General features: G+C 37.3%; 8 protein-coding genes and 1 long non-coding RNA gene across 18 annotated transcripts in view; all 9 read left to right on the top strand.

Moving 5' to 3' along the window:
- The first annotated feature begins 2,039 nt into the window (after nucleotides 1–2,039).
- mmp17a (matrix metallopeptidase 17a) lies at nucleotides 2,040–142,310 on the top strand. Of its 3 annotated transcripts, XM_048166209.1 has the most exons (11): nucleotides 2,040–2,234; nucleotides 25,549–25,713; nucleotides 90,076–90,208; nucleotides 90,436–90,571; nucleotides 108,546–108,832; nucleotides 119,096–119,272; nucleotides 126,886–126,988; nucleotides 129,863–129,945; nucleotides 130,674–130,826; nucleotides 135,156–135,413; nucleotides 141,605–142,310. In XM_048166209.1, the coding sequence occupies exons 2-11, from the start codon at nucleotides 25,633–25,635 to the stop codon at nucleotides 141,925–141,927; spliced, it is 1,734 nt and encodes a 577-aa protein (XP_048022166.1). In that variant the 5' UTR covers nucleotides 2,040–2,234; nucleotides 25,549–25,632; the 3' UTR covers nucleotides 141,928–142,310. The 3 variants fall into 3 exon arrangements, with proteins under 3 accessions (XP_048022166.1, XP_048022167.1, XP_048022165.1); XM_048166210.1 differs by lacking the exon at nucleotides 25,549–25,713; XM_048166208.1 differs by lacking the exons at nucleotides 2,040–2,234; nucleotides 25,549–25,713 and adding an exon at nucleotides 38,034–38,640.
- An 8,477-nt stretch (nucleotides 142,311–150,787) lies between these two features.
- On the top strand, nucleotides 150,788–180,985 carry ulk1b (unc-51 like autophagy activating kinase 1). Of its 5 annotated transcripts, XM_048165299.1 has the most exons (29): nucleotides 150,788–151,038; nucleotides 151,152–151,425; nucleotides 151,833–151,925; nucleotides 152,017–152,058; nucleotides 156,992–157,024; nucleotides 157,497–157,533; nucleotides 161,927–162,100; nucleotides 162,229–162,302; nucleotides 162,380–162,481; nucleotides 162,620–162,678; nucleotides 162,794–162,876; nucleotides 163,014–163,064; nucleotides 165,387–165,475; nucleotides 165,928–166,096; nucleotides 166,217–166,277; nucleotides 167,003–167,092; nucleotides 168,715–168,849; nucleotides 169,596–169,738; nucleotides 169,869–169,946; nucleotides 170,155–170,384; nucleotides 170,824–170,966; nucleotides 171,241–171,356; nucleotides 172,133–172,255; nucleotides 172,339–172,526; nucleotides 172,617–172,795; nucleotides 172,997–173,115; nucleotides 174,884–175,041; nucleotides 178,183–178,318; nucleotides 178,414–180,985. In XM_048165299.1, the coding sequence occupies exons 2-29, from the start codon at nucleotides 151,336–151,338 to the stop codon at nucleotides 178,467–178,469; spliced, it is 3,051 nt and encodes a 1,016-aa protein (XP_048021256.1). In that variant the 5' UTR covers nucleotides 150,788–151,038; nucleotides 151,152–151,335; the 3' UTR covers nucleotides 178,470–180,985. The 5 variants fall into 5 exon arrangements, with proteins under 5 accessions (XP_048021256.1, XP_048021260.1, XP_048021257.1 ...); XM_048165303.1 differs by having other exon boundaries at nucleotides 150,788–151,425; nucleotides 168,718–168,849; nucleotides 172,342–172,526; XM_048165300.1 differs by having other exon boundaries at nucleotides 150,788–151,425; nucleotides 168,718–168,849.
- Nucleotides 180,986–184,365: 3,380 nt separating this feature from the next.
- On the top strand, nucleotides 184,366–187,869 carry pus1 (pseudouridine synthase 1). Of its 3 annotated transcripts, none has more exons than XM_048167014.1 (6): nucleotides 184,366–184,651; nucleotides 184,782–184,949; nucleotides 185,021–185,158; nucleotides 186,254–186,356; nucleotides 186,744–187,426; nucleotides 187,737–187,869. In XM_048167014.1, exons 1-6 carry the CDS (start codon nucleotides 184,586–184,588, stop codon nucleotides 187,767–187,769), a joined length of 1,191 nt encoding a protein of 396 aa, XP_048022971.1. In that variant the 5' UTR covers nucleotides 184,366–184,585; the 3' UTR covers nucleotides 187,770–187,869. The 3 variants fall into 3 exon arrangements, with proteins under 3 accessions (XP_048022971.1, XP_048022974.1, XP_048022972.1); XM_048167017.1 differs by having other exon boundaries at nucleotides 184,366–184,655; nucleotides 184,741–184,949; XM_048167015.1 differs by having other exon boundaries at nucleotides 184,368–184,651; nucleotides 184,732–184,949.
- A 563-nt stretch (nucleotides 187,870–188,432) lies between these two features.
- noc4l (nucleolar complex associated 4 homolog) lies at nucleotides 188,433–194,557 on the top strand. Of its 2 annotated transcripts, none has more exons than XM_048165919.1 (15): nucleotides 188,433–188,632; nucleotides 188,746–188,866; nucleotides 189,025–189,131; nucleotides 189,351–189,458; nucleotides 189,546–189,695; nucleotides 189,828–189,930; nucleotides 191,538–191,575; nucleotides 191,665–191,715; nucleotides 191,811–191,922; nucleotides 192,233–192,293; nucleotides 192,386–192,496; nucleotides 192,615–192,778; nucleotides 193,835–193,917; nucleotides 194,072–194,185; nucleotides 194,307–194,557. In XM_048165919.1, exons 1-15 carry the CDS (start codon nucleotides 188,492–188,494, stop codon nucleotides 194,421–194,423), a joined length of 1,581 nt encoding a protein of 526 aa, XP_048021876.1. In that variant the 5' UTR covers nucleotides 188,433–188,491; the 3' UTR covers nucleotides 194,424–194,557. The 2 variants fall into 2 exon arrangements, with proteins under 2 accessions (XP_048021876.1, XP_048021878.1); XM_048165921.1 differs by having other exon boundaries at nucleotides 188,435–188,632; nucleotides 191,541–191,575.
- A 599-nt stretch (nucleotides 194,558–195,156) lies between these two features.
- Nucleotides 195,157–197,406, top strand: phpt1 (phosphohistidine phosphatase 1). The gene is made up of 3 exons (XM_048165922.1): nucleotides 195,157–195,418; nucleotides 196,248–196,375; nucleotides 196,459–197,406. The coding sequence occupies exons 1-3, from the start codon at nucleotides 195,202–195,204 to the stop codon at nucleotides 196,549–196,551; spliced, it is 438 nt and encodes a 145-aa protein (XP_048021879.1). The 5' UTR covers nucleotides 195,157–195,201; the 3' UTR covers nucleotides 196,552–197,406.
- Nucleotides 197,407–197,546: 140 nt separating this feature from the next.
- On the top strand, nucleotides 197,547–214,949 carry mamdc4 (MAM domain containing 4). The gene is made up of 28 exons (XM_048165918.1): nucleotides 197,547–197,879; nucleotides 199,588–199,683; nucleotides 199,772–199,933; nucleotides 201,651–201,776; nucleotides 201,951–202,184; nucleotides 202,860–202,985; nucleotides 203,155–203,310; nucleotides 204,165–204,265; nucleotides 204,434–204,589; nucleotides 204,708–204,798; nucleotides 204,926–205,042; nucleotides 205,130–205,231; nucleotides 205,315–205,452; nucleotides 205,537–205,676; nucleotides 205,777–205,879; nucleotides 206,865–206,969; nucleotides 207,077–207,208; nucleotides 207,352–207,479; nucleotides 207,718–207,931; nucleotides 209,640–209,777; nucleotides 209,855–209,979; nucleotides 210,110–210,200; nucleotides 212,476–212,625; nucleotides 212,745–212,870; nucleotides 213,209–213,333; nucleotides 213,426–213,525; nucleotides 213,675–213,862; nucleotides 214,187–214,949. The coding sequence occupies exons 1-28, from the start codon at nucleotides 197,825–197,827 to the stop codon at nucleotides 214,223–214,225; spliced, it is 3,564 nt and encodes a 1,187-aa protein (XP_048021875.1). The 5' UTR covers nucleotides 197,547–197,824; the 3' UTR covers nucleotides 214,226–214,949.
- A 1,023-nt stretch (nucleotides 214,950–215,972) lies between these two features.
- LOC125252539 lies at nucleotides 215,973–219,090 on the top strand. The gene is made up of 2 exons (XR_007181241.1): nucleotides 215,973–216,668; nucleotides 217,790–219,090. It is a non-coding gene; the product is annotated as an uncharacterized LOC125252539 (long non-coding RNA).
- Nucleotides 219,091–221,793: 2,703 nt separating this feature from the next.
- LOC125253223 (glutamine synthetase-like) lies at nucleotides 221,794–229,028 on the top strand. The gene is made up of 7 exons (XM_048167089.1): nucleotides 221,794–221,907; nucleotides 222,174–222,372; nucleotides 222,472–222,633; nucleotides 223,497–223,643; nucleotides 226,276–226,403; nucleotides 227,954–228,153; nucleotides 228,287–229,028. Exons 2-7 carry the CDS (start codon nucleotides 222,204–222,206, stop codon nucleotides 228,597–228,599), a joined length of 1,119 nt encoding a protein of 372 aa, XP_048023046.1. The 5' UTR covers nucleotides 221,794–221,907; nucleotides 222,174–222,203; the 3' UTR covers nucleotides 228,600–229,028.
- Nucleotides 229,029–239,550: 10,522 nt separating this feature from the next.
- The window catches only part of LOC125253222 (glutamine synthetase-like), a 6,064-nt gene continuing 1,821 nt past the window's right edge, over nucleotides 239,551–243,793 (top strand). The window contains exons 1-4 of the mRNA XM_048167088.1: nucleotides 239,551–241,284; nucleotides 241,366–241,509; nucleotides 241,658–241,804; nucleotides 243,685–243,793. The exon at nucleotides 243,685–243,793 is cut by the window's right edge and continues 19 nt beyond it. Of these exons, the coding sequence (XP_048023045.1) occupies nucleotides 240,990–241,284; nucleotides 241,366–241,509; nucleotides 241,658–241,804; nucleotides 243,685–243,793 (695 nt within the window). The 5' untranslated portion in view covers nucleotides 239,551–240,989. The remainder of the gene's footprint in view (nucleotides 241,285–241,365; nucleotides 241,510–241,657; nucleotides 241,805–243,684) is intronic.

The following is a 243,793-nucleotide window of genomic DNA, read 5'->3' as shown; positions in this document are numbered from 1 at the left end:
CAGCGAACATTTCCTCAGTAATTTCGTTAACAATGAATAATTTGAACATTATATCCAGGGGCGGCGCTAGGGGTGGGCTAAGGGGGCTGGAACCCCAAATGTTTTTCCAAAAGCCCTGAATCTTTCAGGTTTGAGGTTTCTGTGCTGCGTGTTTTAAAGAGAAGTGTGCATCCGAAAATACAATGTAGACTGAGACTCTATATCACAAATAAAAAGATGTTTGAGCCCTCTTTCATGATCAGGTACAAGTCAATGCTGTTTCTTTGTTCCATTTGCACTCTGTACATGGGTTGAAGCTCTCAGTTTTGAGCTTCCAAAGTGCACCAGACTGATGCATTTAACCTTAAAATACACAAAAATTTCTTAAAATGTCATTGGACAAATATAGATTTCGGTTAAGCCCCGAATGTTTACAATGTCTGGCTCCGCCCCTTATTATGTCCATAAATAATTCACATGGCCTACATAGCCAGTACAAATTAGGCTATAGCCTATAATTTGTTAGCCACAAGACGATTCTTGATGAATCAAAAAAACAAAAAGTTAGCTATGAATATTAGCCTAGAAAATGCTGCCCTACCAAAATTTGTGATTGCCCCCCCAGTCAAGCAAGCCTAGTACCGGGCCTGTTAACATGTGTTGCACATCATTGAAAACAACAATAGTACTCATGTATTATTAAGTAAAAAGTGTTTTTCCTGAGCTATTTCATTCATGTGAACGCAGTGCAAAGCTTCCGTGTTCTGAACGCCGACTCTGTATTGGCCTGCTCATATGAACTTCGGCCAATACTGAGATGGCGTAGAAGGCTGACAGGGAAGAAGAAAAATTGTTGAATAAAGCTATTTTTGTTTTGTTTTTGTGCACAAAAAAGTATTCTTATCGCTTTATAACATTATAGTCACTTAAATAGTCAGGCATAGCATTAATTTAGTTATTCAAACGTAAGACAGCTTAGAAAATAAATAAATAAAGACGTACCTCAGTGTTCCTCCTCGGCTAAATTCAATTCGACCATTACTTTTCACACTTTTATGTGAAAAAAAACTTCAAAAAGGAAATATTTATTGTTCACTTTAGTTAGATTAATTGAATAAAATGTGTGTTTTCACAAGTGTGCTGAAATCCGTGATCTTGCGCTGCACTGACTGACATCTGCTGTGATTACAAAGGGAGAGCGCGATTACAGAGGTGCTCGCTTTCTGTGTAATTAATTCACAATAAAAGTTATTGTTTTTCATAAGATTTTGTGAGTATTTCATACTTCACATTGACAAAATGTTTTTTCAAACCTAGTTATTTTATAATGTTTAATATTTAGTCAAAAACGAAGTGAAAAACGTTTAGAGGAAATGGCTGATATGTGCGCAAATAAATGCTACTTTGCCGCCACCTGCTGGTTAAAGTGCTAATTACTGTCTTTTTTATTTTTAAATAAGTGTTTTTTATCAAATGTTAATTTCCCTACATTTTTAAACTTTCGGTTTTACAATGGGGACAATCTCAGAAGGATGAACAAATTATGTTTGTGGTCATCACATTAAAAACATTTAAAGGGGAACATTTAAAAAAAAAACATGCTGGGGGAAAAATGTGTGTGTGTGTGTCTAATTACAGACACGGCATTTTTAAACAGTCCCAATAGCTTCGTCTTTATTGCAATCAATAAAACTGGTTTATTGGCAAATTAGGTAAATGTAATAACTGCATTAAAATATAAATACAACATTAAAAAGTCAACCATAGATGGTTTTGTGTCGATGTACAACGACTACAGAATGAACAGCTAACAGTTCACCGGAAGTGCCCGAGCTGGCTTAACGACAACCAGGAAGTAACCCGTGCATATAGTCCATTGCAGTGATCTATTTGCTTCTTTTTTTTTTGTAGCTGTCGGCAGTCTTGTGTCAAAGCTATTTGTACAGTCAATCACAAAGCTCTTTTCCGTTTTGGATGTGTTTTGTGTGTTTTTCGCGGCATTCACGCTGAAAACCAATCCTGCCACTCAGTCTTTTGCCACTTATAGCGGGCGTGACCGCAGTTGTAACGGTCGACGGTGACGTCACGTGCATACCCTCTCGACGCGTCCGCAAGTTCGTTTGGGTGCGCGCGACAAAAATGATGTCATCGCGGCGTTGGCGGAATTGGCTTGCCATAGGCGAAAGGTCCAGGTAAAGCGGAATGTAGCGCGGCAAAGACTCGCACGCAGAGGAGCTGGATGTCATATGACTGCAGTGAGTACCACTTGGCGAGATTTCGCTGTACAATTTCTGAAATATCAGTTTTGGCATCAGGTGTTTTGAACCAAAACTGACTGGACCACGTAGAATGCCGTAAGGCACAATATATAACTTGTTGGCCCGGTTTCACAGACAGGGCTTAGCCTAAACCAGGATTTGGCCTTAGTTCAATTAGAGCATTTAAGTAGCTTTTATGAATGTTCACTAGAAAAAAGAAAAACTATTACTTGTGTGCATTTTGAGACAAAACAATGACACTGACATATTTTAAGACATGTCAGTGTAAGTTTAAACAGCTCAAACGTGCATTTACTAGCTTAAGCCTTGTCTGTGAAACCGGGGGATTATGTAATATAGTATTTATAATATTATGTAGGCCCTAGGCCTAATGTGTGCATATATGTGGCTCGTTAGGATTCAGCACTGCTGGCTAAAGTGTATGTAGTTCATTGACTGTTCAATTATTAAAAAATAAATATGCCCATCCCTATCTTTCTACATTATGGTGGGTTTTCTGAAAACCTGAGATGCACTGCAGCTGTTAATAATGTCCCTTGAGTATTAACTGGTTTGATACAACAGTCTCTTTGCCTTTAGTACCATCTCAGTTTCTTTCTTGAGACCATCTTAAAGGCTCCCCGTAACTTGCTAAGTCAAGCCAGCTTGTCTTTTGTGGTGTTAAGACAGTGGTTTGTGGGGTCGAGGGAGAATAAAGGGAATATTTTATCAAAGCCATTGACTGAAATGTTTCAGTGGACATTTGCAAGTCAAATAGTCTGTGGGATCAAGGGGCTTGACTAGAGCAGGAATCTTGGGAAATGTTTAACTGCTTTATTCCGATGCTTTATACCTCGACCTCATATTATATCAATGACTTTGGTTTGATGCATCAATTAGAGAATATTTAAAAAAAGAAAAAAAAAAAAAAAGCACAAATGAAGCCTTGATTCTCACCCTTGGCATTGTATTTGAGAAAGTGTGTCCCCAAGGTCCTTCAACTCATAAAAGGTTGATTTAAGTGGGGAGGCTTCACAAATCCTTGTAAATCCATTCCTGGTGCTGAGACTTTCCTCTCATTTTTATAAACACCTGAAACATTGTTATTTTAGCCGATGGATGAAGTAGCTCTCCTCTAAGTGCTCTATTTCCTCTCTCCTCTGTCTTGTTTTTAGAAGTGCTATTCGTCTGTAGCTTGTCCCTGTCCAGAAAGCATAATTTGTTCAGTGCTAATCTTGAAGAGAGAGATTTTGTTGAGAAATTATAGACTTGTATATTAGTCTTATCATACAGCTCAAGGACTCTGGCTGTACAATGTCAACAGACCTGCCCAGCTGGCTGAACTACCTCACATCCATTTAAAGGGACAGTTCACCCAAAAATGAAATTCTGTAATTTATTCACCCCAGGGTCAGAAAATAATGGGGCTTTGTTTGGAGCAAAAATGCCCCTCAAATTCAGGCTAAGGGACAAAAAATGCACCTGCACAATTTTGCTAAATCTATTACGGCTGTCGCTTTTGAAGTAAAATGTGAAAATGAATGAAAGGTTTTACGCATTTGCAGCACTGACCATTATAACCAGTCAAACATGTTTATGTTGAGCTTGTGAATGAATGGCATGAATAAGACGTGCATTTCTCCACAAAAACGTTCTTTGTGTGATCTATCAGTCAACATTAATAATCATTATTGCTATATATATATATATATATACATATATTTTATTTATTTATTTTTTTAAATTATAGGCTATTTGTATTATGCAATTGTACTGTAAATGGGTCAATGACGTGACCAGTCATTTTTTTTTTTGTTTGCCCAAAGGCCTTAACAATAATAAAAAAACAAAGATATGACATCCAAAGTATGTAAGGTAGTACAACGTGATCTCCTTTATTGAATCCAGAAGGTTTTAATTATATTTTTCTACATATAAATGTATTTTAAAGATTCTGAAGTGTCAAAAGGTCATTCGGTTTAACCGTCCAAAGGCCAATACAGCCATTTCATCTGTGATTAAAATATCTTAAAATGTATATATTTTACCTCCCTGAAATGACTTTTTGCAGGTTGGGATGTCTGCAAATCATGGGTGAAATATATATGTATAATAAATCATAAAGCCTTATGATTAATTATGATATATGTTGACCCAAGAGGGAATTATGCACATATATTGTGAATTAATTACAACGGATTATAATCAATTATATATATGATTAGTTCTAGCTTAATAGTTGTTTTAGAAAACTATCCTAGTTTGTCCAGCAAACCATTAGTTTTCTCATAGACTATTATAAAAGGAATGTTATTGGGTGAACTGTCCCTTTAAACATGGACGTCTGCAAAAGTGAAGGTTAATGATGGCTGCTGGCACTGCCCACCTCACTAGATTGAGGACTCAATCAAATGCCCCCCACCAAACTCCATACTCATAAATTCTCCTACCCAGTGTGCCCAGCACGCTGCTAAATGTCATTTTAACTTATGACCTTGCAGCAGTGGACCATGCAACATGAGAGGGGAAAATGTGAGGCTCTAGACACCTGTGGAACAAGCCGTCTGGTCACCCTGCAAAAAAAAAAAAAAAAAAAAAAATCCCAATCAAAACAAATCAGTTTCAGTGTGCGCCTGTCTAATTATCCTCTTATGAATACGAACAGGCACTTGCCTCCACAGGGTGCGCAGATTCACAGCGAGGTGGAATATCTACTCGCTTTTCTTTTGATTTCTTTGTTTGTCATTAACTTCCCACAGCGTCCTGAGAGGATGTTTTCAATCTTGTACTCTTTGTGTTTCTTGTGTAATGAGAGAAAAGAGCATTTAACAGGATTCGATCACATTCTTGAGCTCGAGCTGCTGTGCTCTGATTTCGCTCTCTTCAGCGCTGCATGTTCAAACTGATTGAACTCGGAGAGAGGGAACGAGTGCCTCAAGCTTTGTTGCACCTTCTTTCAAAGCCCTACAGGCAGATACTCACTGGAGAAGGTGACCCATGAGATTTCATTGGCTCTTTTCATTCTCACTGTAATAGGATGACTGGATGAGGAAGACTTTTAAAAAGTAATACCATTTCTTACATGTCTCCCACTTTGGAGTATGCAGTGCAGCGCATGGATGAAGGGATGCCCTGTTCCAAATGGCATACTTAATGTGGGCTTGTTGTCTTGTGGCTTTTGCTAACATTCAGTCCTGAGACCACAGAATGATGTAGAGTCTCAAGTTTTTGAAGTGTTTTGAGACTTGACTTAAAGGGTTAGTTCACCCAAAAATGAAATTTCTCTCTTTTAAGTACTCACCCTCATGTCGTCCCAAACCCGAAAGACCTTCGTTCATCTTCGAAACATAAATTAAGATATTTTTGATGAAATCTGAGTGTTTCTGAACCACACATAGGCAGCAATATCATTGCACCTTTTGAGGACCAGAAAGGTATTAAAGACATTGTTAAAATAGTCCACGTGACTACAGTGGTTTAACCTTAATGTTATGAAGTGACGAGAATACTTTTTGTGCGCAAAAACAAAACAAAAATCATGACTTTATTCAACAAATTTGTCTCTCCCCTTTTCCTACGCAGTTTATGTTGCAGCACTTCCAGGGTCTATTTCCGAATGCCGGCTTAGTATTGGCCGACGCTGTACACGTGAGCAGCATGACACGTGTGTGATGCTGACGCAGGAGCCGGCCAATAATGAGTCGGTGTTCTGACTTAGAACTAGGGATGTGTCACGATTTCCGAATATTCGTTTAGTTGATTAAATGATAGAATATTGAATAGGTTGTGCGATTGTCGTCTTAAAAAAATCCTCATGTTTTCAATGGTGACACGTTCGTGTAACCAGAGGGTGGCGTGCACTGCCAATAACACTCCTAAAAAGCTGTCAATCAACTCTTAGACAACAGTAGAACACAATATGGCTTGAGGTAGGCTTGCTGCGATAGTCGGTGTTGCCGGTGTTCAGGAACAACACCAGTATCAGCACTTGTCACCGCTCCCGAATTGACGCTAATTTGAAAGTGAAAGTAAAATCCCCTTGGTCATTCATGGTGCGTGTCCACTGGCGGAGAGCAAGCGTTTTCAGTTTATTCTAATGGAAGCTCAACGTAGGAAGTAATGGAAAACGCTCGCTCTGTTTCGCACCGTTATGAATGGCTGTGCGGATTTTACTTTCACTTATTAATATGTTTCAGCATAATTAGGATAGTTTGTGTGTGCATGCAGGGAATTTTTGAATAATAATCAAATAATTCCCAGCGATCTTCGAATATTATTTTTGCTTGAAATACTCATCCCTACTTAGAACCTGGAAGCGCTGCAATCTAAATTGTGTAGGATCAACTTGCAGCCTATAGGAATGCAATGCCTATCACAGCATTCATATATAAGTTCTTCAGTATTACCATCAGCTATCACGTTGCTCAGGAGCTAAATACCCTCCTCCATCCCCAGCTCCTCCTCTTGAGCAGTCAGGATTTGGCCTTCTGATTCCCCCTTGAATCAGACTAATTCTCAAATTATGTGTACATTTAAATTATTTAACATTAATGATATCTAAAATACATTTATGTTGGTTCTGTTCGTTTTACCCTTGGAGGGGTTATCGCTGCTCTCCCTGCTCTTATCTATGCTAGGCTGCATGGATGCGCAGGGAGTTCTTGCCCAGATCGGAACCATACCGCCAATCCAAACTGTTTGCTAAGGCCCAGTTTACACTAGTGCGTTTTCATTTTAAAATGCTGATCCTCATCTACACTGGCATTTCCACAGCGTTTCAGAAACGATTTCCGTCTACACTACATGGCCGAAAACGCATGTCACATGACTGTTTATGCACACTGGGCATCCGCATACAAGTGTAAACAGTTGCTTCTTGCGCATGTAGGCAGCTGCTGTCTCAAAAAATGCTGCGTTTAACTGCACAATGGCTGCTAAAAATTACAACAAAGCCAGCAAAGATTGCAGTTCAGTCTCCATGTTATTGTCTACATCAGGGGTCTCCAAACTCGGTCCTGGAGTGCCACTGTCCTGCAGAGTTTAGCTCCAACTTGCCTCAACACACCTGCCTGGAAGTTTCTAGTATGCCTAATTAAACCTTGATAAGCTGGTTCAGGTGAGTTTAATTGGGGTTGGAGCTAAACTCTGCAGGACAATGGCCCTCCAGGACCGAGTTTGGAGACCCCTGGTCTACATGGTCTTCAAGGATACGCAGAGCGAACGTGGGCAGCCACGCCATCATTTTCAAAAGTCTCCATTTTGGTCCATTTATACTGAAACACAACCCCGGCATTTTCAAACTAAAACAGGGTCTGCAGCGTTTTCAAAAGTCTCCATTTTCGAGATTTGAAAATGCCGGAGTAGTGTAAATGACAGGTGTAACCGTAGCAAAACTTGTGAGTGTTTTAAAACAAAAATGCATTAGTATAAACGGGGCACAATTGTCAATCATCTTTGATGATAGTGGTCCTGACAGAAATGTCTTTACTTAAAGTTTTGATCAAGTGAATGTGTCCTTGCTGAATAAAAAAAAATTATTTAAAAAAAAGTTAATGATCCCAAACTTTTGAACGGTAGAGTATCATGCATCCCTAATTTATTTACAGTACATGTTTTCCCCCTCTCTCTAAACCTTGTCAAAGAGTCACAAGTCTTAAACTTTGAGTCCAAATCATATTTAAAATCTGATTTGAAAACTTTTTTTTGAGTGCTGATAATGCAAGAGAAGAGTTTGCATACATTGTGAGGTCTTTACAATATTAATGTGCATAAAACACCATGTGACCATGATGAATATACTACCACTCATTCATTTTGTATGATCAGCTACCTGTACTGTAATTTGTGCAAGTCGTTTCTGTAAGTAAGCATCTGCTTAGAAATGTACGAAGAGAGATCTTGACTGCACAGAGGCAATCAGGTCAAGCTCAAATGGCACAAAACCTTCATGAAATACATATGCTCTTGTTTTATTTCCCAAGGCAATGAGACTGCATTGCCTTTATTGCCTTTGCATTTTATACGAGCTGGTCTGGGTTTTGTATGCGGAGTAAAAATGAAGTAAGAGAGACGTCGTTGCTGAGGTCCCATAGGTGAATCCTTGACATTTTAACCTCAAAGTGTCTAGTTCTGATTTTGCAGTAGAAACCCTCTGTTTTGACACAGTCTGATGAAGATCTCAGACTTGAATAATAGTCCACTTATGTTGACCACTCTTTGCAAAACCTCTGGTGTTAAAAGACACCAAACCTGCTTATAAAACAAAGAAAAACTGAAGTAAACCAGTTGATCACGGGGGCAAAGTGATCCCTCAAGTGAACTGCAGTTTTTGATACGCGACGTGATTGCAACATGATTACAATGCAGCGAGAAGAGTAATTTACCTGCGGAGTGTGCCATTGTGTTTGTCCTGTGGCATACACCCACCCTTTATCAGGGAGAATAATGGCCTCATCAGTTCTCGTCTTTCTTGCCTCTGCACAAGCATGAATGTGCCTTACTCTATGGGGCGGATAGCTGGGGAAGATGTGGTATCATTTCACTCAGAGAGAGCCATTTTGTTAGGGCATGTGATGAGGCATGTTCTACATCTCGAAATCATGCATCTCCCCTATGAGATTGCATTGAGCTCACCTTCGGGCGCTGCCATATCAAAAATAGTTTTCCTTTATCTTCCTAACATAGGGAAGCTGATGTATCCATGTTCCTAATTGGCTTCCACATTTCCGCTGAAGGGCACTTAGATACGTAATCATTTTCGGTGCGAGTAATGTTTTCTGTTATGTTTGCCCTTTCATTTTCTTTTTCTCTTACACCCTGTCAGCTTTCTCTCCCGTTCCCTCTCAGTATCTTTTTCTCACTCATACACAAATGAGCACAAATGCGCGGTCGGATTTCAGATGTTCTCACCGTCCCTCGTGGACATCAGTGTCCATATGGCCGATCCATCATCTCTGTAGACGCCTGAGAGAAGGGGAACTGGAGTGGTCAGTATCCACTTGATTTAATTGCCCATTGTGTTTTGTTTCATAGTATTCAAGTGTTTATATGAGAGGATATTCCCTTTAGGACTCATCTGGACTCATGGCTTTTTGTTTGAAATGTTTTTATTTATTTATTTTTTTTATTTTAAAGCATCGGAAGAGAAGGACCGTAGGGGCTTAGCCTGATTATGTGTTAGGGGCCATATCTGATCATGCCTTTGCAGCTGCTGTAGAGAGAAAAGTGGCTTCAAAAGGCTTCAAAACTTTTCAGTGGGGAATCACATAATGCAGGTTTTGGCCTCCTGTGGCTCTGTAAACAGACACTGCTAAGTGCTTTGATTCTTTATACCCCACTTTTTGTGCTCGTGACCAAGACTTTCACTACTATAAATATGTTAGGCCTCATATGCATAAATGCCGCTTTCTTATTTCAGTCTGGATTCGTGGAAATGAAATGGAGGGATTTGTATGGAAACATAGAGCTACGTGACCTGCAAAGACAGATCAACAGAAACCAGCCACACTTAAGTGGATTACTGTGGGTGAATTTAATTGTGACATTAGTGAAGAGGAGACACTATCTGATCATATTATGGTCTGTCTGAATCTATATGGTTTAATTTTTTTAATTATATTGTAGCGCTTAACTTTATGGGTGTCTGTGGAGTCTGGGATGTCACTATAATATTGCTCCTTTGACCTTATTGCTTTGTAGTTTCCATTAATGTATGAGACAGACTATTGCTTGGTGAGATGAAATGTCATTATTTGCTCATCCTGATGTCATTCCAAACCTGTATGACTGTATGAGGTGAATTTGTAAAGACTGGGGCAGTTAGGCTCAAGATGTGTCTTTTCCTCTCAAAGCTTTTTTTTTTTTTTTAAATGTAATTTAATTTCTATTTTATTTTAGTATTTTAGTGTTGTTAAAGTTAATGCAACTGGTATATTTTTTAAAAATGTTTAACTGCATTAACTTTCTCAGCACAATCTAGTTGTCACAGGCACTCATTCTTAGTTTCTTTTTCATAGTCTTTTAGTTTATTTTCAGTCACATGTGTTCCTTTGTTCAGTTTTGCCGCCACTTATCATTTGTCATGGTAATTCATTAAATCATCACAGGTGTTTATCATTATTTCTTTCATTTGGCTTGTACTTAAGTTGCTGTCTGTTCACTCCTCAGTTGTCCGTTCTCATTAATGCACATGTGTTGAGTTTCCCGTCTATATTTGTTGGATTTACCTTCTGAGTTTTTTATTAAAGCCTTAAAGCCCCCTATGAGGGGCAACAAAATTCTGAGTGGAGCGACAGTGTTTTTGTTCCTGCATTATGTGGAGGAGTTGTGCCATCTAGCCACCTGCGACGACATCTGTTTGATGGAGAGAATTTCGGTGTGGTTTGGATGAAGATCTCCACTTTGCCATGCCCCTCGGTGATCCCTGCCAGTCCCTGAGTAGTTACATCAACTTTGCGCTGTGGACGAACGGATCCGCTTTCATAGTGGGCGAAGCGGAGGATTCCTCATCCAGCCTCGTTCAGAGCAGCCTCGTCCAGCCACACCCCACAGACGTTGTGCAACCAAACCCAGAGCACAGCCCATCGACACCCCTCACCACGCGGACTACAACAGCAGATCCACCCGCAGACGGAGAGCTTCCACCCGTCGCAAGCACAGAGTCTGTAATGTAAATGCCCACAAAGGCCCCGGAGCTGAAGCCACAGTGTGAGTCTTACCAGGGGTTTGAGCCGACAAAATGTAGGCTGGCTAATAAACTGGGACACTGTAATACTGCCTCCCATCCTACCCCACCCGATGTATGTTAATTTTCTTCATCGTCACCGGTTTTAGCCAGCCTAGAGTCTAAATCTTCATCCTGTATACACTGTAATCTGTTAACAGTGGTCCCACCCAACCTCCCTCTCCCACCTCCACTATCTGGCACTGCCAGTTCTCCAGCCCTGCCTTAGCTGTCCTCCTGCTGCCCTTTCTGCTGCCCTGTGTTACCCCTCAGTAAGGTGAAGCCTCAGGACCACTCACCAGCCTCGCCAAAATGAGTGGATCCTTTGGCTCAGCCTCCGGCCTCTGATTCTCTCGTTCCACCTCAGCCCGCTGACCTGTCGGCTTCACCTTGGCTCCTCCCACCCTCGGCGCCACCAGAGACCCTTTGCCTTATGGCTCCACGGATTCCCTCATCCCTCGTGGCTCCACGGATTCCCTCATCCCTCCAACTCCACACTGGTCAGTCGTCACCCCTGTGCCATGGACTTGCGAGCCTCCCGCTGCGCTTCAGATCTCCACCCCTTCGGCTGCAGTGGGATCCTCCTTCCCCCCGGCTTTGCCTTGGTCTTCAGTTGCACCGGCTCTGCCTCAGGCCTCGGGAGCTCTGGTTTCACCTCGGACCCTCGTCACTGTGCCTCCGACTAGGCCTCCAGTGCCAGCGGTGTCGCTCGATTCCATTGGCTCTCCGTCATTGCGTTGGGATCCCCTGAGATCGGCTCTGTCTCTATCGGTCATCCCACGGATGTCGTCGGCCACGCCTCCACCTTCTTTCCTCCCTCCATCGATGCCGCCATGGGCTGTTGTCTTCACTGTGCTTTGGCTCTGCAACATCTGGCCATTCCTCCCGTCATCGCCCTCATTGATGCTCCTACCTTCTGTTCCTCCGTAGAGTCTCTGCCTGTCTGCCTGCCTGTTAGTACTAGCTCTTCGCCTGCTCCTGTTGCACAGTCACCAGATCTAAAGAGATACTTTGGGCTACTTTGGCAGAGCAAGTCAGAAAACGTTTTGCACCACAAACATCACATTGTGTGACCTGGCCACAGTTATAGAAGAGAAATGGCTCAAAATCCCTCTGGCCACTGTGAAGGACTTGTATCTGTCATTCCCAAGACAAATTGATGCTGTATTGGCCACAAAAGGTGGCCCTACACCAAATTATTGTGGTCTAAAACCAAGTGTCAGTTTCATTGTCCAACCCCTCCATGTCATCTGTCATAGGGACTTCTGGGAACTACCTTTTATTGTTTTCACCAAAAATTATATGTTTATTCATAGTTTTTAATTGCAAAATTAAATTTACTTTGTGACCATTTTTATTAGTCATGAAAATGTTTTATAGTTAAGTTTGTTAGTTTTTATTTTAAAGTTAAACTGAAAATTTTCAATTTTTTACTTTTTTAGGTTTCATTGAAACATTTTAATTTTTTTTTACAAAAATAATAATATATATAAATAATATATATATTATAATATACCCCCCCCCCCCCCCCAAAAAAAAAATTATCCTCTTTCACAGAAGAAAGCAAGCCATATGGGTTTGAAATGACATGAGGGTGAGTAAACGATGACAGAATTTCCATTTTTGGTTGAACTAATCCTTTAACATCATTTTATTCCTGTCAGGAGACTACTCCAGCATCCCAAAGCAAACCTCCCCCTGAATACATACATTGACTCTAACCTTCATTTTGTTCTCATATTTCCTCTCAAGCCCGAGCCTTACTTCAAATAAATAAATAAATACTAAGGGTCAGGACTTTGCTCTGACTGGCAGGGCTAATAAGCATCGCTGCCTCTCAACCCTGCCAGTCAACCCTGTATCGACTATCGAGTTTGTAACAGCATAATCCTTTTTGCGTTAATGCGAAGGATAACACAAAAGATAACAGGAGAAATAGAAGTGCTGTGACATTGAAGCCAGAAAGGCTTTTGTTTTCACAGTATTACTGGCATTGAGTCGAAGTTCCATCCATAATGCTTTATTGTGTGACGGCAGTTTTGAAATGTGCCCTCCTAGTGACAGTTACAAACGGATAGGCCAACGAGAGACATTTCAGGAGCTGTTCATAAGTTATGGAGGGGAACCAGTGAAGCAGAGTGAAGCTGAAATTAATGTTCCCTTGCAGAGGGGCCGCCAAGGCCATATCAGCACAGGAAGGGCCTGTCGTTTAACAGGCCTCACGTTTTTAATTAGAATCTGCCCCTCAAACGTAGCTTGTATTTCCGGCTGAACATACATCTGACGGATCTATGCATGAAACTTTGGTCCAGCCAAGACTTTCCTGTGGTGTGTGTGCATTCAGAGAGAAGTTTCTCTGGCATGTGCTGCGGACGTTTTTAGAGGCGTGCATGTAGATGCGTGTGAACGGGGAATTAAGTGCAGCTAAGAATATGCCACGTACAGCAGAGGGGCATGAACCTTGACACCTGTCTCACAGTCTGGACGATCAGAGCCTTTGATGTAGTGATTTGATCGAGTGAACACAAGTGTGATGTAATGGCATATATATATATATATATATATATATATATATATATATATATATATATATATATATATATATATATATATATATATGCGTATCATGCATATTTAGCTTTTTGTATAATTAAAACTAATATTATTAGATGATTATATTTGCATATTTAGCATTTACTATAATTAATACTATTATTAATAAATGGTTATTTGAATGTTTAGTTTTAATTTAATGAATACTAATATTATGAAATGGATATTTTTCTACTATTTTATTTTTTTAAATAAAAAATGTTTTTTTTAAATAAATTTATAATTAAATATTTTTATTTATAAATAATTTTATATTCATTAAAACACTAGTATATATTTTATTAATTTATGTATACGTATTTAAATTAAAGTTATTATATAATTTAAAAATTTTATAGTTAAGTTTGTTAGTTTTTATTTTAAAGTTAAACTGAAAAAATAATAATATATATAAATAATATATATATTATAATATACCCCCCCCAAAAAAAACAAAAAAAAATTATCCTCTTTCACAGAAGAAAGCAAGCCATATATTTTTATTTATAAATAATTTTATATTCATTAAAACACTAGTATATATTTTATTAATTTATGTATACGTATTTAAATTAAAGTTATTATATAATTTAAAAATGTTAGTTTAAAAAAATTATTTTGTACAGTACTTATGAAGTCCTCTTGCAGTTGCTGTCTGGTACACAATAGTTTTTAATTTAGATGGTATTTATCTCATATCAAACTGTTTGTTTATGTTACTTGGAAAAAAGTCAGACTGATTGTTATTATATTAATATTAAATATAATAATATATTGTATTATTAATATTGTGGTATAATTGTTTAGATAAACCCTAAATGACACGTAAATGCAAAATTAATTCTGTTTGGTTCCTTTACATGTCAGTCAGATGGTCTCTTTGGGTCAAGTATAGGTGGTTTTTGTCCTGTGATGTGGATAAAGTATGCAAAAAAAAAAATAAATAAATAACGTTGCTACATTCTGCACTTTCAAGCGCCATTTTAATTGTCTTTCATTTTTGCAGTTACCTCAGTATCTGACTTCCTACTCTGGATGTTTTTTTTTTCTAAAGATGTTTCATGGCATCAGCTCAGCCACTTTTGGTTATTTCTAAAGGTTGGCACATTGGACAGCATGGACTCCAGTAGGCAGAGAAATTGATCTGCTTTTCTTTCCTCACAAAAGCTTTGCGACGCATTGGGACTCTGGGACTGACCATTGTTTAATGCTTTTTACAGAGTAGCTTGTGAGCGGCTTTGCTGCCCTGCCGTTCAGCAAAGGAAACTCTACAGCCATCTCTCTGCGCCCGATGTCCCACAAACCAGCCTCATTGTTCACCGCATTCTAAACCTATACATCTCCCGAAAGGAAATTGCATTTTGCTCTGTGGATGAAGCATGTGTAGCCACTTGTGACTTTTTTAAACCAGGCTTAGATGGATCAGTTCTCTCTATAAAAAGACCAGAAAACAGCATATTACTCTCCAACACACATACTCATCTGAAGAGTCTGAAATGAGCAAAAATGTTTTCAAACTCTCAAACTTGTACTTTTATCTCACAGAAAGTATAATTTCATTAAGCCCAGTTTCATTCAGCCTTCAACTCAAACAACAAAAGCTCCATGTTTTCATAGCTCGATTTTTTTGTTGTTTGCTGTGCCTAATTAACGCAAGAGGGCTACACTTGTTGTTTTGTGAATTATCTTTGGCTTTGAAATCTAACCCTTAGGTTCTAGTTAGATTGAAAACGAGTCGTAGCATAAATGTTTAGCATCAATGTAGCAGAAAAACCACACATTAAATAAAGGTGGTTTCAATCTCCTTTGGTGAAGTTTTTTTTTTTTTTTTGGCTACAATCCCCAGATGCTTAGGAACTCTCTTTAGACCTGACAGCCTTTGAGACAATCACTGTCTTCTGTCTTACACGCCACACTTGAACGCATTTTGGATCATTGCTCCCTTAAGAGGAAAGTTTAAAGGATGCAGTGACTGGGCATAAAGACTTATCCTCAGTGCTCAAAGAATGGCCCAATTTAAGCGCTCTATCATGGGACTGATGCCTTGTGCTCTACTTCCCCAATGATTCAGGTACCTGAAGGCATGAGCAGACTTCAAGGCCTGATAGAGACAGAATGTTTTGCAAAATGTTGCAATTGTTACATCTCATTTAATCATCAATAAGATGCTATTTCAATATTGACATCATTATAAAGCAATTGCTTTTCATTACCGGTAAAAAAAAAAAAAAGTGTTGACGTAAAACTGCATGCATGTGTATCAAAGCTGTAAGACAGTGAATGACATCCTGTACTTGTCTCCAAGGACCTGTCTGCATTATTCTCCTCTTCCCCAACAGTTTAGAAAAGGCACACAAAAAATAGAAAGACATTTAATTTCAAATAGTATCATAAAGAACTTCCTTTGACACTCGCATGCACATATGCACATGCATTTGAAATATGGCATTTGCTGTCATCATCGCCTTTTCCAGTGTTAAGCAATATACTTTTTTGTGTTTTATTTCTATTTCAATTGCTAATGCAATCAAAACATAATGGGCAGACTGTGAGTATCGGCATGAGCTTATTGCCTCTTTCAGTCCTGAGAGAACAGAGGCTATTAAACTGGTTCTGAAAGAGAGCTGATGTGCCAGTAATGCACATCAGTTTTGGTAACGGATAGATGGATATTGGCCACAAAGGGAGAGTAGTGATTATTTGTGGCAGCATTATTGGCAATTCTCAAGTCACTCGATGTATTTCAGCCATGCATTTTATTACATTTTTAAATGATGGCCCAAGTTTTAGATGGAAGTCATTGGTGGTTCTGCAAGAATGCAGTTAGCCATTGTCAGCCACACTGTGGTTGGATTTCGTACTTATTTTCAGGCTCAGGCCAATGTTAGCATGTTTACACAGAGAATAGTCCCATTTTTGTTGTAAGGCAACAAACTCTTTGAATTCTTGGGAGACATTTATGACTGTGACAAGTTATCAATCCTCTCTTGATAGCCCTCAGTCGCATTGGATTTGAGCCAGATCCTCTTCTCTGATCCTATTGATTTACCAGACTGCTTTAATTGTAGAGGTAGTTTTAAATTTAGAGAGCAAATAGCTTTTATATTTCATCTTATATCTTGAATTTGATGGCTAAGCTTTCAGATTCCACAAGCTAAAAAGTCTGTGAAATTAAGAAGACAAATTCATAATTTGAAAATATGCCCTTTTGCTGTGAATCGGATTTTTGTTTACTCTTGTTTTAGTGTTACGTGATGTTGCAGTGAGTTTGTTTTTTTGTGAGTGGTTAAATATGTTCAGTGTTTACTACAGTAGTGATTGTTACACTGAGTGCTCCTCTCTCAAGTTGATGAATGTGAAGAGCAGAAGGGCTTTTCGCTGTCAGTTGAAGAGCACTACACTTTGAGGACCATTAAGCGGCATTATTAAAAATGCACAATTAGAAAATATGATTTCAATTAAGAAAATGTCAGTTGCTTTGCATATCTGTAGTTTAGCAATGTTATTTCCTCTGCCCCACCCAGATGATCTCTTTGAATTTTGACTTTTGATCATGTTTTTGTTCAGCAGGTCACGTCACTATCGTTTTTCTCTACTGTTTCCGCTGCGTCACTGTTCCTTAATTTGATGTATAGCTGCTCTTGACAAAGCTGCCAGGGTAATCCTATTCACTGACCACACAGCCCATTCTCCAAATTGTTCATCATTAATTTGCTGGATATGGCTCAATGGCCCCTTGCCTTTGGGTGCAGATTAAAAGATATCCGTCCAAGAAAATGTCAGTAGATTCCTTTTTGATTAAGGTGGGTGGTTTTCATTCACTTTCAAAAGAATTGCTCCCTGTCCTTTGTGTATGATATTAATGGGTCAATTTGGCCTCCTAGGCCTTTATTACACCACTGAAATATGACATTTTTCATGGATCAGATTTTCTGCTTGTTTTCTCTATTTTTCTTGTTTTCTTCAAGTTTATTTTTATATATATCTATTTTCCACAATTACCCAAATATTCTCTTTTTTAAAGCATCTTATGTAGCCTATTGTTTAAAGAAATACTACATTGAAAAGACTGTACTGTTGTGAACAAGACACAACTGACAAATGCTTTGACTAGAGCTGTCAGACACGGAAAATCCCTTAACTGTTAAAAGGACAAGATAATACATCGGACATTAATACAGATTTTTTATTATGAACATAGGACTGACCTGAAGGAAAATGCTAAATCTGAATGCAGGTAATAAACTCGCTCACTCGATCTCTTTCTCACAATACTCTTCTACATAATACAGTAAGCTTCAATGAACAACATCAATTGAGAACATACAGTTTACGTTGCTAAGAGTGGTTGCTAAGGGTGTTGTGTAGTGATACACAGAACCGTTGTGTGAAGCGGTCATAGCCGTGTTTTATCGTGAATAAAACACAGCTATTGATTATAATATAATATAATATCATATCATATAATTCATTTTGTGAATAAATATATATATATATGAATACATAGATTCTGTTCCATATTAATTCCATTACTATTATCAAAATGGCTTCCATATTGTTGTATTGTGAATTATTCAGCACTGCACATTTATCAATATGATTTTTCAAAGCTTCAGTTTCAGAAAATCAGTGCACATGGCATGCAGTTGGACTTAAGTTGAAATGCTGCTGTTCTTTTAGCTCTGATTCAAAATAAACCTTTTCACATGTTTTAATTATTATTATTTTTTAATCTGTGCAAGAGCAACATCAGAAGTGTGGGCAGAGAAACATTGCTCATTTTCAGTACAGTGACGTTTTATATTGGACAACTTCTCAAGAAGGCTTGTTTATGAAACCTCCATTAAATATGCCACTGAAGCCATCTGTTCGCATCCCATGGCACTCTGATGAAAATGATCAAATTAGAGATCACCGACTAACAATACTGGCATGTGTGACTCTAGCGACTGTGCCAGACACTAACCTTCTCTTTTTCTAAGAATGTCATGGAAGCCTGTTTGAAGAGAATAAATGATAACAGAAATAAAGGCGGCTGGCACCAGAAAACCCGCTGGACAGTGTGTGAAGATGTGATGTCACAATGAGAGTTGGAAAGAGAAAACCGTGTGACTGCTGCAAATGGGAAGCTTGGATATACACGCTGTTACCACCAATCTAGATGATGGATTCACACTAACATTTTGGGTTTTTTCAGACAGATTTCTTGTCATTCTGAAGTTATATGATGACTTCTTTGGGACGGGATTACTTAATATCCCATCTTTGTACTCTTCAAAATAACATATGGGGAGGAACGCCTCATCTAAAACTAGGCGCCTGGCAAGGGAATATCTGTATCTGCTCTCTCTTTTCATGTGGAAAATTACATGGCATCTCAAATGGTACAGTCAGAGTCTGAGGAAAGCGCTTGCCAAGTGTTGACAGATCTTCTGCTTCTCTTCATTTCACATTGGTGTTATCTCACTACACACAAAATCTGGGGCGGAACCAAACACCACATGTGGCATGTTTAATTCAGGGCACCATGTTCCTGTATTTGTGTGCTGGGTTAAAGAAATGTGACACTGGGTCTCATTTACTAACAACTGAATACAAGTTGCATACTTTTAAGAAGTAGCATACTTTTAACTTTAAAATTAGACCCATCAATTAGTTATTCACTTATTTTTTTATTGCTGATTTTATATTATATCAGCATCAGTTCATCTTGGGAATGACAGATATAAGTCCTGCACAGTGGCCAGAGGGAATTTGAGCCATTTCTCATTTCTCATCACACACCGTGTGATGATGGTGGAGGAAAACATTTTCTGACTGATGTTCAACTTCACTTTCATGTTCTGTCACAAGTCTTGTTGTGTATATTGGTGCATTATCATGCTGATACATGGCACCCCCTTCAGGGTTTAATGTTTGAACCATTAGATGCACATGGTCCTCCAGAATGGTTCGGTAGTCCTTGACAGTGAAGCGCCCATCAAGCCCAGTAAGGCATGCTATGATATTACAACCCAAACCATCGCTGATCCACCGTCGTGCTTCATTTTGGGCACGCAACGGTCTGGGTGTTAAGCATCTTTGGGGCTTTTTCACACCGTAACTCCCACGGATGTGGGAAAGACATTGAATGTAGACTCATCAGAGAGCAATACATGTATCACATTATCTGTGGTTTTATGTTTTTTGGATACAATCAAAAAGACATCCCTTTCAAAAAGCTTTCTATTGCGTCCACAGTTACTCGTGTTGGATGTGGTTCGTCCTATGTGGTGGTATGCCGACATTACCCTGTATACCACAGCTCTCCATACACCACAAAGACTTTCTGTCCTGGTCACAGATGAGCCAGCAAGATGCACACCAACAGTTTGTCCTCTTTTGAACTCTGATTTGTCTCCCATTATGTTGTGTGAATTGCAATATTTAATGTACAGCTGTGCTATTGCTCCGCTAATTCAACCTTCACACTTTGCTCTTACTGATGGAATGTAAAATCAGTAAAGGTATATATCATGCAAATATAGATGTGAACCTCCAACACTATATTGGCCAGTGTTTCATATATTTTATTCAACAACTTTCTACTTCCAAGACCAGCAGTAGTGTTTTTTTTCTTAATATATTTTGCTTCGGTTCTCAGTTTTGTCTAAGTTCGAACTTATCATTGAATCATGATTTTTGTGTTTGCACACAGGTTTCATGCACAAACATGAGCACATCGTCATGCCAAAGGAATTGGAGAAAATGGCGGCTCGCTAAAGATAAGACAGACCCAAGACCCATTTCCCTTCTCCTGTTTTTAATCACGAAGGAGACAGTGACTGGGTAATCAAGGGAAAAGCACCAAGCCCCTTTCCTGCAAAGATCCAGTGGCTAATTAATGGAGTACTTTGAAAGGGTTAGCTGTCAGCCCATAGGGATCCATAAATCAGAATTTTCTCCCGCTTGCTTTCCTTATAGATCAAATGTCAGTATGGATGCAAAGAGGCCAGCACACCCTAAACTTGTCACTCATTCACATAGAACTACGCATGAGATGCATCTGAGCCCAAACCCATTAGTAAAATGGATTTAGGGAGAGAATGAAGGACGTCTGGACACAAGGAAAAGAAATCCCAGAGGAGGCAAGAAGAATCCAGAGGGGACAGTTATGCTCTCTAGGGGAAGGTCAGCAAAGTGTTTCCGACACCAAAGGGGGGAGGGGGGAGCGGGGAGCAGGAGCTGAGGAACTAAAAAAATCCAATGTACTGTACAGCGCTGGAGTGGTGGCCTCAGCAAGTCACTGAAGCAAGAAAGATAATCCAGTTAAAATGAGAAATGTGAATGTCAATGCCTCTCCATTTGTCTACATTAATCCATCGGTAGATCCATGTGCACTAATGGTTAAAGTGATTAGGACTGATATTTTTAAAGCTCCAGAAAAGCCACTAGAAGCACTTACGATATTGACAGAATGTTTTGTCACTTTGCCTAAACCAGTAACCCTTTTGAAACCCTTTAAAAATAGGAAAGGTTATGTGCTCATCGCTGGCTAAGTATAGGCACATATTTCATACCTCAGACTGTGCTGTCCACTGGGTGTTGAATGGGAAAGCTCACTGATCAGGCACTGTGACTGGCCTTTGTCGAGTTTCACACAAACTGGGGCATGGCATGTTGAGAGATTCCCACTAAGGGATCTTTCAACCTTTCAACTCTGTATACCACCCACATTGAGACTCTGTTGCCCTTTTTCCACGACAAGAGTACCCGATCTGAAAAAATTGATGCAGAAAGTTTGCAGATGCAGAAAAAAGTGCACAGCAATGAAGGAATGACACTCTAAAATATCAAAAGTGTAAAATAGACACGTACGTATCACTTCTGACAAGGTGTGTGATTAGAAACCTGAGGTTATTTGCAGAAATATCTCTTCTCTTCTGGTGGTTGTGGCTCTAAAAGTGCAGGATGGAGCGTGTCGTAAATCTGCCTCTCTCACTTACACCCTGCCTGGGACATAATCTCCTTTAGATAAATGCACTGCACAACACCTTTCTTACAACAGCTGTAACAGCACCAAATTCGCGTGACTTCCCGTGTTTGACCGGGATGAATTCGAACACTGTATTTTGGAAAGAAATCATCACAAGTGTTCTACTGAATCATATTTTCTCAGTCTGTCTTTTTCTTTCTTTTCAGCTGTATAATACCTAGTGAAATTTAACCGTTAGCATTCTCATTCATCTTTATGGAGGTTGCTCAGCTCTGGGCACACGATTTGAGATTGGCCATCTGCATTTTTTGGGTAGCGTTCAGTTCCGCATCCAGGTTTGTTTTTAAGCCAGTCACCTGAGCTGTAAATGCCATGTAACTAATGAATCTTGAGTTGTAGGAAATGAAAATGCTGATTAAAGGTCCCGTTTTTCATGGTTTTTTGAAGCTTTGATTGTGTTTATAGTGTGCAATATAACATGTGTTCATGTTTCGCGTGTAAAAAAACACAGTATTTTTCACATAATTTACTTATCTGTATACCGCTGTTTCCACTGTCATAAAAACGGGCTGATGACTTCCTTGTTCTATGAAGTCCCTCCTTCAGAAATACGTAACGAGTTCTGATTGTGCCAGCGGTTCCTGTGTTGTGATTCGACAGCAGTTTAGCGCATCTTGCCCGGAAAGGTCACGCCTCTTACCATAACGTGGAGATGCATGCGCTCAGTGTTATTGTAAACATGTCTTTAATTTTACCCTATCAATTTGAGCCGGAATCAGACCCGGTGATTGGACTGCGGGATGAAAATAACAGCGTTATTTTAGTGACGTCATTAAAGAAGGAAGTAGAGGGATGTAGTCCAAACTGGCCGTTCGATGTAGGCGACTTCTGTTAAATAAAATATCCCGCTTGGCATTGAACTTTGAGCTTTAAAATTTTACAGATTTTATTTATACTCTAACAACAACATTACACACTAACTAAAGTTTGAAACATGGGATCACGAAGAACGGGACCTTTAATGGCACAACAAAAATAAACAATCCCTTCTTTGGCAATGAAAAACATTTATAATAATATATTAAAAATATTTGCCATTTGTGTTATTTGCCACTACTTTTTCATTGGGCATGATTTTTGGGTCAAATATGGTGTAGATACAGCATCTGCCTCACAAACCTTGATCCCCTTTTTTTCTTGACTCTTAGGTTTGTAAATGTAAAATATATTATTTTTGTATCTTCTGTATTTTTAATTATTTATTACAAAGATTGAAACAGGTTTTGTCTAATTCTACTTTACCATGGAATTTCAAATTATTGAAGTAATCCACAGTGATCAGTAAGAAAGTAGGTTGTAATTTCTAAATGGTTGTCACACTGAGGAGAGAAAATGTCTTGAATGGGCCATCTCTTAACCATGTGTTGCATTGCCTTTGACATTTAAGCTCAGATACTGACTTATTTCTGTGAACTTCAAATATTGTGGTCTCAATCACTGTCTTTAGAAACACACTCTTATGGTGCCATTTCTTAAAGGTTAAATTTTGTTCGGCGAAAGGTTTTGGGGAGAGGGCAATAGTGTGTAATTGTTAAAAGAAATTGTGTGTCAAAATGTCCAGAAGCCCAATTCTCAACAGTTGAACACCACAATGTTCCATGTTTTGTAAACAATTGGAATGTTTTTAATGGACAGATAGCTGTAATAGGGCATTTTAAACTAGAGCTTATCTGTTCAAAACTCGTCGTCATGCTGTGGTATTCCATTTAGTTGCCAGGGCGTAGCTATGCGGTTGCTAAGGTATTCTAAATAGTTGTTAGTGCATTGTTGTATATTTTGTAGGGTGTTTTGCAAATAGCACAAGTCAAAAGAGCCCACCCTTAAGTCTCTTTTTTTTAACATAATAGTTTTTTTGCTCGTTTAGTTATCCGTCAGATGTTAAAAACCCTAAATCCAATTACTTAGAAAAGTAATAGTACAGCTTTCTTCAATAAACCACATTATTTGAAGTATTATTCATGTCTGTAGCACAAACGGTGCAGGGTGAGTTAAACTTGTAAAAACATTGTTCAATGCATCTATATTGGTGTAATTCATTTTGGAGCAATTTTCCAGATGTGCTGTTGGACGTAATGAGGACACAGAGTCTTAGAGTGGAGCCTAAAAAGGCACTAGTGGCCTCTGGTTGTTTATACACACTCGCCACCAATATGGAGTGTTTGCCAGAAATATGACATCATGATAAACACAGATGACTCCGGACCCAGCTGAGTGACCCACATTTCAAGCAAACGAATTTCACCCTATTACATGAGCCAGAATTTTGTTTTTATAATGAGAATCTCTCCGTTTCTCTGCGCCGCCTGATATCTCTAAGCTCCCTCTCACTGACACTATAATTGTTTTGTTAAACAGCAACAGGAGACTGGCGCAAGTCTCCCTTGAAGAAAGCCGTGAAATTCAGAGTCTGCGACCGGGAGCTTTGATCAACCGGCCATGCTACCATGTCTTCAAAGCCTCAGACTTGCGAAACCTGTCTCTGCAGGAGAGTTTCTGCTATTACAAGTTCATCAGCATATGCAGCCTGGACTAAGACATATCTTAATTTATGCCTATTTGGGATTCTGCAACCATAGTGTTGGTGATTCACTGCTTCTAATGTTTCAAGACTTTGATGGGAAGCTCTTTGGTTCCCAGGAAACATTAGTAGCTAAAGCCTGTTTTGTAGTTCAGACCCTTAGGGAATGAAATCAGACAGTTTATGCATGAAGTCATTCAGTTCAAATGGTACAGGCAAATTAATTTGAAGTTTCAGGTTGTGTTGGTTGTTGGTTTGTGGGGTAAGCTCACTATTACTATTAAGTAATTTATGAATAATTTTTGGCTACATTGGTATAAAACTTTTTATACATCAATCTATCTTGACCACAACTTAGTTGGGAAAGCTGGATTTGGATCATACTAATCTCAAGAACTGCATAGCATGTGATCTGAGATGGATACAGTTTGATACTGTTTTTTTTTTAATTAAGACTCCTGGGGTTGGCATTAATCACTGTATCTATTCAACGTGAAAAAAGTACACACTGCTATTAATATTCGCTTTTTTCAAAAGAAGCGACAGACAACACTGGTCAGGCATCTTAATTTGTGCACTGTTCCTGATGACTTTGACTGGAGAACTTCTACTTAATTAAAACCGTTATACACTGAAGTTTTAATTAGGGTGGCCAGTATGTGGCAGTGATATTAAATGTAGCTCCAGCCGCTGGTTCATTATTGAAAATAATTGTTGCTTCCAGAGAGCTGCGACCAGAGCCAGCCAGCCTGCCTTTCTAAATGTGTAACTCGCAGGAAAAAAAGGACAAAAAGGGGTGTGTTAGGATGGAAACAAACGGTCCCAGGTGCTTTGTCGGCAGAGTGGGACGAGTGCCACACCAGCACGGTATAAGATGGGGGTCGGCACACTGCCAATGATCCTGTCACCCTCACGCTGAACTGGGAATAAAATAATCCGTAAGCAAGTGACAGGGCCAGTGCTGTTTTAACGAGCTTAGAGCAACCTTACAGAAGCAGGTTGATGGCTAGCATATAAAAGAACGGTGAGCAGCAAGGAGGGAGAAGGTAATAATGGTTTGAATTAGTACTGCCCGTCCTCCTTCCAGACTCTATGTCAAAACTGATATAATTAGCCACCTCCTCACCCATTTCCTCCCAGAGCCCACCTCCCTGCTTGCTTTTTCCTCTATTTTTACGCACTTTCTTCTGATTAGTGTCACACTAAGGAGGCTATATAGCAGCAATTAGTCGAGCCGCTAAAATGCTTTTAACCTCACAAGCTTTCTCAAAGCATTGGGCCTAATATTAGATTAGGTTAATTGGTGTGCTATTAATTATTATTAATTAATGCTGTTCGCTTTGTGGCCGCATTCTAACCCCTGGGCTATTATGTTCACTGTAAAAGGAACGAGTGCGAAACGAATCCAGATTTATTTCGTCATGTATTTATGTCTCACTCACAGGCAGCGCCCCGCTGATGAGTTCTGGTAATGATGCGACATCGGAGCCTGAAATTGCGGCATGTGTTTCTGGATGTGGGGTGGTGAATGGCGCGGACTTTACCATCAATTCCCAAGACGCATTTGTTTCCCGCATTCCCTGTGGCGAGCCTGTTTGTTATATGTCAGGTTTGTACCTCTTGCTGCTGTGGAGCCAGAACGCTGTTAAGCACTGTACAACGCACATGCATGCAAATCTCACAGTACTGAAACAATCTGTGCTTATCCCATACAAATCCTATGAGGAATTGTAGCGCGCGCCCAGAATGCGATTACACCTCAGACACATGGATGTCAGTGGAGACAACCGATCCACTTGATGACTCTGGCTGAAGTGGCAGCTAAATAAATTACACTAGACGAGAAATAGTCCTTTTGGTTGCTTTCTTGATGTCCCTGTTTTAAATATTTAAAAGCATCACATATGCAAAATATGGGCATATCTGATTCCAGTTTGCATGTCTGCGATCTCAAATCACTGCAGTCGGCTTATCAGATTTCAGTATGCAAGATTGCCTCCAGGGTTGCAGTTTAATCAGACAACCACCCGTTTCGCTTCAGAAGATGGTACTAGTCAACATTTTATGAGCCATAATTTGCAAAAAAAAAAAAAATAATTATATACATTCAGATCGAAGAGTGACTCTCTCGAATGAACCCTTAGAATAATTTGGAGATGGATAGATTAATACGAGCAAGAGGTTATCCTCTAAAAGTGGAACTGAATCTGGTCACAGCACACTGCCTCTCCATTCATCATACTTAATGTTCACAATTCAACAAATATGCCTGCAGTTTAAAATGATTAATTAGATTATTAATCAACGGCAATCAGTGAAAGCTTCATTTGGTGGATTGAATTAATCTTTCAAACAATTAGCTTTTCACAAAACCAATGCATAGCTTGCTTAATGCAGGTAATATAATTTTTTTAATATCCTATTTTTTTATATTTAAGTTGATTTTTTTCAATAAGAGGTCTGATGTAGATAAAGTCTGCAATATATTGGATTTGTTATTGTGTAAGTCATAATTAAACATTCATAATTATTAGATATCAGTTAAAATGGCTAGCACAATATTAGCTTATGTGTCAAGGAAATTTAAGGATACAATAATTGTAAGTATTTATTCCAATTCTTTCTGTTTCATTATGAAAATGCAACTTATTTTTCAGTTATGCATATTGTTTGGGAGAAAATCACTTATGGCAGAGGAAGACCTGAACAACAGACATCAGCTGCAGTCTTGATGTTGACTTAAAGGGTTAGTTCACCCAAAAATGAAAATAATGTCATTTATTACTCACCCTCACCGTAAGACCTTTGTTCATCTTCGGAACACAAATTAAGATATTTTGAGGCCTCTATTGCCAGCAAGTTAATTTACACTTGCAAACGCCCAGAAAGGTACTAAAAACATAGTTCTTGTGAGTACAGTGGTTCTACCTTAATATTATAAAGCGACGAGAATACTTTTTGTGTGCCAAAAGAACAAAATAACGACTTTTCAACAATATCTAGTGATGAGCGATTTCAAAACACTGCTTCGAATCTTTTGTTTCGAATCGCTTGGATAAAACTTTGATGGGATTCTTTGAATATGTCACGTGCATTTCTGTGGTTGATGCAACAACAATAGCTTTGCTGGCCCTTCGCTACTATCATGATAGGTTTCCTTTCTGCTTTGAACAATTGTTCCAGATGTAATGTACTAGCCGTGAGGCCTGTTATCAGAGGTGAGCTACAGGGTGACATATAGAGGAGAATGGAAGAGGTCTAAGCAACCATAAATCAGGAGACTGTCTGGCACAGTTTAACACCCCCTCCCCCTATCGTCTCTAAGCCCGTATTGCGAAGACAAACGTGTCTGATCGAATCTAGCTTCTAGCTGACATGCTCAAGCCCTTTTAATTTCCTTTCTTTGATTGAAATACACAATCTCATCAAGATAGAAGAAGCTTGAAAAGGGCTCATAAATGACAGCAATTAAGGTAAATCACTCTGTATCCAAAATGACTTAGTTGAACATTGATGTGTGGTCTGTGGTGGGTTTTGTGTATGCGTGTGTTGTTCTTTCTGTAATGTAATGAGATTTATAGTTAATGTTATACTGTAAAAGTATAAAAAAAAGAAATTGCAGTCACTGTTAACATGGTTAACAGAGTATCTTTTGCCATAATCGTCAGATAGCCAAGTTGACAATTTGATTTAATAAATTGTATAGCACTGTCCAGTCATGACGTCAGTTTGGTCTATCTGGATCTTCGAAATCTGAAGTTGTTCCTGCAAGTAAAGGGCAGGTCCATTGTCATGATGTATTTTCTTTCTTTTCTGCCAGTATATCTTTTCTCGCTGCTCAGTGGCATTAGAAGTGTCACCACACCAAAAAAGTTCTTGACAGGTTGATAACAATACTTTCTTTCAAACTGCTGTGTCCCCAAAAAAAAAAAAAAAAAAAAAAAATCGTATTCAAAAGGACAAGAGGGGTTTTAACTAAGATAAGGTGTTTAAAAAATGTGAATGGCACAGATGTACTGAATAAGAGAAGGCAATGGGACCCTCCAAAACAACAGCGGGTGAAAGGATGGCAATCCAACTAGAGCATCCAGGGAGTTTTATTCTCAAACTTTTTAATCTGGGTCAGATGTGAGTTCACAAAGTGGATGAGGCAACATCATCTGTTAAAAAATGTGTTTTAATTCTTCCAAAACAACTGGAATGTTCACAGACTGTTTCACTGCTGTATGTTTCTGAGCTCGAAATTTGGCCCCAACCCAGAGTATTCCCCCCTTATCTCTGGTTAGGGTAGTAACCAGGTGAGTGTGAGGAGACAGGGTGGTGGAGGGATGCAGAAAACTGTCGAAGAACATAGGTGATTTGGGTATGTATATATATATATATATATATATATATATATATATATATATATATATATAGACCTCCTCTCATACTGATTGGATAGGCAATTGAACGTGTTCCTCCCGAACTTTGTTAAAGGTGCCCTAGAACTTTTTTTTAAAAGATGTAATATAAGTCTAAGGTGTCCCCTGAATGTGTTTGTGAAGTTTCAGCTCAAAATACCCCATAGATTTTTTTTTATTCATTTTTTAACTGCCTATTTTGGGGCATAATTAGAAATGAGCCGATTCAGGGTGTGTGGCCCTTTAATTCTCGTGCGCCACGCCCCAAGAGCTCACGCTTGCCTTAAACAACATAAAAAAAGTTCACACAGCTAATATAACCCTCAAAATAGATCTTTACAAAGTGTTCGTCATGCAGCATGTCTAATCGCGCAAGTACAGTGTTTATTTTGATGTTTACATTGATTCTGAATGAGTTTGAGGCTGTGCTCCGTGGCTAATGGCTAATGCTACACTGTTGGAGAGATTTATAAAGAATGAAGTTGTGTTTGTGCATTATACAGACTGCAAGTGTTTAAAAATGAAAATAGCGACGGCTCTTGTCTCTGTGAATACAGTAAGAAACGATGGTAACTTTAACCACATTTAACAGTAGATTAGCAACATGCTAACGAAACATTTAGAAAGACAATTTACAAATATCACTAAAAATATCATGTAATTATGGATCATGTCAGTTATTATTGCTCCATCTGCCATTTTTTGTTATTGTCCTTGCTTGCTTACCTAGTCTGATGATTCAGCTGTGCACATCCAGACGTTCTGCCCTTGTCTAATGCCTTTCATAATGTTGGGAACATGGGCTGGCATATGCAAATATTGGGGACGTACACCCCCGACTGTTACGTAACAGTCGGTGTTATGTTGAGATTCGCCTGTTCTTCGGAGGTCTTTTAAACAAATGAGATTTATATAAGAAGGAGGAAACAATGGAGTTTGAGACTCACTGTATGTAATTTCCATGTACTGAACTCTTGTTATTTAACTATGCTGAGGTAAATTCAATTTTTCAATCTAGGGCACCTTTAATAAAACCTCATTTTGTTTCATGCGAGATTTGACGTTGTGTGAACACGCTTTGGATAATATTATTTTGTAAATAAAGTGGTAAATTATGTTTTTTGTACAAAGCACTCGCGTCGCTTCATAAAATACTGAAGTCACATGGAGTACTTTATCGATGTCTTTCCTACCTTTCTCATCCTTGAAAGTGGTAGTTGCATCGGATCTCTACGGAGGGACAGAAACCTCTCGGACTTCATTTGTGTTCCGAAGATGAACGACGGTTTTACATATGTGGAACAACACAAGGGTGAGTAAATAATGACAGAATTTTCATTTTTGGGTGAACTAACCCTTTAAAACAAAAGGGATTGGTGATCTCATCCAAAATATCAATCCAAAATATCATTTAAATTTAATTTATACTTTAATCATTACAATTGTAATATCTAGATAAAAATATAATCCTATTAATGTAGATATTTATGCTCTTTACTTTAAATGTGTTTAATAGAAGGTGTTTTGACAAGATGGTCTCTAGATGAGGTTAAGCTAAAAACAGAATTCGTGCACTACTTCAAAACCACTTTTCAAAATCACTTTTCTAATCCCTTTACTCTATGGGGCACATGATAAAGTATCTCCCAGTAATATAATAAAGAAGCAATTTCTTTGTATATGATGCTTATCTTCTGAATTATCTAAAATGATGCAGTTTTCTCATTTGTTGACAGTGTTGGAATGGAGTGACCGTGTTATTGATCAGTGAGGGAGGCGTGCTGTCTCTTTAAGTCTGTAGTTTTTATTGTGGTTATTTTTTACTTTCATAGGGCAGTTTCGATTTATTTTCTATGCCACAAAACATCCCTTTGTCCTTGAGCTGTTTGCTTAAGCGCTCAATTCTCTCTCTCTCTCGCTCCATCTCAACACCCATTCGACCACAGGAAGAGATTAATTAATGCCCAGCTGACATTTCTGTCTGTTTGTTTGTATTTTTTTTACATTGTAATCTTAACCTGTCCAACGGGAATGCCCATTAGGCCTCTACTGGAGCTGTGGATTTGGCTCTCTGTGCTTCAGGAAGAAAATGCTGTGCATGGAAAATATGGAGCAAACCAAGATGAGTTTCTGAAAATTTGTGTGATGTGCTGCATTCAAAGCTCAGAATTAGAATTTTATATTAGGATGGATAGATGTATATCTAATATAAGATGGATTCCAGACTGTTTCCCCAGGAGCAACGGCATTTAGATTTAAATGAATTTGGCTGCTTTGTCATTGATTTGTTGCCTGGAATTTCATGCTGAAGCAGAGGAATCCACACGGTTTGATGTCCTCTTTTGCGATTCTTTAACTGTCAGTTTTTATGTGCAACTGTTCAGTTACTGTAAGCTTTTTGTTGTTATCTATGCAACCTTTTTGTCTTACTAGAGAACACAGATTGAACATGCTCTCTCTCTTTCTCTCCTCAGCCAAATCAAACTCCAGCAGTGCATAACATTAAGAAACTTTCAAAAGAGTTTCAGAAAGGTCTCTGACTATGCATCTTGAGTCCTGAGTATTGCTTGTGCCAAGAACTTAATACTGCCTTTGTTTGGAATAGAAAACTATTCTTCGGTATCTTCCACTGAAGATGTCAGATGATTGACAGTCTGTTTAACTTGCATCTGATTTAAATAGGCTATGTAACATGTGGCAATGGCCTGTGATTTATTTGACATTATTAGACTGTTTGTTTATCCAAGCTATTGTTTGCATTAGGACAGCCACCAAGCAGATGGGGCAATTGCTAGTCATCTGTTGCTGTGACATTTCTCCATCACAAGGCCCAGCCCAGCTTGTCATAAACAAATATGAATCCTTCTCATTCACTATCTTATATTTTTCTTCCTGAGAAAGTTTAAAATACTTTTTTGTAGGCTATATCACAGACAAATATGATTTGATATCACTAGTTAAATGCACAGGTTTGATGTCTTGATCATGAACAACCTAAACGAACTGGGCCATCTGTTTTTGAATGAGGATCTGCCGACTGACAGTGACTGAAGGAAAGGGGACATGATGTTCTCTCAGTTTGGCACACAGGTCAATTCCACGAGGATATAGTGTAAAAATGACGGCTGACTATACACTTTCAAAATGATGAATATGCATTTGTTTAAGCTACTGTTGCCTTTTTCTATAGCTTAAGATCATTCTGAGAAGTTGACAAATGGAGGATAGAGATTTGTTTAATTTGTGAATGAATTGAGTGAATGATTCAGTGACTCACTATAAAATACAGTAATTTGATTTGTTCAGTGAATCATTGTTTTGAGTTAAAGGGTCATTAATTACTCACCCTCATGTCGATCCAAAGCCATACTAATTAACATAATTTTGATGAAATCCGAGAGTTTTTTTTTTATGTCCCACAAAATTACCACATTCAAGGTCCTGAAAAGTAGTAAAGTCATTGTTAAAATAGTCAACATCACTGCAGTGGTTGAACCGTAATGTTATGAAGTGACGAGAATATTTTTTGTGCGCAAAAACAAAACAAAAATAGTGATTTTATTCAACAATTTCCTCTCTGCCCTGTCATTTTACTTTGAAGATACATTGCAGAGCTTCCATGTTTACGTCCAAATGCCGACTTATTGGCTGGCTCCTGCGTCAGCATCACACGCATGTGTCATGGTGCTCATGTTAAAAGCGTCAGCCAATACTGAGCCGGCATTCGGACGTAAACACAGAAGCGCTGAACTGCATTTACTGCGTCAACTGCATAGGAGACTGACATAGTAGAGAAGAAATTGTTGAGTAAAGTCATTATTTTGGTTTTGTTTTTGCACACAAAAAGTATTCTCGTCACTTCATAACATTATTGTTGAACCACACGTTGACTATTTTAGCGAGGTCTTTACTACTTCTCTGGACCTTGAATGTGGTAATTTCATTGCTTTCTATGAGAGATAAAGAAAACCTCTCGGATTTCATCAAAAATATCTTAATTTGTGCTCCGAAGATGAACGAAAGTCTTGCAGGTTTGGAATGACATGAGGATGACCTAACCCTTTGGGTGAACTAACCTTTTAATCAGTGTTTTTTGAACAAATCACTTGACTAATTGTTTCGGTGACTCGCTCATAAAGCCAGTCATTTGCTACCACTTAATGGTGTAATGATGTAACCTACAGAAATAGTTGCTTCTAGTTTGTCTGGAATATGCACATATATAAATAGAGACAGAGAGAGACATCGACATGCCATTTTAATAAATGTCATTTCTGATTGTTAATGATTCAGAGTTTTGAACAAATCTGTTGAGTGACTGTTGATCTAATGATTCAATGACTCACTCGTAATGCAGAAAGACATTCACTGTTTGGGTGTAACTACTGAAAATAACATACTCTTTTAGTGAACAGAATTAAAAGGTTCAAGTCATCGGTATGAATGAAAAAAAAAAAAACACCACAAAGCGTACAGGGATCCATTGTTCTCATTATAATGGGGCACATCTCTTGCTCATTCCTCGGCAGATCTGAATGCTACAGCAAAGTAGTTTTTCATTTGCCTTTTTCTCTGTGCAAAGTGTACAGCAATTATACAATATTTAAGGCGTGAGATAGACATGTTGAATTGTACTTTCGATTAGTACAGTTGTGATGATCATGCCTTTGAAACGCTGATGTGCTTGCTAATTATAATGAGCTTGGGAGGAAAAAAAACAGCTTTATATTTTAGAGGTAAAGACATTGCAGTCAAAGGAGTTTGCATCTGACAAAATTATAGTTTGTATGTGTAATAAGCTGCCAATGTGCTCCTTTGAATGAACACTAGTGCAATCTGATCCTGTTGGTCTTTAAAGTAATCAAATGTCTTCCTGCACTGCTCAACAAACGTATTAGTTGATTAGTTCATTGATTGGTTGATTGGCTGATTGATTGATTGAAAGATAATATATCGATTGACTGATTTTGCATGTTTAGTCAGAGTAGCAATAGCATTTTTGCTAGCATCAATTGAGCTTCTGCAGTGTCAACATTCTTGGATATTAAATACTTTGAAGTATGAATTCTGATCTTTGCATTCAACTTGTATCCATCCTCAACTCACATGTATCATGAATGTTGATTAGTTTCTTTTCACATGACAGCAGGCTAAAAGGCTCTTGTAGAATTTTAATGATCCTATTAGGCAGTGAAGACGTGGTTGTGGCCCCTCTTTGAAAAGAGAACCTTATCTAACCCATCCATTCATCATCAGAATCAGAATGAGCCTTATTTTATCATCTGTTTAGCTTCAATATGACCAGAATCTAATTTGTTTTGATGTATTCCTTCCTTTACTCTGACTTGTCATGATGACAAAAGGTGGCATAATATTAAATCAGGGCCATTGCTTAAATTCACAGGGCCCAGGACATCCTTAGGCCCAAAGAGCCCCTCCTTGTCAGTCCCATGCAACCTTGAACAGCAAAATGTAATTTATTACATACCCCAGAAAGACAATTAGGTATTCTAAATTTAAATTGTGCAAAATCAGATACGTCTCTCTCTTTGTAAGCGATATACATGCAGGGAGCCGTTAAGACATTTCATTAAAGCTGATGTTAACAGAATTAAGTACGCTAAGTTAACTTTTTCCCTAAAGTGTAGGCTCAGCAGTCTTTTCAAAACGTCAAGTCTAAAGCCGGTAATCATTGGACACCTGTGTAAAGGGAAGTTATTCATCTGAATTAGAACCCTTGATAATCTTCACACTGACGCATCTGGACTTTTCTTGACAGATGTTTCGTTTGTGGCTCGACCGCGCATTTGATTATCCACATGTGAAGGAGAAGCTGTCATCCGCTTGACACCAGCTCTCTCTTTCGTTCTGTCCTTTTTCTCCACACGATCTCCATTAATCTTTTTCCGCCTTCAAACCACTGTCTCCCTTTATGCATCATGTCCCCGCATGCCAGTCACTGTTACATGGTGTATTTCAGTCAACAGATTTGCTCCACCGCTCCTATCCTTCCTAACCTGAGGCTAGTGCCTAATATTTCATATGTCTTTGCATTACATTTCAGGGTTGTGTCCCTTGAAATGTGCATTAAGCTTAAAGCCGTAACTCTGTAATGTGCAGGCTCGTGATTAAGTGATAAGAGCTCTTACAGTCTGTCAGGTGTGCCTTTCCCTATGATGCATGTTTTACCCTTAGCTCCCCTTAGATTATTCACTCATGGAGAGATTTTTTGGCAGCACTGTTTTTTGTACGCTACAAAAAGTTTTGTACTTTAAACACATATACTGTGATATTTAGAGAAGGCACAAAATGGTTTAATAACTGAAAATAATTAAAGGTCAGGTCACATTATTACTGTATTACTGTGCTGACTGAGTACCGTTGATGTGTAACTAGATTTTGTTTCAGATGTTAGGGTGTTGTAGGAGATGGTTTTAAAAAATTTAAAAAAAATTTTTTTTTTTTCAGAGGGCATTGCTTGTTGGTTGGCACTAGCTACTGCAGGTGCTTACTTGTTAGGTTGTTGCTTATTTGCCCTTAAAGGAAAAGTTCACCCAAAAATGAAAATTATCCCATGATTTACTCACCCTCAAGCCATCCTAGGTGTATATGACTATCTTCTTTCAGACGAACACAATCAGAGATTTAAAAATATCCTTACTCCTCCAAGGTTTATAATGGTTGTGAATGGGGGGGCCGTGTTTTGAACTCAAAAATAATGCATCTATCCATAAAAAAAGTAATCCATACGACTCCAGGGGGTTAATAAAGGCCTTCTGAAGCAAAGCTATGCATTTTTGTAAGAAAAATATCCATATATAAAACCTAGAAATTCAAATAACTCGCTTCCGGCAGACGACCATACGCAGAATGCACAAGATGGTTTGGGGCAGAAGAGCAACCTTTGACCTGACGCACAACGGAGGCGCAGATGAAAACAAATCACCAGTCATGGAATACAAGTCTAAAACGATCATTTTTAAAGAGAAATTTCAGAGGATTTCGATATAAGAGAAGAGGAGCTTAAATTTGTTGCACAGCCCTATTTGTTTTAACCGTGAGAGGCATCTAAGCTTACAATACTCCTACATCCTGCGTCATACATCATGAGGATTCAGAGGATTACTCATTTGGCGCAAGTCGACTTGCGCATTCTGCGTACGGTCGTCCACCGGAAGCTAGTTATTTGAAATTATAAAGTTTTAAATATGAATATTTTTATTTCAAAAACGCATCGCTTCGCTTCAGAAGGCCTTTATTAACCCCCTGTAGTCGTATGGATTACTTCTTTTTTTTTATGGGTGGATGGATATTTTAAGCAAGGATATTTTTAAATCTCTGATTGTGTTCGTCTGAAAGAAGATAATCATATACACCTATAGGATGGCTTGAGGGTGAGTAAATCATGGGATCATTTTCATTTTTGGGTGAACTATACCTTTAAGCATTACAGGATGGACCAGACACTTTTAGACACAGCTAATGTTCTATATAAAATAGCTTGCCGCAGGGAAGTTTTTATTTTGTAAGTGTGTGTTATATTGACAGTTATTTTTAATAATGTGCTCTTTGAGGGTGTTAAAGGGAGAATTCACCCAAAAATTAAAATTCTGTCATGATTTATTCACCCTCATATCATTCCAATCCTGTATGACTTTCTTTTTCTGTGGAACACGAGAAGATATTTTGAATGTTGGTAACCAAACCGTTTTGGTTGTCATTGATTTTTGTTGTATGGACACACACACACACAATGGAATTCTTAAAATATTTTTTCATTTACTTGCTGGTGTATAGTCCATTGTTCACTAGATACAAGTACAATTTGATTTCTTCAGATAAATAGTTCTATCTGACCTCCAAACGGAAAGCAGATGCATAATTTCAATACATCCATACATTCTCCAAACTTGTCCTGTATGGTCGCGGGCACAAGTGAAATTATGTTAAAGCATTAAAAGATAATGCTAAATTATTGGCGCTTAACTTAATGGAGTAAGCGTTCGCATCAAAACAAGAACGTCTGAACCCCTACCTGTCTCTCTCTTACTGTTTTACAGAAAAATGAAGGAAAATTTGTTAATCTAAAATATTACACCACAAACTACTTAAAGGGTTAGTTCACCCAAGATTGATTTTATTATACACACTGATTCATTTATGCTCCGATGCTTCATGAAGAAGTGTTTTGAAATCGGCCATCACTAAATAAGTCGTTATTTTGTTTTTTTGGTGCTCAAAAAATATTCTCGCTTTATAATATTAATATTGAACCACTGTACTCACAGGAACCGACTTAAATATGTTTTTAGTACCTTTATGGATCTTGAGAGAGGAAGTGTCCATTGCTCCCTATGGAGGCCTCACGGAGCTATCAAATTTCAACTAAAATATCTTAATTTCTGAAGATTAACGAAGGTCTTACGGGTGTGGAACGGCATGAGGGTAAGTAATAAATGACAGAATTTTCATTTTTGGGTGAACTAACCCTTTAAGTATGAATGTATAATGAGGAAAAATTTGTACATTACAACTGTGAAAAGGAAAGTTTCTAATCATGTTTATTTTCTATGTACTTTTTTTATTTAAGTGATGAATTTAAATCTGTCTTGTTTTGATGACCATTCTGGAGTCTAACATTTGATATCTTTGTCAAACATTAGCTTTGTTGTTTCTAGCTAGCAGGGTAGCTTGTCACGGGGTGGTACCCCTGACAGCAACATAGTGTCAGCCCAGATCCGGCCCACATCTGATCCGTGTGTAATCCACATGTACCAGATCTGGGCCACACTATGTTGGCTGTCTGGGACAGACGGGGGCAATTGTAACACTGTGTTACAATTGCCCCAGACACCATCAAAATAGCGTCCAGCTTAGTAAAGGCATCACAATAGATTATTTTTTTCCAATAATATAAGAAAAGTGTTTTTCCCTCTCGATCTGGGGATCCATTTTACTGAGTAGGCCCTGTACACTCTCTCACAGCATGCCTAGGTTCAGACCAATGAAAACAGCAAGGGGAGTTAATTAATTGTTCTGGATAATATGGATATTGTGGAGATTAAATTGTTTTAGCTATATCCATATTCTCTGGAGTTTATTGTGGTCACTGGTGAAGGTATTACATGTGTTGTTACAATTGCCCCCATATGTTGTTAGAATCACCCCGCATATGGGTGCAGATGTAACATTTAACTTGTAATGTTTCAATCAATTTTGTGACTCTAACATTGCTTGTAAAAACATTTGGTTACTGTTAACAAGTAGAACACAGATACTAATTTACTGACATAAAAAATTGTATCCAAATATTTCAAAAGGTTATTGAGTAATGACAACATTACCAAAACATGTTACAATTTCCCCCGGTCTCCCCCTACTAAGAAAAAAAAAATGATTTTTTTTTTTAAATTTTATTATTAATTATTAATTATTGACGTGTTATTATCATTTTTTCCAAAAGAAAACTTGCCAAGTAAAAAAAAAAAAAAAAAAAAAAAAAGAAGGCAAAGGTCTTAGCTGGACGATGGTGCCCCCGCAAACCCCCACCCCCCATCCGGGAGGTATACAAGTTCTCCTCGCGCTTACCGCGCATCAGTCCGCTGTGTTCAGCGCTGAGAGCGCACGGCACCTCTTTTCTGACAGAACACGCACAGATCTCACAGCGGCTTCGGATTAGAACTGAACGAAGGCGTTTGACTTTTGGTCTTTTGGGAGTGAATGCTTCCACATCTTTCAGGCAGCTTTGGTAAATTGTGATGAGCACAATGAATGACATTTCGCTTGGAGACAGAGATCCCTGAGGAAACAAACTGTCCTGCACTCTGTTGTATGTGATATGTGTTTCACGTGTTTACGCACCACAGTGAGGTAGTTTGACTGACACGCGTTCCCACGGACCGTTAAATGCCCGGGATCCGGTTTTGGGTGATCTATACGGTGGATGCGGCGGAAAGAAAGACCGTTCTGTGATCACCGGGAGCGGGGACAATATGAAGTCTCTCAGAAAGTGGAATTCCGTCCGGACCATTTGGATTATTTATACAGAGATGATTCTTTTTCCAGTTCTTTGGTTTTTATCTCAAACTCGGGCGGCCCCGTCTATAACAGCCGAGCAGATGGATATGGGGGTGGTAGGTGCTCTTTCAAGCCTGTCTTCCGACTAATAATTATCGTTTAGGGAAAAGGCGTGAAAGAAAAACCTGTGGCCTGTGGGTATAGATAATTACACGTATTAGACACGTCTATGGGATTGAAATTGTATTCGCACTTAGACTCCCACACGTCTGAATGGACACACAGATGGGAGTATGGATTTACTTCATTAATGTCTTCACAGAAGTCAAGTTTCACCCGCGCCGATTCAGCAGAACCAAATCGTGCGTGAGTGTCTAAAAGAAATAGTTCAGGCACAAATGAAAATCCTGTCATCGTTAACTCAACATCATTTTGATCCAGACCTGTATGACTTTCTGTCGCACACAGAAGACTGACGCCCTCGGTCACCATTCGCTTTCATTTAATTTTTCTTTCCATAGCTACAATGAAATTGTATGGTGATTCTGAGACTGTCATTTCCTTTTATGTAACGTTACCGCTGAAGAAAATGTCACATACTGGTTTGGAATAAAACGAGGAATGATGACAGAATAGGTGAACTATCCCTTTAAATATCGAGCCGCTCACTTGTGGGGAACATTCGTTACCTTATTATGTGTGGTCTATCATACATAAACACCGTTTATCTCATTCACACAGTCACGAACGCTAATATTCCTCAATAAGACCGACGAGAAGGGTGCTGGTTGTATTTCTGCAAAACGTAGGCTATTTTATATATCCTGATACAATACTAACTGAAGAATGTCAGTGTGTAAACTTTATCCACCCAGATGGCGGGTTGTAGTTGTCGCGCATGTTAGACACTATTTTTGTGTTCGTCTGTCTTGAGCCATAATCAACCTCTTCCTAGGTAGCCTACTTTTTCCCGCAAACACACTTTGATGCTCCGCGAGGTTTCAGAAATATTGTTGGCGTGACATTTTCACGCGCACTGAGATTTGGAGAGAGCGTGAACTGTGCACATTTGTTCGTTTGAAAGAGAAGTTGACTAAGAAATATATAGAAATGTACTCTTATTGAATACGTTTTGGTGGGTGATCAGGTAATTTGGCCGCTGCTCAAACTACATTGAAGTGTTTGTACTTTGTACTGAGGTAATTCCATCAGAAATGTTAAATCAGGGTAGCAACAATGAGGTAAGGCCATTTCATCCTTTCCTATTCATCTATGAAATGGGCATTTGCCTATTTTTTTGAGGATGCAGCTTGTGTAGAAAACCAAAACATTTTTAACAACTAAGCAGATCTGTGTATGATGGATTATTCTAGTGGTACAGTTTTCATTTTGTATATAGATAAGGTTTTTTTTTTTTTTTTAAATGAACCAAGCAAAATTTCAATTTAGCAGTTTCAAGCATGTTTCGAGCAATTTAATAAAGAATAGTCTGGAGAATGTGCAATTCAGTTTGACTGATGTTATATAGACATGCATAGACAAGAACATTAATAGACATGCTTAAAAATTATAAATGAAATCTTGTTTTTCTTTTTTAGTTTACAATTTATTTTGGTTCAAATATCCCAGGTGGTCTGTGTCCCGTGCCTTTGAATGGGCATGGGATTGTGATCTTATATTTATATTCGCATGCCCATGTTGCGTGGATATACATCAATAGATGCATGTAAATTCATTTAACAAGAGTACTCCAGTACTTGCTTGTTAAGTTGTTCTGTTGTATATTTGATTTTCTTTTCAAAGAAATTGATTTTCCCAGTCAATATCCTTTTATCTTTCATATCCAGTAACTTTCCAAGAAGCTTTCTTGGCATGAACATAAAGATGCTGCTAAAAGTTTCTACTAGAAGAGGTTATTTATTCCCCCCTCCTTTAAATAACCCCTTGTAGTAGAAACTTTTGACCACTGATCAATACCCGTAAATACATGTGGTCAGATCCCTTGATTTAAATAACTTCTTGTAGTACAAAACTTTCAGCAGTGTCTAATAAGTTTTCATTTAAACTTGCAAATGAATGGCAGCGAGTTTAAAGGCTCTGTAAGAACCACCTTTTTTAATAACCCTCACAAATCTGACGCTACTGAGCAGTTGGTCCGTGCATATAATGAGGCTGTTGATGTCTGCCAGCGTGTGACACTGCATGTCATCAAACCTCTGATCATTAAATGTGGCATAGATGCTCTGCAAAGGATCTCTGATGGGTTACAGCTCGCTGTGACAGCAGCTGATAATAACACGACACTTACAGAAAGACACTTCTTTCAAATGACATCTCCCACCCCACCCTTTCTTGCAGTGTCCATGTGACGAAACCACAACCATATCACTGTTGTTATTAACTTGGCACCCCAGACCACTCATGCTTGAATGAAGACTTAGGGTGTCATGTCCACCTCAAGGGAGGCTGGCTGTGGCTCTGTGGTTACTGGCACTTACTGTATGCTTTTAGAGATCTAAAAGCCATGGGTGATGGCACAGATGGCAAAGTATTGTGTTAAGTAAGAGTGTTGTGATGGAGCAGATGGGAGTGTGGCATGATGATTGGTTTTAAGACTGTTGCTCGGTCTGTACAGAATGGGTCAATAATGACTGCAAACCCCATGTGACACAGTGGACCTCTGTCAGCCTCCCTCCTCTTGAATAGTGCATCTCTTAGAACTACATAATTATAAAAATGTAAACTATGTAAATGTCCAAGTCACATTTCATCATTTTGCATGATGAAAATGTAATCTACTATTAGGATTTTTTTAGCATATTTTTGCATGGTAAGGCTATATTTAAGCATGCTTTATCTGTCAGTTCTCATTACTGTAATGTGTTGTCTTTCTGATTTTTTAATGAACGTTCTCATTACAGTAACAGGTATTGTTTTTAAATTACAGATACAGGTTAAAATGCTTTTTTTGCAAAAATTATTAGAATTTAATAGCTTTTTAGAATTAAAATCTAATTTATTTATTTATTTATTTTTTATGAATTAAAGGCACTACAGTGACAGTCATATGTGTGTGTATATTATGCATATATTTTCTGCCAGTTCTCATTACTGGTACTTTTTTGAATGATTATTTTTATATGATTGTTATTTTTCATTTTTCATTAGTAGTCATTTTACTGTATTACAGCCAGGTTACAAATTTTCTGTTTACTTATATGTTAAAACAGTATCAGTAAAGTAAGAGTTTGAATTTTTAGAATTAAACTAAATAATTTTTTAACTAAATTACTTAATTAAAAAGACACTACAACAAATTCTACCATTTATAAACAGCAGGGGTGTGACGATACATTTGGTTCATGAGACACATGATATTGGGTTCACGAGAACAAGACAAGACAATATTTTTAAGAAATACTATATTTAAGAAATCCTCAATAACAAAATATGAGACAGAACATTTTTATTCAACTGAAAGTCAAAAAATTGTACATTTTACTTATCAATGAACTAATCTAGGGCTGTCACTAACAATTATTTTGGTAATTGAGTAATTGGTCAATTATTTTGATAGTTAAAGGATTAGTTCACTTTCAAATAAAATTTTCCTGATAATTTACTCACCCCCATGTCATCCAAGATGTTCATGTCTTTGTTTCTTCAGTCGAAAAGAAATTAAGGTTTTTGATGAAAACATTCCAGGATTTTTCTCCATATAGTGGACTTCAATGGCCTCCAAATGGTTGAAGGTCAAAATTACAGTTTCAGTGCAGCTTCAAAGGGCTTTAAACGATACCAGACGAGGAATAAGGGTCTTATCTAGCGAAACCATCACTCATTTTCTAAAACCAAAAAAAAAAAAAAAAAAAAAAAATTGTACATTTGAACCATAAATGCTCATCTTCAACTAGATCTCTTCTTCTTCTCTATTAGAATTCTGGCAGTGTAGACACTGCTATGTGTATAACTGCCCTCCTCAGGTCATAGTTTGAACTAAATTGTCATATACAATATGCTAGTGCAAGTATATAACAATTAGTTCAAACTTTGACCTGAGGAGGGCAGGCTTTCTTAGCTAAAGTAGATAACTCCAGCAGTCGCGCGCACACGCAAAAGGACAACCAATGTTTCAGTATGTAAGACGTATATAGTGTACAAGGACTTGCAGGAGTTGAAATTATAAATCCTTGATTGCTTTTAGTCAGCTTTGACAAAACTTCCCTCAGCAAGCGCATCTTTTTGAAGTGACTAAGCCTTGTCACCTGACCTGAATACGGCACACTGATTCGCTAAAACTGACTTATCTGTACACAAACAACAATGGCGCTTGTCGGTTTCTGCTGTAAAACATGAACTCATGATGCCTTGACAGTGGACAATACCGGCTTTTCTGACAAAACGGATTTATGGTTCCGAACGTGCTATATGTGGAGAATAACGCACAGCAGTTCATTTTTTTTAAAAGTGGCGTTTATCGGTTTTTGCAAATGAACTCTTCATACATATATATATATATATATATATATATATATATATATATAGTTCGTCATGGCAGTCGAGCAAATCCACCATATTTTTACAAATACTACTGTTGTTATTTCACGAAATGTAGTTTTAAGAGTTTTTTAGACAAGAATGTAGTTATTTAGACCTCAAATATGTGGCTCATATATAAACATAGCGCCTATTTTACAATTTGTTTAGACGCTTTCGGAGATTTGAACTTCTGGCTGTCAGCGGCCATTCGGCACTCATGTACCCACCCAGAACAGCTTCGTCTCGGCCAGTCTTTCTGGATTTTTCTATATCAAATAGGTAATCTTTGGTCTTATTAATCTATTACTTGTTCCAGAGCAAATCGTTAAGGGGAAAATGAAGTTTCATAACTTTATGTGGTTGTATTTAACTTAAATCCTGTACTAGGTGCTGCTTTTGTATGCTTTTGCATTTGTGTGCAATATATAACATATGTATATACAGCACAAAATTTTTAATCGTGATTGTTTTTTTCACCTCTTTTTGAGAATTGGCAAAATAGGTCAAATCAGTAAGATTCTATGAGATGTGTTCCCTTCTTCTTTGTGTAACATGCAGCAAAGGTGTTTTTCTCACCTTTTTCTCGCATTGCAGGTTACATTCTGTTTTGAAAACCTCTGAGTCGAACTAGTTTAATGTCTTTAACGAGAGCACCAGCTGATCCCATCAACAGATGCATATCGCAGCGCATGAGCTCTACTGCCTGCCACCCTCACCCGTGGCATACTCATTATAGTACACATCACATATTAGCTTACAAGCTCTGAGTGGCACATCCTCAACTGAGCCAAAGAGAGTCAGCCACCGCGGCTGTCATGAGCCTGTCTATCATTCACAATGTCAGTGTGACCAATGTGCTCACTCACTGGCTCTCACTTCTAATTACCCAAAAAGACTTCAGCATGAGTGAGGCAGGCCAGCAATTGACATCCAAAGCAAGGAGGCTGAGAGCCAACACAGGCCCACAGAAGAGTAATCAAGAGAAAGGGATGAGTATAAGAGCACAGCCTTGGAGACTGAAAAGGACCACAGCATTTAGAGAACTGGTAAACATTAAATCAATAGCATTTCTCTTTGGCTAAGATAGACCTGTCTCTGGAATAATGTACTGTGGATTGATTTGCAGCTTCAATGGATCAGGTGATTTTTCTGGAAAAAACTCCCATTAATTGTACCTGTCAGCCGAAATCGGCTCCCTTGTGCATGTCCTCAGGGCTAAGACAGAGATATAACAATGCAACAGGATGCAGTAATTGTTCGGGGCCTATAGTTTGGTGCATGTCCTACTTTCGGCTGTTGTTCTGGATTCTCATGACCTTGAGTCCATTGCCAGGCATCTGGAGTTTGGGATTTGGGACGAGGAGATTATTTCAGGAACGAGGTCTGTGGAGAGGTGGCGGAGGTGTTGATGAGAATAGATTTGGCACAGTGAGGCAGGAGAGTATGATGTGTAGAATTAAGCACCTGCTAAAACTGCATTATGAATTTTTTTAGTCATTTTTGAAATGATATTAGGCTGCCTAATTAGATTTTCTCACAACCTGGAAACCAAGGTGCACAATACAGCGGAAATTTTTGGTTGAAGGTTTGGGAGTCGGAGTAGCTGCCCAACAACAACAACACTGATGTATTGTATCTTTGTCCCAAGCTATCACACTGTTTTGATTGTGTCCAGCTCAGAATAGAGAAAAGCACCAGGGAGGAATAGAAAAAGAAAAAGAGGCTCATCACTCTCTTCTCACTCCTATATTGTAGCCCATTCAGAAGAATCCCTGGATGGTGTCTGTAGATATATAGAGTGTCAGATAGACAGACCTTTAAGTAGCCTCAGATGCTGTTTCTCATTGGCACCCAGTGCGGCTCATCTTCCTGAGATGACAAATACCTTGCAGGGCTTGTGCTTCTTCCTGACCCTGTAGCCTATCTAGTTGACATGAGCAGCAATCTGGATGCAGGGTCAGTAACATGGTTAGTGCTCTGTAATGAAATCCATCCCTGGTAGCAAACATGTGCAATCCAAATGGCTTTGGTAAAAGCTTGTATACATTGTCCTTACTGACTCTGGCATTTGAACAGGGGCATAGCAATCATTTAGAAAGCTGCTGTTCATAACTTTTTTTGGTTAAACATTATCCAAAGTCAACTTTTGAGCAAGTGCATAACCAGCAAGTGTTCAAAACCATCTCCTTACCTTAGCCCAATTCACAACGGTAAGCTTGTAATAATGTTTTCTAATCCGAGTGGTACTGGTAGGTTTTCGTGGGAAATTCGAGCATGCCCCCATTTGTATTTGTGTCGTTATGTCATGTCTGTTTACATAAAGGAGTCCCAGCTAGTAGGCTATATAATGTGAGGATGCTGCAGGTTTCTCCCAGCATCTGGAATAATTAAACTTATCATTTTGAAGGCGGATTGCATGGTATGACAAATGGACAATTAGAGATTAGACTGTACAGAAATTTAAATCTACAGGTAACGCTAATACACACCAAATACACGTAGTCACGCAATGCTGATGTTGTTAACATGAACAATTTGAGAACAAAGTATAAGAATAAGAATAATTTGCATGGTTTGATGTAGAGTTGTCAAAACTACTGACTTTGGTACCTAGTCGGTACTGAAATTTAAAAAAAATTTAAAGACGCTTTAAACGCTGTTGAGCGGATTCGTAAAAACCTCTGATTGGCCACTGTGTTCACAGCTCATCGTATATGTCTGCGATTTGCTTCAAAGATGAATGCTGTAAAAACGTTGCAAATAATCATCATAGAAGCTCTTCACCAGTCGCTTACACAGATATACACGGAAGCATTTGAAAGCATGCATCTATTGTGGACCAGTCCGTTGATAGACGCCTGCTTTCAAACGCTCCCGCTTTCAAAACTCTTTCAAACACTTCTGTGTGCTTTCAAACGCTGCCGTGAGTTGATCATTGTAGCCAATCACAGACATATCCGATGAGCGCGTCAACACAATGGCCAATCAGAGGTGTTCACGAATCCGCTCAACAGCGCTCAAACAAAGCGTCACATTTTTTAAATTTCAGTACCGATAGGTACCGAAGTTGGTACTTTTGACAACTCTAGTTTGATGTGATATGAGCTAAGCAATCGTTAGATTTAATCACCATTGGCAGCTTGGTTTATTGTAATGCTTTTTTTTCCTCAGTTGTCAGAACAAAAGTGGCAGATTTGTTACTTAATTGTTCAGATGACATTCTCCAGTGAAAATTCTTATTTTCGTCATAGTTCCAAGACTACAATCTCTGATTCTGAAGTACCTGTATAGTATCCACCAGTGCGGTGACTGACAGCCACATATTCTCCTCAAAACTTTAAATTCATCCGCGCCGAGGAGCCGTGCCAACGCACAACCCATGTAAAGATGATAATTCCGCAAATAACTGCAATTGCAGGTTTCGAACTGAGATGGCGACAAAGAGGCAAAACTTACGAACTAAAGCTTTAACACTTTTTGAAAAGGAAATAAAAGGTGAGAACCCTATATCTAATATATAACAGATTAATAGCATATTTTATGCATTTCTGCCTGATTTAACATATGAATATTGAAATATGTATACTGAAGTGTGCACGCAACTTGTTCAACATGTACACTGGCAAAAAATAGCTAGTCCTCTGTGCACGGTAATGATGTATTTTTGCTATGGGCCCTCTGAACATTACAGGCCAGGGTAGTGATTATACTGAAAGCCTCAATGGATAAACCTCAGGAAACATAGTGGCCTGTAATAAGTTAAATGCATGAGGGAATGAAAAGAGCGGGACCCTACACCAGCAGCTAGCTCTCAGTAGTAACAGATTAAACTGTGTGGTAAAGGAAGTAAGAAGGACATACTTAGCTGCATGCAATATTACGTGCTTTCCATTGGATCACACCGATTGCAGCACTTCAGAACTAATGCTCCAGTCCAAATCTCTAAAGAAAACCCCAAATCATCTCCATCTGCAACACTGGTCTTATTTTAGCCAAAGGGTACCCCTATCTTCCCCTGGCAGGCTGAGATCAAGGGCGTCTATGCTTGTCCAAACAAACGACTGGATCTTATAATTATGTTGGTTTTGTGTTGGGTTGGCGTGCTCCTTTGCAGCTCAAAGTAACCCACAAATCTATCGAGAAACAGGCGACCATAAAGCACCATCCAATAATAGCCCAGCAACAACAGAGCCTGTCTTAAATTGCTTGCAGAATTGTTTAAACAGTTGCTGTGAAGTTTGTAAGAGAGTTGTTTTCTATTTATTTAGCTCAACAGCCATCCCCACCATAAACAAGTCAGCAAAAGGCCAAGTGATTTTAAAAAGCACCATGTAGATTTTGGTGACAACCCCATGATGGCCTCTACTAAGCCTGTTCATTTTCCAGGTCTTCAGAGGCACGCAGCAGGTGCTCCTGTGGTTTTTCTCTCATTTGCATTTTTTTTCCAGTTCCTAACGAGATGACAGAACAAGCTCGGAGTAAGGTGGAAGAAAGGCCTTTTCAGATGCAAGGAGTGCCAGTGAAATCATTTTGCAAGAGTAAAAGCTTTTGATGTGCGAAAAAAAAAAAGATTCAAGACGCTGTAAAGTTTAAATGACACGGCTCTTTCCCTGTCTTGTCCCTGTGAAAATGGCAGAGAGAAAGAAATGTATATTTGAGCCTAGCCAGGCTTTTCTGTTTAGATAGACTTGGACATTAGACTTGAAGATTTAGAGAGAATCAAGATGCATGACCTCGCCATGGTCAAATAGATAAGAAAGGCAGTATAATAAGGTATTCTGTCGGTTTCACCAAAAAATTGATGACTTGCCGCAGTATTTGAATTTTTCCACAGTTAAAAAAATGAAATATCAGCATTGTTAGATTTAATAAATGAAGCTTTCATTGAAATTACCTCATGAATACTCACATTTTCAGGGAAAAACTGAATTAAGGTGCAGGCACAGCATGATTTATTGATTTCAATGGGGATTGTGCATCACAAAAACATAAAAGAAAAATACAAAGGTTTGTGACGCTCTCTCATGCAACCTAAGTTGAGTTTTGCTGCAACACACTCTAGTCTATTGCCATCCCTCAAAGTAATGTACTTTTATTAAATGGAGTTGGTTCTTGTTTATCAATTATATTTTGTCTTTATTTTGACAAGACAATTGAGGGAGAGACAGGAAGCGATTTTTTTTTAGCAGGCCTTTCCTTTGGAGAGATTAGGCTTAGTTAGATTTAGGTAAATAACTATACAGCATTCATTTTATATCAGTACTGTCCATTTTATGTCAGTGCCGGGTTGTGTAGTAAGGAGTGCGGCTTTATCCATCATCATTTGCCCTTGAGCAAGGCTCAAGGAGGAATTAATGAGTGTACTGTACAGTCTTTTTAGGATAAAAGCTAAGTAACCACTTTACTGCTCAACTTTCATTAGGCAGAAGTTGAACATGTGAGTTATATAAAATGATCACCTTCATATGTCATTTATTACAAACCTTTAGTTGAATTTACTTGGATCAAGTGAATGCAATTTAATGAAAGCATGGCCATCGTAGTTGTGGAGAATGTGGCATTTTGATGTAAATCTGACATCTAATATTTTTAAAAGCAGAGTGAAGGATTAAATTGCTAAATAGCACAACAGTGACTGCCCACTTTTTAAGCAGCCTTGGTTCCGGAATGTTTTTTTGTCACGTTTATTTCCATAAACATTTTAAAAAAGAGACATTCAACAATGAGTTCTAAGCCATGAACTGAACAAACCCAGTCCCCGATGAATCACAGCAGTACAGATTTTGTTTTACACAAAAGTATTTGAAGTGTATTGGAAAACATTTAGATATACTCCTATATACAAGTAGTTAGAGAGTGTAGGTAGACTGACGTATCATTCGCAATTCAAACAAACAGACAAACAGCATACAGTATATCATTGCTTAATCTCAGAGCTCATGGTAGGTTTGTCTTGAAAAGTTTATATTATTGTTAAAAATCAATTTTTCTATAAAAAAATTGAGGCTCCTAACATTTGTGTTCTAGTGAGATATTAGGCAAGTTTCACACCATGCATTGTTCTTGATCAAAATTTACCTGATTAACATGAAAAAATAACAAATTTCACCATAAAATCATGTAAGTGAGGTGTTTCACAATCACCATATGACATTCAGCGCTGTGAAAAAATAAATAAAATACACGAAAACACGTCACTGCCAGTTTTTCCCAAACTTCAATAGTCTGTAACTGTCACCCATCTTTTTGACAATAGACGTGAAAATGCACTATCCAAACTTACAGTCAAACCAAAACTTATTCAGACACCTTGAACATTTTATTAATTAATACAGTTTATTCACTATATTTTTAAAAAAATGGTAATAAAATATGAAGATCTCAGAGTTAAACTGTGTCAGAAAAAAAAAATCTTAATTATGTCAGATAACACTGAAGCGAAACATGTTCAGGTCAAAGTGTCTGAATAATTTTTGGTTTTTATCAATTTTATTGGTAGTCCACTGTATGAAGATGAAGAATTTTTGGGTATAATATGTCACAGTTTACTTAATTTTGCTATCCTCACTTATAAATGAACTATAGTGTCCTGCACCCACTAGTAGAATTATATCAAAAATGTCTGAATAATTTTTGGTTTGACTGTAAATAGTTGTAATTCAAGAATGCTTTGCAATATAGACTTTGGTCTGTAAAAGCACGGTAAAAAATAAAAGTGCAAAAGTTAGGAAAGTTTAAATTTACTGAAAATCAAATGTACTATACTAAACATTTTTTATGTTGTATAAAATATATATTTTACAAAATAATGTTTATTGTAAAATTACTATAAAATCAAAGCTATATGTCGAACCAAGTTGTGTTCCAAATTTAAAGTTGATTTTCAAAAATTGAATTATTTTTTATACATTTTCCTGTAACAAAGCAATACATTTCTGTCCAAATATCACATGTCAAGATTAGAAAAGGTTTAGATTATAAAGTAGTTAAAAAAAAAAATTGTAATATGAAACCTGACACTGCCCACTAGGGAAGAGCTCGCTAAAATAAAGTACCGTTTCTATGTGAACGCAATGTCCAATTTCAAAAATGGTTTTCACAGCAATTTTGAGTTGGTAAGCTTTTGATTGGCCTAATTTATGATGATTACTAAAATCTGTGATATTAAAAAAGGTGATAAATTAAATGAGTGGCAAGCATCCCGCTAGCGGGACGTGACAGTTAAAGGGTTAAATGATTAAAACTAGAGGCATATCTTAACTTTAAGATTACTTTTATCATATAAACTACCTATATACAGTACGTTATATGCATATGTGTGTGTGACAGAGGAGAACACGGTTGCATCATTGCAGAGTATGCTGCCCATCATAAATCAAAGCACATGGCAGACAGTGGTCGGAGGAGAACACTGAAAATTGGATGGAAAGTTTGATACTTGTCTTTACTTTAATACCTTTCTGGACCTCAAAATGACCTCAAAGTGAAATGACGTTGCTGCCTATGTTTGGTTCAGAAACCCTCAGATTTCATCAAGAATATCGTAAATTTGGGACGACATGAGGGTGAGTACTTAATGACATAAAGTTCATTTTTGGGTGAACTAACCCATTAAGTACAATAAAAGACACTGGCAGTTTCATGGCAGAAGTGAAACTTTGGTTTAACAGTGCATTTTCATGGCACAGTAACTCCAGAAGAGGTGTTAAGAACTATAAAGCTTTTTGGCCTTTGGTTGACCTTTCCACAGCATCTGATATGGTGAACAGGGGACTGCTGTAGGGGTTTCTGCTGAAACTTTGTTGTCTTAGTTCAGTGATGAGTCACTTCCAGATGAGTCAGGTCTGCATACTGGCATCTTTGTTATTAAGACTGTGTATTGCATAACGTGCCCCAAGGATCCCGAAGACAGTAGGGGAGATTTGAACTTTAGGCTGGATGAGAACATCTTCACCATCATGATGTTTCAAGCAATTTTCAGGTTAATGATCACTATAAAGATCAGCTCAAATGATGTATAGAGTGAATCCAGCATATGTTCAAAATATGGATGATGCCCACATCATCTAGCAACAGATTTGCTATGATGGTATACAGATGGAGGAGATAGACAAAACAGAAACGATTCAGGAGGCACACATCCAAGTCTGTCCCCACTAGCTAAGTCACTTGTATTATTTGTCATGAAATTTGCATGTCTCAAAAGGAATTCTGTAATCCCTGCAGACCCCAACAAAGAGGTAGAATCATTATTGGATATGATTCAGTACCATTAGTAGCCAAGGAAGCAAATTATCACATTCTTCTGTTTGTTTGTTTATCAGGAGCCTCTTGTGGCTCTTATGAACCTTTTTGACTACTTGTTTGTCATTTTAATGCCTCACAGTCGCTAAACAAGGGCCTTTGGGCAATTTTTTCAGAATTTCTTTTCTCATTTGGATTGCTGCGATGAGTAGTTGGGTCAACGGGTCTGTCGGGAGAGAAAAATAGAAGTTTTAAGTGCTTTTATGATAATTTCTGTTCTTAGCATCTCAGGGTGATGAAATACAGAACACATAAAGCACCAAATAAAAATTACAGTTCACAGCAGCCAAGCTAAGGTGAATGTCTTATCTCTTAACAGAGTTGGCGAGTAACTTAGCCAAGTGCACACTAAAAGACTTCTGTGTTGGCTGACGTTTTTTTCTGTTCTTTGAAAATCAGTGAAGATATAACCGCAAAGTTCTTTCTCCAAGTTGTTTTATGGCATTGTCAAGAATAGTCTCCTGTTGCTTTGTGCAACAGTTTGTGTGAGATGTTGTGGTATTGTAGATAGTTAGGAAGATAATTATCTTGTAATTGATGCACCTCGTCGGAGTCTTGCAAACAAGGTTAAAATCTGCTACTAGTGTGCACACTAGAAAATAGTGTTGTCAAAAGAAGCGACTTCAATACCAAGTCAGTACTAAAATTTTAAAAATGTAATGCTGTAACAGAAGGGAGTCCACTGGAGGTGAGCGTAGTGAGAACCCAAGTGCAGTTTATTGGCATAAATCCAAAACGTGAACATGAACTGGAACAAAAACAATGACGTGACTTGACATGGCTTGGTGTGGCATGACTTGACTTGACTTGAAAACAGATACTACACTCACCAAAAGCAGGCTACATTTATAATACATGACAAAGGAACATGGGGAACACAATGACTATAAATACAAGTACTGATAGAACACATGACTAGGACGACCAATGGGGAAGTGACACAAGGAACAAGAGAACCAATAACAGAACAGAACTGAAAACCACATGACCATAAACAAACCAATAAGAACATGACACATGGACTAAGGGAGAACATGAGGATCAAGGGAAACATGACACAAACAAGCAAAATGAAACAAACTACAAAATAAAAGACATGAAAACCAAAACATGAACACCAAACCAAAACACCCGTGACAGATGCTTTGGGCGCTGTTGTGTGGATTTGTAAACACCTCTGATTGGCCATTGTGTTGACGCGTTCATCAGATATGATTACAATGATCAATGTATGGGAGAGTTTGAAAGCACACGGAAGTGTTTGAATTTGAAAGCATTATGAAAGCAGGCATCTATCAGCGGACCGGTCCTTTCTGCTTTCAAACACTTCTGTGTGTATCTGTGTAAGCGCTAGGTGAAGAGCATCATTGATATCTATTTACAACTTGTTTTTGAAGCGTTGATCATTGTAGCCAATCACAAACATATCTGATGAGCGTGTGAACACAGTGGCCAATCGGGTGTTTAAGAATCCTCTCAACAGCACTCAAAGTGTCACGTTTTTAAAATTTCAGTACTGACTTGGTATCAAAGTCGGCACTTTTGACAACACTACTAGAAAAGCTTTGCTAATGATCCATGATCAGGTTATAATAGGGGATGGGATTTTGTCATTCAAGAGAGCATCTGATTGGACAAAAAGCTGTAGTACCACATAAGTCATCAATACTTTTGCTTCATTTTACCTTAAAGAAATGTACATACTGTATCTGCTATAAGTTAGTTTAGAATATAAATTGGCCCAAAGATAACAAAGGAATGAAATGGAAAATAATGTAGGAATGGAAGCTACATACTTTCAGTTGTATGAACCAAATTCCCTTTAAGACAAGTCTTTCACCTGGCGGCCATATTTGAAATGCCTCTATTTCAGTCAAGCAAGTGCAGCTCCTGCCTCTTTGAATTGGGAAACATCAGTGATGGAATGACATTACCACTTGGCGATTGGCTCTTTTATTTAGAAAGCGGGACTTATTCCGCTATATTGCGTGTTGCACTTTCTCCCATTCATAGTAAAATGAGTGCACCGTCTTTGTATATCTAAAGTCTTTGGTAGGAACTGAAGTCTTCTGAGAAATTATTGCCAACGTATTACTCATGCTACAGAAATCTATTGAGTAAACTGTACATTATAAGAGAGAGTGTGTTGTATTGATACTTTGCAAAGGCAATATCAAAGCATGGCAGAAGCTGTACGTATAGTCGATGATTCAGCAGACAATATCTAGTTTCTCCGCCTCTTTTCATTTAGAAGGTCAGAAATCTTCTGCAAGTGATGTGTTTACCGTGCTCACTGACAGTTTTATTGCTCTTTGCGCCCATTCGGTTTCATAGATAAGTACAAAACAAAGCCTTTAGTTTGTTGATATTATCTTTGTAAATATTGGAGGGTAACTCAATGCCACTACAGTACATGAGATATAAACTGAATCTAAAGGCAGAGGATACTACGACACATGGGCCAGTTGTCACAAGGGTGAAACTAGAATTGATTGAGAATGATTTATTGAGAATTGAAATAGAACGATTTCTGTAATGTGTGACTGCATCTCGCAGTTGCCACTTTATTTGCCCAAATTGCAACTTTATTTTATAACTTAATAGAATGTGACTACTTTTTTTTTTTTTTTTTTTTTCATTTTTACATGCAGGAACAGACATCCGTAGGTATGTGCAGAAATTGACTTTCTTACCCTGAGAAATATTCACTGGAGTATGAAGTGTGAAAGCCAGACTAGTAGATACTAAGCCCTGAAAACAATCAAATATAATTTTGCCCTTTCTAATGTTTTGTAGATGTTGATGCATTTGTTGACATTTAAACATCGTAGCGTCGTGAATTGTGAAGTCACAGACTCTTGTTTCGGTTTTCAATTTTTCATTACCCAACTGAACCTTTGGGGGTCTTGGTAATTTTATAAACTGATTTTACTGTAGAGTTGACCTTCTCTGGTCAGAACTCATTTGGTTGACAAAAGCAACATTAGAGAACACATTATTTTCCAGAGAGGCCTTCTCATCAATCACCTGTGTGCTTCTTTTCTGCACATTTATCTGCTTCAAAGTGAGCATCTGTGGGTCTGTGCCCTGCAGCAAGGCCCAATGCTTACCTCACAGGACTCATGAGTCTATCCCCAGAAAAGATAGGAATTATGAGCTAATTAGCAGTTGTTAGTAGCTCAGGGCCCTGGGATGATTTGGAACACAAGGATGGATATGACTCTGCCTTTTTTTGTGGCCTCTCTGATGATATAACGGACCTTCCCTGATCGCACAGGCTCATCCACAAAAAACTCGCCCCCTTCCGCTGCACGATATACAGAAGCAGATGACATCTAATTTCATCTGGTTCAGAGCGTCCTACAAAAATTGATTCACTGATTCTGACAAGGACACAAAAGCTATTTTTACACCTTCCTAACTGAGTCATTCAGCGGTGTATGTTTGTTTGTTTGGGATAAGCTGAAATATCATTACAAGAACGAAAACGCAGTCAATTGTCTACTTTCAGATTGTCTCTCAATTTCCCCAAAACTGATTTAGCAGTGTGGGGATGTTTTCATACAATTCTCCCAAAATTTATTTCTGTGAGTTATTCAAGTAAAAGTAAAAGCTTCCTTGGTTGATGGAGAGTAAACAAGTAAAAAAACATGAAATCTTATTACATTGTGCATTCAGTATTTATCAAACTGTTACATTTGTCAGTCAAAAGCAGCATGCACACAGAAAGTTGAAGTTGACTGCAACTTTTCATATCTTCCTAGGCATTTGTTCATGTCTATGAATACACATATTCTCCTGTCAACACTCAGCCCCAGTTGCCACCATTTCTCAGCTCTGTCTCAGACAGAACGCTTCCAGGCTCTGTGTGTGTGTGCGAGTTAATCTCCATCACAATGATGTGTCTGACCGCGACAGCTGTTCTAGAAGCGCATTGGTGTTCCACCACATACAGAACCCATCAAAAGGCTTTTTCGCAAAGTATCAGTCAAAAGTTTGGATGCATTCTTTATTACTATTTACCACAAAGTTATACAGGGCTCCAGATTGGGCGACCACCACGTTACCCAAATGAGCTGCTATTTCTGTTTTACAAAATGCATATGAGAAACAACATACAGCAAATTAAACGAAAGCGGAGCAAAACCACACTATTTGTTTGAGCTGTGAAGCGTGGAACGTTTATCAACTTGGACAATAATAAACAGCGAGCTCAGAAATGTCATATAATATAAAAGTGGCATCATATAATGCCACTTTTACAAGATGTACAATAAGTCTCTGATGTCCCCAGAGAGAGAGAGTGTGTGTGTGTGTGTGTGTGTGTGTGTGTGAATTTATGTAGCTGATGTGGAGTTAACTATCATATTAGTATCATTGATTAGCATGTTCTGTCATGATCATCTATAAATCGCTTGTGTGGGAATTGTTGTAACATCCTACAGTTCCAGAGAATATATGCTGCATGAAGATAGAACAGGTATAGTTTAGTTTAAATACGGTTAAAACTTGTTGTTATCTTGCTTTTATGACATGCTATTGCATTTGTGTTACATACTGTATTGCAATAACATGGCCTCACCCCCTTTGTTGCATGTTATCAGGGGCAGGATTTATGTAAATTTTAGGGTTAGTGATGTCACCAACGCGCAAAGAAGCTTGTTGTAGTCCCTACCAGCCGTTTTAAAAGAAAATATCTCCCTTTGCTTTGAACTTTGAGCGTCCTGACTTTGCAGATGTTGTTTACACTCTAACAGCAACATTACACACTAACTAAAGGTAAAAAAGTGAAATCATAATAAACCACCCCTTTAAATTAAATTCGGCAAAGTATTGTTTGTTATAAACTACAGCTATCAGATCAAACAGCACTGACGTGGAAATCAGGAGAAATATTAGGCAATGAATGAACAAGTTATATAAGGCTCACCAGTACACAAAAATCAACATTCACCATGGATTTAATGTAGTAATGCTAACTGTAACTATGGTTGCAGAAATGGTTTCACATTATTCATTTCAGGATTCATGCTAATTTTGAGAGTGGAATTCAATAACTTTTCAAGGACTTTTTAAAGTGCTTCACACTTTTTCCAACACTTCAAAGCTTTAATTTTATGTTTTATGTTATTTTTAAAGTGGTGATTTGTCAAGCTAAAAGTTAAAAATTAGGGAAAACTGTTGGCGTCGATGGCCTGGTGGTTAGTGCGCCAACATATGGCACAAATGCGTTCACAGCGACCCGATTCCCGTCTCGAGGTCGTTTGCCAATCCTGCCCCCCTCTCTCTTTGCCTAATGCTTTCCTGTCTGTTCTCTACTGTCCTCTCCAAATAAAGGCACAAAAAGCCCATTAATATAACTTAAAAAAAAAAATGAGGGAAAACTAACGCTTCATGGCCAAACCAGTAGATGGCAGCAGAGGAGCACTTATTGACTTATTAGCCATTTCTACTTCCTAATGGAAAAGTAGGCAGTCATAAAGTCTCATGAAAAACAAAAGCTTTTCTTCTAATTATGATTGAAAGGTGCCCTAGAACTTTTTTTTAAAAGATGTCTAAGATTTAAGTCTAAGGTGTCCCCTGAATGTGTCTGTGAAGTTTCAGCTCAAAATACCCCATAGATTTTTTTTAATTAATTTTTTTAACTGCCTATTTTGGGGCATCATTATAAATGAGCCGATTCAGGGTGTGTGGCCCTTTAATTCTCGTGCTCCACACCCCAAGAGCTTGCGCTTGCCTTAAACAACATAAAAAAAAGTTCAAACAGCTAATATAACCCTCAAAATGGATCTTTACAAAGTGTTCGTCATGCAGCATGTCTAATCGCGTAAGTACAGTGTTTATTTTGATGTTTACATTTGATTCTGAATGAGTTTGAGGCTGTGATCCGTGGCTAACGGCTAATGCTACACTGTTGGAGAGATTTATAAAGAATGAAGTTGTGTTTATGAATTATACAGACTGCAAGTGTTTAAAAATGAAAATAGCGACGGCTCTTGTCTCCGTGAATACAGTAAGAAACGATGGTAACTTTAACCACATTTAACAGTACATTACACAAATATCACTAAAAATATAATGTAATCATGGATCTTGTCAGTTATTATTGCTCCATCTGCCATTTTTTGTTATTGTCCTTGCTTGCTTACCTAGTCTGTTTATTCAGCTGTGCACATCCAGACGTTCTGCCCAATGCCTTTCATAATGTTGGGAACATGGGCCGGCATATGCAAATATTGGGGGCGTACACCCCGACTGTTACGTAACAGTCGGTGTTATGTTGAGATTCACCTGTTCTTCGGAGGTCTTTTAAACAAATGAGATTTATATAAGAAGGAGGAAACAATGGAGTTTGAGACTCAGTGTATGTCATTTCCATGTACTGAACTCTTGTTATTTAACTCTGCCAAGATAAATTCAATTTTTGAATCTAGGGCACCTTGAATTACACAGAAAGCAAGTAAAGAGTGCTCCTTTTATAATCACTGAAGCTGTCGGTCAGTTCAAATTTCCCTATAAAATGTGGTTTTTGCATGATACTGTTTTTAATAAATTAAATAATTTTTAAATAATTTTAGAATTTTTTTTTTTTTTTTATCTGCATCTCAATTCAAACTCAGTGCTTTACTGTGAGATTTCCAATAAAGTTACGTTACCAAATGCTACCAAATCAGGTGCACCACCATCTGTATAACTTAGTGGCACCGGTGCCACTGCTCTCATATGTTATTCTGGAGCCATTATAATAATGATCATATATATGAAATATTTCTACACAAAGTTATTGATATTAAACATAACAAAAAAATCTGGCAATTATGTCCAAACTTTTGACTGAAACTTTATCTGGCAATAATACTCTAAACTCGTGTGTTTGAAAAGCTAGTTTTCCCACTTCAATTCTCTGGAGCTTTATTAAGAGAGTGTTGTAGAGTCTTTCAGAAGACACTGTGTATCTGTATGGCTTTTATGCCCACCGTGCTCTATGTGGAACATGTAATAAATAACACAGCTCTGTTCCAGTCCTATTATTTCCGCCATTTGTGGGTTTTGGCTAACTGCCATTTCTGACTGGTGGCCAAAAGGGATTCAACTTCAAGTGCCTATTTCAGGGCTCACTACGGCACTTAAATTTAACTACTGTAATAGAAAATTGTTCCTGGAGTCAGGGTTTGTTTATTTTGAAACCTATGCCGGCTCTTGTTTACCGTTCTCCGCTTCCCATTGGGAAAAGCCAAAACGTGAGCACATATGAAAACTGACAAGCAGCTTTGATGTGGGATTTCATCATTCCTTTCTGACTAAATATTTGATTGGAAATATGTTGTTTGAAACTCTATATATAAGCAATGGAAATGCCTTCTTGGTAAATTGTGGCAACAGAAGCAGACGGATCAAATGCTGTTAAATTCAGCAGGGATTTTCACACAACAGTCTTGAAATACGTGAGTGAACGTGAGGTGCCCAAGCTTTGTTGAACAACTCACTCACTCTCTCACTTATAAAAGAGGAATAAGAATTACAGAGCATATGTCAAGTGACAGAAGCAGGAAAGCATGACGAGGAATACCAAGGAAAATAGGCCTAGCTTATTTAAATGCACCTAGCTTCTTCCGAATAGCACCCGCACACCATTGAATATGAAATGATTTTGAATATGAAAGTCTTTTAGCAAATATGGTTTCATAATGGCATTGTGCTTGGTGTTGGTCTTTGGGGTAAACATAAAAAAATGTTTTTGCAGTTTAAGGCTAAGGCTTGTGAAACTTGAAGATTAGGGCCCAAAATTAACTTTTTTCCACACCTTATCTTCCATAAATTATTCTTATACTGGCCATGAAACTGTATTTGCATTATTCTAAAAATCTATATTTGTCTCTATGACAGTGTTTGTTTGTTTTTTCATATCACTCAGGGCATATCCAAAATGAGTCACTTGCTGTCTCACAGTGAAACTGCACCTGGCACAAAAACATTGACAAAAAGAGACTATGGCCCGGTTTCACAGAGAGGACTAAGCCAGGATTAGGTCTTAGTTTAATTAGGATTTTAAGTAGCCTTTATAAACATACACTAGAAAACAACGTTATTGGTGTGCATCTTGAGACAAAACAATAGCAGTGACGATGTTTCTGATGTTTCAGACAACAATCGGTATCGGCCGATAAAATCTATTATTATCACTGTCAGCCAATTTTAACGCATTAACAGTTTAAAAATAGTGACGTTAAAGCAGGCTCTTTTTGACCCTATGAATCACCCATAGTTCAAGCCAGGGTTACCAGGTCTGCATTTTTTTTTTTTTTTTTTTTTTTTTTTTTTGCTACATCAGTTATTTGTTGCACCTCCCATCCAATAATCGCAAAAAGCTTTGTGCTTTGTTACTTCTGATAAGAATAAAAGTTTCAGTTTTCAAATTCTGTCCATTTTATCATGAAATTCAAACAATAAATGGCGCTCTTAAATGTGATGTGATCGCTGTAATGCTTCAGTTCAGGCGGAAGCGTGGAGCGTGAGTCTTTTATTCTTCTTCATTACAAGTTATAACATGCATGAACATAAAAGGGTTAGTTCAATGTCATTTATTACTCGCTCTCATGCCGTTCCACACACGTAAGACCTTCATTCATCTTCAGAACACAAATTAAGATATTTTTGATGAAATCCAATGACTCAGTGAGGCCTGCATAGACAGCAATGCCACTTCCTCTCTTAAGATCCATAAAGGTTCTAAAAACTTATATTATAATCAGTTCATGTGAGTACATTGGTTGTACCTTAATATTATAAAGCAATGAGAATATTTTTGTGCACCTAAAAAACAAAATAATTACTTTTTAACAATATCTAATGATGGCCGATTTCAAAACACTGCTTCATGAAGCTTTGGAGCTTTACGAATCGAATCAGTGGTTCGGAACGCCAAAGTCTCGTGATTTCAGCAGTTTGGTGGTTTGATATGTGATTAAGTGCTGATATGTGAATCACTGATTCGACTCAAAAGATTCATAACGCTCCGAAGCTGTGTTTTGAAATTGGCCATCACTAGATATTGTTAAAAGTCGTTATTTTGTTTTGTTTTGCACACAAAAAATATTATTGCCACTTTATAAAAAACAGGGTAACAGTGTCCTCGTTACACGTTACAGGTAGTCACTATAGTAATTAGTACGACAAATTGTGCACATGAACTTTAATGACATCCCATTCTTAATCCGTAGGGTTTAATATGGAGTTGGCCCACCCTTTGCAGCTATAACAGCCTCAACTCTTCTGGGAAGGCTTTCCACAAGGTCTAGGAGTGTGTTTATTGGAATTTTTAACCATTCTTCTAGAAGCGCATTTGTGAGATCAGGCGAGAAGGCCTGGCTCGCAGTCTCCGCTCTAATTCATCCCAAAGGTGTTCTATCGGGTTGAGATCAGGACTCTGTGCAGGCCAGTCAAGTTTCTCCAAACCAAACTCACTCATCCATGTCTTTATGGACCTTGCTTTGTGCACTGGTGCGCAGTCATGTTGGAACAGGAAGGGGCCATCCCCAAACGTTTCCCACAAAGTTGGGTGCATGATATTGTCCAAAATTGGTATGCTGAAGCATTAAGTTCCTTTCACTGGAACTAAGGGGCCAATCCCAACCCCTGAAAAACAACCCACACCATAATCAAACTTTACACTTGGCACAATGCAGTCAGGCAAGTGTCTTTCTCCTGGCAACTGCCAAACCCAGACTCGTCCATCGGATTGCCAAACAGAGAAGCGTGATCCGTCACTCCAGAGAACACGTCTCCACAGCTCTAGAGTCCAGTGGCGGCGTGCTTTACACCACTGCATCTGACGCTTTGCAATTCACTTGGTGATGTAAGGCTTGGATGCAGCTGACCGGCCATGGAAACCCATTCCATGAAGCTCTCTACGCACTGTTCTTGAGCTAATCTGAAGGCCACATGAAGTTTGGAGGTCTGTATCTATTGACCCTGCAGAAAGTTGGAGACTTCTGCGCACTGTGCGCCTCAGCATGCGCTGACCCCGCTTTGTGATTTGTGATTTTTTACCTGCATTTGGCGATTGGCAATTGTTAATTTTGGATATTTCTGCTTCCTCAGTTGTACATCCTCGGCCCTGTAACACGCTTTTGATGTTTTTCTTTTGTTCTGTTTTTTTGTTATGAAGGTTGACCCCTATTGAGCTATAAGGAGATAAAATTAACCTAGACCGTTAGCTTGACACAGAAGGTGGCTGTTTGAAGGATCTGACATATTGATCTCCTCCAAAAGCAGGTTTAATGAATCTGCTTGCATGTGTCCACCAGTAGTTTCTACTCGAATTCAATGGAGTGTGACGTCCATTAGCCTCTGCTCAGTAATGTTTCAGATGGAGACTGATTTGACAAATCCTCTCTCTTTCTCTCTATCTCTTATTGTCTTTTTGTTCTCGCCCCTGTGTAACTCATAATGGTAGTCTCGCTCCAGAAAAATCACAAATGAGATGACTATTACCACAGAAAATCATTTTAAAGTGTACTTTTTTTAAAGCACAAATCATGGTTACAGTTAAGGCACTTAAAACTGAAGTACACATGAATAAACGGTGCATTTTAAATAAATTACACACTTTTTCAAGTCAAGCATTACATGTGTTAGCATGAGACCGTGTCTGTTTAAAGTTATATCCAATCTTTTAAAATTGTCATGACAGTGCAGCTTTGATAAAACCTGGTAACTTTCACACAATATGTGCAAAGACACAAGTGACGCATCTGTAACTGTATCTACCGAAGCATTGTTTACATGGAGAAAACTCCACCCACAGGAATTGCAATGGTAGCAGGTAAACAGAAGCTTATCCACCTAGAAAAGCTGTCCCACATAAAAATGAATGATTTAGACAACTTTACAGCTTAAAGAATAATGGGCTTTGCCTGAATAATTCATGAAAGTGCTTTTACAAAAAAAAAAATACAAGCTTCACATTTGGGCTTTTAAACCTTCCAGAATGCTTCCCTGGTTTACATCTATTGTAAGTGTATTTAATGTAATCATGATTTATGTATGTATTTATGTATTTATTTTTATATTAAACTTTATTTTAATAGTCCACTTTAGACATTCTACTAAGTATCCTTTCAACTACATGTCAATTAACTCTCATTAATTTGCAACTACATGTCAACTAACTCACATTAGAGTAGTAGACTGTTAGGTTAGGTTTAGGGTTAGTAGAATAGTTTGACGTTTTTGCAATGACACTTATAGCCAGTCTGTTTGGGAACCATCAAAATAAAGTGCAAATATTAAAGGATTACTTCCTTTTAAAATTAAAATTACCCCAAGCTTTATTGACCCTCAAGCCATCTTAGGTGTATATGACTTTCATCTTTCTGAAGAACACAACATATCCAAGCATTATAATGGCAGTGAACAGGACCAATGAGTATGAAGCTCAAGAAAGTGCATCCATCCATCATAAAAATACTCCACATGGCTGCAGGGGGTTAATAAAGGCCTCCTGAAGCGATGCATTTGTGTAAGAAAAATATCCATATTTAACAAGTTATGAAGTAAAATATCTAGCTTCAGTCAGACCGCCTTTCACGTTCAACTTACGAAGAAAGTGTATCATTTTTCGCAGTTCAAACGCTTATTTATTACTAACATTATTACTAAAATTTGTTTTTTTATCAATGCTATCAGTTGTGGTTAGCTCTGTGTGCCAACATTTGTCTCATTCGTATCTATTTTTACTAAGACAAATTTAACATTTCAGTGAAACATAACTGAGATATCTACTAGGCCTCCTGAGCTTTGAAAGTGTCACATCTGAGAAATACAGAGGGAGTTGCTTTTTAATTTCAGCGTGGAAGTGGAAGGATAGACAGGTAGCATTCTCTCTACTCAAAGTACAGCCACAAGTGAAGCGTGAGTGTTCGGTTGTGGACAGATACGCCCCAGATCTCTGGATCTTCAAGATAGTCAAACAAAGGGAATTTAATATTGAAGCTACCAGAGTGCCTTTAAATCATGTGCACGTTTGTGGGAGAGATAACTGAAGTCAGAATGGCAGAGATGGAGAAGTTCCTCTCTTATTTTCTAAAAGATATATCTCGTACTCTCACTGCTCTCTGCTGCATGTAAAATATATATGAAGCTAAATAAAAAAGTGCTCATATGGAAAGATATCCACAACAGTTGCACCCCTTTTGAGAAAACACTGTGCTAGATACTAGTGGAGACACACACTCCTTTGCTCTCTATGGGTACCGCAGCAGGTTAAAGCAGTAGTTTTTGATATGTATTATTACCACTCATACCCCACTGATCCAACACCTGTGCAGTATTGATCAGCTTAAACCCCTCAGGCCGCACAGAAATCCTGCACATCTGAGTCTTTAAATGTCAGATTGCCCATTTAATACTGCGTGTGTGTGTGATGCTTTCTCTAGGTTTGTCTGACCCGGGCACTAAACCAGCTGACGGCATGTCTGACATGGACTGTATGTAAATAGATAAGTAATGTGTTAGAGATTGTATAATGATGTCTGCACATGGAGCAAGCTCTCATAAGTAGGACCAGATGGAATTTGCTAACTTTTTTCACTTTTTCTGTGGTAGTTTTGTTAGAAATCTGCGGAATTCAGCAGAATGGAATGTGTTAAATGAGGCTGAGAATACTACACTATTACTGGTTGTGGAAAACATAATCAAATTAGCCAAAGTATCTGACAAACAAATTTGCAAGGATCATTTCAAAGAGATGTATTTTGCTTAAAACATCTGGGGGGTATTCCAGAAAGCAGGTAATGTGACATACCTGGGTATGTTTAAGAGTAAGTGGATAACCTCAACTTTCAGGGTATGTAAGTAGCCATAGCAACTTACTCTCTGAACATAACCTGCTCCAGAGCAGGCTATGTTCCAGGGTTAGTTTGCTTAAGAGGCATTCAGATGCGTGTTATATACAGTGGCATGAAAAAGTATGTGAACCCCTTGCAGAATCTGTGAAAATGAGAATTATTTTAATAAAATAAGAGATAATAAAAAATGCATGTTATTTTTTGTTTAGTACTGTCCTGAGTAAGATATTTTACATAAAAGATGTTTGCATTTAGTTCACAAGACAAAACAATAGCTGAATTTATTAAAATAACCCCATTCATAAGTATGTGAACCATTGATTCTCAATACTGTGTGTGGTTACCTGATGATCCATGACTGTTTTTTTGTTTTGTGATGGTTGTTCATGAGTCTCTTGTTTGTCCTGAGCAGTTAAACCGAGCTCTGTTCTTCAGAAAAATCCTCCAACTCCTACAGATTCATCAGTTTTCAAGCATTTTTGCATATTTGAACCCTTTCCAGCAGTGACTGAATGATTTTGAGATTCATCTTTTCACACTGAGGACAATTGAGGGACTCAAACTCAACTATTAAAAAAGGTTCAAACATTCACTGATGCTCCAGAAGGAAACACGATGCATTAAGAGTTGGGGGGTGAAAACTTTTTAATTCAAATATCAAGGTAAATTGTACTTAATTTTTCTGCCGGGAAACATGCAAGTATCTTCTGTTGCTTCCGAAGGGCAGTACTAAATGAAAAACAATGATATTAAAACAAAATGAGAAAAATTGTGACATCTTCATCCTGTTCAAAAGTTTTCACACCCCGACTCTTAATGCATCGTGCTTCCTTCTGGAGCATCAGTGAATGTTTGTACCTTTTTTAATAGTTGTGTTTGAGTCCCTCAGTTGTCCTCAGTATGAAAACACAGATCTCAAAATCATTCAGTCACTGCTGGAAAGGGTTCAAATATGCAAAAATGCTTGAAAACTGATGAATCTGTAGGAGTTGGAGGATTTTTCTGAAGAACAGAGCTCGGTTTAACTGCTCAGGACAAACAAGAGACTCATGAACAACCATCACAAAACATAAAAACAGTCGTAGATCATCAGGTAACCACACACAGCATTGAGAATCAATGGTTCACATACTTATGAATGGGGTTATTTTAATAAATTCAGCTATTGTTTTGTCTTGTGAACTAAATGCAAACATCTTTTATGTAAAATATCTTACTCAGGACAGTACTAAACAAAAAATAACATGCATTTTTTATTATCTCTTATTTTATTAAAATAATTCTCATTTTCACAGATTCTGCAAGGGGTTCACATACTTTTTCATGCCATTGTATATATACAGGACTTGAAGTTGAAGTTTCACCTGCAGTTGTGGCCTAATGTTTAGAGAGTTGGACTTGTAACCCAAAGGTCATGGGTTCAAGTCTCAGTGCCGGCAGACAATGTAGGTGGGAGGAGTGAAAGAACAGCTCTCTCTTCTATTCTCATTATCCACCACTGAGGTGCTCTAGAGCAAGGCACCTAACCCCCAATCACTCCCCGGGTGCCGCATCAAAAATGACTGCCCACTGCTCTGGGTGTGTGTTCAATACTCACTGCTTTGTGTGGCTACATGGATGGGTGAAATGCAGAGCACAAATTTTGAGTATGGGACACCATACTTGGCCACTTTGACTTTCATATGAATTTATTAATGATTGTTTTGTTTTTTTTATAATAAGCATCATGTCATTTATTGGCCAATATCACCTAACCCTAACCCTTAGTGGCATGTAAGCAAATTGAACTAAAATATAGGAATGAGATCATACAAATTCATACAAATTCCACCAATTTGCTAAAAGATCAAATATTGCCATGAGAGGTTAATTCATACACATACGCTAACATTTATGCCTTGAAATGAGCATGAATAAATAATAGCATAACTTGTTTTATTTCTGGGTGAACTATTCTTCCTAACATTTTAGGAAGCGTTTCCTTGTCGCTGTCGCATTAGCTCGTGTTTTCATGGGGTACACATGCCACTCAATGAAAAATGAATGGAACAAAGTGCAATGCACTACATGGCAGATGTAGAAAAGAAAGACAGACTTTTGATTAAAAGAACTAACCATCTTATTGGTGCTTATTCTAGAACTTGCATGCACATTAACTGGACCAACCTGAAAAAATCATGGGCTGAAGTTTTTTTTCTTGATACTAAAGAAGCTAAATTATGAATTTAGTGGGGTCCAATAGTCATGTCAGCATAACAATTTGAGTGAAAGGTTTAATGGAAAAATTTGCATTAATATCAGAAAGACCTTGCCCCAAATGGGGCATGTGCACTTTATTCATTCATTTGCATTTGCGGACCGCAAGGTGTCCCATTTGTTATTTCGGGTTTCAGAAGGGTGCTTGTGAGCTTCCCCTTTGTGGCCTAAATGCTCCATTGATGCACACTTTTGCCGAGCCCATGAGCTCCGCAGCGGACTTCTACCTGACAGTCAAAGCGGAATGGCTTCATGAAAATGTGGACTCGGAGGAAGATCATGAGAGCTTAGTGCCAAAATCTTGGCATTCGATTTGTCCTACTTTCCTTTAATGGAAGAAGCACTTGAGCTGCATGAACTTCACAAGTTTGTGTAAAACCTGATGAAACCACCATCTTGTGCTTCAGTGGAAACATTTGCACAGTTGAGTTTAACATGATCATTGTTACTAATTTATTGACCATTTAGTGATCAGAATGATGCATAAATATTTCTTATTAATTTCATTTCATAACATTTCTTCAACTTTAAACTATCCTTAAACTTTCCTGTTTATTCCTGGTTTAAATTAGATTTTAAATCCTATATTTTCAAATCTCAGCCTTTTGGCTGCCACTGAAAGCTTGGCAAGCAGTTCAGGAGGTTCGTCCTTTTACCTTATTTCTGGGCCACGGTGGATGGATCGGACTGATTTGCTTAAATGGATTTTGCTATAGTTAAACCAATGTGCTATCATACAGTGCTCAAAAAGTGTCAAAATGTTGCCTCCCTCTCAACTTGAGTTACAGCAAAGTCACAGAACCTTGGGGGAAGCAACAAGCTTGTGTACACAGCCCCAGATGCGGTACAGATGTCTTGTTTTTTCCATGTTATTGATATATTGTGCTGTAGATTATTACACAGAGGAAAAAAAAAACTTTGTTTGACTTTGTAAAGGATGACGTTATTCCATCCTTGCCACACTCAATTAATATATAAGCAACATGGCAGGTTGTTAGACAAAAGACCTGCGTACTGGTGTCGTAGGAGGTCTGTGTCTGAGAGATGATTGATCACCGGTCTCTTGATTGTGTATTAAAGCAGTTCTGTTCTGAATGCTTGAAGTTGTTACTGTATTGATTTAGCTGGCCTGTTTGTTTGTGTTGCCACTGCGCTGCCACTCTGAATATGGATGACCATGCAGGGAACAGCAGACAGCTCAGCTTTATCTCCTGCTTTTTTCATGCACATCTTTCACTCACTTGATCTCCCTCTCCTAGTCTGTCAGCTTCGTCATTGCAGCTCATGAAATTCAGCAAACATTTCTACAGAAAAGTGAATTTCTTACCCCATAAGTCTTTGTGTGGTTTATCCTCTTTGTGTGTTTACGGTTGACTCTTGAATTCTGCAAGTGGATAAAACCTTTTTTGTTCATATGCATTACTTTATTTCCCTTTCCCCCTTCCACTTTAGCTTGTTTACAATCTCCCAATCCTCTCTTGGTAGTTTGGGCTGGGCATTGTGACTGATGGATGGCTGATTTTCCATTCTCTGCTTCAGCTGCGATGATGCCCAAATCCTTCCGGTCCTCTTACTCTCTTGATTATAAACTTTCGTCAGTCACTATGGGGACAAGGTAATATATTATAAAGTTTATCTGGATGGAGAACAGCACCCAAATCTTTCATCATGTACAAGGCCAGTCAAAAGTAAGGACACACTTGACTAAATTTGATGTTTCTTGTAATCTTAAAAATCTTTGTCTAAAAACTTGAAGTGGTTTTGTTGACAAAAATAAATTGTGCCTACAAATGAATTGCAATATAACTGTCACAATCACCAGCTGGAGTGTCCTTGATTGCCTCCAGAGGGCACTCCAACCCAGACCATTGCCACTCTATCATGGACTACATTACCCATAATCCTTTGCCTGGACTCATCAGCACTCATTGTTTTCAGCTGTGTCTCATTAGCCTGTTTAGCTTACCCTATATAAGCCTGGTTCATTTTGTTATTCTCTGCAAAGTCTTGTATGTGTCATCATTGCATTTCTGAGAGCTCCATTGTTTATTAGTTCCCCTGGTTTTGATCCTTTGCCTGTTCTCTGGATTTGCCCTATTTCCCTGTGTCTTGATTTATCAGTTCCTGTCCTGGTATCTGTTTGGCCTGCCTGTATTTATGACCTTTTACCTGTTTTGTGAATTACCCTTCAATAAATACTAGGGCTGGGAAAAAAATCGATTCACTTAACTATCACAATTTTTTTTTTTTTTTTTTACGATTTTAAAATTAGATTTGTTTTATTCCAGAATTGATATTGATTCAAATTAAATTATTTTATTTTAGTCCTTGCTTATAGGTGAGGTGGACAAAAGTTATCCACTTTTGTTCAAACATCAACACTGACCACCACAAATGGATTTAAACTGTTCCGAAAACAGTTCTGGTGGGATGTGTGGGAGAAGCATTGTATCCTTTAATGATGTCTCAATTCATGAATATTATATAGTAATGAATGGATTGTGTCAGACATCAATGCTGAGAGAGATAGAGTATAAGACAGTAGAGCTGCACAATTAACCTTTAAAAGATTATCTCGAATCAAACACCCATGCAATCTTATTTCTAAATGAAAACAATTCGTCTGTCTCTTAAACCTTTGACAAAATCATATCGCAACATTCAAATCTGTGTTGGCACTGCTGCTGATCCAGAGTGAGCAGTCATTATTTCAACTCATAGTATATTTCTGTGACACAATAGTTCAAATTATCATAGAAGTACTGGGATAAATGTTTATAGTTCAAATATAATCACTGATGTCTACTGTAGCTATCAAAATAGTTATGACATTTTGAAAATGGCGCTTCAAAAAACGACTGTATTGTTTATGTTGTTTCTCCACTAGGTGGTTACAAATGACTGTTAAAATGTGCTTGTCATTGAATCATTTATTCAGGAGAATGCAGTACTGTAATGTATGATGCTTCTGAAATCTTATACATCATGTACAGTCTGTTTAAGTGTGATACAACTTTTCCCCATGGTCTAGTGTTAAAAAAACCAAGCAAAATCACAATACATTGCAACATTGAATCGCAATTCTTAAAAAAATCACAATACATATCGCATCGACACCCAAGTATCGTGATAGCATCAAATCGGGAGATAGGTGTATCGTCCCAACCCTAATAAGCCCTAATAAATTCTGCATTTGGATCCTTAATCTTCGTGTCTCTGAGCAGTTAAACTTTTATTAAATTTATTTTACTTTAACTTTTGTTATATTTTATATATTTGATTATTTAAAATACAACTAAACCTAAAATAAATTATTTTTTTATTTATGAAGGATAAGTTAAACTATAGAGTGAAGGAAAAGGTGAACTCCTTCAAAACTGTTTCAATACAGTGTTTCAGTAAGTGTCCCAGGATGCATCTCATGAAGAGAATTGTCCAAATTGTTCAGAATGATCTACAGTAGATAAAGCATGAACTTTTAAGAAATCTATAATAATAGATCAGTTTAACATTCCCATAATTCTATATTGTTACTTCATAATTTTAATGATTTTTCTGTTATTCCACAATGTGGAAAATATTAACAAAGTCCAAACCTTTGACTGGTGTTCTTACTTGTCTTTCAGCAGACACTTTTAATCCAAAGCGAGACTCAATATACTCATTGCAGAGCCAATCACTCCTGGAGTGAAGTGAGGTTAAGTGCCTGAGTCAATTGTGATTTAACAGGAAAGTGGTATCAGAAACTCTCCATTTCTTCAAACACTCGTATGTGGAGTTAAACCTGTAACCTTTATGTTAGCAGACCAATATCATTCACAACAAGGATAGTGTCACCTCATCAAACCCTTATAAAAATGTCCATATTTTTATGGTACCATGAGTAAATGCCAAAATTTTCATCTTGTCTCAACCAGATGGTGGCATCTAGATGTCCTTTTCAGAGGTACAATATGAAGTTTTCTCTTGAGAAATGTTCGATTGGGATGGGGCCTTAGATTTCTGCTCTGTATTTTCAGCAAGTTGGTTCCAGGAGAGGAATGTAGGTGATATTTGGATGGCCTCACCAAGGATGAATTCTCACTCCCTTTTTTGTTTTTTTGTTTTGTAATCCTACATAAATCTAATACAGGATAACAGTGGGCACTTTGGCACTCTGCCTCCTCTGCATTGAAAAACAAATTCAATTCTGTCTAAAATCCTTGTATTTTCATAGATAAACATCATTTGCCTGTATATTTTTTAATTAATTGCACACTTTTTAAGAGGATTTACATATCTCAAAAAGGCCTAAAGGAGGAAGGTTATTTATTTATTTATTTATTTATTTTGGAGGATTAGATGGAGACCTTTCAGTTTGAATATCTTTTTAGAGATAACTTTTACTTCAAAGCTTGATAAGAAACATAATCTTAAGCTCAGGTTTCTATGAAAACTACCTTTTCTAAGATTTTTAGTCATTTTTGAGGGAAAGATTGTGAACTTTAAGCTTTATACATTTAGCTGTATTTGCTTGTGTCTGTATTGTTGTTTATTTTTGAGTATGCAATAATGACGTTATTAAATGTATTCCACCTGTCCTTTGCTGACATAATGTCTGAGTCCGAATCTGAAGACATTTTTAAAAAAGAAATCTGGCTGTAATAGATTTCATTTCAGTTCATATTTAAAACACAAAAGAAGCTGCGTATTTTATATTTTTCTATTATATTTTATTTATACATTCTTGTCAGTAAAATTTTTGGAAGGAAATTTTAATAAAAATAATGCTTTTATTTAGCAAGGATACATCAAATTGATCAGAAGTGACAGTAGACATGTATAATGATACAAAAAAAAATCTATTTCAAATAAATGCTGTTCTTTTAAACTTTCTATTCATCAAAGAGTCCTAAAAAAAAATTGTATCATGGTTTACACAAAAATATTAAGCAGCACAGCTGTTTACAACACTGATGATAATTATAATAAGAAATCAACATTCTGAAGGATCATGTGACACTGAAGACTGGAAAAGATTATGCTGAAAATTCAGTTTTGCAATCACAGGAATAAATTACATTTTAAAATATATTAAATTAGAAATAGGGGTCATGACCCCAAGGTTAAGAAACATAACCTGTGTGTGTGGTGCTGGCAGGTCTGCAGAAGTCACTGTAATGGAAATTTTGTAGATTGAATATATCACTCATCAGCCACTTTCCCTGACATTTAGCTCTGTAAACAAGCTTTATTCACTGCATCCATGAGCAGGCACGATGACAAGCCTGACAGGGATGTCAGTGTCTGGGGAGATCCCGACTAATGACTCACTTCCTCTCAGAAAGAGAGATGAAGGGGCTTTGTCAAATGAGCCTGTTGACTGGACACAGCAGACTGCAATGATCTCTGTGTGTTTAGATGCTGCCTATCAGTCAGAGACAATGGCACTCTTCAGAGGAGAGACGCAGCTGACTGACCACTATGACTCTCTCCACGGAGGCCGCACGGAGGACAAGGGAAGTGTCCTGCCATTTGACTCTTCTGCTTGACCTTTCGGAGCTCCATATAAAAGCGCCCCTGTAATGACAGATCTACCCAAATGTAATTATGGACATCACATGATAATGTGGATATTTTAATTAGATGCTCTTTAATCTGAAGGTGAACGGGCAAAATGGTGGTCAAAAAAAGCTTATTTCAGATTCTCTCTCTCTTTATCTCTCAGTTGGCAAAGCATTGAAATAATGTGAATAGAGACAGAAAAAGCACCAGTAATGGTGGTTAAAAATAAATAAATAAATAAATTTTAAAAAAGATGAGAAAACTTTGAGGCATTTATGAACATTTGCTAAGATGTTTTGGGTGGTATACAGGTGTTGGTCATATAATTAGAATATCGTGAAAAAGTTCATTTTTTTTATTGTAAATTATTTTTAAAAATGAAACTTTCATATATTCTAGATTCCCTACATGTAAAGTAAAACATTTCAAAGGTTTTTTTTTTTTAAATTTTGATGATTAGAGCGTACAGCTCATGAAAGTCCAAAATCCAGTATCTCAAAATATTAGAATATTTCCTAAGATCAATCAAAAAATGGATTTTCAAAACAGAAAAGTTCAAGTTCTTTAAAGTATGTTCATTTGTACACTCAATACTTGGTCGGCAGCACATATTACAGCAAATGACTTGCTCTAGCACAAATTACAGCATCAGTGAAGTGTGGCATGGAAGTGATCAGCCTGTGGCACTGCTGAGGCACTATTGAGCCTTCAGATCATCTGTATATAGTTGGATCGACTGTTTCTCATCTTTCTCTTGAAAATATCCCATAGATTCAGGAGTCAGGCATGTTGGCTGGCCAATAAAGCACAGTAATATCATGGTCAGCAAACCACTTGGAAGTGTTTTTTGCACTGTGGGCAGGTGCTATAGTCCTGCTGGAAAAGGAAATCAGCATCTCCATAAAGCTTGTCAGCAGATGGAACCATAAAGTGCTCCAAAATCTCCTGGAAGATGGCTGAATCGACTTTGCACTTGATAAAACACAATGGACCAACACCAGCAGACGTCACGGCCCCCCAAATCATTACTAACTTCAGAAACTTCCCACTAGACTTCAAGCAGCTTGGATTCTGTGCCTCTCAAGTCTTCCTTCAGACTCTGGGACCATGATTTCAACATGAAATGCAAAATTTACTTTTATCTGAAAAGAGGACTTTCGACCACTGTTCACTGTCCAGTTCTTTTTCTCCTTAGCCCAGGTAAGAATCTTCTGAAGTTGTTTCTGTTTCGGAAGTGGCTTGGTTGTCCTTTTCCTGAAGATGTCTGAGTGTGGTGACTCTTGATGCGCTGACTCCAGCTTCATTCTACTCATTGTGAAGCTCTTCCAAGTGTTTGAATCAGCTTTACTTGACAGTATTCTCAAGCTTGTGGTCATCCCTGTTGCTTGTGCACCTTTGCCTACCCAATTTCTTCCTTCTAGTCAACTTTGCATTTAATATGCTTTGATACATCACTCTGTAAACAGCCACCACATTCAGTAATGACCTTCTGTGACTTACTCTCTTTGTGGAGGGTGTCAATGATTGTCTCCTGGACCATTGCCAAGTCAGCAGTCTTCCCCATTAGTGTGGTTTCAAAGAACAAGAGATACCCGGAATTTATACTGTAGGGATGGTCATCTAATGAAACTCAAATGTAAATATTCTAATATTTTGAGATACTGGATTTTGGACTTTCATGAGCTGTATGCTCTAATCATCAAAATTAAAAAAAAAAAAAAAAAACTTTTGAAATGTTTTACTTTGCATGTAGGGAATCTAGAATATATGAAAGTTTCATTTTTAAAAACTTTTTCACGATATTCTAATTATATGACCAGCACCTGTTTATGTAATGTATATTTTTCATTAAATCATAATAATTATTAGCCTCAGTTATGTAATTATAACAAAGCACTTAAAGTGTTACTCATTTGCATATATAAATGCATGTTATGCAAAATCATACATTTTTTTCATGAACAATGTTGGTTTATTTTAATTACTGGTATATGAGCTTAAACATTTGTACGCATACTATTAAAGGGTTAATTCACCCAAAAATTCTTGTCATTTATTACTCACCCTCATGTCGTTCTACACCCATAAGACCTTTGTTCATCTTCAGAACACAAATTAAGATATTTTTGATGAAATCCGAGAGGTATATGACTCGTCCATAGACAGCCATAACCACCACTCTCAAGGTCCAGAAAGCTACTAAAGACATTGTTAAAACAGTCGACGTGACTGCAGTTGTTCAATCTTAATTTTATGAAGCAACGAGAATACTTTTTGTATGCAAAAACAAAACAAAAATAACAATTTTATTCAATGAGCCGGTGTTCTGACGTAGAACCTGGAAGCACTGAACGTAAACAGCGCACAAGAATGACACAGAAAGGAAGATATTGTTGAATAAAGTCATTATTTTTGTTTTGTTTTTGCGCACAAAAAGTATTCTTGTCGCTTCTTAACATTAAGATTGAACCACTGCAGTCCAGAGACTTTTTTAACAATGTCTTTAGGACCTCTCTGGACCTTGAAAGTGGTGGTTAGATTGCTGTCTATGGACGAGTCAGATACCTCTCGAGTTTCATCAAAAATATCTTAATTTGTGTTCCGAAGATGAATGAAGTCCTTACGGGTGAGAAACGACATGAGGGTGAGTAATAAATTACAGAATTCTCATTTTTGAGTGAACTAACCCTTTAACTCTTCAGTTCAGGCCACATTCACACAGCAGCAGAATACAGTTGTCAGTCCTGTATTTGAGTCCTTAAAGGTGCTAAAGAGGATGTTTTGTTTTATACATTTTTGCAATATTACTTGAAACTGTCTTTACTAACTGATAAAAGACTATTTATTAGGTGCACTGAAAGGAATAATATTAATATACATCATCTGTGCACGAGGTAGGGCCTTAAAAACATCAGCCAATCGTTTATGCGATCATCGCGTAAACGATTGGCCCTCTGGCTTGTCAATCACTGCCATGACGTTCCTTGTGAGAGACGTGTGCGGCTGCGCGCTCCAGTAACTTTCCACACTCCACAGGCGCTGCATGCAATGTTTTTGTCAGGAGACAGGAGTAACAACTGCAGATTATGAGTTACCTGCGGTGAGTCCGACATAATGAATCCACTAACACGACACAGCGAATGCCGGTGGTAAACACTCGTGTTCCAATACTCGTGCATGAGTTTTGGGAGGCGTTCCCTCAAAATGAGCTGTGAAGGAGGGGGGTTGTTCTTACGCATGCGCTCATTTCAAAAACTCAGTAACAGTCTTTGGTTTCTCAGTCGACGAAAAGATCCTCTTTAGCACCTTTAATAAGGTTACGTTCACACACAGTTCAGTTATTTACGGGAGTGACAACTGTATTCTGTATAAAAGCCACTGTCGGTTAATGAAAATTTGATGGACTGGACCTGGACTGGACTTCTGTCATGTCAAAAGTCTTTACAGTTTTATGGACATTTTTAATATTACTTTGGTCACAGTCGCTATGGTTACTGGTTAGAGAATGCAGACTTGATTCCCATTGCAGTTCATATTGCAAGTTGCTGTGTGAATGGGACATTTTGAGACTCACGCCTGTTAGTAACTGCAGCTGTCAAACCCAAAAACCAACATTGTGAATGTAGCCATAGGAATGTCCACGTCGGTTTCTGCTTTTATATATCTTAATTTGTTTGTCACTTTTGATTTAGAATGAAATTCATGAAATTTAAGAACAAATCTGATCATACATGAGTTTTATAAATGAGGCCCCTGGAAAGCTGATTGCTAGGATTTTCTGGGTGGTTGCTAAGGCAGTGCCTTTCAATTGTGGGTGGTTACTAGGGCATTGCAATGATGTTGTTAGGGCAATCATTGATAGGGTGTTACTAAATTGCTTACTAGCCCAAGTCAAAAAATCTCTATGATATTGTGTTCCCTAGAATAGTGTAATGTGTGGATTTTTTTAATCTTTTTTTTTTTTTTTTTTGTCTGCCAGACAAACACTGTGCTGTTGCTGAGGCAGTCTGGGTGGTTCCTAAGGCGTTGTTCGAACATTATTGAATTTATTACTAGCCCAAGTCAAAAATCTTTATGATATTATGATCCCTAGAATAAAAAAAAATCCTCTTTTCATCTACTTGACAAACATCCTAAATCAGAGTTGTGAGCCAACATTTTGAAATGAATATATAGTAGTACATTAGCAAATAATACTGATGCCTGCCTATCATGCACCACTAATAAAATAAGCATTCAACACAACACTGTTTTCTCTCTATCTTAGCTCTATGTGTCTAAGCGTAATGAATGATACTGTTTATTAGAGCATGCTGATTTAAATTAAATGCCTGCTCAAAATGTATAGCTGTGAAGAAGCAAAAGTCAGTGGGTCTCATTCACTAATAATTGCACACAAGTGTTCTCACTTATGTGAGCAGAAAGAAATGTCATGTACAATTCTACATGTCTTTATGCACAGAAATTTAATCTTGGCCTCATTCTTATGTTGATAAATTTGGATTATTGTAGATGAGGTAGCTCATGCTCGCACTAATTAGCATAATACATGCCCAGACTATCTTAATAAGGGTGTCTCCACACAACTTGTCTTCTACGGGTAGAATTGTAATTGTGATACCTCCTAAATTTAGGAAGCATTGCATAAATTCTTCACAGAGATTAATATTTCAGTGAAAAAATAAATCCGAGATGGCAGACGAAGTAAAAGAAATGTTGATTGTACAAACTTATTTCATTCAATACTGATAAGCAACGACAAAAACATTCTTGTTTATCCTAGGCAATTTTATGCTTGTTAGAGTACCGTGTGGTTAGCTTAGCAACATGCTAATGTTAAACGCTATTGAAATCAGTTGTGAGCTGTTCAAAAGTGTCAAAGGACATAATCTTTAGGCCTGTTTCTGTGTGAAATGTGCGCACACAGGTTTTACGCACAGATATGAATGAGAGGGAGGGAGAGAATGAACCTTTTTCTCTGTATTGTTGTTTTCAGTGTATTATGCACAGTTGTATGTTGTCTGACAATATGGATTAGTGCAGCTGGGATTAGGTTTATGAATGAATTAGAGACAGTTTTAGCATCCAAATGAAGCTACTTACACACTGCAGAGGTGAGATTTGGCAGCTCGTGATTTTGTTACTAAAGTGAGAAGAAGAACACCAGCATAGAGATATAGGGATTACAGCGTTTCTCCTCTCTGTTTGCTCTGCCCTATGCTTTTATTCTGATACAAAGTCGGTATAACTTTAGAGGTTAAGTCCCGTGGCAGTTCCACCTGTCCAGCTCTAGATCAGCCCTTGACCTGTGACCTGTGACATTTAGGAGGTTTGATCTGTAGAGCCCCAGTAAGAGGATTGTTTTTTCCCTTTGAACTCATGTTCTCTGCTGTTCTCTGGTGTGAGATGTGAGTGGTGTGCAGGAAGAACTGGTCCTAACTAAAAAAAATAAATAAACTAGATTAAAAATATTTTCTAAATTAGGCTCTAATTGTACACATTATTTTTTATAATTATTTTATATGAATTAAATATGTATGCGCATCCATAATTGTATATTATTATTTGCATGTATTATTTATACACTGAATGAAAAAGACTTTTTATAGATAAAATTGTTTAAATGTTGGTTGTTATAAACTTTTGTTATTGAGAGAGAAGAATTTTATGTATATATAATATGTAAATGTTTATATTGTAAAATGTATTATAATAATTATTTGGCTCTATTTTAATAGATATATTAATATATAATACCTTATATGTAATATTTATATAAACAATAATATAATGTTAATATATAGTAAAACTTTTGCAGCCAACATTTAAATTATGTACTTAGGACCAAAATAATTATATCTTTACAAAGCTGAGACTTTTTCCTTAAGTGCATAAAATAGGATAATGCATATAATAGGAAAATGTACCAGATGTAATGTTTTTTTTTTTTTTTTAATATTTCATAGCACCCTACTTTTCTCACTAATCACATTCAGTAGACTGCAAATTCATAACTAAGCTAATATATATATATATATATATATATATATATATACACATACAAACTATATATATACATACTGCAAATTCATAACTAAGCTAATATATATATATATATATATATATATATATATATATATATATATATATATAAATTTTTGCAGTGCAGTGCAGTGCAGTGCAGTGCAGCTGTAACTTCAGAAATGGCTCAGGAAACACTGGTTTGCTCCATTGAGCAACACTCAGTATGTTTACAGATGATGCTGTTTGCATACCCTCTGAACAAAAATAGCCAAAATCAAGCCTGCAGCTTTTCTGTTTCTCTGCTTCTTTTCTTAAAAAAAGAAAAAAAAAACTTTGAGGCAATTTTATTTCTGAAAAGAAGCAGAAGAAACGGACACGCTGCCGCCTTTCCTGCATCTTTCAGAAATATCCAGCAACGCAGACAGATTTTAGGAGGCAGGCGGATGGCGGACAATGACTGACTGCTCTACAGATAAATGCTAAACCCTGGCTCCGAGGAGAAAGAAGCAGCCTGCTTTAAAGACCATGGAGGAAAAAGAAAGACAGCAGCCTTTTGGCTTTTGGCTTTTTTTTTCTTTCTTTTTTCTTTCTTTTTTCTTTTTCCTCCAGAAGCCAAATTTTTTTGTCACTTATCCTAATGCATTTCTGAAAGATGTCAAGAAAGGAATGAAGCAAAATAATTTTCCCTGTAAATATGAGGTTTTCACATTCATAAAATATGTAATTATTAGGTCCAGCAAGTTGACATATCTTAAAATATGCCAGTGTCATTGATTTGTCTCAAGATGCACACCAGTAATGTCCTAATTGAACCTAGTCCTAAACCTGGCTTAATCTAAGCCTTGTCTGTGAAACCAGGCCAACATTTTGAGGTTTGTTTAGTATTTATGGCTGAAAACCATAGGTGTAATTTGCGGGTGGGACGGGTGGGACATGTCCCCACCACTTTTTGAAATGGTCGATATTGTCCCTATCACTTTTTGAAACATATCGCGGCATCTCGCAGATATCTAATACAAAAGAAACACCTCTAGTTGATTGTCAATTTGTGTTAATAATAGGCGATCTGGTGCTGGGATGTGTTGTTTTTGAAATCATGTGGAGTGCTCGTGGTCGCTGTTATCAGAGGCGCAACAGTGTTCTCAACAGCGCTTCAATCTATCGCTTAACTGTTGCAGAGACTCTCTATTCATTACGTTGAATCACAAAACAAAATACACATAAACGCGTCCCTGCTCTTGATATACAATCACTGACGAACATGTTTGGTTTTAATGAGAAAAAAAAAAAAAAATCATACATGGTTGGATTCGAACCCAGCATCTCTTGCATGCTAAACGAAAATAATGCCTCCAGTCCATCAGGACAATATATTTATAACACCGGATCCACGTATTTATTAACTAATATACATACTCTCGAGACATATTGTATTACAGCAGATGTAAGGAAGAAACTATCATATTAATTTTAATATCATATTATTATTATTGTAATATTACAATTACAATAATACACATTCCTGTCCCACCCACTTTTTAAAACAAAGTTACGCCACTGCTGAAAACCAATATTCACTTGCCATTGCCGTTTACTACAGTTGACCGAGTGGATCAGGTAGTCTGAGCTGGAGTGATTGAGTGGAGGTGGGGACTAATTTGCATATTCATGGTTCCAGGTATAATAAATCATGCAATTTTGTAGAGTTACATTTGAGCTATTTTAAGGTTTGTAATAATTTGAAGGAAAAAAACATTTAAATATGTCATTTTGATTATCAAAGATTAGATTATTTACTGCAGGGGGCCTTTAAACATCCTGTATAGGCATTATTAATAGAAAAATGCATATAAAGAGGATTTACTTTCACCAATAAACTAATAAACAGATGTTCTGTGCCTTTTGTGTGCTTCATTCGGTTCCAGTCATCTCCAAAGTCTCTCTCTGAAAAGTTTTTATATACGATAAGTTTTTTGAATAAACGTGTTAACACCGTTAGCCTAAAAGCTTTAAATATGTCTAATTTATCTCATGCATTAAATTGTTAATTTAAGGTAAAACATAATGCCAAAAACTTGCTCTTCCTGTTCCAAGCTTTTAACCATTCATTGAAATCTTTCCTTGTGAAAAGACCTTTCATTCATATTGCCACTGACTGACGTCCCAGACTATTAGCCTCTCGACGGCACATTAGTCTGTTAACCTTTCTCGGTGTGGCATAATGATCCGTGACACCTCATAGGTTATGAGGAGGAACATAGAGCCAGAATTGACTGTAGGACACTGGGGAGAATTCTCAGAGTTTGACGCGGTAAGGTCAGGGCTATAAATCTATGTAGTAAAAGTCTTCTGTGCAACCAAGAGACTGGCACTGGCTTTGATACACACACCGAGCTGGGACTCACTTGGTGCGTGTACACTCTTCAAAGCATAAACAGATGCGCCGGAGTTTATTTTCAGGTTTTTACAGCATTGTCTGAGTTTATCGATTCTCCACTCGTATTCTATGAAGGTTTAATATCCCTTTGACCATTCTCACCTCCCTATGCTAAACAATTCATGGGAGCTTCTGAATTTCTTGTGAAGAGAAGCCTCACTTTTCCACTAGCTTTCCACTGGTCCATAGTAAGATAGATAGCATGTTTGAGGATTCTAAGCACCACTGAACACTGACCTTCACTGTTAAACTCAATCTCTCATCATCACCTCCGGACCGCCATGGTTGGTCCGTCTGTTCGGGCCCCTCACAGCACACTAATGCACTTGATCAGAGCCAGTAACCCTAGCTGAGTTGATCTTTTGGAAAATCTGCTTCCGTACAGACTGCAAAGACAGTCTCTGACATCTTTTTAGGTCGCCCCTAACCATTAAAGGTTGTGAGATGACAATCCTCTCTAAATTTGAGAGCTCTGTCAGAAAAGTGGCCTGGCTGATAGCATACGTGTGCAGACAAATCTGGCCAGTGTAATTTCCTGAAAACCTTAACCTCCTTCTCTCTATCAGCTCCTGTTATGTATCCAGTAAAAGCAAGAAAAGATTATTTATATATCATGTAGAGAGAGAGATATAGAGAGTTCAAACTTCTAATATCTATTTTGTCTCTTGGTTGTTGGTTGAAGATTAGCATGAATGGCATATACTGTTAGCTATAGCTATAATCCTGGATAGGATTTTGTCTTGGCTGTGACGTGCAATTGTAACATTGTTGTATGAGTAATATCAAAATTGTATGACTGAATTGAGAAGATGAAATGTGATGAACATTATTTCATTAAGCTGAAGCTATTGAAGACATTAAGGTGTCTGTTCTTGACATGGCAATATTGTTAGTTAAGGATTTAGCCCATTTCAGTTAATGATAATGTGGGTTTTACTTTTGCTTTAAACACATATTATACCTGACAGCTTAAAGAATAACTACCACATGAAAGGAAAACCTATTCAGTTATATCAAATGTTAAAGCAATGACATTACATTGAAGTGTTCTCTGTATTAAGATGCAGTGAATTAATCATAATTGCCCCCAACCGCTATTTCTCTTCAACTCCACCAACCCGTATACGGGTTTGAAAACTACATTATAATGTTCACACATAAATTTTAAAGGCTTCCCTATATGGTATCACCCCATATTTGGTATCATTTGAAAGCTTAGAATCTAAGAATACCATATAATTAAGCTTTCATATGCATTGGTCACAGTTACGAATTTTCGCAAAGCGATTGCGAAGAAAATTTTCTTCGCGAATGTATTTTATATATTTTTCAGAAAACAGTCAAGTTATATATCACAAGAAAGCTCTCGTTCTAAGGAATTTGCACATGTGGTTTATTTCATTGTGTGACAATCATAGTTCAAAGAATCACGCAGTGAATTAATGTCACTCATTATGAAAAAAGACAAGCGTCACATTCCAACTCCAATGACTGCTTCAATCAGCCACAAACAGCTACAAATAGACAACATATACTATAATATATATCACTTTCAGCAGTGTTTTATGTCATTTCAAAGGGTTTTCTGTAAAATGAAACTGGGATATTGCATTTATACCAATGTATATGGGTATGGAAAGACTTTACATTTTAGTAGGCGGAAATTACATGAAGCGGAAATTGCATAAAAAAGTAATATTCTTCCCTTCAGGTGCATTTGAATAACTTTTGCATACAACATGATAGAGACAGAATTCTTTTTTCCATTGTTTGCTGACATGTAGAGGAAACAACCAGATATATATACATTAGTGTTGTCACGATACCAAAATTTTGACTTCGATACGATACCCAACTTAAATATCACGATACCGATACTTAAACGATACTATGGCAAAAACCTAAAACAGCAGAAAAAGTAAATAAATAACATATGACAGAACTTCTTTCTTCACCAGTGTGCAGGCTGATAATTCTGGATTTGAGCTTCAATGCCATGAAGTTAGAGTTAGATTTAATATAATTTTTAGTGTTTATTATTTTCATGCTCAATAAAATTGTGAATTATTTGCTGTTCTGCTTTTTTTTATACATTTAGGTGTTTTTGACAGTAATATTATTGTAAAAAATTATATTACTGTAAATAAAAAAGAGCAAAAAATCAAAAAGTGCCTCTTTTTTAGGGGCTTTATTACAGCACAGATAACAAATACTATCATTTTTATCACTTTCAGCAGTGTTTTATCTAACTTCAAAGGGTTTCCTCTAAAATGACACCAAAATTTTGTATTTAGAGCACTTTATGTGGGTATATGAAGCTTTTTAATTTGGGTAGACCAAATCCAGGCGGAAATCCCCAAAATGGTTCTGAAGCTTAAGGTGCAAAGTGTAAAATTTGTGAGGATCTATTGACAGAAATGCAATATAATATACATAATTATGTTTTCAGTGGTACATAAAGACCTTACATAATGAACTGGTATGTTTTTATTACCTTAGAATGAGCCATTTCTATCACATACACTGTGGGTCCCAATCCATGTCAAGTCGCCATGTTTCTACAGCAACCCTAAACGGACAAACACTCCGCGGAGCGTGTTTCGTCACTATGTTGTTCTTCTTCTAAATCGTTTGTGTTTTTAGAGGCAGCTTGCGTCGTCACTAAGTTGAATACGCATAAAGTAGTAGTAGTAATAGTAGTAGTCATCTGGTTTATTAGAAGCAGAGACCATTCTTTGTTAGAAGTAAGAAGAAACCTCATTGCTTCACACAAGCTACTCTCTGCTCTCTCAGGCGACATGACGGCAACCATAGGTTCTCCGAAAGGGATGGTTGCGAGGGGTGTGCGTCGTTAGTTGCAGTTTGCAACCTTACCGCTAGATGCCACTAAAATGTACACACTGCACCTTTAAATCACGCCTTATCAACTAGCCGTTCTTTATGAACATTTTATTTATATTATTTGTAAGGATTGTACTAATATGAACATTCTGGGTGATAAAATTATATAGGCCTATAAAATATGTTGCTTTAATAAACTAAAAATAAAATGATAAAATAAATCATTTTAAAGGTAAATACTAAAAAGAGCTTTTCACACTTGAAATAGTTAACCCTGGGTCATTTTAAACCCCGGGTAAATGAAATCCTGGGTTATCTTGCTTCATGTTTCACACTGCTTATAATTTTCCTGGGGTTAACAATTAATCCTGGGTATTCATAACTAGCTTATGTTTCACACTGTACATTCCTAAACCCTGGGTTAACTTTCTTATTTGCATATTTGCGGTATCAGTGTCATTGATTGGATAAACGCAACCTGTTTACATAGCTCTAGCGTTGCGCATCCTTGTATTGCCGACTGTATCATCAAATTTTATACCAAATGGACATTTCGGACTATAAAGTTAAGAATGAAACTGTCTCTTCTTCACTCAAATCACATTTTCTGTCAGCATTTGACATTTTTCCTTTCAAACACTGAATTTACTGTTTGTATACAATGCGCAGTATTTCTGTGACCATCCAAAACAGGCAAATACGCGATTGGTTGTCTGTTGCTAAGCGTCTAGCTGTAACATTCTAACATCGCATCATTTCACATTGTACAAGTTTGGCACCGCAATGCAGGGTTAACACCGCAAAAGCAGTGCTAACCCCGGGTAAAAAGCTGTGCTAATCTAATTTCTAAATTACAAGTGTGAAAGCGCTCCTTTACCCAGGGTTAAAAGCAGTGTTTAGAACGACGATAACCTGGGGTTAAGCACAGTATGAATAGCCCTAAAGTGAATTTAGTCATTATTATTAAGGTACCGTATGGAAAATGGATATTCATTTTGAGATTTGCTGAATTAAACAGTATTATTAAAGGATTCATTTTCTTTTAAAGATTAACTTTAAGTGAGTGTTAGATGATGGCAGAGGTAATCAAAATGTAAATAAAAAAAATATATATCTTATATTTGCTGATAACAGACATGGTACCGATATTTGTTGTGCAACCCTAATTATTAAATTGGCACATATGACGGCAGGTAGATTTGTAGTAGTTTGTGTGTAACAAATTAATAAAAAATGTTATTGCAACCAGTCTCCCCTACTATCTGATGATTTTAGCATGAAGATAATTATAGTAACACTGCTGATATGTTCTAACACAAGATTAACATTAATACTAGTAATATTTGGATGCCCCCTTAATGATCACACAGCAAGTTGTCCTAATCTGTGTTGGTACTTGACTTGAGTTTGTATATGTTTGTGTGTGTATGCATAGGAGATATATGAGATACTGAGTACACACAGTGGCTCGTCATGCATCAATATTTAGCCAGCGGGAAAAGAGCTCACACAAAGAGAGTTATCCTCTTCTCCACACTTTTACACAGCTGGACAGTGTGTCAACACACAAATTATGTCAGCTGGCAGCGAGGAGGGAAAAGGAGTAGGCAGCAGTCAGCACAGCATAGTGCCATATAGCTGAAGAGGACCATGATTTATCAACTCACATAATGACAATTTGTTAATATAGTCTTGTACAGCACTTTTAAGCTGTGGGTGATATCTTTTGTTTTCTTTTGTGATTTATTAGAAAAAAACATATCATTTACAAAATCACATTCTGTAAAATATGGTTTCATGTCCAAATTTTTTATAATGTTTATATTTGGATAGCAGGATTGGGATTGTCCATCAGTCCCTGTTAGCTCAAATTTTAGGAAACCTACTGTATTGTTGGATATAATTGTGTTATATTTTTATTTAATTGAATCTAATTTTATTTTATTTGATAATTAATATTTAGTCTACACCATTACCTATTTTATTTAATTAAAATATTATTTAGTCTATATGGTCTACCTATTTTATTTAGTTTTATTTTATCTTATTTTATTTTATTAAAATATTTTTGGTCTCCAATGTACTTTTTTATTTATTCAGATATTATTTAGTCTATAGTGTACCTATTTTATTTTATTAAAATATTTTTTGTCAATAGTGTACCTATTTTATTAAAATATTATTGGGTCTAGAGTGTACCTATTGGAATTTAATTAAATTTTTAAAATATTAAAATTACTCTCTTTTGCTGTTCCAAACCTGTATGATTTTCTTTTTTTATTAAACTCAAAAGGAGATATTTGTCAGACTTCACACTGTTTTTTAAATACAATTATTGTATAACTCTCTAGCTCCACTAAACTGTCTAAAATTGACATATGAACCAGTTTTTATGGTGCTTTTTATTTATTTATTTATTTTTGAGCAACATCAAGAACACAATATTCGCAGCAAAAAAAAAAAAAAAGAGCTGTGCAAACATTCTTCAAAACATCTTTTGTGTTCAAGCAAAGACAGTCAGATGGTTTGGAACAAAATGCTTGTGAGTAAATTGAATCTATTGCTTTAAGTCAGATCCTTTGGTTAGTTGACCCACTCATCTGCATGTCCCTTAGACACTTCTTTTATTCTTCTGACTCATACTTTGAAGTGATTCCAAATTCTTAACTTCTCTCTAACCTTGTTACAAGGAAACGTGCTAGAACTCAAGTGTGGAGCTTTGCAAAGTTTAGCTTCAAGAAGTGAACTTTTCAACTCTTCGGTTATTCAGAGTATAAATGCAATATTGATGGTGTTTTACGCTCTTGTACCTGATGTTCTAGTTCTTTTGCTTGTCAGTGTCATCATTTGTTACACTGAGATGGAGTGGTTTGTTTGTGTTCTGAAAGACCTTGGTCTGTCCACTCACAGCACGTCCTCATTCTTTTATTGGCACTTAAAGGAAAAGCCCACGTCATCAATGCCTTAAGTTGGCCAGCTTTGATGTTTTTAATCACTCTCTTTTACTCCTATAATTAATGTAAATCATAATGTTTTTTTTTTCTAAACGATAAAGGTGGCATGATTAATCAAGCGAGAATCCTTTAAGAGATCATACATTTTAATGAACCGTATTACACCGGCGTTGTGTTTTAGCACAATACTATATGAAATTAAATCCATACGCAAACAGTTTGCCCGTAGGCCTGAGCTGATGTGCAGCTGGGACGTCTCCATGCTCTGCTGAGTTTGCTGCGCTGGCACAAAACAACTTTTCTAATGGAATCATTTGAATTATGAGGAGATAGACCCAGTTATTGATCTGACTGACCAAACACCATTAAAATTCAACATAGCCTGGCTTAATGCACAATAATGGAGAAAAAAACAGGCTTGAGTGTGTCAGAATCTTTAATATTACCCTGAATTTTCAACTCAAATCGATGCTTGTTAATAGTCATTCAGCACGATCGCAATAGTCATCAATGTCAAGCAGATGAGCTGCAGAGTTGAGTCAACTAAAAGTGAGTGGGTGCTTGTGAGAGATGGTGATTGTCTCTTTAGAATCTGTGGTAGTGATTTCATGAGGTTTGATCAATCGCTGTTGACATGGAGGGGGCCCTAAATTATTTATTAGTGACTGATCAATATGGCTTTTTACAAATACCTTTTTTTTTTTTTAATAAAACAAAATAAATATGGTTGTGTTTTAAATATTTAATACATTTATATATTTAATAAGATATGTGTAATTTTAGATTATTTATATTTATTAATATTTAGATATTATTATTTAGATTTTGTAATTATTTTTAATTTAGCCAAACTTTTAGAAATAGATTCTGGTCAAGCTCATACACTTTATTAATTACAATCTATTTATTTACACAGTGGTTAAAAAATATATAGGATGGGAATAAAAATAAAAAATTCAGTCATGTGTTTGGCATGGTAATGAATATGACAATGATGATATGTTTGGTCTTATACACAACACGCTGTTGTGAGCAAGATGATAATGCTGCTGATGTGCAATATAGCATACATCAGGGGTCGGCAATTAAAGGATTAGTCCACTTTTAAATACACTTTTCCTGATAAATTTACTCACCCCCATGTCATCCAAGATGTTCATGTCTTTCTTTCGTCAGTCGAAAAGAAATGAAGGTTTTTGAGGAAAACATTCCAGGATTTTTCTCCTTATAGTGGATTTCAATGGCTACCAACAGATTGAAGGTCAAAATTACAGTTTCAGTGCAGCTTCAAGGGCTTTAAACGATACCAGATGAGTAATAAGGGTCTTATCTAGCGAATCGATCTGTCATTTTCGAAAAAAATACAACCGTTTATGCTTTATAAACAGAATATCGCCTTGAACGTACTTTCCGCTTCTGCATTCTTCATAACGCTTATGCTGAATGTTCTATGCCTTCTCTATTCTACTTACGGAATGAACACGGCGGCAGTTTCGTGTTTTTCCATAACTTGAATAGGGAAGGCGTAGGACATTCAGCGTAAGCATTATGAAGAATGCGGAAGCGGAAAGTACATTCAAGGCGATATTTTGTTTATAAAGCATAAACGGTTGTATTTTTTTCGAAAATGACCGATCGATTCGCTAGATAAGACCCTTATTACTCATCTGGTATCGTTTAAAGCCCTTGAAGCTGCACTGAAACTGTAATTTTGACCTTCAACCTGTTGGTAGCCATTGAAATCCACTGTAAGGACAGTAATCCTGGAATGTTTTCATCAAAAACCTTCATTTCTTTTCGACTGAAGAGAGAAAGACATGAACATCTTGGATGGCATGGGGGTGAGTAAATTTATCAGGAAAAGTGTATTTAAAAGTGGACTAATCCTTTAAGTTTTGCATCGGGCCTAAAAAAAATTCGCCACTAGATGGCAGGCCAGAATATAGTCAAAGGATAATTTAAATTAATTGATGAAAAATGCAACTTAGAATTGCCTGTGATAGACTGTTACAGTGTCTTTTGTAACTGGTAGTGAGCTGTTACTCTGTGTTAAATCCTGTAGTAGGACGGTCATTAACAAAAAGCCACATTTGTGTGTCCGGGTTTTACACTGGATAATTTAATAAAGCAGAGTAGTGACACATAACCTAGCAAGTTTCTTCATTCACCAACTTGCAACATAGACCTCCTTGCTAAAACACACATTTGTGGAGATGCGGAATGGATAAAAATAGCAAAAAAATAAAAGAGGACTTGAATAAGCCCATTAATTGCATGTTTAAATCATGCTCATAACGAACTAGGCTATGTTTTATTTCCATATTGTGAATAATAAATGAGTACCGTTTTAATTTGCTTGTTACATAATGAAGCCTATTTATTGTAATAATTATTTGACGTAGCCTACTTTTACACTCAGAATTATTCCTTGGCATCCTCACATACTAAATCCATTTTTTTAATTGTTTGCGTGCTGGAGGTATGCTATTACATCGTGCAGAATGATGTTAACATTTAAGCTAGCTGGTGAGAGAAAATGGCACTATCAAAGAGTCTAAAGAAGAAAGTTGACAGCGAAAATATGGCATACAAAAAAGAATGGAAAGACAACTATGCGTTCATCCTACCTGGTTTTGTGAATGCAAAGCTGGTGTATCTTATCTGCAACAAAGTTGTCTGTGTTTGCAAAGAATATAATATTTGGGGCCGTTCACATGTCGCTTCTAAAAATGCGTAAAAAGCGCAGCTGTGCATCTTTCCTTTCCAAAACGCTTGCACTCCTGTGGCGTCTGTCGTTGCTATGCAACCATGAACTGCGCTCTCCAGACAGATCTATTTCAGAACCAGCCGCTATCAAAATAATCTGGCTGCGGGCGCGGGCCAGATATTATTGCTGGTGGGCCGACCACTGGCATACATGAATTACCTGTAGCTGATCAATACAGGTGGAGCTGGGGAAGGTGGAGGGTTTCTGAAAACTGCTTCAGCAAATGCTGACCAAGTATTTGAAGGTTGAGCAGCGAGCTCATTGGCTACTGATAAAGCAGGACCCTGTGCCATCTAGAGTTTCATGACAGAACTTTGTATTTAGCCATTGCTCAGTTATTGATCGACAGTTAGCTAACATAAGGATATTATCTTTAAGTTTTTGATAATGTCATACCAATTTCTGTAGTTTTATTATTTGTTTTAGTGTGAGACAAACACTAAATACCACAAAACATCACATCACAGAATTCATCACATCCATTCCAACATTTATGTTTGTGCTTTTTCTGAATGATGTAATTAATTAACTGATTTTTGTTAGTTAAGTTAATGAGATTTATAAATGACTGACAGGATGGAAAGTTAAAATGGAGGACATAGGAAAATATATATGATGTGATTATTAATGAAAACACTTTCCTCAAGAAAACTGAAAGTTTTTAATTGGAGTAAAAACTGAAAAGGTACCTATTTCTTAATACATTGCCAGTTTTTCATGTTCGAAGTTGCATCTGAAGACATGACAAAAAGAGCAACATCTGTTATTTGAAATGTCTGCTAACGTAATTATGATATTGTGATAAAAGAAAACAAACTGAAACTGCAAACATTTTAGCCAATTAAACCCAGTACATGTTCATGCCCCCATCACGTCAGAATATACATAATCGATGAGAGATTTGACGAAAAGTGCTTGTTTTCAGAAATATATCATTTTCAAGCATCTGTATCATGTATCAAGCAAATGTATAATGTACCAAGCATCTACAAATTTTTACAAAAATGCGCTTCAACAACACCTGCTTTCTACCACAGGATTGGCTGAGCAAGTTTGGGTATCTCCCACCCTCTGATCCTGTGAATGGACAGCTACAGACCAAGGAAGCTCTGACAAGAGCCATCAAAGCCATGCAAAGATTTGGAGGGCTGGAGGAAACTGGAGTGCTTGGTTAGTACATTCTTTTAGTTTCATAATAAAGCTCTGGTCCATGTTGTCCTTGGTTGTTCTCCTTGCATTTTTGGATGTTTTAAGTTTTTTTGTAGTCTTATGTTCATCTGGCTTATTGCAGCTGGCAGATTTTCTTTTGCAGTCTACGGACCAAAAAAGCATCACCCTATCTGCATGCTGCACATGTGTCTGGGTCTGTATTTATGCATGTATGTGTTTCCCTGCAGACCAAGCAACCTTGGGCTTAATGAAGACCCCTCGCTGCTCGCTGCCAGATGTGTCAGAGCCGGAGATGTCATCAGGCAGACGAAAACGAGCACTAGCTCCTCAGAATAAGTGGAACAAGAGGCATCTTTCCTGGAGGTACATTCACTATGTTTGGGTCTGAAACTGTCTGAGTGATTCCTGTCAGACGGCTGTACATGCCAGAAATGCATTCAATATATTTGAATTTATACATACATGACTTGAAGCCTCAGTGATAGTTAGAGCTGATGGAAAGAGACTTAGTGATGCAATGAAATGAGAGTTCTTGGGCAAGGCTGAAAATTCTGTACACATTGGGTTAGAAAATATTGGGGATTTTATTACTAGACATTATCGAGTTATATTCTGATTTTATAGCTAGAAAATATTGGATTGTATTTTTTATTTTATTTCATTTTTGGGCTAAAAAATATTGGCTTATTTTGATTTCTTAGCTAGAAAATATTAGGTTATTTTCTTATTTTATAGCTAGGAATTATTTGGTTATATTCTGATTTTATGTCTTGAAAATATTGGCTTTTCTCTGATTTATTAATTAAAAAATATTGGGTTGTATTTTGGTTTTATAGCTAGATAATATTGGCCATTCAAATCTTATTGCAAGATAACTTAGGCTTATATTCCCATCTTATAGGTAGAGTATTGCAGAAGAATGTCAGAAATCCCTCAACACAAGCTTTTCCAATTTCAATCACAGAAACTCTCCTCAACACCAGTCGCAAAGCTGTCTATTTTGAAGACAGATTTACAATGTGAATGTGTCTGTTCTTGAAGCGTGTTGTGTGTAGTATTGGGTTTTGTTTACAGACACTTGTCTTGGGTTTCATACCATGTTCTTTCCTGTTTTTCATTACAGAAGCCCACTGTGATCTCACATTCTCCGTGTTGTCAATCACACAGGCTTACACTCAACACATTCTTACCTGTAGGGTATACCTGTTATTTTTTAATTGGTAAAACATCAATATTTAGGCATGTTTGTTACTTGAGTTATTTTATGCCCTGCAAATTAGGTCTCTGTGCACATTCTCTGTGCTGGAAAATATATTGCCTTAGGATCAATATAGCATTTCAATAATAAATGTATCTACTTCTTCATCCTCACACGGATAAGAACATTTAAAGGGATCATGAATTGAGGAATCAACTTTTCCTTGAGCTTTTATTATATAAGAGGTCATCTTACTATAAGAATATTCTGTAAGTTGTAGAACTGAAAACTTCCCTGTTAGTCCAAAAAAAGCTTGTATTGACACCAGACCCAGCGAACAACTTGTCCCATTAGCCCCACCCACTGGCGTGTTAGTGAGATGATGAGGAGAGAAGAGTGATACAGGACTAAAAATAACATATACTTTCAAAGGATCCTAATGCTAGGAATATGGTTATTAATTTTCAACAATGTGAATTTTTTTTAATTTTCAATAATGTTTATTTTTATATTCAGTATTCACTGTGGATTCTTTGGTAAATCAGTCACATTTCGGCGAAAGCTTTGCAAACAGACTTTTATGAAATGGACTCGACAGTAATGCAACAACATGTAAGTAACTGTGTTAATTCTAATACCTGATCTGATATGTAATGTTTCATGTAAAGTCAGATGTTCTTTGTCTATGTGTTAGTAAATCAAACCAGTGACTAAAAGGTCAACTTCATGTTGTTTCTATTAGTAGGATGAAAATCTGTTTAAACAGTGATTAAATTATATATAGAAAGCATGAGCTGTAGCTGTCAATCAAACAGCACGAGATCATCAGTGACTGAGTTCTGGACTCGTGCCAAAACTCCTGTTTTATTCAACGAATCTTATAGTTACATTGCATTTGCACTGTTAATTATGATGAAAGCATTCGTTAGTGTGCAGAAATTCGAGTTGCAATGACAAGATCACTGCTTTCATGCGCTCAATGACATCGGCTACACAGTGTTCATCACTGCAACCTTTCACGCCACAATCTAAATATAATGCCATAGATCTAAATGTAATCAACACTTTTCACGATTAGTTAACCTTGAGAGCTGTAATAGTAAAAACATGCTAAAAGTTTTCAAGAGAGTAATACTTAGCTATTTCACATGCAAAGATAATAGCCAATCACAGCAGTGGGCGTTTACACTGAAGTCTCACAGCAGACACGCCACTTAAAGGGGACGATTTCAGCGGTTTTCACCGCTTCTAAGAGCTTCCGCGGCCCTCGCCGCTCTACAAAGAGCCACCCAACTGCCGTTTTCACGGCACCGGCGTCTCACGATGCCCCGTCACTCATGTGCTACGTGCAGGGCCCCCCTGCACGATAGCGACGGTCACAGCGAGTGTGTCGCCTGCCTGGGCAAGCCCCATGCGGACGGCGCGCTTGCTGGAGACTCATGCCCGCACTGCGAGTGCATGAGTCTCAGTTCCCTGCGCTGAGCCCATTGAGCACGGCCAGGGCATGGATGCCGAGCTTTTCCGCATCCTGTCCAGAGCCGTGGAAGAGCTGGACCTCGAGTGGGCCCCTCCAGAGGAGCCATCTCGCAGCCGCCTGGACGAGTGGTTCCTGCCAGGCCGCCGCCAAGCACCTCGCGCTCAGCGCCCTTTTTTCCTGAGGTCCACGAGGAGCTCACGAAGTCGTGGCGCGCTCCGTATTCCGCCCGCCTTCACACAACGCACCGCTCCGCCCTCACCGCCGTCGACGGCGCCGAAGAGAAGGGATACGAGCACCTGCCACCCCTAGACGAAGCGGTGGCTGCTCACCTCTGCCCTCCCGCGGCTGTGGGATGGAAGACCAAGAGGGCCCTTCCTTCCAAGCCCTGTCGGACCACCTCTACTTTGGCTGGACGGGCTTACACCTCGGCGGGCCAGGCTGCCTCCGCGCTCCACACAATGGCCATATTTCAGGTCTTTCAGGCCAAACTCCTCCGCTCGCTGGACGAGTCTGGAATTGACGCGCCGGCTTTCAAGGACCTTCGCAGCGCCACCGACCTTGCCCTGCGAGCCACGAAGGCTACGGCCCAGGCCATCGGGCGTTCCATGGCCAGCCTGGTAGTGTTGGAGCGCCACCTGTGGCTCAACCTAACGGAGATCAAGGACCTGGATAAGACGGCCTTCTTAGACGCCCCGGTCTCTCCCTCTGGTCTCTTCGGGCCTGCAGTGGACGGCTTCACCGAGCGCCTTACTGCCCGGCCCAAGATTGTGCTGGACCCGGTGCCTCCGAAGTCGTCCTGATTCGTCAGGAAGGAAGAGGATGGGGGATCGTCCCGTTGCGACCGGACAGCCCCCAAAGCTCCCACGAGTAATTTCCCCTCCGCCTCGTTTAATTCCGGGCGTGGGAAACATGCTCCAAGTGATAGCCGGGCCCACACCTGTTGCGCCCACTCCAAACGCCGTTTTCACGGCGAACAATATTTCACCTCATCTAAAAAAGAGCAAATTTCCTCTTCCACCCCTCTCGGTGTACGACCCCCTCAACGGCGGTCTGTCACCCGATATCATTCAACCCCTTGCCACTCGGGCCGAGGCCTGGCAGGCCATCCCCGATGTGTCAGAATGGGTTATGGGGATCGTAACCCAGGGCTACTCGCTCCAGTTTGCACGACGGCCCCCTCGCTTCGGCGGGGTGCTTCAAACCTCGGTCAATCCGGACGACGCTCATGTCCTCCGAGCCGAAGTTATGACGTTGCTAAGAAAGGGAGCTGTGGAAATAGTTTCCTCGACAGAGAGCGAGTCAGGCTTTTACAGACGCTACTTTCTGGTCCCCAAGAAGGATGGTGGTCTCAGACCCATTCTAGACCTCAGACTTTTGAATCACTCCCTCATGAGACGGAAGTTCAAAATGCTGACGCTGAAACAGATCCTCGCGCACATTTGCCCCGAGGACTGGTTCTGCTCGCTGGACCTGAAGGATGCGTATTTTCACATTCAGATAGCCCCCCGTCACAGACGATTCTTGAGATTCGCATACGAGGGAGTGGCGTACCAATATACGGTCATGCCCTTCGGGCTGTCTCTGGCTCCTCGCACTTTCACCAAGTGCATGGACGCGGCGCTTTCCCCTCTGAGGCAAATGGGAATCCGGGTCCTGAATTATCTCGATGACTGGCTCATTCTAGCCCGTTCGTGAGCCGAGCTGGAACACCACAGATCCGTGCTCCTCAGCCATTTACAATGTCTGGGTCTCAGGGTCAACTTAGCCAAGAGCTCGCTGTGCCCCACCCAGCGAATCTCGTTTCTAGGGGCAGTTTTCGACTCAGTCCGCATGACGGCAGTAGTCTCGCCGGAGCGTGCTCTAACGATTCAGCAGCTCACGGCCTCAATCAAGAACAAAGCCTGTCTCCCTCTGAAGTTTTTCCAGAGGCTACTAGGGCTGATGGCTTCCGCCTCCCCGGTGGTGTCATATTTAAACCACCAGGGCGGTCTCTCGTCCAGCCGCTTATGCGCTCTGGCGAAACGTCTTCTGGAATGGGCTCTTCCGAGGCTTCAGTCGCTCAGAGCGACTCATGTTCCTGGCAGGAACAATCTGGGCGCAGACATGTTGTCACGGAGCAACATCCCCTCCGACGAGTGGATGCTCCACCCCCAAGTGGTCCTCAAGATTTGGGAGTTCTTCGGGAGGGCAGAAATAGACCTCTTCGCCTCAGAAGACAACTCTCATTGCCCAACATTTTTCTCGAAGGAAGTCGATGCTCTGGCCCATACATGGCCCAGCACGCTCCTTTACGCCTTCCCTCCGATCGCACTGATCCCTCAGGTCATCAGGCGCATCAGAGAAGACCAACACAGAGTCCTTCTGGTGGCCCCGCTCTGGAGGAACCAAGTTTGGTCCTCGGAGCTGTTCAAGCTCTCCCTGAGAGCCCCGTGAGACGGGACCTCCTCTCTCAGGCAAACAGAACGATCTGGCACCCACAGCCGGAGCTTTGGGCTCTGCACCTCTGGTCCCTCTATGGGAGCTGACCAGCCTCCCCGGGGACGTCCTAAATACCATTTCTCAGGCTAGAGCCCCGTCCACGAGACGCCTCTATGACCAGAAATGGTCTGTCTTTGTTGATTGGTGTTCCTCACGCAACATAGACCCTGTGGAGAGTGACGTATCCTTCATACTGTCTTTCCTCCAAGAACGCTTGGAAATGGGGCGCACCCCTTCTACTCTTAAGGTTTACGTAGCAGCCATTGCGGCGTTCCATGCTCCCATTGCTGGCCAATCAGTGGGACGTAACGGCCTTATAATCCGTTTCCTGAGGGGTGCTAGGCGATTGAATCCTCCTCGCCCCCTCACCGTTCCCACTTGGGACCTCTCGTTGGTCCTCAGGGCCTTAAATTGAGCCCCCTTTGAGCCAATGGGTTCAGCCGATCTCAGGCCCCTAACGCTAAAAACCGCTCTGCTGTTAGCACTGGCATCGGTTAAGCGCGTTGGCGATTTGCAGGCCCTCTCTGTGAGCCCTGCATGCCTTGAATTTGGGCCTGGAGACTCGAAGGTCGTTCTGAAACCTAGGCATGGCTACGTTCCTAAGGTGCTCTCAACCCCGTTTAGAGCTCAGGTCATCTCGCTTTCTGCTCTTCCTCCCTCGGCGGATGAACGAGAGCTAGAGCTACTCTGCCCAGTCAGGGCATTGAGGACCTATGTGGAGCGATCGCAGCCTTTCAGGCAGTCGGATCAGCTCTTTGTTTGTTTTGGTGGCCGCACCAAAGGGTCTCCGGTCTCAAAACAGCGCCTTTCCCGTTGGATAGTGGACGCTATTAACCTGTGCTACTCCTCACTGGGTGCAGACTGCCCCATAGGAGTCAGGGCCCACTCCACTAGAGGAATGGCTTCCTCGTGGGCTTGGTCCAACGGAGTTTCCATTCAAGACATCTGTGAGGCGGCCGGCTGGTCTTCGCCGTCCACTTTTGTCAGATTCTATCATCTCGATGTCCCGACCTTGCAAGCTCGGGTTCTTTCAGTGTGATTAAGCGGCCTCTGGCGAGTTCCGCCTCACACAACCCCAGGAATTATTTCCTTAAGTGTAACTAGGGTTCGATTAAGGCTTTGCCTTCTTGCTTGTCTTTTGGACCCACTCCCATGTGTCCAATATCAGGCTGTATCGTTCCCAGCCGTGGCACGGCGTGGTTGAATTCGTTCCCCATACACAGTACGAGTGAAGTATCGAAAGGGAACGTACTCGGTTACTAACGTAACCTCGGTTCCCTGAGATACGGAACGAGTACTGCGTCACTTGCCGTGCCACGAGGCTGTGGCTTCAGGGTCGTCGCTTCAGTCGATTACACTGAAATCCTATGGCGAAACGCCTGCTTATATAGCCCCTAACCCCGCCCATTTCGGCGGGAATATTCGCGCGCTTTGTCGCCATAGGTCGCGCAGCTATGCCGCACCGTCATTGGTTCAACAACTTGTCTACGAGTGAACCAATGACGATGCAGTTACACTGCGTTATTGAAAAAGGCTTCAGCAGCGGGGAAAAAGGGAGACCTTTCCCCATACGCAGTACTCGTTCCGTATCTCAGGGAACCGAGGTTACGTTAGTAACCGAGTACGTTTTTGCTCAACCCCCAAAAGTGGCAATTTTAACATGCTATAAAAATTATCTGTTGGGTATTTTAAGCTAAAACTTCACACACACTCTGGGGACATCAGAGACTTATTTTACATCTTGTAAAATGGGGCATAATAGGTCCCCTTTAAATCAGAGTGTTCAAATAAGAGGGCTAAAATCAGGATAGGAATAATGCCTTTTATTTCTAAATTATGACAATTTTAAAAATCATACTAACATTATAAGTGCATCCCAGGAAACAATATAAAACAATAAAACAACACAGTTCATGACCCCTTTAAGAATTTTTTCCAGATCATCAGGATGTGTTTTGTGTGTAGATGCTTGGAGATGTCTTCACCTGAATGGCTTCAGTATGGTGGAGGTAATTTCCTGACATTTAAATACCTCATGAAATAGATTGATGAGTGCTGTTTTCTTTCGAGTTCCTATTAAAACAAAGTTGGCAAAAAAATGGCATGCATAAATAAATACATAAATAAATAGACTTTAGAGTGAGTGCAACTCATTCTCTCTCCAAACTCAGGAGTCAGGACCCGTCGGCATCACTTTTTAACGCACAGGGTACCCCTTTAGTGTTATTTTTCTTGATTGCTTTCATTGAATAACCTTTAAAGTCAATACACAGATGCAATAGGCATGGAAATTTTATCATGATGAAATTATATATTGGGGTAAAATTGACATGTTGGATCATGATTTTCAATTTAATCAGCCATCAGCCAATTTAATCAGCCAATTTTCATTTACATACATTTTATTTATTTATTTATTTTTTTACACTATTTGGACATGTTTGAGCACATAACCCAACCCCTACCCACTAACCTACCCATTTGTAATTATTATATAATATAAAACACAGGATACCTTGAATGCAATATATAAGTCATTTTGGATAAAAGCATCTGCCAAATGCATAAATGTAAATTATATACAGTAGTTTAACATCTCCTTCTGTGTTCCACAGAAGAAAGAAAATACAGATTTGGAAGTGAACTATCAAATCCAAAGACATTTCCGATATTCTAGAGCTGATAAACCCATTCAGATGAGTTGCGAGCATCTTCAACACATACATCCAGATGGTCTGGAATAAATTGCACAAGACATCTGACCTCAAAGACATGCAGCTTAATAAATGTTTGGCTTTCTGACTCAGCTGGGTCATTTGAGAGTTTGACCACTGGCGATTACTTTAAGACTACACAGGAAGCGCGGCATCCCCTAAAAATCCTTCAGAAATGCAGCAATGATGTTTATCAATAAATTATAATATATAGCTATTTAGCTAAACAATATTTTAAAAATCACTACATTTCAATGTTTTAGCGAATAAAAGTGCTATATTACACAACACTCTAATGCTGCCCTTTGAGGATAATTGTATGTGATGTGTATGACTCATAGTGCTTGAAACTTCATACACTGAGTGTTCAGAGATACAGATGGAGACAGACATCTGTTGCAACATTCTTAGCATTTATAATCTCATTTTTACCTATTGACATTTGAAAATACTTCCAAGCACTTCTAAGTCATTTTAATGTTTAGTTGTAGTTTAAGAATGAGATGTTTGGAAGCAACATTGTGTCTATTCAAATGTATTTTTCTTTTGGAGTCAAACAGAATTGAATATACCAATACATTTTGCAGTTTGATATCTGTGCTTCCTCAATTTCCTCATTCTGTCTCCCTCAGCAGTTTGGTTATTTTTGTGTGACCTTAATTTTTGCTTTAACCTACCTTCTCGGTGTTGATGAGTTCGGGCTGACCCAGCCAGGTGACCTCCTCAGAGCCGCCCAGTGCTGGCTGGGGTGAAATGACTCCTATAACTGAGCTGGGAGAACTCTATCAGTTCTTGTACAATGCATGTCAGGAGCTTTGCACCCTGGTTCAGTTGTAGCGACAGAGGCGTGCCTATACACCAGCTGAGGAGCCAATCGCTGTAATAAAGCCTGTATAGAAGCACTGATAAAAAGCCTGTCCAGGGCAATTGAAAAGGGCTGTATGGAAAGAGACAGATGGACAGGAATGGAGAAGGGACTATGATGGATTCTGAGTGATTATTGCACTGCACCGTCATACAGGTTTGTGTGAGGAGAGATCTTTTAAAATGGGCTTGGGCAAGGGAAGAATCGATAACACACAAATGTACAGACAGCATAAAACTCCGAGTTTTTGATCAGCGCAGGCTGACAGGTTTTGGCCTCCTTGTACGAATCAAGATTCTTAAGGGAAAAAAACTTCTAAAACAATATTTTTGTCTGTAAAAATATCTAAACATCCTTAAATATTAATTTACTTTATTAATTTACAAAAAGAATAATAAATTGTTAGCACATTCCATTTTTTTTTTCTTGTTTTAAGCATGAACCTCAATTAGAATACATTTTATTACATTTAATGTAAAACAAGAAAAACTCATTTTAAGGCCCTTTCACAATGAACGTGACGCAAAAATGAAACCTTTCACACCGAACGCGAAAACGACTGATCATCTTCTGCTAATTCATGTCTGCACGCTAGGTGGCGCCGAACAGCAATGCATTTGTCCTCGTATATGTGTCTCGTATATGGCTTTAACATCGTCTGCTGCGTAATATACAGTGTTAAATTAAGATAAATAAAGTTTGGTACTTCAGTCTTGTAATGCTTACAAGAATACATCTTAAATATAATTAGAGGTACAATTAGCATCAAGCTACATTTCAAAATTTATATGATTATTACTGTTTTTGCTCAAAACGCTCTTTAAACCATCATCGAGTTATTGTAATAACCTCTGATTATGATCTAAAGTGGGTTTTGATTCGATAATGGGCAGACACATTCTTTGTGTTTTATAATGGACTGAGCACTAAATCTGCTTATCATTTGTCATAAACATCCTTTATTGTTATAAAAATACCATGAGCTGCATAAAAAACACACAGAAAACATATCATCATAATCATAAGACTCACGCACATGGAAAAAAACGAACAGTGATCTCATAATTCAGTGGAAAATGGCAAGATATGATATTCTGTATAAAGAACATGTGAGAATAAATCTGTTCTCAGATACCAATAATAATCTCCTCCTGGATACTCTTCTTTGGTGTTTGTTTACACTAGTTTTTGAAACAGCGCCACCACTCTCGCCATTCTGTGCAACCGCAGCTGCTCCGGGCACGTGATCTAAAGCTCAAATCTAATTGGATGGCCCTTTTTTGTCGCAGAGCGATGGGGGGAAAAATCGACACATGGATCGGAAAAAAAAATCCTCGCTTTTTTGCGCCGCGAATGTTCGCACCCAGTGTGAAATGCTCTATAGGGATCTACTGTTCCGATTCAAGAACGGAATTGCGGTGGAAATTCGCGCCAAATTTCACGTTCAGTGTGAAAGATTATATTCTGACTAACTATTAAATACTTTTTGCTCACTGTCATGTCTGTTGGCAACAAAAGGATATTTAGTGAATTTTCATGTGGCTTTTTCCCAAACAACGACCGAAGCATTGAGTTGAACTTAAGAACTGAATCAATGAATCATTCTTTTGAGCAGAATCAATCAGACTAAATGATTCATTCATGAATCAGACTGGTTTGTATACTTGTATACTGGTTTTTGAATAATGACTAACCTTTGATGCTCTTGAATTGGACTGTATGAATCCTGTGGACTCATTTTATTTTATTCTTTAAAATATCTTTTGTTCCACAAAAGAAAGTCATACACATCATACTTTTTTGGGTGAACTGTCACTTTAAGGCTTAGACAGGCATCAAAACATGTTTAAATAAGTTTCTCTGCACAAAGTATTACTCTTTTTTTCTATTTTTCCGACAGTATACTGGTCCAGACAGTTGGATGGCCTCTCAGTGGACGCTGATGAATAAATGATTGATAAGTAAGAACACAGGTTCAGAGGTCTAGCTGTCTACATATGTATTCAGAGCACATGGACCATCAGTCACAAGTGGAGACGGACCCTCATCACGACTCCATCACTCCACATTAGACCCTCACCGTACTCTAGGGCCACCGTCTGCTCGTTAACACTCTCATTAATTACCCAAATAGATTAGGAGTGATTGCTTTGAAGACAATGTGTTTTCCCCCCAGACTCACGTTGTGTGTCTTTGGGGTTGATTTCCCAAGCTGATTAGTAGGGAGCAGAGTGAAATGGCTTTATGATAAGCATCTCTTTCCTCACCACCCTCCATTACTCCCATCACATTTCTGTCTATCAAACCCCTTGACGCTCCTAATCCTTTCCGTGCCGGCTGAAAATGGGAACATCTCTCACAATTGCTCAGTGCACTCCAGGCGATACCCAATGAGAGTGTGAAGGAGCTGTTGTGTGATTCCAGTATCATGGGCATCTATGTGTTTGCTTGAGCATCTAGCCTAGATGCCAGCACACAATGAGGGCGGAGGATGTAAATCATCATGCTGTAGTTTAGCTAGATAATCCCCCCCATGTCCAAAGGACTCAAATGATGATAATCCGTCAGGGTTGGATTTCTTTTCATCCTTCATGGCGCGTGCCTGTGTGATTGGAGAGAGTAACTAAAAACCATATCACTGAATAGGCTGAGGGGATCTTTAAAGGGATAGTGCACTCAAAAGTCAACATACTGTTATCAGTTATTCACCCTCATGTCGTTCACAACCTGCGTGACTTTCTTTCTTCAATGAAAAACAAAAGGCAAAATTCTTTTTCACCAAAACTTTCAAGCTTCAAAAAGGATGCAAAAGCATCATAAAAATTGTCCAATATGATTCATGCACTTTATCCCAAGTCTTCTCAAGTCATATAATCTTGTTTTCCAGTGAGAGAATTCAAGAACCAAATCAATCTGATTTGTGAAAATATAATTCAGATTCATTTGACTCAAAGGAATGATTCATTCATGAATTGGACATTGCTACTTCTTTCAAAAATTCTCACGAATGCTCCAAGGTGCATATAAAGATTTTCGGTGAATAACAAATTAAATTTCTGTTTGTCTCAGAATTTTACAAAGACTACACTCTTAGAAGAAAAGGTTCTATATAGAACCTTAAAGGTGCTAAAGAGGATCTTTTCGTCGACTGAGAAACCAAAGACTGTTACTGAGTTTTGGAAATGAGCGCATGCGTAAGAACAACCCCCCCTCCTTCACCGTTTATTTCGAGGGAACGCCTCCCAAAACTCGTGCACGAGTATTGGAACACCAGTGTTTACCACCGGCATTCGCTGTGACGTGTTAGTGGATTCATTATGTCGGACTCACCGCAGGTAACTCATAATCTGCAGTTGTTATTCCTGACAAAAACATTGCATGCGGCGCCTGTGGAGTGTGTAAAGTTACTGGAGTGCGCACGTCTCTCACAAGGAACGTCATGGCAGTGATTGACAAGCCAGAGGGCCAATCGTTTACGCGATCATGGCTGATGATTGGCTGATGTTTTTAAGGCCCTACCTCGTGCACAGATGATGTATATTAATATTATTCCTTTCAGTGCACCTAATAAATAGTCTTTTATCAGTTAGTAAAGACAGTTTCAAGTAATATTGCAAAAATGTATAAAACAAAACCTCCTCTTTAGCACCTTTAAAGGGTTCTGTCAGGCACTTCATATATTTTAGGGGTTTCCATCATTGGATAATTTTATGGATTTAGTTTTAATTAATTTACTTTTAATTCATTTTTAATTTTAATAAAATTTTATGAATTATAAAGCTCATAAACATACTTTATCAATAGGTGATAAGGTACACAAAACTGATGGTTCGGTCCCACAGCAGGGAGAAAACTAAACATAAAATTGCTTCTTTTTTTATTAAACAGTGAACTGAACAAATCATGTCTGTCTTTAAATTAATTTGATTTTAATTAAAAGTTAATTAAAAAAAATTTAAGGATAAAAAATGATCTCTGTTTAATGCTGTAAATATAGGGAGCCCTTACTTGCACATTACTATAATATTAAAGGTTAACAACATAGCCCAAAGTATAAGCCTAAATTCAGTTGCTATTTATTTTTAGATATAATAATCAACATTTAAATAACAAATTGTATGTAAACATGTAAACTGCACATAAGGCAGTTTTTGCACTAACTTCTAAATCTAATTACAAAATTATGTTTTTACTGCAATTTGTTGTTGAATTATAATAATTTACACAGTCATTTTCATGACAGATTTATTTAAACATACATTAAATAAAGACATCACTAACAGGTAAAGTAAAATATAATTAATATATAGGCTGATATACTGCATATATTTAGCGAAAGAGTTCATTTCTCTGGCGGACTAACAAGCTGTGGACACAGTGAATATCTTGCCTGAGGTACACCATGAGAACACCGCGGTACATACTGTGGGTGGTATATCACGTTTTTGAATAAACTGAAATATCCTGTTAAACATGAAAGTATTATGCAGACATTTTCCTTATATAGAATTATTTTGGCATAATTGTTTCTTTAAAATTGAGTCAAGAACCCTAGGGTTCTATATAGAACCTTTGAAACTTTATTTTGAAGAGTGAATTTGAGGAGTCATTCCTTTAAAACACCTATCTCTGGCTGTGCTTCACTCAGTCTCAGCGCCTAGTTGTGAGAGTGGAGGATTGATTTGATGTGCGATTATCACCATACAGTAAATGTCCTGTCTGGACCATTCATCTGCAGGGGTCAGACCTGCTGTGAGAATTACGACGGAATAGATGAAATGAGTTCTTTTGAACTTGCTCCCCCTGATTTCTATTTGCCATTTTCTCTCTTTTTATCCCTTACCCCTCTTGTCTGTCTAATCAGTCGTGTATCACATGGAGACAAAGAAGGGAGATTGTGACTGAAAATTAAACTTCAACATTTGAGCGTTTACATGCTGCTGGGATGGCCAATCTTCCCAGAGGCACTTTGTCAGGCTTTCAGGTTAGCTGCCACTGCTAGTGCCTGTATAATAACCAGACGGCATAGAGGAAAAAACAGCCTTGATTATTCTCCAATTTATGCCGGCCGTCTATTGAAACCCTGCTGAGGGCACATTATGGCGAAAATGGATGGAAAATTGAACTTGAAATTCATACTCCCTTCCCTAGCTCCCTAAATTTTTCATGTGACTATATTAGGCCATTGTATACTTACAGAGCAGACTGCACTTATTGAATATAAACCTGAATAGACAAAAACACACAAAACTGTCAAAATGCCCATGTTTGGCAAGTTTCCTCAGAAGCACAGTCTTAAATGAGTTGAAAAGCCTTAAGTAAACATAAAGAGTTCAATGGATGTGTGTCAGATCTTAAAGTGACAGCAGACTAATATACCTGCTGCAGTCTGTGTCTTAAGACAAAGAGAAATTCACTCACTACTCTTGACTTAACCCTCTGGAGTCTGAGGCTGATTTGGGGCCTGGAGAAGTTTTGACATGCCCTGACATTTGTGCTTTTTTCAGTTGTTCATAAACATATAAATGACAAAAGTGTCATTACACTGTATTCAGCACAAACTAGGCTACCATAATATGTGAGGAACATATATGTACATGTTTGTATTTTTGAAGGAATAACGTTTATGCGTGGTTATTGAAAAAACAAAAAACTTAAGTCACTGAAATAAGGCCAAAAAATAATATTTAATCTGTGTTTACAAAACTTCTGGGTATTGGAGGTTGTAGACTAGAGTTTTTGCTTCAAAATTATGTAAAAATTATCCTTCCTACTCCTTCATGTAAAACAATAGAGAGATTTAAATTTTCTAAAACATCTTTTGTCAAGAAACACAGTATGCGTGGAGGCGTGAATCATCATGAATAATGGGTGATTCTCACCTGAGAAGACAAAAGAATCACATAAAGAGTCTAATGAGCTGCATAAATAATGAGCTCTTTCAGTCAGGTAGGCTGTGAAAAAACTCTCTGTGATCATGTCTCAAAGCTCATCAAACATACAGAAAAAACAGCAATACTGTGAAATATTATTATAATTTAAAATAATGGTATTTTTTATATTCTTTAAAATATAATGTATTTGTGTGATGCAAAGTGTCTGAACAATTATGTTACCTCTATGGCATTTCATATAGGCTTTTAGCTTAAAAGCATGCACATTTGGAGAAATATTGATGGATTCTCATATGTTTGTCAATTTTCTATACAGAGGAGTAATATTTATTCAGGATTTATTGCCATTACTATGAGCGCTGGATACTGTGTTTTCAATTCATACTTGCAGCCGGAGGGCGCTCTGTGCACCTTTAGTCCACAAATGCCTGCTAAAGAAGAATAGGCAATCCAGGAACTAACTGAACTGACAGAGGCCAGAGATCACTAACTATGGCTATTCAAAACACTTTTGAAGACAATAAATACATGATTGAGACGATGTCTGCATGTATTGACTGAATTTGCGTCTGAGTTTGCGTGGCCGCATTAGCGGATAATGAGCTGAATCATGGACTTCTGACATGGCTCTCTTTTCATACAGATTACATAAACAGAGAATATTTGTTTTCTGACATTTCAACGTTTTTTTTAGACATAAGTCTATTTTTTTTGTGAGTAGTATTCACTAAGTTGCACTTCATTTTCTGAGAACTAACAGATTGGAGTTCGTTCAGAGTGAGACGAGAGATCATGCATCATGTTAGTTTTCTTTATTTTGCAAAAAGCACAACATTTTGTTGTTACTCTGAGTGTACACAAATAAAAGAAGATATTCCACAGATTAAAATGGTGTATAACTCTTAATTGTATGTGCAACATTGACAGAGTATTTTGAGTCTCTTTCACAATGGTAAGAAAAAAACCGTGGTGGTATCGCCGGCGATACCTCAGACCTCAGAGTGTTAATAACCTTTGTAGCTTTAATAAGGAATAATCTATATTTGATTTATACAAAGAAGACTATGCAGTGCGAACACATAGCTAGACTAAACCCACACAGATCGACATACAAATCACACATACATAGGAAATGAGAAAGTGGAAAGATATTAAACCGTAGCATAACGGAAATGAAGCTATGAAAAGAGTCATTTAACAAGCTGGAAGAACCATCAGTTTCTCACTATAAAGCACCTTTGTTAACAAAGGGGTTAACAACTTAATACTAAATCACCTTCTAATGTTCAAATGTACGATACTTGCAAATGCCTAAGCTTTTGAGGAGCGTCCAGATATGCAGTCTCGAGAGAAATTCTTGATGGCTCAGTCCGATGGTGCTGAATTTGTAATCAGAAGACCAGAAGAGACAGCAGCGTGATCTGCATTGGGGCTTTTTAACCTCTACAGAAGTCATACCTTTGAGCTTTGGCTTGACCAATGAGAAAGGTGCAATTTCCAAGCGGGAAATGTTTCTTTGTTTTAAAGTGAACTCATTTGCATGAGGGGAGTGAGCTGGCAGTTTCTGTCCATTTATACTCTGATAAATATAACAAACATACAATACATTCTATGAGATGGTGATGTCCACTAAAGTGAGTCATTAAACAAGGAGTAATTTGATATGAAATACCACCTAGAAGGGCTACATTATCTAGAAGATCTGTCCTCGGGCATGCATAACACTATACAATATACAAAAGAACAATATACTAACAGAAATAATACACAAAGTGTACTAGGGAAATGCATGTTGATTCATTTAAGGAAATTTGTCAATGAATTAGTGGAAAGGATGCCATTTCAATGGGCTGCATATATGGTTCTTATATTGAGAACAATCTATGTGCCAAATGTCTTTGAAGTGTGTGAATGAAGCAGAAGGGTGATAGCTCTCCATGGGGGGGCCAGACATTACAGAGTCAGCATTGGTGAAGGGTTGGAGGAGTAACTTTTACAGTTATGCATTTGATCGATTCAGATGCTACAACTTTATTAAATTTCTCTAGTATTTCTTAATACTACTGTTAGACATACCTGAAAATCTTAAAGCACTGTTTATATGATTTGCATGTTTGTTCTATTATATTTATTTGTGCTATCGCTGATTACTTGTCTTTAAAAATGTTTTAACTTTATATAAGTTAGATTAATAGTTTTTGTTGTTTTGGTATAAAAAATTCTAATTGAGAATTGTGAAATTTCACTGGTAAGTAAAATTTTGGTGTCATAATAGCCTTATTTATTAAAATACAAGGTTGCATGGGTCAAAAACTTTTTCTTTTCTTTTTTTTTTTTGGCAAGGCCAGTGGGAAAAAAATCCTTGAAAAATGGTTGAACCCTGCACAGCTAAATATGACATTTATTCTAATGGGTTTATGTGAACATTGTTTTAAGTAAACTTAAATTAAAAATGGTTAAATTTTTTTCTATTGAATTTTAAAAATGATACTGTAATGTTTAGTGGCTATAATTATTACTCATTTCGAAATTGAGAAAAAAAAAATCTTGATAAATCATGACTAATTAATACAATTTTTATTAATATTATTGTATTATTTATAATAATTATAATTATTTTTAATTAATTACATATATAATTATGTAATAAATTTAAAAATGAAGAACAAATATGTATATAATTTATGTATGTAATATACAAATACTTATATAGTTTGCTTTACATGCAGTTTTCGATATTATATCTTTTTATGTCATTTCTACATGTCAGTTCTAGGCTACAACATGAACATGAGCACAAATTGTACACAGTTTCACCTTAAATTCCCTCTCAAGCTTTAGATTTGTATTCTTTGCTGCGTGTTTGCTAACTTAGGGTGTTAACTACATATCTGCCACTGGCACAAGTCATGCAGAAGAGCATTGGGGTGTGATAAATTAATGTACACACCGTGTAACATATCACAGAGAGAATGTTAGCACACAAAGAGGTCACTTAGCTCATTGTAAATGCAGCTGGGGGCAGTCATGACCTTGGCACGGCACTATTGTGCATCTCCTGCCTTTCCATTTGAACCAACCTGACTGTAAACTCATTGTAGAACCAGCTGTTAATCTAAACTGCCAAAGAACTTGACTGAATTTACATGCTGACCTTGAGCAACCAGTGCGAATACGCTACCAGCACCTAAAGTGCCCGAATAACTCCACTGGGAGAGTCAATGTTCTGCAAATGTAATAGAATGCCTGAACCCGGTGCTTGCGCAGAAAGGATAAGTGTATTCTGTGCGGAGGGCACACTTCTTAGTGGCCACTTACAGAGCCGGCACTCTGAAATTAATTTCTCATCGATCTGTGTCTGTACTTGGAAAGAGGGCTCAAATTACCCTTGGAAGAAGTGATTACCATGATTGTGGGGTGTTGTGGACTTCCACATCATACTTACTTGTTTCCGAATTACCTTGAGTGAAACAGGAAAGAGGAAGATGGGAAGAACTGTTGTGTATCGTAAATGTATTACTGTGGAACTAACTCTGAGTTAGAAAGAGCCACAAGAGCTGCTTTTGACAGCCTGCTGCATGTCTTGCCCTACTTCAAACGTCAAAGCGGTGTTGAATTTATCTTCTAGCACTGTCGGTGTTCTTACAAAAGGGATTCTTGTCTATTTCAAGCCACGGTTTCAAATATATACTCATGTTTCTACTCTCACAGGGTGAGGACGTTTCCAAAGGAGTCAGTTTTGCTGGGTCGGGACACAGTGCGGGCACTTATGTACTACGCTCTGAAAGTGTGGAGTGACATCGCGCCTCTTAACTTCCATGAGGTGGCGGGGAATGAGGCGGATATTCAGATTGACTTCACCAAAGCGGACCATAATGATGGATACCCTTTCGATGGACCCGGTGGCACTGTAGCCCACGCCTTCTTTCCCGGAGAACGATTCACAGCTGGCGACACGCACTTTGATGATGATGAAGCCTGGACCTTCAGGTCGCCAGGTAAGATGGCAAGAGAATATGTGAATGTGACCCATGCTGGCAAAATGAGTCGGAATGCACTAATTTCGAGGCAAAACAAGTCAAAAATGTAGATTTGGGTCGAATTTGAGGTTTTCATAAAAATAAGTTCATTAAGACCTCGTCTAGTGATTAAAATGCTTCAAATAGCAATTAAACACCTAAAAGGATCCTTATTTGTATGTTTTCTGAGAGGAGTACCTTTCCTTTGTCCATGAGAAATGCCATTTTTCTGCCATTTATTGCCATTTCTGCCATTTAATGCCATTTATTTTAAAAAATTAAATATAAATATTTTCATATAGATATTTGGTTTTGATGAGGTATGTGCCAAATTAGGTGTTATTAACAGGGATTTTAAGGTATGGTTGCTAGGTGATTTTGTTTTGGAATCTTCAGAAAACTTGAACTCTATTTTTCTCAAAATTGACTTTGCTGACTCTATCGACTTAAAACAGGTGTAGCTCAGACATTTGTTCTCTGATTCCAACAAATCTTACATCATTTTGAAGGTTTTTTATATAACACTTTACAGTAAGGTTCACTAGTTAACATTAGATAACTATATTAACATGAACTAATAATGAACTGCAGTTATTCAGCATTTATTAATCTTTGTTAATGTTAATTTCAACATTTACTAATATATTATTAAAATCTTGTTAACATTACTTGATGCACTGTGAACTAACATAAACAATGAACAGCTGTATTTTCATTAACTAATGTTAACGAAGATTAGAAAATACAGTAACAAATGTATTGCTCATGGTTAGTTCATGTTAGTTAATATATTAACTAATGTTTAACTAATGAAAATTATTGTAAAGTGTTACCAAAATAACAATACATCATTTTTGAAAACTTGCTCATTGCCACTCAATTTTAGTACAATTAATTTGTTTGACAGAAACTCCTCTTAATAAGCCTTTATCTGATCAGGTTCTTCTGTGCTCTAAATCACTTACAAATCTTTTGCTAATCTTGATTCAGTTTTCACACAATATGAGTTGTTTTCGTGCCTTTTTCATTGCACCATTTCATGCTTCTCATCTTCAGAAAGATCTTTCTTCCTCCCCATATTGCATGACAACTGTGACTTGCTTAATAATGTGGAAGAACCTCTTTAAGTTGGGTTTCCATTTATCTGAGAAGACCTGGCAAATTATAACAAACCTGTCTGAGATTGATACCCATTTTCTGAAAAGAGTGAGAAATAAAGCAAACAAATACTTTCTTTGAAAAACAAAAATACTGAAATACTGATATGTCACTTGCATAATAATTTAGAACACAATGTATATAACCATTGTTTTTATAAACAACATTTTATGTATTTTTGTGTATACATTTTTTTATTTCATATATATATATATATATATATATATATATATATATATATATATATATATATATATATATATATATATATATATATATATATATATAAAATGTCAAAGATGTGAAATGTACAGATAGAGATTGTCTCTGATTGGGTCTGACAGGCTAAAAAGACTGCTGTCCACTCCCTTGACTCTTTTTCTGTCTGGGACTGTCACAGAAGCACATGTGATTCCTCAGGACACTTTTGTCAGTGATGTCTATCAGGTAATAGAGACATTTTCTGTGCGGTATTCAAAACAGGATCCGGAGCCCAGGAGCCAAAGCATGTCTGAAAGCATCAGATGCTGTTGTCTATCTCAGTTCCTCATTCTTCTCTCTTGGGCCAAAACCTGGCTCGATCATCTCCAAGATGGACCTCCTTGCAAGCCAAAGGTGCACATGTTTGCCGAGAGGCTGCGCTAACCACAAGGCTGCTAATTAGCATGGGGGCAGGTGAGGTTCCCATTACACCTGCCTGCCCAGTGAGTGAACCCTGATAGGATTGGTTCAAACTACCCTTTGCATCCCTACTCCGTTCTCTTGTGGCTATGGGCCATATGCTCATGGACAGCAGTGGAGTCTGCCCCAATTAGACCCCCCCATCAGACGAGCAGCTGTTTACTTAGGCCTTTGGCAGGTTTGGATTTTATATGAGGGACTGACTGAATGAATAAAGAGAGAAAACGAGAGAGAGAGAGAAATATGGAGGGAAAAGTCCTACTTAAAACTCACAAGCCTTTCACCACCCACTTACACCGTCTCGACATACACAGCTGAGCGTCGCACCCCTCCTTCATCTGCTGAAGACAAGCCCTTCACCTCTTCGTGTGTGTTCAACTGACCCTTCACCAGAACACGGCCATTTCCATGTTTTCGCTTCATTAGCTGTCCATCTAATGACCACCTGCACCTGGACCTCCCATATGGTCATCAATTATTCCTGACTCATCATCACCAGCCATTATTCATTATGGGCCGTTGTAACAGGCCCAAGATTTCTACATCAGCCAAATATGTCCTGATTTAGTGTTATTTTTGGCTTTCCTTCTGCTCTCTGAGACTATCTAAGGATAAAAATCCAGAAATGTAATACACCACCACCGTTCAAAAGTTTGGGGTCAGTAAGTTTTTTTTTTTTTAGTCTGTTTTGCTCACCTGCATTTATTTGATCAAAAAATACAGTAACATTTTTCAGAAGTCATTACCCCAGTTTTCAGTGTCACATGATCCTTCAGAAATCATTCTAATATGATTTGGTGCTCAAGAAACTTTTCTTATTATTATCAAAGCCGAAAACAGTTGTGCTGCTTGATATTTCTATGGAAACCACAATACATTTTTGTAAAGATTTTTAATGAATAGAAAGTTCAAAATAACAGCATAATAATAATTGATTTCTTTAATAAAAAAAAAAAAAAAAAATCCTACTGAATCCAACAGTAGTGAATACGTGCACAAAAACAACATTTTTTTAAATCATAAGCTAGCAGGTAAACAGTGTATAGGGCATATTTTTTAGTACCAAGTATGTATTTTACGTGGTTTGATAGCTTGACTAAATCTTCGGCTAGATATAAAGGAATTGCATAATATGCGTCACACTTTTTAATCTCTCATGTGCAGTTGCATTTTTTTTCCATAGACCAACCAGCAAACTTAAAGAAAATGTTCTGCCCCTTTAGAGTGATGAAACATGGAGTAATGCTAAAATAAAGAGCTGGATGTTTTGTTTCAAAGGTGAGAAAGAAAGATGAGGAAGTTATTAAGCAGTAAGCAGAACAGAGTTTGGTAGTTTACAGCAGGGTACCGCCATAGGGTGTAAATAATTTATATGATCCTGATAGAAATGCACCCACAGCTTCGTTTATAGACGACAGGTAAAAACTTGCACTGTGATTTCAGTTTTGTTGTTGAATTCAGTGCTATTCATTAAAAAAATATTTAACCAACAGTACATATTAGACACTTTAATTGAAAATAAATGTGATTTAATTCAAATTAGATCTTAAAGGGTTAGTTCCCCCCAAAATGAAATTACTCAACCCCAAGCCATAAGTGTATATGACTTTCTTCTTTCAGACGAATACAGTTGGAGTTATATTAAATAATGTTCTGGCTCTTCCAAGCTTTATAATGGTAGTAAATAGAGGATGAGATTTTGAAGCCCAAAAAAGTACATCCATCCATCATAAAAGAAAAAATCCAAAAAATCCACACAACACCAGGTGGTTAATAAAGTCATTCTGAAGCGAAGCATTTGTGTAAGAAAAATATCCATATTTAAAACTTTAAAAACTAAAAAAATTAGCTTCCGACAGACGGTCGTATGCATCGATTTACAGTGAACTCTAACCTGACGCATGATGTTTTGATGAATGTTTAAGTGCAGAGGATAGAGCCAAAAAAACAAAAAAAATCAAAAACTGGTCAGAAGAGGAGCTTGAGTTTGTTGCCCAGCCTTATTTGTTTGAACAGCGAGAGGCGTCAAAGTTTACGCTCCTCCTTCATCGCGTCAGGGGTTACACTTTTGCCGCAAGTTGACGTGCGTATGGCCATCTGTTGAAAGCTAGTTATTTTAGTTTTTAAAGTTTTAAATATGGATATTTTTCTTACACAAACGCATCGCTTTAGAACACCTTTATTAACCCCCTGGAACCGTGTGGATATCTTTTATGATTTTTTATGCGCTTCAAAATCTCATCCTCTATTCACTCCATTATAAAGCTTGGAAGAGCCAGGACATTATTTAATATAACTCTGATTGTATTCATCTGAAAGAAAAAAGGATGGCTTGAGGGTGAGTAAATCATTTTTGGGTGAACTATCCCTTTAAAAATTTTCAGATTGAAACTTTAAATTAATTATTTTTAAGATAAAGATCCTCACGTTTTTAAGGAATACAAATCTTTGAGGCTCAGCTGATTGAACTCATTAAAAAAAAAACAAGCGCTATCATGCAAACAGAGGGTGAGTAAACGCACTTCCCTTTTCCCTGTTTCTCTCTCCCTCCAGCTCAGTCTGGTGAACTGTAAGCATATTGTTTTTGACATAACAAGAACTTTCTCTTTGAGGGAACGGCAGAAAGAAACAGGAAAGAGGAAGTTCTGCTATGTGTACAGATTAATTAGCTCTTAATGGAGACTAGACAGAATTCAAAATGCTCCGTTTGAGATTGTAGATATCGTCATGCATGTTGCATTGCAGTGAAGGCGTCCCATGTTCCCATGGGTCAAAAGAGTGGAATCACAGCAGCGTCTCTAGCTGTTGTTATGACAGCAGGCAGATTGCTTTTATTAATTATGCCTTCATTGGTTGCTCACTAATGCAGACTGATTGTTATGGCCCAAACAAAAGGCTCATTAAGCAGGTGGTTTTTTGATAAACTTTTCGCAATTTGGCTGAAGCCTGTGATTCACTATTGAATTTAATGTCTGTGTGCGTGTCCACATCTTTTTGTGTGTATGACAAAATGAGGCAGAAGACCCTGGTCCATTATCGTCCATTTTGCCGAGCCGCCAGTCATTAGCGGCTACTATTGTTGATTTCCTTTCTGCGAACACACTGCGAGAGAAAGAGAGAGAGAGAGAGAGCGCTCTTTACCTTCATGAACAAGGTTATTCTAAGAAATCATCAACTTTCTGCCTATGCTTCATTGACTTTAAAGGATTAGTTCAACCACAAGTGAAAATGCTGTCATTATTTACTTACCCTCTGTCCTTCAAAATCAGTATAATTTTGATTAATTATACTGGCTACTCTTTTACAAATAGTTGCAATGCATGGGAACTGACGCTTCAAACAGGACATAAAAGCACCATAAATTATTATAAAATAGTCTATATAACTCTTCAGCAATAGGCTATTTCAAGTCTTCTGAAACCACATTACCACAATATACATGAACAAATCTTTCAGACCTGTTTTGTGAACTGGATTAACCAATTAATTGAAAAGATTGAAGAATTAATTAAATTGCATTTAGACCTGATTAACCAATTCATATTCATAAGATCTGACTCAAAAGAATGATTAAATCTTACTGATTTGTTGTTCACAATTAAGAGTCAAGAGTGTAATTGAATAATGACTCACATTTTGGTAAGTTTCTGATACAAAGTTGTCATAATGTTTTAGAAGATTTGAAATAGGGGTTGAATTCAGGTTGATTGGGACATTTTTTTTTCCCACTCAATGGCAAAAAGTGTCCTAGTCAATCTGAATTCACCCCCTATTCATATGGACTACTTTTGTGATTCTTTTATTGCGCTTTTGCATCTTTTTGAAGCTTGAAAGCCACCAAAATACATTGCAATTGCATGGAAAAGAGCGACCAGTACAATTCCTCCACAGAAGAAAGAAAATGCAGGTTTAGAAGGACATGAGGGTGAGTAATTGATGACAGATTCGAAATTTTCAGTGATCTATTTCATTAAAGCCATTCTGATCTGATCTGATCCTAAACACATGTATTTGTTTACTGAACAGAAGGTACTTTAATACCATAACCATCACTCAAACAAGCTTTTGAAATCCAGGGCCAGGCTGTTAACATGCACAGGCTAAATTTCTGTCTTAAAATAGTTTACACTCATTTATTTCAGTCATTTGTGACAGACACCTTCAGCTTCCTGCTTTAGGCTGCCATGTACCAGATGTTTCCAGTGCGTAAGGTCTTAATCAGATTGCTTCATAGCCATCTGTCATCTGCCACATCTCCTCCTTTGGACCCTGATCGGCACAAAGTTCATTTGGATGAATCGCTAGCTTGTGCTAAACAAATCAGCCTCTAGCAATTAGATATGGCGGTTGCTAACCAGACTCAGGGCAAAACTTATCAGTCATAATTCTTACTCAGAATGTTTGTTGTCTGAAAGAGACAGTGCACCCAAAAATAAAAAATCTGTCATTTACTTCTCATCCTCATATCCTTCTTCCATGCATATTGGTAACTTCCTGTCCATGATATATGGAAAATAACAGAGCAAAAACAGTAACAGAGTAAAAAAAAAAGTTTCTTCATTTGAGTTACACAAAAGAAAGAAAGTCATATGGGTTTGACTCAACATGAGGGGTGAGTAAACAATAGCTCACAGTAAACAAAGAAAAGAAGCAGTGACAGGATGATGGTTGGTATGTACCAACAGTGGGAAACTGTATATTCATGCAGTGTGCACATGTCAAAAGATCAACTGACCCTTCGCAAAGACCCACCCCCCTTAGTTACTGTTGCTTTGTCCGACAAGCCATGGCGCCGTCACGCCACACAGAGTGAAAAAAAACATTGCGGAGCAAAGAGAACACTGACCACACGTCGACAGACAAGACAGAGCAGGTTACTTATGATATTAAACAAAGTCCCAGCTTTTAAACTGTGTAATTTTTTAAGAAATTTGAACAATAAAAACCATTTTGTGGCTCTTTAATGTGTCGTGACAGATTGCTGTAGCGCCTCAGCTCAAGCAGCTCGTGAACCGATCATCTCTTCTTGCTAGTTAATTTATAGCATCAAATAAACATGAATGAACATCAGAAGGAATGTTGTTTCAAACACGGAAAGAAGTCAGTACACACCATTTTTCAAGTTCAAGTCCACCGAGGTTAACTCCTGACTGCTTTGTCGGACAAAATGGCGGATTCTGTGTTATGATTGGTTAGATTGCTTGTCAATCAAACGGCGAAGGGTCATTTCCGATTTGAAAATTGTGACATAAACCGCACATCAATTACTTTATTTAGTGGTCATGTAAACACTAGGATCCCTATCATACACCTGGTGCAATGTGGCGCCGGCGCAACGCAAGTGTTTTTTGCTAGTTTCAGCCTGACGAGGTTATCATTTTCATGCCCTGCGCCACGTTGTTTAAATAGCAAATGCATTCGCGACCATTTGTGTGCCCATGGGAGTGCTGGTCTATGTTCAGGCACATTGTTGGCATTTTGCTATTTTGAGGCAACTGAAATAGGTTTTTTTTGTTGTTATTTAAAGGGCGCATTAGTAATATGTGCCTATAGGCGGGTGCACAACGCGCGTACACTGCTTATTACACACACAGGGACGTGCAGCAGCACACAAACATTTTTAAATATTAAAAATAAAAGGATTCCTCTCTGGACTGGAGAAGCATTCAGTCTCTCTGCTTGCAAATTCCGCCGTGTAAATAGCGAATCCGCCATGGCGCGAGCGCAACTGGCTTTTAAAGGGAATGGGAGATGAGACTCTGATTGGTTTATTACACGTTATGCCCAAAACACACCCATTACTTATTAGGAGAATAGGGACAACACTTTTAGACGATGCGCCAGGCGCGCTGACCATTTTTCCCATCGTTAAAGGTGCTAAAGAGGATCTTTTCATCGACTGAGAAACCAAAGACTGTTAATGAGTTTTTGAAATGAGCGCATGCGTAAGAACAACCCCCCTCCTTCACAGCTCATTTCGAGGGAACGCCTCCCAAAACTCATGCACGAGTACTGGAACACGAGTGTTTATCACCGGCATTCGCTGTGTCGTGTTAGTGGATTCATTATGTCGGACTCACCGCAGGTAACTCATAATCTGCAGTTGTTACTCCTGTCTCCTGACAAAAACATTGCATGCGGCGCCTGTGGAGTGTGGAAAGTTACTGGAGAGCGCAGCCGCGCACGTCTCGCACAAGGAATGTCATGGCAGTGATTGACAAGCCAGAGGGCCAATCGTTTACACAATGATCGCGTAAACGATTGGCTGATGTTTTTAAAGCCCTACCTCGTGCACAGATGATGTATATTAAAGGTCCCGTTCTTCGTGATCCCATGTTTCAAACTTTAGTTAGTGTGTAATGTTGTTGTTAGAGTAGAAATAAAATCTGTAAAATTTTAAAGCTCAAAGTTCAATGCCAAGCGAGATATTTTATTTAACAGAAGTCGCCTACATCGAACGGCCAGTTTGGACTACATCCCTCTACTTCCTTCTTTAATGACGTCACTAAAATAACGCTGTTATTTTCATCCCGCAGTCCAATCACCGGGTCTGATTCCGGCTCAAATTGATAGGGTAAAATTAAAGACATGTTTACAATAACACTGAGCGCGTGCATCTCCACTTTATGGTAAGAGGCGTGACCTTTCCGGGCACGGTGCGCTCAGAGCTGTCGAATCACAACACAGGAACACAAGAACTCGTTACGTATTTCTGAAGGAGGGACTTCATAGAACAAGGAAGTCATCAGCCCGTTTTTATGACAGTGGAAACTGCGGTATACAGATAAGTAAATTATGTGAAAAATATTGTGGTTTTTTTAGACGCGAAACATGAACACATGTTATATTGCACACTATAAACACAATCAAAGCTTCAAAAACCACGAAAAACGGGACCTTTAATATTATTCCTTTCAGTGCACCTAATAAATAGTTTTTTATCAGTTAGTAAAGACAGTTTCAAGTAATATTGCAAAAATGTATAAAACAAAACATCCTCTTTAGCACCTTTAAACTAGCAAAAGTGGATTCGGACACACGCTAAGTGCACTTGCACCGTGTGCTTTAGACCTTAGATCGTTAAAATAGGGCCCTACATTCAGATTCATCACTCGGAATGATTTTATTCTGGTTGGAAAGAATGAGTCCATGTAAACGTAGCTAATGATAGAATTTTCATTTCAGGTGTACTGTTGGTGTTAAAAGGTACCCACATTTTGAAAAAGACACACTTTAAGATTATGCTTGCATTGTTCTGCTGAAAACTCGGGTGACTTTCCTCACCAAGCAGAAATCCGTCAGGTCCCGGCCTCTTTTGTTTTGCGTAATCTTTGAAGTGCATTATGCTAATGCAAAAAGCAGGTACCCACATGAGGGTTTCGAGCCCCCGTTAGTGATACACGGCTCATTTTGAGTCGTAATCTTAATGAGCAAGTCACTGATTTAATCCTCGGTTTTGCTCAGAGAAGCTTGTCTAGCTGTGTTCTGCTTATACAAACCTGCCGCGTAAGGCAACTGTCACGCGTTTTGGCATTTCCACAGTTTGTAGAGCCCAGGGCCCTGCTCACCTTTCTCTCTGTCTGTCTATCTATAAATCTCTTCCTGTCTATTTGTCTCTCTCTCTCTCTCTCTCTCTCTGTCTCTATTCCAACTAATCCAATGACACTTTCCTGGCTCTGGCTGCATTTTTGTTGCCATCTCTAGAGACCATTTAACAGAAAAGTGTGAATGTTTTTTTATGGCTGGCTGCATCGCGCAGATCTGTATGTGTACTAAAGCGAGATAATGAAAAAGGTGAGTAACGTTTAATGGCACAGTCCTCCCTGTCAATCACAAGCTCATTGTGTTGAAAATGACAATGTGGGTGGACGTCCTGAACTATTCCCAATTTAATCACCGTGATTTCCAGAACATAATTATGCTGGATGTCTTCATCCTTGTGAAACAAGGTATTTTATGTTCAGTAGGACAGAAATATCACAAATGAAATCTGTTTTAGTTTCAGTTCTCTCTCCTAAATCACATGGAGAGGCAAATTTCTGAGGTTTTCTGCCCCTCAGATTGTTCTCCTTGTGTCTGTCTCAATAATGCCTTAAACTATGCTCATATTTGCCAATCTCATCAAATTCTTCAGAGAAAAAATTATGTGAGATTTGCTAACCACATAGTTTTATAAATATATTTATAATGGATAGAATTGTAAATAAATTATATGTACAAGTTATTATTTGTAAAATATTACTTTGTTAAATCGTCTAATTTCTCTGAACTTTTTACCCTCTTGTGGTCCCCTGGTTGTATCCAGAACCCTTAATCTAAGCAATACTGTTGATCTGGTTTGTTATAATGAAGAAAAGACTTTTCTCCCTAACTTTTCCTCTTTATTGTGTCTTTTCTCTTTAGATTCCCACGGCATGGACCTTTTCGCAGTGGCGGTGCATGAGTTTGGCCATGCCATAGGGCTCGCACACACCTCTGCCATTGAGTCCATCATGCGCCCTTACTACCAGGGGCCAGTGGGTGACCCACTCAAGTACAACCTCCCGTACGAAGACAAGGTCCGTGTCTGGCAGCTTTACGGTAAGAACATCCACCCCTGGGTCATGTCTGGTTTCTTTCTTTCCTCCCGTAATTCCTCCCTCTCCATCAGCTAACTGAAAACAGGCACTATGGCAGACTGTGTGAGATCCTCAATCAAACACGGACACCCTGCTATCGCTGTTTGAATCTCAGATGCCTTGGCATCGTTGGAGAAGCAAAAAGTGACAAGTAGCGACAACTCAAAGGCACAGTCTTTCTGCAAGACATACAGACAGATAGATGCTGTAATCTGTCAACAGTAAACACACAAGGATGACACTAAGAATGAGTTGTGCCTGCTGATAGCAGTGTTACATGCGCTGTCTGCGTCTCTTTGGCGCCCTAGTATTCACTAAAAGTACTAGAATCGGGTAATGCCGCAAATAAGCCTGCTAACTCGATTTGCACCATCATTTCTGCTCTTGTGGGTCCATCTGAGTGCTCAAATATAAATGATGCAGCCAGTATTCATTTTTATACAGATTTCTTGTTTTAGTCCTAATTCAAAAATGTAGTCAATATTTCATCGTCATATGTATTGTACACTGTAAACCTGAATAAGTTGGCAAAACTCAAAAAAATTGAGCTACATCAAATTTTTTAAGTTAAGAAATTTAAAGTTTAAGTAAGCAGAACTGGCAGATTTCAATTTTGTTCTCATACATTTTAATTGCTCTTAACTTGAAATTTTGGGGAAAGTTAATTCATACATTTAACTTTAAATTATCATGTAATCTCAACTTATATTTTTAGCAGTGGAAATTTAGCTAGCTATAACTAGTAATTCAGCAAATGCTAATTGGTGACACAACTAGTGATGTGTCGTTCTTGAACGATTCGTTCATTTTGAACGAATCTTTAATGTGACTCGGGAAGAACGAGTCGTCTCGGGGGGTGATTCGTTCAGTCGCGCATGTGCAATATTCTACAGGTTCTGTACTGCTAGAAGTAGTTCACCTGATGATTCAATTGATTAGTTAATTTCATGAGTCTTTTGGGTTTTGAGTCGTTCCTTAATCACGTGACAGACCCATAGGCTACCAATGCATTCTGAGCCGGAAAGAGAATTGATTAGTTCTTTTTATGAGTCTTTCGGGTTTTTGAGTCGTTCCTTAATCACGTGACAGACCCATACACTATGCTGTGTGACCCAAGCACATTATATTTATTAGTAAATAACGTTAACTCTCCAGTTTTGTTTGAGTTTGTGTTACAACTGTTAAAGCTGAAGTTATCATAACCTTGATGTTTTAAACTAACATTAATAATTCAAATTCAAAATGTTATTTGCTTTTAATTTATGTCATTATATGTCCTTTTTGAGCAATCTTCTTATACATATATTAGACCAATATGTCAAGTCTGCCTAGGAAAAGCAATTATTATAACAGCAAACTCAAAATTGGAGTAAAAATGAACAAACTAGGCTATAAATACTTTGTATTGTAGGCTTGGATTATTATATTATTATATAGCCTAGTGTTTATTTACAGATAGACAGTCAAAAAGATAAATTAATCAATATTTTATTTATAACAGGGCCTTATTTATTTATAATAACACACCACAGATCCTCAAGAAACAGTAACAAAAACAGTGACAGAAGTGACAGAAATGTCAGAAATAGCATATTCCGACTCAAAACCCGAAAGACTCATGAAGAGAACTAATCAATTCTCTTTCCGGCTCAGAATGCATTGGCTTAGTGTATGGGTCTGTCACGTGTTTAAGGAACGACTCAAAAACCTGAAAGACTCATGAAGAGAACTAATCAATTCTCTTACCGGCTCAGACTGCATTGGTTTAGCATGGGACTGCCTGTCACGTCATTAAGGAATGACTTAAACCCGAAGACTTGTCAGACAAGAGGTGAGGTGAGCTTAATCAGCTTGTCATAAACTGAAGACCCAGGTAATGAATTAATCATTTCTGAATCTTATAGCATTGTAGTTTTGTATTGTTTGTAGTGGGATCAACGTTTGCATAAGTAGTAGATGTGTTGGGGAAGTAACACGTAACATTTTAATTACATTTTGCTTAAATGAACGAAATGAACGAAATGACTCGAAAAAAGATTCGTTCATTTTGTTGAACGAGACTCAAAAGTCCGAGTCAGTAAAATGATCCGAACTTCCCATCACTAGACACAACGCTTTGATAACATTAGCATAATATAGCAATTGTACAGCAAAAGTACGGCAATATATAGATCTTTTATCATATACCTTTCTCAAACTAAGCTCATGCTCCACTCGTCACCATGATGGTAACCCCTCAAAAAACCCACATGAGATAGATAGCAAAGCATTAAACACTACTAAATCCTCTACTTATCATTAATCTTGCACAAAAAAAACATTATACAACACTTAATTTGAGCATTTATTCTCCCTTTCAAGTGTCATGGCCAAGCATGCTAGGAAATAGAAATCCCTGCCCAGTTTCAGGTACACTGAAGTTTGTCTAAATTAAAAGAAACAAGTTCGTAAAGCTCAAAACAATGAAAAAATTCAGATTACTTAAAATGTGTCAGTTTCGCAAATTAAAAGAAAAAGAAAGTTCTAAATACTCATAAATGTCAATTTGATTTAACTAATTTGTTTAATTTGAGTTTGCCCTACTCAAACCAATTAATTATTTTGAAGGTTTACAGTCAATTTTATTTTGATTAAAAATTATTTATTATAGTAAAAAATAATTTTTTGTGTGTAAAAATAAGAGTGCAAGAAAGTGAAATGAGTGTGCAAAAAATATTATAAAAGCTAAAAAAGCAAAAGCTAAAAGCTGTCTACACTGAACGTGACAAACCGACCGTTGCAAAGCACTTGGACTACGTCAGAAATAGAACGTGGGAATCTGTTTACTGTCAGGAATTTGACGCGTCGCGGCACGCCACATCCACTGTGGACAATATCACTGATTATAATGGGTTCTATTGTCTTTTTGCCATGTGTAGACACGGTGTTATGCTTTAGTTATTTATTATCTGTGTTTTAGTGAGTAATTACGGAAAGAGTGCATTCACAACATTACATTACATACATTTCAACAGTTTACTGCTTTTCCTCCATCCCTCCCCACTCACATTACCTTGTTTTTAGCTGAAGTGCCCACTGTAATTTGCAGTGATTGGCACTGCATGCCCCCTCTGCAGGATGCCCTTTTGTGTGATCTCACCAGGCAAATAACAGGCCCTAAACGAGGGGCGCAGAGAGCAGAAGTGATTTGGTTTGTATAGGGGCACTATTGATTTAATTACATGGCTGTGTTGAGCCAGACTAGGAACACAGGGATTAATTGGTCGTCACCCTGATTTGGACCCTGCTAATCAACATGCAGAATGCCACAGGCAAACAAGTATGGTGGGAAGCAAAGAGATAGAGAAACATTTAGGGATAGGGATGGAAAGATCAAGATTGGCTCAAGCAAATAGTGCCAGGAGCTCTGGAAATGGAGTAGATGAACATGGGCCAAGCATTTAATAAATGCATGTGTAGTTTCTGCAATATAATGAGAGCACACATTCCGAGAGTGAAATAGTGATCCTTTTTCCCAATTAATTAATGGACTTCATGTTGTTGAGATGTACTTTTTACTGTCTTTATTTTTGAGGGCCAGAGACCCCTGTGATGGAGGCTACTAACAAAAATAATAACAGTATTTTGTAATTAACCTCTTATTTTACATTCACATTCTTTTCTCCTGAGAAAAAGAAATAGTAATCTTAGTGTTTCCTTGTGTGTTTCAGAAAAGATCTCAATAATGCCTCAAGCTGTGCTCATACATTTCAATATGAACTGAACTAAACATTCTCCAAAGACCAATTTATCTGAGCTATGCTGTCCACATCGATTTTATAGCTCAATACTTTTACTGCATATCAACAATTATTTTACAAAAAGAGTCTTATTTGTGTCTTCTTTGTAAGATAAATATCTGATACAAATTTAATGAGACATAACTGATAACTAAGAAAATAAGTCTTAATTTCATAATCGTTATTTTATTTTTAAATGATTTCCTTTTTTAATGTAAATGTTCCTCTGATCAAGTCAAAATTATTGAACCCTCTTTTGTACAACTAAGTTAAATGCTTATTTGTGAGGTCAATTTTACCACAGTGCAAAAAAAAAAGAAAAGTACAATGTGAACAAATCCAAATGAAGTTCAAACGCAAAAGCCGCTAAAAATCCAAATGAAGTTCAAACGCAAAAGCCGCTAAACGCCACCTTGTTCAAAAATGAGATGATATTCAGCTAACGCTCTCCGCACATAGTGTACGTTCATCAAATACTTGGTTTGTTTGCAGAAACCACTAAACGCCACTTCCCTTTGTCAGCAAAAGCCTCTAAGTCCACAGAAGAACCAATCGGAAGACGCAAATCCAATCTTATGATTTCAAGATGAATGACGGAGTGCGTACGAGCCGCTTTGAATTACCGAGCTGCACGTTTTTATCATCTTTTGTCCATCGTTACAGTGGCAACGACAGGATTTTGCGTGTAGCAAGTAAACAGTGTTCCTTGTGCTGCTGTAAAACTGACAGAAATGGACGTTTTACATTGTCTAGTTGTCCAAAGAAGTGGAAAAACACACACATGGACTTTTTGGTTGCATGGACTGGTTTTGCAGCAAAAGACAAATTTGTTAAATACCAATTAATTGAATAAAGTGACACTTTTGAAAATAAGGCATTTCAATAACTGACCAACAACCTTTTCATTGCCGTTAAAATGAAATTACTGAACGTAAACATACTGTAGGAGCCTGGTAAAAAAAAAATGCTCATTCAAAAGAAAAGATGTCAGATGGACTTAGAGGTTTTTGCAATGGAACTCTTCAAATAGACGATTGGCAGCTGTGTACTTCTACACTAGAGATATACTAACCAGAAAATATTTATTTATTTTCTTGCAGTTTATCATATTTTGTGCCTGGGGTCACTTGATGGGCCCCCATCATATTGTAACTTTTTTACTGTACATTTTTGATGGAGGACATTTCATGCATGTTTTTAAATGATTAGTTCACTTTTAAATGAACTTTTGCTGATAATTTACTCACCCCCATGTCATCCAAGATGTCCATGTTTTTCTTTCTTCAGTTGAAAAGAAATTAAAGGTGCCCTAGAATTAAATATTGAATTTATATTGGCATAGTTTAATAACAAGAGTTCAGTACATGGAAAAGACATACACTGAGTTTCAAACTCCATTGTTTCCTCCTTCCTATATAAATCTCATTTGTTTAAAAGACCTCCGAAGAACAGGCAAATCTCAACATAACACCGACTGTTACATAACAGTCGGGGTGTACGCCCCCATTATTTGCATATGCCATGATCGAGGCATTACACAAGGGCAGAACGTCTGGATGTGCACAGCTGAATCATCAGACTAGGTAAGCAAGCAAGAACAATAGCGAAAAATGGCAGATGGAGCAATAATAACTGACATGATCCATGATAACATAATATTTTTTGTGATATTTGTGAATTGTCTTTCTAAATGTTTCGTTAGCATGTTGCTAATGTACTGTTAAATGTGGTTAAAGTTACCATCATTTCTTACTGTATTCATGGAGACAAGAGCCGTCGCTATTTTCATTTTTAAACACTTGCAGTCTGTATAATTCATAAACAACTTCATTCTTTATAAATCTCTCCAACAGTGTAGCATTAGCCGTTAGCCACGGAGCATAGCCTCAAACTCATTCAGAACCAAATGTAATACATCCAAATAAATACTATACTCACATGATCCGATCCATGCACGCAGCATGCATGACGAACATCTTGTAAAGATCCATTTTGAGGGTTATATTAGCTGTGTGAACTTTGTGTTTGCTGTTTAAGGCAAGCGCGAGCTCCGGGGGCGGGGGAGCACGAGATTTAAAGGGGCCGCAACCTATATATCAGTGCATAGTTAATGATGCCCCAAAATAGGCAGTTAAAAAAATGAATTTAAAAAAATCTATGGGGTATTTTGAGCTGAAACTTCACAGACACATTCAGGGGACCACCTTTAAGGATTTTGATGAAAACATTCCAGGATTATTCTCCATATAATGGACTTCAATGGGCACCAAACTGTTCAAGGTCCAAATGACAGTATCAGTGCAGCTTCAAAGGGCTTTAAACGATACCAGACGATACCAGACAATACCAGACAATACCAGACGATGAATACGGGTCTTATCTAGCAAAACGGTTGGACATTTTAAAAAAAATATAAAAAAGTTTAAGTTTTATAAGCACAAATGCTGGCCTTGCTCTGTTCTGCGATGCGCGTTCGTGATGTCATGTAATACGCAGTTACGTTGAAAAGGTCACGCTTGACGTAGGCGGAAGTACGAGTTGGTGTTGACAAGTTGAACGTGCAAATACTAAGTCAAACGCCGTTTAAAAAAAAAAGGTAAAACAACAATGTTGGACAATTTTGAACTTCGAGGAGATGAGATGGAGTTTTTCGCCCTGCCCTACCTTTTTGAATCGGAATACACAGAGGAAGAGACTGCCGCGGCGACACACAGCTCTCAAGCATCGGGCAGACGAAGATCTAACGAGGCGTGTTGGTGCACATATGGCAAATGCCAACCATTGCCAACAGAGGAAGAATCTAGATGCTGCCACGACTGGACCATTTCAATCCCGCCATTAGAATCAGTCGGTGAGTCCCTGTTTCCATCTCACTGCATTACCGGACAAAATGGATTTCCACCGTTACTGAGCAACAGCATTTTAAGGGGGTCGCACACCGGACGCGAAGGTCAGCGCCGCGCCACGTCTTTAAAATTTGAATGCATTGTTTTCTATGAGTGTACACACCGGCGGCGACATTCGGTGCCTGTCCACAGCGCCCAGCTATGACTTAGGAAGTTGTTCAAACAAACGCAGTGCCAGTTTCATTTTTTTCCGTAAGTAGAATAGGGAAGGTGTAGGACATACAGCGTAAGCTTTTTGAAGAATACGGAAAGCAGAAGCACGTGCAAGCCGATCATTTGTGTTTATAAAGCATATACAGTTGTATTTTTTTTTTAAAATGACCGATCGTTTCGCTAGATAAGACCCTTATTCCTCGTCTGAAGCCCTTTGAAGCTGCACTGAAACTGTCATTTGGACCTTGAACCATTTGGTGCCCATTGAAGTCCATTATATGGAGAAAAATCCTGGAATGTTTTCATCAAAAACCTTAATTTATTTTTGACTGAAGAAAGAAAGACATGGACATCTTGGATGACATGGGGGGTGAGTAAATTATCAGCAAAAGTTTATTTAAAAGTTAACTAATCCTTTAAGGCAAAATTTGTTAATAAAATGTTATTATAAACCCATTGAGCATCAACCAGACACAAAGTATGTATATTGCATACGTTTTTGAGAGATTAAAAGGGCCTTGGGGTCCCCAAGCAGAACATGAGGGTTAAAAGTTAAAGTGATAGCGTACTTTTGGAAATAAGTACTATTTTTTTTAACAAAGATAGATACCAAGTAATTACTTGGGTGTAACAAGGTTTGTAAAAAAGTCAAGAATGCATTTATAGTGTGTGTTTCTCTCAGGTGTGTGGCATTTTTATGCTTTTGCACAAGTTTATCTCGTTTTGTGTTTTGTCAGGTGTTCGGGACTCCGTATCGCACACGCCACAGACAGATGACCCCTCTCAAACAGCCGAACCTCCTGTCTTGCTTGACCTCCCCATAAACAGATCCACAATGCCGTGAGTCAACATGCACACATCCTCAAAACCCACATTCCTCTGGTCAGCGTGTCTTGAATATTTTGAATTGCAGAGGTAGTGGTCCATTTAGGAGGAGAGTATGTATAGACTTCATAATGCACCCACAACTACACTCAGCCCTGCTGAAGCAAATGCCAGAATGACACAAATTATAGACTCAATTCCTGACTCCAAGTAAGCAAGCATTTAGCTTCTGCGAGAGCAGCCTGCACCTCTCTATTTTCCCCTCTCTCCATCTTCACGGCTGACTCGTGAGACAGGTAGATTTAGTTTGACAAAGGTCAGTAATATATTCCTCTCAGAGAGCTCAGCTAATAAGCTGTGAATGAAGATCTTTGTTAATAAAGTGTCTGGCGAGTTCCCGCTCACAAAAGCAGCTCTGTCACGGTAATTGCTCCATCATTAGCATCCCAGCCACGTCAAAGTGCTAAGTCAGTCATTAGCCGAGGGAATAACGCATTCAGAGATTTTGTTGCAAGCAGGTGATAACATCATCTTTGATTTGCCCAATCGTAAACCAAGCACATAATAAGGACATTCAGGACTGGTTGCACAAAGCCATAGCTAGCCAAAAATATTCCTATACAGACTTACGATAAAATATGTAAGGGCTAGCGCTTTAAAAAAGCACCGGTGGCTTGTGCTGACTCTAAACTGGATATTTAAAGGTGCTCTATGTAAAAAATATTTTGACTGTACTAAAGCATAAAAATACCATAATATGTTTGCAGAGATGTAGCAAGTTTCTTGTTTCTCCAAAAAACAATTATTCTACTTTTAAATGTGCGTTCCATGTCAGAATGTCTATTTTTGTTTTGGTCTGTGTGATCCCAGCCAATGCCAGTTTACCCAATAATATTTCGACACTCTGGGTTGCCAGTTGGCAGAAAACACAGCGATGGAAGCCAGCAAAAGAACGGGGACAGAGATCGCAAATTCTACCTGACCTAAAATGCCTTGGCAATAAAAACAGTGCAAACGTATACATTAGCTGAACTTATACTGTAAGGCTCATCGCTTTCCATTGTCAATTACACTAATTTCTGTTGTATGTCCTCAATCTGGCACCCTGAGTGAGCGTTGAGTCTGAGAGGGAGGGGGCGGGGAAACAACTCTCTCCAATATTTTGAATTTGGACTGCAGTACGCACTTCAACTGCTAGCAGTCAATGTCACATACTGCACCTTTAAATGGTAGCGGAAGTGTTAAGTGTCTTAAGATGAATAAAGGCATAAGTGTTTATTTTGTTTTGACTGAATACACGGCAACTTTTCAATGGCCGTCAATGGAGAAAGATGCAGCCAGATGTTGCAGTTATATCTACCAGTAGGGACTAACTAGCTAAACCTTGATCCCTCAGATACAGTTGTGGTCAGAATGGTAAATATAATCAAAGAAGGCTGTGAAAATAAATCTGCATTGTTTATTCTTTTGATCTTTCATTTAAAAAATCACAAAAATGTAACCTTTTATTGAAGTAAAACTAATTAATGTGGGGGGGAATTCACTTTATGAAATGTTTTTCTCTAATACACATTGGCCACAATTATTGGTACCTCTAGAAATCTGTATGAGTAAAAAATATCTGAAGTATATCCCCTTTCATATTTACAGCTTTTAGCACATCATGGTGACTAGGAACATGAAATTATCCAGACTTCCTGTCTATAACGTCCTGTTTGACAATAGTATAAATATGAGGAAAAACAAAGGCCAAATTTCCTTAATCATCCATCACATTGAGTAAAACCAAAGAATATAGTTCTGATGTGCAGCATTAAGAATAAAGCTAAAGCTTTGAAAATTTCCATTTTCAACATCAGGGCAATTAAGAAGCTCCAATCAACAGGAAATGTTACAAATCTACATAGAAGAGGACGTGTGTCTATATTGTCTTAATGCACGGCAAGGAGGAGAGTTTGAGTGGCCAAAGACTGTTCAAGGATCACAGGTGGAGAATTGCAGAAAATAGTTGAGTTATGGAGTCAGAAAGCCTCAAAAAATATATATCAAAAAGCACCTACATCAACAAGTTGTTTGGGAGGGTTTCAAGAAAAATACTCTGCTCTCATCCAAAAACAAACTCCCAACATATTCAGTTGTCAGACACGACTGGAAGTGGTTCTATGGTCAGATGAAACTAAAAAAAAGAGCTTTTTGGCAGAAAAACCACAAGATGGGTCTGGTGTGCACAGGGATAAAAATGACCCCCTGTCCTCAGTTAAATATATTGCTGGATCTTTAATGTTGTGGGCCTATTTTTCTGCTGGAGGTCCTGGACATCTTGTTCAGCATCATGGATTCTATCAAATACTAACAGATAAAAAATTGAAACCTGACCGCCTCTGCTAGAAATCTGATTATGGGCCGTGGTTGGATCTTCCATCAGGACAGTGATCCAAAACAAACATCAAAACCAACACAAAAATGAGTCACTGAGCACAAAATAAATCTTCTGCCATAGCCATGCCCAGTCCCCTGACCTGAACCCCCTAGAAAACTGAAAAGGAGAGTGTATCATTTGAAAGATTTTTGTGAATTTTTTTTTTTTTTCTTTGTTCATATTTACCAAGGGTGCCAATAATTCTGACCAAGACTGTATAAGCAAAATGTTTGACTCTGAATCATATCATTATTTAAAATTATGCTGCTGTGTAATTATTCCACAATGCACTGAAGCTGCATGACCACCTTAGGATGTGCATAAATTTTAAATAATTCAATTATTCCTTCCATAATCAATGATTCACTCATGCAGAAACATAAATATTTCTACTAGTGAAAGTCTTGTGCTCTACCTTCACACTCCTTGCAAAGTTTATCCATTTCTTTTTTCTTTGTACTTTCTCATAGACCTGCCCGCGACGCCCCTGACCGATGCACTAGCCACTTTGATGCTGTTGCCCAGATTCGAGGGGAGGCCTTCTTTTTCAAAGGTAAGAACACTCAGAAGTCCAGGGTGAAATTAATTTAACAATCGACGATGTATGAGGTTATACATCCTTTTGTGTGTATAAACTACAAAACATCTGTTTAAAAAAGAAAAACTAGACTTAATCTGTCTTGTGTTCTAATATTTTTACATTGTTAAAATAAAATCAATTTAACAGAATGCATAATTGCAAGAGATATTATAACTATAATTGATATGAAGACAGAAGAAAAACAATTCAACCATTATCTTTAGTATATTTTATTATATTATCTTATTCTATTTTATTCTATTTAAAAAGAAATAAAATGTTAAATAAATGTTTGCTGCTTAAGTAAATGTATCTTGTTGTAAGTATTTTATAAATATTGATAAAAAATATTTTTTGCATTATCAATCTATTTTAGTATTTTCAGTTTATTTATTTTTTCTATTTATTCTATTTTTTATACATTTTATTTCTGTTAGTTGACAACACTTCTAACCTTTATTCATCTAATATTTATTTATATTTTTTTACTGCCTGCATTTTGATACATTATCATTTGCATGTTGTATTTGTTTGGCTGTTTCTGCCAGCTGGGCACCCTCCTACCCACTGCCCCGGGCATGCACACATTCCTCGCTTTATTAACCAATGTCCCTTATACATCATGTGATTGCACATAATTACACCATAAGCTTACATAAACACAAATAATAACACATTCTTACTGTCAAACCTCTCATCAGGGAAGTATTTTTGGCGTCTGACACGTGAAAAGCACCTGGTGTCATTAAGGCCAGCTCAGATCCATCGCTTCTGGAGAGGCCTGCCTGCCAACCTGGACAGTGTTGATGCTGTATATGAGAGACCTGGAGACCATAGGATAGTGTTCTTTAAAGGTAAATGCCTGGATTATTAAATTTTATATAAATTATATAAATTTAATATAACCTTTTAGTATAACCTTTTGCATATTTGTAACTACATTTTAACTGTTTTGTCTCACCTTAAGTATTACACTTTGACACATGACTCATCCTAAACTGTTTATAGACATGATGCTACAGATATGATTGGTACCTGAAGTCATGCAGCTTGTCTCAGAGATGTAAACATTTTCCAAAAAATATAACATTTCCAGAATAATTACCTTTAAAAAATGCATGGTTCCAAATTAAACATCCAACTGATTTAATTAAACTTTGTTCCAAACATTACTTTTAAGGGGTTGATCATTAATAATGTTGATGATTGCATCTTAAAGGTAGGGTAGGCAATTTCTGTTATTCTGGTTGAAACTCTCTTCACATCCTGATAGCAATCAAAAATAGAAGTGGTCTCATTATTAAAAAAAATACATACAGGTGCTGGTCATATAATTAGAATATCATCAAAAAGTTGATTTATTTCACTAATTCCATTCAAAAAGTGAAACTTGTATATTATATTTATTCATTACACACAGACTGATATATTTCAAATGTTTATTTCTTTTAATTTTGATGATTATAACTGACAACTAAGGAAAATCCCAAATTCAGTATCTCAGAAAATTAGAATATTACTTAAGACCAATACAAAGAAAGGATTTTTAGAAATCTTGGCCAACTGAAAAGTATGAACATGAAAAGTATGAGCATGTACAGCACTCAGTACTTATTTGTGGCTCCTTTTGCCTGAATTACTGCAGCAATGCGGCGTGGCATGGAGTCGATCAGTCTGTGGCACTGCTCAGGTGTTATGAGAGCCCAGGTTGCTCTGATAGTGGCCTTCAGCTCTTCTGCATTGTTGGGTCTGGCATATCGCATCTTCCTCTTCACAATACCCCATAGATTTTCTATGGGGTTAAGGTAAGGCGAGTTTGCTGGCCAATTAAGAACAGGGATACCATGGTCCTTAAACCAGGAACTGGAAGCTTTGGCACTGTGTGCAGGTGCCAAGTCCTGTTGGAAAATGAAATCTGCATCTCCATAAAGCTGGTCAGCAGCAGGAAGCATGAAGTGCTCTAAAACTTCCTGGTATACAGCTGCGTTGACCTTGGACCTCAGAAAACACAGTGGACCAACACCAGCAGATGACATGGCACCTCAAACCATCACTGACTGTGGAAACTTTACACTGGACCTCAAGCAACGTGGATTGTGTGCCTCTCCTCTCTTCCTCCAGACTCTAGGACCCTGATTTGCAAAGGAAATGCAAAATGTACTTTCATCAGAGAACATAACTTTGGACCACTCAGCAGCAGTCCAGTCCTTTTTGTCTTTAGACACTTCTGACGCTGTCTGTTGTTCAAGAGTGGCTTGACACAAAGAATGCGACAGCTGAAACCCATGTCTTGCATACGTCTGTGCGTAGTGGTTCTTGAAGCACTGACTCCAGCTGCAGTCCACTCTTTGTGAATCTCCCCCACATTTTTGAATGGGTTTTGTTTCACAATCCTCTCCAGGGTGCGGTTATCCCTATTGCTTGTACACTTTTTTCTACCACATCTTTTCCTTCCCTTCGCCTCTCTATTAATGTGCTTGGACACAGAGCTCTGTGAACAGCCAGCCTCTTTTGCAATGATCTTTGTGTCTTGCCCTCCTTGTGCAAGGTGTCAATGGTCGTCTTTTGGACAACTGTCAAGTCAGCAGTCTTCCCCATGATTGTGTAGCCTACAGAACTAGACTGAGAGACCATTTAAAGGCCTTTGCAGGTGTTTTGAGTTAATTAGCTGATTAGAGTGTGGCACCAGGTGTCTTCAATATTGAACCTTTTCACAATATTCTAATTTTCTGAGATACTGAATTTGGGATTTTCCTTAGTTGTCAGTTATAATCATCAATATAAAAGAAATAAACATTTGAAATATATCAGTCTGTGTGTAATGAATGAATATAATATACAAGTTTCACTTTTTGAATGGAATTAGTGAAATAAATCAACTTATTGATGATATTCTAATTATATGACCAGCACCTGTATATCTTCTCTGGAAGCCTCAGGACCAAAAAATGTTCGTCCAATCATTGCATTCTACTTTGAAATGTACGTTCCGTGTCAGAATGTCTGTTTTTGTTTTGGTCTGTGTTATCCTGGTCACTGCCAATTTACCCAATAGTATTTTGACACCCCGGGTTGTCGCCATATTGCCCCAAGCAAATTAACTATGTCAGAAATCGCAGATTCTACCTGACCCAAAAAGCCTAAGCAATTAAAGGGGTGGTTCAATGTTTTTTTCTAGGCTTGATTGTGTTTTTGGGGTGCAGTTTAACATGTCTTAATGCTTCGTTTTTTTGAAAACGCTGTATTTATTCATATATTTTAGCTATATTCTACACCTCTGTTTCCACTGTCATATGAACGGCTCATTTGACTTCCTGCTTCTATGAAGCCACTCCCTCCGAAATATGCAATGTGCTCAGATTGGTTAGCGGGTCCAGTGTAATCCAGAGCCATCGTGATTCGCTGAAGCGTCCGGAAACGCCACGCCCCTTACCATTTGTTACCGGTTACGTGGGCTTCGGTCATGTACGATTGTATGCTCAATTTGATTATATTGCTGTATCAAATTGAGCCCGAATCAGACCCAGATGAACAGCAATCACGGCTTTTAAAGGACGTTTAAGAATGGTATTTCATTTAGTATTTGTGTCAAAGTGTTTAGATATGCTGTCACTGCTGTTTGTTAGCTTTCAATATACAGTTTTATCCTGATTAAAGCTTTACTGTAGCCGAATACATGACTGAGTAGTCGCATTTTTGTAAAGGTAGTGTTTAATTTACGGCATGAACAAAACTGTTTGTCTATGAACATAGAAGTTTATTTGTGTTTGTTTGAGAAGTATGCACTATAATACAGCTAACTGGCTAGCAAAGCAAAAACGAGTTGCTCTTTGTATATGTCCTTGATGCAACCAAAAAATAGCAACAGAACTATACCTTTAAAAGACATGTACAAACAATAAAACGTACTTACAGTTTGAAGCCAATAAACAGCAGCTTCTGCTCTTAAAGTGGGAACTGCTCCATCTTTCAGTAAAAGCCTAGCTTTGTGCAAATCCAGCATTGAACTCGTGTAGATTCTGGAAGCTGTCTTCAGCATCGCATCCAGTGTAGAAAATATCACAGATTACAATGGGTTCTATTATCTTTTGACGTGCCGCTCGCGTCCGGTGTACACAACTCTTCCGCTTTCATTATGCTGCATGACACGGCCTCGCCCACTTTGTTGCGTGTTCCTGGGGGCGTGTTTTGCAGGGTTTATGATGTCACCAACCCGGGAAGAAGCTTGTTGTAGTTCAAACCGGTCGTTTTTGTAGGCAATAAACTGCCATAACTTTAAAAGACAATATCTCCATTTGCATTGAACTTTCAGCGCTGTAACTTTGCAGATACTGTTTATGCTCAAGCAGCAACATTGCACACTAACTAAAGTTAAAAAACATATACATTAGCTAAACAACTTAATTGCACTTGACCCTGCTGCATGTCCTCAATCTGGCAACCTTCATGAGCTTTAAGTCTGAGGAGCGTGGGGTGGGGGGAAACAACTCTCTCCGATATTTTGAATTTGGACTGCAGTACCCATTTTCACTACTAGCTGTCAATAATGTTGAAGTTTTTGTGGTTACTATTGTGCTAAAGAGTGCTCATGGGTAGGTTGTAGTGACTACATGAAGGTATACAGCACACTGATTATGCTTGCTGTTAATTGTAACTGAAACTGATAGAAAAGAATAGATAGAAATAGCAACCACAGGATTGTGGTGATGTTTTGTGCAACACATTTCCTTCTGAAAATGTCCAGTCTACTATGCTTGTTGCTTTTGGCAGTCTGTAATCTGTGGTAATTCCACAGTTAGAGATCAAGAACATCTCTCAAAAGCTTTTTTTGTGCTATATTTCAAAAAGACCCTCTGATTGCAAGTTAATTCAAGGCATTTTAAGCTAAATGCTCCCTAGAGCATAAACACTCATTCTTACGAAACTTTGATTGAAATGTAATGCTTTCTAGTTATGTAAATGTCATTTTTAATAAGAGTTAGACTATAAAGTGAACAATGTCCTTCAAAGATAAAATGTAAGAGTGTTTTGAAGCTCAAAAGCATTGAGGTAAAAAGAAATGTGGTATATTTAGAGCATTTAAATGCATTTCACAGCAGGTCTGTGTTTTCTAATCTGGTCTTCTGGTAAAGAAAGCCTTTAACATTTTCCTACTTCACAATAAGTTCTTCTCACTTCTTTAGGAGGGAAATATTGGGTGTTCAAGGACAATAACGTTGAAGAGGGCTACCCACGACCTGTCAGTGACTTTGGGCTGCCCGCGGAAGGAGTGGATGCAGTTTTTGTTTGGCTGCACAATGAGAAGACCTACTTCTTCAAGGACAGCCGTTACTGGCGCTACGATGACCATCTGCGTCGCATGGACCTCGGCTACCCAAAAGACACAGCGCTGTGGAAAGGGATCCCATCTCAACTGGATGATGCCATGCGGTGGTCTGACAGTAAGTGTGGCGAATCGTATTATTCACCATCAGAATAATGAATCGTCAGAACCTGGAAGACTAATTCGCCACTGGTTCTTTTGAGATTTTTCCATGGGGTTTTATAATAGGGTTTTTCAGTTTATGAGTAAAATAAAGCCTGTGGTAAACATAACTTGGTGATACTTTGACGTTTTGCCCTATTTGAACTTAAAAATAGACTCTGGAATAAAAAAATTAAATTAACCACTTTCCTTCTAAAATTCAAATTGATGCTAATATTATCTTCCATCATGTGCAATAAATATCTAATAACATCTCAGAAATGACTCTTTAAAGCTTTATACATGATTTAAAAGGGACTGTGTACAGTTGTACAACCCGATCAACCTTGGAAGAAATGGTTTTATTCGGGTGGAGAGGATGTTAGCAGTGCAGGTGTTTTGATTGTGTGGTTGTCATAGCAGCAGTTTTGAGGTCTATGTGAGCAGAATGGAAAACTGGGCATAATGTCCTGTCATGCCTAATGCACAGCATTGTGTCTAATGCACAGTGAGCTCCTTGTGGTGTCCTCAAGGATGAAGACCAGTCAATTGCAATTCTGTGGATCAAATAAAGCATGTGTTCGATAAAAGCAAAGCTTGCAAATGCATTTTTCTGAGCACTTTCGTTTAAAAACACATACAGCTACTTTTTTCCCCATTTTTTTCCATGTTTTTCTCTCGCATTTATACTAGGGCTAGAGTTAATGCATGAAATCATTCAAAATGTTGAACGCAGTTATCAACTTGACTGTAGAATGTCAGCAAATCTAAATATGCAAAATGTTTGACAGGTAGAAAGCCTATTTCTGATGTGAAAGAAATACAGGCCACGTCCCCTTTTTTCTTTTTGGAGAGTTTAGGATGGTCACATAGATGAGTATGATTTATCAGGATACATATTTCATATTTCAGATATCGCTTAGGACATTTTATGTGTGGTATTCCAACAAAGTAATTACTTGCAGCCCCTGTAATTAGCATTAAAGCATTTTGAACATTTTTGAAATGTCACCCACAAGTGAAACATCCCATCATTTGTATGAATGTGAAGGTCAGTTATTTTGCATATTATGCTTAGTGTTAGCCTATAAAGACATGCAGGTGAACGTTTTTTATCATTGTGTCAGGTCTCGCTGTTTTTTTCCTTATCTCATGGCATATGTATAAAATGGCAAGTTAGGGTGCATTTCTTCTTCTTTTTTTTACCTTTTGTTTGCGCTGTTTTATCCCCCCTAAGAAATCATCTTTGCAGTTTTGCATATTGTTAATTCACTTATAATCACCATTTACTATAACAATAAAAATATAGCTCAAAATATCGTTTTAAATATAAAAGAATACGGAGTCAACACCACAACTATAATGATAACGGCACTGAAAAATTATATTGTTTTTTTCCAGCTGTTGAACGATAATCAAAATCCTTTGAGCGCTGTTGAGCAGATTCATAAACACTTCTGATTGGCCATTGTGTTGACGCATTCAAGGCCTGGCTCACAGTCTCCGCTCTAATTCATCCCAAAGGTGTTCTATTGGGATGAGATCAGGACACTGTGGAGGCCACGGGCGGACTGGCCATCTGGCATACCGGGCACTTTCCCGGTGGGCCGACGTGCTTTTTTTTGCAAAAAAAAAAATAAAATCTCTCGGCCCATGAACAGGCATATAAAAGTGGTAGGCTTAGATGGGCAGCCCAATGTTTTTTCAATTGACACTGGGCTGCCCAAAACACTTTAGTCAAAAATATCACATAGGCTAAGTTTTTTTCCTTCTGACAGACGCGGCCCATGAAACACGTAGCTCAGCAGCCCATTGGTTGTTTTCTTGATTGACACTGGACTGGCCCAATCATATCTTTGAACAGCACCATCTATGGGATTTCTGCCTGCACGTAGTTTCAGTGTGATCATGGAGAAGAAATGCAAAGGAAGTGCAGAGAAGCTGCATGAGTGAAAATAACGCTGCCAAATGTGTCAAATTGACACAAATGTTTTCGGCAGTAGCAGGACCTTCACCAGCTCCCGTGGCTGATGAAAGTGGTGTTGGTGTCGGCGGCAGTGGCATTAAAGGTGCGTTCACGCGGCCTCGTAATTCCTGTAGTTACGAGATTCCTGCTTGTAAAAAGCATTCACGTCCTCGTAGAGCTCGTAATTACAGCTTGTAAGATGGAAGTTTTCTGAAAGCTCCCAGATGTACCATGTGGCTGCTATACCACCTGACCGCTGTAGATTCATTATGCGTTGATAGTGGTGCCATAGAAACGCATAATTCCCAGTCAAAGAACATGAACAGCTCCGAATACAATGTCACGTGTTGTCATCTCAAGATTTCGGTAAATACGAGTGTGCGTGAATGCAGCATAACAGTGTTAGTGAGGAGGAGACTCAAGAGGAGAGGGACAGAGATGAGGGAGTGAGGGTAGAACCTGCGGTAAGCCTTGATAAAAATGAGCCAAAAACAAGTGGTGGACAAACTGTTGATGATAACACTACAACAATAAAAGTAGGCAGGCTATACACTGTATGATTGCAGTTTGGCTAAGTGTGCGGGTGTAGAAAGCCATAATGGCAGTGTTAAAAAAGGTCGGAGAATCAGTTGACCTTTAAGCTAGTTGTTTTATATCTTCCCGGCTAAGTAAAATATTTTTTATATATATATTATGATGATGATCCGTTGTATTATTGTGAAAACGTTGCAATTAAAGCACAGGGCCTCTTCAGTCATGAAATTAATGTGTCAACTCTCACTGATTCTTGCTTACACATTACATGGCATTAGTAGTTTTAAAGAGTAGGAGTTGGTATACGTATTCAGGGCAGGGGAGCGCAAGGACGGGTGGTATTTGTCAAAATGCCAGGGCCGATTTTTGGTCCTAGTCCATCCCTGATGGAGGCCAGTCAAGTTCCTCCACACCAAACTCGCTCATCCATGCCTTTATGGACCTTGCTTTGTGCACTGATGCACAGTCATGTTGGAACAGGAAGGGGCCATCCCCAAATGTTTCCCAAGCGTGAAATTGTCCAAAATGTCTTGGTATGCTGAAGCATTAAGAGTTCCTTTCACTGGAACTAAGGGGCCAAGCCCAACCCCTGAAAAACAACCCCACAACATAATCCCCCCTCCACCAAACTTTACACTTGGCTCAATTCAGTCAGGCAAGTACCGTTCTCCTGGCAACTGCCAAACCCAGACTTGTCCATCGGATTGCCAGACAGAGAAGCATGATTCATCACTCCAGAGAACACCTCTCCACTGCTCTAGAGTCCAGTGACGGTGTGCTTTACACCACTGCATCCGACGCTTCGCATTGCACTTGGTGATGTAAGGCTTGGATGCAGCTGCTCGGCCATGGAAACCCATTCCATGAAGCTCTCTACGCACTGTTCTTCAGCTAATCTGAAGACCACACAAAGTTTGGAGGTCTGTAGCTATTGACTCTGCAGAAAGTTGGCGACTTCTGCGCACTGTGTGCCTCAGCATGAGCTAATCCCACTCTGTGATTTCACATGAGTTGCTGTTGTTCCCAATTTCTTCCACTTTATGATACCACTAACAGTTGACCGTTGAATATTTAGTAGTGAGGAAATTTCACGAATGGACTTATTGCACAGGTGGCAACCTATTACGGTACCATGCTTGAATTCACTGAGCTCCTGAGAGTGACCCATTCTTTCACAAATGTTTGTAAAAGCAGTCTGCATGCCTAGGTGCTTGATTTTATACACCTGTGGCCATAGAAGTGATTGGAACACCTGAATTCAATGATTTGGAGGGATGCCCCAATACTTTTGACAATACAGTGTATATGTTGAGTGTGTGAACACAATCAGAGGTGTTTACGAATCCACTCAACAGTGTTCAAAGTGTCACATTTTTAAAATTTCAGTATTGACTTGGTATCGAAGTTGGTACTTTTGACAACAGTAGTCTGCTGGTGTGGATGCTAATAGTGATCGTTATATTTATCTTTATAATTATTGTTCTTGGTGTGAACAGATCTTTAGGCTTGATTCGACACACCAGATCTTCTTCCTTGCAGTAGCAGTTCTGTAGGCAGAATGAGGGGCAGAAAAGCTGTCTCATCAGGTGTTATCCTCTAAGGCTTTGCTAGCCCCACAGGAATGAGGAGTGACAAGAGGCCACACTCTAAAGTGACAGTCCCGGCCTCCACGGGGGGAGGAACTATCAGCCTGAGGAGGTGCTGGCAACAGAGTCCTGTTCAAATAGACAGCACTGAAGGCCAATTTCACCTGCAGAGTGAGACAGAGAGAGATAGTAAAGCTCTTGTTCAGAGTGGACAAATGCAAGCATTAGGCTGAACTGGAAGAAAAGCTTTTCATCATGAAGAAAAATGTGGAGGTCTCCTGTTGTGATTCTAGACTCTAGCTATTGTCTCATGTTTCATCTCATCCCCCCGAAAAAACATGTGATTTACTGTCAGTTGAGCAGAGTGTTAAAGAAATTGATTTTAAAAATATTTAATTCTGTCCTTATGTTCTCACTCTCATGTCATTCCAAACCCATATAAGACTTTCTTCTTTGGAACACAAAAGGAGATATTTAGCAGATTATCTGAGCTGCTCTCTTACTTATAATGAAAGTGGATGGGGACCAGGCACTGTCGAGCTCCCAAAAGAAAGAAAAAAAGCAATCTGCATGAATATGCACTCTTCTAAAATCATCTGAAAGATTTATGAGGAAAAGACCAAATATTGAGTCATTATTCAGTATATTACTTTAAAATCTCTCACACATATGTATAAATGTCAGTTACAGTCAGTTAATTAAGGAATTTCCAAACTTTTTTGTCAGCCTTTTGACATAAGATATTTACTTTAAATATTTATGCCCTGAGATTTTAAGTTAATATTTCAATAAATTAATAATGCATTTGAATGTTCATGGTTCTCTGATGTTGGTGACATGCAGGTAAATAAATATATAAAATATTTCATCTTTTATTTTGATTGTTTTCATTTAAATAATTTATTTTAATTTTACATTTTTATGATTTAATTAATTATTAGCTTTTTATCAACTCACAAACCCACTGCAATTCCGTCAGTTAACTGAGTTTGATCATTGTTATGAGTTTATTAATCAGTCAGATACTTTTTTTTTTTTTTTTTTTCCCCTATATTTATATCTTTTTTATCAGCCAGTCTTAAAGGGGACCTGTTATGCCCCTTTTCACAAGATGTAATATAAGTCTCTGGTGTCCCCAGAATATGTCTATGAAGTTTCAGCTCAAAATACCCAACAGATCTTTTATTATAACTTGTCAAATTTGCACCTATTTGAGTGTGAGCAAAAACATGCCTTTTTGCTCATGAGCACCTTTTCCAGAAGTGGATGTTGTTGTGCTTCAACAACAAAACTGGAGAATCTCACGCAGCCAGAATGTCAGAAATTGTCAGTGGCGGTGTTCAACCTTACATGTTTGAACTGGAGTCGGACACTGAGGAAGAGACTTAACTTTTAGAATGCAACTGAATGTTTCTGAATGGTTAGTGGATAAATTTAGGTAGATGATGTGATTGATTGATTGATTGATTAAATTGTTGATGTAAATTGATTTATTTAACTCATTGACCTGCATGTACCATCATGTTAATCTTTTGTGCAAACCCAGCATTGACCCTCGTTTTTGAAGCAGTCTGGCGTAAAATGATTTGTGCAAATATATAATTTTACCAACTTTAATTCAGCACATTTCCTTCATAAATGAAATTCAACCTCAGTGGCTCAGATGCCGAGAGTATACAGAGACTCTGGAGAGAATGTTTATGATTTATGAGGATTATAAAAAAAGGAGTGGGCGGATTTTTACCATTATAGGCTGCATGTTTACAAACACTCTGGACACATCTGTGTTCAAACAACTTATAAAAGTGAATTTTGCATAATAGGTCTCCTTTAAACAGACCACCAGTGTCCAGAGACTACAGTGTGAAAAGCAATCCTCAACACATTCTACAGGGTCAAGCCCTCCAAGGCTGAAATCCTAGAATCGCTCCGGCAGGAAACAGAGTTGACAAAAGCCATATAGAGGGGAAAGTGAAATCATAATGATCTATATACCAGATGAAAGCAGGTCTGAAAAAAAAAATCCATTGTATGCATCAACCTTTATTTTATTTCCTTGTATTTTCTGCTCTCTCTACCCAGGTGCGTCGTATTTCTTCAAGGGAAAGGAGTACTGGCGCGTGGCGGGCAGCGATATGGAGGTCGAAGCGGGTTATCCACGTCCCATCGGCAAGGACTGGCTGGTGTGCACAGAAATGCAGTCGGACTCCCCGGAGATGCAGAACAACTCGAACACGAGGCTTCACGGACAGCACCACGCAGACCATGCAGAAAATGGCTACGAGGTTTGTTCTTGCACTTCGGACTCAGCCTCCCCGCTGGGGACGCGACTGACCCTCTCGCCCGCCTGGGTGTTAGCGCCACTCTGGACGCTCGCTCTCGCTCTCTCCTCTGCTCCTCTCTGATAAGGGGAGAGCCACAGGCCTGTACTCAAAAAGACTCAAGGAGCAGAACATACAGAAGCCTGTGGGTGAAGAGAGCGATGAGAGACTGATGGAACGGACTCAGCACTTCAATCAAGAGAGGGATTGGATCACTTTTTCTTTTCTTTTTTCTGGAAACTGGAAATTCTGTCATTATTATCTGTTATTGTTATACTGTCATAGTGATGCTTGCTATTGCCAACTCAACTCCATGTATTAAGCTTCGGCACATGATTTATCTCACACCATTTGTGCTACAGATGTAAATTGAAGTGTGCATTTAAAGGATTAGTCCACTTTTAAATAAAATTTTCCTGATAATTTACTCACCCCCATGTCATCCAAGATGTTCATGTCTTTCTTTCTTCAGTTGAAAAGAAATTAAGGTTTTTGATGAAAACATTCCAGGATTTTTCTCCATATAATGGACTTCAATGGCCTCCAAACGGTTGAAGGTTAAAATTACAGTTTCAGTGCAGCTTCAAAGGGCTTTAAACAATACCAGTCTTATCTAGCGAAACAATCGTACAACTGTAAACTGAAAAAAACACAAATGAAAAACGGAAAAAATACAACTGCATATGCTTTATAAACACAAATTAACGCCTTGCACATGCTTCCGCTTACCATTTTCTTCAAAAAGCTTACGCCGTTTGTCCTACGGCTTCCCTATTCTACTTACGGAAAAAAACGAAACTGGCGCCGTGTTCGTTCCATTCCAAAGACCCTTATTTCTCGTCTGTTATCGTTTACAGCCCTTTGAAGCTGCACTGAAACTGTAATTTTGACCTTCAACCATTTGGAGGCCATTGAAGTCCACTATAAGGAGAATAATCCTGGAATGTTTTCATCAAAAACCTTCATTTCTTTTCCACTGACGAAAGAAAGACATAAACATCTTGGATGACATGGGGGTGAGTAAATTATTAGGAAAATTTTATTTGAAAGTGAACTAATCCTTTAATTTATCAGATGCACAACTTCACCTGGCAGACAATAAAACAAGCAAAAAACATCCTGCAGGAGGGATATGAGCCATATTTAGGACCCAAAATATCAGATACTTGGAATACATCCACAAGAAACGCCCATCGTGGCAGCGTGTTTTGCACGGGCAAGCATCACTAACATTTTTATTAGAAAAAGTGAAAATATACTCTTTTTATTTTTTTATTAGTAGTAGTGCTCAAAACCTGAGAACATCCATTATCAGATTTATGTAATGATTTTGTTTCAGAATTTCAAGAGATACAGTAACCAGCTTTCTGAGGCGTTTCCAGAGCAAGTAGTGGTGATAATGATAATATTGATAGCGATAGTAGTAATATTGCTGATATCAGGAAGGTGGCAGAAATCTCACGAATAGGGCTTCCTGCTGGCTGCAGTTCAGAGGCATCATGGGATACCATGAGTCAAACCTTAAAATTGCTCAAAGTGCTTTAAGAATCCAGTCACTCGTTTGTATTGGCACTTTTCTGCTAAAAGCATAATCCTTTACTTATTCTACGGGTTTCTTATTGTAACCGTCTCTTCCTTGTCCTCTCTGATCCACCTATTCCCAGTGTCTTAGCATCTGTTTCTTAATATTCTGCCTTGTTCTAAGCAATTATATTTACTCTCATCGTCAATACTGACTGTTTTAGTAATATACACCACATCACTCTAAAGCAATGACAGTTACTGATTGCAGTCGACTGTATTTTTGTAATAAACACCACTTTTGTTTAGTTCAAGGTCGTGCATGATGCTGGATTCACAATGCCTGGATCACCACAGCTAGAAACATTTCACAGCTTTGTTTAAACAGTTATTTTTGTCTTCTTACAGTCTTTCCAACAGTTTTCCCAGTCAGAGAGAGCAGAGGACATTATGAGAAAGACTGGGAGGATGTTTGACTCATACTGGAGTGCACTCTGATCATATATGGAAAGAAATGCTTATATACTATATATAAATACATATATATATTTAAGGTAAAAACTTCTATGGCAGTTGCAAAAAACAATGTACATTCTAAGCTGTCTTTTATAAGGTGAAATATTTTTGTAGAAAAATAAATAAGTATAAGTAAGCTTGCGTGATGACTGCAGTAATTTCATGACACAACTCTAGTCTAAATGCGAGCTCCACGCGGCTTTTCCCCCACAGACATGACAGCTGCTGTCACACGACGGCAGGAACCGCATCGCACCGGTGTTTTATGCACCCACCACATTCACCCAGCGATACTAAAATAACATCATGCCACCAATCAGAATTGACTTAACGTTCAGAACTCTGTTGGTATGATATTCTTGTTTGTTTGTGTGAAGACACAGTACATGTATTCTGCTGTAACTTTGTTATTTTGTGCCTGTCTTACTGTAAATCCAGGATAGCGCATATATTCCATAATATGGAAACTAACCATCACCTTGGTAACGAGCCCACTCCGCACCATATATGGGGGGAAAAAGCAGTAGACTTTGCGTGTGCCTGAGTGTGTGTGTGTGGGTGCCGACACAAAGATGTTTTAAAAAGTGCTGCAAGCAAAACCAATGACTCTGAATGATATGTTGGTTATCCTCTGGTGGAGATAACCGAAACACTTTGAGCGGTAAAATGTTTCATCAAAGGTTGCAGTGCTGTTAATTACCGGCTGCCTGGAGACCGTCTGTGCCCGGTGAGCAGAGTGATCATTTGCCAGTGGCTGAAACTACATTGATTCAGCCCAGGAACTGTGTGCTGGGATCCTGTGAAGTACACCCTGAAGTTTCAATATAGGTTTGGCTTGGATTGGTAAAAACAGTCAGGCTGATTCTACGCCCGTGCTTCAGCAAGTCCTACAGCCAAGTTTACCGGGTACATCATGTGGATCTGAACAGTGTTGTGCTAAAAATCAAAACTGAGAAAAACTGGAGCGAGTTTTAATTGAATTGGAATTAGATTATAATACAAAGAACGCTGCATGCATAATGCATCATGAGAAATAAAGTGTTTTCCACAAGTTAATCTTTTAAATGAAAAAATATAAACTAGCCTAAATACAAATATCTGTCAGAGACTATCTATCTATCTATCTATCTATATATATAACTTTCAGATAGGGTATCTGTGTCTAAATATCTGTCTGTCTATCTATCACTTTCAGATAGAGTATCTATCTATCTCTCTGTCTGTTGGCTTTTAGATATCTGTCGCTTTAAGGTAGGGTATCTATCTTTCTATCTATCTATCTGTCACTTTCAGATAGGGTATCTATTTATCTATCCATCTGTCACTTTCAGATAGGGTATGTATCCGTCTATCTGTCTGTCTATCTCTGTCACTTAGGGTATCTATCTATCATCTGTCTATCACTATCACATGGGGTATCTATCCATCTGTCACTTTCAGATAGATAGATAGATACATACATACCCTATATGAAAGTGACAGATACATACCCTATATGAAAGTGACAGATACATACCCTATCCGAAAGTGATAGATAGATAGGGTATCTATCTATCTATCTATCTATCTATCTATCTATCTATCTATCTATCTATCTATCTATCTGTCACTTTCAGATAGGGTATCTATCTATCTATCTATATCTGTCTGTCACTTCAGATAGGTTATCTGTCACTTTCAGATCTGTCTGTCTATCTTTCACTTTCAGAAAGGGTATCTATCTATCTATCTATCTATCTATCTATCTGTCACTTTCAGATAGGGTATGTATCCGTCTATCTGTCTGTCTGTCTATCTCTGTCACTTAGGGTATCTGTCTATCATCTGTCTATCACTATCAGATGGGGTATCTATCCATCTGTCACTTTCAGATAGATAGATAGATAGATAGATACATACCCTATATGAAAGTGACAGATACATACCCTATCCCAAAGTGATAGATAGATAGATAGATAGATAGATAGATAGATAGATAGATAGATAGATAGATAGATAGATAGATAGATAGATAGATAGATAGGGTATCTATCTATCTATCTATCTATCTATCTATCTATCTATCTATCTGTCACTTTCAGATAGGGTATCTATCTATCTATCTGTCTGTCCGTCACTTTCAGATAGGGTATCTATCTATCTATCTATCTATCTGTCTGTCACTTTCAGATAGGGTATCTATCTATCTATCTATCTATCTATCTATCTATCTATCTATGTATCTATCTATCACTTTCGGATAGGGTATGTATCTGTCACTTTCATATAGGGTATGTATCTATCTATCTATCTGTCTGTCACTTCAGATAGGTTATCTGTCACTTTCAGATCTCTGTCTATCTTTCACTTTCAGATAGATACCCTATAGATAGATAGATAGGGTATCTCTCTATCCATCTATCTATCTATCTGTCCGTCACTTTCAGATAGGGTATCTATCTATCTATCTATCTATCTATCTATCTATCTATCTATCTATCTATCTATCTATCACTTTCGGATAGGGTATGTATCTGTCACTTTCATATAGGGTATGTATCTATCTATCTGTCTGTCATTTCAGATAGGTTATCTGTCACTTTCAGATCTGTCTGTCTATCTTTCACTTTCAGAAAGGGTATCTATCTATCTATCTATCTATCTATCTATCTATCTATCTATCTATCTATCGTCTGTCTGTCTGTCTGTCTGTCTGTCTGTCTTTCACTTTCAGATAGGGTATCTAAAAATTCTTTTTGATCATCAGTTTTTTGAATTTCAATTCTACTTCAATTTTCTTTTGTTTCATTTCATCATCTTTTTACACACTAAAATATAAATCTCTCTGCCAAAGCAGCACCGGCCCCCTCTTACCCATTCCTCTAGTCGTTGTAGCTCCATGTGTTTTGAACACATTGTATGACAATATGAGCAGCAAGAGTGTCACTCTTCGTTCACTGGTGCTGTAGGGCTTTGGTCTGAGCCACAGCAGGGGAATCCACCATATGGTTCAGGCAGAACCAATTCATTCTCCCCTGGGCTACTGCAATTCACAAAGCCACCGTATGCCAAGCCAAGTGCGCACAGAGCCCCGGGGCCTGTGCTGGTATTGATAGTGGTGGTGATAGACAGTTTCAGAAAGCGGTCATGAACAGTCACCCACCTGCATGTCTCAGTACCCAACTCTGACAGTTTCTGATAACCTTTTGGCTCTAACATATATGAGGAGCAGTTCAGCTCAGTGGCTGTGTGAGTGACGGTTTGTCTGTCATGAGTTAAGCTCCTCTGCTGTTACATTTGATAAGCTTGACAGGTGTCTCATGAACACTATGGATTTGCAGCTCAGAGCTCTTTTAAGTTGGAGCGGCAGCACTTTGATCTCCAACATACATCTGCGACATTACTTTCCTACAGGAGAAATGACAGTGGAGAGGTCTGACATCTGTGACATCATAATTTCTCTCCAACCTTAATTTCCACAAGGCTCATCATGTTTAGTTGAAGCATTTTTCTCTAAAGTCACGAAAGACCTTTGACTAGAAACAAATTTGCCTGGACTGTATCCATAAAAGTGGACAAACAGGGAAGTTTTTGAGATCAGGAGCAACAAGAGTGAAAAGAACCAGCATAAAAGAGCCATTTGAAGGCATTTACCATCATGTTTTGCTACTGCCAGCACCTGCCTCGCCATTCAGGGCAAGAGCCAAACATATCAGATGCAACACATGAAAGAATTTGAAGAAACCTTGTTAAAATGGGTCACAATGCTGGACGCTAAGTGCTCTCAGCTGGATCTTACAAATCACTCGTCTCCAGACCGATTCCAGCTGCCAAACTACGCTCGTGCATCGAAGATGCTGTTGTCCCCAAAGCTCAGACTCTTTTGAAAGCCTGCAGCGCCATCTTGTGGTAGCATTTGTAACATTTTAACCCACAAGTTCTGATAATGTTATGAATGGGGTCCCACTGAGATAATGGAGTAAAATAAATCATTTTCAGTTTCTAATAGTTCCAATTCCGCTATTATAAGCTTTTATCACAAAGTAGACATGGTTTCCTCCTATAATGTTGTTTCTGTTTAGGGTGACCCAAATTGTTAGCATGTGAAAATTCATTGCATTTATTCATATTTTATTCTGGGGTCTCTGAGAGCCCAAACGTATATGTGACATTTTTCGTGAAGGACGATTATCAAGTTTATTTTCAGTTCTCATAATTCATTTCATGGAGATATTTGGGGTCGGTACGATTTTTTAATGTTTTTGAAGACTCACCAAGGCTGCATTTATTGGATCAAAAATACAATTAAAGCAAAGTAAAATTATGAATTATTTTACAATTTAAAGTCAACATTTTCTATTTGAATATATTTTAAAATGTAATTTATTCCTGTGATGGCAAAGCTGAATTTTCAGCAGCATTACTCCAGTCTTCATCTGCTGCTCAAGAAATATTTATTTTTGTTATTATTATTATCAATGTTGAAAACACTTGTGCTGAGTAATGTTTTTTTTTTATCTTATTTTTTGTGGAAACTAAAACAAATTATTTTTAATGAATAGAAAATTCAAAAGAAAATTGACATTTTTGTAACAATGTAGAAGTCTTTGCTGTCACTTTTGACCAATTTAATGTGTTCTTGCTAAATAAATGTATTAATTACTTTTTTTTTTTTTTATCTTTCTGACCCCATCTTTTCCTTTGTATTTACACTTATCCAGGGTGCTTCAGTAGTACCATGCTGAAATGAGAAGTTTAAGTTTTGATGAAACAAAAACGTATCCTTGACTTATAGCCTATGTGTTCAGTTCTCTTCCCTGTGTTATATTTGGAGTGAACTCACAGCTCTCATACTCTGCAGCCAAATGATGGTAAAAAGGTCATTTCTTTCAACTGTTTCTTTTTTAGAGGCTATCTTCTTTCTGAAATTTAAAAAAAATAAATAAACAGGCTCTCTGAAATACCCAGACAGTTTCATATTCACATATAAACACTGCCCTCCCTCTGTGAAGATCAAAGCAGACCTCTTATGCATATATGAGCTGTCTTAAAAGTTCAGTTTGTGGTCTAGAAAATGGATTTTACTTATCTTTTTTTTAATTAATACAAATATTTATACATTTGTTTTGTTTTAAAACAACTCTGACAAGTCTAGTATCTAAATAAAGCTGCAAATCTTTTTTTTTTTTCTTTTTTTTTTTGCAAGAATTTTTTAAAGCCCCAGCCTGTCTGCTCTTTTGTGTTTTTGTTTGTTGGTTATTTTGCCTACATGGGTTTAGACAACTGAGCTCTAGTCTTTGGCTCAGCCTAGCCAAAAATATTGCTATTCCAAACTACTCCACATGATGGCATCTGAAGTATTCCACAGAATACCTGCACTTTGAAAAAAAAGTTAGCCTATTATTTTTTGTAAAGTTTTGAAGTAGGTATAAATTAAGTATAAACAAATACAAACATTTTACAGCCACAAAGTGAACTGCTATTCACTTGTTTTGTTTATATCTTGTAAATTATATTTGCATTATCACAGTACTTTTTGCTATTTCAGCTGTCTAATACTGTAAGAACTCTACAATATGTAAGTTTGAGTTGTTCTTTAAAGTGGGTATCACTAATTTAGGCTACTGTTAAAGTAAAAGCAGTAATGTTGACTGAATTCCAACAGTAAACACGTTTTTGTGTGTGTTTCTAATTAATTATTTGTTAAAGGATTAGTTCACTTTCAAATTAAAATTTCTTGATAATTTACTCACCCCCGTCATCCAAGATGTCCATGTCTTTCTCTCTTCAGTAGAAAAGAAATTAAGGGTTTTGATGAAAACATTCCAGGATTTTTCTCCTTATAGTGGACTTCAGTGGCCTCCAAATGGTTGAAGGTCAAAATTACAGTTTACAGCGATCCCAGACGAGGAATAAGGGTCTTATCTAGAGAAACCATCACTCATTTTCTAAAAAAATAAAATAAAAATTTTATACATTTTAAACATAAATGCTCATCTTGAACTAGCTCTCTTCTTCTTCTTCTTCTTCTTCTTCTTCTTCTTCTTCTCTTCTCTATTAGAATTCCAGCAGTGTAGACACTGCTATGTGTATTACTGCCCTCCTCAGGTCAAAGTTTGAACTAAATTGTCATATACAATATTTTAGTGCAAGTATATAACAATTAGTTCAAACTTTGACCTGAGGAGGGCAGTAATACACTTAGCAGTGTCTACACTGCCGGAATTCTAATAGAGAAGAAGAAGAAGAGAGCTAGTTCAAGATGAGCATTTATTGTTAAAATGTATAACATTTTTATTTATTTTTTTAGAAAATGAGCGATGGTTTTCTAGATAAGACACTTATTCCTCGTCTGGGATTGTGTAGAACGCTTTGAAGCTGCAATGAAACTGTAATTTTCACCTTCAACCGTTTGGGGTCCATTGAAGTCCACTATAAGGATAATAATCCTGGAATGTTTTCATCAAAAACCTTAATTTATTTTCGACTGAAGAAAGAAAGACATCTTGGATGACACGAGGGTGAGTAAATTATCAGGAAATTTTTATTTGAAAGTGAACTAATCCTTTAAGGCTACTTTGGATTTACTTATACTACTATCACATTTGGATGAATAGCTTCTTGTATTTTGATCTGTAGGTCTAAACAAGCAGAGAATTGTTCAATCATGTTCTTTCTATCACCTGTGCCAAGCTGCAACTCCTGTGTTGCTACCTGCCTTCTCGGTTACCTGCAAATTATTAAAATTAATTAATTATGTTCCTTGCAATAAATATAGAATACTGTCTTGCAGTCTAATATTAATATAAATATTACAGAACTCGACATTATTTCAACATTTTTCCTACCCATAACTTTGTTACTTGATATCAGGTTAGTTTGCTAATTTGTTTATTTCTGTGTCACTGTGACAGCGCTTCCTTGACGTCAACACTGAGCGAGTGAAATGGTTGCGCGCATGCGCAACGCTCTGCAGACCTCGACTAAACTGAGGTCTTTGTTGAGACCAAAAGACAATTCTCGCTCGAGCTTTTCAGATATCTCAGGGATATTTCATGAAAAGACAACCGTGTTGTATACAATTGCGAGCCTGATGTAATCCCGAACACGAACTCAAGGATGTTAGCATAGCTGACAACATCGGATGTACACAAACAAACCCATCGCTGCCGTTTTAAGGTGGTATTTTTTTTTTAGCGCAGTTTGGTTTTATTTATTTAACAATTACGACAGGCGGTTTGCCGACATGGGGAACTGTCATAATTTAAAGGAGTAGATCTCTTCACCTCCAGGATATCATGAAAGAGGAGAGGAGTATTTGTATGGAAAGGCTGCCGATGGCACGCAGAAGTGGGGTTCAACTTTCCAGCTGCCTCGTCCAGACAGAGGAGAAGAGGGAAGCAGAAAGAGGATATTTGTGGGCCAGCTTTATTTCACATAAATAGTCAGGCTGCAATATTCGGGATCAGGTGGGAGATGGAGACTGTCGGGAAATTCGAGTTCAGCAGGAAGGACCTTATAGGACACGGTGCCTTCGCAGTGGTATTCAAAGGCAGGCATCGAGAGGTGAGAAAATATCATTTGAAAATGTATACTGAATCATTTCCATTTGCATACATTGGTGGCATTGTGTGTTAATAGGAATTTGGTTTTTGTTTACCTACTGGTTGTAGAGCTGACATACCACCTTAAAGGCCTCGAGCACAACAGATGGAGGCGAGAATAAGAGATTAAATACCCAGCAATCTATAATAGAAAGATGTGGGATGCTTTAAAAGCCCGTTACATATATATCCAAGCTTAAAATGTGACATTGGCATTTTTTATAAATGACAATTATCCAGAGAGATTGAAACAAAGCATCTGTGCACTCAAGCTGACCGCAGACATGCACAGACATGTTACAATATATTTAACACAACATAAACTACAAGATGATTATGTTTAACCACTTAAATCAATGACATTTTCAGAAGCATGATTGGGAAGTTGCAGTCAAATGCATAAATAAGAAGAATTTGGCCAAATCTCAGACTCTTCTGGGGAAAGAGATCAAGATATTGAAGGTATGTTTTGGTTGTATTGTCAATGCATTTAATTTTCAGAACACAAAATCGAGCATTTGTGTGCAAATGAATTTGTATTTGTTTTCTCTAGGAACTGAAACATGAGAACATTGTTGCATTGCACGACTTCCAGGTAGGAGGATTTGTACATGGAATTGCACTGCAGACGTTTAGATGAACAGTTTTCAATGGATCCGTCTTGAGAAAGTGCTTTTGTTAAAACTTTACTAGTTCAAATGGTATTCGTTACAAATATTTTATTAGTTATTATGGACTAAAACGGGCTCAATATTGTATTTTACCGTCCCCGAGTCTGTTCTATAGCTTCCTTGCATTGATTGGTTAAAAGCAGTCACATGTTCTTCTGTTGACATGACATGTGCACTTGCTTTTAACGCTCTGTTGGAAGGCATTGTGGGTATTGAAGTCTTTGTGTGTGTGTGTGTGTGTGTGTGTGTGTGTGTGTGTGTGTGTGTGTGTGTGTGTATCTTTCTATTAGATAATATATCTTATTGTTTAATTCTGAGAACATGTGCATTGCAGTTTCAAATGTCAAACATTGTTTTTATACAGGAAGAGATATAAAAATGTGTTATGTGTTCTTTTTTTGTTGTTTGTTTACTCTATTCGGCATTCAAAGTTCATTGGCACTCAGTGAATGCTTTTCTTGCAATAGTGCGAGTGAAACCCGTGTGGCCGGATTGGTAAAATGGTTTCACTGACACGTTTTTCAAACACCTGGGTTCTTGCTATTTGCTCTGCCCTGAGGTCATCATGAGGTTAATGTGTCAGGCATGTTTCACTGGTGTAAGTTAAAATGAGCATTACAATAGACATATAACTTACCTCTATCCAGATGTAAATGCTTTGATGTGTCTCCTTTAATGCAGTCTTTGTTATTGACTGTTGAACTGATAAGCATAGTAATTTGTTTGACTAGATCATCCCTGTGTTATTTATAAAATAATTTTGCTTGTATTTTTATTTCATTGATTTCAAGTATTTTTTCTTTTTATCATTTTACCTTTTTATATATATACCAAGCGACTGAATAATTGCCATATCCATGTGGTTTACGTAGTGCCATGATACTTTTTTTTTTTACAGTTTACACTGAGGTTTTATGTTGCTTTTGTCTCCACTTCATTCATGACAGTTTTGTGAACGAAGGCTCGCACTCTGGTGTTGCTTTAAGAGCTGCAGCTCAAGTGTTTCAGCATATTTCAGCCACATGCTTCTCTGATCTGACCTCTTCTCGCGTCTCCTGGATAGTCACACCGCTTTCTGCTGTGGTGTTGACTATCTGAGAGGTGAATGCCATTAAATTTTAAATTATTCTCCTTGCACTACACTGGAGGGAAAAGTCTGCAAGCTGCTTGGCTCTTTGCCACATGTAACAAACTTGAGCTTGTTTGTGCAGGTCATCTGGTCATCTCTCCCTCTCAAACACAGAAACAAGCTTTCAGTCAGAGATTATTTTTAGTGCATCAGAGCCATTTGGTTTTTAAAATCGAAGAGAAATATAACCATTCACTTCCTATAGTTAAATGTGTGTACATATAGGATCTAAACAGATTCAGTAGCATTTCAGGTCAACTGTACCATGTAAAATATTGTGGTTGCGGTTTAAACGGGATGAGCAACAAAGTAATCGTGTATAAAATAACAAAAGTCCTCCCAGAACCAGTTGAGTAGGGTCCCTGCTGCATCTGTGGTTAAATTCAACATTAGCAGATCTCACGGGCTTGCTGTTTTCATAAGCAAAGCTCACTTTATCACCCACATGAACATCAGTCATCTAGGCACCAAGCAGTCTGTGAGTGATGTTGGGCTTGTTGGCATTTCCCAGCTGAATCGCCAAGCTCATTCAAGCGCTAGTTGTCATTAAACAGTGATGTTTGGTCTAGTTTCTGTCTGACTACACAGCCATAGAGCTCTATTTTCAGTGGCAGAAAATAAAACTTCGGCATCGCTGAGTCAGCAGCATAGGCCAGTCATGGATCAGCCGATCTGGCTGATTGGTTGCAGGAAGGGGGGTAGGGGTGGGGTCATATGTTGCTAAGTGATAAGGACATTCTAAGTGGGCTGCTCTTTTTTTTGTTTGTTTTTTTTTTCGACAGGCCTCGGACATGGGCTTGGGAAATAACAGGATTATGGTGCTGTAAAAGCTGACCTGATAGTGCAAACAACCTGTCCTGTGGGACTGATAGCAATTGTCTGGATAGTTGAATATTTATTGCTTTGACCATTTCGGAGAAGCCTATCTGGCATGGTTTTAAGAAAATTTGCTTAGTTTAGTCTGTTCATGTGCACTGAGGATTTAATAGCTAGTCTTAGTCTGTGTGTTTATGTATGTTAATCATTGCCCTAAAGCCCATAGACTGGCATTGCTGCTTTATTGTTTTCTAATAAGGCTCACCAGGTTCAAAAACATTATCTAAAACATCATTTCACTTTCTTCTGTGGAACACCATGTCTACACCAGTCGCATCACAGATAAAAGCTGTCTACATTGAACGCAACAAACCGACTGTTGCAAAGCACTTGGACTAGAAATAAAACGGGGAATCCATTTACTGTTGGGAATTTGTTGTCGTGTCGCATCCAGTGTAGACAGTATCACTGATTATAATGGATTCTGTTGTTTTTTGATGCGTCGCGCCACTCGCATCCAGTGTAGACACTGTGTTAGTGGGGTTTTTTTGGTACATAGAACACAATTGTTACCTAAAACAAACATTCTCCAAAATGTCTTATTTTTTGTTCTGCAGAAGAAGGAATGTACATGACATAAATAGTAATTATCAGCCGATATATTAATTCAAAGTTATCAGTTGATATTATATAAAATAATGGAAAGGAGTAGGGTGGTCAAAATTCGGTACCAAGTCGGTACTAAAATTTTAAAAATGTGACGATACCAACATTTCCCCTGGAAGCAAACACGGGATGGATCAGCATTTGAAAACACGGGAGCATTTAAAAGCAGGCGTCTATCAGCAGATGCCTAATATATCCGCTGATAGACCTGCTTTCAAACGCTCCCATCCATGTGTATCTGTGTAAGCGCTTGGTGAAGAGCCTCAAAGATGTCCATTTACAACATGTCTTTGAAGCGATGATCATTGTAGCCAATCACAGACATATCTGTTGAGCGTGTGAACACAGTGGCCAATCAGAGGTGTTTAAGAATCCGCTCAAGAGCACTCAAAATGCTTGGGTGAAATGCTTGTATCGTCACGTTCTGGAATCGAAGTCAGTACTTTTGACAACCGTAGAAAGGAACATGCACAATTGTATGTTTACTTAACTATAACCTTTATAGTAAAACAAATTGTACAATTAAAAAAAAAAAAAAAAAACTATTGGATTATATAAAATTGTGCATTCTCATTTCTTATTTTTACATTCAGATTGCATTTGCTGTCATTTAACACTTAATCTTGTTAATCTTTGAAAGCAGGGTTAAAGGGTTCACCCAAAAATGAAAATTCTGTCATTTATTACTCACCCTCATGCCGTTCCACACCCGTAAGACCTTCGTTAATCTTCGGAACACAAATTAAGATATTTTAATTGAAATCCGAAGACTCCATGAGGCCTCCATAGGGAGCAATGACACTTCCTCTCTCAAGATCCATAAAGGTACTAAAAACATATTTAAATCGGTTCATGTGAGTTCAGTGGTTCAATATTTATATTATAAAGCGACGAGAATAATTTTGGTGCCACAAAAAAAAAAAAAAATAACGACTTATTTAGTGATGACCAATTTCAAAACACTGCTTCAGGAAGCATCGGATCATAAATGAATCAGTGTATCGAATCTGCTGTTCGGAGCGCCAAAGTCACGTGATTTCAGCCGTTGGCAGTTTGACACGCGATCTGAATCATGATTCGATACGCTGATTCATTTGTGCTCCGAAACTTCCTGAAGCAGTGTTTTGAAATCGGCCATCACTAAATAAGTCGTTATTTTGGGTTTTTTTGGCGCACCAAAAATATTCTCGTCGCTTTATAATATTAATATTGAACCACTGTACTCACATGAACTGATTTAAATATGTTTTAGTACCTTTATAGATCTTGAGAGAGGAAGTGTCATTGCTGGCTATGGAGGCCTCACGGAGCCATCGGATTTCAATTAAAATATCTTAATTTGTGTTAACGGGTGTGGAACGGCATGAGGGTAAGTAATAAATGACAAATTTTCATTTTTGGGTGAACTAACCCTTTAATTTAATAATAACACCAAGTAATCTTTGGTAATTCTCAAAATGATTTAATATTCATACTGCACATTATTATTGTGATGACTAAATTTATTTGTTTTGTTTGGTTTTTGTATTGTTTTGTTTGAATTTTTTTTTTTTCAATCTGGAATTCGATTCAATTCGATTCAATCAGCTTATCGGTATCAGCCAGAATTGTTATGTTGGTTAACCTCCACTCAGTTCAATACTCAACAGTAGTAAGCTTTGGCAGATAACTTGTGCTGCTCTGTGGACCATAGATGCCCGGGGATGGGCTCTTTTGTCTTTAGCTAGTAAGAACCCCCCTCACCCTCTCCCGAACACCCTAGCAATCACACAACCAGAGCAGCTGCTTAGTAACACTTTGGTGATCACTCACAACACCCTAGCATCGTTGTAAGCACCACTCACATTTCACAGCCTCAGCATTATCAGTACTTTCTTGTGTTTGAGTGAGCTTTAATGGTGGCCGCGTTGGCTAACTTGAATAGAAATGTGTCACGCCATCACACAGTTAGCACATTGGAAATGCACAGTGTTAACAAAGCTTATGACCTTTGCCCTCCCCCTGGTCTGTATTAGCCCATTATGACCCAGTGCAGAGAAAACACACTCACGCCATATGTGGATTAGTGTCAGACCACTGCACTTACAACACACAATACCCGTGTCCTTTTTCTCACACAAGTCTCGACAAATTAACAATGTTGTGCACAAATGTTGAATGTATATATTAAAGTACATTAATTAATTTGCTGTCATGGCCACCCGTCTGTCCCAGTGTTGAATCTCATTACTCGTGTCTCTTTCTAGGAAACGGCAAGCTCTGTGTACCTAGTGATGGAGGTAAGTAGGCCTGTTTTCCCAGTGTCTTTTGTTGTTCATCTTGTCTGTCTTGTACCTGGTAATGCCTGCAATTAGCCGTGCCCTGGGGCCAATGGATGACAGCTGCAGCTGTTAACGCAACAGCTTTAGACAGATACAGACCTGATTTTAGGGTGTTTTGTGCAACACAGTGAGGATTTGTAAAGTTTTTAAAATCACTATGAAATTCAACTTCCTGTTAAGGCCATGCTTCCATGTCAGTTCTCAGAAAATCTCCATGGGAAAGCAATGGGGCCACTGGGAAACCCATCAGCAGTGGACAAAGGGAAATAACGGCCTATCTTTTCTGAGTGGCTTATTTTAATATGCATCTGAATCATCTCTCCCCATGCAAAGAACTAAGCCCCATTCAGATGCAGGTTTTGTCATACAGCATTGTTGTGTGGCGCTGTTATTCAAAGCAAAAAGATCAATGTTCTTTCTTTAATTGCAGTACTGCAATGGGGGAGACCTGGCTGACTACTTGCACTGTAAGTGGGACATTTCATTTATCATGCTTTGACCTCATTTTGGGGTTTTTTTAAGCTCACTGCACAGCAAACCAGCCTTCTTTAGTAAATTTCATGTTCATTCTTAAATAATTATGTAGTTTAAGATTGGAATCAATTCAGGAACTTGCAAAAAGAACATCTGCTTTTTTAGAGTAGAGAGGCTCGTCCTATCTTTAATTGCTGCAATCATTTGCTTGCGTGATGAAAGAAATGATATTGGTTCATTTCAAAAGCATGCAAAGCCGAACTCAGGAAGTTAGGCCAGATGGGTTTAGGGTGTGTGTGTGTGTGTTTGTGTATGTATGTTTTGTTTAAAGCGGGTCGGAGGAAGCTGTAACTGTTGCCTGCAGGGTGTGAGTGCATTTTCAGTGGAAGTAGTTGCTCTGAAAATTCCAGACAAAACCATGTTTGTTCTTTATGGAATCTTGACATCAGTTCAGATCAGACAGAGAGGATGAGAAGAAATGGGTGAATCACTACAGTATATCGCATTGCTTATAAATGCAATGTGTAGTAAGTCATTTGAATTTATAGACTTCGCAGTGCTGTCTTAGTTGATATGCATTGCACTCTGGAAGGATTGCATATTGAATTTGCATTCAATTTGCCTCTAAAATTGGTAACTGGTTACAAGTGGAGTGGAGTCAGGGCCAGGTGATATACAATTTTTTGCCTTTTGATGGTATGTTATTTATGTACAGGGTATCCGCGGGGCATTAGAAAGCATTAAAAGTCATTCATTTGATTGGTAACAGCCCTTAGTGTCTTATTCCAATTAAATTTATTGATCACAAATCTATCACCAATATGCAGATTTAAATATGTCAAAGCTGCAATATTCTGAAAGGATATTGCTTCAGAAATTTAAAATTTTATATTTACACATTTATTTATTTTTTCCATACAAGCAACTGTTTTACTCGTACAAGTGAATGACAAGGCTTAGTGTCGAGCCCTGTATGAAGTCTTAATGGGCCGCGTTTCAGTCATCATTTCATAACAGAAACATATATATGCAGAAACCCTGTATGTATTTGTTCTATGCGACCATAGTTATCTATTGAACCATCGAACTACCATTGGTCTGTAGCGATGATGTAATAGGTGGGTGTGGCTCTGAGACTCCACCTTTTTTGACATAGAAAGAAGGTAATCTCTGGTTAATTTCTTCTATTCAGTCCATCAAGGTTAGACGTCCTCAATTAAAAACGTTAATATATGCTTTATAGTAGAAACTGAAGGTGTAATTCTAATTGAGACACTGAAATGTTTTTCATGTTTAATACTAGTGTTGTCAAAAGTACCGGTACTTCGGTACCAAGTCGGTACTGAAATTTTGAAAATGTGACGATACCAGCATTTCTGTAGAACCGGTAGTACCGAGATTCCGGGTATATTCGGTACCCACTGATAGGGCTGTTGGCAGTATTTACTTGAATATGACACGAGTGAAGCACAGAGCTTTGTTTACAAAAGAAATAATAGGTAAGCAATTAAATGTGACATCGCAGCCACGGAAATATTGGTTCATGCCGAATGACAGAGGTACGCGAGTCCATACATTTAAGCTTTGTATTCTGTTTTGCGAATCGCGATCTGGTCACCTGATTAGCAGAGAATTTAACAATATTCCATTAGTTATTCCACATGGAATCTCTGTTTCTTTTCCCAAATCTTCACTCACGCAGCGGATTATAAACGTCTCTTCCTTTCGTTCGCATTTAGGCCTATTATAGGCTATTCGCATTCTTTACTGTGGTAAAGTAGAAAAAAACACAGTAGGACAGAAACCTTTTTGCTTGCACGTCAATTTCTATTTATCACAGTTTGCGCTTGTTATTAGTCTTTATAAGGCGCGTCAAGTTTATTTGCATATATCGCGTTTCACGCGCCGGTGATTTTTAGTTTCGTTTTCTCTGGCAGCGCTAAATCAAACATAGCATGAATGTCTGAAGATAAAACTCGCTCTTCAGACCTTTTACAACAAGTGTCAGTTGCTTGTAATATCAGGAGATAACATGAAGATATTATTAAAGAGAAATTGTCTCTTTCCTGCTCGAGTCCTCATCCCTCTCAAAGCGCAGAGCGGTAGGCTAAAGACTATAATAACAGGACATTGGCTATAAATGACGCATCTTTGTGTGGAAATAAAAAACGAATGTTTTTTAAAATAATATTTAACTTTCTTATTATTTAGGTTACCATTATTTACCTTTATTTATTTTATAGATTTACAGGCTAGTATATTGTTTCACTGACGGAATAGCTAAAATAAACACGCACGTTTGTTACCCCTGTTGAAAAAACGAGCATATGCTGGTAGGTTTTGAAGCTGGTATGCTGGTTTGAGCTGGATTATGCTGGTCCAGGACCATTTTAGGACCAGCATGGACCAGCACTTGACCAGCATACACCAGCTCAAACCAGCATACCAGCTTCATAACCTACCAGCATATGCTCGTTTTTTCAACAGTACAAAATGGATGTTTGAGCATTTATTTATTTATTTATTTATTTATTTATTTAATATTTCAAAATGTATTTCATTGAGGCAGCCTATACACACACAAACATACACATGCTCGAAATCATATTTAATGTTTTTAAAATAGGCTATATAAAGTTGTAAAATAGTTCCAACAGATTTTGCTGTGGTACCGAAGTTGGTACCGAGAACCGTAAAATTTTCATGGTATCGGTACCGACTACTGGAATTTTGGTACCGTGACAACACTATTTAATACTGTAAAGCTGCTTGCTTTAAAGCAATTATTTTATAATGTGTTCTATAGACCCCTTAAAAGTTTGTAAACATTGCAACGTTTCCTGGTGGGCGGGGCTTAGCTGGAGGCAAAAAGAGGCGCTGGACGCAATGTTGACAAGCGTAAGCTAGCATGTTTTAGGAGGGATTTATTGAACAAGGATGCAGAACAAGGTTCAGAACTGTCCGAAAATGTACAGTCACTGACTCTGCGGGACCGTGACAGCTATTTTTGTAAATTAACTTAAGTTTTGGATATTTCCTAGACAACATATGAACTACTTTCGGGTGGTTCGGGGAATTTTGTCAAGGCTTATTGTCTAATGTAACCTAACGCTGGGCTAACTATGATTATGGCTAGCAATGTGGATTATTTTAAGAGACCATTCAAAGGATGGCACACACATCTATCGCTGTATGTTTGTTTAACATTTAAGCTAGCTAGTGCGCTGAAGGTTGGCGACTTTTCACCTATAAAACAGAAACTTGCTGATTTGTACTAGATAAAACCAACAAACCATTACATATGCATCGATTATTTTACCTGATATGAAGTGTGCACTGCAAACATGAGCATTATTTATGATCGTGTCAGTCCAGTCTGTACGCCGTATTGCATTCAACCACAATTGTCAACTTGATTTCTGTGAAGGAATGTCTTCCGGGATCTGGTAAAACTTTACCAAAAAAGTTTTGAACCAAAAGTGCTGTTCCTTCTATTCTGGCAGCCAAAAACACAACAAGACGACATTTTAAAGTCAAAAGCGTAGCTGATATGAGTTTTTCCTTATGTTTTGCTTCCAGCTAGAGCGGTGACGTCACCGTGACGTAGGCGATTAAGGGGTCTATAAATAAATGTTATGTGACTTTACTGGAGTACTGAATCGCAGAACTGGTGCAAACATACCCACATCGCTATGATCAGATGCTTTCTTAACTGCTGTTTTCTCACTGCTGTCATTTTTGTTGTGTGTTTATTGTTAGAGAAAGTGCACAGCTCATATTTACATATTCATCTAAAAAACGAAAAAGAACTTCGCTGTGAGTATATCGGGCCTTTAATGTGTTGCATTTTTGTTAGTGAGATTTATAATGGTTAACACAAGGAATAAATTCCTTAATCTAGCCAGTAAGATTTTTTTTTAAAGAATTTAATACTTTTATTTAGCAAGGGTGCATTAAATTAAAATGATAAAAAGTGAAAGTCGTTTATAATTTTACAAAAGATTTCAATTTTTCAAATCAATTCTGTTCTTTTGACCTATCTATAGAAGAATCCTGGGAAAAAAATGTTTCACGGTTGCTACAAATATATTAAGCAGCAAACAGTTTTCAACATTGCTAATAATGGTATCATAATGTATATTTTCCACACTGTTTTTCACCAAATGAACACAGCTGAAAATTATATTTATTTAATTGTATTTATATGTACTTGTATATTAATGCATAGTAAATATTTTTACTTATTTGCCTTTTTATGACTCATTTATGAAAGTAAATACATAGTATATGTTTTATTGAAACATTTTAATCATATTATCACCAGCAAAATTTTCAATATGTATGAACTCATCTGATGAACTCATTTGTACTCTAATGCTCTCTCAGCTAAGGGCACTTTAAGTGAAGACACCATCCGAGTATTCCTGCAGCAGATCGCAGGGGCCATGAGGGTCCTTCAGGCTAAAGGGATCATCCACAGAGATCTGAAACCCCAGAACATCCTGTTGTCCCATCCTGCTGGCCGAAAGTCCCACTCCAACAATGCCTGTATCAAGATAGGTGAGTTTGTGCCTGTATTTATGCATCCGGTGTATATTACATTCTCAGTTCGCTGCTTTAGAAACTCATTACCTAGAGTGCATTGCTTCACCAGCACAGTTTCTAAGATCTTATTTTGGCCTCTTCAGCTGACTTTGGCTTTGCACGGTACCTCCAGAACAACATGATGGCCGCCACACTCTGTGGGTCCCCAATGTACATGGTATGAATAGTACATTTTCTTTATCTCAGACTTTGCACATATCTGTGCTTCATTGTGACTGAAAATCTGTTCACCAGGCACCTGAGGTTATCATGTCACAAAACTATGATGCCAAGGCTGACCTGTGGAGTATAGGGACCATTGTGTTTCAGTGCCTGACTGGAAAGGCTCCATTTCAGGTACGTACCATTCTGTGAGCATGTGCACTTTGATTTAGCTATATAGTTGTTATTGTCAAGTGTGAGATAAGATGCATCCGTGCCATTGTGAAAATTACTTTTAGCACATTAAGTTTGGTTTAATTGTCTGTCCATCAGGCCAGCAGTCCCCAGGACCTCCGCTTGTTTTATGAGAAAAATAAAACTCTTAGCCCAAAGTAAGTGCTTAGCTTATTGACTTGAATTGCTAACAACACTTTTCAGATTAGTCTTGGAATACAGATTCTGATAAACCTTGTGTAAAAGTCCCTCTCTTTCTGTCTCTCTCAACAGCATTCCCAGAGAAACTTCCAGCCATCTCAGACACCTGCTGCTTGGCCTCCTGCAGAGGAACCATAAGGACCGTATGGACTTCGGTCAGTATCCTGAGTGTCTATGCCCACTATTTTTGATGCATTGATGTTTGTTATTTATAAGTTTAGTTTTGGCCATGGTTCTGTTATTCACCGTTCAGTCTTTTTGAGCTGATTGTGAAATCTTTCTGTTTTTATAGATGAATTCTTCAGACACCCCTTCTTGGAGGCAAGCTCCTCTATGAAGAAGTGTGAGTTATTACACTGCCATTTTAAACAGTACTTTTACTCTATTTTAAATTGTCAGTAAAAGGCAAGCTCAACCTTGTTTAAGCTGTTTTATTTCCTATGAGGTTTGCATCTTTGGTACTAAAATTTGGTTTAAAAACCTGATTCTTTTCTATCAATAAATATTAAATAAGCATCAAAATAGGGCTGGGCGATAAACAGTATCATATCAGGACCGCTATAAATTTTATGTCAATAACGATGATAAGCTCTGGACATTTTTACTCAATATGGATTATACTACCAGTCTACAACACACCGGGGATTAAACGCAACAACAGCCAGTCTGCAGGGAGCCGGCAAGGGAAACAAAAGTGAAACTGAACTTGCATTGCTTTCTAAAGCAAAAGATATTGTTGAAAAACAGGTAGCTCAACATCAATTATATGGAAGTGGTTTGGGTTCCTTAAAAGCCACAGAGTGTGGATTTAACTGCTGGTTCACACTGAGTGTGTTTTTGTGGTAAAAATGCACGATGAAGGTCAGTGGAACAACAACAAAAATGCATGCTCTTTAGACAAATTTTTTAAAAGTTGAGCATCTTTTAACTTGAACGCCACGTTTTTAGGTTCCCAAGACATGCATGAGATGCTACAAAAGACGCTAGCGCAGAGGTCAAACACGTCCATCTAGCTTGTTTAAATAAAAAAACACTAGAAAAGTAGCAGAATGAAATGGAAAAACGCGTTCTGTGTGAACCGGCCCAGACGGTCTGCAAAAACACCAACAAATCTTTTTGCATCACCTGGAAAGGTACCATTCCAGCGATGACACTGAGAGTATGAAAATACAGTTGTGTGTTAATCTGTGTAGCATAATGACTGATTTACAAATAAATTAATTTTTGCACTCTTTACTCAAATTTCTACCTCTAAGGATGCGTTCACATTTGTCATGTTTGGTTTGATTAAAACGAACCCTGGTGCGATTGCTCGGTTAGTGCGGTTCATTTGAACATATGTGAACGCTGCCATCCGAACCCTGGTGCGCACCAAACAAGCGGACCGAGACCGCTGAAAAGATGGGTCTCGGTCCGCTTCCAAACGAACTCTGGTGCGGTTCGAATGACATATGAACGCAACACGGACCAAAGACATGTAACCGAACCAAAAACAGGAAGACGAGAGCCTAAAAAGGACAGAATCCTCACGCATGTCGATTTTCTCATCATAGTTGCGAGTTTGCCCATCACAGGCATCAGACGCGCGTCTCCACGCAGCAGATCATTTGTGTGTGTGACGGATGGATTCCCGCCGGTGTTTTGACTACTCTACACATTTTATAAGCTCTTCACGAGTTCCCAGCTGGCCAAAATACCATCACATGCAGGCTACGCACACACAACGAGCGCATTTACCTCAGCACACAGCATTGTTTTGGATGTTCGGTAAGTTCCGTCTCAAAATAGGCAATACGTCATAAAATCCGACCAATCACGTTGTGAATGTATCCCTATGCCTTAAGGTTCGGTATCTTTTGGTTCGGTGATAAAATTGCCAATCTGAACGCTAACCGGACCAGGACTAAATGTTTTTTTTTCTTCTTTGGTCCGGACCAAATGAACCAAATGAACCGAACTACAAGTGTGAACGCACCCTAAATCATTTCATAGGTTGTAAAGCCAGTGCATAGGTAATGTTTTTAAACTATATTTTATCTAACAGTGAATTAAATTAAATATTTGAGATGTTTTCTGCCACTATTTTTAATAAGCTACAAAGCATCCTAACTTCTGTTGTTTTAAGGCAGAAAAAGCATGTTTGCACAGTTAAAAGTTTACATTGGGGTTCTGTTTTTGTCATTAAACTATATTCTAAAATTTACTTAATGAATCCTCTGGTTTCTCCAGACTTCAGTCATTGTTCACCAATATCAGTCAATTTTGGAAAAAAATATTGTGATCATAATTTTTGCCATATCACCCAGCCCTACATCAAAATTGAATTGACCAAATGTGTCAAAGTACATAGTTGATTGAGTGATCGGTTGGTTGATTAATTGATTGAGTTGCGAAATGTTGGACAAAGCTAAAAATTATATTTTTTTTGTAATTAAAATTAGTTAAATTCTTCTTTTTTTTACTATAATGATTTGATATTAACTTGGTAGATTGTCAAAATTATGACTTTATATAATTGTATTTTTTTAATTCTGTTGAGAAGGTTGAGAAAGACCTCTAAAGTGGGCTGTTTAAAGTAATCTGACACCGTGGTGTACTGTACTTATGGAAAGTACCATCCGTCTTCCAGGATATTAAGTGTATTTGTGCTTGTCTATCTTCACAGCTGCTCCAGTGACTGTGACTTGCTTTCCCAATTCAGCCTCTGCAAGCTCATGCAGCAGTTCGTCTACTTCACACCTGGCCTCTCCTCCTGTAAGTGTGTGTGTGTGTGTGTGTGCACGTATTTCATTAGAAAGATCAATAGCAGTTCATTGTGTCTCTTGCACTGATAAGTGTTGAGGTGTCAGGAGTTTGTCACAGACATGAAGATAAATAAGCACAGCAAGCAGCTGCCTCATCGAACAAAGACACACTTTCTTAACATTTTATGGTGGCTTGTAACACTAATCCATGATAGGAGCCACATGTTAATCAGCCTTGTATTTTGTGGCATTTTATGGGTCCCATGGTATCAGAATGCTGCATAGAGGTCAGTGCTTAAAAAGCAAGGAAATCATACTGTCACATTCTGTTATTTGAGGTCTATAAATGGTTAGGAATAGTTTTTACTTTGATGTAGTTTTTGTACTGTTTATTAACCATTCAGGACACAAAGGATCTTTATGTTTGTAATGTTTGTCCTCATCTTCCCTTATATTTTGTAGCAATCCCTTGCAGAGATCCAGCAGGTCCGTGCAAAGGCGTTAGCCTCCCCTACCCAGGATTCTCCAGGATATCTGCTGAAGGACTCGGGAGGTGGTGGAGGTGGCAGCAGTAGCAAGAACTCGTCCTGTGACACTGATGATTTTGTCATGGTTCCAGCTCATTTCCCCAGTAAGCCTGCAAGAAATTACTCCTTTCTCCACACTCAAAAAAAAAAAATAGTGTCTGTCCTGATAAAGTAGGAATGCTGGGTATTTATCGCCTTTTTTCCCTCCCTGTCTGTCTTTGTAGGTGAGCTTACCTGTGACATGCCGACAGGAAAGATTATTCAGGACAGTCTGATGTATAGTGGGTAAGAGTTTGATTTAACTGTTTACAGATCGCAGAAAATCTGTTTGCTACTTGACCATAAAAATTAATCCGGCATTTGCTTACAACTCAATACCATGTATAATATAAACACTGTTTTAGTGCGCCGGTTTCAATAAACACTGCTACAGTACACCACACAATAAGCAATAAGCCATTCCTCTAGCCCAACTGACAGCATGGTGCTAGAAACGCCAAGGTTATGGGTTTGACTCCTAGGGAAAAGACATTTGTTACAAATACCAAATCTGTCAAATGCATTTAAACTCTAATAATGCCCACAAACTGCATTGACCGTTTGATGCTCATGCAGCTGATGTAGGATTAAATCCGGCTTGTGACACGATCCTTCAGAAATCATTTTGATATTCTTATTATTATCAATGTTGAAAACAGTTGTGATGCACAGAATTTATTTGAAATGGAAATCTTTTATATGTCTTCAAATGTCTTTACTGTCATTTTTTAAAATCAATTTAATGCATCCTTGTTGAATAAAATATTTAATTTCCTAAAAAATTAAAATCTTACTGACACCTAACTTTTGAATGATAGTGTATAATTGTTTGTACAGCTGGAATAATAAGATTTTCAGTTTGATATGATTAAATGGATTTAAATTCTCACTAATTAACCACGCTAACATCTTCTAGAGTAACGTCTGGAATGAATCTACTCCTAACATTCTCCATGTCTGTCCTGCTTTAGGAGTTCTCTTCTGGCGTCTGGAGGTCAGTCCAGTCAAGTTAAGACCCCTCCACGCTCTCCCTCCTACAGCGGCTCTCCAGGACCCAGCGGGTAAGAACACAGCAGGGGAACACACAGGCTTAAAAAAAAAAAAAAAAAAAAAAAAAAAAAAAATATATATATATATATATATATATATATATATATATATATATATATATATATATATATATATATATATATATATATATATATATATATATATATATATATATATATATATCAGTGCAGTCTAAGATTTTTAAGTTAAGTTTCGTCTGACCCCATTTATTTAATTAAAAATCAGTAAAAAACAGTAATATTGTGAAATATTATTAGAATTTAAAGTAACTGTTTTCGAATATATTTCACAAAGTAATTTGTTCTGGCAAAGCTGAATTTTCCTCCTACAGCAGATCCTCAGAAATCATTCTAATATGCTGATCTGCTGCTCAAGAAACATTTAATGTGTACAATTGTACAAAATATTTGGTACAATATTTTTTTCAGGATTATTTGACGAATAGAAAGTTCAGCAGGTTTATCTGAAATCTAATCTTTTGTAACATTATAAATGTCTTTACACTTTTGATTGATTTAATGCAGCTGAATAAAAGTATTAATTTCTTTAATTTCTTTTCAAAAAAAAAAAAAAAAATTCTTACTGACCCCAAACTTTTGAACGGTAGTGTAAAGCTACAGAACTTTGTATTTCAGATAAATGCTGTTCTTTTGAACTTTCTATTCTGTGAAAAAAAAAAAAGTAAAACTGTTTCAAATTGAAAATATATATGTTTCTTGAGCAGCAAATATATATATTTCTATATATATATATATATATATATATATATATATATATATATATATAATATAGTAAGCAAGAGATTCGTGTGGTGTGTATAACGTGTGGCTTGTATAATTTAAAAATAGTATAAAATTAAAATTTAAAAATTATTATTTAAAAATGGAAATAAATGGTGCATACTTTAAGTATAGTACAAAAAAAAACTCAAAAACAAGTTATAACAAATTATCACAAATAAATAATTCTCTAATTATATTGCTACTCTTTGCATATGTAAGAATCAAAAAGTGTGATTGTATGTTTTGAGTTCAAAGGAAATTATATAGTAAATTAAAAGTGTTTAAAGCATTAAGATTTAGACAACCCACCAGTGTGTATATATATTAAAATAAATAGTTTTGCACATCCTTACATGCAAATTATGAGTAGAAACCATGGGCCATTTTCAGGTTTTCACATTTCGACATGTAGCAGCCAAGCCTAGCTAAAGTTAATTTTTCGCTCTTTGATTTTTGGGTCATTGAAGATTGGGGCCTTCACCACAAGGGAAATGAGTCCTAGATTACCTTGAGGATTGCATCTTTGATGGGCACAGATTGTCCTGTTCTCCTTCATTATTAAACACAGTCCATGAAACTCACAGCCACACACAATAGGCAACCACAGAGCTCTCCCAGCCTCTGCCTCTGACTGTTTTGTAGTTCCTATTCTGAAATGTCCTGTGAGATTTGAAATGTTTTTATTTTATCGATGGCAGCTGGAGGATATGCTGATGTCAGTGCTTTTATGTTTTACCATTATTCTCTGTCTGTCTCCCTCTCTCTCTATTTATTCAATTATTCTATTTCTTTGGCTCTCCCTTTACGTTTTATTTCCGCTTCATTCTCAGCAGGCCGAGTGAGTTTTCTGGGAGTAACTATGGCAACTATGGGCAGTCCGTACCCATTCCAGTCCCCACACAGATTCACAACTACCAGCGCATGGAGCAAAACCTCCAGTTCCCAGGTCAAGAGGGCTCTCCACGGTGAGTGAAAGCACATTCTAATATTTCCTAATATACTTCCGGATCCAACGTCGCAGAAAAAGTGGGCGGGCACTGTTGCACTCTATTGAATTGGCCATGCACCACAGGAAGTTGAACAGGAATAAATCATCAAGTTGAATAGTTGAAAAGGAATCTGATTTGGAATGACAGGAAGAGCAATTTACTGAATTTATTTAAAAGAAAATCACAGTTACACAACAGAGACATTTCTTTGGTCCCACACAAGTTTTGCAGCAAAACATAAATAATTTTTATGTTCAATGCTGATAATTAAGCAAAACAAAATGTCTGACATTATTTTCATTTTATATAAATTAACATTCACATAAAAATCTAAATATTCTGATTATTTTAAGTAAAATATTTTGGAAAATTATTTTTTGCTATGGTCTATAAAATGAAAATTAATTTATTACATATATTTTCCTGGAAATACTTCACTTTTTTTGTATAATAACATGTTTAGGGCTAATTCAGGCTGATGATGAAATGTATTAAAAATTACCAATGCAATACATGAATAGTTTTTAATTTATTTTTACTGAAATTCAAATTTTGTACCTAAATATTAATTTAATTTTAGTTAAGTTCCATTGGAATTTAAAACACATTTATTTACTGCTCTCCCTTTCTCTCTCTCTTTATTTTCTTTCTTTCTTTCTTTCTTTCTTTCTTTTGTCCTTTCTTTCGTCCTTTCTTTCGTCCTGTCTTTCTTTCTTTCACAGGTCTGCCACGGTCCAGAGGTGCGGTAGCGGGAGCTTTCTGGCCTGTGGGAGGACAGGGCCTTCTCCTCCTCAGCCTGGTTCTGCTCTCACTTCTCGCAGGCTGTCCACAGGAGGCACAAAACCCTTCCAGCTCTCTCCACAGGGTGAGTGCCACTTTCTTTGGCCCAAAGCCTTAGTCATGTCACTGTAGCTAAAGATGATTTAGGAATCCTTGTGTTTCTGAACACTCTCATGCTCTCTCTCTCCCTCTCTGCTCTGCTTTTGTCTCAAAAGTGGGCACCATTCCTGAGTTGCCAGGCCAAGTTTGTCCAGCGAGTGCAGAAATGGTTCACAGGGGCTCTCGGGGTGGAGGTAAAATCATTTTTCTTCTGTTTCCACTCTTTTGTTGTTTATTAAAGGAATGTCAGTGTTTCATAGCCCAATTATTTTCCCTTTTGTTGGAAAGTTGGAAAAATGTTGCTTTCAACTCTCCCCAGAATATACATGTTATACATTAGTTTTTTGTTTTGTGTATTTTTGGATGATGACTCTTTCACTTTTCCCGGTTGTGCCCGTTTAGAAACCAAGGCTCGGCCACAACAGCAGGGTCTGGGTACGCGGCTCAACAGCGCCCCCTGTTTGCTGGAGGCGGCTGGTGGGTGCAGGCAGAAGATCAGGAAGCAGCATTCAGACCCAGTGGTAGCCCCTCAGGGAAACATGATGCCCTTTAGGACCCTGCACTCCTCACCCAGGCTCAGTGAACTTATGCAACGCAACCCCCTACCAACCATCCTGGGTTCTCCTTCCAGAGTAAGATCGTTCTTTCTGTTTGTGTGTCCATGAGCTTCCAATATACTCTCCTTCAAAAGTTTGGGATTGGTTAGATTTTTTTCATGTTTTTTTAAAGAAGGCTCTTATGCTCAACAATGATGTGTTTATTTGATTGAAAATACAGTAAAAACAGCAATATTGTGAAATATTACAATTTATAATAATTGTTTTAATTTAATTGGCAAAGCCGAATTTTCAGCATCAGTCTTCAGTGTCACATGATCCTTCATTTCAAAAGGACAGCATGCATTTTAAATTGAAATCAGTTATTTTTTATTTTATCAATTTTGTTGCCTCTTTGCTGAATAAAAGCTTTTTTTTTTTTGTTCCAAAACTTTTGAACTGTGGTGCATGTATGTGCTGGCTGTGTAATAAATGCAAACAAATAATGTAAAAATTATTCTTTTTTCCATCCCAGGCCATGCCCCCATTTGAGTTTCCCAAGCCCCCGAGTTCCCCAAACATGGTTACATTTCTGACCCACCAGGGCCTCAGACCAGCTCAGGGAGAGGCTAGTTTGTCACCTGTCTACCAGCCTGAGGAGAGGAAAGGCTTTGGGAGGTAAGAGAAGAAGAGTTGAGTGGATTTTAGCTCCATTCCAAACCCTAATAAGCTGCCACTCTGTCAGTATAAGCAGCATTGTAAAGAAATAAGAACCTCTTAAATAACTTAGACACTCTTGAAAAAGGTAGGCAGCTCTCCTAGTTTTTGAACAGAGCTATGTTGGAAACCTGGAGACAAGCTGGAATTTAACAACAAAACCCTGTCCTTACTGCTTTATTTTTCCTCCTATTTTTTATTTATTTTTTTTATACATCTTTTCTTCTCGGGACAGGTCTCAGAGTACTAGCCGGCTATCTGATGTGCTGCTTATGGCAGCGTTTGGGGGGCAGAGAGGAGAAAGAGGCAGCAATGAGAATCTCAATTCTGACAGAGGCATAGACATCACAGGTGAGCTCACTGGCACATTAATAATAATAATAGGTGATCCCAATTTAACTATCCTGGTAAAATACATTGTAAATATACATTGTTTACATTTTTACATTATTTATACATTGGATAAATCAGTGTTTCCCAGCCCTGTTCCTGGAGGCACACCAACACTACACATTTTACAACTCTTCCTAATCACATACACCTGATTCAACTTATGACCTCATTTGTGGAGACTGCAAGACCTTAAAATGTATGGGTCAGATAAGGGAGACATCAAAATGTGCACTGTTGGTGTGCCTCCAGGAGCAGGGTTGGGATACACTGGGATAAATGACCTTTTAATACATATTTTAATATATTTTAAAATGTAATTTATTTCTGTGATGTTAAAGCTGAATTTTCAGCATCATTACTCTAATCTTCACTGTCACATGATCCTTCAGAAATCATTCTAATATGATGATTTGCTGCTCAAGAAACAATTCTTCTTCTTCTTCTTCTTCTTATTATTATTATTATCAATATTAAAAACAGTTGTGCTGTTTTTCTGGATTCTTTGATGAATTGAAAGTTATGTTTTTGATCAATTTAATGCATCCTTACTGAATAAAAGTATTAATTTTACAAAAAGAAATCTTGACACCAAACACTGTAGTGTAAATCTGTAAAATGATTTCTGAAAGGGAACATCAGTATGTAATTGGTCTTCGTCTTGTAATAAAATAGTATTTTTAATGTCAAGTTATATGCAGTCTTCATATAACACGCTCTTGTTTTCCTGCTCACAGCACCACCTGGTGGTGGAGGCATTGTGGTGGGCTCAGGTAGCCCTGCTCGAGTAGTGTTCACTGTGGGTTCTCCACCCAGTGGAGGAACACCACCTCAGAGTTCTCGCTCAAGAAAATTTTCAGGTAATTTTTTTTTTTTTTCCCTCCAATTTTGGACTTCTTCATTGATTTGTCTAAAAGGTAGCACTGACCTGAGTGTCTCACAGCAGGCTCTTCAAGCTCCATTAGTCCAGTAGGGTCCCTCACAAGCCGCTACCCACAAACAGGCATTTACATGGACGGCTACGAGGGGCCCTCCAGTCCCCGCTACGGTTTCACTGACCCCATCTCAGCCAACCTAGAAGGAGCCGTGACTTTTGAAGCCCCTGAACTACCAGAGGAGACCCTAATGGAAGTAAGCACAAAATTGACTGCGTTTTGCTTTGATAGTCATGCTACCTAGTTTATATTCGAATCTAACACCACGCTTCTCTCTCCACTGCAGCAGGAACACACAGAGACTTTGCGCAGGCTCAGGTTCATGCTGGACTTTGCTCGATGTATGGTGGATGTGGCAGAAGCCCGGGGCGGAGAGGCTGCCCAGGCCGACCTCTCTTCCACCGGCCTGCTTCAGCAACAAACCCTGGTGGCCGACCAGATCAGCTCTTTGAGCCGAGAGTGGAGGTGAGGAGATGTCCACCGTAGCTAGTCTTTCACAAATATTAACCTCTCTAGTAATGGATCACAGTTGCATTTGTTCTATACATTTTGAGAGCAGAAGGACATTGTGTTGTATAATATCCTTTAATGTGAAAGTCAACTAATATAGCAATTAAAAGACTCAGGTTCTGCGTAGAGTGGTATTAATGTGTTTATTTGTGTCAGTTATGCTGAGCAGTTGGTGCTTTACATGAAGACTGCAGAGCTTCTGTCATCTTCAATACAAACAGCCATGGAAGGCATCAAGCAGGGAAAACTCTACCCGTCATCCACCGTCAAACAAGGTCAGCAATTCAGACACAATTTCGTCTCTCTATCATAGTAAAGCACAACTGTGGCCATCCACTTTTTAAGTGTAGTTCCTATTTATTTTCTCAATAGGCATTAAATTAATTGACTACATTTACATGCACTCTCATAATGCCATTGTTATGATATTTAGGCAATAAACTTTCCCTCATCTAAATGGATCAATGATGTGATGGGTCATTTTTTTGTCTAAAGGCCTTAATAATAATTAAAAAAAAAACAAAGATATGACATCCAAAGGATGTAAGGTAGTACAACTAGATCTCTTTTATTGAATCCAAAAGGTTTTAATTATATTTTGCTACATATAAATGTATTTTAAAGATTTTGAAGTGTCAAAAGGTCATTCTGTTTAACTGTCCAAAGGCCAATACAGCCATTTCATTTGTGATTAAAATATCTTAAAATGTAATAAATGTATATATTTTTTATTCTGGCATAACATCATATATCAACATAGTGCAAAATGGTATTAAAATTGGATGTGACATCATTCAGACACCTGTAAAGGACCACATGGTTGTGAAGCAAAGTAACTATCTCTCTCTTAAGTATTTGAAAAATTCATGTTTTCACTTGCTCATACACATGTCCCGAAACATCAGGTAATTCGGTACAACTGCTATAAAACATGGAAAATGCTGACATATTTTAAAAACTTGTACTAAATATAAAATGTTTGATTGTCCTTTTGCTTGCTTGCTAGCTAGCTAGCTAGCAAGTTACGTTTTTGTTTGAAAATATCGTCATTCGATATAACCAAAAGTGTCATTCGGTCAAACCAAAATTTTGGTTAAACTTTTTTTGGTGACACATTTTGTCCATCGTGTAAAAAAAATTATAAAAGCAGATTTGATTGATTATAAAAACCACATAATCTCATTGTTAACACTTAGTGCGCACGTGCAGTTTCAGTTCATGTTGACACAGTAGCTATACTGATGGTGAAAAACATTTAGCCATGTGGCAGAAAAAAATGTCTGGATACCAACGAACTGCCAAACAAATCTGTGTGCACTGGAAGAGCTTGACCAGTAACACACCTACTGTATGTGAGTTCATCATTTTTGCCGTGCATTGTGGTATGTGAATAATAGTGGTAAAAATAACTACAATTCAGAATAATGAAAATTGTATGTAAACAGGAGTGAATAGTTTTGCTTGTGTCCTGTAAACATCTGTAAAGTCCTTACTGGTAATAATTTAATATAAATAAAAAAATCTTAATATATAAAACTGATGACTAAGCATTGAATAGAAGTACAATATAATATTGTACTATATATATTTAAGTAAAACAATAAAAAAATGTTTATTGCATAATATTTAAATGTATACAAGCCATTTGAGGTTTTGTTTTTTGTCAGTCAAATCCCTTTGACATCATTTATTTACTTGAAGTCCCCCTGAGATTTTAATTGAATATTTCAACAATTTAACAACACATGTGCATGTTTGCGGTTCTCTGATGTCAGTTAATCTTCATGTGACGTGCAGGTATCAAATAAAATATTTCATCTTTTTAAGTGTTTTGTTTGATTTGCTTTTATTTTTAAATTATTAATTTATTTTAATTTCACATTATTATGATTTACTACAAACCCTCAGATTGGGAAACCCTGATGTAGGGACTAGGGAGACTGACCCATTCGCAATTCTTTATGGGACTCATTAAAGATACAATGTGCAAATACTTGAGACCAACAGTGACTGAAGAGGTGTCTGCACATTGATGTTTTTCAGTGGTTAGGAGGCTGAATGACCTGTATAAGTCCAGCGTGATGTCCTGCCGCTCTCTGAGCGCTCAGCTGGAGCGATTCTTCTCCCGTAAACACAAACTCATGGACCACATTAACAGCATCACCGCAGAGAGGCTCCTCTTCAGCCACACTGTACAGATGGTAAGAAAGTACACTCTTAAAAATAAAGCTTCCAAGGGGGGTTTCACACCATGACATAGAGGAACCATGCGTTCCCCAAAGAAGTTTTAGTAACAGATCTTAAAAGAACCATTTTTACTAAATGTGAAGAACATTTAAATAATCTAAAGCACCCTTTTCCACTATAAAGAACCTTTTGTGCAGTGTAAAGGTTCCATGGAAGTTAAAGGTTCTTCATGGAACCATAGATACCAATAAAGAACCTTTATTTTTAAGACCTTGAAATATCATGGAATTTTTAAAGTGTTACTTCTGGGCTCTGGAAAATTTTATGGATTTTTTTTTTCTCTCTTTCTTTTTTATTTATGTATTTAGCTCTGTAGAGCTGCATGATTAATTTTTAAAAGTTTGCAATCTCAATTCAAACACCCACCCGATCTTATTCCTAAATGACAATGATTTGGCTATGTCTCTTAACAAGTTTACAAAGTTAACAAATTTAACAAGTATAATCACAGTGGAACATTCAAATTTGCGTTGGCGCTGCCGCTGACCCAGAGAGAGCAGTTGTCCTGTATAGGTATGAAACCGCTGCACAAACAGGCTTTTCGACCACACAGTATCATTATTTATTTATTTTTTTGTTAATAATAATTTACATTATCTAGGGATGTGCACAAATAGTCGAATATTCGAATATTCGTTCTGTAATTAATATTCGAAAAATAAAAATACTATTCGAATTTTACTATGTTGCTTTGCTGACCGTAAATGCAGTGAATCTATGATAAATCCTGAGCTCTAAAACTCGCAGTTATAACTAAATGCACCGGGTGGCGCTGTGGAGCGTGTTTAACAAGTTTATTTTATTTGATCGTCACATAATGTTGTTGTCTGCCTCGCAAAGTTTGGAATTACTTAGATGAAAATGATCTTACAAAATGGAATTACTTTTGAACAAATTAATTAATGAAACCTAGTTATCATAATATCAACACCATAATGAGAAAGCACATGAAGTCGAGTGAGGAAAGACGGCTGTCCATCACTGCATTCAGACAGGTAAGTGCAGCTGTAAATGATCCCCGAGTGAGCCGAGATGATAACTTATCTGATAGCAAAATGATTTTGAGACGTATGCTTCCTTTAAGTTTCGTCGAGGGAGATATATTTACGAACAGAAAACAAAGTGCTACTGTTAGAAACTTAGCTTAGCACACAGTTATGTATTGTTGTGTCTGTCAGCACGGCTCGTTCCCGAGCATGTGGATATTATTGTTTTTGTCAACATGAACATGTGAAACAATATAAACCATATATAAACACGATAATCATATACTGACTCGAGTGTATTACGTACGTTTTGTACAATAACTGGTGCTGTCTGCTTTATTAGTATTTTCCCGCTCGCGCTGCTTGAGATGAAATGCTTTTGTTCTTAATATTTTCTGTTTACACATATTGTTTAATGCTTTGAACTAAAAGAATATAATGAGATATAATGTAAGCTTGTTGTGTATATTGCCTAATCGTAAGCTTGTTCAGAAATGGTTACAAAATATTGATGAATATAAAATAATAACGTCTTTCTCGTTTAACCTCATTTAAATAAACGAATATTCGAATATTCGTTTTTTACGAGCCCAAATATTCGAATACAATATTTTGGAAAAATGCCCATCCCTAACATTATCACAGAGTAACATGACACTTCAAATAAAGATTGTACAAATTACATTGTTATGAGAGTAGGTGGCAACAAGTGACCTTTGAAAAAGAGATTTGTTCAAAAATGCTGATTCATTCAGTAATGAAACAAGGGAAGTCCTTCTGAGAGAGTCACTGAATCATTCATTCAAACCGATTTTTAAAAAAAAAAACGTAATTCAAATTAATTAAATATTTTTTACATGGAGTAATTAACATTTTTTCAGAACCTCTAGTGAATGACGTATTATTTTGTGTGGTTATATATTCAAAATCGAGGGAGAATCATAAAAAAAAACGTGATTCTAAATTTATCCAGAATCATGCAGCTCTAATGCTGAGCTGTAAAATATTTGTCGCCTTGTATTTTCTATGTTGTCAGCCTATTTCTAATGTCTGGAGAATTTTAGCTTAAAGCTACTGTTTGTCAAGTGTATTTAAAGGTACAGGTTGTAGGACCTGCCACTAGAGGGCGCACTACCAAAACAATAACAATCGCGTGGTTTGATGACGTCATGCTATATTGCAATACAATACAGCAAATATAGTTTGACAGTAAATTATCAAATTAATTGATTACTGTTTAGTCAGATGATATGAAAACGATTGCCACTTGTTCAACAAATATATACACTCGTGTACATTCAAACACAATAATTGGGCATACATAGCAAACGCGAGTTCAACGATTTGCGCGAGTAGATTACATACAAAGTCAATGCAAAGACGCGATCAGACTATGGATCGGACGCGTCCTCGCGCGGGTCTAGATGACCCGTGTTTGGCGTGTATGCCCCATAATACTAAACGTGTTGATCGTTAGAATGGCATACGTTTTCTGTAAAGATACGAATCAAAACAACTCACCTGTCGAGTAAAACACAAGCGAGATCGGCATCTCTTTCTAGGTGAAGTTTGTCGCGAAGCTCTCTCCATCTAGAAAATGCAACACCGATATTGATCCTCGCTCTTTCTCTCCTCTTGTCCCAAACTCTTCTTGGGTCGTTTGGTTGGCCCGTACGCTTACGTTTACGGGAGCTGTCCTTGTCGACAGAACTAGCGGCAGATGGTAAACAGTAATTATGTTCCATAAATAAGTAACACAATCCACCATAAAACGTGCAAGAAGTAAATAAGGAACTGCTTGAAGCAAGTTAGTGGTTTGCTGGACGCTAGACACTACTTCCGCATTTGTCCACGACGCTGTTGTCATGTGGTTTCTACGTCAGTAAAGGCGGTAACAAAGGGTAACTGACGTCATTGACAGGCGACTGCACTGCCCCGTGTCACTGTTTAGAATGGGAATTTTCTCATGATTTACAAGTAGTTGAAAACATTAGAGATATTGTTAGTAATCAGCTGGACAAAATATATAACACTAGCCTAGTGTTTTTTGGATATTTTACTGCGAATATCTTACAAATTGTACCTTTAAGAAGTTGTCTGGTCTTACAGGTGCAGACGGCTGCTCTGGATGAGATGTTTCATCAAGGGGAAGCATCAGTTCAGCGCTACTATAAGGCTTTGCTGCTCATGGAGGGTCTGTCTCTGCTCCTCACAGAACAGGCTGACATCCTCAGCGTTAGCAAGTGTGAGTAAAACCTCACATTCAAGCTACCGACAGACTTGTTTGTTAACATTAAAGATATCTTTTTAAGATCATTTGCATGTGATGTTTCCCTACAGGTAAGCAATGCATCGAACGCCGTCTCACCGCCTTGCAGTCAGGCCTCTGTGTGTAAAGTCTCTCCACCACGCTGCTGTTACATCGTCAAGATTACCGTTTCCTCCCTGAGCAACTTTCTCCATCTTTTTCCATTTCCATCTCTTTAAGTGCTCTAGGGGAGGGAGTGGCCCTCTAATTGGACCAAGGTAATTTGATTGACAGCTGATGTCATAATGGTGGAAAGATGCACAAATGCGGATGTGTTGCCACTTTACGTCATCACAGACACGGAAGGACAGAAAAATACCTGTGTCTGCACTGCAGTCGAGATGAAACCGGTTTCTCACTGAGTTTAAAGTGTAGTACAAGATGTTTCTCGATGCACTTGTTGGCTCAAATATCCATGTTATCAATGGGGTGTGCAATCTGAGTTAATTTGAGACAAGGTTTATCCACCCAAGAACATCAGTTTCTTACATTTTCCTTAGTTTGTATGTAGTTATCTGCCCATTCACTACGTTAACTAGTAGAGACGTTATAAAAACACTTTTAAGATGATTATTAGTGACGTATTTCGTGTATTTGCGGGTGATTTGTGTGATTGAAGTCATTTTGGTTGTTTGGTTGAAATCCAAGTGTCCAATTAAAAGTTATAATTGCTAGATAAATGTTGCAGACCAGCAAAACGGGGATGTTTGTGCACCATGTGAATGTTATAAAAGGCCCAAATTCTCCCTCACAGGAGAGATTAATCAGAAATTCAATGACCAAATTACAAGCCATTCATTTAGCCAGTTATTTAAAAGACTTTCTCATCGTTTCACAGAAGGAAACTGTATAAAGCCAGCAAAATCATTTGTAGCACTTTAGTGAATGTTTACCAAGAGCATGTCAAACCCTGTTTCCTCCTTAAAATGTCTAAGAAATGAATATTGTGTGCGTTGTGTGGACAGCTCTTATGACCTGTTCAGTTTCTTCTTTTTTAAATGGCAAATATTGCGTTTTTATTTTGTGTTTGGCAATCATTTTGTCTGAATGTAGTTCGGCTTTTTAGGTTTATGTCGCATTAGGGCTTAAACTGAGAGCAACACAAAGTTCCTGCACCATCACAGAGGATTTTAAGTGTTATTTAGTAATATTATGCCAAAAAAGATCTGTCTAGTTTAGATAATGGCGGTATTAACGCTGGCCCGCTCAATATTAGGTTGGCATCAGAATTTATAAGGAACTCTTGATTATACCTCTTATTGGAATCATATGTATGCCCTGGTGGTCAGTCCTGTTCCTGATTCCACCTAGATTAAACTGAATTTAATGCCCATTTTAGTGCTTTTTTTTTTTTTTTTTCTGAGGACAGAATGTACTTCCTTGGGGTTGTGCATGCATAGTTATTCCTGTTGTTGATGTGAGCTGTGTATAATCTGACACAGGTATGTAAAGGACAGGTCTTAAGATAGTAGTCTATTCTAGCTTGCTGCACTGTTTTAGAGCTCTTTAGTTGGGTAAGCAGAAGACATTCAAAAACGAGCGGACCATTTAGTGTGAACGCCACGTTAGAGTTATATAGTCAGTGCTTTTATTTCAATTGTGCTGTAAATGAACAGTGTGTTTATGTGTTGAAAATATTTAAAGCATTTTTAAAATGTGCCTTTAAAGAAAAAAAGCAAAAACTGAAACACTGAAAAAATATTTTGCTCTGTTATATTTCTTTTTTCATTTTGTACATTTGTTTAGTGATTCGATTGGTTGAATTTGACTGGGTAAAGATGCTGTGGGAAGGATTTAGTTTCGCTTCTTTTATGTGTGTGAATGTATTTGTGTGTTTAAATATCATACTAGTTTTCTTTGAATAAACTGAAGTGCGTTGTCATGATAGTGAGGCATAAGCTATTATTTTGGTTTTGAGTTCCAAAGGCCAGTTGCCATTATAGTAACATGTATTTTCTTCCTCTAATGCATACCACTTAAATTGCAATTTTAACAACTTTGTTAAAAGACAAATAGCTTTTTTATTTTCTGTCATTAAGGTGTTTTTCACATGCAGTGTATTTGTGTTGTGCTTTTTAAACTGCATAAAATAAAAAATAAAAACATGTTTAATACATCAAATGTTAATCGCCACCTAAAATGGACATTGGATGTATTGTGACATTTTAAATCACTGTGTACAGCATGAAGTGTTTGTCATCTCTGATTTAAGCATCACTTTGTCATTGTTCCGCAGACACTAAAACTTGCTATATGTGAGCTCACCCGTTCTGCATCACTACACTGATGTCTCATTTTGTTTTCCAGTCATTAATAACGTACATCTGTTTTACCTTGATCTCTCAGTTTCATGTGTAAATATGGATTGTAAATTATCGCTTTAAACTTGTACATTAAATAAACGCATGGAGATTTGCTTTCCGTCACCCTCTCCCCACCAAAGATATGAACGTTCCCAATTGTGACTGTTGATAAACATTTACAGTTGTTTGTTCTGTAAAAAGACCTGTACACACTCTTTCATGTCAAATGTAAGTTGTTACTCTTTGCTTTAAACAGTACAGCACCAATAATAGAGGAAAACTGAAATAAATATTGCCTTTATTTGGTTGTACGGTCCTATTTTTATCCTTTCGAGGTTTTGGGTGGGTGGAATGTTTTCTGTGATCTGTAGTCTGGTAAATATTTTAATTTGTGAATTATAATAATTAAGGGTATGTATTTAAGAATTTTACAATTATATTTGAATTTATATTTATTAATTTATGTATTAAATTAAATTGCATACATTTTCATGAAACTGACTTAAATATTAAATATATATTAGATTTTAAATGTATTATTATTATTAATTTTATACATTTTAATGAAAGTAAATATTAACTAAATATGTTCATTGGAATTGCATATGTAAAGTTAGTACATATATAATTTATTCCTGTGATGCAAAGCTGAATTTTCAGCATCGTTACTCCAGTCTTCAGTGTCACATGATCCTTCAGAAATCATTCTAATATGCTGATCTGCTGCTCAATAAACATTTATGATTATTTTCAATGTTGAAAACAGTTGTGTACTTTTTTTTTTCAGGATTCCTTGATGAATAGAAAGTTCAAAAGAACAGCATTTTTCTGAAATACAAAGCTTCTGTAGCATTATACACTACCGTTCAAAAGTTTGGGGTCAGTGAGAATTTTTATTTTTTTGAAAAGAAATTAAAGAAATGAATACTTTTATTCAGCAAGGATGCATTAAATCAATCAAGTTTGGCAGTAAAGACATTTATAATGTTACAAAAGATTAGATTTCAGATAAACACTGTTCTTTTGAACTTTCTATTCATCAAATAATCCTGAAAAAAAATATTGTACACAAATATTTTGTACAATTGTACACATTAAATGTTTCTTGAGCAGCAGATCAGCATATTAGAATGATTTCTGAAGGATCATGTGACACTGAAGACTGGCGTAATGATGCTGAAAATTCAGCTTTGCCATCACAGGAATAAATTACTTTGTGAAATATATTCAAATAGAAAACAGTTATTTTAAATTGTAATAATATTTCACAATATTACTGTTTTTTACTGTATTTTTAATTAAATAAATGTAGCCTTGGTGAGCAGACGAAACTTCTTTTAAAAACATTAAATATCTTAGTGGTTCCAAACTTTTGGACTGTACTGTATATATATATATATATATATATATATATATATATATATACATGTGTGTGTGTGTATATATATATATATATATATATATATATATATATATACATGTGTGTGTATACAGGGAGTGCAGAATTATTAGGCAAGTTGATTTTCTGATCATATTTTTTTCCCAAGCACATTTTACCAATTCCAATCCACATCAATCTTAATAACTACTATTAATATTGTTTTTAATCATTTATAAGTGATATATAATTGTTCATGAAGGCTGGAAATGAAAAATGCCTTATATTCAGGTGTGCAGAATTATTAGGCAAGTTTTCTTTTACAGGCAAAATGAGCCAAAAAAGAGATTTAACTCAGACTGAAAAGTCAAAAATTATTAAATACTCATGAGAAGGACGCAATACTAATGCAATACTAGAAATTGCAAAGTTAAAGCATGACCAAGGGACAGCAAAATGCTCATTGGGTCAGCGGGGTCAGACAAAAACAGGTGGAAAAGAAAAGACACGTTAACTGCAAAATAATTAAGAATTATGTGTGAAACCATCAGGAACCCTTTAGTCTCCAGCGCCACCATTTTCCAGAACTGCAACCTACCTGGAGTCTCCAGAAGTGCAAGGTCTCAGGATCTCAGAGACTTAGGTTAGCTAAAGAATCCTAAAAAATGACCCGCACTTGATAAGAATCACAAGCTGAAGTGTTATAAAATACATGAAGACTGGGTTTTAATAGGGCTTATAGACAGACAGCTTGAGAATGACTCCTGATGGACCAGCACCACATCCTCTTGTACCACTGTTTGAAGAATTTATCCAGAATCTGGCAGTAAGGTGTTTGAGTTCACTTTTAGTCCATCTCTTATCCTGAAATGTCTGTCTTGCAGAGATGGACTAAAAATGATCTTCCAAAACTTACTGCCAGATTCTGGAAGATAAATTCTTCAAACAGTGGTACAAGAGGATGTGGTGCTGGTCCTTCAGGAGTCACTCTCAAGCTGTCGGTTTATAAGGCCTATAAAAACCCAGTCTTCATGTATTTTATAACACTTCAGCTTGTGATTCTTATCAAGTGCGGGTCATTTTTTAGGATTCTTTAGCTAACCTAAGTCTCTGAGATCCTGAGACCTTGCACTTCTGGAGACTCCAGGTAGGTTGCAGTTCTGGAAAATGGTGGCGCTGGAGACTAAAGGGTTCCTGATGGTTTCACACATAATTCTTAATTATTTTGCAGTTAACGTGTCTTTTCTTTTCCACCTGTTTTTGTCTGACCCCGCTGACCCAATGAGCATTTTGCTGTCCCTTGGTCATGCTTTAACTTTGCAATTTCTAGTATTGCATTAGTATTGCGTCCTTCTCATGAGTATTTAATAATTTTTGACTTTTCAGTCTGAGTTAAATCTCTTTTTTGGCTCATTTTGCCTGTAAAAGAAAACTTGCCTAATAATTCTGCACACCTGAATATAAGGCATTTTTCATTTCCAGCCTTCATGAACAATTATATATCAATTATAAATGATTAAAAACAATATTAATAGTAGTTATTAAGATTGATGTGGATTGGAATTGGTAAAATGTGCTTGGGAAAAAAATATGATCAGAAAATCAACTTGCCTAATAATTCTGCACTCCCTGTATATATATGTGTGTAGATATATATGGATATGTATATGGGTGTTTCTGCAACTGCGGGCACTTTTAACTGTCCAAAATTTAAAAAAAAAAAAAAAAAAAAAATCAACCCCTGTGAATTTTAACCATCAGAGTCTGTAATACATATAAAAAGGTCAACAAAATTGCATGGAGTCATTAAGATTTTATTCTTTTATTTTATTCTGACTAAAGCACAGCTGTCAGTATCAACATCTTGGGTGATGCCTGGATAAGGGTCATTGTCATACCCAATGACACACCATTTACCAATCAACCCCTCGTTGACATCAGAAATGGTTTGTATTGCATTGACTTCCTTGGATGATGCTGATGGAGGGCTCCTGTGGAAGGCTCTGATGCACAAGCAAAGGTGACACACTGTGGGCTGAAGCAGGTGCATGGATCTGGGTTTCTGCAGAAGCAGCTCAGCACTCTCCACATGATTTGCCCAGAGACTGATGTGTGAATCTGAAAAATGTAGTATTTTTAGCAACTTAGCAGAATATTCTGCACAATTCTCAAAAAAATAAAATAAAAAATGTATGTATGTATATATATATATAATACAATTGAGGGAAATTGTAAAAACATGGCTCCCCTCTTGGTGACTTTTTTTTGAAAACCTGGCAACCCAATTTAGTTCACGCGATATTCAGCGAGATGTGAAAGTTCAGCCACTCCACGTGGGTGTATTCATGGTTCAGGGGAAGTAAATAAGTTGTTGCAGTGAAGATAGATCATACTGCTGTCAGAAATAATTTGTCTAGATTAATAACATTTTTGTTGTAAATAAAGCCAGTTAACGTAAGAGCAATCGAGCCTATTTGGTACAAAAGACATCTGTGAGATCCTCACTGGAGAGTTTGTAATGACATGCTGAGGTCCTGTCGGATTATTAATATTTTATCACGTCATTTATCCCAGTTCTCAAAATCAAAGGTACGTTTCTTAACAATGTAAAGTGTAAAGTGATTGATGAACGCTTATTTAATGTTCACCGCTAACTGTATGCTCTTCAGGGTGGCCAGATCCAATATTAAAATCCCGTGTATTTTGCATGTCCTGCAAGATGACTGAGGATTCAATCAAAGCTTTGAAAAGGCCAGCAGATGATTCACACGCTGAGACTGAGCATGAAGACAAGAAGCTTAAAACAGATCAAGATGAGAAGAAATACCCCAAGAAAAAGGTGGCCCTGCTGATGGCATATTCAGGCAAAGGGTATTATGGGATGCAGGTGAGATTTGATGTTGCAGCATTGCTTGATTTTTATATGTCAAAGAATTAATACTTATCCTGTTCATCCAGAGAAACGCAAAGAACTCTCAGTTCAGAACTATTGAGGATGAGCTGGTCACTGCTCTTATCAGAGCAGGATGTATTCCAGAGGGCCATGGAGATGACATGAAGAAGATGTCTTTCCAGCGGTGTGCGCGAACGGATAAGGTGAACACTTTAACCTGGTGCTTTGGGAAGCATTTTATTATAGTCAGAATTACTGTAGTTAAAAACCATAAAAACATTTTCACTACTTGAAATAAATGTTAACTGATGTTAAAAATGAAAGGGTCAGTTCACCTAAAAATGAAAATTCTGTCATTAATTACTCACCCTCATGTCGTTCATCTTCAGAACACAAATTAAGATATTTTTGATGAAATTCGAGAGGTATCTGACTCGTCCATAGACAGCAATTTAACCACCACTTTCAAGGTCCAGAAAGGTACTAAAGACATGACTACGTGAATACAGTGGTTCAACCTTAATTTTAATGAAGTGACAAGAATACTTTTTGACAAAAATAACGACTTTATTCAACAAAATGTGTCATTCTCTTACACTGTTTACGTTCAGCGCTTCCAGATTCTACATCAGAACGCCGGCTCAGTATTGGCTGACGCCGTTCATGTGAGCAGCACGACGCATGCAAGTGATGCTGACGCAGGAGCATTTGGCATTCGGACGTAAATACGGAAGTGCTGAACTGCGTTCACTGCGTCAACTGTGTACGTGACTGACAGGGTAGAGAAGAAATTGTTGAATAAAGTTATTTTTGTTTTGTTTTTGCACACAAAAAGTATTTTCGTCACTTCATAAAATTGAAAGTGGTGGTTATCTTAATTATATTTTAAATTGTGTTCCGAAGATGAACGAAGGTGTGGAACCACGTCAGGGTGAGTAATTGATCATTTTTGGGTGAACTAACCCTTTAATAAAAAATTTATAGACATGTTTGACATTAATTTGATACATTTTGAAGATTATTATTCTTCCTGGCTAGAACGAAGAATTGTATAATCAACAAAAATAAAAATCAAGGATGCACAATTAACATAGTAAAAAAGAAGTAAAATAATACTATACATAATAAAAAAGATATTTAAAATAATACAAAATAATAAAAAAAAAAAAAAAAAAATAATATATATATATATATATATATATATATATATATATATATATATATATATATATATATATAAATTTTTTATTATTATTATTATTATTTAAATATAATTGCTGATTTCTTCTCATTGACAGGGTGTTTCTGCTGCGGGTCAAGTTGTGTCTCTGAAGCTGTGGATGATTGAGAACGTTCTGGACAAAATTAACTCTCATCTGCCATCTCACATAAGAATTTTAGGTCTAACCTTGAGGTTTCTTATTTACATATTTCCTAGAAATATGATTTTTTTTTTTTTTAAGAATAATTTATATATTATTATTATTGCGTTTATTAATATTGTGCGCTTTTATGTTTTCATTTTCATTTTAGTGTATGTTTTTTAGTAATTTCGTTTGGTGCTTTTGTAATTTTATTTCTTTCTTTAATATTTCTATTTAGGTTTAATATGTTTTTAGCTTAGTACTTATTTTTTATTTCTAATTTTCATTTAATATTGTAGTATTTATATTTGATTTTATTTCACCTTTTTTTCTCTCCAAATAAAAAAAATCCATTTTTATTAATTTTAGTTAATATCAACCCTGACAGAAATCTGTGCATCACATTTACATCTCAAATTTGCAGGATACAAGAGAGTCACGGGTGGCTTCAACTCCAAAAACAACTGCGATGCCAGAACGTATTCCTACATGCTTCCCACTGTGTCTTTCTCCCCGAAGGACTATAACCAGGAGGACACGTCATTCCGTGTGAATTCAGAGACCCTTCAGAAGGTCAACCATTTGTTTGGCCTGTACAAAGGCACCCACAACTTCCACAATTTCACTTCGCAAAAAGGTCCTCGGGACCCCAGCGCCAAGCGCTACATCACCCACATGTCCTGCGGAGAGCCCTTTGTGAGACAGGAAGCTGAGTTTGCCGTCATCACAGTAAGAGGCCAGAGCTTCATGATGCACCAGATCCGGAAGATGATCGGCCTTGTGATCGCTGTGGTGAAAGGATATGTGGATGAAGGGGTGATTGAGAGGAGCTGGGGAGAGGAGAAAGTTGACATTCCCAAGGCTCCTGGGCTCGGGTTAGTGCTGGAGAGGGTGCACTTTGACCGCTACAACAAACGCTTTGGAGGAGATGGCATCCATGAGACTCTGGAATGGACTGAAGAAGAAGAAGCCATTGCTGCTTTTAAGGACAAGCACATTTATCCGAGCATCGTGGAGACTGAGCTCCTTGAGAAGTCCATGGTGAACTGGATGGCTACACTGTATATCCACGATTTTGAAGCCACGGCAGGAAACCAAGAGCGCAAAGTGGGTATTGTTTTGCTGGTGTGTGTGTATATATTTACATAGAGAGAGAGAGATTCATTCAATTTTACATAAAGCAAAATTACATAAGTCAGCAAACCTGTCCACTTAGGGCAGAAACCCATCTTCCTAAAAAATATAATTGAGATTAAAACAAATATTTTATATTTTTAGGAAGATAAGTTTCTGCCCTAAGTGGGAAATGTTTTGCTGGTTTATATTTATATTAAATTTATGTAAATCTCTCTCTCTCTCTCTCAGATCATTGAAAATTATTAGGAATTATAAACACTATATTTGTTGCCTTTTTTAGGACGACGACGAAGATGGAAACGCATCTGACTGAATTACTGAGATGAAGACATTCTTTTTGTTATTTTTTTTATTTTGATTTTTACTTGTGTGCTAATATTCTATTCCAAAAAATAAAACATTCTTTTTATTAAGGCTTGTTTAAGTTTTCATTTGTTGAATGCGGTTAAACAGTTTATGTCTATTTGCCAGGAGGAAAAAGTGGAAAAAAAGGTAAAAAAAAAAAAAAAAAAAGAGGCTCTATATATATATATATATATATATATATATATATATATATATATATATATATATATATATATATATATATATATATATATATATATATATACAAAGTGTGATCTAAATTCAATGCATTCACGAATCGGCCTTTGATAGAGAACTGGAAATCGGACCTGAAAACCGTGTAAAAGTGTTAAATAAAATCCCTTACTCGGCAATCACAAACCACTATGATTGGTCCAGCCTGATGGGCGCAGTGAAAAGTAACGGGTGTCACGTGATAATTATGACAATTACAGCGCTTCAAGCAGCGCTTTCGACAACAATAATAATGACAACATAATTAATAATGACACTGACTGAAAATTTTAAGTCATTGGTTTTGAGAAATGAAAAAAAGAGTGAAAAGTTCAAAATAATTAATTATTATATGGATGCAACCAGTTTATTCCTTTTCATGGTAACACCGCTGACCACTAGGGGCGACCTCACCCTTTGACAGGAACACGCCAACACTTTCTTAGAGCAACAATCATGGCGCCGTCCAGGGACAGCAACGTGAAAGGAGAAAGCAGCCAGGTTTCATATAAGAAAACTATAAATACTAAAACAGATAGCATAATCCAAAACAGGAAACATGCTAACGACATATTCGACGTCATTGAATATTTGCAGGTATTTGGTTCTTAGTTCATAGTGTAGTCTCATGAGTTCGACACGTTATGTTCAGTTCAGTTCTATAAATTAATTATATTAATCAATAAACATCCATTTTTTTCCACTTACAGTCCGAAAAGGAAAAAGAAATCATTTTCGCCACTAACGCTTGCAGCAGGATTTTCTGTGAGTTGTTAGACAGAGGAGATCTCTATGTTGGTGTGCTGCCTAAAGAAGAGGACCTCATGCATGGTAAAATACTGTTGTGTTTGTGATTTGCCTCACAAGGGATATACAAAGTTAATGTCTGACACCTGACTTTCCAGTGTATTGTTCTGTAGTTTACTAAGAGGAAAGCTTATATTTTTGTATTTTCTGTGCTTGGGTCAAGTCAGTTGTTCTCTTTCCAGGTGATCGCAGTGCTGAAGAAAAGTACCAAATATTTATGAGACACCGTTACAACAGCTGTGTGGAACTTCTGCTGGAAAATATAGGCCATGAAGCTTTCCAAGTGAAGGTGAGTGAGTAAGTTAATTCAATAAGCGTGATAAATTAGTTTTTATAAACTTTTTAATCAAGTTTACATGTGCATTTACAGTAAATCTGAATAAAAACAAATACAACTATGTATAAAAGTCTTGAGATATGCAAAAACTAACAGACAAGTGTTATTGTAGTATTATTTATTAAATAAACACTGTAATGTAATTGATTTCCATTATTTATTTATTTTCAGGAGGCGTCCCTCTGCGCCCTGATGAAGTTTGTCGCAGCGGAAGGCAAACACCCTCTCCAGAATCTGGACTGGAGTGAACACTACAACTTTCCCATGGAGCTCATGCTGGTCCGTTTCCTTTATAACAACTGATATTGATGTGTGTTACTCACTGACTCCATATAGGTATAAAGCGTCTCGCTCTCATGTGCACAGGCCCTGGTGAAGCATCTTCTCTCGGAGAAAGAGGACATGTCACTGCTCATCTCCAGGTTTCAAGAGTTTATGGAGAAGGATGATGTGCGCTACTACGTCATGAGTTCAGTACGAGACAACATAACCAGAGTCATGGAGAGAAACAAAAGGGTGAGTGTGGTGCAGTTTTTTCTATAATGTTTGCATTTTGCATGTTTTGACTTTTTGCATTTTTTTTTCTTCATATTTATTCTGTTTAGCAATTAAACAGGCTTATTTTCTAATTTAATTTTTTTTTTTTAGGCTGTGATTCCTGTATATCAGAATAATGTGTTCACACTCCTCTCAACCATCAATATACCCAGCCAAGCATCAGAAATGACCAATTTCATTGTCAGACAAGAAAGTAAGTTTGTATTGTTTACACTGGCAGTCAAAAGTTTGGAATAATTAGTATTTTCTATTATTTTGAAAGAAGTCTCGTCTGCTCACCAAGGCTGCATTTATTTAATTACAAATACAGTAAAAACAGTAATGTTGTGAAAAATTATTATTTAAAATGTAATTTGACGACACAGCTGTATTTTTTTAGCATCATTACTCCAGACTTCAGAGTCACATGATCCTTCAAAAATTATTCTAATATGCTGATTTGCTGCTCAAGAAATATTTCATTTTATTATCTATGTTGAAAACAGTTGTGCTGCTTAATATTTTTGTGGAAATTGTGATAGACTACCATTTAAAAGTTTGGGGAAAGGTTTTTTCTTAAATAATAGAAATTAATACATTTATTCAGCAAGGACACTTTAAAGGTGCCCTAGAACTTTTTTTAAAAAAGATGTAATTTAAGTCTAAGGTGTCCCCTGAATGTGTCTGTGAAGTTTCAGCTCAAAATACCCAATAGATTTTTTTTAATTCATTTTTTTAACTGCCTATTTTGGGGCATCATTATAAATGAGCCGATTCAGGGCTACTGGTCCTTTTAATTCTCATGTTTACACAGCTAATATAACCCTCAAATGGATCTTTACAAAGTGTTCGTCATGTATGCGGCATGTATGCGTCAGATTGTATGAGTATTGTATACTGTTATATTGTTTACATTTGATTCTGAATGAGTTTGAGGTTATGCTTCGTGGCTAACGGCTAATGCTACACTGTTGGAGAGATTTATAAAGAATGAAGTTGTGTTTATGCATTATACAGACTGCAAGTGTTTAAAAATGAAAATAGTGACGGCTCTTGTCTCCGTGAATACAGTAAGAAACAATGGTAACTTTAACCACATTTAACAGTACATTAGCAACATGCTAACGAAACATTTAGAAAGACAATTTACAAATATCACTAAAAATATCATGATATCATGGATCATGTCAGTTATTATTGCTCCATCTGCCATTTTTCCGCTATTGTTCTTGCTTGCTTACCTAGTCTGATGATTCAGCTGTGCACATCCAGACGTTCTGCCCTTGTCTAATGCCTTTCATAATGTTGGGAACATGGGCTGGCATATGCAAATATTGGGGCGTACACCCCGACTGTTACGTAACAGTCAGTGTTATGTTGAGATTCGTCTGTTCTTCGGAGGTCTTTTAAACAAATGAGATTTATATAAGAAGGAGGAAACAATGGTGTTTTAGACTCACTGTATGTCATTTCCATGTACTGAACTCTTGTTATTTGACTATGCCAAGATAAATTCAATTTTTCATTCAAGGGCACCTTTAAGTGACAGTGAAAGTGAAAATCACATGACATGCCAAGGATGGTAATCCAGACTCGGAATTTGTCCTCTGCATTTAACCCATTCAAGTGAAAATTACATTTTAACGTTTTTTTAAAATAGAAAACAGTTATTTTTAAAGTGCAATAATATTTCACAATATTACTGTTTTTGCTGTATCTTTAATCAAATAATTTTAGCCTTGGTGAGCAGAAGAGACGACTTCACTGTATTGTACCTACAAAACTGTGTCCCTTATAAATACCATTTATCTTTAATTTTATAAGCCAAACACGAGGACTGGAAAGCAGCCAGATTAAAGGTAAATACAAACTTATGTTTTTTTTAATTAAACATGTCTGCATTTATATTTATTCTTTCCAAAGTTTATTCTGACATTTTTTCCTGCAGGAGCATAAACGAGCTTTTGAGCAGATGTGGTTGGTGTTTCTCAAGTACAAGGTAAAACAACCCTATTTCTATATATTCTCATTACCTACTCCTTTTGTATAAAGACCTTTCCTGAGGTTTTTTGACTGTGTTGTGGGTTCCCATAGTTACCTAGCAGCATGTACAAGAAGATCCTGGTCATCCTTCATGAATCCATACTGCCACAGATGAGTGATCCCACACTGATGATTGACTTCCTGAGCGCCGCCTATGACATTGGTGAGTTCAGGGTGTAGCAGGGAATGCTTTACTTTATTTGTGCTTTCCCTTTTTATTCATAAAAACATGCATTTGATTTCTTTTGGATCGTCAGTATGTTTTTATTCCTTCCTTTAGTGTTATTGATTCTTATTTAATGCAATTAGACTCATTGGTTGTTTAGTGTAACAGGCCCAATAACTCATTGATGAAAAATGAATGATTATTTGACTATTTTGAATATATATGCATATTCTTAATTGATTGTAATTACTATTTATAACATTTTTCTGATTTTGTAGTACACTATTCTGTCTTGTGTTTGACTCAGGTGGAGCGATCAGTTTGTTGGCTCTGAATGGCTTGTTCGTCCTCATCCATGAACATAATTTGTAAGTATTAAAACCATTTCAAAGGCTAATCTCTGATCTACTTCCACACCTTCATATTTTTTTAAAAAGCAATATATGTCTTTGTTGTGTAGGGATTACCCAGATTTTTATAAAAAGCTGTACAGTCTGCTGGATCCCACTATCTTCCATGTCAAGTACAGAGCACGGTTTTTCCACCTGGCAAACATTTTCCTGTCTTCGACGTAAGTTAAATCTTAATACTTATAGTATTTTCGCTAAAGATCTATATAAGCAGTATATCAGTGTCATGTTTTGTTCTTAAATACAGTTGTAACCCGTATAATCTGATCTCAATGACAGACATCTTCCAGTCTACCTTGTGGCAGCGTTTGTGAAGCGTCTCGCTCGTCTGTCTCTCACAGCGCCACCTACAGCTCTCCTCATAGTTCTGCCATTCATCTGTAATCTCATTCGCCGGCACCCCTCATGCAAAGTTCTCATCCACAGACCCAGTGCTGCTGAAGGTATCTAATTATTATTTATTTATTTGTATTCATGTATTTTTATTTTATTTATTTGTTTAATATTAGTTACTATATAGTTATAAATAAATAAATGTATTTATTTGGTACTTATTTATTTATTATATATTTTTATTTATTTATTCATTATATTATTCACTATTTTTATTATATAAATATTTTATGTATCAATTTTATTTATTTTATTTGTATTATTTACTATATATGTTCACTTATTTACTTTATTTTTCTTTATACTTTATATATACTTATTTGTGTATTTGTATCTATTTGTTTTTCATATTCTATTTTTGTTTATTTAAATTATATAAACGTTTCATCAGTTTTTATTTATGTAACATATATATTTGTATTTATTACTTTGTGTGTATGTGTGTGTGTGTGTGTGTGTGTGTATGTATGTATATATATATATATATATATATATATATATATATATATATATATATATATATATATACATACATACATACATACACACACACACACACACACACACACACACACACACACACACACACACACACACACACATATTTACTTGTGTATTCTTGTATTTATTATTTTGTATTTATTTATTATTTTGTTTTATTTTTATTCAATTTGTTTACATTATAAATTTATTTTATCAATTTTAATTTTATTTTTATATTTTTCTTTATTTCTATTTTCTGTTTATTTTTTTGTTTATTCCATTTTTTTAGATTGTATAAATATGTATTTTATTTATTTATCCATTTTAATTATTTATTTATATAATTTTGTAATTTTATTTATCATCTTTATTTATTAAATTTTGTTTTAAATTATACAAAATGTATTTTATTAATTTATCTATCAATTTTGTAATTTATTTATTTTTATTGTTTATTTATTTTTTTTCATTTTTTTGTTTATTTAAATTATATGAATGTATTTTTTCAACAAATTCTCTTAATTTTAACCATAATTTAAAAGGTATACTGTATACAGGAACAATTGTTTTTTTTTTTTTCTGTATTTATTATAAATAATTTTATTGTTAATGCTTTAAATCAGAGCCTTGTGATGACCCGTATGTGATGGAAGAGAAAGAACCGGCTCAGTGTCATGCTCTGGAGAGCAGCCTGTGGGAGATCAAGGTAAGACCAAATCCAGGACTATTCATATTTCTACTGGTTTGGAGCTGTCCTTTTTGATTTACATTTTGACAGACTCACCATTCACAAACTCAACAATGAATTAACCTTTGAATATCTAAAAACATACCCATTAAAAAAGGCAAATCTTTCTTAGACATTACAGAAGCATTACCATCCAGATGTGGCCAAGGCCGCCATGATGATCAATGAGCCACTTTCTCAACAAGAGGAGGACATCAGTGAGCTGCTTGAGCTCTCTACTTTTGAGGTAATTAGCAACATTTATCCATAAACTACTAGAACATGATTTGTGAATTTTGATAGTGATGTTTACCCTGTGTTGTAAAATTGTTCAACTAATCATTATGCCCTCCACATTTGTAATGCAGCTAATGGAGCGAGAACTCAAGGCTGAAAGGAAGACGATACCGCTCGAGTTTGATACAGCCACAGGGCTCCTGAAGAGCTCTAGAGAGGTGCTCGGAGTGCACTTTACTCTAGATTAAACCCTCTTATTTGCAGATAGTCATTCTCTGTCCGTCTATGTTTTTTTCAAAATGTATTCTATGTATAAAAATGTTTGGGCATCAACTATGGCAGTGTTTCCCCAGTCTGAAGAAATAAACATTTGTATGAATAAGCATGTGTTGTGTGTTTTGTGGGCTCTAGTGAGTATTGCACAGACAGAATCTCTCTCTAAAATAGCAGTACACTTAAAGAGTGTATGTTTCACAGTTTATAGATTAAACCATTTCCCCATTCCCCGTTTTTTCATTGTAACCATACTTATCACAACTAAAATAGTATAGAACAATTATCTTGCATAACAAATCACATAACATGCAGGCATTATCATTGTTATTAAGCACACCAACAATAAATCCAAGCAGCATACATTAAAAGAGACAACAATAAATAATGTTTATAAAAAAATAAAATACTAACAAATAATACCAAAATGTATAAAAGCTAAACTTTGCAGGACAGCATCAGCAGCCTTTCAGGACTGAGTTTAGAACCCTGCTTTAAGGATTGAAATATTTTTTTTAAATGCTGCAAAAACTTGGAACAAATCTACAAATGTGTTAATAAAACGTACCTATAATCAAAACATTCAACCTTGTTTTGCATAAAAAAATGCCAAACGTAGCATTGTGGTATTCATAGGTGCCTTCTGTGTTGTTTCAATGCTATGCTGCTGTAGCCTGTCGTTTTGCTCCAGTCCGGTAGGTGTCGCTAATATGAACACATTCATTCCAGTACGCCAAAACACAGCAGTGGTAAATGAAGTGCTTTTCTGTTGCTGTTCTAAACTTTGCTGTCGTGTTGGGATTTTTCAGTGCTGTTTTTGCAATAATGTCAGCCGAGCGTCTCGCTAAAATCCCAGAGGTTGATTTAGATCCCAATGGTGTCTTCAAATACGTCCTCATACGGGTTCACAGCACAGACGATGATTCATATGTTGATATTGTAAGAGGATACGCATGGGCCGAATATCATGGTAGGGATACATTCATGTGTTTGAATGAATGACAGGAGAGACATGAGGAAGAGTGTGCACAGTTATTTGTGAATATGTCAGAAAATACATTTTAAAATAGCATTAAGGCTGTAGTTCAACGTCAGCTGACAAATACTTTCGCAGATTTTGTTTAGGGGGAATATTAAATCGCTTAGTTTTGATATAAATTTGAGTAAAATAGTATCTATTATTGAATTACTTTGCATGTTTTATATAAAAGAATAGTAGTGTTTCTTAAACGAATCTGTTTTTTAACATCTTTTAAGCGTACGAATCGTTCTTGTTCGCATATATGCGTTGCCCCGCATTTTTCAGTTTTATTCAGGTGACACAATAATATTATTTCAAAATATTATTAATATAATAACCCAAGAAGGCAGTTTTCACCTGCAGAAATGGCCAATCAGCGTTTCTTTTTAGTGAACCGATTCAAAAGATTCACGTCACTGGAATGAATCAAAATCCTCACCAGATAGAATATTCAGCATATTGACTTGTGATTGGTCCAATTTTTACGTCTATTTGCATAACAAGGTTGTGATTGGCTTTTTCTTTCTTACATCTATTTACCGATTATTTTACACTTTTTTTACAACAAAAATACAATGATGAACATCAATATAATTACATTTATTAACGTATTAACTGCAGTGAAGCACTTGAGTTAGTATAAATACAAAATAGTTTATTACCATATCATTGTAGACATGTTACAGTTTTTAGGAACTTTTCACTGCACATTTGATAAGAGGTCAAACGTTTCTTTGTGTCTACCTACAAAACATTCATAATGTTGTATCTCCTCAAGCTGATATCTATGACCGTGTGGCTGGAGAACTGGAGAGAGGGGGAGGATTGGATTGTGAGTGTCTCGGAGGTGGAAGAATCAAACATGACTGTGACGCAAAGAAGATCCACGTCTACGGTTATTCAATGGTATGCATGATATTCCCGTGATAAATGATATATCCTTTGCTGGAAATGATCCAGTGATCAGTTCTTGTCTTTTTTTATTCCAGGGATTCGGGAGAGCAAACCATTCTGTTTCCACAGAGAAGATAAAAACCCGTTACCCAGACTATGAAGTAACCTGGGCAGATGAAGGGTATTGAGTGGGTTACATGGGCAATATGACAGCTCAGTAGGAGGACTCGATATTCTAGGACTCCTGATGTGCCAAGGCTGAGAAAGAACAGAACTCCTAGTATGTTTCTGATATGGATGGGTAAAAAACGTTTACTCTGAAACTAGAGGAGAGGTCATCCTCATTATTTTTGATTGGTTTTTAACTTCATGTGTACATTAACACATGGCAACAAAGAGAGAAGAATGCACTTACGTTTATGACCATCGGTCTTTAAATGGCAAATATAGGAAATGATGAAATAAAGCACAGAACAGGTTAGTGGGAAAGGTTAAGTACTTCATTCAAACCATAAAATGTTATATAGTGCAACAATGACATCCTGAAATGATAATAAAATGCTCCTATAAATTCCCTTTTTTTGTCATGTATTTAAAATGTTGGGATTCAACCTGCTATATCAAAGTAAGGCAAAATTTTCATTAAGGGAAATTACTGTGCTTAACTACAACATATAAAATGAATCTTGTGATTTAATGATTTCTAAAGCAACATACTATAAATTTGGACCCTCAAACCTGATCCGGAGGTTGTAAACCTTGCCTGATAAACTTGATGATCCACTTCACATCTGTTTGTCAGCATTTTTATTAGAAGATGCCATTAGGATATGCAATAACTTTCTTGACTAGAAACATTATTACATAACGACATCCTGAGAATGTTATTAACAGCATCGTCACCACTTTGTTTTTCATTTTCAAGCCTGATGATTAAGAATCAAAAACTTCTTGTAACCATTGCATTTAAATTGTTTAGTGCAAATGAACAGAAATGGATTGCACAACAACATATTTAATAAATGAATTTATGTTTGTCTCTAGTACTGCATTTGCTGCCTCTTTTCATTTTATTTTTTGTTTTTTTGCTCATCTGTGAAGGCTTACTGACCGAACCCTAGAAATGGTTTACAATATGCTACTGTTAGTAAGACCAGAATGTGCCGTTCATTTTGGCTAAATAGTAACATTGTCAGGTAAAGTATCTGGTGTTGAGGCCAACTGAGCTGTCTGTGCTGGATATCTTCAAAAGGGTCGAGGAGCTTTAAAGGAAGGATCTGACACTCATCTGGGGGTTAAAATGTAAAGTCCAGGTATTATCTCTATGTGGATTCAAGAGGGAGGGACGCAGGTGAAGTTCAGAACGGTTCATATTTGGCAGCAGTGCAGTGCTTTTGTTCACTGTATGCTGAAGAAGAGCTCTTGTTCTGTCTTCTGGTGTCAAAAGTAAAGACTGGATTCATGGCTGTCTGTCACTGGATTCTCCTTGCATGTCTCATGCTTGTCTGTCAGACGGGTGAGATTTGGTGTTTTTGTTCCTTTCTTTGTTGTAAAAGTTTTTAGGTTGACTTCTTCAAGCATTGAATGCCATTTTTGTACTATTTGAACATTAGTGGGGGTGTTTTTCTTGTTTCAGTTTATTTGTATTTTTAGTGCTTTCGATTGTACATTGTGAATATTTCTAATGTTATTAATATTTCTATGCATAAGGTAGATCATAAGTTAAATCAGTATTTAACCTTTATTACTGTAAATAAATGAAATTAAGTCTCTTTTCTTATAAACCCATCATCGCTTCATAAGCATGACCATAGGTGCTTGAGAATACAGTATATTACTGAATTGCTTTTCTGCATTGTATATGAAATTTGTCCTTGTATAAAGGAATGCAGCTTCATATCTGACACTTGTGTATCAGAGACCTTTGACTGCGTGTGTGATTGCTAAATAGACAGACCTTTGTGACGACTTGAACAGGAAGATTTCTAAATTTCTAATTAATGTGGTTTTTATTTCTTGACCCACATGAAGCCTTAACTCAGACTAAATTGGACATGCTTACATATACTGTTCAAAAGTTGGGGGAGGGGGTGTGGGGGGGGGGGATCTTTTCGTCAACTGAGAAACCAAAGACTGTTAGACTCTTACGCATGCGTAAGAACAACCCCCCTCCTTCACAGCTCATTTCGAGGGAACGCCTCCCAAAACTCGTGCACGAGTATTGGAACACGAGTGTTTACCACCGGCATTCGCTGTGTCGTGTTAGTGGATTCATTATGTCGGACTCACCGCAGGTAACTCATAATCTGCAGTTGTTACTCCTGTCTCCTGACAAAAACATTGCATGCGGCACCTGTGGAGTGTGGAAAGTTACTGGAGCGCGCAGCCGTGCACGTCTCTCACAAGGAACGTCATGGCAGTGATTGACAAGCCAGAGAGCCAATCGTTTACGCGATGATCGCGTAAACGATTGGCTGATGTTTTTAAGGCTCTACCTCGTGCACAGATGATGTATATTAATATTATTCCTTTCAGTGCACCTAATAAATAGTCTTTTATCAGTTAGTAAAGACAGTTTCAAGTAATATTGCAAAAATGTATAAAACAAATCCTCTTTAGCACATTTAAGATGAATACATTCTCTATAACTTTCTGTTCATCACAGGATCCTGAAAAAAAAAATGCATTATGCAGCACAGCTGTATCTAACATTGATAATATGGTAATAAGAAATGTTTCTTGAGCAGCAAATCATCATATTAGAATGATTTCTGAAGGATCACGTGACACTGAAGACTAGAGTAATGATGCTGAAAACTCCGCAATAATTTACATTTTCAAATAGAAAACTTTTATATACAATTGTAATAATATTTCACAGTATTACTGTATTTTCGATTAGATAAATGCACCCTTGCTGAGCAGAAGAGACTTCTTTCAAAAACATTTAAAAAATTTCTGAACGTTAATAGCTTCGTTATTAGTGCAGCATAAACTCCCAACAAAAAAAACTGTTATGTTTTACTAAGATTTGGCTCTTTATATTTACTCGTTTAGAACTAAATCATGTGATGATGCTTTATTTGAATTACATAATTGCTAAAAGCTTTCACTGTGTCTCCATAACCGTACAGTAATAGCAATGTGATGTCGATGTTGTGGATTTTATACACACAACTGTGAAAGACCAAGTCTGTGTCTTCATCATGACTCATTTTCGGCAGCTGTCGCACTGGAGCGAGAGGACTGCAGCATCTCCACAGAAAACACATGTGATTTTGTTTGTGACCTTAAAGACTGTAGTGATGAGCAAGACTGTGGTAAGATACTGAACTTCTGTTTATTCATACCTTCTGGAATGTATTTGTGTCCCTCTTTTCATTGCATTGTTTATCGGTTGAATACCAGGTTATCGAGGACGGGAGTTTGTGTGTGATTTTGAGCACGAGGGGAAGTGTGGATGGACTGACAAGTCAATTGAAGCTGGGTACGTGTGGCAGAGACAGCAGAGAGGGAGCACGCTTCCTGACAGTGGGCCGTCCTCCGACTACACCACTGGCACTTCCACAGGTACATGACAGTTCAGATTGCCCTTCCTGCAGGAGCTGGTTATATTTATAAAGCCTTTCAACATCCAGTGATAGATCTTGTGTTAATTCAAACTTCAGTTGAACTGAATTCTGTGCCGTTTCAATTCAGATCATTGATTTTAAAAATGGAAATGCATATTTAGGAATGATTAGTTTCATTTTACACAATGCATACACTGGTAATATACAGTTAAAAATGTTTTTTTCTTCAAAATTATTATTTTTGATTAAAATTTAGAAAAAGGAATATTTACACCACTGTTCAAAAATTTGAAATTAATAAAAGAAATTAATACTTTTATTTAGTGAGGATGCATTAAATTGATTAAAAAGGACAGTAAAAAAAATTTTAATGTTACAAAAAATAAATGCTGTTCTTTTGGTCTTATATAAGAGAATACTGAAAAAATGTATCATTGTTTCCACAAACATTTAATCAGCACTGTTTTTAACATTGATAATAATAATAATAAACGTTTCTTGAGCAGCAAATCATCATATTGGAATGATTTCAGAAGGATCATGTGACACTGAGTTATGATGCTGAAAATTCAGCTTTGCCATCACAGGAATAAATTACATTTTTAAACATTAAAATATATAAGTGATTTTTACTGTATTTTTGATCAAATTAATGCGGCATTGGTGAGCATTATTAAATGATGAAATTGATCATGTTTTTGCATGTATTTTATGTATTTAATTTAAATAAATAGTCTATTGCTTGTTTAAAGGGATAGTTTACCCAAAAATGAAAATTTGATGTTTATCTGCTTACCCCCAGCGCATCCAAGATGTAGGTGACTTTGTTTCTTCAGTCGAACACAAATGATGATTTTTAACTCCAACCGTTGCCGTCTGTCAGTCAAATAATGCGAGTGGATGGGAACTTCTACTATAAGAGTAAAGAAAACTTGCATAGACAAGTCCAAATTAAACCCTGCGGCTCGTGACGACACACTGATGTCCTAAGACACGAAACGATCGGTTTGTGCGATAAACCGAACAGTATTTATATCATTTTTTTAACTCTAATACACCACTATGTCCAACTGCGTTCAGCATTCGCTTAGTGAGGTCTGACAACGGCAGTGATGTCTCGCGCATATACTTCAATGAAATGCGCTGGGGGTAAGCAGATAAACATCAAATTTTCATTTTTGGGTGAACTATCCCTTTAATTATACAAGAATTACAACTTATGTTTAAAATAGTTTTGTTTAAAAATGCTTCAGTATCAATTTTAGTTCATGAACGCAAGCATTAGGTAGCATTTTTTTTTTTTTTTTTTTTACAGTTTTTATTGATAAAGCATGTTAATTTCTAAATATAATATTATTCATTAATATTTTATACTCGTTCATAGTACATTTACTATGTACAAATATAGATGCAAATATTTGCAGGGGGGGAAAAGCATTAACAAAGGCCTGGTTTCACAGACAGAGCATTACTGGTGTGCACTTTGAGACAAAACAATGACACTGACATATCTTAAGATCACTGCAAGTTGCTTTCAGTTAAGACAACTCAAACGTACATTTTAGTCTGTGAAACCGGCAATAGATTATTAAATGCTGTAAAAGTTATTCATTGTTAGATCATGATACCTAATACATTTACTAATGTTAACGAATTGAATCTTATTGTAAAATGTTATCAAGGTTTCTCTTCGTGTAATGTTTCTGTTTTTTCAGGCTGGTTCATGGCAGTGACAGCTGTGACTTCAGATTCTCCCAGGACTGCTGTGCTTGTGTCCCCTACAATAAAACAATCATCTCCTACTTGTCGCCTTCAGCTCAGATACTTCATCTGGGACTCAGGTTCACACACAAACTATCACATTCAAATCTGCATTAAATATGGACTAATCAACCAGAAGAGTAGAACTAAATGGAGATTACTCAGAGGAAAAGGACATTTGTGAATTCACTGTGTGTGTGTGTGTGTGTGTGTGTGTGTGTGTGTGTGTGTGTGTGTGTGTGTGTGTGTGTTAGGTCACACAGGGCTGGGTGACACACCTCTGTGGGGGTCAGTGTGGCAAACTGACGGCGAGGAAGCTGTGGTTTGGAGGCCAGAGAACTCCAGTGTCCGAGGCTGGAGGGAGGCCACCATCTATCTGGGCCTTATCCCGAGCGCTTTCCATATAAAGCTTCATTCCACACGCAGTGAAGGGAAGCAGGGAGATGTGTCAATCGATCAGATGGAATTTCTAGATTGTGCCCTGCCAGGTAAGAAGAAATGGAAAAAGGTTCAATTAATTCACATAATATTTTTTTACATTTACACAAGAAAAGCTGGAATAACAATATTTTTATTTATTTTATTTTATTTTATTTTATTTTATTTTATTTTATTTTATTTTATTTTAAAGCCCCAAGAAGCCACGGTTTACAGTGAATTTACAACAGCTAAGGGCAGTTATTAGGCACGATGCAGAGTGGAAATGCACATTTCTAAATATGCATTTCCATTTTAAAAAATGGGAAAATCCTATTTGAGCATAAGAGGCTTCTTTCTAAAACATTTTAAAATCTTTTGAATGGTAGTGTATATTTTTAGTGACGTAATTGGCCAGAATTTTTTGCATATTATTTTATTGAGGTGGCAACAGTGGCCATCCAGGCTCCTTTATTTTATTTTATTTTATTTTATTTTATTTTATTTTATTTTATTTTATTTTATTTTATTTTATTTTATTTTATTTTATTTTATTTTATTTTATTTTATTTTATTTTATTTTATTTTATTTTATTTTATTTTATTTTATTTTATTGATAAATTCATTGCTTTTAAAATCCACTTTACTTAAAAAAAGAGTGCCCTCTCACTCACAAATGAGCCTGGTGTTTCTGGGGTCCACTCTTTAGAGTGATAAGGATGTTTAATTTCTCTCTATCTTTCAGTTCCCCCTGAAAGTGGAACATGCGGTCCTGGTTATGTGAAGTGTAAGCGGGAGGGATGTGTGGAGGACTATAAAGTGTGTGACGGCACGGATGACTGTGGTGATGGAACGGATGAAGAGAACTGTGGTGAGAAACCATAAATCTAGTGAGAGAAATCAGTGATGTATTGATGATTCATTCAATTAATTTAGTCTTTAGTGCATTTAATTCTTGTGTTAGATCGCCCACTGCTGGTCTGGAGTCATAATCACTGATTATGTTTGTTATGTTGGTGTGTATACTTTCTTATGAACAGAGCAGAACATGAGCTGTAGCTTTGAGGATGGTCTTTGTGGATGGGACATAAGGACGCCATCACCTCTGAAATGGACAAGGACCAATCAGATGAATATATCACTTTCCGAGCCTCTTAAAGGACCTGGTAGAGACCACTCTTCTAATACGATGAAAGGTATGTGTGGGCCAATCTGAGTAGGGTTATTGTAGTTTCATATTTTTCATTCATTATTATTTATTTATTTTAGTTTTTTATTTCTATTTCGTCTAGTTGTATTTCAATGTTTAATGCAGGTGGGTTATAATGGTTTCAGGTTTTAATATGTCACGTACAATACTGTTGAAATTAATACTTTTATTTAGCAAGAATGTATTAAAGTGATCAGGTGTGACAGAAAAGGCAATTATAATGTTACAAAAGATTTCTGTTTCCAATAAATGCTTTTCTTTTGAATTTTATATTCAACAAAGAATTCTGTATCACAGTTTCCACAAAATGTTAAGCTGCACAACTGTTTTCAATATTTTTAATAATAAGAAATGTTTCCTGAGCACCAAATCAGCATATTAGAATGATTTCAGAAGGATCATGTGACACTGAAGACTGGGGCAATGATGCTGAAAATTCAGCTTTGCCATTACAAGAATAAATTTTAAATCATAATAATATTTCACAATATTTTACTGTATTTTTGATCAAATAAATGCAGCCTTGGTGAACATAATAGAGTTTTTTCAAAACATTAAAACATCTTACCAACCCCAAACATTTGAATGATAGTGTATCAAAAACTTTTATTTTATTTTATTTTTATTTTACTTCAGTCAGTTTTAGAGTCATGGAAATGTATTTTAAAATTTATTTTATTTAGTTTTTTTAGTATTTAGTATTTTTTTAGTACTTCCCTAGTTATGTTTTAATTTTTATTGCTGTTTACGAAAATGTTTTCATTTTGGTTTTTATTTAAGATAACACTGACATGTGCACTGAAGTCTTAAAATAAGCATCAATAATTAATTACTCTTCAGGACATTTCTTGTATGTAACCAAGCCGGACATCCTGAGGAGTGATTGGACGTCTTTTCAAAGCCCTCCCCTTGCACCAACCAATGACACGCATCCTTGTCGGGTAAGTATATACTACCACATGCTTATTATAAGATGCAGTAACTTGAAATAAAAGGCACTCGTTTTATCAGGATTGTAACTACATAAGGAGGATTAGGGGGTGTCTGAATGTCTACAGTGGTTATGGCATTACATTTTACACCCATTACACCCATGTTCATTATTACAGATGATAATGTACACACATCAGTTTGGCCGAGTGTCTGGTGGACTGTCTGTGTTGGTGGCCGGAGAGCAGATTTATCCTGTGTGGGAACGTGGAGGTGCTCTCGGGGACTTGTGGGTAAAGGCTGAGGTGGAGTTTGTCGTCAATACCACGTTTCAGGTGCGTGAACTCATTGCTCCTCTGACATCATCACTCTGATCACAGAAGTTTTCTATTTTTTTTTTTATTGCACTGCAGTCATAAAAGCTGTCTGATGTATTGAACTTTCCCCAATCAGATACTATTTGTTGCTGCCATTCGAGACCATGCTTACGGAGGGATCGCTATTGATGATATTGTGTTGTCCCCTGAGTGCGTCTTATCCAATGGTACTCTCTGATTTTATGCTTGCCTACGTCAATTATAGACCACAACTCTCCGTTTGACTACATATTTGTCTGTAACTTAAAAAACAATTCAATAAAGTGTCTTTCTCTTTCATTTCCTTGCATACAGAATCAATGCCCACTCCACAATTTCCAAAGCCTCCCGCTGACCCATGCATCAAGGACAGTCTGAAAATCTGTGACTTTCATCAGGACTGTCCTGCTGGAGAAGATGAAGCTCAGTGTGGTGAGTACCACCTATACAAACATGTATATGATACAAATATGTATCTTAATCACACATTGGGGGTCTATGTTAATGTTGTGTACATAGGGGACTTCTCATATGAGATGGGAAGCTCTGGCTGGACAGACACCAGTATAGGGAGCCAGGCCTGGGAGATAAAAGTGGAGTATAATGACACCATCATCCAAGGTTAAAAAAAAGGTTTTTATTTATGATGGAGTTAGGAAAATGCTTGATAATTTGCTTTAATTTGTGTATGTGTGTGTCATTAGAGGAGTTCCTGTTTGTGACTGGTGCTCCCGGGCAGCAGTTAAGTGAAGCCCAAACTCGTACCCCTCTATTGGGTCCATCGGGTCCAGCGTGCACCCTTCAGTTCTCCTACAGTCTCGTTGGCAGTAACCCACACATTGGTACAACATCAGCTGTAATACACTTGTCTCCCCTCTGTTAGTCAGTGTGATGTTAGACTATAGATTCTCTTCGTCTCTCTGCAGGTGATCTGGCAGTGTATGTTGTAGACAGTGTGTTAGGGACTCATCCTGTGCTGTGGGAGTTTGCTGGAAGGACCAATGAGACATCAGGGACATGGCTAAAAGAGGAAGTCTATGTTGGAGCAAGAGATAATCGTTTTCAGGTAGACGATCTATCTATCTGTCTGTTTGTCATATATCTTATCATCTATCTCTTTGTTATTTTGTCTGTTTGTCTGTCTATCTATCTATTGTCTTTCTCAGTTAGAGTTCAGGGCCCGTGCTGAAGAGCTCTCCCCAAGTACCCAGATTGCAGTGAAGGATGTGTACTTTGTTTACTGTTCTCCTATGTTTATCCCCTCTGGTGGTGAGTGGATATGAATAATCAACATTATTTTACATGCTTCATTTTCATTGTCTTTAAAGGATTGATTTGCCCAAAAATGAAAATTCTGTCATTAATTACTCACCCTCATGTCGTTTCACACCCGTAAGACCTTTGTTTGAACACAAATTAAGATATTTTTGATAAAATCCGATGGCTCAGTGAGGCCTCCATTGACAGCAAGACAATTAACAATTTTATTGCCCAGAAAGCTACTAAAGACGTATTTAAAACTGTTCATGTGAGTACAGTGGTTCAACCTTAATGTTATGAAGCGACGAGAATAATTTTTGTGCGCCAAAAAAACGAAATAACGACTACTCAACAATATCTAGTGATGGGCGATTTCAAAACACTGCTTCATGAAGTTTCGAAGCTTTACGAATCAGTGGATCGGAGCGCGTATCAAACTGAAAGTCATGTGAATTTCAGTAAACGAGGCTTCATTGCATCATAAGTGTTTCGAAATTTCAATAGTTCACCACTGGGGGGCGTGACTTTGGCAGTTTGATACGCGTGCTCCGAACCACTGATTCGAAACAAAAGATTCGTAAAGCTTTGAAGCAAGAAGCAGTTTTTTTAAATCGCCCATCACTAGATATTGTTGAATAAAGTCGTGAGGGTTTTTTTTTTTTTTTTTGGCACATAAAAAGTATGCTCGTCGCTTCATAACATTAAGGTTAAACCACTGTAGTCACATGACCTGTTTTAAATACATCTTTAGTAGCTTTCTGGGCATCTGAAAGTGTTAATTATCTTGCTGGCAATGGAGGCCTCACTGAGCCATCGGATTTCATCAAAAATATCTTAATTTGTGTTCCAAAGATGAACGAAGGTCTTACGGGTGTGAAACGACATGAGGGTGAGTAATTAATGACAGAATTTTCATTTTTGGGTGAACTAACCCTTTAAATGTTTTTTTTTAATTCCCTCTTGGCATCATCATCTCTTGTTTTCCCTCTAACAGATGTATCATGTAATTTTGAGGTAAATTTGTGCGGGTGGTACCAGGACCAAACAGATAATTATGACTGGAAGCTTCATAGTGGAATGGACCACACTGTCCATGTTGGTCAGGATACTTTTGATGTAGTTTCATTTTGAGTGAATTATATTTGATTATGTTATTATATCATCATCACAAAAACATCTTTCCTCACTTATCTCTCTCTTTCTCAGGTAGGAGTCTGGTGGTGGATATGTGGGACACTTCACTGCGAGGTCTTTCCGGACGCCTCCTCTCAGTCAGACAGCAAAGTAACACCGAGTACTGTCTGTCCTTCTTCTACAAACTCTATGGGCCAAACACAGGTGGATCTGAACACCTTATTCCCAGCTTCATAGAATATGAGTTTCTCAGCCATTTTCAGTGAACAGCTTGTGCTGAAAAACTGACTCAAACTTTACACTTTGTTATAATTTCTTTGTTTAATCATTCATGTTCTCTATCCAAGGCGCTCTCAGTGTAAAGCTGCTATTTGCTGATGACTCAGAAGAGCTGTTGTGGATGCGCAGCGGTGCCCATGGTAACGTCTGGCATGAGGGCCATTGCCCCGTGCCTCCTCAGCTCTCTGCTTTCCAGGTGCACACAAAAGTTGTTTACATGACTAAAGCATAATTGTCAGCAAAACACATAATGACTCTCTAAATGGCCACATATATTTGCTTAGAAGATTATTAGTGAATAAACTTGTTCTATTAACTCTTTTCTGACTGAAAATTCTGATGTTTAACATTTTTATTTTTAAAAAGAATTGCTTTAATCTTTATTTAATTTTCTTATCCTCTTCGTTTTTCATTCACTCTTCTTGCTTATGTAGCTGGTGTTTGAGGCAACCCGCTCTGGTTTTGATGGTCAGCTGGCTTTAGATGATGTGGCATTTGTGACGGGACCATGTACTTTGCCCTCTATGTGCTCATTTGAGAGTCAGACTTGTGGCTATACCAGTTCTGGAAGAGCCAGGTGGACACACCGGAGCTGGGCATTAGACAAATCTGGACCCGAGACTGACCACAGCCTGGGAACAGAAAAGGGTGAGGGAAATTTGAAAATGAAAGTAAATTGGGGAGAATTCACTATACCGTTGCAGCGGCAGTGTTAGCGATCTTGCGTAACCTGTTTAAGATATACAGGTGCTGGTCATATAATTAGAATATCTTCAAAAAGTTCATTTTTTATTGTAAATTATTTTAAAAAATGAATCTTTCATTTATACTAGATTCCCTACATGTAAAGTAAAACATTTCAAAAGTTTTTTTTTTTTTAATTTGTTGATTATAGCATACAGCTAATGAAAGTCCAAAATCCAGTATCTCAAAATATTAGAATATTTACATTTGAGTTTCATTAGATGACCATCCCTACAGTATAAATTACGGGTATCTCTTGTTCTTTGAAACCACACTAATGGGGAAGACTGCTGACTTGGCAATGGTCCAGGAGACAATCATTGACACCCTCCACAAAGAGAGTAAGTCACAGGAGTTCATTACTGAATGGGGTGGCTGTTTACAGAGTGAAATTTCAAAGCATATTAAATGCAAAGTTGACTGGAAGGAAGAAATTGGGTAGGCAAAGGTGCACAAGCAACAGGGATGACCACAAGCTTGAGAATACTGTCAAGTAAAGCCGATTCAAACACTTTGGAGAGCTTCACAATGAGTCAAATGAAGCCGGAGTCAGCGCATCAAGAGCCACCACACTTAGACATCTTCAGGAAAAGGACTACCAAGCCACTTCTGAAACAGAAACAACGTCAGAAGCATCTTACCTGGGCTAAGGAGAAAAAGAACTGGACAGTGAACAGTGGTCGAAAGTCCTCTTTTCAGATAAAAGTCAATTTTGCATTTCATGTTGAAATCATGGTCCCAGAGTCTAAAGGAAGACTGGAGAGGCACAGAATCCAAGCTGCTTGAAGTCTTGTGTGAAGTTTCTGAAGTTAGTAATGATTTGGGGGGGCCGTGACATCTGCTGGTGTTGGTCCATTGTGTTTTATCAAGTGCAAAGTCAATGCAGCCATCTACCATGAGATTTTGGAGCACTTTATGCTTCCATCTGCTGACAAGCTTTATGGAGATGCTGATTTCCTTTTCCAGCAGGACTTTAGCACCTGCCCACAGTGCAAAAACCACTTCCAAGTGGTTTGCTGACCATGATATTACTGTGTTTTATTGGCCAGCCAACATGCCTGACCCCTGAATCTATGGGATATTTTCAAGAGAAAGATGAGAAACAGTCGATCCAACTATATACAGATGATCTGAAGGCTCAGTAGTGCCTCAGCAGTGCCACAGGCTGATCACTTCCATGCCACACTTCACTGATGCTGTAATTTGTGCTAGGAGCACAAATATGTGCTGTAATATGTGCTGCCGACCAAGTATTGAGTGTACAAATGAACATACTTTAAAGAACTTGAACTTTTCTGTTTTGAAAATCCATTTTTTGATTGATCTTAGGAAATATTCTAATATTTTGAGATACTGGATTTTGGACTTTCATGAGCTGTACGCTCTAATCATCAAAATTTAAAAAAAAAAAAACTTTTGAAATGTTTTACTTTACATGTAGGGAATCTAGAATATATGAAAGTTTCATTTTAAAAATAATTTACAATAAAAAAATTAACTTTTTCACGATATTCTAATTATATGACCAGCACCTGTAGATTACTAGCTATGTTTTCCATTTTATTTTAGCTGGATTAATTGAAATGAATGATATATAGAATGTTGTGACTAGGGTTCTACATGCTGGCCGACAGCAGTGTAGATGTCCTTCCCCAGGGTAGTGTGACCACCTTGACCTCCCCTGTGCGCAGAGGTTTGACTCACACAGAATGTGTACAGTTCTGGTACCACACAGGAGGAGACAATCCAGGTAAGAAAACATTATCTCATATGTGTTTGCACACCTATTAATTTTCAAGTAAATACCGTATGTTTATCCTCACACAGGCACACTGAATGTTTATGTGAAGCCATCTGAGGGAGACAGGATACAGTTATTCTCCAGCAGTGTGAGGCAGGGACATGCCTGGCAACATGGCCAGGGGAACGTCAGCTTGCATGGGGACTGGCAGGTAAGTGATCTTCTGCCTTAGCTTGTTATGTAAATGAATTACACCTTCTTTGTTAGCTTGTTATGCTTAATGAATGGTCTTGGTGTGAGTTTGACTGTGTGTAAAGGTTTTATGCATCTTTGTGTTTCAGTTGCAGTTTGAGGTGAAGGGTGAAGGAGGCATATTCAGTTTTATTGCCATTGATGACATCACCTACTCGACCCACAGCTGCCCCACAACAGGTTTGAAATAAAACCAAAGTCAACAAAAAATCCTCATTTAATTTTTACAATACTCATTACTGTTCTAATGTGAAAGAATCGGTGCACAATATTCCAAAATGAAAAAATAAAAATGGCCCTGAATACTCTGGCCCTGAAACAACTTTCCGCATACCTTCCCCTTCACACACCTGTCATCTAAACCACTTTTCATGATCCAGTTTCTTCCTGATGGATAAAATAAAGTCCCGTCCTACTTTTTTTTTCCCTTTTTCTTGTTGAATATTGAAAATAAATTGGGCTTTCAACATTTTTGTTATATATATATACAGGGAGTCGAATTATTACAAGTTGATTTTCTGATCATTTTTTTCCCAGCACATTTTACCAATTCCAATCCACATCAATCTTAATAACTACTATTAATATTGTTTTTAATCATTTATAAGTGATATATAATTGTTCATGAAGGCTGGAAATGAAAAACTTATATTCAGGTGTGCAGAATTATTAGCAAGTTTACAGGAAATGAGCCAAAAAAGAAAACCAAAGTCAAAAATTATTAAATACTCATGAGAAACAATACTAATGCAATCTAGAAATTGCAAAGTTAAAGCATGACCAAGGGACAGCAAAATTATTGGGTCAGCGGGGTCAGACAAAAACAGGTGGAAAAGAAAAGACACATTTACAAAATAATTAAGAATTATGTGTGAAACTCAGGAATTACTCCAGCGCCACCATTTTCCAGAACTGCAACCTACCTGGAGTCCAGAGTGCAAGTCTCAGGATCTCAGAGACTTAGGTGCTAAAGAATCCTAAAAAAATGACCCGCACTTATAAGAATCACAAGCTGAAGTGTTATAAAATACATGAAACTGGGTTTTTATAGGCCTTATAAACCGAAGCTTGAAGTGACTCCTAATCCTCTTGTAACTGTTTGGAATTTATCTTCCAGAATCTGGCAGTAAGTTTTGGAAGATCATTTTTAGTCCATCTCTGCAAGACAGACATTTCAGGATAAGAGATGGACTAAAAGTGAACTCAAACACCTTACTGCCAGATTCTGGATAAATTCTTCAAACAGTGGTACAAGAGGATGTGGTGCTTCCATCGGAGCTGTCTGTCTATAAGCCCTATTAAAACCCAGTCTTCATGTATTTTATAACACTTCAGCTTGTGATTCTTATCAAGTGCAGGTCATTTTTTAGGATTCTTTAGCTAACCTAAGTCTCTGAGATCCTAACACCTTGCACTTCTGGAGATCAGGTAGGTTGCAGCTCTGGAAAATTGGCGCTGGAGACTAAAGGGTTCCTGATGGATAATGTGTCTTTTCTTTTCCACCTGTTTTTGTCTGATAAAGTCCCGTCCTACTTTTTTTTTCCTTTTTTCTTGTTGAATATTGAAAATAAATTGGGCTTTCAACATTTTTGTTATATATATATATATATATATATATATATATATATATATATATACATATATATATATATATATATATATATACACATACACACACACACATATATACTACAGTTTAAAGTTTGGGGTCGGTAATGTTTTTTTAATATTTTTGAAAGAGGTCTCTTTTGTTCACTAAAGCTGCATTTATTTAATAAAAAATACAGTAAAAAAGTAATATTGTGAAACAGTATTATGATTTAAAATAACCTTTTTTCTAATTTAATATATTCTGTGATGTCAAAGCTGAATTTTCAGCATCATTACTCAAGTCTTCAGTGTCACATGATCTTTCAGAAATCATTCAAATATTTTGATTTGCTACTTGAGAAACCTTTCTTTTTATTATCAGTATTGAAAATGGTTTTGCTCATAATTATATTTGTGTGGGTATTATTTGATCAATAGAAAGTTCAAAAGAACAGCATTTACTTGAAATAGAAATCTTTGTAACATTATAAATGTCTTTATTGTCACTTTTGATCAATTTGATGCGTTCTTATTGAATTAAAAAAAAAAAATCTTACTGACCCCAAACATTTGAGCAATAGTTTATATATAATCTTTATTAATAATAAATAAATACATGTAACTGTATAAATATATATAATTGTTCATTATATATATATATATATATATATATATATATATATATATATATATATATATATATATATTTTTTTTTTTTTTTTTTTTTTTTTTATATATGTATTATCTTTTATATTATGTATTGTCGTTGTTGTTGTTATTATTACAAGATCTATAAAATAGCTTAGATTGATCCTCTTCTTTCATGATGGTTGTTTGGTTATTTGTGTTTGTGTGTGCATTTCAGATGGTGTCTGTGATTTCGAGAAAGGTTTGTGTGGTTGGTCCAACACTCAGAACCCATCTGTAGACTGGTTAGACTGGGACCTGACCAGTGCACAAGCAGAGATGTTCTACAGCACACCACCATATGACCACACACTGCACACAGAAGAAGGTGATTTATGCGATTTACACTCAAAATAAACAATGTTTGGAGCTAAGCAGAGAATGTAAATAGAATGTAAGTCCTCATTGTCACCAGTTCATTTATTTAGTCTCCTTTTATGACTCTAGGACACTTCCTGGTCCTTCCCAACTCCCAGCGGGACACCGCTACCCAGAATGCCTGGCTCCTGAGCCCTCACCTGGCACCAACCAAAGGAACCTGCCTGAGCTTCTGGGTTTATCAGCCAACCATATGTATGCCATATCATCAAATGTTTAGTTTTAGTTGTTTATTACCTCAGTTATTTAGTCTTTGATAAGCCTAAATTCGTATGTCAGTGACATACACTACCGCTCTTTTTTAAGGAAATTAATACTTTCATTTAGTAAGGGCACATTAAATTGATCAAAAGTGACAATAAAGACATTTATAATGTCACAGAAGATTTTTATTTAAAATAAATGCTGTTCTTTTGACTTTCTGTTTACTTAAAACTAGCATCCAGCTATTACATATCCTGTAAAATGCACTGTAAGTTGCTTTTTATTAATAAAAAAATTATAATAATCATTTATATTGCTTTCTTCTGAAGATGACAGCAAACTCACAGTGTGGAGGCTGTCTGAAAAATCCAGACAAGAATTTCTGACGCTGCATGAGGGAGGTGGAAACTGGGATTACTTTAGTGTCAATATCACGTCAGAAACCGAGTACCAGGTGACCAAACTCTACTTTATTCTCTGTTCTTATTGGTTCTGCATGAATTTAAGTGTGATTTTACTGATTGTGTGTGATTTAATGGGAGGCAGATTGTACTAGAAGGATTTAAAGGAGAGAAGGGTGTTCTTGCCCTGGATGACATACGGTACACGATTGGGGTGAACTGTGCTGGGCAGACGACTGACAAAAGTAAGAGTTCTTCTACTAGCAAGAATTGTTCAAACTTTGTTTTTACCTTAGTGTCATTCAGATTCTTTATGTATTCTTGTTACTGTTATACATTTAATTATGTGTGAATTGGAAAGAAATATATGTGAATGACATCTTTATATTTTCAGCCCCATCATCATCTAACAACACAGGAACCATTGTGGCCTCTGTTGTATTCGTCATTCTCCTCTTATTGATTCTCGCTGCCTTGCTGGTGTTCTACCTGAGGACTAAACCGAAGGCCAATGCCTCAATACGGGCCTCAAGCGTATCTCATATAAGCTGCACTGGCTTTGGCAATGAACTGTATGATGCTGTAAGTTTCTTGGCTGTACATGTTTGTGTTTTGTGTAAAAGCTTTAACCTTAAAGGGATAGTCCACCAACAAAATTAAAATTCAGACATTATTTGCTATGTAAGCTTGTTTCTGCTACTAAAACTTTTTGTCTCACACAGATATAAAATGTAAAAAAAAAAAAAAAATTGTAATTGCATGGGAAAGAACAACCGGTAAATTCTTCAAAATTTCACGTTTTGTATTCCACAGATGAAAGACAGTCATATTGGTTAACTGTAATCTTTAATAATCTAAACTGTGATGTAATATTTAAATCTCTTTTTGTGTGTTTGCTTGTTACAGGAACGTCTGGAGGAGGTGCATGAGAATACAGGGCCGTAGGACGTTTTTGTGGTGACTGCGCCACAAACTGGCAGCCTTCAAGCAAAACAGTCGACATCACAGCAGGAGAACTGCTTGTGTCGCCATGGCAGGACTAGCCCGGTCATAACACATGCAAAAACACACCCAACATGCCAAAGCTAATGCTAACCAAAAGATACAGGGTTGTCTTTACTATAAGTGAAATATTGGGGTGAAATAATCCAGAAATCTGCTTCTTACAATTACTAATTTCACTCAGCTGTTGATATAGACTATATGCTGTAACAGGATCAAATTTACAAGTAGTCCAATACAATATAATTTAATATATGATACAATAAACAGAACAGCAAAGAAGAGATGTTAAAAAGCAAATGTTTTTGTGGTTTAAGTGGTTTGGGTTCATCATGGCCATCAGTGAGAAAGATCTAGCCTGTGGATAGGCTTTCACTTAATGGATTCTCTCTATTGCAGAAAAACAGAGGTTCCAAAATAATGCACTACATTTTTAGGGGTACAATGCACAGTTTTGGTTATGGTAGAGGTCAATTGTGAGCTAAATTAACCATTTGAGGTCTCTTTTGTAATGATAAGAGGGATTTTAAAATGAAAAGACAATTAAGTATAATTTTTTATAAATTAAATTGTATGTTGTATTCACATTTTGCATATTTTAAAATGTAAAATTATATTATTTATTTTAAAAAGTGTCATGCAATTAAAAGAAATATTATTAAACTCATCTTAATTTCATAATTGTTTATTTCAATCTGTGTCTGTATATGTATGTATGACTACCTTAAAAATATTTACAGTTCATTTATTCATAAGGTTTTTAGTACACTGATTGTCTTCTACTCTTCTGTCTGATTGTCTTATGTACTACAAAAAATATATTTATATTATATTTCAAAAAATTATATATTAATAAAATAAGTACTGGATTTTGTACGCATTAAAGGGTTAGTTCACCCAAAAATTCTGTCATTTATTACTTACCCTCATGCCGTTCCAGACCCGTAAGACCTTCGTTAATCTTCAGAACACAAATTTAGATATTTTAGTTGAAATCCGATGGCTCCGTGAGGCTTCCATAGGAAGCAATGACATTTCCTCTCAAGATCCATAAAGGTACTAAAAACATATTTAAATCGGTTCATGTGAGTACAGTGGTTCAATATTAATATTATAAAGCGACGAGAATATTTTTGGTGTGCCAAAAAAAAACAAAATAACGACTTATTTAGTGATGGCCGATTTCAAAACACTGCTTCAGGAAGCATCGGAGCACAAATGAATCAGTGTATCGAATCTTCTGTTCGGAGCGCCAAAGTCACGTGATTTCAGCCGTTGGCAGTTTGACACGCTATCCGAATCATGATTCGATACACTGATTCATTTGTGCTCCGATGCTTCATGAAGCAGTGTTTTGAAATCGGCCATCACTAAATAAGTTGTTATTTTGTTTTTTTTTCTTTTTTGTTTTTTTTGGCACATCAAAAATATTCTCGTCGCTTTATAATATTAATATTGAACCACTGTGGTCACATGAACTGATTTAAATATGTTTTTAGTACCTTTATGGATCTTGAGAGAGGAAATGTCATTGCTCCCTATGGAGGCCTCACGGAACCATCGGATTTCAACTAAAATATCTTAATTTGTGTTCCGAAGATTAACGAAGGTCTTACGGGTGTGGAACGGCATGAGGGTGAGTAATTAATGACAGAATTTTCATTTTTGGGTGAACTAACCCTTTAAGTAAAGTGTAAACGTTGCTCCCAGTAAAAGTAGCTGTTAACTTGTTAATGTCGTTGTTTACACACACACACACACACACACACACACACACACACACACACAAATCCTTTGAATAGCATGAAACAATGTTTAGTGGGGGGTTTTCATACACACGTCAGTGATGATATATATTTTCTTTTTTGAACTCAGCATTACTAACAGAAGCTAAAGCGAAACTGAATTACGAGGTCTCTTAGCAACGGCGAAGTCTCCACGGCAACATCATCCTCCATATCCGTCTGTCGAAAAGCTCAATAGGATATTTCAAGCAACATCCTCACAGTACGCCAGCTGTAAAAAATGAAAAGCGTTGCTGTGTCAAAATTAAAGATCGGATTATAAACTCAGCGATGGGGAGTAAAATGTCGCTGTTTATTAATAATTTTTGAAGCGCGAGACACGAGCGGTGACTCGTGGAGGGATAACAGACGAGCGCGTGACTGAGATTCATCGACAGTGATGCTGTAGCTAAATTCCGTGCAAACTGCATTGCTGTGCAAAAACCTGTCAAATAGCGAATATTTGCACTTACCGGCAGGATGGACCCTGGTGTGCTCATATTCTTACTTTACGTGATGATAGCCCACGAGCTGGTGTGTGGACTGATGCAGTACAGGAGACAAGCAGCCAAGCCACATAAACGCCTAACGTGGTCCTCCAGGTAAGATGTATATGTGCTGTTTTTACCTCGCAGATTTACTAAAAATGTTCCCCAAGTGTGACCAAACCTATTTAAAGGGATAGTTCACCCAAAAATGAAAATTCTGTCATCATTTACTACATCATTTACTCACCCTCAAGTTGTTCCAAACCTGTATAAATTTCTTTGTTCTGCTGAACACAGTCCTATTTTGATGAAAGTTTGTAACCAGGCTGCTGTAACTATGGCTGTCAATGGTGCTTCAGAACTGTTCAGTTACCCACATTCTTCAAAATATCTTCGTTTGTATTCAACAGAAAAAAGAAACGTATACAGGTTTGGAACAACCTAAGGGTGAGTAAATGATGACAGAATTTTCATTTTTGGATGAACTATCCCTTTAAGAGTTATTCTGTAGGCCTGTGTCTTAAAGGGTTAGTTCACCCAAAAATGAAAATTCTGTCATTTATTACTCACCCTCATGCCGTTCCACACCTGTAAGACCTTCGTTAATCTTCAGAACACAAATTAAGATATTTTAGTTGAAATCCGATGGCTCAGTGAGGCCCCCATAGGGAGCAATGATACTTCCTCTCTCAAGATCCATAAAAGTACTAAAAACACATCTAAATCAGTTCAATATTAATATGATAAAGCAACGAGAATATTTTTGGAGCGCCAAAAAAACAAAATAACGACTTATTTAGTGATGGCTGATTTCAAAACACTGCTTCAGGAAGCATCGGAGCACAAATGAATCAGTGTATCAAATCATGATTCAGATCGCGCGTCAAACTGCCAACGGCTGAAATCACGTGACTTTGGCGCTCCGAACAGCAGATTCTCTCATTTTTGGGTGAACTAACCCTCTAAAATGTTTGTTTTTGTTACCACAAGCACATTTAGGTTACCTTACATCTAAATAAATATCACTAAATATGACTGAAGCAACATAAATGCTACCTTAATATTCACACTGTTGCCTTTTCTGGGAAATCAGCCTATAAATGTCTCATAGGAGACAGTATTTCCATAAATGTTTTGTTTTTAATCAACAGCCCTTATTTAGACAGCTAATTAAATATGGGCATGTGTGTGTATGCCTTCATTCATAACTGTGTGGTTCTTATTCTTACCCACAGTGCCCATGTCTGTCATGGAACGTGGCGAGTCAGTAGCCAGCCGGTCCGGAGAAGAGACTCAAAGAAAACTGGACGTATTGTCAGGAAAGCGTGATATGAGGGCTGCTGTGGACATATGATCAATATCATCCATTCTGCACTGTGATCACTCACTGAAGCTATGCTGGACCGCTCACTGCCGTTCATGATTATGTAGTAACCGCAGCTGTGATGCACAAAGTTTACAGTTTTCCTTCTCACTGTAATTCTGAATATCTTTTCTTAAAGGGATAGTTCACCCACTCTCATTTACTCACCCTCATGCCATCCAGATGTATGACTTTCTTTCTTAAGATAAACACATACAAAATTTTTACGAAAATATTCCATCTCTCTGAGTCCATATAATGCAACTGAATAGGTGCCGCTTGGTTGACGCGTGAAAAACCACACACAGCAATCGTGATGTATGACCCCAGTGGATGAATCTTCTGAAGTGAAATGACATGTGTTTAAGAAAAATACTAATATTTTAAACTCTTTTAACTATAAATCATCACTTCCGACCAACTGCATAGGCTCGTTCACAAGTTCAGCTGTCGTATTACAAGTTCACAAGTTCAGCTGTCGTATTGTCGTATGACAATAGACTGGAAGCAAAGATTTATAGTTAAAAAAAAAAGTTACAAATATTTTTTTCTTACAGATGATGTTTCACTTCAGAAGACATTGATTCATCCATTAGGGTTGTGTTAAAAGCAATCCAAATGTCTCATGCAGTATTCCAAGTCTTCTGAATGCATACAGTAGCTTTATGTAAGAAACAGGCTTTGTGTTTTCACATTAGACAGAAAGTCATACAGGTTTAAAACAGCATAAGGGTGAGTAAATTATGACAGAATTTTCATTTTTGGATTACCTATTCCTTTAAGGATGTTTGTGTAATTTGAAAGCTGCTATTTTATTTCCTTAAACTGAGTATTGCCTTTATATGAGTTGTGGTAGCCGGACACACAATGTTCAGTCCAAACCTGAGGGGATTTGGGAGCTCTGAACAATCACAATCTGATTTCACTGTGTATTTAAGCATGGATTTTAATCCTGGATTGCTGGAAATAGACTTTTCTAGCAACCACATCAATTTTGATGAAAAACATTTGGTAAATGATGTCAAAACAGGTTTGAAAATATAATTTGCATGTTTTTTCTGCCATTATATACTGTTTAAAACATGCACTTTCTTGTTTTAGATGTAACAAGTGCTTAACTACTGTACTTGTGTGTATGACTTTAATTAAACATGCATTTCATGTTAGTAATGATATTTTTGTCACATTTGAGGCACACTAATAAAAATGAATTACAGGTGTGGAACGGCATGAGGGTAAGTAATACATGACAGAATTTTCATTTTTGGGTGAACTAACCCTTTAAGACACAGGCCTACAGAATAACTCTTAAAGGGATAGTTCAACCAAAAATGAAAATTCTGTCATCATTTACTCACCCTCAAGTTGTTCCAAACCTGTATACGTTTCTTTTTTCTGTTGAACACAAAAGAAGATATTTTGAAGAATGTGGGTAACTGAACAGTTCTGAAGCACCATTGACTGCCATAGTACTTCTTTTCCTACTATGGAAGTCAATGGTGCCTCAAAGCAGCCTGGTTACAAACTTAACCTAATAAAAATGATTCTGTGGTGAAGTAAATATTACAAAAAAAATGTAATTTCTGCATGAAAAAGTTAGTTCAGACAAGAATTTAGAAAAACAAATTAAATTCTATATTAGTACTCAGTTCAAGCTTATCAATGTTTTACACAGTTCAGTCATAAAACTCTAGATGGCGCAGGCTGATGGGTCCTAATAACGCAACTGATGATAATTACAGCATTAACTACTTGGCACAAGCTGATTGGTTCATGTCACTTCTGCAGCCAATGAGCTTGTTGCTCACACATTTAAATGGCTGGTTACATTCACAATAGCAGTTTGCAGCGGCCTTCAGAGTTCCTCTAAAACCCTCCACCTTCCCCAGCTCCACCTGTATAGATCTGTTATGGGTTATTGATATATGCTATTGTGCAGCAGCACTATGTCTTACTCTTGGCAGCGTATCGCTGTATGTTCCTGTACTTGCTCTACAGCAGCAGCAATTCAGCAGATCTATTCCACCAAGACCAAATACATTAACATTGTTATATCCATTACCATCTTCAGAGAATTGTTATGATTGAAATAAAATTTAGTAAAAACCAACTTAACTTTTCTGATACTGGTGTTCCCATAATGCACTGGGCCTTGAATAATTAATGAGGTTGGTTTTCCGCTGTTTTCTAGCTGTATTTAGACTGTTTTTTCATTGCTTTTGTTGTTCGGTTTAGTAACTTGCCAATTTATGACATATGGAGTTCATTTTCTACTCAAAATGACACATTCATATATCGAATGCTACCGTCATTGTGTATTGTGTACCAAGTATTTGAAGTCTCTGTGTTCAGGCACACATTGTTTTTGTTATGTAGATATGGTGTCTACACTATATTTCTTGTATTATTTACTTCGATGTTTCTAAGTAAAGCATGCGCTTTAAAAGCATAATATAATTCAGTGTTAAGTTTGAGTAAAAAGTATTGCAAAGGGAGCTTCAACTACACACAAAAAATGACTAGAGAAATGCTAAAATTAAGTTTATGTAGCCTACAGACAGAAAAATTAAATAGTTTTGTACAAAGACTAGTCTTGTTTGATCTATGTAATAAAATTATGCAAAAAAAAAATAATAATAATAATATTTTTTTAAGTAAATCAAGCAGAAAATCTTTATCAGTGTATTCACCAAGCACCTTTCATACATTTCACTATTGTTCTTTTTTAGATTTGTATCATCAGAAAGATTTGGATCTTTAATATGTTAAGCAAGGGGTTACAGTTTGCCTGTTTTGCTTTTCTTATTTTCTTAGTAAGAACCACCACAACAAGACTTTGCAGGAATACTGGTGGTTCAGGAAACAGGTTACATTTTATTTTAAGGTTGCGTGTCATCATGATTATCTTGATGTCTACGTTTCTTACTCATTTTTTGTTTTCTGCTTGGAAATGTTCTGAAACACCACAATGGAGACAGGATGAACAGCTTGCATCACATTTTACATTTTTATGGTCAACAATTTACCAAAAATGTCCAAACACCCAAACATGGAATCCATATGTACTTGTATATATAAAACATTTTATTTCAAAAACACTGACATTTAAAAAAAGATTAATGCTCTTTAATATCTTCTGAAAAGCTTTTTACTAGATTTTAGAACATGGCTGCAGGGATTTGTTCCCATTCTTACGCAAGAGCTGGTAGCTGGTACTAGTGTTTCAACAGGCGTTTAATTGTTTCACTTTAATTTTTTTCATAAACACCCTGTTTATGCTTAGCATCTGGTTTTGCCTGTTTGTGGTTATGTTGTAGGATTAAGAATTCCCTTCAATGAATTAACAGCCAGACTCATTAGAAGAGGTTGTTCACGTAAGTGTCTTTAGGTGTTATGTCTGTTCTATGAACTACTGTGATTGGTGCATCTATATCAAATGCAAACAGGCACTTTCTATGTAGTTTGCTTTATGAGCATGTTAGCAAGGGTTTGAATCAGCTTTAATATTCAGCAAGTGTCTGTTCATATCAAAGTAAAAAGCTCTGTTCCTCTGTGCCTTCATTGCACTGATGTCAGTGGAAAAAAAACTCTCATTAAGCATATATGTGTAATTGCAGGAGAGCTGAGGTGAGAAAACTGTTGAGTAGATTGTATTTGTCACTGAAAATACTGGTCATGCACAAGTCTTAATTGCCTCAAGAGAAATCTATTATTGTATATTCAACTTATCAAGACCTATTAGTAATCTCAAAAAAATAAACCAATGAATGAATTTTTAAAATAATAATAATAATAAAAAATCTCAGCAGCAGTATCTCAGTAATCACATTAATGCTTTAGGGTGTAATGACTATTTTGTTTTGTCATCTGGAAATCACGCCTACCTTACGTCACACTTTGGCAGGCTTCCTTAAACTTGACTGTTTCAGCACGCAGGTCATCAGTCTTCATGTGTGGAGAGAAACAATTACATCATATGCACCTGTCTGAGTAAGTAGTAGCCTATATTATGGTGCTTTATTGAGCAGTAAAATTATGATTGGCTTTTATTATCCACTGTGTAATCAAAAAATGTAATAACTATTTTGATTAAAAAAAAAATTAAATAAAAAAGAATTAGCAGTCTAAATACTATCATTATATCACATTGTAAAAAATAGTTAACTGTTTCAGAGTTTGTTTGTTTTTTAATTTATAATATGTGCATGCTGGATTTTGACAGCATAGTCGCCGTTCTACTTGTTTTGTTTCTCCAGGTACATTATTTACTGTAAATCTGGTCCAGCATGTCTTACGTATCTGACAGCTCTAGTCTCAACAAGGCCCTGCGGCAGCAATATCTCAGTCTGCCTCAGGGACACTTCTGTCAGGTCACATACGTCTGGATTGATGGCTCTGGGGAGGGTCTGCGCAGCAAGACTCGAACCATGGATTCTGAGCCAAAGAGCATAACTGGTAGCAAAGTTTTGTTTTTGATTGAGCAGTTTCACTTTCACCTTTTGGTTTTTGGCAAATTATCTCTAGCTTCTAATGCTGTTTTTTCTTGTTCTTCAGATCTGACAGAATGGAACTTCGATGGTTCCAGCACAGGTCAGTCTGAAGGACGCAACAGCGACATGCTACTGATTCCCGTCTGCATGTTCAGGGACCCCTTCCTTTTGGACCCTAACAAACTGGTCCTGTGTGAAGTGCTCAAGCACACCCGGGAACCTGCAGGTATGATTGGGAAAATGCTAGTTTTTTTTTTTTTTTACTTACTGTTTTGAACCACATTCAGGAGGAACACAAGTAATGCATCTAAGATGAGATTTTTTTAGTATAACAGGTAAATTGGATTTATGCATTTTTAGTTGAAGTAGGCCTTTATTGAGAAAACAAATATTATTCAGTCTCATTCATCCACTTCCCAGCATGCACTGGTGCATTAATAATGCATATGGTTGCATTGTTTAACAGTTTGCTAAATTGTCATGGTCACATTTAGTAACTTATTGTCTTGTGATATCAGGATGAGTTTGTTCTTCAATTAAAAATGATTGCAAAATATCGTTACTGCTTCATGGTTTGTTTAGCTATATTTTTGAGTGTTTTTTGAATGCTTATTCCAATTTCTTATAAAAATTACATTATATTGAACAAATTTAAACCATTGTAAATAAAAATGTACTTTTTCAAGTTTTATTAACTTCTTGTTGATAAAAAAAAGTTCGATTTGTTTAAACGTTAATTGTTAAATTATGGCAGATTTAAGTCATGGCAACTTAACATTTTAAGTTTAATAAATGCATTTACTTATATAATTACGTTTATGAAACCGACTCAAAAAAAGTAATGTAAACTGTTGCCTCATTTGCATTTTAAGTTCTACAAGCACAATATTTTTTAAACTGAAAAATGTTTAAGATGTTAATGGGTTTGTTTGTTGCACACATCAGGTCTTGATGACTAACACTGCTTATATAAAAACATTATATAGAAGCATTTCATGCAGGTGTCGCACTGTGAGAGAAAGATGATGTAATATCTTTTAAAGATGATCTAAAAGATCTAATCCCTTTTACTTTTATGTGTTCTCATAGAATCGAATCATCGTAACAGCTGTAATAAAGTCATGGAGAAGGTCAAAAATCTTCACCCTTGGTTTGGTATGGAGCAGGAGTATACTCTGTTTGGAGTGGATGGACACCCTTATGGCTGGCCCAGACTTGGCTTCCCCAAACCACAAGGTTATCTGAATATTAAAATGAGTTGTTACATTTACAGTCGGTGAGGGTGCAACATGAAGTATAAACATAATGCTAATTTGTACCCACGCAGAAGGCGACGTTCTCAGGACCTTGCGCAACGTTCCCTAAAAGTTCTCAAAAGGTGATGAAAATTCCAAACCTTTACAGGACATTTGGGACATCAACAGAATGTTCCCACACGGTCCTCTATTGGTCATTTAATAACGTTCCTGATATGAGTTTAGGGGGACGTTCTATTTTGGTTATTTTATGGTCATGCAAGAACGTTAAAAAAGAGGACATTTGGGAAGTTAACAGAACGTCCTATAGTAATAGTCCCCTAAACATTCCCAGAACGTCCTGAATGTTCCCTGAAGGTCCACCAAATAATGTTCCCCAAGCCTTAAAAGAACTCCACATTGTGACCGTCTCTGAACGTTCTGGGAACATTACTAGACAACGTCCTTAATACCAGTGGACGTTCTGAGAATGTTCTGGGAACGTGAAATTTCTAGCAGGGTAAATCTGTCACCTAGTATCATTCCCAGAACATTCAGAGACTGTCATGATGTGGAGTTCTTTTAAGGTTTGGGGAACGTTATTTGGTGGACATTCAGGACATTCTGGGAATGTTTAGGGGACTATTACTATAGGACGTTCTGTTAACTTCCCAAATGTCCTCTTTGTAACGTTCTCGCGCGGCCATAAAATAACCAAAATAGAACGTCCCCTTAAACTCATATCGGGAACGTTTTTAAATGACCAACAGAGGACCATGTGGGAACGTTCTGTTAATGTCCCATATATCCTCATTGGACCATAAAATTAACCAAATTGGAATGTCCCCCTAAAGTCATATAAGGAACCTTCAACTGCAGCACTTTCACATTTTACAGCACGTTTTATATCCCAAATGTTCTGTAAAATTTCAGAATTTTCATCACTTTTAGAGAACTTTTAGGCAAAGTTGCGCAAGGTCACAAGAACGTCACCTTCTACGTGGGTGTTTTATAAAAAATAATAAAGTTTGAAGTCACCGTTATGGAGGCGAGCGTTTGCTTTAGATGACTCTTGATTCTTGACGTTTAACATTAGATTTTTTCTGGTTGCTTCAACTGTGTTTTCAAGACATGTTTGTTATAGCAAAAAATGCAAGAGAAGTTCTGATCAGATGAATTGGGTTGTTTAGTGCTGGTGATTTGATCATTGTAGAGTGTCCTGATTCATTGATCATCACCAGACTCTAAACTATGAATGTAACATTATGTATTAAATGTTAGTTTTGCATTAGTTAATGGGTTTTTTTTTTAGTTTAGTTTCTTATACAGAGTTTTGAGCGTTGTCTTTTGCTCACACAGACATCATGAATCAGCGTATGATCCTCAACGGTGGTGACAAACAAAAATCTTTTTTGTGACTTTAGTAGCTTGTTTTGTGATGCTCAGAGTTGATCTGTTTATCTGAAAATTTTGTCACCATTGTTGAGGATCATACGCAGAATCTTGATGTCTGTGTGAATCTACATGATGCTTTCTGAATAATTTCTGCACAATGATAAAAGCTTTCAAAAAATCAAAGCAGGACAGGATTTTATGCATTATCATATAACTGCAACATGAAATGAATGCAATATTCAGAGATCAGTGAATAAGACCACTGTATAATATAATCATCAACAATGAGCAACCAAATCCATTTGATCAGTTTTTTTTTTTGTAACAATGCTTTAGAAACACACAGTTCCAACAATTGGAGAAAAGTTAAAGCTAAAACATCAAGGGTCAGGAGCCCAACTAAAGCAAGCGCTTACCTCCGTAACGGTGACATTTATACATTTTGATAAAACATCAACACCTCATTAAGAAGATTTGTATGAAAGAAACAAAGTCAGAGTGGTTTGTAATAAGTGAAGATGCAGAGATCTAGCGAGATCTGTTAGTGTTTAATGTTCTGTTTCTGTTATCTGAGTTTTGTGAGGTTATCACTGTGCTGGAGAGTAGAGCCTGTGCTTCAGTCAGTGATGATCCAGAAACACTGATGTTCTGCTGCATGTTGCTTTATTTAAAGATAGTAACTGTGTAGTTGCTGATGCAGTGATACAGCAGTTACATTAGCTCATGCATGTGCTGTTGTCAGCTAATGACTTACTGCAAGAGATTTGCATTTTAAAGAAAAGCTTTCATAATATTAATCCAGGAATTACCTGTAAAGAGCTTTTTTTGTAAGACATTTAAGAAAAAGTTGTTTTTGTTTGAACAGCCACTTTTGTTAGTCAATTTTTTGACAAGGGCAGCAGGGACATTCTGAGAACATTTCCAAATAAAGTATGGTTCCCTAAACGTTCAGAGAACGTCTTGAATGTTCTGTGAAGGTCCACCAAATAACGTCCCCCAAACCTTAAAAGAACTCCACATCATGACCGTCTCTGAACGTACTGGGAACGTTACTAGGCAACGTCCTTAACACCAGTTTCTGAGTTTTGAGAATGTTCTGAGAACGTAAAATTTCTAGCGGGGTAACACCTTATAAAATTCAATGAGAATGATCTTTAGTTTTAAAAGTGCTGTGAGGGATTTTTTGGTACACACTCTATTAGCCAATGAGAAAACATTTTTTGCCTCTCTTCTTTCAGGTCCATATTACTGCAGTGTTGGTGCTGACAGAGCCTTTGGCAGAGATATTGTTGAGTGTCATTATAAAGCCTGTCTGTATGCTGGCATCAAAATCAGTGGTACTAATGCAGAGGTCATGCCCTCTCAGGTAACTACCATGAAGTTATTACCATAAAATAACCAAATTGGAATGTCCCCCTAAAGTCATATAAGGAACCTTGAACTGCAGCACTTTCATTACCAAAAGAGGATGTTTTAGGAACGTCCCGAACGTTCTGTAAAGGTTCAGAATTTTCGTCACCTTTAGAGAACTTTTAGAAAACGTTGCGCAAGGTCACAAGAACATCGCCTTCTACGTAGGTTTATAGAAAATAATAAAGTTTGGAGTCACCGTTATGGAGGTGAGCGTTTGCTTTAGATGGGCTCTTGATTCTTGACATGTTAGCATTAGATTTTGTCTGGCTGCTTTGACTGTGTTTTCAAAACATGCTCGTTATAGCAAAAAATGCAAGAGAAATTCTGATCAGATGAGTTTGGTTATTTAGTGTTGATGATTTGATCATCATGGAGTTTCCTGGTTCACTGATCCTCTCCAGAATCTAAACTATGAGTGTTTTTACTGTTAGTTTTGCATTAATTAACACTTAGTTTTTTAAGTTTTATTTTTTTAAATTCATTATACTGATTCATTATACAGATATACTGAGCGTATGAACCTCAACAATGGTGACAATAAACAAAAATCTTTATTTGTGACTTTAGTAGCTTGTTTTGTGATGCTCAGAGTTGATCTGTTTATCTGAAAATCTTGTCACCATTGTTTGAGGTTCATATGCAGAATCTCGATGTCTGTGTGAGTCTACATGATGCTGTCTGAACAATGAAAAAAACTTTAAAAATATCAAAGCAGGACAGGGTTTTATGTATTATCATAGATCTACAACAACATGAAAGAAATAAATTATTCAGAGATCAGTGAATAAGGATACTGTATAGTGATAAAATAACCAACAATGAGCAACCAAATCCATTTGATCAGACTTTTCTTTGTAACACACAGTTACAACAACCACAGTAATAAGTAAAGTAAAGTCAAAACATCAAAGGTCAGGAGCCCAACTTAAGCAAGCGCTTACCTCCGTAACGGTGACATTTATACATTTTGATAAAACATCAACACCTCAATAAGAAGATTTGTATGAAAGAAATAAAGTCAAAGTGGTTTGTAATAAGTGAAGATGCAGAGATCTAGAGAGATCTGTTTGTGTTTAATGTTCTGTTTCTGTTATCTGAGATTTCTTCAGTCAGTGATGATCCAGAAACACTGATGTTCTGCTGCATGTTGCTTTATTTAAAGGCTGCAGTAACAGTGTAGTTACTGATGCAGTGATACAGCAGTTACATTAACTCATGCATGTGCTGTTGTCAGCTAATGACTTACTGCAAGAGATTTGCACTTTAAAGAAAAGATTTCATAATAATAATTCCGAAGATGCTTTTTTTGTAAGACATTAAAGAAAAAATAGTTTTACAGATACAGTAGACTGATCAATGTGGGAACAAGTATTCACACTTTTCTACTTCTGCATATCAGTTACAAAAAAAAAGATTATCATTGTATCCATGGCGAAAAAAATGTAGATCTATTGTCTATATCTATACTGGATGGCCAATGAGGATAGCTTACTCTGTCTGCAGTGGGAGTTTCAGGTGGGTCCATGTGAAGGAATTGAGATGGGAGATCATCTGTGGATGGCACGTTTCCTGCTACATAGGGTGTGTGAAGATTTCGGAGTTGTGGCCACCCTGGATCCAAAACCCATGACAGGAGACTGGAATGGAGCTGGTTGCCACATCAATGTGAGCACAGAGCAAATGAGAGAAGAAGGAGGAATTGAGTATGTACTGACACACACACACAAGTCATAAAGGTCAGAGAGACTAAAGACATCTATAAAACAGAGAGAGTGAGTTGTGTTACGTTGATATTGCCATGTGTTCTGACTTCCATCCTCCTCCTCTCTGCATCAGGCACATTGAGAAAGCCATTGAGAAACTAGGAAAGCAACATGCAGAGCATATTCAAGTCTACGACCCACGCGGTGGAGAAGATAACAAACGTCGTCTCACGGGTCGTCACGAGACCGCCAGTATCCATGATTTCTCAGCAGGTGTTGCTAACCGAGGGGCGAGTGTCCGTATCCCTCGTCAGGTGGGTCAGGAAAAACGTGGTTACTTTGAGGACCGCCGTCCTGCTGCCAACTGTGACCCATATGCCGTGACCTGTGCAATGGCCCGCACATGCATGGTGGAAGAAGAGGAAGATGTCCATGATCTGGAATGACACACTTTTGGAAGTTGTTTAGAATATTGGGTAGAGGACACATTAAACTGTTATATTTGTATGTAAATCATACTCTATACTTAAATTAAAAAAGAATGTTTAATGAAAAGAATGTTTAATGGCTTGATATGCTGTATCAAATGATCATACACCTTAGTTTGCCTGTATAGATCTCTGTCCAGGGTTAACAGCATTGACTCTGACCTGTCTTTCTACTCATCACAAAAAGAAAAATCAAAAGACCACATTCCAAGTTAATTGCCACAGAAATGCAGATGGTTTAGATGAACAGGCTTTTATAATACGCAAATTTCCAAGGGTGTAAATGCCAGTTCACATTTTTACAAAAAATATTCCACTTAAACCACATGTGTGAACAAATAAAAACATAAAAACATGAGTGAAGTGAATAAAAATGTAACAAACTTGTCAGTAAGGGTATTCATTGACAGCAGCATTTCACATTTATATAGTATGTGTGTGTACACATACACATTCCCTACATTATGGGGACTGAATGTTTTTGGTCCCCATGAAGAAAACAACTATTCAAACAATGATTCAAAATAGTCCACACTTATTTCTAATGATGTGATCAAACTAATTTTACAAAACATGAGCCAGTTCAGAGTGCAGAGGTGAACTGAATGTTGATACAAACAATGGATGGCAACATTTTTGGGTGAACTAACCCTTTAAGTGACTGGGCTCTAAATATGAAGTGACACCCCAGCTAACAGAATTTTGAAGAACGTTCTCTAAATATTCAGTGTTGGTTCTGGGAACGTAAAAAACGTCCTAGTTTTCTTGACATTCCAGGAATGTTTTTATAAGGTATAATGTTCCTCAAATGTTCTTTCAACTTAATTTTGATCTAAAATTCAACATTGTAGGAACGTTGATCTGTAACATTCCAAGAACATGAAAATGTCCAGTTTTCTTAATGTTAGTAGAATGTTATTTAAAGGTTAGTATGATGTTCCAGGAATGTTTTTATAAGGTATAATGTTCCTGAAACGTTCTTTCAATTTAATTTTGATGTAAAATTCAACATTTTAGGAACGTTGATTTGTAACATTCCAAGAACATAAATTGTCCAGTTTCTTTAATGTTAGTAGAATGTTATTTAAAGGTTAATATGACGTTCCTGAAACATTCTTTCAATCATTCAAACACCTGCTGTGAACAAGCACTGAAAGAAAGAGAAATAAAAACACAAACTTTCTTCAGCCACAGCCTTAGATGAGCTGAAGATAAAAGACATTAAATCTATGAAGATCTGATTAAACAACTTCACAAACAACATTACCAGCTTCACTTATTACTAACCAGACTAATTTTGTTTCTGTCACCTGTCTACAGAAGAGTAGATGTTTTGTTTGAGGTCTAACAACAGACAAAAGACTGCATTAAAGTGGTTTAAACAACTGCTGTTGTCTGTAATTGCTAATTTAAGAAATTGAAATACTGTGTCAAACTCAACCAATGTGAAAAATATCATTTACAACACTATCATTGCTAACTTTTTGTTTAAAACATTTGGTGTCATTCATACACTCACAGACATCAACATCCGGCATATGAAACGCAACAATGGTGATCTCTTCATGCCAGCATACAAAACACATTCATGGTTCCCAGCATGCATTGCAACATGAATAAATTATGCAGCTAATTTTTTTTTGTCACCATTGTTGAGGTTTGTATGATGAGTGTTAAAAATTATATCACATTTGAGCGTGTTATTTACTTTTCACATATCACTTCAACATGAAAAGTACTGACAATTACTATAAGACAGTTGATTAATCCAGTTTAATGCAGTCATTTGTATAATGTTAGAACAAAGACATTGATTTACTTTGTCAATGCAGAAATGTTTTCTGAAAACATGTCATTGCTGATAAAGAAGCAACTCAGTCAGGGGCAAAGAGCTCAACTAAAGCAACCACCAACCTCCATGATGGTGACCTCAAACGAAACATCTAAACCTGTTAATTCTCAGTAAGAGCTTCTGTAGACGTGTGACAGAAATAAAGTCAGTCTCGTTAATAAGTGAAGCTGGTAATGCTGTTTGTGAAGTTGTTTAATCAGATCTTCAGAGATGTAATGTCTTTTATCTTCAGTTCATCTAAGGCTGTGGCTGAAGAAAGTTAGTTTGTGATTTTATTTCTCTTTCTTTCAGTGCTTGTTCACAGCAGGTGTTTGAATGATTGGGATGTTTCAGGAACATCATACTAACCTTTAAATAACATTATACTAAGATTAAGGAAACTGGACAATTTATGTTCTTGGAATGTTACAAATCAATGTTGAATTTTAGATCAAAATTAAGTTGAAAGAACGTTTGAGGAAAATTATACCTTATAAAAACGTCCCTGAAACGTCAAGAAAACTGGACGTTTTTTACGTTCCTAGAACCAAAACTGAATATTTAGAGATTTTCGTTCATTTGTTCTTTTACAAGATTTCAAAGTTTGTCGAGTTTCAATGATGGTTTTTTTAGTTCTGTAACGAGATTTCAATGACATTGCTTTTCAGTGACAGTCAGCTTTGTTCTGTCATGAGATTTCAATTATGGTCGGTTTTGTTCGCTTACGAGATTTCAATGACGTCGCTTTTCAGTGTCAGACGGTTTTGTTCTGTTATGAGATTTCAAAGACAGTTTTGTTCCTTTGTTCTTTTATGAGATTTCAAAGACTGTCAATTTTTTTCATTATGAGATTTCAGTGACGGTTGGTTTTGTGTCTGGAATTGAGATTTCAATGGCGAATGGTTTTGTTCAGTTACGAGATCTCAATGACAGTCAGTTTTCAGTGTCAGTCAGTTTTGTTCAGTTATGACATTTCAAAGACTGCCGGTTTTGTTCCTTTGTTCCTTTACAAGATTTCAAGGAAAGTCAGTTTTGTTCGGTTACAACATTTCAATGACGGTCAGTTTTCAGTGACAGTTGTTTTTGTTCTGTCATGAGATTTCAAAGATGGTCGGTTTTGTTCCTTTGTTCTTTTACAAGATTTCAAAGACAGTCGGTTTTGTTTCGTTGCAAGATTTCAATGACGGTCAGTTTTGTTCGTCTACGAGATCTCAATGACGGTCGGTTTTCAGTGTCAGTTGGTTTTGTTCAGTTACGAGATCTCAATGGTGGTCAGATTTGCTGGGTTATGAGATTTCAATGACGGTTTTGTTCGTCTACGAGATCTCAATGACGGTCGGTTTTAAGTGTCAGTTGGTCTTGTTCAGTTACGCGATCTCAATGATCATCAGTTTTGCTAGGTTATTTCAATGACAGTCGGTTTTGTTTGGTTATGAGATCTCAGTGACGGTCAGTTTTCAGTGTCAGTTGGTTTTGGTCTGTCATGAGATTTCAATGACGGTTAATTTTCAGTGTCAGTGAGTTTTGTTTTGTTCTGTAATGAGATTTCAAAGACTGTTGGTTTTTTTCCTTTGTTTTTTTACGAGATTTCAAAGACAGTTGGTTTTGTTTTGTTAGAAGATTTTGATGACGATCAGTTTAGTTCAGTTACGAGATCTCAATGACAGTCAGTTTTCAGTGTCAGTTGGTTTTGTTCTGTTATGACATTTCAAAGACAGTTGGTTTTATTTGTTTGTTTGTTGGGTTGGATTTAATATAGTTAAAACTGCCCAAACAAAATCTAACATTAAAAAGTCAAGGGTCAAGAGCTCAACTAAAACAAACCCTGACCTCGATGATGGTAACTTAAAAATTGTGATTTTCTCCTTTGGTGATTCTGCTTGATATCATCAGGTGTCTTCAATATTGGTCAATCATCACTCAATTAATCACTTATTTATGCTTCAGTGGGTGTATAAAATATAGCAGGACTTTTAATTTCTGAACCCTGGACTACCCACCTTTGAATATTAATATAAAAAAAATGTATCCTTTTTGCAGAAAAGGATAAAGAAGGTTTACATTAATTCATGCATGTCAAAAACATAAACGGTACATAAATCTAACTCTCAGTGTGTTTTAAAAATAATGTCTGGTTAAAGTTATGCAGGCTATCTGAGAAAGCAATAGGGAATGACACATTCACAACTGAAACTTTTATTATGCAACCACATATACATTTATACAAGTTATCTTCTTAAACTAACTAAAATAAAATCAAAACAGTTGTAGCCTACTAAAACAAACAAACTCGATGTTGGCTCATTTCCTAACGATAGACCACCAGTGGCTGTAATCACTACTAAATTATATCTCACGACACAATGTAACCTACAATCTATTGAACATACATAAACAGTTATTAATAAAAAAGAATCATAAATTCATTCGACGCGGAAACACAATCACGTTACAAGGACAGTCCACTAAAATTTTCAGTGGCGCTTTAAGACAAAACAGGAAACTCGTGAATATTCATATAAGCTCCACCCAGTGTCACCGAAAATCTCAGACACTGAATATTTCATAACACTGGCCGTCAGTTAAATTTCGTGAAGGAACAAAACCGGCCGCTTTAGCAAACTCGTAAAGAGAACCAAGACCGGCCATCTTTGAAATCACATGACAGAACAGAGCCGACAGCCACTGAACGTCGACCGCCCATAAGATCTTGTAACCAAACTAAACAGGCCATCAGTAAAATTTTGTGAAGGAACAAAATCAGCCGCCTCTTCAATCTTGTAAAGAAAACCCTCTTTGAGAATCATGGCCGTCTTTAAAATCTAATGACAGAACAGAGCCGACAGCCACTGAACGTTGACTGCTCATGAGATCTCGTAACCGAGCAAAACTGGCAATCAGTGAAATCTCATGAAGGAACAAAACTGCCTGCATTTGCAATCTTATAAAGAGAACTAAAACCGGCCGTCTTTGCAATCTGGTAAAGAAAACCATATTTGAGAACCATAGCCATCTTTAAAATCACATGACAGAACAGAGCCGACAGCCACTGAACGCTGACTGCCCCTGAGATCTCGTAATTGGACTAAACCGACCGTCAGTGAAATCTTGTGCAGTAACAAAACCAGCTGCCTTTGCCATCTTGTAAAGAAAACCATCATTAAGAACCATGTCTGTTTTTGAAATCTAATGACAGAAAAGAGTTGACAGCCACTCAACGCTGCCTGCCTGTGAGATCTCGTAATCGAACTAAACCGGCCATCAGTGAAATCTCGTGAAGGAACAAAACCAGCCGCCTTTGCAATCTCGTAAAGAAAACCATCTTTGAGAACCATGGCTGTCTTATAAATAAGAACTTCTGTAGACGTGAGACAGAAATAAAGTCAGTCTGGTTAGTAATGAGTGAAGCTGGTAATGCTGTTTGTGGAGTTGTTTAATCAGGTCTTCAGAGATTTAAATGTGCTCTAAGCGATCCTGGGTGGAGTAACTTCCTGTTGACGTTCGAAGTGTTGTCAAACAAAACAGAGGCTAGCTAGACCCTCCCTCCTCCTCCTCCTCCCCTCCATGCTTCCTGAAACAGTCATGAATGCGCATTTAAAATCATTCTTGTCGGTTATTGGCTGGAGCATGTTTATTATGTTTCCTGGTCCAGGCTGCACCAGGTAGTTTTTGTTGCCGTTATTGGAGCTTGTGGCGACTACAGAGACCGTGTTTTTTGACAGTGTGTTCAGGGGACAGGCAGCTAGTGGATAGTGAGGAGATGTTTGCTGTATGTGACAAAAAATGTTTTGGCCTAAAAATGCGTGACATCACTTAGAGCACCTTTAATGTGTTTTGTCTTCAGTTCATCTAAGGCCGTGGCTGAAGAAAGTTGTAGTTTGTATTCTTATTTCTCTTTCTTTCAGTGCTTGTTCACAGCATGTGCTTGAATGATTGAAAGAATGTTTCAGGAACATCATACTAACCTTTAAATAACATTCTACTATCATTAAGGAAACTGAACATTTTCATGTTCTTGGAATGTTACAAATCAACGTTCCTAGAATGTAGAATTTTAAATCAAAATTAGAAAAATTAGAAAGAATGTTTCAGGAACATTATACTAACCTTTAAATAACATTCTACTAACAAGAAAATTGGACATTTTTATGTTCTTGGAATGTTGAATTTTAGATCAAAATAAGGTTGAAAGAACGTTTGAGGAACATTATACCCTATAAAAAAGTTCCTCTAACGTCAAGAAAACGACGTTTTTTACGATCCCAGAACCAACACTGAATATTTAGAGAACGTTCTTCAAAATTCTGTTAGCGGGGAACAAACAGGATAGCCACCTGTTTGACTAGCGCTCGTGTGAGGGGATTACAGATACCAGCAACTCTATTTTAAATGAGTACAAAGACATTTTATCTTAAGTTTTGGAGCGAAAAAAACCCCGCAGAGACTGGACAAGAATGAATCTTTCTAGTGCGCATGTGTCGAACACCTGCGTTCGCGCACGCTATCAAATGCTTTTGAGACTCTGCGTGTAGGCCTACGTAAAAGAACCCCGAAATACATTTATTTCTGCATAATTTAATGCGTTTGACACTCCTGAAACTTCGCAGTATAAGTGGCCGATGGTCTTCTTAGCAGCATGAAAAACAAAACTTTCATGATGTCAATGACAGAAAACAATAAGCGATTCCCATTCACGAGACTGTGACTGAACAAAAAAAAAGAAAAAAGAGAAAAAAAAAGAAAAGCAAGACAAATGAAATCTTTTTTTAATGCCATTTTTCACATTCAGCAAATTCAATCGATTTAAGACTCAAACTTTCTCCGATACAAAAATATACCTTGTGTGAGTTCTTGTATTTAATGATGATAACGAGCAATTGTTCCCAAATATCCACATGACTGCAAACGTGACGTTATTATACAGCAGGTCAAAAAACAAAACCTACATTTTAAACACAGTACTGTCAGTATTTACACTATTTTGCAATGAATAGTTCTAACGAAAACCACAGCAGAACTACAACACACGTCTGTGTTTCGCGAACAATTCTGCGGCTTTGAACGAATCGTGAGAGTCAATGTTTCAATGATTCATTCACAGCCACTTGCTTACTGAATGAATGATTCGATGACACTCATAAAAACAGTGACTCGCTGCCACCTACTGGCGGTTTTAATTTAATATTTAAAAGTTTTACTTAGTTTTACCATCATTGCATATTTCTCTATTGAACATTTTTATTTAAAACATTATTTATTTTTTAAATGTATTCATAAATGTTAAAATATGCACTGGAAAATCAATTTAGGGGGTAAATATTGTCCCTTATGGTAAATGTGTGACTGCAATCTAAGTGGAAGAGAGGGAGTACGCAGAAGGATGATAATCCCTCCACGCTAAAACGTTTGGGAACTACTAGTGCGTTTCATTTAAACCTTATGCACGAGTTCAGCCAGTAGTGGGCAGTCATGCAACGTAAACAATGACGCACATCCGAGTCCACGAGAATATATTTACTATATTTTGTAATCATACATCTTCGTGCCAGCTTTGTAGTTTCATCAGTTGTTTAATTGGTTTGAGATTAATATTAATATGTGTTAAAAAAAAAACTGCAAACAAAAATAAATTTAAATTCTATGTTGACAGGTGTGCATAACTTACACCTTGCCCTAAAGCCTACCCAATAAATATTATTAAACACTCGTTAGGCAATTTATTTCCACTTTTAAACATTTGTATTTTTATTGAAAATGCATTTCTGATGTGATATGTGTTGGTAAAATGGTAAAGAGCGAGCTCGGCAGAAGCCGGATTCGAACCCGCGTCGATCGCATTACATGTAGACATACAAGCTCTCCTCGCTATTGATGCGCCACTGAAAACATTGACTTCCCCATCGTCTGCTTTTCATACTTGATTGGCCCAACCATACATTGTTGGGTGGATCTAGTCAATGTAAATAGTGTTTGCCACCAAGGGACGCTATTTGCACTCCGTTTAGATATTTCTGATGAAATCCGAAAGGTATTTGACTCGTCCATCGACAGCAATTTAAAGGATTAGTCCACTTTTAAATACACTTTTCCTGATAAATTTACTCACCCCCATGTCATCCAAGATGTTCATGTCTTTCTTTCGTCAGTCGAAAAGAAATGAAGGTTTTTGAGGAAAACATTCCAGGATTATTCTCCTTACAGTGGATTTCAATGGCTACCAACAGGTTGAAGGTCAAAATTACAGTTTCAGTGCAGCTTCAAGGGCTTTAAACGATACCAGATGAGTAATAAGGGCCTTATCTAGCGAATCGATCGGTCATTTTCGAAAAAAATACAACCGTTTATGCTTTATAAACAAAATATCGCCTTGAACGCACTTTCCGCTTCCGCATTCTTCATAACGCTTACGCTGAATGTCCTACGCCTTCCCTATTCAATTTACGGAAAAAAACGAAACTGGCGCCGCGTTCGTTCCGTAAGTAGAATAGAGAAGGCGTAGAACATTCAATCCTAATCCTTTAACCGACACTTTCAAGGTCCAGAAAGGTAGGCTACTAAAGGTGACTGCAGTGGTTCAACCTTAATTTGATGAAGCGAAAAAAGTTGTAAGAACTAAATAAAGTAGTAATGTGAGACTAACTAACTAACTAATGTAGGGATTATTTTTGCCCCAGGGTTACACCCCTTATTCTGTGAGGTTTATTTTAACCCTTTATTCAGTACAGTTTATGGCGACTGTACTGGGGCGTTGGGCGGTATGTGAATGTGCTGTAGGGACTAGATTTCACCAGGGTTACACCCCTTATATTCTGAGGTTTATATTAACCCTTTATACAGTACAGTTTATTGCGACTGCACTGGGGCGTTAGGACCCACTGAGGCCACAGGTTGATCAGACCGGCGGGCCTCTCTAACACCTCTTCCTGCAGCTTCCCAGGTTTCCCATCCAGGTATAGACCGGGCCCAACCCTGCTTAGCTTCAGTGGGTGTGCAGGTGAAAGCTTCAGGTTGAAGGTCGCTGCAGGCGGTCAACCTGAGGCATCTTTCCAACCATAGACCCTCTTACGTAGCATCATCTGGGAATATACTGCAAAACATAATGTGATATATTAAACAATACATTTCCATGTATTTGGAACTAATGCTTATATGTTTCAATATACTGCAATATATACATTGATCATGTATGGCTATATATTGATACGATATTTAGACATGAAGACAAAATAGCATTATATGTAAAGTTCATAAAGTTGTGTTATTTCATGTGTTTTGCTCAATATTAATATAGGGGGAAATCTGTTAGTGTTTAATGTTCTATTATTTTGGAATTTAAAATGGTTTCTGGTATGTCTGAGTTTTTTGGGTTACCATTGTGCTGAAGAGTAGAGCCTGTGGTTAGGTTGAAATACTTTATGTAAAAACATGACTGGCTTTTTGGTGAATGGTTTAGTATGTGTTGGTGAGCTTGTGTTCTTGTTAATTAAATGTATAAAATATATATAACTTTAAAACTCACAACATATAAAAGGTATTGTGCCTAATATATTGATGTATGTGCTGCTTATATCAGTGTTCTCAAACTCAATTCAGAGCCACAGCTCTACACAGTTTTATTCCAACCCTAGTCAAACACACCTGATCCAGCTGATCAAGGTCTTCGGGATTATTAGAAACTTCCAAGTGGGTGTGAGTTGGAGCTGGCTGTGGCCCTCCAGGAAGTGAGTTTGAGACCACTGGCTTATATGTTCCACAAACTTATAAATATGCAGTACCAAATCTTATTACATAAATCAAATCTTTCAAGATCTCAGCAGAAGAGGATTAAACAACTCCACAAACAACATTATCAGTTTAACTTTTGACTGAACTGACTACATCTGAACAATAAACAAGACAACTTTGCTTGTTTTAAACAACAACAAAAAAAACATTTTAGTAAACAAGAAAAAGCATCTTGATTTAAGATTTTTTAGTTATTTAGATTGAAAATAAGGCAGAAACACTAAACAAGAAAAGCTTTTTTTTCGTAGTGTAACACATTAACATTACAAGCCCTGTATCACTACAAAATGAAATTGCAAAAATGTAAAACAATTACTAACCAAAAAAGCAACAACACACAGACATCAAGAATGAGCACATGAATCTCAACAATGGTGACAATCAAAAGTGTCATGTCGCAATGCATGCTGGGAACAACAGTACAAAACTCCCAGCATGCATCACAGCATGAACAAATTATGCAGTTGAATTGTCCTATTATTTTCTTTAATTCTAACTATTTGCTTTTATTTTTTTGATTTGGTTTTTGTTCTTAACTTTTTGTCCAGAGTTGATCTGATTGTCTGAATATTTTGTTGTCCCCATTGTTGAGAATCATATGCTGATTGTTCATATCTGTGTTTGTCAAATTGGTAAATGATATCTGTTCATGGTCTGGGGCATGGTTTTGTTTTGTTTTTTATTTCAGAAAATGAGTAAACGCATGCAAGACTTTGGAGGTGTGCTCTTTTTATGTTAGTGGTTGCATATGCAAGTTGTGCTTTTTTTTGACAAAGTGGCCATTGCACAAGCGTTATGTGACTTGGTTAGTTCCAACTGCAGACACAGGCTTACAAGCCACTTTTTTCTGTGTTTTTTAGGCAATTTCTAGCTTTTTTTTCTCCCTGAGTGATGAATAACAACTTTTGGTACACGATAAATGCTCATTGTGATGTTTCAGTTTGATAGATTAGAGCAACCATAAACAATGCTAAAAACATTCCTATGTAGAAAATGACTTCCTGCCCTCCATCTGCATTTCGCACCACCCCGTGACGTCATGTGCAAACAACGTATTTGGGTGTGAGAAAAAAAAATTCAATTTTTGTGTGTCTCCCTTTAAATGCAAATGTACGGAGCCCCAGACATGGCATGCAGGGAAAAAATAGCAGGCTAAATCGTGCGCACGATTTACTACTACTTTATTTATACATTCCCTCGATTTACTAAATTGTGCACACGATTTACTACTTAGTTACCTCGATTTATAAATCATACGCATGTCAATTTTCGAGCAAATCAGACAAACAGCCAATGAGGAGTTAGAAAAAGTAGGTTTTCTGTAAAATTCGAAATAGCAGAAATGATTAATTGTTCGTCTTGAGCCGAGAATTCCAATGGTATAAAGCACTTGAGTCTACGACAGCCAACGGACAGAATGGCCAATATGGGAAAATTGGGTATCATTTGACTCAGTATGCTGCACTGAATCAAAAGAGACCCGTTTTATGATTTTTGGGCAGCAAAAATAGCCATTTTTCATATTTCCTGACCAGTAGGTGGCGTTGTGCCAAAACGCTGCATGTAGCCTCAGGTTATGCTTGTGATGACGTACCAAGACTCATCTTGAAATGCTAAATCTTTGCAAAGATATCCAATTTGGCGAGCTCTTCATCAAATTCATTTGTGTGTTTTTCGAGAATGGTTGGGTTTATCAAAAATCTTTTAATAAATTTTTGTCCTGAGCCAAGGAATCAGAGGAAAAAATTTGTTTCTAGCAATTACAGTTCAAAAGTTATTACCACAAACACAAGTGAAAATTTGGACAGTTGGTGGTACTAGAGGGATTGAGTTAGAGACTCCAAAATTGCTGTAATTGATGTTTAGACTCTCTTCTATTGGTGTGCCAAATTTCATAACTTTCCCGCAAGCGGTTCTATGGGCGGCCATAGAATTCATGAGAGGAAGAAGAAGATTGAAGAACACTAAAAATAATAGGATCACTAATGGACCTTCGGTGCTTGGCCCCTAATAATAACCAAAATCTTTACTAAAAAAATAGGGTTTCAACACTTTGTGTTTAAACCCCTAAATACAAAGTAATGCATACCTGACAGTGAAGAGACATACAGTGGTGTGTGAGTTCTGAGTGCACGACTCAAGAAACTGACACAGCAATGCATGGGGGTTTTCTGGTTACAGAATCCCCCTGACTGTTCTACCAGTTTCCCTTAAATACCCAGACCAGAACAAAAGAGTTGTAATTATTTACTACACAAATATTTTTGGAATTGTAATGGGCCTGTTGATGTGCCCCAAAGGGTTTCACATGGTTTCGAGGAGAGGAGCAATGATTATCAGATATCTTGAAGGGACACCACCCACAACACAAGAACAGAATTCTTTTAAGTTTTCAATCTTTCTTATAATATAAGTGACTTCTGCAAAATTGAGACCAATCGCACTGAGACATTTAAAATGATAGCAAACATGAAAAGGAATCATATGCGGTATATAGACATTCTTAGTGGACTTTCAGTGACTTGAGTCAGGTGGAAAGGAGAGGGAGTAGGTAGTGGGGGATGCACAGAAATTTGGGCAAGGCGGTGTCCTAAGCCCTTTCTTTGAGATTTTCTCTCCAGATTAGTGAGTTTTATTGTTTTATTTCTATTTTAGCAGGAAAACCAGTCTTACAACTCTAAGGTTGTAGGTACAATTTGAGGACCTCCTTCAGGTGACAGCAGATATATTTGATGTGGATCTGTTTAGTTGTCACACCAGTCACAGCTTTGGAAAAACAGGAGAGAGTTAAAAGCGATCAACATACCAAAATATTCATATTTTCACTGGGATTTTCACTGCATTATATCCGGTCCAGGATGTCTTGCGTATCTGAAAGCTCACAACTTAACAAGGTCTTGCGGCAGAGATATCTCAGTCTTCCCCAAGGAGACTTCTGTCAAGTCACTTATGTCTGGATCGATGGTTGTGGTGTGGACCTGTTTAGCAAGACTCGAACCATGGATTATGAGCCAAAAATCATAGCCGGTAACTACGGAAATATCTCCATAATGAGGTTTCTTGTGTTTTTCATGCTTCATGCTTATTGTTTTACTTCTTTTTTGATAGATATACCAGAATGGGATTTCAGTCAGCAAGGATCCAGTGCTGAAATGCTACTGGTTCCCGTCTGCATGTTCAGGGACCCCTTCCTATTGGACCCTAACAAACTGATTCTTTGTGAGGTGCTCAACCACAAAGGGGAACCTGCAGGTAAAATGGACTGAAATGATGTGCTGAGATGTATAAAAATACTTTTAAGATATTGGCACACATTGGGTTATTTATCTCTTACTTCACCATTGTTACTGTTGCTCGACTGGTAGAGCATTCATCCTCGTGCCTTGTTTTTTTCTCTTAGAATCGAATCATCGTAACAGCTGTAACAAGGTCATGGAGAAGGTCAAAGATCTCCACCCTTGGTTTGGTATGGAGCAGGAATATACTCTCCTGGGAGTGGATGGACACCCTTATGGCTGGCCCAGACTTGGCTTCCCCAAACCACAAGGTTATCTAAATATTGTCATGAGTTGTTACATCTACAGTCTAGGGTGAGGGTGCAATTTGAAGTATAAACAGTAATACTGTAATTCCTCTCTAACATAACTGTAAATGTGGTTTGAGACCAACCATTGATCTAAACAGCAAACAATTCAGTCAAAAATAATATAAAGAATATATATATGAACTGGAGCAAATATATGCTATTGTGTGTGTGTGTGTGTGTGTGTGTGTGTGTATGTATGTACCATATTTACCATATGTACAGTACAGTCCAAAAGTTTGGAACCACTAAGATTTTTAATGTTTTTAAAAGAAGTTTCGTCTGCTCACCAAGGCTACATTTATTTAATTAAAAATACAGTAAAAACAGTAATATTGTGAAATATTATTACAATTTAAAATAACTGTTTTCTATTTGAATATATTTCACAAAGTAATTTATTCCTGTGATGGCAAAGCTGAATTTTCAGCATCATTACTCCAGTCTTCAGTGTCACATGATCCTTCAGAAATCATTCTAATATGCTGATCTGCTGCTCAAGAAACATTTAATGTGTACAATTGTACAAAATATTTGTGTACAATATTTTTTTTCAGGATTATTTGATGAATAGAAAGTTCAAAAGAACAGTGTTTATCTGAAATCTAATCTTTTGTAACATTATAAATGTCTTTACTGTCACTTTTGATTGATTTAATGCATCCTTGCTGAATAAAAGTATTCATTTCTTTAATTTCTTTTCAAAAAAATAAAAATAAAAATTCTTACTGACCCCAAACTTTTGAACGGTAGTGTATAATGCTACAGAAGCTTTGTATTTCAGATAAATGCTGTTCTTTTGAACTTTCTATTCATCAAGGAATCCTGAAAAAAAAAGTACACAACTGTTTTCAACATTGAAAATAATCATAAATGTTTATGAGCAGCAAATCAGCATATTAGATGATTTCTGAAGGATATGTGACATGAAGACTGGAGTAACGATGCTGAAAATTCAGGTTTGCATCACAGGAATAAATTACTTTGTCAAATATATTTAAATAGTACACAGTTATTTTAAATTGTAATAATATTTCACAATATTACTGTTTTTTACTGTATTTTTAATTAAATAAATGTAGCCTTGGTGAGCAGACGAAACTTCTTTTAAAAACATTAAAAATCTTAGTGGTTCCAAACTTTTGGACTGTACTGTATGTATATTTGCTCCAGTCCAGTTTATGTTTAATCCAGCTTTAATATTCTGTCATAAAGTATCGCAATACGGTAGAACCTAAAATTCTGTGGAAGAGTTTAGATGGTCATTTTTGTAAAATAAACCCTTAGAAGTTTAAAAAAAGTAACTCAAATAAATAAACAACAATTATCCATGGGCAACGACGAATAATAGGAAATAGTAGACGGTCGACTACTGTCATTTTTCCTCTGAACTTTGTGGAAGTTTTTCACTCTCGCTAATATGACAGGAACCATAGTAGGTCTAACTGCTTTCTCATTCACTTCAGCTGTAGGAAAAAAGAATGTGTTTGATTTTATCATGGATTTCTGCATAAATTGGTCATAAAATTGTGTTGAGATTCTGGCCTACAAGTAAGTCACAAACACAGTCTGCTTAAACAGGACAAACAACGAAATGTTGTTATTGATCACACCATTCACAAAACATTTAAAAGTACTGTATCTTTGTGTGGTTGTTTAAGCAAATGGTTTTTATTACTTGAAATTGAAATTGCATGTCTTAAGATGCTGAGGAACAGATATTGGTTAAGTATTAGTATGTAGCACATTCTTTTATGGCTTATGTCCTAACTGTACATCTTAACCTGTGTCTGTCATTTTTTCTGAATCATAGAAATTTAAATGTTGTGCCTCTCTTCTTTCAGGTATGTATAACTGCAGTGTTGGTGCTGACAGAGCCTTTGGCAGAGACATTATGGAGTGTCATTATAAAGCCTGTCTGTATGCTGGCATCAAAATCAGTGGAACTAATGC

This window comes from Megalobrama amblycephala, linkage group LG18 (genome assembly GCF_018812025.1).
Source record: "Megalobrama amblycephala isolate DHTTF-2021 linkage group LG18, ASM1881202v1, whole genome shotgun sequence".
Taxonomy (NCBI): Eukaryota; Metazoa; Chordata; class Actinopteri; order Cypriniformes; family Xenocyprididae; genus Megalobrama; species Megalobrama amblycephala.
This window is presented reverse-complemented; position numbering and strand designations above follow the sequence as displayed.

Bases quoted from the DNA above. Each gene is read 5' to 3' on its own strand.
- LOC125253223 (XM_048167089.1), top strand. From the start codon at position 222,204: ATGTCTTACGTATCTGACAGCTCTAGTCTCAACAAGGCCCTGCGGCAG. The intron at 222,373-222,471 runs GTAGCAAAGTTT...CTTGTTCTTCAG, and splicing joins TGAGCCAAAGAGCATAACTG to ATCTGACAGAATGGAACTTC. The intron at 226,404-227,953 runs GTAACTACCATG...CTCTGTCTGCAG, and splicing joins CAGAGGTCATGCCCTCTCAG to TGGGAGTTTCAGGTGGGTCC.
- mamdc4 (XM_048165918.1), top strand. From the start codon at position 197,825: ATGGCTGTCTGTCACTGGATTCTCCTTGCATGTCTCATGCTTGTCTGT. The intron at 199,684-199,771 runs GTAAGATACTGA...GTTGAATACCAG, and splicing joins TAGTGATGAGCAAGACTGTG to GTTATCGAGGACGGGAGTTT. The intron at 210,201-212,475 runs GTTTGAAATAAA...TGTGCATTTCAG, and splicing joins CCACAGCTGCCCCACAACAG to ATGGTGTCTGTGATTTCGAG.
- noc4l (XM_048165919.1), top strand. From the start codon at position 188,492: ATGGCGCCGTCCAGGGACAGCAACGTGAAAGGAGAAAGCAGCCAGGTT. The intron at 191,576-191,664 runs GTAAATACAAAC...TTTTTCCTGCAG, and splicing joins GGAAAGCAGCCAGATTAAAG to GAGCATAAACGAGCTTTTGA. The intron at 194,186-194,306 runs GTAATTAGCAAC...TTTGTAATGCAG, and splicing joins TTGAGCTCTCTACTTTTGAG to CTAATGGAGCGAGAACTCAA.
- phpt1 (XM_048165922.1), top strand. From the start codon at position 195,202: ATGAAGTGCTTTTCTGTTGCTGTTCTAAACTTTGCTGTCGTGTTGGGA. The intron at 195,419-196,247 runs GTAGGGATACAT...TATCTCCTCAAG, and splicing joins CGCATGGGCCGAATATCATG to CTGATATCTATGACCGTGTG. The intron at 196,376-196,458 runs GTATGCATGATA...TTTTTATTCCAG, and splicing joins ACGTCTACGGTTATTCAATG to GGATTCGGGAGAGCAAACCA.
- mmp17a (XM_048166208.1), top strand. From the start codon at position 38,500: ATGAAGTCTCTCAGAAAGTGGAATTCCGTCCGGACCATTTGGATTATT. The intron at 108,833-119,095 runs GTAAGATGGCAA...TTTTCTCTTTAG, and splicing joins CTGGACCTTCAGGTCGCCAG to ATTCCCACGGCATGGACCTT. The intron at 126,989-129,862 runs GTGAGTCAACAT...ACTTTCTCATAG, and splicing joins ATAAACAGATCCACAATGCC to ACCTGCCCGCGACGCCCCTG.
- ulk1b (XM_048165299.1), top strand. From the start codon at position 151,336: ATGGAGACTGTCGGGAAATTCGAGTTCAGCAGGAAGGACCTTATAGGA. The intron at 162,679-162,793 runs GTAAGTGCTTAG...CTCTCTCAACAG, and splicing joins AATAAAACTCTTAGCCCAAA to CATTCCCAGAGAAACTTCCA. The intron at 175,042-178,182 runs GTAAGAAAGTAC...CTGGTCTTACAG, and splicing joins TCAGCCACACTGTACAGATG to GTGCAGACGGCTGCTCTGGA.
- pus1 (XM_048167017.1), top strand. From the start codon at position 184,586: ATGCTGAGGTCCTGTCGGATTATTAATATTTTATCACGTCATTTATCC. The intron at 184,656-184,740 runs GTTTCTTAACAA...CAGGGTGGCCAG, and splicing joins GTTCTCAAAATCAAAGGTAC to ATCCAATATTAAAATCCCGT. The intron at 185,159-186,253 runs GTGAACACTTTA...TCTCATTGACAG, and splicing joins GGTGTGCGCGAACGGATAAG to GGTGTTTCTGCTGCGGGTCA.